Genomic DNA, 288,358 nt, shown 5'->3' on the forward strand with positions numbered 1-288,358 from the left:
AAAATAAATTATATATATATAAATGATATATAAATTATATATATATAAAATAAATTATATATATAAATGATATATAAATTATATATATATATTTACTCCCCCTATAGTCACAGACTCTCCTTTGTGAGTGAGCAAGCTGCAATGCCCCCAGTCAGAGTGACTCTTCGTGACATCTCTGCCGGAAACTCATATCATGCTAGCCCCACAGAGAGCCAAATGGCACAACCTATTCTCATGTCTTGTGATTTACCAAGAGGAGAGAGATTCAGGGCCTTCAAATATGAGTTTGCAGAGCGAAGTTTTTCCATGAAAGAAGTCATTGTGCCTGGCCCTGCTCCCCAGCCGGGGGCTCAGGGGTCACAGCCAACATGCACGGCAGCCTCTCGGTGGCATCAGCATGCTCCGCAGGGCCCTGCACATATAACAACTCCACTTTTCAGAGCCCATCCACCCCTGGGGAAGCTAGGCAGTGAGGTCAAGGCCCACACACCGCAGTTGGACAGTGGATCTTCCTTCTGACCACCTGAGACAGGCGCTGGCACATTTTCTTCCCTACTCGTTAGAAGTGCTGAGAACTGCAGAGCCTGACTAGCGTGAGATGCAGTTCTAGATGTCTCTGCTAAGAGCAACTATGCTTTCGTTTACCCCAAATCTCATGCTAAAAGGTGAAAATTTTTCTCCAGTGCTACAGTCGTGTCTGGGCTGCTCCTACAAATCATATCACGCTGATGAGAGCTATGGCTAGAGTACAGAGGACCTGGGACTGGAATCTCAGATGGAGCTTACAGTCATTGTTCATGTGTAAACCCCTCAAGGTAGCAGGGTATATCAGAAACCAGTCGAATAAACATTAATGTTCAAAGTCAAAAACCTTGATAAAGGGGCTAAGAAGGCAATATCAAAGGTAGGTCAACTTATATACTCAATAAAAATTCGTTGAGTGTCTGTTGTGTGCCAGGCACTGTGCTAGGGCCAGGGATGCACAATATACAAGATAGATAAACCTAGCTCCTCATTCATTCATTCAGAACAAAGTCATTAGGCATTTGCTATGCACAAGACACAGTAATGAACAGAACAGATTAATGTACTTGGCCTGTGCAGTTCGAATTCTACTAAGGGCACATTAAGTCTAGTGAGGAAAGTAATTTAAATTTCTAAAAAATGATAAAAGAGGAAGAACTGGGTGCATTGAGGGCATGTGACAGGACAGCACTCCTGGTCTGAGTTCAGGCAAAGCTCCTCTGAGGAGAGGATACTTGAGCTGAGATTGGGAGAATGGGTGGAAGTTATCCAAACGAAGAAAGAGCATTCCAGGCAGAGGAACCATGAGAGGTAATAACTAAAGGGAGAGAGGCTTAAGGAGAGGCTGAAGAGAGAAGTGGGAGCAAATTGCTGGCACTATGTAAGCCATAGTAAGACTTTTGCACTTGGCAGTAAGTGCAATGGGGAGTCTTTGAATTGTTTAAAAGCAGTAAAGAGACATCATCTGGTTTGTGTTTTTAAAAGCTTGTTGTGACTGCTGTATAGAGGATGGATTTTAGGGGAAGAGACTAGATAGAATACACCATTTAGGAAGTGGTTGCAATGTTCCAGTTAAGAGAGAACTGTGGCTTAGACTAGAGAGCCAGAGATGATGAAAATAAGTAAATGAGTTCAGGGATATGAGGAAGTAACATCAGCAGGACTTGGTAAATAGATTAATGTGGGAAGGGAAAGATACTCCATACAACCAATAGGTTCTCAAAAACATAAGTTAGAATAAAATGATGTTAGAATAAAATGAAGAACTACATAGGTGTGCAACTGCAAAAGTGTAGTCATAAGAAAGATAGTCAGAAGCCTCCGATGCTAAATTCTGGCTCATTTCTTTAATATACACCTGTCCAGTCTCTACTAGATGCTAGGTCCTATGCCTTCTCTCAGCCTCAGAGGAGATAAGAAGGAGTAGGAGTGACCAAAAAAGTCAATAATGCATGAGAAAACTCTAAGGAGTTGCAAAAGAAGCAAAGAGAACAGAAGAGGGAAAACACTTTTCTTGGTCAAAGGGGGACTCATGGAGCATTTGCAGAGGAACTGTTTAAGCCCAGTCTTGAAGGATGGGCAAAAGCATTCTGAGCACTGATGCAATAGACAATACTTTTTTAGTTCCTTCTACGCTTTGGGCACCACTGAAGGCACTGGGGATGCTTCAGAGACCAAAATAAATTAAATCCCTCCTCTCATAGAGTTTACATTGTAGTAGAGGAAATAGTAAATAAGCATAATGAAGTAAATGTCATAGTATATTAGAGGTGATAAGTACTATAGAGAAAAAAAAAGCAGAATAAGATGATGGATAGTGCCTATGTGGGAAAGAGGATGTGATTTTAAATTATGTAAATGGTCCAGAGAAGGCTCACTGAGAAGGTAATATGTGAACAAAGACTTGAATGTGAGCATTTGAGATTTGCACATGTCTGGAGGAAAAGAAAAGAAGAGCATCTGGGGCAGAAGAAGACAGTGTGGAATCCTTGAGGCAGGGACATGCCTTGTATGTTCAAGGAACAACAAAGAGGCCAGTGTAGTGTGGCAGGAATGGAGTCACTGGGGTTGTATATGGGAAAGAAGATCAGAGAGGTAACGAGGCGGAGGGTAAATTGTGTAAGGCCTTGTAAATGGTCGTATTAAAAGAACAGTGAAAGAAAAATCTATAAATGCCCAAATTTATAAACAGACTCATTATTGCATTAAGCATCATGGGCTTTTCCAGTATGAGGTAAGGGTAGGGAGAAGTGATATCTTTTATTGGAAACCATGTGGCCAGCTGAATGTGATATAGCTGACTCTAGTAAAAACGGAGGTTTATCAGGCTGGCTCTAGGACAAGTCAATATTGCTGACTTAATTTGACTCACATGTGTTGGGCACCTGCTGCATCTACCTGGCTCTGAGCTGGGCTTCTGCAGGCACATTCCTGGCTATTTCCTTCATCTAGGAGGAGATTCTCAGCTGCACAAGAATCACCTAGGAAGTTTCTCAAAAAGAAAAAAAAAATGTTCCACTTGAGACCAATTAAGATAGACTCTGGGGGTGAGGCTAGGCATCAGTGCTTTTAAAAAATGATTCTTAGAGCTTGTTTGTACTTTAAATGTTACTTCCCCATCTCCTACTACCCATGTAGAAGCCGGTATGTAAAAATATATGTTTTATCATTTAGAGTACTTTAGCCTGGCATTGAAGGCTCATTGCTCTTCAGACCGAGTCCATACATCCATCCTTCCATATTATTCTTGTTCAAATAATCCCTCCACTCCAGTCAAAATTTCCCCTGGTAATTGCCATAGCCTTTAGCCTTCCTTGCTCGGAATATACTCTCCCACCCCATCTTCTCTAGACAAACCCTAGAAGTCTTCAAGACGTAGTTCAAGCCCTTCTGTGAAGCCTTCTTGTAATGATCCAGCCTGAAGTGAGTGCTCCCTGCTCACCCCCTGAGACATCCACTCTAGACCAGAGTTGGGCATATTTTTTTAGTAAAAGGCTGGACAGGAAATACTTCAGGCATTGAGAGCCATAAAGTCTCTGTTGTAACTACTCAGCTCTGCAGTTGTAAAACAGCCATAGACAATAAGTAAACAAATGGGTGTGGCTATGGTCCAATAAAACTTTTATTTACATAAACCGAGCTGAATTTGGCACTCAGGCCAGTCTGTCAGCTGCTGCTCTGGACCACTGATGTGACATCTAACCTACCACACCTTGTATTATTAGGGATGTTCTCATGTGTCATGTCTCCCAGCTAGATTCCAGGTCGTGGGAAGAAAAGAGGCTGAATAAATCTTCTGAGGGGATTTAAAACAGGGCTAGGTAGCTGGGCCTTGGTTTGGAAGTCCTCTTGAGTCATTTCCATCTCTTATTTCTATTGTAATTTTAGCGTACCATCTGTCCCACATACTTCCACCCTCACCCCACCCTGTACACTTCCTGATTCTTCTGATACAGATTGAATTGGATACTTCCTGAACCCAATTATAAGGAAATTCACACAGCAACAGTCAGTGAGCACCAAAGGCCACATCTGTTGGGAAGCCACTTTTTATATCATAGTTGGAAAACTAAGATATGAAAGAAGATCGTCACTTCTTCCTCTCTAAAGATAATAGCTGTTGGAACAGCAAGTTCTGATGGTTAAAGGTTAGGCAAAGTTTAATCCACAGTGGAGCCAACCCCATCAGAAATTGCAGGCATGGCAAAGAAAGTGATGCAGAGGAAAGGCAAAAAAAAAAAAAAGTGCAGGAGAGGGCTTGCATACTTGATGAGGAGAGGGAAAAAAGGGGGATTTATCCTGGCCCTTTTCAGAGAGACATGAGTTGACATCTGTTTCCTCATTTATATTGGACACCTGAGGTTTTATGTCACAAGGAAACTGCTTTTGATTTCCTATATTTTTGCCCACAAAGAGAATATGCTTTGCTATTAAAAAGAAAGGTCAGTATTTTGTGGTTGCTTGTGGCACGATTATGCACTTTTGTCTTTTTTTTTTTAAATAAAATCCAAAGTAGAGATAGAGACCCCACCCATAGAAATTGGAGGAAGCGCTATGGTACATATAGTGTAAAACTAAATTAGTATTTCAGAGGGCATTCAAAAGGAAGCCACAGGAAGCGGTACAGCAGTTCTTTGGACTATAGTGAACATCTATAAATTTAAAAAGACACCAGAGCATAAGTGACAGTTGAAATAGTTGGACACAGAAAGCAAGGCAGTAAATCTCCCTGCTTCACCACAGCAAGCATTCAGGCACAGGCTTATTTTAAGCTTCCAAATAGTCAGGAAAGGGGGACCTTGAGAAACTCACTCACACTTACCTCTGCCCTTTCCTGGCACCAGGACACAATTCCCAGGCCCATTTGTCCTCCCCACTACGTCTAACAGGAATGACGTGAATGAGTGGGATAGCCCTAAGACAGACAGGTATTGAAAGTCCATCAGTGGGAAAATGAGGAACTCTACACTTTCCCCAATAAATCCTTCCTCGACCCTGCACCAGCTCTTGAAATATCCGGTCTGGTTCTGTATCTCCTTGTGTCTGTGGCGCTAGAAGCAATTTTACAGCAGTACCAGGGCCCAGAGACAGATGGTAGAAGGATCATGACCTAAGGCCTCCTGCCGTGGTTCCCATTCCACTTTGTAGAACAGAGAAGACAGGGGTACCTCAGGTAGAAGACCCATTTCTAAATCAGCATCTTCTTTCTCAATTGTAAATAATGATTTCAGTCTGTTAAGGCTGCTATAAAAATGCCACAGAGTGAGTAGCTGATAAACAACCGAAACTTATTTCTCATCGTTCTGGAAGCTAGAAGTCCAGGATCATGGCACCAGCATGGTTGTGTTGCGGCAAAGGCCCCCTTCCTCATTGGTAGCCAGCACCTTCTTGCTGTGTCTTCAGAAGGTGGAAAGAGCTAGGATCTTTATGGGATCTCTTCTATAACCTATTCATGAAGGTTTTACTCTTATGACCTAACCACCTCCCAAAGGCTTCAGGTCCTAAAGCCATCACATCTGGCATTAGAATTTCAATATGAGTTTGAAGGAGATACTAACATTCAGACCATAGCAATAATACCTGTCTCACAGAATTAATTATATTAAGGGTTAAATAAGATTATCATATGCAATATGCCCAGTTTAGTGATAAAAAAATAGATGCTAATATATGTTAACTTTTTGCCTCTATTCCTTCCCTGTTGAATCTACAAACCAAGAAATCCATTCTCTTCACTCTGGTTTGCCATTAAGTTCTTCCCTATAGGATCAGAACTTGTTGCCATAGTGAGTGTAAAGTACTGACCAAAAAATCATTCAGGAAGTGGGTGCCTTACCGAAGGGTTCGTTCTCTGCCAAGTTCTGGTAGGAGCAGAGAAAAGGTGTGTCCTCTGACATTAAGGAACTTCTTTTCTAGTTAGAGAGAAAACATCAACACAGAAGGAATGAAGAGGAAAGAGTATAAGTAGATGCAGAAGGAAAATAATGAGAGTACTGAATGGCTGCTCTGTGAATTTATAATAAATTCCCAAGGTTTCAGTCTTTTTCTGAAAATTCTATTCTCATCTATCCATCTAAGTTTAATGCTGTCTCCTGGGGCCCTTCACAGGCACTTTAGAACTTACATAGCACTGTGGTTGGAAGTATATTCTCTGCAGCCAGAACGCCTGGCCTTTTACCATATACTAAGATCTGCATGACCTTGGGCGAGTTCTGAAAGTTCCCTCTACCTTTAACTAAAATGGAGGTAATCACTGCATATACCTTCAGAGATTTTGAAAGGAGTAAATGAGGTAATATATGTAAAGTGCTTAGAATAGTGCCTTGGCACACAGTAAGTGCTCAGTTAATGTTAGTCATTATTATCTCACTAGTATGTGCTCTTGCCTCAGCCCTCCCCTTCTTGAAGTGGAGGAAGCAGGGAAACAAGAATGCCCTTGGGATACTGTATCATATACTTGAAAGTTGCTAAGAGTGTAGATCTTAAATGTTCTCACCACCAAAAAAGAAATGGTAATTATGTGAGGTGATGGAAGTGCTAGCTAAGGCTATGGTGGTAATCATTTTACAATATATAAGTGTGTCAAGTCAACACGTACACACCTTAAACTTTACACAGTGCTATATGTCAATTATCTCTCAGTAAATCAGGGTGGGGGGTTGGGGAGCCAGGTCCTGGAGGTAGGAATTAAGAAGCTAGATCAAGCCTTCTCTCAACCCATTCTATTCATTATTTACCAACTGTATGCTATTTATATTTTTGTTATGTATCTGCTGGTTAATTTTACATACTTTTTAGTCAAGTATGTTAATTGATAATTCCAGCCTATCTCAGATAAATTAAGCAATCAAAAGGAAAGGGCTTTTGCCCACTACTAAACCAAAAGACTGAAAAAAGCATGAACTTTGAAATGAGTCGAACTATGGTCAAGTCGCACAGCCTTTATGAGTCCTTCTTTCTTATGAGTAAAATGGGTTGATAACCCGTCTCTGAGAACTGATTTTAGAATTAAATGAGAGTAAAAACATTTTGTAAACTCTAAAGCACACTGTAAAACTTAATTGTTGCCATATTCCTGGAGTTAGAAGTAAGGATGGCAGCGAGGGCAGGATTTCTAGGACTCCGAAGGAAAAGGTTGTGAACAACCCTGGAGCCAAGAGCGATTTCCTTACTTGGTCGACTCTTTGCTATGCACTAGAATATAGATTGCACTGCTTTTGGCTTTGTTTTGTTTTGTTTTTTAAGGAAACTTGGAGGAGGATACTGACTGTCCTAGAGAGTGTCGCTCATAAAATACAGAGAACTCATGATATCTGAGTAGACTTCATGGGGAAATGGAACCAAAGCAGCACTGAGGAGGTTATGTGGGATTAGACAGGTCAGCAAAGGAACACAGGTGTGAATTAGAAACCCTTCTATGGGAGACAGGAGTGTGGAGCAGAAGAGAAGGTCCTGCTCTCCAGTCAGCACTTGGCCTATGAAGTCAGATGCCTGGACTCAGTTATTTGTGCAAATAGATGAGTGTAATTGAATCAAAATTTAGTCAGGGTCTACAAGTTACCTATTAGCACTTGTAGGGGTTTGAAGTCTTCCAACTTTTCATGTACCCTGCTGTGTTTTAGAGAAATTGGATTTGGCAGATATTGTGGAAATCAAGTTTGTTTAACCTTGTACTATAATTAGCTTCAGCTTCTTCTATCTTTTGTGAAGCAGGAGACTTACTAGCCATTGTATGCTTTATGATATCTTTCTTCTGGATAAGAGTTTTGAAGTCATCCCCACCATACAGCTTGGGAAAACACCTCCCCTTTGCTGCTTGAAAGGAGAGCAGGGGAATGAGCCAGAATCACATTTCAATACCCTTAAAATCCCAATAAGGAATATACTGGTATAGGTGGGTTTTGTTTTTGTTTAAACTTTTTTATGAACATTTCTGGGAGAGTCATTTTGCCAAGACATCCCCATGATAGTAGGATTGCAGGTAATGTTGCTGAAAACAGAAAAGGATTTGCACTGTCTCTGAAAACTTACACAACTTCAAAAGGATTTTGTTGTCCATCTGCTGTTCCCTATCCACTGCAGCCTATCAGAGCAAATCTTAGAAAGTAGATCGGGCCAGAGGGAGGTTAAGCCAAATAAAATGATGTTGGTAATAACTGTACTGTTATTCTAGAAATATAACCTAGTAATATGCCTGTATCTGTTTAAAAGTTCAAACTCTTTAATCTTTCACCTTAATACTTTATCTCTGAAAGGTATGTAGAAAGACAAGTTTCATTCCAAAAACATCATTCTATCAAGAATCTTTTTATGTGAAAATCCATTATGATTATGAAATTCTCCATTTCTCTCTTGGCAATTGCCTGCTCAGAAATAATGAGCTCCCTGTACCTTTGTTACCAAGGAGATAAGATCAAAAATTCATTCAAGGCTCTTTCTGGAACATGGCAGGGACCGTTGTGTCTAATGTGTGACTCTTTGAAGTGGTATCAAGAGAGATAAGCCAGCACAAGCCTGTGCGTCTGTTGTCCTGCCAACTTCCTGAGCCCAGAAAAAGAATTTAGACCCAGAAGAAAATGACCACAGTGTTACTGTGTGCACAATAAAGACTGCACCTCCTTTTAATTCTCCTCCCTGTAATCCCGCTGTTCTCAACTTTAATGAACTTTTGCAGCATCTCATCCTTTCTCAAAGCCACAGTTCAGAAACTGACTCATCACAGTTCAGAAATGCATTATCAGAGAGGCTTAGAGGGCCTTGGGATTGTGCTAAAGATTTTTCTGCTAAGCACACTGAAATCATTTCTAAAATGGTATAGTTGCAGAAAGAAAAAATATTTTGAAAAGTTAAATTGCAGGTAAAAAAAAAAGTGAAACAAACAAGACTTTTGTTAAGCAGTCTTTACAGACCTTAAATATAAGCTTTTTATATTTAGTTAAAAAAAAAAAAAAAAAAACCTCATCCTGTGCCATGACTTCGGAAGGGTATTTCCCCCTTTCTCCACCCAGCTGCTCTGAAAATGTCTTCTCCATCCATTAAATACTATAGACAACTCCAAGTCTGTAACATAATAACTTTGTTTTATTCAAATGCTGATGATTTCTTCTCAGATCTTTAAAAATACTTAAAGTCTGATTAAACATGTGTGAAATGAAATTCTGTCTAACAACCCCATTTTCTGAGCCATCAGCAGTTTTACTGCCTTGGTTGCTCATGTTTCTCAATTCCCCAGTTCTCCAAATCCTGAGGTCTTGATGGAGAGAGCAGGTTTCTCTCTCTCTCTTCACATGTTGTTTTATTTCTTGATTTAGTATAAGATTTTCTTTTCTCTTTACCATACTTTTATTTTGAAATAATCTCTATACAAAAAAGTTGGAAGTATAATACAAAGAACTTTTTCTACCTGACCCTTTGGAGACTGAGTTTACAACATGATACCCTATCACCCAATGTATATTTCCTTCAAGTTTTGCCAGTTTCTCCAATAATGCCCTTAATTGGAAAAGAATTCAGTCTCAAATCACATATTGCATTTAGTAATTGTGTCTCTTAAGTCTTCAACCTGGAATCATTTCTCAGACCTCCCTCGACTTTCATGAATGACACTGACAATTTTGAAGAGTAGAGGCCTATTATTTAATTTTTCCCCAGATTTATTTAAGTATAAGAAACAGTTCCTCATATTTACATTGTACAGTTCAAATAACTTTTTAAAATTATAGTTATCATAGAATAATATATTACTTTCAGTTATACAGCATAGCGATTAGAAATGTACATAATTCACAAAGTGGTCACTGCACTAAATCAAGTACTCCTCTTCCCTCTTAATATTTTTTACAACATTGTTGACTATTTTCCTTATGCTACACTTTATATCCCCATGACTATTTTGTGTCTATTTATACTTCTTAATCCCTTTGCCCTTTTTCACCATGCCCCCCAAACCCCTCCCATCTAGTAGTCCTCAAAATATTCCCTGTATCATTGAGTTTGTTTTCATTTTTGTTGTTGTTGTTCATTTTATTCTTCAGATTCCACATGTACATGAAATCACGTGGTGTTTGTCTTTGTCTGACTGACTTCATTCAGCACAATACCCTCTAGGTCCATCAAGGCAATATCTTTTTTCACCTCCTTCCTTTTAGTCTGTATTTGTCTTTTAATCTGCGGTGAGTCTCTTGTAAACAGCATATGTATGGGTCTTGTTTTCTTATCCATTCAGCTTACCTATCTTTTGGTTGGAGCACTTAATTCTTTTCTAATTGAGGTAATTGTTGATAAATATGTAGTTTTTACCATTCTTTATTCCTGTTTTTGATACATGCTTTTTTTCTTAAATAAGTCACTCCAACAATTCCTGTAATACTGGCTTTAGTGTGGATTAATTCCTTTAGCTTATTTTTGTCAGGGAAGCTTTTTATCTGTCCTTTGACTTTAAATATTACCTTTGCTGGATGAAGTATTCTTGGTTGCAGATCCTGGATTTTCAATACTGAGTATTTTGTGTCAAGCTCCTCTGTCCTGCAAAGTTTCTTTTGAGAAATTGCCTGTCAGTCTTATGAGAGCTCCCTTGTAGATAACTAATTGCTTTTCTCTTGCTGCTTTTAAGATTCTCTCTTTGTATTTAACCTTGGACATTTTAATTATGATATGTCTTGGTGTGGGACACTTTGAGTTCAATTTTTAGGGAGACTCTCTGAGCTTCCTGGGGTTATATGTCTGTTTCCTTCACCAGATTAGAGAGGTTTTCCTTCATTATTTCTTCAAATAGCTCTTCCACATCTTGTTTTCCTTCAGGTACCCCTATAACATGGGTATTTTTAAATTTAATTGTGTTTCATGGGCTCCTCAAATTATTGTTATAGTCTTGGCTTCTTTTTCTTGCCACACTGATTGGCTTCCCCATCCTCTATATTGGTGTTTCGATCCTTTTCTTCCTCTATTTTGTTGATTCCCTCTAATACACTCTTCATCTCAGATAATGTGTTCTTCATTTCTGACTGTTTCCCTTTTATAATTTCTATTTCCATTTTTCTGTTTTTTAGCTCTTTATTAAAGTTCTCACTGAATTTACCTACCTTTCCTCTAAGTTCATTGAGCATCTTTATAACCAGTGTTTTCCTGTAAAATTGCTTGACTCTATTTTTCCTTGATCTATGTTCTGTTCTTTCATATGGTTTATGCTTCTTTGTCTTCCCATTTTGGTTGCCTTTCTGTGTCTGTTTCTATGTACTAATCAAAGCTCCTAAGTCTCCTAGTCTTATTAGCATGGCTTTGTGCAGTTGGTGTCCAGTGGCACAGTTTTGAGAGGGGTTCAGCTGCTGGCTAAGTTTAGCTCCAACCTGTGACCCTCTGGGGCCACCTGTTAAGATTACACAAGCAATCCACAGATGCTGTGCTTATAGTTGCCTCAAGAAGCCATGCCAGAAACTGAGTTCAGCTACCTCCCTGTGTGAGTCTTGGCTCTGCTCAGAAAGGGGCACCTGACTCACTAAAGATACATTTGGATGTGTCTTTGGTGGGGCCGTGAGTTGGGGGCAGCAGAGTTTCAGGGAATCCCCTGGGCGGAGTGACCTCTGTTATCCACTTTGATGATGTCTTAGCTATAGCAGGTGCTACATCCGCACACTGTGAAGGGGGAGGGGTCAACAGAGGAACCATGGATACCACCAGCATTTCTGCTGGTAGAATGCCTTGCCTTCTGCCTTCACTTTGACAACTCATTGTCCCCCTATAAGTCCCTGGTGACTTCCAAGCCTCTGACCTGGTGCTAGTTCTCAGAGCAAGCTAGTTCTCAGAGCAAGAAAGAATGGTTGTGAACAGGGCCCCTTTAAGAGGCAATTGCAGCTGCTGGCTGCCACTGCCATAGCTTCTCTGTCCCACTCAGCTGCTGGTGACCGGGCAGCCTCATGTCTTCACCCCTTCCTACCTCCAATCATTGCAGGGTCATTTCTTATTTCTCTCCCTATTTTTAGGGCTTTTATTCATCTAGACCCCAGGTGACTCTGCTTGCTGTTTGCTTCGTGTTTCTGTCTCAACTTTGATATGCCTGCAAGAGGAGATAAGTAAAGCTTCCATCGTCTAAGCCATTTTGCCCAGTCCTGGGCCTGTTATTTTAAAATATGTCCCTCAATTTAGATTTGTCTCATATTTCTTCATGATTAGATTTGAATTAATGCATCTTTGGCAGAAATTTCACAGAAGTGATGCAGTCTCTTCTCCTTGCAACCGAGCAAATGATCGTGATTTCTGTTGTACCATTACCATTGATATTAATGATATTAATTCCAGTAGCATATGCCAGGCTTCTCCACTGTAAAGATATTTGTAATATGTATTTTGTAAAGAGGAGCTTTGGGATGATAAGTACCTTGTCCCTCATTGAACTTTCAAATTATTCATTTATTTATATTTTCATGGACTCGTGGATTTCTGTGTTACTCAATGGGCTATATTCTATTGCTAACATTTTTTATTTTTATGGAAATAATTCTCCCAGATTTAGCCAATGAAATACCTTCGAGATGACTCCTGTGCCCCTTGACATGTTCATATCATTCTTTGAGAACGTTCTTATTTTCTGACACAATAAGATATTCCAGACTCATCTTGAACTTTCCCTGCTTTAGTCTTAGAGAATACTATTTAGAAACCAAGGACTCAGGGTCAGGTTTGTTCATTAGTATTGGAGTATCACTATTCTCAGGCTCTCTCAGAGCACAGAAGTAGAGAATATCTGTATATATGTATGTATATGTGTATACAAACATGCACTCACACTTGCTATATTTCTAAATTTATCTATGCATTAGGACTTATGAGTCCCCCCTTGTATCTCCCATTCTTATTGACCAACACAAGATTTATTCTATTTTTCACCCTTTCTGTATTTATAATTCTCTGGCTCCCACTATCCTTAATATACTTATTTAATAAAGCCTTCTCTATATAACCAATCTTCTACCACCACTGCCTCTACCCCACATGGTCGTGGCCCTCATCGCACTCAGATTCTGACACCTCTCATCAGACCATCACCACAACCCTCAAACGAACACCCATTTCACCCTGCTCAGGCTCAGTGCCCCACTCCGGTTTACCATGACACCCCTTTCTCCTTAGGAACACTGCCTCCTTTGGTCTCACGTAATGGCTTTTGGACTGAATTGTTTAAGAAAAAAAGAGGAAAAGGAGAGGAATTAGTGGTATGAGAATTTCTAAACAGAAACCAAATTGCTTTCAGGCTGAGAAGCTGGAGGGCAAAACAGGTGGACAACAAGAGGAGTGGGCACTGGGCAGTGCCAGCCTTTGTATTCTTTTTTGCATGAAGAAGAATCTGCTGGCTAGGCCCCTGATTACTGCCCTCTAGGCCAGGTGCTTGTTTACATCAAATCTTAGGTGACCAGGGAATGCTATTACGTTTTATGTTTCTGATTTTGAATAAGAGAATATTATCAATACCCTTTCCACTTCTGCTGTCTATTCAGGAGTTCTTAACCTGAGGTCCGTGTGCTCTGGGGACTCTGTAAGCCCACTAGTATATGTGTAAATGTGTTTTTCTTCAGTAAAAGAATCCATGACCCAGCAACATTACTTGCTATACATCAAAGATTAAAAACAGATTTAATCTTACTAGTAACTAAAGAAAAGCAAATAAAAATGAGTTTGTTGTATATGAAATTAGTAAAAATAAAGATATTTATGATATCTATGTTAATTTCCTATTGCTACTATTAAAAATACCACAAATTTAATGGATTAAAACAACACAAATTTATTATCTTACAGTACTGTGAAGGTCAGAAATGAGTCTTAATGGGCTAAAGTCAAGGTTGGCTGAGCTGTTCCTTCTGGAATTTCTAAGGGGAAATTCATTTCCTTGCCTTTCGAGAATCTAGACACTACCTACATTATTTGGCCCTCCTGGATGTTCAAGGCCAACAGCTAGCATCTTCACATCTCTTTCTTACTCTGACCCTGACCCTCTATCCTCCCTAATATAAGGTGCTTGCTTGGTGATTGTATTGGTTCTGTGTGGATAATCCAGGATAATCTCCCATTCCAACCTTTTTTTTTTTTCATTTCTTTTTCCAATTAGAGTTGACATTCAATATTATTTTATATTAGTTTCAGGTGTACAACATAATAGTTAGACATTTATATAATTTATGAAGCGGTCCCCCCAATTAGTCTAATACTCACCTGGCACCACATGTAGTTATCACAATGTTATTGACTATATTCCCTATGCTGTACTTCACATCCCCATGACTATTTTGTAATGACCAATCCCTTCACCTTTTTCACTCAGCTCCACAACTCCCCTCCCATCTGGTAATCACCAGTTTGTTCTCTGTATCTATGAGTCTGTTTCCATTTTGGTATTTTGTTCATTTTGTTCTTTAAATTCCACATGTAAGCAAAGTCATATGGTATTTGTCTTTCTCTGACCTATTTTACTAGGCATAATCCACTCTAGGTCCATCCATGTCATTGTAAAAGGTAAGGTTTCATTTTTTATGGCTTAGTAATATTCCATTATATATATGTACCACTTCTTTATCAGTTGTCTATTGATAAGCACTTGCTTTCATATCTTGGTTATTATAAATAACCCTGCAGTGAACATAGAGGTGCATATATCTTTTCAAATTAGTGTTTTGGTTTTCTTCATATAACTACCCAGAAGTAGAATTGCCGAGTCATTAGGTAATTTCATTCTGAGGAACCTCCAAACTGTTTGCCACTTTGCAATCCCACCAGTAGTACATGTGTACACGTTTTTCCACATCCTCACCAACACTTGTTTTTTGATTTATTGACAATAGCCATTCTGACAGGTATGAGATGACATCTCATTGTGGTTTTAATTTGCATTTCTCTGATGATTAGTGACCTTAAACATCTTTTCATATATCTATTGGCCATCTGTATTTCCTCTTTTGAGAAATGCCTATTCATGTTCTCTGCCCATTTTTTAATTGGATTGTTTGGTTTTGGTGTTGAGTTGTATGAGTTCTTTATAAATTTTAGATATTAACCCTTTATCAGATGTTCATTGGCAAATATCTTCTCCTATTCAGTAGGTTGTCTTTTGTTTTTCTGATGGTTTCCTTTGCTGTGCACACACTGATTAATTTGATGTAGTCCTATTTGTTTATTTTGTTTCCCTTGCCTGAAAAGATATATCAGAAAAAAAAACATTACTAAGAGCAAAGTCAGAGAATTTACTGCCTATGTTTTCTCCTAGAAGTTTTATGGTTTCGGGTCTTACATTTAAGTCTTTAAATCATTTCGAGTTTATTCTTGTATATAGTGTAAGAAAGTGGTCCCATTTCTTTCTTTTTTTTCTTTTTTCTTTTTTTTTTTTTTTTTGCCATTTTTCCAACATCATTTATTGAATAGACTGTCTTTACTCCACTGTGTAGTCTTGACTCTTTCATCACAGATTAAATGACCATAAGGCATGGGTATTTTTCTGGGTTCTCTCTTCTATTCCACTGATGTATGTGTCTGTTTTTAAGATAGTACCAAGCTGCTTTGATTACTATGTCCTTGATACCTCCAACTTTGTTCTTTCTCAAGATAGCCATGGCTATTTGAGGTCTTTTATGGTTCCATATAAATTTTAGGGTTATTTGTTCTAGTTCTGTGAAAATGCCATTGGTATTTTGATAAGGATTACATTGAATCTATAGACTGCTTTGGGTAGTATGGACATTTTAACAATGTTAATTCTTCCTTTTCATGATCATGGTATATGCATCCACTTATTTGTATCTTCAATTTCTTTCTTCAATATCATAATTTTCTAAGTACAGGTCTTTTAAGTCCTTGGTTAAAGATATTCCTAGGTATTTTATTATTTTTGATGCAATTGTAAGTGGGATTGTTTTCTTAATTTCTCTTTCTGATAGTTCATTATTGATGTATAAAAATGCAACCAATGTCTGAGTATTAATTTTGTATCCTGCTACTACACTGAATTCATATATCAGTTCTAACAGTTTTTTGGTAGAATCTTCAGGGCTTCCTATATGTAATATGTCGTCTGCAAATAATGACAGTTTTACTTCTTCCTTTCTAATTCAGATGCCTTTTATTTCTTTTTATTGTGTGATTGCTTTGGCTAGGAATTCCAATACTGTGTTGAAAAAGTGGTGAAAGTGGACATCCTTGTCTTGTTCCTGATCTTAAGAAAAACACTTTTAGCTTTTTCCTGTTAAGTTGATGTTTGTTAGCTATGGGTTTGTCATATATAGCCTTTATTGTGTTTAGGTATGTTCCTTCTATTATCATTTTACTGAGAGTTTTTATCATAAATGTATACTGGATCTGTCAAACGCTTTTCTGCATCTATTGATATGATCATGATTTTTATCTTTTAATTTGTTAGTGTGCTGTATCACATTATTCGATTTGCCAACATTGACCCAACCTTGCATCCCAGGAATAAATCCAACTTGATCATAGTGTATGATCTTTTTAATGTCTTCCTGAATTTGGTTTGCTAATGTTTTGTTGAAGATTTTTACATCTATGTTCATCAGGGATACTGGCCTATAATATTTTTTTTGTATGTCTATGTCTGGTTTTGGAATCAAGGTAATGGTAGCCTTATAAAATCACTTTGGGAGCCTTCCCTCCTCTTGAATTTTTTGGAATAGTTCAAGAAGAACATATGTTAATTCTTCTTTGAATATTTGGTCAAATTCATCTGTGAAGCCATTCAGTCCAGGACTTTTGTTTGTTGAGAGTTTTTCAATTACTGAATCAATTTTGTTAGGAGTAATGGTTCAGTTCAAATTTTCTGTTTCTTCTTGATTCGGTCCTGGAAGATTGTATGTTTCTAGGAATGTACCTTATGTAGTAGGTATTCTGTGGGGCCCAGTGGAACAGCCTCTCTGGTCACCTGCAGTTGCTCCCAGAGTTTCCATTGTGTGAATTGTGTGTGCCCTCTCGTTGTAGTTGATTGAGCCTTGATTGCTGTTGGCACATCAGAGGGTGGGATCGACCCTCAGGCTGACTGGCTGTGAGGACTGGCCTTGATCACAGCTTATGAGCTGCTGTGTTGGGGCTGACCCCCAAAGCGGGATTCACCCCAGTGGGTTTGTGTGCCTGTTGAGACCACTCTTTGGGTGTGCCATTTGTGAGGCTAATCAGGTGGCACTTTCCAACCAACATTCTTTCTTAATCTTATTTGGAAAGTCTCTCTTACACTGTAAGGCAACACTGTTGTAGATTTCAGAGATTAGGATGTGGCTATCATTGAGGGCCTTTATTCTTCCTACCATCCAACAATATCCAGGAATTGGTTAACATGTACTATCATGCATTGTTGCCCCAAACATAACATAACATTTCTGGAGGGCAATTTGGCAATGTGTATCAATATTTCTACATGATACTCATTGACCTAGAAATGCCACCTCAGTGATGTAAACTAAGGAGATATTTGGTACAGAGATGTATTTGCTAAGAAAGTCACCATACCATAGTATATATCAGTGAAAAATTGTAAACAATGTGATTATCTATAGAGAATTGATTATGTTCTGATGTACAAATCTTAAGCAGCATTTTAAAAGGATGATGTAGGTCTATATTTATTGATGCAGAGACTATCCAAGATTTATCAACCTATCCAGCAATATGTGTGTATGCATGTGATTAGAAGGAAGAACATTCACATAAATTAGGATTGTTTTATTTTACATTTTTCTGAATTTCTAATCTATAATAAACATGAGTTGTTTTTTTTGTGAAAACAACAGGTGATCCTATTTGCAAAGAATGTATTGAATTCTGAAGGTAAAAATAAATTTTCACAGGCTTCTGTAGTTTCACTACACTATTTGTTCTCAGTATATGAAAACTCAATGACCTTATACCCTGAATCAGGGGTTGGCCCTGTTTGTAAATGACCCATTTCATCCTCATTTTATTTGTGCAGTGTCTATGGCTGCTTTCTAGTTACAATGGCAAAGTTTAGCAGTTGTAAGAGACCATTATGACCTACAAAGTCTAAAACATTTGCTATGTAGCCTTTTACGTAAGTTTATCAGCTCCTGCTCTAAGCTTTGTTACCAACAATTACAAAAATCCTTCTGCTTAATTTTTAAGAAATTATTTTGACCAAGCAGAGAGTCAGATAGCAATATTTGCGTACCTTATTGTAAATATTTTTCATGCATGCCCCCTTCCCAAATCATAATCCAAAAATGCACTTTAGGGGGGAAAAAAGTCTCATTGCTATAAGAAAAGTTTGTCTTTCCTTCTCTGTTTTCTAGGATTTCTTACCTTTAGTCTTTAGAAATGCTGGGATCAGAAGTCTAGTGGAATGCTAATTGCACATTTTAAAGTGGAGTATAGGTGCCCAATGAGGTTACCGAATAGTTAGCATGATCCCTCCCTCCCCCATACTGAGTGAGTGCCCTTGCTCTGCCCAAGCCTGGACCTTCAGGCTTTCATATCTCCACTGTGTTTAGAATGCCTGTGAGCAGCTTAGTGGGTACATAAATTATCACTTCCATCAGTTATACAGGGATTAGGTAAATGTCTCTGTTTCAAAATGCATTTTCCATCTACACCTTCTACTTTCACCTAATGTGAGTGCTGTGGAGGATGGGGAAACCCAAAAAGAATGAATTTGATCAAGAAGTTATCTGTTCCCAGCAGATCACCATGTGCTCTGCCTCACTGGGGCCTAGATTGCCAAGAATCCCAGGTTTTTTATGGAGACAGCATTGGTTTTAGGACCTTAAGTCCAGGTAATTATTTCAAAGGTCAGAATTGGCCCCAGGGATCTGAACCTACAACCTCTTCCTTAAGTCTTCAGGGTGCCCACTAAATGCTCCAAGGAAGTCTCTGGAATATATAGGACCAAAGCAGATCGAGGACCCAAACCCAAAGAGGATTAGAATCCAAACAAATCAGTACTAGATATGTATTTTGCAAGACAAAGAACAGACATTTGGACAGCTACTATCTTCCAGATGCTTGTCACATTGCTGCACTGTCCTTTCCAGCAGGAAAGTAGGTTTCTGTCCTGTTCTTCATAGGACATCTGTACTTACGGGCCCTTCACAAACCATGCTCTCTTCAGGCTTGGCTGCCAAAAGCCACACCATCAGCTGCCAGGACATATTATTACCCCAGCAGAAGTTTGCCAGCAGCATCCTTACAAACACACCAGCAACACCTTTCCTCACTCTTCGTTCTCCCTCTATATGGCTCACATCCCTATTTCAGCTCGCCTGCTCAACTCTTCCCCCTTATTCACTTCACTCACATTGTTTATTATTTTCTTTACTTTGTTGAGAAGTTTCTGGAACCTCGAGACCCAGGAGATTTATATGGGAATAATAAATTCAGGGAAGGTCTTCCTGCTCCCCACCACCACCCCCGCCAGCTCCACCCCTGCCGCTCACTCTGGAATTCCTCGTCAGCAGTTGCTCCTTCCTGTGACTTGCTGTTGAACTCTGTGGCGTGCCCCAGTGAGGCCTCTCAGGATACCTGCTATGAATATTAGCCATTCTTCATATCCACTGCTGTTCTGTGGCTTCGGTTCAGCAGAAGAGAACTGAAATGGGGTGTGTACAGGGCTGTGAGCAAAGACCCCCACCCCCGCTTTTTTTTTTTTCCTATGGGGGTTTTTATTTCTTTTGCAAAGGCTCTGGCCCATAAACAGAGCCAAACCTAAGCCGAGTTCATGAAGGCATGTTGGCTCCGAGCTGCTGCTGGCTTTCATTTTTTTCCCCTAACCTAATCTGGATATTTTCTAGCTTTCCTCTCCATTGGCTGGAGTGAGGGGGTGAGAATGGCTATATTACTCAAGGGAAGAGAATATTCATAGTGTCTACAGCTTTACTCTAAAACCACCGTTTCGTTATCACAGCAGTAGCACCTTGATTATTATAGAGCACCTCTTGAAAGTCCTGAAATGTCTCATTTCAGACCAAATGCGAAACATTAGTCTCGTTCTTTACAGAATCTAGACCTGGTAGGTGTAATGAAGAAACATACACACAGAGGTAAGTTCTAACTTAGGACCTCAAAAGTATGGGAAGGCCAAAGTATGATCCACATTCTGAGGTTCGTTAAAAGGCCCTCTCGTCAGTGGGCTGAGACTCCTCCCTCGGCTCCGGGCAGCCTGCAGCTAGGCCTCCTTGGGGTCATCCCAGTCTTCCCTCCCGCTGGCCAGGTAGCACCTGCCAGCAGCCTGAGGGTAGAGTCAACCAGGGACTTATAAACCCAGAAATCTGAAACTTTAAAAAAATGCTGATGTGTTTTTAAAGGTGTATTTTGTGCCAAGAGCCTGCTGGCAGGGAAGGAAACACGGGAACTCTGTATATTATCCACTCGAGATAGTTTCAATCCCAATCAACACTACTGTGAATTTTTTAAGTCGGACCAATTTCCTACAACCCCCTCCCCCCACCCCAGATGGTCCAGATGATCCTGGATAAGCATGTTGGTCAGCACTGCCAAACTCTGACTTAGACGGTACAGTCATATTTTACAGCCAAGATTGTATATGCATGGACACCGTAAGTAGCATCTCACTGTTTTACCTGTAAGAGAATAACCAGGCCCTAAGCTTATGGACGCGAGCAGTAACGAAGCAATAACTAACTCATTTTGGAGAAGGCAAGGCCTTAAGTCATAAATCTGTATGGAGCTACTTTTCATGCTGAGAAATATATCAAGTTCTTCCACCAGATGCCCAGGAGCATGGAGACATTATTGTACCCCCTGCCAATGGAAACCCAAAGCGTGCCCTAGGGGTAAAGAGACATTTGGGGAATGGAAAATAGGCTTGCTCTAGTTCCTTTTTTCCAGGAATGTTTTAAAGTTAGTTTTCTTTGGGCAAATATACATGAGAATAGTCTTGGCCTGGTTATTTGACCAGCTTATTGGGAGGTCCCAGAAATCGGAGTGAAAATTAAAGTTGCTTGTCTTCTCTCACAGCCTTCTTGGGTCCAGCTGACAAATGGGGAGTAAGGAACTGAGTTTTTTCCGATATGAATTAATCATGTCTCTCAGCCTACTGCCTGGTGCCAGTTCTCACTCATTCAATGCTGCTTTAGAGACCATCTCTGTCAACCAAGGGGACAACAAACCTGAAAGGAGAGAGAGCCAGATAATGCAGTAAGGCACTTTCCCTGATTTCATCCAGTCACCCCGTGGCCTCAGAGTGAGGCCCATGCACACCATATACCATGAGCAGAATGGAGATCCCTCTATAAATTTTAAATGGCTGAGTGTTTTCCAGTTTTATAAAATTAAATTAAGGAAAGGACTCCCAGACTGACTACACCAAGTGCCAAGTTTCATCCCAGCACACATCATTTTTATAGTAAGTTTTAACTCCGTGAAAAGTACAGGATTATAATGGAAATGCTGACAGGCCCAGAGCCAGCTCATGAAGTAATAATGCCACGTCTTTAATATTTTTACACAGCATGTCCTAATCTGCCACAGCTTTAGATAGCAGTGAAATAAGTGAAAACCCCCAGAGCACTACTTTTTTCTCTTCCTCTTTTAGATTTTGTACCCCATTTTTAAACCATCCTTCCTTAGGAACCTCTTTCAGTCCATTTACATTTTTTGCTTTGTGCAATTGGTTTATCAAGCTCAGCTGCCTTTTTCTGAGCTGTTTGGCTGGAAAGGAAGGAGACGAGGGAGAATGTGCACTCTGAACTCTTGCCTTCTGCTCATTAAGAGTAAGAACTCATGAAAATGAACTCCGGATGTGTGGTTCACTCAAATGACGGGCAGCTAATGAATGCATGAGTTGGCTTGATCTATCCTATAAGGAGACCACAAATCAAGCTGCTTGCCTATCTCTTAGCAGACCAGAAATCCTGCTCATTTTAAGCCCTTCAAATGAACAAAAATATCCACTGAGTAGTGACCACAATGAGTTCAGAGCTTCTTTCTAGACAGATGCCTCAAAGACAGCTCTCCTCACCACCTATAAGGTGAGCCAGCCTCTTCTGCAGGCAGTGTGAGGAAGTCAAAGCCAGGGCACCAGGCCTCCCAGGTTTCTAACCCTGTATTTTCCTCACCTGTTGAACTCAGCCTGTTTCCCTGAGTGATGCTATTTTAGTTACAGAAACCAATGTGAAATAGGAGACAAAAGTGAAGAAAGTCAGTAAGGTCAATTTGACTTAATCAGGAGTGTCAACTAGTGGCAGGTTATAGCTAAACTGACTCCCAGAGGATACAATTTCATATATAATTTATTTTTCTTATTGTACACATCTCCCCCATTCTATACTTTTATCACTCTCCAGTTAATGTGGTTTTTTAAAAAAAAAAAAAAATTAAGTAGGTGAAACTCGGAGAAAAACCTTCACACATATGTGAATCACACCTGGCTTCGGCTCAATTTAGAGCCACAGTGGACCTAGGAATGAAGGCCTAAAGGCAATATTTTCTTTCACTGGTTAGGAAGGGTTGATAGAGGCTTTCTGCTGCCAGAATTCTCATTAACTAGGCAGCTTTCCCAAGCACTGCTTCCTCCTCAGCAACCTAACTAACTCAGGACCTATAATAACTGAGGTCTGAGGAGAGCAAGCCCTGTCATTCCCTGCTGATTGAGCATTTCCTGGGGTGGACATTGAGATTGGGAGGATAGAAATGGTCAACATTCATGTAGCTGGGAGGGAAACAGAAAAAGAGAAGCTAACCCCTGTATGAAACACTGTTACCTTCCTCACTGAAGCAAAGGAAGCAGGAGAGTGGTTCATTATTTGGCCCCTCTCGTGGTATGAAATATGTTAGCACACGGTTTTTGGTGTCCTTGAATATGGCACATCCAGAGATTGCGCACCTCCAAAAAATGATCGATACTTCTTTTACTTTAACAAATGAGAAATGTCCGTGACAGAAGGGAACCCCTGTTACAAGCCAGGTTTTCTCATTAGCAGAGAAAGTGGATAATTATTCACTGAGAACATACAGAGTGGAAATTAATGTTAGATTCCTTGTTTTGACTATTGCTATTGGCAAACCTCAGAGACCACTGTGTACACAGAGATGTGCACATAAACATGTACATAAAAGAAAAGGGGCCTGCACTACACATGTGCTGAGGAGGGTACCAATTCTGAATACAAAGTTTTTAAGGAGAAGAAGCTATGTATTCAGTTAAAAGCATGGAAGAACATATTAGTAATAGAAAAAGGAGATAGATGCCTGGCGATTTGGTTCATTTACTTAATTATAATTAGTTTATTTTGGTCTTTACTTTCCTTTAACTGTTGAAAGTAGACTTTCCTAGAGCATTTTCAATCCAAGATGAGTTGTCACACTTCTTAGGAATACATTTTCTAAGGTTACTGTTCAGATGTGAAGGAAAACACAATTACCTATTGAGCAGAATATTTAAGATTGTCACAGTTAAGATATACATTTAGCAATCTCTATGAAAGACCCAAAATAATCATCGACAAGGCAGGAGTTTATCCCTGTCTCTTGTAGCAGTATGGAGGAAGACAATCCAGGCATGGTCTGGCAACCTACTGCCACCTAGGGAGCCAGGCAAAAAAATTTTTAAACTCCTGTTGCTTTGCAGTATTCCCATGATCTACCTAACCAAATGGTTTTCTCCGTATACAAGTTCTCAATAGCAGGATGGAGGAAGGGGCAACAAAAGCAAGTTTTTAAAAATATGTCCCAGGATGCATATACATTACCTTTCATTTCACTGAGTGTAATCACATGGCTCACACCCTGTTCTTCCAGGTAGCTATGTACCTAACTAAAATTCTGGATTCTTTTACTATAAGAAGGAAAGGATGGATATGAAGGGATAACTAGTAGTTTCTGCTATACAGAGTAACCACACTAAAGTTAGAATCAAAGGTGACAGACAGGAGTACAAAGGAAAATGATCTCTGACTTCAACAGAGATGGATGAAATCTGGCAGGAATTTTTAAGTTGGGAAAATTATAAAATATTTGCAGAAACATCTGAAAATAGCAGCCTAGGACAGCATTTGTTGTTGTTAAAACCTTATAGGAGTTAGAATAGCTGCTATCAACTGGGCAAGTAATAACAAGAGTTGGACAGGATGAGGAGAAAAAGGAACCCTCATACACTGCTGGTGGGACTGCGAATTGGTACAGCCACTATGGAAAACAGTATAGAGGGTCCTCAAAAAACTAAGAATTGATCTACCATATGATTCAGCAATCCCTTTACTGGGTATTTATCCCAAAGACTTGAAAACTCATAACCAAAAATTCATAGTGTTCATAGCAGCATTATTCACCGTGGCTAGAACATGGAATCAACCAAAGTGTCCTATGATAGATGATTGGATAAAGAAGCTGTGGTACATATATACAGTGGAATATCATTCAACCATAAGAAGAGATGAAATACTGCCATTTGTGACAACATGGATGGACCTCTAGATAATCATACTAAGTGAAATAAGCCAGACAGAAAAAGTTGAAAAACACATGATATCACTTATATGTGGGATATAAACCTAAAACCAGCAACAAACGAACAGGACAAACAGAGACTCATGGACATGGACAATAGACTAATGGTTATCAGAGGATAGGGGGTGGGGGAGGAGGGGGGAGGGAGACAGAGTAAAGGGGGTCAAATATGTAGTGACAGAAAGAAATCTAACTATGGGTAGTGAACATGCAGTGCAATGTGTGTGTGTGTGTACACATGTGTGTGTGTGTGTGTATGCCTTACTGCTAAATTATACACCTGAAACTTACTGGATTTGGTTAATCAATGTCATCATAATAAAAATAAAAAATAAAAATTAAAAAACAAAAGACCTTATAGGAAAAGCATAGAGCTGAATAAGCAGAATATGTGAAACGTAGTTCTTTGGATACCAAGTTGCTACTGATGATCAATGGTTTAGACAATTCAAAATGTTTATTCCTTTTTATATTCCTTTGCATATGTACAAAGTAAACAAAATAGTATAATGAACCCATATGCACTCATCACCCTGGCTTCAATAAAAATATTCTGCCATTCCTATTTCTTTTATACTTTTACCTACTCTCTACCCCTCCCCTACTAATTATTCTTCTAGGTAAAATTTGCATACGTTAAAATGTACAACTCAACCTTAGAATTTTGACAGATGCACCAATGTAACTATATCCTTATCTAATATATGTTTGACCACTTGATTTTTTTCCCCGTCTTTTTACTCTGTTTCATTCTGGCTGATTTCTATTACTATATCTTTAATTTCACAAATCTTTTTTATAGTATTTAGTCTTCTATCAATTCTATCCAGTGATTTTTTTTTATTTCATAAAATGTTTCATTTCTAGAAGTTCATTGATTTTTTTTATAACTTCCATTTCCTCCTTTCCTCAGTACGTGCATGTTTTCCTTTAAATACTTAACATATTTTTACTACCTTGTTTTCATAGCCTTGTCTACTACTAAGTTCATCATCCCTATCATTTCTTGATCTGTTTCCATTGACTGATTTTTGTCACATTTTTCTATTTCTTGACTAATCCAGTAATACTTGATTGGATGCTGGATGGTATAAATTTTATATTGTGAAGTGTCCGAATTTGGCCTTTTATAGAACTTGCTGAATTTTCTTCTATTGAGAAGTTATGCTATAATTCGATCTTTTTAAAGTTTTTTTTTTTAAGCTCAATCGTAGTAGATTTAGAGTAGTCTTTAATCTACAGCCTGCTGGGGTCTGTCTCTGCCGCATGCCCTCAGATAATAAGTATGTCCACTCTGGCTGGTGAGAACTTGAAAACCTTCCAGCCCTGTTTCAGCTTTGGGAAATAGTAAACTCACAGGTCCCTGGCTGGTCTTTTCTCAGTCTTACAGAGTTTCACTTTATGCCTGCACATCTTCAGCTGAGCAAAGACTCCAGAGGAATTGATGCACATTTCTGGAGCTCTTTTTCCATGCAGCACCCTCATCACCAGAATTCTTAGCAACTTCCAACTGCCTCAGGCTCTTCGAACTCTGTCCTTTGTTTTATCAGTTCATCCAGACTGCAGTGTTCTCCTTGAGATAGTCCTCTGTTATGAGCTGAATTATATCCTCCTAAAAAAATGTCGAGGTCCCTAACCCTCGGTACTTGTGAATGTCACCTTATTTGGAAATCGGGTCTTTGCAGATGATCAAGTTAAGATGAGGTCATTAGAGTGGGCCCTAATGTGATCGGTGTCCTTATGAAAAGGGGAAATTTGGACTGAGACAGACAAAAAAACTCCACATGAATATGAAAGCAGTGATCAGAGTGATGCATCTACAAGCCAAGGAACACAAGATTTCCAGCAAACCACCAGAAGGTAGGAGAGAGGGACAGAACAGATTATCTTCACAGCCCTCAGAAGGAGCTAACTCTGTTGACACTTTGATCTCAGACTTCTAGCCTCTATAAGTGAGGCAATAGATTTCTGTTGGTTAAGCCACCCAGTTTGTGGTACTTTATTGTAACAGCTTAAAGAATCTAATATACCATCCACACTTTACAGTTAAGCATGTGCCTCTAGGCAGAAAGTCAGAGAATTCATAGAGCTCACCTAATCTTTTCTGTTATACAGACATCACAGTCTTTTACTGTCTGTTGTCTAATGTCTTAAAATAATCATGTTATACATTTTTGTCCAGTTTTCTAGTTTTTTGGGGGACAAAAGAGAAAGCTCAATCCTTGTTACTCCATCATGGCTTTCAAGTCTTTTTCTTTATTAATTTCAACAGTTTGACTATAGGTACCTAGGTAATCTGTTAACCTTCTTGGAACTTTATGTAGTTTTCCAAAAAATTTGAGAGGGTAGATGTTTTATTTCTTACAGTATTTCTATCTTATTCTTTCCTTCTCAGACTTGAATTACACATATAGTAGACCTTGCAATGTTTTTCTTGAGGCTCTGTTTATTTTCCTTCAACCTTTTTACCTTCTGTTCTTCATATTGGATAATTTCTGCTGAACTATATTAAAGATCACTAATACTTTGTCCTGCCATCTTCAATTTCCTGTTTAGCTCATTTAATGAATTTTTTTTGTACTTTTCAGCTCTAGATTTTTTTTATAGTTTTAGCTTCACTACTGAGATATTCCATCTATTCATTTATTGTGACCATATTTTTCTTTATGTACTTACATATTATAGCTACTTTAAAGTCACTGTCCACTTATCGCAACATTTGTATTATCTCAGGATTGGTTTTGATGCTGTTTCTCTTGAATATAGGTCATATTTCTTCTTGTCTAGTGGTTTTATATCATATACTGAATATTAGAGAATTTAGATTCTGTTGTGTTCCTCTGAAGAGTGTTTTTTGTTTAACAAATGGTTAACTTGACTCAAATTCCAACCTCTTGTCTTCCCTTCAGTGGAAACCAACTGGAATTTCCACTCTGTTCTTTCAGCTTCTAGCTGCTGCTCTTTTTCTAGGCCCCCTGGGGACTGCCTATTAAGAATTTGGGCAGGTATCGTGCAGATTTTGACTTTATCACCTCTATGACTCTTCCAGAACTTCCTCCCCCAACTTTCCAGCTGTTCTAAGAGCCCCCAGACTCTGTCCTCTGACATCTAAAATCAATAAAGTTATAATTTTCCAGCTCCCTGAGCCACATGGGGATTGGACAATTTCCTTAGGCAGGAGGCCATAAGCTGGCAAATCACATCTGTTGCCATTCCTGGGTTTCTAGAACAAGCTCTCATTTCTGCCACTGCTTTTGGTCACTCTTCAGTGCTTTCAAAGAGTTGTATTGTTTTGTGTATTTTTTGTTGTTTATTTTTGTTGTTTGTTTTTATGATTGTTATCTGCAGGAAGTTTAGCTCAACCAAGTTATTCATCATTACTATAAGCTAGAATCCCCAGTCAAATTTTTTAAAGAATTTTCTAGCCAAGATCTACTCTGTTCCTATTTTGCAATATTTGAAGCATTCCCATTTATCCTCTTTAATTCTTTATCTTTTTAATAACCCAGTTGTCAGTTGGTCCACTTCTAAAGAGTCAAGACCCAGAGATGGATTCTCTCTTAAATAAAGAAATGGATGTACAGAGCATTCAGTGAGATGGTTTGATATACAGAACACTTTTATTTCCAATTGCACTAAGAATTATTGATCATTTTAACATGAGTTAGAATTTTACCATTTATGTTGCCTAAAAAGGGGGAGGTTGTTTGGTCAGTTATTTTCATATACTAATGAAACAATGCATTCATTTTTAAAAATTCTTATTGATCACTGATTTACTAATAACTTGTTTCTTAATCAGCTTCCTTTCTGGATTTCCATGGTGTTACATAGTCTCAATTTCCCCCATCTCTCAGACCACTTCTTAGACTCCTTTAGTCCTTTCTCTTCCTTCTTCAATCACCGAATGCTAGAGTTCTCTCATTGTTTTGCTCTGAAGCCTGATCTCTCTTCATTGAAGATTTCTTCCACACACATCTGTGAGACTGGGTCACAAAATCTGTGTAGCCAGCTCTGATCTCTGACTTACCTTTTTATCTTTATCATCTCAATGGATTTTTCCATCCTGAGATTCAGTAACAACCTTTAAAGTCAATATGTTTACAACTAAACTTATCCGTCATCAGCGGTGAAGATAAGGAATAGCTTCTCTTCCTAATTTACCTGTTTCCATTAATAGTCTCTTTTGCATTCCAACCTCTTTGCCTCCACCAGTCTCCTGTCAGAGCTAATATGTCTCATTTCTTGCCACATCTGAACTGAAATTCTAGATGGTCTTTTCTCTCCAGCCAGTGAATTTTGCAAACAATCACTTTAATGACCCGTCTAAAGCCAATCTTGATTATATCATTCCCCCTCTTCAGGAGTCCCAAAACATCAGATTCTGGCCTTCAATTCCCATTGTAATTCCCACCCACTAAGCCAGCTTTATCTGTGTTCCCCATGTTCCAGTCGACTAGTCTTTTCTCCCAGCCACACCACCAGTTTTCTTATCTTTGCACCTTTGCTCACACTACTTCTAGACTGCCTTCCCCTTCCTACTCGGTATCCCTGGTCTCTGCTTAGCTTAACCCTAAATAACATCCATATATTCTATCCGTTCCATGAGCCCTTCATTAATATAGTTCAATTTCACTACACATCGATATAAGCAGTATAGATTGAAATAGATCCACTTTGCCCTTGGCTCCATGAAGAGGAAGAGGAGGATTGAGGATGATGAGTTTGAGATAATACTGAAAAATCTTGAAATCTAAAAACACCCTAAAGATCATCTAATTTAGTGGTTACTAATAGTGGAATCTTTTTATGCAGAAGCCATATCTATCTATCTATATCTGTCTTTCTATCTATCTATCAATCTATCTATATATCTATCTGCAGTGCTTAAAATGTAGATAAAGCCCCCAAGACCCCACCTGTGCAGATTCCCTTTCAAGGTCCCCTCCCCAGGTACCTCTTCAGAACCCCAGGGCCTCAGGGAACATCAACTTAAAAATCATTGACTAAACTAAAAGCTCTCATTTACAAATTAGAAAACTGAACCCAGAGAATCCTAAAAAACTCTAGAGTTTTCTTCGAGAGTCATGAATCTGGGTAGCTGCATTTGAAAATAACTAACTTGTTTTCTTTGTAAAACTTTCTACAAAAAAGATTTCACCTTGATAGATTTCAGAATGAGAGGCATTACTATGAAGGCAGCTTCTCAAAAACACCTGTCTTAGCGCTCCTCATGGAGCTCTCTCAAGATGAGTTTCAAGAACTACATATTCGTGGCAGCCCTGATGCCTACCATTGGACCAAACCCTACCTCATCCTCTACCACATTCATCCCCATCCCCACTGGAAGTAGTAGACTGAAGGCCCTGGGAACAGGTCCAAGATCCAAGCGAAATGAGATCCACACGGGCCAAGAGTGGTGTCCTGGCTGTTCACTGTGGCTTCTGTTTCCAAAAAAAAAAAAGGGGGGGAGAGTTTGGAATTTAATTGTTATGCAAATGTTCCTCTTATTTAGCTTACTAAGATTTCTGGCTCCCAGATAAGTAACTTTATCAGCCACAGAAAACAGCTTGAGGCTGCTATCACTTTTTTTCTGCCTAAATACTCTCTCATAAATGAATCCTAATGGAGCTGAGAAAATAAAAACCAGGAGTAAACATGAGAGATTCCCTGTCCCAAATATCTACTATTTCCTTGAGAACAGCAAGGTTCTTATTTATCAACTTAGAATCTAGTCAGACTCACCAGAGCTCTGTCCACATTGACCAAACAGAATGATTCATGGAGACAGCTTCTAAAGTGTATGGCACCTATTTTTTTTTTTCAAAGCAGATGTATTTGCGAGACATACATTTGCTGTTTTCATTCTGAAAAGCTGTACTTGTCTGAAGCTTCACTTTTTAAAGCATGTTATTTGCCTAAATAAATGTAGTTTTCCTGCCCTTTATTTAAAAAATGAAACCAGCATCTATCCCCAGACTCATTTGAGATTACAGCAGGTGAGCGCTGCCAATCTCAGGAGATCCCCAATGAACTGATTTCTATACTCCTCTCCCCCAGGCCATGCCCACACCCATTTCATAATGAAAGTGCAATGACACCATAATGGAGCTCATAGCATATAGATGCCTAATACCACCAGGAGCACACGGGAACCTGCTCCTCCTGAGTACCTGAATAAGAAGATACAGGTCTGGAGACAGCCAAGATAGCGCTTGGGTAAAAACTCTGACCTGCTCTAGGCCTTGGACACATGGGCCAAGCAGAAGAGATAGAAGGCGCTTCTCCCTAAGTATATCAGTTAGCTATTGCCAAAAAAAAAATAAAATAATAAAAATAATAAAATACTCTGCATTTAAAAAACACAAGTGTCAACATAAGAAGCGTCCAAACCTGTGGAGAATTTTTATAAGAGTCTATTTGAGCCAAACTGACAACATATCAACATATGCCGGGGAGCAAGATCTCAAATGCTCCATAGAGTAACAGTTTTGCAATTTCTTTTATGCATTTCAAATTAAGGAAGGAATATAAGACAGATTACATGAAGGGGGAGAAAGCAAGGTGGGGATTGGATTACAGGATAGTTATCAATATTGTGTGTTCTCTTGAGGATATTTATGGTCTGTTTTAAAGACAGTTAACCTAGGTACATAGAAACAATGGACATGTTTGCTTAAGGCAAAGATAAACTATTTTACTAAATAGGCTATATTCCTGGGCCATGACTACCCACCATGACCCACCCTGTAAGAAACTTATGATCAGATCACCCTGTGAGGTTACTTTCCATACAACCCCCTTTTTGTCCACACATAATCAGTGGCCTAAAATAACAATAATATATTCTTACCGATCTTATTTATTTAGTTCAGCTGATCTAAACTGGGTTTGGCTGGGGCGACTTGGCTGTTCTCCACATTTCTCTCGTTATTCTCTTGGGATCATCAGGCTAGTTCAGGCATGTTTTGGTGGTGATGGCAAAGACGCGAACACAAGCAAAGACACAAGGTCTCTGGATGTCAAGGTCTGGATCTGGTACACCAGCACATCTGCCTCACTTCTTTTATCATGGTAAAACGAATACACATAACATAAAATTTACTATTTTAACCATTTTAAGTGTACCATTCAGTGGCATCAATTATATTCATGTTGTGCAACATAAAAGCTTTACATCTCCAGAATTCTTTCATCTCAAACTAAAACTCTGAGCCCATATAATAATAATTCTCCATTTCCTCCATCCCCCAGCCCCTGGTAATCACTGTTCTACTTTCTGCTTCTGTGAATTTGACTACACTAGGAAACTCATATAAGTGGAATCAAATTACAAATATTGTAATATTTGTCCTTTTGTTTCTGGCTTCTTCAACTTAATATTTTCAAGGTTCATCCATATTGTCACATGTATCAGCATTCCTTTTTAAGGCTAAATAATGTTTCATAATACATATGCACCACATTTTGGTTTTTTTCCACCCTTTGTGAAACATTTGGATTGTTTTAGCTGTCATGAATACTTCTATGAACATTGGTGTACAAATACCTGTTCAAGTCCCTGCTTTTAATTCTTTTGGGTATATATCCCGAAGTGGATCATACCATAAATCTATGTTTAATTTATTGAGGAATTGTCATATTATTTTCCACATTGGCTGTACCATTTTATATTCCTACCAACAATGCACAAGGGTTCTAATTTATATATTTACCAACACTTTTTTGTTTTTTTTAATGATCATCCTAATGAGTGATAAGTGGTATCTCATGATTATGATTTGAGTTTATATAACAATTGGTGATATTGAACATCTTTTCATGTGCTTATTGGCCATTGGTATATCTTTGTAGCAAGACTATTCAAGTCTTTGCCCATTTTTAAATTCATTTATGGTTATTGTTAAGTCGTAGGAGTTCTTTATATATTCTGGATTTTTTTTTTTTAACACCTACACTACCTGGTCTTCCTAGGTGGTCTCCCGTCCAAGTACTAACCAGGCCTGACCCTGCTTAGCTTCCAAGATCAGACTCAACTTACACTTCAGTACTCTAGTTAGTACCTATATTCTGGATATTACTCCCTTATCAGATATGTGATTTGCAAATATTTTCTCCCATTCTGTGGGTTGCCTTTTCAATCTGTTGATGGTGTCCTTTGCACAAAAACTTTCAATTTTGATGATCTCCAGTTAGTCCAATTTTTTTGTTGTTGCCTGTGCTTTTAGTGTCTAAGAAATCATCACCAAATCCTATATTGTGAAGCTTTTCCCTAAGATTTTTATACTTTTAACTCTTAGGTTTAGGTGTTTGGCCCTTAAAATAATTTTAATATATGGTGTAAAGGATCCAACATTTTTTTTTTCGCATGTGGCTATCCAGTTTTCCCAGCACCATTTGTTGAAAAGATTGTTCTTTTCTCAGTTGAATGATCTTGTCATTTGACCATATATGCAAGAGTTTATTTCTGGAATCTCTATCCAATTAGTCTGTATGTCTGTCTTTATGCCAATACCATACTGTTTCAATTACTATGGCTTTTAATAAGTTTTAAAATCAAAGTATAAGCTCTTCAACACTGTTTTTTTTTTTAATCGTTTTGGCTATTTGTGGTCTCTTAAGATTTTATATGAATTTTAAGATAGATTTTTCTATTTCTGCAAAAGAACATCATTGAGATTTTGATAGGCATTGCATTGAATCTGTAGTTCACTTTGGGGAGTACTGACATCTTAACAATGTTAAGTCTTCCAATCATGAACGTGAGGTATCTTCCCATTTATTTGTGTTTTAATTTCTTTTAGCAATGTTTTATAGTTGTCAGTGTCTTTCCCTCCTTAGTTAAATTTATTATTAAGTATCTTATTCTTTTTGATGCTACTGTTAGTGGAATTGTTTTCTTAATTTTCCTTTCAGATTATTCATCATTAGTGTAACATCTGACTCATTTTATTGGCCCAAGTAATCACATGGCCAAAGTCAGGAAGGAGGTGGGGAAGTTGGATTCTATAACACTATATCCCACACTGAGCTTCCTAGGCAGATTTTAGCATTATTTTTCTAGGGTCCTTCTTCAAATTAGTCACTCCAACCCAGTCAGGCTTCACAATTACAGTGAAAATGTGTGTGTGTAGTGGGGAGGGCAAAGGTAAGAAAGAAATGAACAAAGGAAGTAGATAACAAGGTGCCTAGATAAATTGCTGGTACCCAGCTGAACTAGTAGGTATGAATGTAAGAACACAAGGCAAAGAGTAAAAAGGCATGTTCATTGATCTTGGGAAGGTTTCTTAGTATCTCTGATCCTCAGTTTCTTCCTTTGGCAGCAGGCTAGATGATCTCTAAGGGCCTTTCCTATGTTGACTCTGCATACTATTCCAGTTCTGACAGTGCTGCCCCAGAATAGAAAACAAGCCAACACTGGAAAATCTCTTCTCTTTACAGATCCATAAGCACACATATCCATGTAGGTGGCCATCTGTGTGTCTCATAGATGTCATCATTTACATTGCATTTTATTAATGTGCTTTTTTTTTTTAATTCTATACCATCTGGGAATTCTTTGTAAGAGGAAAGATAGTCTTAACTATCTTAACAATCCCCAGAACAGTAGTCACCAAATAGATTTTTAAAACTGAACTGAGGGAAAACCTCCAGTATCTTTTTAATATTTAATGATTTATCATGTGTTCTAAACTTCCAAATAAATTTTCTATAGAAGCTTAGTTGCTGGGGACACACAGAAAATTCAGCAAGTATTTTGAATTTAGAGAAAATGAGTTTCCCCTCATAACTGCAATCAGTTTATTTTACTAATTCTATGCTACAGAATATTTAGTAGACATGATATCTCAGTTTAATATTTTGGAATTTTAATGTATCAAAATGTGTTCAATGACTATGTAAAAAAGTGTAATATTGTACATGTCCAATGCAAGCTTGGAAAGAGCTGTCAGAAGGCCAAGATTCTTGACTTATAAAGAAATGAGATCAGTGTTTAAAATTGTTTTCCTAGTCTCTGTTGAAAAATTTTGGCTTGAAAATCATATAAAGAGTAAAATGAAGGCAGATATTAGGCTTTTACCAATTACAGTTTGATTTTTAACTATTACTATATAGTATGTATTTTTTCCAAATCATTTCATTTGAAGAAGTGATTTCTTTCCAAATAAAATCGGTGTAGGAACTAATTAACTTGGAAAAAAATGTTCGATGAATGAATATTAATTGTTTTATTTTTTAAAAGTTAGTACAGGGATACAGATAGCAATAGGCACTTTGTGTCCTCCAATAATTTTTACTTATTATTGAATGAACAATCGTCACTCTCCCAGAATAAAATCATCTCCTATTTGCTTGGGAATGGCAAGCATAAAAAAAAAAAAAAAAAAAAAAAAATGCCATGGGGAGGGCCATGTTATACATATGACCTCTAGAGCCACAGAGACTCTAAAGCAGCTCATCAGGAATGTGTCCTTTTTGGGTTTATCAATAATTTGCCTCTCCTTTCCTCTTCTAGGCTGCCCCATCAAAGGTCACCCAACCCCCAATATCACCTGGTTCCATGGTGGTCAGTCAATTGCCACTGTCACAGGATTGACATATCATATCTTGGCAGCTGGACAGATTCTTCAAGTTGCAAATCTTAGTGGCAAGTCTCAAGGGGAATTCAGCTGCCTTGCTCAGAATGAGGCAGGAGTGCTCGTGCAGAAGGCCTCTCTCAGAATCCAAGGTAAGAAACCCGTTGGGTTTTGGATGCTGGGCTTATTTCTTAAACAAGAGAGTCCACCTGGGAATCTAATTCTCTAGTAGACAAGGTGATTTTTTATCTCCAGTGGTTTCTAGAGCATGAAAACTGAAACTGAACCATGTTTTCATACAATGAGGCCCTTCAAAAGAGCCATCAGGCCCCACTCCAGCATAACCTGGAAATGTCAGTGCTGCTTTCGTAAATGGGCCCTTCTGCTTATACCATTGCTGCAGAACCAAGGAAGCATCACCATATAGCAAGGTCAAATGTGTTTCTTTTGTGCTTGGTTAACTAGTGAAAAATACACACACACAAACACACCCCTGGTAAAAAATATATACATATACAAATTTTTTCTCTTGGTTTAGTTCCAAAATATCTCTTGATCTAAACCGCTTGGCTACTGCTGCCTGCTCTGGAGAGTCAGGGCTGGTGTCAGTACCTGCAAGCTCTTGAAGCGTCTTCTGCCACAGTCACATGCTAGGTGCTTTCCAGGCAGCTTTCCTGCAGCCCTTTCAGAGGACAGACTGAGAAGCCTGTGTGGCTGGTATATTAACCTTCCTGGAACATGTGCAGGTCAGAAAGGCCTTGAGCAGAGCTCGGTATTTGCTGGACCAAGTTATGAATAAGCCCAAAACAGTGCGAGAGGAGCCAAAACTGGCCTTGTTATAGAAACTAAGTGAGGCTTCTGAGTTTTCCCTAGGTTGGTTCTACCTGTGGCCTATGCGTGAGTTTTAGGGAAAGCAAAATCCATATTCTATATGTAGGATTCTGTGGTAACGGACAGACTTTTGTGCCAATATAGCACATGAAAGGGAGACTTCCAAGCACATGGGTTTTCCTTAAATATCCTTCCCCGCCATTTGGCTTTCCAGACAGGAAAGTAAATGTTCCATTTTCTTGCCAGCCAGCCAGCCAGCCAGCCATTCTCTGCTGAAAACCAGAAGCCAGTGCCTATCTGCAAGATTTGTAATATACAGCTTTGCAACTAAGCACTCACAATTTATCAACCCATGGTTATTTTTAACAGCTTTCCTACCAGTGAGTCCCCCGATAGAAAATCCAAAGAAATTGCTTTTCGCAGACATCAGTACATGCTGCCTCACTTAAATGAGTACTCTCAGAGTAGGGTGGGGGTTTTTAACTAACATCTACGAAGTCTAATTTGAATCTGCACTTTTAAATATGATTAAGTATTTCTGACATTTTTATATCTTTGTTGAAAAATAAAGTCACTTTCTGGTAAGCTAGTAGAAAAAAAATAAGAGCACTTTAAGGAGTATGTTTAAAAATAGTAAGAGCTATAGCGACTGATTAAGTACTTTCTCTCTCTGTGCCAGGCACGGGGCTAGGTTCTTGACCTTTATTATATCCAGGCTTTACAATAACTTGATAAGTGATAACTAGCATGCTCCTTTTGTAGCGAGTTAACTGAGGCCTCTGGAGACCACATGACTTGTCTAGATAGACCAGGAACAGAAACCACTGAGGGGCAGAGGCTAATTCATAACACCCACACACAGCCCTCTTCCCGCAATGCCCTGCTCAGAAGGAATACAGAGCATGGGGAATAATACTCTCTGCTTCTCACCTCTGATCCCCCTCCTGTGACAGATTACTGGTGGTCTGTGGACAGACTGGCAACCTGTTCGGCCTCCTGTGGTAACAGGGGCGTTCAGCAGCCCCGCCTGAGGTGTCTCCTGAATGGCTCAGAGGTCAACCCTGCTCACTGTGCAGGGAAGATTCGCCCTGCTGTGCAGCCTGTCGCCTGCAACCGGAGAGACTGCCCTTCTCGGTAAGTGTGGCTGAGGCTGGCTCAGGCCTCCCCACTCACAAGCACGGGCCCTGACTTTCAGCCAATTGGTGGCCAGCCCTTGTCTAGACTGTGCAGGGAAAGATGCCAAGTGCAGGTCAGGGGGCCTGCCCTCCAAGGAACTGTTCTCTTCTATAGGCACAGGCTTGTCAGGCTTCTCCGCCCTGCAGAAAACATCCCTCAGAATGAGCCTTTTCACTCAGCCCTTTTGTTCCCTCAACTCTCAGCAAGCTAAGGGCTGCCTAGATATCCCTAGTGCCTGAAAGGCTCTGTTCTGGGAGCAGGGGCATCCCAGGCACTGGCAAGAGATAGCTCCCATTCTGCAGTAAGAAACTGACTCTCTGTAAGAGAAAAAATGTGTTTGCAGCTGAAGTGCTGAGGGAAAGGGTATCGCTGGCCTCTACCCTAACCCCATCCCTGGCCCCTAACTTAAAATACCTGTGCCAATCAGTACTCTAGTTTACCTGAAGAAATTGTATCCTCTTCTTTTCCACAAAGAGTGGCAACCTGCTAACGTTGAAATAAGTCACTGTTTCCTATGGTTGCCTCAATGTTAAATATACACTCTGCATTTGGGTCCCTTATAGAGCCCAGACTGACACCCACAGTCTCTGCCTGTCACATCTTCCTCCAGCTTCGAGAAGCTGCTAGTCCCACTAAGCATGCCCTCTGCAGTGCTCAGGCAGTAGCTAGAGGGATAATTAATGGGCTTAGAATTGGCACCACCATGGCGCCCTGAGTCTTGGGGGACTTGGCCGGGCCGTGTAATGCCCCTTTCTACCTGTGTAGGACTTTCATACACTACTTCGGCAACCGCTTGTGTTTTGCCAGCTGAGTCATAAGGAGCAGCTGAAACCAGAAGAGACTCAATGAAATATGAAACACACTCATTAATATCAGCAGTTTGACTTGCTGACAGGAAGGTTTCCACGGGAATGATTAATGTCCTTTTATACCCTTCCTGAACTGTAACATAGCCCATGCCTCGCCTCTCTCAAACCCTGCACCCAGCTCCTGAAAAATTGCTGAAATGTATATTTGGAAATAAAAGTTGATTGAAATGCAGGCCTGACATTCACCAGGGATATGAGAGACTGGAAGACTGCCCTTGCCAAGCCGTGTGAAATGAAGAAGAGGTCTTGGACATGCCAGGAACTTTTTGATTTGCTGTGGTGATGGTCAGAGTCAATCAGCCTCATTTACGTCTGCAAATGAAATAATGGCTGTGTCTGCTTTGGTTTCAATGCCCCCAGGATCCTTCAAAAACCTCACGCCTGCTTCTTAAGTGGCCCTGCTCCTGTGGGTTGGAATTCCGCACACAGCCCTCTCTCCAGGCAAATAGAGCAGGGAAGTTGCACCAAACTAAATCAGTCACAGATCCAGATGCAGGAGGAATTTGCTCTCTGTTCCTGTGCACACCTCTCCTGAGAGCCAGATGTGGCACCCCTGGACTAGGAGGCGGCCACAGGTTCACCTTTGACAGGTTTCCCCACCAGGCTTTTTGGGCACTTCAGCAGCCTTTGCACACAAAAGTATTGCCCTGGTCATCTTTTTGAATAGCTGTGGGAAGACCCACTTTGACCCAGATAGGACCATTTCATTTAGATAAATTTTTTCTCAGACAATAAAACCAGAGAATTTTTTTCTAGATAGGGTGAAATGGCTGGACAGCACCAAGTCTTTTAGTACTATTCCCCCAAAAATGTCCCCCTTCCCCTCCTCTTTGAACCATCCTATAGTGCAAACGTGCAAAGAAAACCCCTACATGTTCGATATGGACCAAGGATTTCAGAGTCTTTCCCAGATGACAGATTGGTGTTTTGAGAAAAGCCATTTGTCACTCTCTTGGTCAGTCTCACTTCCAAGGATCCAAAGTGTAGTCGAAACTTAACATTCTGAGAACAGCTACTTTCAGCCCATGGTATAAGATCTATGGTCTGTACTCATGGAGGTAGAAAGTTGTTCCAGAAAGCTAGAAGGACTTTTACATGCTCCCGAGAGACAAAATGTTAGCCAAAGTGAGACCCAGAGTGCCTCCTGGGTCAGGAGGTAACACAGGCCTGGATCCGTCATCTCTCCTCTACCACACAGTTGGGTACCATTAGGAAGTGCAAGAACCGCAGTGCAGTGCAACTAGTTCAAGGACTATTTCTCCATCACCTGCAAGACATCGAGGCTAATGTCAAGCAGAGGCAACTGATCTTCAGAATATTCTTTCGAGATGCACCTTTTTAATCAATTTGTTTCCTGTGCCTGCTGTAACAAATTATGACAAACATAGTAACTTAAAACAATAGAAATGTATCCTCTCACAGATTTAGAGCCCAGAAGTTCAAAATCGAGGTGTCAGCAGGGCTGCACCCTTTCCAAAGGCTCTAAGGGAGAATCTGTTCCTTGGCCCTTGCACCTTTTGATGGCTCTGAGCATCCCTTGGCTTGTGACCACATCCCTCCATCTTCTGCTTCTCTGGTCATACTGTTTCCTCTTCTTCTATGTCGAATCACCCTTTCTTGTTCTCTTATAAGGATACTTGCAATGACATTTACAATGTACAATAATCTCATCTCAAAATCCTTAGTTATATCTGCAAAAACCCTCTGTCCAAATAAAGTAACATTCACAGGCTCCAGGGATTTGATGTAGATTTCTTTGGGGGGGCCATTTTCAACCTTCTACCCCAAGTATATACTGAGAAAAGGGCTATGGCCCCCAAATTAGCAGCTGTGTGATGAGAGCAAGGGGATGTGTGGGGCTCTTTTTCTGAGAGCATATAGCATCGTTCCTCTCCCCAAGACCTTTTGCAACTGCCCTCACCTTTCTTCCTCTCCACAGGTGGATGGTGACTTCCTGGTCAGCCTGTACCCGGAGCTGTGGGGGAGGCATTCAGACCCGCCGGGTGACCTGCCAGAAGTTGAAAGCCTCTGGAATCTCCACTCCCGTGTCCAACGACATGTGCACGCAGCTCACCAAACGGCCAGTAGACACCCAGGCCTGTAACCAACAGCTCTGTGTGGAATGGGCCTTCTCCAGCTGGGGCCAGGTGAGAGGGTTTTATTTGAAAGGTAAATCTAAAGGTACTGCCACAACAGGAAAGTAAATGCCTAGTGTGTGATCTGTCCTGGAACATGTTCCATGTGCACTTGAGAAAAACGTGTTTCTGCATTTTTTGCATAAAATTCTCTGTAAAGGTCTGTTAAGTCAAACTGAAATAATACGGCATTTGAGGCCATTATTTCCTTGTTAATTTTCTGCCTGGATGATCTGTCCATTGAGGTAAGTGGAGTACTAGAGTCCCCAATTATTATTGTACTACTATTGATTTCTGCCTTTATGTCCATTAACATTTGCTTTCTGTACTCGGGTGCTCCTATGTTGGATGCACAGGTATTTACAATTGTTATAACCTCTCCTTGGACTGACCCTTAAAAATTATGTGGTCTCTCTTTCTCTCTTTTTACAGTCTTTGTTTTAAAGACTATTTTGTCTGGTATGAGTATTGCTACCCAGCTTCCTTTTCATTTCTATTTGCATGGAATGTCTTTTTCCATCCCTTCACTTTGTCTATGAGTATTTTTTCAATCTAAACTGAGTCTGCTGTAGGCAGCATATAGAGAGGTCATGTTTTTTAATCCATTCTGCCACCCTATGTCTTTTGATTGGAACATTTAATCTATATTTAAAGTAATTATTGTCAGATATGTGCTTGTTGCCATTTTATTGATTTTTGGTTCTTGTTCTTCTCTTCTGCTCTTGATCTCTTTTGATTTGTTGGTTTTCTTTAGGGTTTTGCTTGGATTCCTTTCTCTTCATTTTTTTTTTTTGAGTATTTTTTTATGTTTTTGGATTATGGTTACCATGAGGTTCATATTTATCCATCTATATCCACTGCAGTCTATTTTAAAATGATAGGCATTTTAGTTCAATCAAATTCTAAAAGGACTACATTTTTATTCCCACCTCCACTCTTTATGTTTCTGATATCATGTTTTATATCTTTTTGTTTCGTGTATCCTGATTATTTATTGTATTTATAGTTAATTTTGCTCCTGTTTTTTAACCTTCATATTAGCTTTTTAAGTGCTCGATTCACCATGTTTATTTTACATTTGTCTTTAGCGGTAGATTCTTTTCTTTTATGTATTTTCTTATTTCTGGTTATGGTCTCATGTTTTGTGAAAAAAGAGGGCCCTTTGACATTTCTTGGAAGGCTGACTTAGTTGATGTGAACTCCTTTAGTTTTTGTCTGGAAAACTATCCTTCAACTCTGATAGCCTTATCAGATATACAATTCTAGGTTGTAGATTCCTTCCTTTCACCACTTTAAATATTTCCTGCTTCTCCCTTCTGTCCTGAGAAATCAGCTGATAGCCTTATGGGGCTTCCCTTGTATGTGACTTATTCATTCATTCTTGCTGCCTTTAAAGTGGTCTCTTTATCCTTAACTTTTGCCATTTTAATTAGACTATGTCTTGGTGTGGGTTTCTTGGGTTCATCTTGTTTGGAATTCTCTGTCCTTCCTGGACCTGGATGTCCCCAAATTAGTAAAGTTTTTAGCCATTATTTCTTCCAATATTTTTTCAGCCCCTTTCTCTCTCTTCTTCTTCTGGAATAATGCAAAAGTTAGAATGCTTGATGTTATCTCAGATATCTCTTATACTATCCTCATTTTTTTTAATTATTTTTCATTTTGCTCAGATTGGGTGATTTCCACTCTTCTGTCTTCCAAGTCATCAATCCATTCTTTTATACTAACTAATTTGTTGTCAATTCCTTCTAATGTATTCTTACTTTCAGTTATGGTATTCTTCATCTCTGATTTATTACATTTTTGATCTCTTTGTTGAAGTGCTCTCTGAGTTCTTCAATTCTACTCTCATGTTTGTTGAGCATCCTCATGACCATTTATTTGAATTCTTTATCAGGCAAATTACTTATCCCTATTATAATAGGGTTTTTCTCTGGAGTTTTTTCTTGTTTCTTCACTTGGAGTATATTCTTCTGTCTCCCCATTTTGTTTGACTTTCTGTATTTGTTCCTGAGATGAAAAAAGAGGTCTCTGTGTAGACTGTCGAATAGTTTTGACAGGCCAGTTGTAGCAGGGGCAGTCACATGCAGTGCCTGATGTGACACCTGTTCTGAAAGAGTGGGTTCCAGGCAGCACAGCCTAATGTGTGCATGCTTCCTTGCCCTTCTAATCCAGGTAGAGCTGTCTGGTGTTGCTGAGGCTGCTCGGTGCATGCTTGGTGTGCCCTATTGCTTTGTTGTCAGAGCAGGGTCTGTACAGGGCTATTCTTTGGGCTTGCCTCACAATGCCTTACTAGCTCTCCCCTTCCTTCGGGTGGGACAGCCTTGTGTGCACACAAAGTCATACTTTGCTAGTTCTGCACTGTCTCTGGGAAGGGCAGCCCTGCGTGTGGGCACAGCATCACCCACATGTGCTACAAAGTTTTGCTATCTCTGCACTGTATTAAAGTGGAGCAGTCCCATGTGTACATGCAGCAGTGTCCCAATATCTCCAGTCTCTCTCCAGATGGACAGCCCCATGTGAGCACACAGTAGCACTCCACTATCCCTGCACTTTCTCTGGACAGGGTAACCCTGCTGGCAGGTACCACGGTGTTTTTCTAGTTCCACATGAAGCATCATCACCTTACCATACCTTCTAGATCAGTCTCAAGGTGGAGGGGCCTCTTGAATGAATGCTGTGGTGTCCTCCTGTTTCCATTGGATCTAGCTCCAGGAGGGGTGGCTGGGAGGAGCTACAGCATTTTTCAGGTCGGCCAGAGAACCTGCATGGAGCTCTCACTCATGATGCACATTCAGGGGAAACATCAACAATGGCAGTCACCAGATCCCCTGGTTCTCAGTTGTTCCCTCAGCTTCCGGAGAACTCTCTCAGTTTCCCAGCCTTCTCTATGTGGTCTCTCTCGCTTGTTGTGGAAAAGCTGTTCAATTGGGTCACAGTTATCTCTTAGGAGAAATTTCTCTAAATATAGATGTGTATTTGATGGGAGGGAGTGAGCTCAGCATCCACCTACACCATCATCTTGGACCCATTAGAAAGTTTTAGAATACATGTGCTGTGGTACAAACCTCTTGGAGACCTACTGAGCATTTAAGAGCTCCCTGCCAGGACTGATATTCAGCTAGTGCCCACCAACTGTGTGGGAACAACCACTGTGGCTGCTGGACTACTTGGGAGAATGACCATTCTGATTGGTTAGGCGTAGTTTCTGACTGGTTGGTGTCAGAACCATACCATTAAGCTTGGCCAACTGGGACACTCCAAAATAGCCATAAGGCTCTTAATTTCTTTTGTGTAACCATATGAACTAATGCGACTGAATATTTTTGGGCAGTTAGCATCTCAAAACTTGTTGGAACTATCTACAAATTGCTGCATTCATGTCCCTCCATCCCCAACAAAAGCTGTGTTCTTTGGAAAACAATCACTTGGAACTTCCTATCTAGTTAATGCACTGTGGCCACCTCTAATGAAGATCAAATGTTATTTGGGGGAAATGTGGCCACAGAATTCACTTGTAACGTATACGCCATTATGTCCCAGGTGAGTCATGGGAAAATGCTCAACATTGGCCAATCAACATATTTGGCTGGAGGCTTCTTTTTGGCACCTCTACCAACCCCCACTTATTTCCAGTGACCTCATGTATGTGCTTCATAATCAAAAAGGCATGAATTCCCCCTGGCCCACACACCTGGGGGATATCATCTTTCTCCTACCTGGAAAAGCCCACTTTTGATAGCTCTCATTCAACCCAAGGCAGCTCCACTTTTAGGCCCTCAACTTATTGGCAGTTTGTGAAATTACAATTGGGAACAGGTCTGGCTACACAGGAGAGATGTTTCTGCACTGTATCATTGAGGTCGCTCAAGGGGACATGCAGTGTACATGGATCATTCTCAGTAATTATTTTTCCTAAAAGAGAAAAATAAGTCTTTCTCTTTTCCTTCTTCTCAAACACTCCCATCTTATTTCTTTTAAAACCCTCTAGGCAAGTATGTCTCAAGCCTTAATGTGAATCACCTGTGGATCTTGTTAACAAGGCTAATTCTGATATGGCAGGTCTGGAGTAGAGCTTTGGATGCTGCCTTTTTTACTGAGGTATAATCGACATGTAATATTAGTTTCAGATGTACAACATAATGTTTCAATATTTGTATATATTGTGGAATGATCATAATAAGTCTAGTTAATATCTGTCTTCATACATAGTTATAAAAAACTTATCTTCTGATGAAAACTTTTAAGATATCAGCAACTTTCAAATATTTAATATGGTATTATTAACTGTAGTTACCATGCTATACATTACATTCTATGATCGATTTATTTTACAACTGGAAGTTTGTAATTGTTGACCCCCTTCGCTGATTTTGCCCACCCCCAAACCCTCACCTCGGTACTCTGTTACCTATTTTATTTTTTCAGGTTTTTTTTTTTTTTTTTTTAGATTCTACATATAAGGGAGATCATAGAGTAGTGGTCTCTGTCTGACTCGCTTCACTTAGCATAATCCCCTCAAGGTCCATACAAGATGTGGCAAATGACAAGATGTCATCCCTTTATATGGCTGAGTTATATTCCTGTATGTGTGTCTATCACATTTTCTTTATCCATTAATTCATTGAAGGACACTTAGCTTGTTTCCATATCTTGGCTATTGTAAATAATGCTGTAATGAATGTGAGAGTACATAGATCTTTTTGAGTTAGCGTTTTCAGGTTTTTTAAAATAAATACTCAGAAGTGAAATTGCTGGACCATTTAGTAGTACTATGTTAATATTTTGAGGAACCTCCATACTGTTCCCTATAGTGGCTGCACCAATTTTCATTTCCACCACCAAGAGTTTCCAATAGCTACCTAACAGTATGGGCAATATCTCATTGTAGATTTCATTTGCATTTCCTGATGATTAATGATGTTGAGCACTGTTTCATGTACCTATTAGCTATATAAGTCTTCTTTGGAAAAAATTCTATTCAGATCCTCTGCCCCTTTTAAATTGAATTGTTTGAGGTTTTGCTATTAAGTTGTATGAGTTCTTTATATTTTTTGGATATTAACCCCTTATCAGATATATGATTTGCAATTATTTTCTCCCATTCAATTGGTTTTGATGGCTTCCTTTGCGATGCAAAAGCTTTTTAGTTTATGTAGTCCCACTTTATTTTCGCTTCTGTTGCCTTTGTATTTGGTGTGAATCAAAAAAATCATTACCAAGACCAGTGTTAAGGATATTACCACCTATGTTTTGTTCTAGGAGTTTTTTGGTTTCAGGTCTTATCTTCAAGTCTTTTATTCATTTTGAATTAAATTTTGTCTTATGGTGTAAGGTAATGGTCCAGTTCCAGTCTTTGGCATGTGGCTGTCCAGTTTTCCTAGAATCATTTATACTAAAGAAACTTGTAATTTCCCCATTGTATGTTCTTGGCTCCTTTGTTGTAAATGACCATGTATGTATGGATTTATTTCTAGGCTCTCTCTTCTGTTCCATTGATCTATGTGTATGTTTTTACGACAAAACCATATATGTTACTACAGCTTTGTTATACATTGAAATCAGCTTTTTTGGTTATTTGGGGTCTTTTTAGTTCCATATAAATTTTAGGATTGTTCTATTTCTTTGAAAAACGCCATCGTAATTTTGATAGGAATTGCACTGAATCTAAAGATTGCTTTGCATAGTGTGAACATTTTATTTTAATATTTTTCAAATCCATGAGCATGGAATATCTTTCCATTTATGTGTGTTTTCCTCAAATTTCTTTGATTAACATTGTATAGTTTTCAGTGTAAGATCTTTTACCACCTTCATTAAATTTATTCCCAGATATTTTATTGTTTTTCATACAGTTCTAAGTAGGATTATCTTCTTAATTTCTCTTGCTGATGGTTTGTTATTAGCATATAGAAATGCAACAGATTTCTGTATATTGATTTTGTACCCTGCAACTTAGTTTGTTTATGCTGTTTTTGGTGGAGCCTTTAGGGTAGGGTTTTCTATATATAATATCATATACAAATAGTGACAGTTTTACTTCTTTCTTTCCAATTTGAATGCCTTTTATTTCTTTTTCTCGACTAGTTGATTTGGCGAGCACTTCTAATACTATGATGATAAAAGTGGTAAGAGTGGACATCTTTGTGTAGTTTTTGATTTCAGAGGAAAAGCTTTCACCTCTTCACTGTTGAATATGATGTTAGCTGTGGGATTGTCATATATGGCCTTTATTATGTTGAGAGTTTTTATCATGAATGGGATATTGAATTTTGTCAAATACTTTTTCTGCATCAATTGAGATGATCATATGAGTTTTATCCTTCATTTGGTTAATATGATGTGTCACATAGATATGGAGATGTTTAAAATCCATCCTTGCATCCCTGGAATAATTCTCATTTGGTCATGATGTATGGTCCTTTTAAAGTAGTGTCGAGTTCAGTTCCCTAATATTTTGTTGAGGATGTTTACATCTGTGTTCATTAGGGATATTGGCCTATAATTTTCTTATGTTGTTCTTGTCTGGTTTTGGTAGACTCAAATGTGTTTGGAAGCATGTGACAAAGAATGATATTCTTCTTAAATGTTTGGTAGAATTCACTCGTGAAAGCCTTCTGGTCCTGTACTTTTGTTTGTTGAGAGGTTTTAAATTAGATTCAATCTTGGTAGGAATTTATCTGTTTCTTCTAGGTGGTCTAGATTATTCACTGTAGTCTCTTATGATCTTTTGTATTTGGTATCAATTGTAACATCTCTTTCATTTCTGATTTTGAGTGCAGCTAAAGGTTTGTCCATTTTGTTTTTTCAAAGAATCAGCTCTTGGTTTTATTGTTCCTTTCTATTTCCTTTTTAATCTGTATTTCATAAATTTTTGCTCTGCTCTTTGCTATTTTCTTCTTTCTACTCTAACTTTAGGCTTTATTCATATTTTTTCTTAATGTAGGCATTTATTGCTATGGATTTTCCTCTTAGAATTTCTTTTGCTACATTCCATAAGTTTTAGAATGTTATATTTTCATTGTCATTTCTTTCAAGGTTTTTTTCATTTCAATTTTGACCCATTCATTGACTGTTCACTAATGTGTCATTTAATCTCCACATGTTTGTGAATTTTCCAGTTTTCTTCTTCTAATTGATTTCTAGTTCCATACCATTGTGGTTAGAAAAGATGCTTGATGTGATTTTAGTCTTCTTAAATTTATTAAGACTTGTTTTCTGGCCTCACCTGTGATCTGTCCTGAAGACTATGTATGTTGTTGCTTTGGATGGCCTTTCTATATATATTTGGGTAAGTCTGTCTGATCTATCCATTGCAGTAATTAACCTCCCCTACTATTGATATGCTGTTCTTTGTTTTATATATATTTAGGTACTCTCATGTTAGGTACATAAATATTTACAAATGTTATATCCTCTTGTTGGATTGACCCCTTTCTTTGTCAGACAAAGTAGACTAAAACAAAGACTAATAAGTATAGCTGCCACCTGCTTTTTTTTGGTTCCATTTGCATGGAATACCTTTTTCCGTCCTTTCATTTTCTGTGTCCTTATATCTGAAGTCTCTATAGCACCATATCCATGAGTCTTGTATATTTAGCTACTCTGTTTCTTCTTAATGACTTTATTGGTATGCTTAGATTCCTTTATATTGTCTGTATCTGTTATAGGTGTTTGATTTGTGGTTACCATAACACATTTATACAAGTAGAGCCTTAGAATGCAGTCAACATTTTTTCTTCCCCTCCACACACAATTTTTACATCTTTTTAGCCTAGATACTTCTTAATTATTGTATATTTTTACTACCTTTGTCTTTTAACCTTCATACTAACTTTATGACCGATTAATCCACTACCTTTGCTATATATTTACCTTTACCAGTGATATTTATACTTTCATGTTTTCTTATTGGTAATTAGCACTCTTTTCACCTTAAAAAAGTCACTTTAATATTTCTTGTAAGGTTTGGTTTAGTGATGAACGACTCCTTTAACTTGTATGGAAAATTCCTTCCATCCTGAATAATAACTTTGTCAGGCATTCTTGGTTGGAAGTTTTTTCTTTTAGCACTTTGAATATATATTGTGCTGAAAAATCTGATCTTTTTATGTCATTTCCCTTGTATATAATAAGCTATTTTTCTCTTGTTGCTTCCTAGATTTAGACGTCAGTTTTCTTTCCCAGGTCAAGGAAGTTTTCAACCCCTTTCTCTCTCCTACTCCTAGGACCCCCTCTAATGCAGTTGTTGGTCCATATGATGTTGTTTCATAAATTCTTTCAGCTGTCTTTTTTTTCATTCTTCTGCTCTGGGTGAGTTTCACTGCCATGTCTTTGAGGTTTGCTGATCCTTTCCTTATCTAGTCTGTTGCTGAACCCTTCTGGTGTATTTTTCAGGTCAGTTATTATATTGATACATCCTGAATTTCCAGGCGCTCTCAGGTGATGCCAATGCTACTAGTCTAAGGATCATATTTTAAGTATTAAGGTATTAGAGAACTATTTAATCTTACAATCCTGCTTTTATTGGTGGTAGTGTTGAAATGTGCTTCAAATTACAGATGCCTCCCACTCCTCTAAGAATGAAAATAGTAATAGTTTCTAACAAGAAAATCCTTTTGGCATAGCATCAAAGATCTGTTCCTTCAAAAACCATGCTAATTTTAGTCTAAGTAGAACTAAGACTCTATTCTCAACTCTAACAACCTAGCTTCATATAATAATTCAGCTTCCTTTAATTCAACATGCATTTGTGAGGCACCTGTGTTGGCTGGGAAGCAGGAATGAAGGCAAAAGTAGCCCCAGAACGTCTGCAAGAAAATTCAGTGAGAGGTAGAAATAGCAATGTGGCTGGAAAACAGGTGTCAGATCATGAAGAGTCTTGTATAGCAAAGAGTTTGGATTTTAATATGACTGCCACTCTGCTGTGGGGGTGGGGCACCTAGGAATATTTTTAAGTAGAAATGTCATGATCAGAGTTACACTTTCTTCTATCAACAACATAGTAATTTAGAAGTGACAAGACTGGATCAAGAGAAACCTAATCTAGGTGAGAAATTTGCTGATCTAAATGAAGGCAGTAGAGAAGAGTCACTATGAAAGTGATTCATATGGCTTTAGTGATCCCTTGGATGAGAGACAGGAGGCAGCAAGATGACTCTTGGGTTTATGAACTGAACAACTGAGGAGGAATAGAGAAATTGTTCTGGAAATATTTAGCATTAGATGTTTGTGAATATTCAAGTAGACATGTTCAGTGAACAGTTGGCTGGAGAGCTCTGGAACTAAAAGAGAGCCATGCTAAACACTAGCAGATTGAAAGCCATCAGCAGATAGGTGATCACTGGGAGTCATAACCAAAGGGAAAACATGAGATGGAGAAAAGGCACAGGAGAGAACCCAAGGGACACTAAGCTGTAGGAAGAAGGGTGGGGTGGGGGGGAGAGATAATCTAATGAGTGGGGAAAATTTTTGAAAGTAAAGCAACATAGGAGTTATTTCCAGAAAGAATAAAACAGATGAAGTATAGGGAAACACCCAGTGGGACTTGACAGATGGACATTCACTGGTGACTATGTGAAGGGAAATTTCAGTGTAATTTCAGGTAAGAGTGAAGTCAAATCACTGTTGAGATTTCTCAGTTGTGGTCAAACGACATTATATTCTAAGTCCTCATTCCCCCATGGAAACATCATAAAACAAGCAGAAACTGGCTGAACTAACCTTAGAGGAGCGCTGAAAAACTGGTCTCTATCTCAAGTGGCAGCCACAGTTCGTGCAAACTTCAGAGGGACTGCAGACACCTGGGACAAGGAACTACAAATGGAGACATACAATAGATCATAGAAGAACTTGGGGTGAGACTCTGGGAAAGTAAGGAAAGCCACACACAGCCTAGGCAAGCTATAGGCACAGAAACGAACCGAGAAAACTTTAAATCTTTCCTCGAAGGCTGATTTCTAAGTTCAGAGAACACCCAGCTAATCAGTGGAGCACACAGACAGTATACTAAGACTGGGAAGGATGACTGTTTTCTAAAATACCCAATTCCAAAATAAATCATAAGCTATACAAAGAAATAGGAAACACGGCCCATTCAAGGAAGAAAGTAATGTGGCAGAAATCATACCTGAAGAAGCAGGGCATTAGATGTCTTAGACAAAGACTTTAAAACAGCTGTCTTAAATATGCTCAGGGAGCTAAAGGAAATCAGAAAAATTATATGAGAATTTCCCAATGGTATTTTTCACACACCCAGAATAATCCTAAGATTTATATGGAACCACCAAAGATCCCAAATATCAAAAGCAATTTTGAGAAAGAACAACAAAACTGGTGGTATCACACCCCGCCAATTTCAAACTATACTACAAAGCTATAGTAAAACAGACATATGTATCAATGGAACACAGTAGAATGCCCAGTAATTAACCCATGTTCATATGGCCAATCTATGACAAAATATGACAAAAGAGGCAGGAATATATAATACAGAAAAGACAGTCTCATCAATAAATGGTGTTGGGAAAACTGGAAAGATATAAAGGCTTGAAACCATAAAACTCCCAAAACAGAGGTAGTAAACTCTTTGACATCAGTCTTAACAATGTTTTCCTGGATCAATCTCCTCCTACAGGAGCAGCAAAATAAACAAATGGGACTACATCAAACTAAAAATTTTTTGCATGGTGAAGGAAACCATCATCAAAAGTGAAAACACCAACTACTGGATGGGAGAAGATATTCATAAATGATATATCCAATTAGAGGTTAATATACAAAATATATATATAAGAAATTCATACAACATCAAAAAAAAAAAAAGAAAAGATGGCTTAACAGACTGAAAAAAATGTTCACTATCACTAACCATCAGGGAAATGCAAATCAAAACCACCATGAGATATCCCTTCACATCTATAAGAATGACTATTACCAAAAAGTCAACAAATAACACGTCTTGGAGAGGATGTATATAAAAGAAAACCCTCTTATTTCACAGTCAATGGGACTGTAAATTGGTGCAGGCACTATGAAGAATAGAGGTATAGAGATTCCTCCAAAAATCGAATGACCATATGACCCAGCAATTCCACTTCTAGGTATTTATTCAAAAACATTCACACATTAACTCTAAAAGATATATGCGCCCCTATGTTCATTGCAGCATTATCTACCATAGCCAAGATATGGAAGAAACCTAAGTGCCTATCAATAAATGAATGGATACAGAAGATATGAGATATGTATATACACACGCAATAGAATATTGTTCAGCCATAGAAAAATGAAATGTTGCTATTCATAATAACATGTATGAACATAGAAGGTATTATCAAACAGAGGAAGACAATTGCTGTATGATTTTACCTATACGTGGAATCTAAAAAAAAAAAAAAAAATACCCCTAGGTACAGAAAACTCATGGTTGCCAGAGGGGAGGGGGGTGGAGGTGTGAAAAAGATGAAGGGGGATGAGGTACAAACCTCCAGTTATTTAAAAAAATAAGTCATGGAAATGTAATGTAGTGCATAGTAAAAATATTCAATATTATCTGAATAAACTTGTATGGTTATAGATGGTAACTAGACTTATTGTGGTGATCACATCATGAAGAACATAAATGTTGAATCACTATGTTGTACACCTGAAACTAACATAATAAATTAATAATATCGACAATGAAATAGAAATTTTGGAGCTGAAAAATACAATATCTGTATTGAAAATTTCACTAGAGGAGTTCAACAGCATGTTTAAGCAGACAGAAGAAATTATCAAGTCTAAGAAGCCGAATGAAGAAAATGGGACCAACATATATACATTGTGGGAGCCGCAGAAAGAGAAGATAGAAAGGGGCAGAAAGATTACTTGAAAAAATAATGACCAAAATCTTCCTGAATTTGATGAAAGACATGAATCCAGAAATCCAAAATGTTCAGCAAACTCCAAGTAGAATAACATCAGCGAGAACCTCACCAAGACACAATCGAATTATCATAAAGAGAATCTTCAAATGAGTAAGACAGAAAAGACCTGTCTGGTACAAGGGATCCTCAATAAGATTAGCAGCTTGTTTCTTAGCAGAAACCTTGCAGGCCAAAATGCAGTGGAATTATATCTTTTAAAGTGCTGAAAAAATAAAACTATTAACTTAAAATTCTATATCTAGCAATGCTTTCCTTGATAAAAAGTGAGGAAGCTCATTACCCTTATACCTGACTACCAGAAACATGAAAGCAATATGAAACTATAAAGATCTCCAGTAAATGTAAATACATGCGGAAAAAAACAATCAGTTTTGTAATTTTGGTTTGTAACTCCACTTTAATTTTCTAAAAGATTATAAATCTGATAGTGTATATATAACGTATAAAGATATAATTTTTACGTTACCAACAAAGTGTGTGGAGGGTACACAGCTGTATAGAAGTAAAGTTTTTGTATATGATTGAAATTAAGTAGGAATCAATTCAAATTATATTTTTATAATTATAGTACGTTATATGTAATCCCAATGGTAACCACAAATTAAATAGCTATAAACTGTATTCAGAAAGAAATAGAAAGGAATCAAAACATGTCACTACAGAAAATCAACTAAACACAAAAGAAGGCAGTAATGGAGGGAATAGAGGAGGAAAGCCATATGACATACATAAAACAAAGTGGCAGAAGTCCTTCCTTATCAGTAATTCAGTGTAAACAGAAAAAAAAAACAATTCCCAATCGAAAGGAGCAGGTTGGCATAATAGGTTTGAAAAAATCTGATTCTAAGTTATCCATGAGATTCACTTTAGATCTAAAGGCTCAAAAAGATTGAAAGTGAAAGGATGGAAAAAAAAGATACTCCATGCAAAAATAGTAACCAAAAGAAAGCTGGATAAATACCAAATTTTAAGTTATTATTGTTACAAGAGACAGAAGGAAATTATATATTGGTAAAAGGTTCAATATACCAAGAAAATATAACAATTATTAGCATGTACACCCATCCCTTGATTTACGTATTTTTATGAGTTTTTTATACACATTAATTATTACCCCCATTTACACAGACTTTTTATACACAGCTTCCATTATGCAGTCTCATTTTACATGGTTCTTTTTCATTTCCATTGGCCATTATTCGTTCTAAAAATCAATAGTTTAACTCAGCAGTGAACAAAGAACCAATATTTACTAATACACAATTATTAATGATCTTACATTCATTGGATGGCAAATAAAGTATAGGTGACTACTGATACTTTTTGGGATTGGCTTTATGTACTTTTAAATATTTCAAGCAATAAAGATAGTGACTTTGTGCCAAGTAAAAAGAGAAGGTTGGTTGATTTAGATTATAGTACAGCCACCAACAGAGAATAAAATTTATTTGGATTTTCTGAATTTTCATTAGCATTTTTTTGTGAAAATGTGTGAAATAAATATTTTTATAACTTATATTGGCCTATTTAGTGTTTTTTTCATACTGGTGGGCTCTTTTTACACAGTTTTCTTCTGCGTAAAAAAAAAGACATGGAATGGATAATCTGCATAAATTGAGGGATGGGTGTATCCATAAAAATTAAAGCTCTAAAAGACATTATTCAAACACTGATGGAACTAACAAGAGAACTAGACAGTTCTACAATAGTTAGACACTTAAATACCCTATTTTTGATAATGCATAGACTCAAAAGATCGATTTAAAAATAGAGGAATTTAACAACACTATAGAAAAAACACATATTCAGAACACTCCACCTAACAACAGCAGAATAAACATTTTTCTGAAGTGTACATTAAACATTCTCCAGGATAAACTACATGTTAGGCCATGAAACAAGTCAGTACATTTTAAAAGAATGAAATTATACAATGTATCCTTTCACTACAATGGGTGAAACTAGAAGTTAGTAGCAGAAGGAAAACAGAAAATTCATAAGTATGTAAAAATTAAACACACTCTTAACTAATGTTTCAATAAAGAGATCACAAGGGAAATTAGAAAATACCTTAGGGCAAGTAAAAAGATGAGATGCAGAGAAAGCAGTGCTAAGAAGAAAATTTATAGTTGTAAACACCTACATTTAAAAAGAAAGATCTCATTGACTGTCAACAAAACAAAAAGACAACCAACTGAATAGGAGAAGATATTAACTTATGATATATCTGATAAGGGGTTAATATCCAAAATACATGAAGAACTCATATAACTCAACTACAAAAAAATAATCCAATTAAAAAATTGGCAGAAGACCTAAATAGATAGTTCTCCAAAGAGGAAATATAGATGGCCAACAGATACACGAATAGATGCTCAAGGTCAGTAATCATCAGAGAATGGCAAATTAAAACCACAATGAGATGTCACCTCACACCTGTCAGAATGGCTATCATCAATAAATCAAAAAACAAGTGTTGGAGAAGATGTGGAGAAAAGTGAACTCTTATACACTGTTGGTGAGATTGCAAATTTGTACAACCACTGTGGAAAACAGTTTGGAGTTTCCTCAAAAAATTAAAAATGGATATACCTTTTGACTCAGTGATTGCACTTCTGGATATTTATTCCAAGAAAACCAAAACAATAATTCATAAAGATGTATGCATCTCTATGTTCATGGCAGCACAATTTACAAGAACCAAGATATGGAAGCAACCTAAATGCCCATCAACAGACGACTGGATAAAGAAGTTATGGTTCATATATACAATGGAATATTACTCAGGCATTAAAAAAAAAAATCCTACCATTCGCAACGACATGGACAGACCTAGAGGTTAGTATGCTGAGTGCAGTCAGTCAGAGAAAGATAAATACCATATGATTACACTTAAATGTGGAATCTAAAGAACAACAACAACAAAAAAACCTAATCAAAAACAGACTCACAAATCTGCAGGACAATCTGGTGACAACCAGAAGGGAGAAGAGTTGGAGGACTGAGAGAAAGAGTGAAGGGTTTTAGTAATACAAATTAGTAGTTGATTGAAGGTCATGGGGATGGGGAGTATGGCATAGGGAATGAAGTCAGCATTAACGTAACGGCTAGGTGTAGAGCCATTGTTTCATTAACTATATGAATGTCTAATAACAACAAAAAAAGGAAAATCTCAAAATCAACAATCTAATTTTATACCTTAAGGAAATAAAAAATGTAAAAAAGAAGAGCAAACTAAACTCAAAGCTAGCAGAAGGAAATAAAGAATAAAGTAAATTTTTTTTAAAAGAAAAAGACAATTAGTAGAGAAAAATGAACAAAACCAAATGTTGGACAGACTTACTTTTAACTACATTGACTAAGAAAAAAGGCTCAAATTATTAAAATCTGAAATGAAAATGGTAACATTACTGATTTTATAGAAATAAAGATATGAGAAGACTATAAACAAACACATACCAACAAATTGGATAACCTAGATGTAATAAACAAATTCCTAGAATCACACAACCCACCAAGACCAAATCGTGAAAAAATAAAAATATACCTAAAACTAGTAAGGAGATTGAATCAGTAATCAAAGAACTCTCAACAAAGAAAAGCCCTGGATCAAATGGCCTCACTGATAAATTCTACCTGATATTTAAAGATTTTATGCCAGTCTTTCTCCAACTCTTAAAAGCTGAAGGGGAGGGAACCCTAAGACTCCCTAATTCATTCTATGAGGCCAGCATTACCCTGATACCAATGCCAGAAAAGGAAATTACAAGAACACTAAAGACTAATATTTCCTTCTAAATATTGATGCTGAAATTCTCAACAAATACTAGCAAACCAAATATAACAGCATATTCCAAAGATTATACACCATGAACACAAAGGATTTATTTTCAGAATGTAAGGTTGGTTCAACATATGAAAATCAATCACTGTAATATACCACATTATCAGAATGGGGGGTGGGGGGAACATGGTCATCTCAAGCGACACAGAAATATCATTTGACAAAATCTGACACCCCTTAATGATAAAAACACTCAACAAACTAGGATCAAGAAATCACCTCAAAATAATAAAGACCATATATAAAAACCCACAGCTAACAACATACTCAGTGGTGAGAATGGAAAATTTTTCACCTAGGATGAAGAATAAGACAAGAATGCAATGTCCTCTGCTTTCATGCTTTCTTTCAGTATAGTATTGGAAGTTCAGAGCATTAGGCAAGAAAAAGAAAAATCAAGCTATCCAAGTTAGACAGGAAGAAATAAAATCATCCCTATTTATATATGGCATGATTTCATATATGAAAGCCCAAAAATCCTAGTAACAACAAAAAAATCTTAGAGATAATAAATAAATTCAATAAAAGTGCAGGGTACAATATCAATACATAAAAATCAGCTGCATCTCTATGTACAAATTATGAACAATCTGAAATTTTAAACAATTCAATTTATAATAGCACCAAAAATACTTAGGAATAAACTTAACCAAGGAGGTAAAAGACTTGTACACTGAAAACTACAAAACATTGATAAAATAAATTAGACAAATAAATGTGTTTATGGACTGGAAAACTTAAGATGTCAATACTGCTCAAAATTGATCTACAGTTCAATTTTATCAAAATGCCAACTTTTTTTGCAGAAACAGAAAATCCATCCTATAATTCATATGAGATCTTAAGGAATTCCAAATGACCAAAACAATCTTGGAAAAGCAGAACAAAGTTCAAAGTCTCACACTTCTTGATTTCAAAACGTACTACAAAGCTACAGTAACTGAAACAGTGTAGTACTGGCATACAGAAAAACATGTAGACCAATGGGATAGAATAAAACAGAGAGCCCAGAAATAAACTCTTGCATATACATACGAGAGAATGAAGTTGGATCCTTACCTTACACCATCTATAAAAATTAATTCCAAATAGATCAAAGACTTGAACATAAGAGTTAAAAGTAAATAACTCTTAGCAGAAAACATAGGGGGGAAGCTTCATAATGGATTTGGTAATGATTTCTTGACTATGACACTAAAAGCACAGGTAACGAAAGAAAAATTAGATAACTGACATCATCAAAATTGAAAGCTTTTCTCCATCAAAGGACACTATCAACAAAGTAAAAAAGGCAACACACAAATTGGGAAAAAGTACAGTTGGCCCTTGAATAACACCAGAGATAGATAAGGGTGCCTAACCCCCATGCATTTGAAAATCTGTATATAACTTTTGACTCCGCAAAAACTTAAGTTATCCCTTAGTATCCACAGAGTATTGGTTATCAAAATCCACAGATGTTCAATTCTCTCATAAAAATAGCATAGATCAATGTATATATTTGGCCCTCCATATCAATAGACTCTCAACTACAGATCAGAAACACTATAGGTATTTATTGAAAAAAAAATCGGCACATAAATGGACCCTGCACAGTTCAAACTTGTGTTGTTCCAGGACCAACTATATTTGTAAATCATAAATCTAATAAAGCATTAATATCCTGAATATATAGATGAACTACAAGCCAACAACAAAACAAAGCCTTGAATAGACATATCTCCAAAGAAGATGTACAAATGGCCAATACACAAATGAAAAGATGTTCAGCATCACTAGTAATTAGGAAAATGCAAATCCAAACCACAATGAGATACTACTTATCATCCATTATCATCCACTTAAAAAACAAAATTAAGTGTTGGCCCAGATGTTGAGAAATTAGAACTCCTGCGCACTGTCGGTAGGAACATAAAATGTTACAACTGCTGTGGAAGACAGTATGGAGGCCCCTCAAAAAATTACCTTACAATGTAGCAATTCCACTTCTGGGTACCTACTCAAAAGAATTGAAAGCAGGGACTTGAACAAATATGTGTACACTAATGTTCATGGTAACATTATTCACTATAGCCAAAAAGTAGAAATAATCCACATGTCCATTGATGGATGGATAAACAAAATGTGCTATATATTTACGATGGTATAATATTCAACCTTAAAAAAAGAAATTTTACATGTGCTAAAACTTGGATAAACTTTGAAAACTAATTTAAGTGAAAGAGGCCAGACACCAAGGGACGAACACTGTATGATTCCACTTAAATGAGGTACCTAGAGCAGTTAGTCAGAAACTGAAAGTAGAACAGTGGTTACTAAGGACTGGTAGAAAAGGGTTATAACGAGTTATTGTTTAATAGGTAAAGAGTTTAGTTACAGAAGATGGAAACGTTCTAGAGATAGTGATGATAGTGTACAACAATATGAATGTATTTAATGCCACTAACTGTACACATAAAAATACTTAAAATGGTAAATTTCAACAAATTATGTATGTGTGATTTATCATATTTAAACAAAAACCCGCACTGGTGGTGTCAAGGAGCATTTTTACATTTTCCCTAACCCTCCTATACCATTGTGAACAATACTATCACACTGGACCCTTCAGAAACCATCTCTTTATTTTCTGAGTTCTTTCTAGTATCACTTGGCCAGACAAACGGATGATATTGACAAGACTTTGCTATACTCAGCTACAGCAGGAGGAGCAGTAACTGGCTTTGGGCATAGTTGCCTTGCCTAAGAGGATTACTTTTACCTTAAATCCTTCTCCTTTAGTGGTTCTTAACCTTTGCAATCCTTTGCGCATCTGATAAAAGATGGAGCTTCTTGCTAGAAAAATGTCAAACAGAAAGTTTCTGCTTATAATTTTAAGAGTTAACAGTTCCCCTGTGAACCCCTGGGGAGTCCAAAGACTCCCCAGGTTAAGGACTTTTGTTTTAAAGTGACTTCCAAGGGATATCTGTTCTCTTACTCAAATAGTAAATGTAGGCTAAAGGCCTGCTGCTTTTGTATTTTACAGACACTGTTGTTAAGGATATTAATGTGATAGAGTCTAACTCTGTGAACTGGAGGAAAAGGTTAACCATCTCCATGAGCACATATCGAGAGAATGTAAGCAGAGACTAACTATACTAACTATAGCTAAGTCTGATTTTGTTGAGCATCCTAACAGAATACTCAGACCACAAGAAAACTAACCATTCCACTGTGGCACAAAGAAAACATACCATTGAATGTCCTTCAGTTGACCCAGAGGGTTAAGATGAATGATCTAAGAACCTCAAACGAGACCCTGCACACGTGTACAGTGCAGCATAAGCATTGCAGCCTCTCTCTCAACTTGACTTACATCACCTTTTTCTGCTTCCCAGTGCAATGGGCCTTGCATTGGGCCTCGCCTAGCTGTGCAACACAGACAAGTCTTCTGCCAGACACGGGATGGCATCACCTTACCATCAGAGCAGTGCAGTGCCCTTCCAAGGTAAGAGAAAAATCATGGACCTCCTTTCCCCAGTCTATGTCAATAGCACAGAGAGATAGTGGTAAGTGAATGTTTCTCATCCAATCTCCCACAGCCCCAGTAGTCAAATGCCCTGCCCTTTCGCCTTTGTTCTCCCCAGGCCACTGGCCACCTAAGAGGTAGAAGGCTCAGTATTGGCCTTGTGCTTGCTGAATGGACCCGACTGGGCTTTCCTCTCTTGAAGATGAAGAGCACAAGGGTGATGTTCCTCTGAGGAAAGACTAATACCACAGAGACCTGCACTTAGCCTCAGGGTGGGCAGGAAGTGAGGTCCATAACATGGCCACCGGAGCCGCCACCTCTCAAGGACTCCACCAGCCCCTTATTCTTATTGACTTCCTTCTAGAAATTATGCCAAGATGAGTACCTGTATCCCTGGGTCTCCACCTATCATTCCTATCTAGCCCCCATTTCCTGTCATACCTCCTTGTAGATTTTTGCTAGAGGTGAAGGCTCACCAACCCCACCTAAGGCCCCATCCCCTGAGACCGGCTCCAGGTTCTGCCTCTGCCAGCCTCCACCGTGGGTGGAGTTCATTCTCTGGTCCTGCAGGTTTGTAGAGATGAGCAAAGGCCCAGACAGAGGAAGTTTCTTTCTGAGATCTTATAGCTATTCAGTAACAGAGCAGAGATCAGAACCCAGGTCTGGAAGGTACTGAGTTGCCCAACATTCTTGGGTTTGCAGCACTGTTTCACATCTGTACCCCTGACCTGGCCCCCTCCAGAGACAGACCCTCTAACCTGACGCTGCCACCTTTCTGCAGGCCTGTGAGTACCCAGAACTGCTGGTCAGAAGCCTGCAGTGTACACTGGAGGGTCAGCCTGTGGACCTTGTGCACAGCTACCTGCGGCAACTATGGCTTCCAGTCTCGGCGTGTGGAGTGTGTGCATGCCCGCACCAGCAAGGCAGTGCCTGAGCACCTGTGCTCCTGGGGGCCCCGGCCTGCCAATTGGCAGCGCTGCAACATCACCCCATGTGAAAACAGTATGTTCCAACCTCAAAGAGCCCTCTGCAAAGTCCCCACAGGGCATCGGGTACAGAGGGCAGTGCCTGAGCATAGGGCATTGGAGCAGGTTTCCCAGGGATTGTGAGCTGGGGCCAGAGTTAGGTATGTTCAGGGGGGTGCATGGGTGCATGCATGCAAGCAAAGATGTGTGCAAGGATGTGTGCATACATATTGAGGCCACAAAGGATGGCTGGGTGTGCCCTAAGGGCTCCATCCTGGCCCTGAAAGAGCTAAGTGCTATTGGCCAAGTGCCAGATAAAATAAGCCTCCAGCTCACCTGCAGTCATTTCACCGGTGCCCACAGGAGACAATTGAACAGTGGCTCTTGAGGGCCAGGCTACTACAGAGAAAGCACTATTTATAATAAAGCAGCACGCAGAGTGCTTTCTTCTCAGCCCAGCATCCATCACAGCTCTACTTCTCACAGGACAAGGGCCTGTTGACTACCTCCCTCCCCCCACAGCCCCATGGGCAACAACTGGACTAGACAGGAGGCCCTGCCTTTGTGATCTGATACTCACTCCCTCCCTCCTCTCGCAGGTCTGATCCTCCTCAGCCCAGCACCAGCATTGGTATCCCACTTGGGTGGGAATCTATTTTTTCTTCCTGTGGACCCAAAACAAATTGGAGGTGTTTCCCCACAAGGAATAAGACAAAGTGTGAGGCAAAAAAAAAAAGAAGAAAATTGTAAACATCTCAGTGTTTTCCCCCAACAGGGCCTCACTGAGCATCAGAATCCCACTGCGGAGGCAGAGGTTCCCTGGAGGCAGGTTGTTCTCTGCTGCTGTCTCCGCACTGGGGAGAGATGTTCTTTGCTCTCCTGTGTGGTGCTGACCCATTTTTGTGACAGGAGCTCCCCACACTCAGTACCAAGGTTCAATGAAAGTAGTTCAGACTATGTCAATCACAGATTCCACAACCCAAATCAACACCAGTACTGAAGAACCATCTAGTCTATGCCAATACTGAACTAGAACACCGCCATGGTGCTCTGGTCAGGCCTGGTTGGGGTGAGGGAGAAGCAGAAAGGTTTAGGTGGAGAATACAAGAAAACAAAGCTTCACAGGGGAAGGCAGGCTAACATTCCAGAGGGTGAGGCCATCAGCCAGGGCCTCGCTTGCACACTACCTCAAAGTGGAGCAGAATGTAGTCCTTCTGGGAACCACCTTGAGAAGGAGAATAGCTTGCTAAAATGCCGTGGGAAAAAGCAAGCTTGCCTAAGAGGTGAGGCTTTCCTAAAGAGAGGAAGAAGGCAAGCACACTCAGAAAGGAGAGGAGCTATCGGAAAGGCAGCAAGCAGCCCCGGGCTGGGCCCCAGCATTCGGCCAGCAGCTGTGGCCTGTTGGCAGCCTGGGGGCCAAGTGGCTGAGCCCAACCAGAGCAAGGTTGGCCCAGAGGTACTGGACAGCAGTGGCCCCTCCAGAACAGGAGTCCAGTGCCTAAACCAGACCCCAGGAAGCACCTACTTGGCCACAGCCGTCAGCCTCTGTTTCATGTTTCCTTTCTGTCCCCTTTCCCCACCCAGTGGAGTGCAGAGATACCACCAGGTACTGCGAGAAGGTGAAACAGCTGAAACTCTGCCAACTCAGCCAGTTCAAGTCTCGCTGCTGTGGAACTTGTGGCAAAGCGTGAAGACAGGGCACAGGGAAGAATCCACCCTGGCCACAGAGGACTCACGCAACCACCTCGGACAGAACTTAAGCTTTCTTTGTTTTATTTATTTATTTCCCCCTCCCCATTCCCAACTCACAACCTTCACCCAGCCCCCTCGCCCCGTCCCCTAGACATGAGGACCTCAGCATGTCTTCTCTTTCAGTTAGATGGAGGACAGAACGTTGGGAAAGGACAAAGACGGAGGTCTAAAGGAGGTTGCAGAGCAGACTGTGCCAGACAGCAGAAGCTCCCTCGCAAACCTGGGTCCCGAAGAGACCTAGGAAGAGACAGGCACAGCCACTGGGGACAACAGGGAGCCAGAGCTCCCGGCAGGTGGGAGGGCAGGGGCCCAGGTGGCTTGCAAAGCATTGGTCCAGACTTTGGACAACCAACTGTGTCTTCCTTGGCAGCACCCTGTTAACACGGGAGTGTGCTACTCCCATCTCCTCCTCTGCCCCTCAGTCTTGGGAAGGAGAAGCAGGGAGGAGAAGGGCACCATGCTGAGGCAGAACCCATCTCAAACTGAGCTCTTCTGCCAGGGGGCACAGAGCAACAAGAACTTAAAACATGGACACGTAGGGGTAAAGGAGGAGACAATCCAAGTAGGCCTAAAGCATATGATGCATAAAATGAAGTAGCGAGGGAAGGGGACAGAAGTAAAAAGAAGCCTATGCATGTTCCTCATTAGGAAAATGGAGGAAGACAGGGGAGGAGTGAGCAGGCAAGAGGCTCACAGACAGGCTCTGGATCCCATGCCTGGGTGTGTGAGGCTGTAGGCTCAGGAGATGGGATGCTCAGAGCTCTGCAGCCCTCAAAGACAATACAGGCTCTGGTAAGGGACATGCCCTCCATAGGGGTGGAGGAGAGTCCCTGCTCCCCACAATTTCTGAGTGAACTTTCTGCCTATACACCGGTAGCAAAGCTACCCTGGCATCTCATGTAAATCTAGAGTCCCCCAGCCCAGAATTCACTGCTGTTGTAGGCCAGGGGCATTTTGAACATGAATAGGCCAGGTTTTTGGCCTTTGTTGCCGCACTTAAGGCCCAGGGACTAGAGTCAATTTGTCAAAAGCCAATTCATTAATCAATTTGCTAGAGTGCACCCAGCAGATCAGAGCAACCACTTCATTCCAGAGCTGGCCTGGGCATGCGGTGGGACAGTGGGCTTGTGCGAGCCCCTCCCACACCACAGGGAGAGTTGCCCTCCTATTTATATAGCAGGTTGGGGCAGGGTGATGGGGTGCAGAGTCAAAACCAAAGGGTAACTAAAGCTTCCAAAGCTTTTCAACCCATTCCCCCCAGACAATGAACTACTGGGAATCAATATATACCAGTTCTAGTGATCGGATAAATTGACAGGCAAAGATGTGTGCGTGCACACACACACGCACGCACGCACACACACACCAGCAACATCCATCATCTAGAGTAAAACATCTTTGGCAAAGTCAAGTGGCAAAAGTGAAATTTTGGAACTATTTGGCAAATTGCTCGTTCAGCTAGTAGCTTTGGACAAGTGATTTTGGCTGCCCCCACGCCCCGAGTGGCCACAGTTTTATAGTCATGGCAGGGCAGGAAGGCCAGAGTCACTTACCCCTCAGATAAACCACTCCCTCACACACTCCTGTGAAATGCCACTCTCTCTGGGGCCACCACTGACATCAGGGCTGCATTTTCCAGCCAGCCTGGAAGTAAAAGTTGAGGGGAAGACAACATTAAGCCATGTTTTCCCTAGGCAAGCTATGGACAATTTGGTGAGTCTCTTTTTTCCTCACCACAAAAATGGGCTCTAAGAAATGTTACTAAAAATCAGCATAATGTTTATTTAAAATAAAAGAGAATGTTTTCTATGTATATCTTTTGTGAATATTTATTAGGATTTCTTGTATAAAAAAGTGCAATATTAATAATTGTACATTGTCATCCAGAAACAAAATATTTGGGGGGACTTTTTAGTAACTTCCTGCAGTTGTGTTCCTATAAACTCAGTGGTGATTATTGGATTGTTCCTATTTTTAATAGAACCTGATGTTTAACTCTGGATCCATCCACTGGGTAAGAATTCGTTGTAAAAGCTAACATGGGGTGATGGGGCAATAAGAGGTATTCATTTGTGACACAATAGTTACGAATGGAATGAAGAAGACAAATTCCATACTATTACTAAGGTGGCTGATTATTTCCAGTTCAATAGCTATTGAAAACCAGTGGCCAATATTCACTTATTCGACACAGTAGGTGTTCTTCAGCTCCGCCATGTGTCGGGTTGGAGCCATTGGAAGTGGGTTTCAGAGCAAACTTGGAGGATCTCAGTTTGGGGTGGGAAGCCATGTGCTCCTTGCATGACATGAATGTTCATTTACTGTTTGTTCTGTGAATTGTGACTCAGCAGCACCCCAAGATTATTAGGACTGCTGAATAATGTGGAAGGAGGCACTGCCTCCTCTAAAACACAAAACTGTATTTATATTTTTTTGTACAGATAATACAGCTTATTTATTTAAATCATGTTGTCTGAGTCTCTGTTAAGCTCAGCCCTTCCATCTTGTTTTGTGCATGGAGTGAGGGTGGTTCTGAGCCACTTAAGTGTGTTTGGCGGAAGCGGAAGAATTGTATTATTTAGCTTTGCATGGGAAGCTGGGGACCTATGCCTAAACAGGCCAGTTCTGTAAATGGACCCAGGGCAGCTGCACTGAGATGGGCACACACTCAAGTTTCATGCTACCCTTGACAGACATGTCATTTATGGCCCTGTGTAGTGGGCAGATGGGAGTCACAGTACCTTTGGGAAGTAAAGTGGCTGTATCTAGGAAGATGCGGACTTGGGTGCAGGACGAGCCTCATTCTAGATCAGGCTTCCTGCGTGCATAGTGGGCAACGTGAAGTAGCTGTGTGCTAAAGTTCTCGATGTACACTATTTGTAGGGGCTAACATTTATAGATCACTACTACATTTAATCCTCACATCAAACTTATGGAGTAAATAATCATCTCCACTTACATGTGGGTCGATAGAGGCCCCAAGAAGCCCAACGTCACCCAGTTGCTCACATTCAAACTTGAGTAGTCCAGCTTTTCAGCCAGAGCCTTGCTCTTACCCACTATGCTGTCTTCAGCTCTTGTGAGAGTCAACCATGCATGGCCACCTTGGCATATGCACCATTCTTCCCTACTGCTTGGAGGTTGGTAGATGACACCCGAGGGATGTTTTGCTGGAGTTGTCATTTTCTCGGCCTCTAAAATCAATTCTTATGGCATTCTAGCGATCATAGCTCCATATTTTTAAAGCGCTTTAATAGAAATAAAACTATTGTGTGAAGTGACAAAAAAAACAAAGGCATACTATAGAGTTCTTTACACAAGCTGAAGGGCAGCAGGTCACTAGGCCCAGACAATAGTCATACATAGACATTTGTGTGAGATACTCCAGAGGATCCCCCAATCTGAAAGCCATACTCCAGCCTGTTTTACAGCAACTCAGTCAAGCACATTACATTCTGCTGAGCAGTGTAAAAATACACCAGAAAGCTCTTGAAATTCCAATTATTGTCTAAGAAGTTTTAGGTTTTGCTTTAAAGAAAAAGCCAGTGCAAGAACTATAAATACTCACATATCAGCAACCATACTATGCCCTACAGAGACCCCAGTGGAAGGGGAAATGAGTAAGAGATGCCAGAGCAAAAACCCAGGAAGGTTGAATGGTGAAAGGGGCTCAAGTAGATTGTATAGAATTTTTTCCAGCCAAAATCATAGAGCTCAGCAGGGAGAAAAAGAGAGATTCCCACCAAGATGCCACCAACCACAGTGTAAAAGTTTGGAACCTTAATCACATGACAATACTCACACTAGTCCCTTGCTTGGCCTCAGAAGTTTCTAGGACTTTGACAAGATGAACCCAGGAAATCTGTGAGTCTACTGAGACCAGAATGGTCAACAACCACCAAAGCTCATTTATGCCTAAGCTTCCTTACCTTTAAAAAGGGGACACCTCACAGGATGGAAGAGTGAGAAAACTATTAGTTAATTCTTGTTGCGGAAATATAAGAGTACCTGACATATTATTGAAGCAGTCATTGAATATTAATTGCTATTATAATCCTCCAAGCTACCTTGGAGAGATGGGAAAATGAAGTGCTGGCAGAAATGTCACATAACTTCCCATTGTCAGCTTTGAAAGACTTCTTCTATGTTTCCGTTTTTGATTAAGGATATCAGTCATTCCTTCAAAGTTTAATACTATACAGTAGTGTAAATGACAGAGGTATTAGTGAACCAAACTGTGCATCTTGGAAGAAAAGAGATCAGTCCGCGTGGCCAACTCAAAGACTCACCAAAATACTGACAAACTTCCAGAAATATTTCCCTAGACTGATATTATCTTATAGTCTCAGTGTATGGCCTAGTGTCAATTCAAAATACCCAAATGTACACGTAACTGCTATTTCCTTTGATTTACTTTTTAAAAACATTGAAAAAACTCATTTGCAAGCAAATATACCAGTAAAAGCTTAAATTGTGGATATCTCACTTACCAAGTAGTACATTTTCTCATAAACAGCATGCTATTATCCTCTCGCCTCATCCTGCAAATAACCCCAAAGGAAATAATCCACTGTTATTAACCGTTCTCAGCGAAAATGAGACAAGTTAGATCTCACTAATCTGTCTGTGGGGCTTTCCAAAATAGGCAAATTTATCCCCAAAGGTGAGGATACACAGAAAGATTAAGCTCTGGGGAAATAAGGATTAAGCTCTTGGGAAATAACTCAATGAAAACTGACCTGTTTGGCAAATTAACCTAAGGATAAATTAGAAAACGAGATAAGGTGACGCTGCCTTAGTTTTGTCTCTCTCTTCCCCTCATTTTGTTCAATGAATTAGCTATGATTTAAAGACTTCAGGATTCAAACTCAGAATGCATTGAACATGAGTCAAATCAGGGAAGGTTGTCCACCCTTGTCACAAAGTGCCAAGTAGGAAAATATGGGTGTTGATGCAAGCCTTGAAGTAAACAGTAATCCTCTAAGATTAACCTAAAATTATTGTCTGCTCCCTACCCACCCATCCTGTCCACTTGGAAGTCAAATATATATGAATTAATCGGAAAGTGTTATTTTTGGCCAAACCTCAGCTTCGTATTCATGGCACCCTAAGGTTTTCAACTGTTTCTTTTGCTGCCCCTAACTGGAAGGCAGATATTGGTAATCAAGACTTTGCTAACAAGAACTGGGCTGTCACCTTGCCTGTCAACTAGAGGTATACAGCTTCACTCAGATGGATTCTGTGAAGCACCTGGTCCCAATCAACCATGTGTCACGCTTCTGATAACACAATATACAGATGTCACTCACCTCTGTGTTTTCCAAAAGCAAACTCCATCTTCAACCAAGGATTTCCCAGGCTGCTCCTAAAAACATGGTTTATATAAGCATAAACAGAAATTAAATATGCAGTTTTATGTAAGTAAAAAGAAAGCAGACAGTGGGGAATGGTTCTCCTGCTGAACATAAATAATGTTTGTTTAAACAGAATGCTTAGCAGGGCCTGAGAGATTGCAGAGTCATCATATAGACCAGAAAGCATGCCTGGGAAATCTGCCTTCTCCAAGACGACATAAACAGCCCTCCTTTAGGTATTTATGACGGCAAAGGTTGACCTCGTTACAAATCCCATGAAAGACAGTAGACAAGCTGTGAACAACTTAGTAAATGAAAAACTCTAGGAAATGTTTAATGGCCAAGGCAAGGAGTGTGATATGAAGTGTATCATGGGCTTGCTCTTCTTTTGCCCAGTTGCCACCATCCTTTTTTTAAAATAGCAATGAAAGAGCCAGGAAATGACTTAACTAAGGTCAGTCAAAGATGATGCAGTTGTTCGGTTATCCAAGTAGCTCTGTTCCATAGCTGGAGCTCAGCATGCCACAGTGCCAGGGCACAGGGCAAGTCCCAGGTCCATGGACCATTCACTCGAGCTGAATTTCTTCACTTGCACAGGCCTTCCCTATTGGAATAAAGATACTCAAGGAAACCACCTAAGAGCAAGCTCTGAGCAAGCCTGTGAAGAATTTGCCAAGTTGCTTAACCTCTGTGAGCCTCAATTCTCCACTTGAACACGTAGATAACAGAGAGGGTTGTGTGCAAAGTGAGATGGCATGTACTGGTGCTGTCAGAACTCAAGAGAACACAACACAGGATATACGCAATGGTGTCCACTGTCCAGTCAATGAACTTTCCCAGGGTCCCTGTGCCCTGCACTCTGGTTGTGCCGTAACCTCCCATTTATCAAGACGCCTAACAATCTCAACCATCAGTGACCGTATGTTTCAACAGAGTTGACCCTGAGGCACTGCAAGATCCACTAAGGCTTCTGAATCATTAAATAATGGTTCAAAAACATGTTTGCATGCATGTGTATTTTATTGTATTCTAAACTTATTTGAAAAAATGTATGATGCGTACTTGGCAGTATTTCTTCATGTGTATTTCAGTAGGTTTAACTTCTGTTGTCAGAAGTGGAAATTGTTGTTTCTGCCTGCTCAGCATTCATCCCTCCCTTCCCTGAAAACTACACCTCAATTTCCCTTTAGGCACCAACCCCACCCCCAGCCCTCCTACACAGTTCATGTAGTTCATATGAGATTGACCCCACACATACACACTGCTTAGGCCAGGGGTGGCCCCTGATTCAGGCCCAGACAATGAGTATTTTCTATCTCCCTGGCCATGGTGATCAGTTCAGGATCAGCATGAGACTCAAGCTAAGCAAGAAAGATTCAATTCAAGGATTTTGACTAGAACCACTGGAAAGGAGAAACCCTTTAGCTAAAAGGATGTTGTAAACTGAGAATTACTAGAAACTACCACATGAAAAGATCTTACCTAATAAGGCAATATAAAGAAAAAAAACAAAAGATGAATCATGATCATGCCCCTAACACATTCAAGTCCCTGTACTAAAAGCCCACAAGTAAAGCTCTAGATTGTTCAATTGCCTAAACCAACAAATGCCCTTTTTCACTTGAGCAATTGTAATTACAAGAATTCTGATTTATACACAAGGTTATACAAAGGTAAACAAGTTACTATAGGGTTTTTACAGAGCCTTCAAAAAATTAACATCAAGTATCTCCAACAAGAAGATATAACATGCAGCCCCTTCCCAAACTTATGCGTCCAATTAACTTTTTTTGAAGACCATAACATAGGGCTGGTATTCCACAGAAAACACCTTGGTAAAGGTTAATACATTTTACCTGTAGGTTTACTTCATATTAAAATGCTCCAAATTCCCATTCCCTTATTCTGGATAAATGAGGGAAGTGGGAATTCATTTATCCAACACTGTTGGCTTCCGGTCTCAAGATGGTGGACTAGGTAAATGCTGTGTTGGTCTCCTCTCACAACCACGTCAAAATTTCAACTAAACTATAGAGCAATCATCATTGGGAATCATCTGAAATCTAGGTGAACAGAAGTCCTACAACTGAGGACATACAGAAGAGGCCACTTCGAGACTGTTAGGAGGTATAGGGACGCAGAATGGGTTGGTCCCACACCCACATGTGGCGGTTGAAAATCAGGAGGGGTATCTCAGTTGCAGAGGTCCCTCTGGAGGAGGAAGGGGTCCCAGCCCCACACCAAGCTTTGCAGTCTAGGGTTCCAGTGCCAGGAAGAGAAGTCTCCACAACTTCTGACTATGTATACCAGCAGATACTGTGGCTGAGTGTGACGGAGGGCAGCCAGAGTCACAGACATTCCCCTTAAGGGGCCTATGAGTGAACTTACTCACTGAAGGACTCGCTCACTCTGAGCTCCAGCCCTGGGGAAGCAGCCTGAAAGGCGCCAGAGGTGGGGAGGAACTGAATTGTCTGGCTTCAGGGTAAGGGCTGAAGGGGCAGCTTTCTCCCGGACAGAAGTGCTGGCAGAATCAGTGTTCCTTTGTTGAGCCTTTCCCCACCAGGTTTGCAGACACAGGCAGCCACCATATCTGAGTCTTCATAAACATGGTTAACACACACTGCTCTGCTCAACACAAGTCAGCCCGTCCAGGTAATCCCTTGAGACACCACCTCTCCCAATCCCTCCTACTAACATGCAAACAGCAACCAAGCCTCAACTACAACAGGAGGGCACACACAACCCATGTGAGAAACACAGCTGGAATACTCAGCTCAGGTGACCAGGGAAGACTGTACTACTGGGCCCCATAGGATACCTACTATATACAAGGCCACTCTACTAAGACCAAGAGATATTAGGAGCCTTACCAAATACATAGAAACAAACACAGGGAGGCAGCCAGAATGAGGAGACAAAGAAACATGTCTCAAATGAAAGAACAGAACAAAGTTTTAGAAAAAGAACTAAACAAAATGGAGAAAAGCAACCTACCAGATGCAGGTTTCAAAACACTGATGAGGATGCTCAATGAACTTAGAGGAAGAGTAGATGAACTCAGTGAGAACTTTAACAAAGAGATATTAAAGGGCCTCTGGGACAACATCAAGCATACCAATACTTGCATTATATGGGTACCAAAAGCTAATTTGAAGAAATAATGATGGAAAACTTTCCTAACCTGGTAAATGAAATAGACACACAAGCCAAGAACAGAGTCCCAAACAAGATGAACCCAAAGAGGCCCACACCAAGACACGTCATAATTAAAATGCCAACGTTAAAGACGAAGAGAGAATCTTAAAAGCAGCAAGAAAAAAGCAGTTACTTACATTTCTACTTGTGTGTGGAATCTAAAGAACTAAATAAATAAAATAGAAACAAACTCATAGATACTGAGAACATTTTGATGGTTGCCAGATCTGGGGGATGCAGTAAAAAGAGGGGAAGAAATTAAGTAGTATATATTGGTAGTTAACAAAATAGTCGTGGGGATGTGAAGTATAGCATAAAGAATATAGTCAATAATATTGTAATAACTGTATGATGTCAGATGAGTACTAGATTTATCAGGGTGATGACTTTGTAAGTTATAAATGTCTAATTACCATGTTGTACACCTGAAACTAATATATTGCATTCCAATTGTAACTGAGAAATTAAATTCTTTTTAATCTGTATAATTTTTTATTCTTACTAGAGATCATAAGCAAAAATTATGGTATAGTTTTCCAGTCTTAATTAAAAAAAATACGTAAGTGCATGCACACACATGTGTGTATATGTATGTATTCTTACTTTTTTACTATATTGGGGTCATAATTCCTGAGCTGCCATACTTTTGAGTTCTACATTTTTTAAATTTGGGGGACTCTGGTCCCACTGCCTACCTATCAGCTGTCACTCCTTTCTGTTCTAAATGTATCTGCCTCTAAGAGCAACCCCTCCTACTCTTCTGTGAGCTAATAAACCAGATAGAAGTTCATCGGAACTGTGTCTTAAAAAAAAAAAAAAAGGCAGAGGAGAGGGATCAATATGCACAGAGTGTGCGTCAGGGTAGGGGTTGTGTAAAATACCTGAGTTTCCATACATGAAATGCATGTCGATGATTTTGGAAACTTAAAGGCTGCTGATTTCCAGGTTCTGGCCTCAGTTTTGGACAGCTGAAGTTTCCAAATAACTGACCTTCGAATATGGGAGGTGTTATAATATTTAGCCAAGAAAAGAGCCACCTCAAGTTGCTAGTAAGCACTGAGCTCTGCTTAGAAACTTTAAAATGAAAAGTTCTGTGTGTGTGTGTTGTTTTTTTTTTTTAAGCCCAGGAGAGGCTGCAGTCCAAAAAAGTCAATTTCTTAGTTTATAAGTCATTCATTGGCATAGATGTCAAATTGCAGTCATTTTTTAGGCATTTTGTCTGCCTGTAACTCTCAAGTAGCTGCTTGCCTGTTTAAAGGATATTTGAAGATCCCTATTATACAATCCTATAACATGAAATAGATGGGGATTTGGGACAGTGGGGAAGTAACCAAGCTTCCCCCTTGTCATTGAAAGAACAACATTGGCCCTGAGTAGATAGGCATGGTGCAGGTGGGAAGGCAGGCTGGCTGGTTTGGGCAATAAAAGCCCAAGAAAATCAGTGTTAGATTCAATCACTGCAGTGAAACGTTCCTGAATCATTTTGTTTAGCATCAAGCTGGGTTCATTGCCACACTTAAACGCTTGACAAGGAAAAGCCATCAGGATTTCTCATGTTGGCGTCCAAGGATCCAGAGGCAGGGATCAGGGCACCTGTAGCCCAGAAATAAGGCTTAAAGAGGAAGCCAGCCTAGTATTGTCCTGAGTTCTTTTCCAGAATCCAGAGCACAGGCTTCTAGGCTCCAGTTGCATCCCCAAAGTGAGGAGAAGCCAAGCACCTGCTCAGCCAGCCATGTGGAAATTCTGAGTCTGCCCTGCCAAAGAAAACACCCCTGCCTGCCCCTCCACCCCAGTACTTATGCTCAGAAGGGCCTCTGTCTTCCCACTTTGAGTCCTGCTAACCAGATGTGGGTCTGGGTTATGGCAGGGCAGGGCCAAGAAGCCAGGGGGATCTTTAATCTGCAATTAGGACCGTGTAGACTCCCCACCTGCCCTGCCAACTTCCTCTTGACAACTGTACCCCAGAAAAGCAGTTTTAGAGGAAATAGATCCCTCAATTCATCCTCATGCCATAAATCACCAGATCTCAAAAAGGTACCTCACTTTGGAAGGTTTTGTTGTGCCAATCCCACTGCCTTGTACAGTTTGCTTCACTGCTGCTTTAGAAGCAAAAGCATGGAGTAGGGTAGACAGGACAGTTATTCTAACTATGTACATTATCGCAAACACGTTTAGGACAATGAAACTACAATGAAAAGGTATTTGGAGGACATCATATGAAAGCAGCACCATGAGACATCAGGGAGTGTTTGCTTCCCCGGCCACACCCAGCATCGGCAGTGGCTCTGATGTCAGAACTAGGCTGTGGTCCCTGCTCAGTTGAGGGCTGTCTCTGCCCTCTTCTTCGAAATCGCTGGTGAGGTCTGAGGATAGGAAGGTGGGGGGCGGGGCACTGAAGATGGAGGTAGGAGAGCACTGTCCAATGCTGTCTGCACAGCCTTGGGGTTCAGAGGGTAATGGCCCAAGATCCAGGACTCCCTTCATCTCCACACACTGGGTTCCCTGGTACTTATTCTCCACCATCCAGGTATGCTCCTCTGTCAAGTCAGAGGAAAAAGTCACCCTCCGGGTATGCACTCCAGTTGAGAAGACCCTAATGAAATCCCATTAGTGCTTCATCACGTGCGACTGGCTATATCAACTCCAGGTCAACTGACGGACTGCTGACTTGCGCTTATCTCCTTCCTACTTCCTCACATACACCATTAAGCTATAATAAAACACTAATTAAATCATAAAATACCACAGTGAAGGAGACAAGATGAGGGTCATACATAGCAAGGTTTTTCAAGAAATCAGAAAAAAACAAGAGGAAGACAGTGGAATGATGTCAAGAGTAGAAAGGGAAGACAGCCTAGAATAAAAATGACATAGAGATGCTGGAGCTGACAGGGAGCAGGTCTGCAAGGCAGAACCCAGCAAGGGTTCATGTTTTGAAATACCAAGTATCATAGCAAGCAGAGTGACAAATGGTACTAAAACCAGGGATTGCTAAAAGAATTACAGCGGGCCCCACCTTCCCCACCCTCCCATTGCCTGGCAGATCTTGGAGCCAAGCTGAAAAAGAAGAATTCACCCTTAAAGATGTTGACCTTTGTGAAAATACAACAAGTAGGAGAATAGAGTCTTTTAAATTGTTTTCTGTGTTATATTTACACATTAATTGGGAGGCAAAATAGAAAGAGGGTTTCTGATCATCAAAAAATGAGAGTGATGTCCCAGTGTCTTTACTCATACAAGTGGTCCTGCTGTAAGGTGAACCAGGGGATAAGACCTGTCCTGACCATCTCTACCCTTGCTGACATGGGACTGCCCTGTGCACAGCACAGGCAGGGAGATACCATCATCGGGAGTGGGACTTCATCCCAGAAGAAACCCCTGAGCACCATATCCCAAACCAGCAGCCCATGTCCAATCAGCCCAGAGCCTCCACACCAACTAATGCCACTATCTCAAGCCCATCGGCCTCACTGGGAGACTCTGCGTTCCTCTGACAGGATGGTCTACCATTTGGGGGCTTTAAAGGCCTTACCTGTTTTCTTCTCCAGAACACATTCTCAAATCATACTGGATTCTGTGCTGGAGCAGGTTATCTACTTGGACATAAAACTTTTCTCTTTGTATTCTATCTTTGGTGTCTAATAATTTTCTGTGATAATATGCCTAAGGCCTTGAGAACCCTGGACTGTGGTAGATGAGTAAGTTCTCCATTCTCACAAGTAGAAACTATGATATGAATTACATGTGCATATTTTCAAGGGAAGACAATGTATTTGAAGCCTTCCATCATCAGGGTTTGTTGAACAGGATCATATCAGGCATTAGAGCAGTGTGCGTATGCGTGTGTCTTAATAGAGTAGAACCTTTTCCAACAAACTCTTACATGGAAGCCCAATACACGGAACTGAGTGATAAGCTCCTGCTATGACAGAGCAGGGGAGGGGAACCACCAGCTCACCTCAGCTTCTCTTGCCCTCCTTCCTTGTGACTCAAGTCACTTTCTAAGATGACAATTCCAGGGAGTGCAATTAGCAACTGACTCAGACCAACTAAAAAGTTAACTATATGAAAAAAAAAAAGGTAAAAATTTTACCTTGTAAAATATAAAACATGAGTAGTTACCCTTACCTGCACACTTGTAAATACTGACCAATAAAATCATAAGTAGATTCAACCAGGCAGAACTCAGCACCCATCTTCGTCATCACCACCATCATCCTCACCTACATTTAATGAGAGTTAACCATAAGCCAGGGTTAAGTGAGTGACATACATTCTGTCATTCAATCCAAACGACAAAACCATACAGCCAGTATTGCCATTGTCCATATGTTAAAGAATTTGACCAGGGTCTCATAGCTACTGGGCAGCAAGGGCCAAGATGCAAGCCCAGGTCTGCTGGACACCCCTTGTATGCTCTTAGCCACTGTGTTCCACTAGTCCCCATAATGGCTACTTGTGTCCTTTTTTATGTATTTTCTGTATTACTTTTTTTGTTGTAACCACTTTTATAATATATTTTAATACCAAAAAAGACAGGTAGTAGTGAGAAAGCTGGCTCTTTAAATCCAGAAGTAGGCAAGAATATACGAGGTAACTCACCTACCCTGGGGTCACCAAATCTCACAGTCAGAGGACACTTCTCACCCCACGGAAGCTCAGTGCTCCTTAATCAAGCAGGTACTCCATCATTCTTAAGCTTCTTCCCTTCCTTCCTTCCTTTTCTAACATTCAGAAACGTTAAAAAGGCTTATTAGTCTTGATATAACCAACCACTGTCACATAACCATTCTGAGAAGGGAGAGAGAAGGGGGTAATGTAAGAGAACTAAAATTCCTAATTAACCAAAATAGACCACATCTAAAAGTGATGAGTCAACAGTATATTTATATTATTTAGAAATGGAAGAAAATATTAGCAGAAACAGATCAAATAATTTTAAGTCGTTCTCTGGGGGAAGTGATAATAGAGGAGGCCAAGGGGCTGGGGCATAAGAGATTGCTGAATTTTTTATAAGCATTATAGCACCATTTGGCTTTTCAAATCAAGTTCCAATACTTCATTGATTTGTAAAAAATTATGAAACAAAATAATAAAACCTACCTTCCTTAGTGATCTCTTTTAACTTAATGGACTCCAGGAAGAAGTTCAAAGAGAATATGGTTTGATGTGGCTTATGGAGCCATAAGTTCTGAGACACAGCAAAGAGGAGGTGCCTGGTGTTGTGGGAAGAGCACTGGATCTTGAATCAGAAGACACAGGTTTCAGTCTTGACCTTGGTGCTCCAAGCTCTATGACCTTAGGCAAGGTGCATGATATCTCTGAGCCTCTCTGCCCCATATGGGCAGGTATCCAGACCCCATATAACCAAAAAGAGGATTAAATGATGTAGATACCAAACCAGTGACATAAAATAACCTCATGGTGAGGCTACCAGGGTGGGGACCTGAGTGGTCTGGCAAAAGTAGGTAAAAGCTGTGGAAAGACTGCACCCTGAATAACAGATCCAGTTTTCTTACTCATGAACCAGGCATTGAGCCTAACCCCAAGTCTCTGAACTTGAGCTGAAATTTTCTCTTCCCTCTACCATGATCCTAAGCTCTCTGAGACCATGGAGTATATTTGAATTTCCAAGGATGAGAAAGAGAGGGGGGAGGGGAAAGGGTAGGCGGGAAGGAGGAAGGAAGAGAAGGAGGGAAGGGAAGAGAGGGGGAGGGAAAAAGGGAGAGGGGAGGGGAGGGGGGAAGGGGAGAAAGAGAGGTGGGTATTCCAGATGTCCATCTACATCCTTCTGTGAGATGCTCACCCTGATCATGAGCCTATCCGACCCTGGTATAGGCCCCCTTGAACAAAGTCCTTTCTTGATTCTTCTTCATTTCAAATAATCTCTAAATTACTTAGCCTTAGAACCAAACTTGGTGAGCCCTTAGACCTGAAAGAGAAATCTCCAGCCCTTTTACCAGAGCAGAGTCCAGATCACCACTATGTCAAGCTTTGTTATAGGTCTGGTCATGGTTATAATTTAGGACAAGGAGGTCCAGCCTTTCCAGAGACCAGGCCAGCATGGAGCCATTTTCTCCAGGCTCTGGAAAAACAGCCCAGGGGCCAACTGCCAAGTGCTTGGTTGCCTGAGTCCCCTTTCGGACCTCCTTTCTCTGGAATCATAGCCTGCATGGTTTAAGGGTAAGAGAGGTCTGGCAAGTCCATGCTCAATGGGATTGCTATCTCCTATAGGACCCATGACCCATCAGACAGCACTGTTCTTGCTGGTATATCATGGTGTGAAGAAGTAGAAAGACACTCTGTGAAGCAGCCCTAGGCAGAAAGAACCCAAAACAAGACTTCAGGTTGGGCATAAGGCATTCCCACCAGGACTGAAATGCAATGGGGACTTTTATCTTAAATCTTCTCAAAAGTTCCAAGGAACATAGCCTGCTCTCTGCATAGATAGTGTGTGTGGGGTGAACACACAGACCTACAGATTCAGTCCCCCCAAAATCAAGTTCATTCTTTAGTACTTCATACTTGGCAAGGGTTAATTATAATGTCAATTCATACAGCTCACAACAAAAATATCCAGTTCAGAGAAAAACTCATAGAGACCAGCTTTGATTGCATGAGCACAAAGTAAGGGACCCAAAAGGGGAAGACAGCAGAGGGAGAGTTAAGGAGGGGTAATCAGCCAGTGACTACATGTCATTTACCTTGAGTCAAGTGATTCTCATTTTATTCAAGTGTCCTGGAAATTCTGATTTTTTTTTTTTTTTACATTTTGGGGAATTTTTTTTTTGTCCAATGAATAAATTTCAATTGTCTGCTTTTAAAAGAATTGTACAATTTCTAAATAACTTTTAAAAATCAGGCTGACACTGCCAACTCCTGCTGGTTGGGTTTTTCTGAATCACCTGCAGAAAAAGGGCTGTTCCGCCGAGAAACTGTCTGGGAAATCGGCCTGTATATCCTGTGCCCCAAAGCATCTGTTTCTTCAAAGATGTAGCCAGGGGGCTCAGAGTATGAAGCCAGGCACCTACCTATATCCTTAGGAGTAAAGCTGATGGTGTATGTGGTCTGGCCCTCCACAGGGATATTTCCTCGGGGGCCAGACCAGGGGGGCTTACAGCTTTTGGTACTAATGGGTGGGTGGGGCACATAGTGGGCCCGGGTGGTGGTCAGGCAGTCCAAGGGCTCAATGGGAAGGTTCAACTGGGGAATGGGCTTGATGGGCCCTGTGCGCCTGCTGGCCCACCGCTTATAGTCATCCTTGGTGGTGGTGGAGCTTTCAAAATGACCGCCCTTCTTGACACAGTGCACTGGTCGGTAGGACTTAGCTGGGGCACCCTTAGGGTATGTGTAATGGGCCTGCACTGTTGTCAGAAGGTCCATCTTTTCTTCAGGAGGGACGTAGAGGATGGGAGCTTTGGAGAACATCTGGGGCGTTGGCCAAGCTTGGTATTTATCTCGAAACTCAGTAGTGTTAGAGAAAGGCAGGTCTTGCCCACAGGTCCTGGCTGGTGGTTTCAAGCTTTTGGCTGGCTCCCCCATCAGGCCCCGGTAGGACTGTTTGTGGGTAGTGAGGTTTTCAAAGGGAATTTCACAGGGTCTGAACTTCTTTGCCTCATACACAAATCGCTTCTCCAAAGGGTGGGCCACATAGGCCATCTTGTAGTTGGTCAGATCCTCCAAGGGGATGTTACAGAGCTTGGGCATAGCTGGAGGTTTACAGCTCACAGTGTTCACTAGGCCCTTTATGGAGTAATCATCCTGGTGCGTGGTTCTACTATCAAACCTGGTTGATGCTGGCCGGTAGTTGTGTACTGGACGAAGTAGCTCTCGTCTTGGTTGGTTCCAGGGTAAATAATCAGCTGAAAATAAAGCAAAAGTGGTAATTACTTATAAATCAATTCACTCAACCTGAATGTATTCTGAAGAGCCTCCAAAGCCATTAGCCAGTCTCTAGAGAGATGTTCCTTGAGAAAAAGGAGGAATAGAGTGGATCCTTGCCACCACTTCAACCAAGAGCTTGATGTTTCAACTTTATGGTATTTGAGAGTTACCAAGAAAAAGAGATGAATTTACAGAAGTCTTATCACATCCTACAATGCTGCGTAAAGGAAATTTAGAGGTTCCACAGCCATGGGGAGATTCAGGGAATTGATCCCTAACCACTGGCTTACCCTAATCCAAGAATTCCATTCTCTATGGGGAAAGTGCCCTCTCTGATGCATGTGATGTAGTGAGACTGGGGATTCATGACCCATCACTAGTGGGCTGCCAGCCTGACCAGCCAGACCTCCCTGGTGCCTATGGGGTACCTGCTACTGTGTCCCTATAACTCATATATCTAATCAACATAAATCAAACATACTGCTCCAAGAGAATAGGGCATCATATTAGATGGTGAGAGAACACTGGCAGCAGCCTCTTGCATAGAGCTGATTACATGATAGGCAGTACTCTAAATGCTTTCTATGTTAACTCTTTTAATCTTAAGACAGCCCTAATGAGGAGGGTACCATCGATATGTCCATTTTACAGATGCAGAAACAGAGGCATAGAAAAATTAGGGAACTTGTCCAAGGTCACATGGCTAGAAGAAGAAAAGCATAGATGTAAATCTACCCAGAATCCATGCTCTGACTTATTCTACTACCTGCTTCTGACAATTAAGGAATACTATGTGCTAGTCAATTGTGCTCAGGGCTTTCTATACTGTTTTATCTTCTGTTTTTAATTCTGTTTTATCTTCACAATCACCCTTTGTAATTGGTATGAGGGTCTCCATCTTACAGATTTCCAAAATCAAAACTCAGGGAGACTAAGATACTTGACCAAAAGTCAAAGGGGTAAGGAGTCATAGGGCTAAGTTGGAATTTAAACCACATAGTGACAGCCTATATCACAGTTAGGAGTGCTACATTTCTAGATAGTAGAGTTTTTTGGTCTTTAACTTTCGCTCTAACAAATAAGGAAGATTTGCAGGAGAAGAATGTCAAAATGTTTAAACAATGAAAAAAAAATTGGCCAGCTATATCTAAGATATGTCTGTTTAAGAGGAATCTCTGCTGTGGGACTAGCATAGCCAAGAAAACAGGAGGCCTGCACCCAAGGGAAATCTTCCCCAGACATAGCCCCCATGCATCTTAAGAAGCAGGTGTTGTCCTCAGACAGCACTACAGGGGCTTTCAAAGCAACTTCTACACAGATCCTCAAAGCTTTGAAACTGGAAATCCAGGTGAGAAAAGTGGGACAGAAAACCATGCCATTCGAACACCTCAAAGCTGTTGCTATTCTTTCCAATATACTTGGCCCAAGTCCAAGTTCTACATTGTCTCCATTGAGCCCATCAACTACCAGATCTAAGTAGCTAACATTGAACTTCTGGTCAAGATGACAGAGTAGATAAACACTGTGCTCACGTCTTCCCACAACCAATCAAAATTACAAAGAAATTATAGAATGACCATCATTGTGATCCATATGAAGACTAGCTGAATAGAAGTCCTATAACTCAGGATATAAAGAAGCTTGGTAGGAGTGGTGCAGACACAGAATGGGCAGGTTCCCCACCCATAGTGTTAAGAAATGAGTTAAGAAACGAGAGGGATATCTCAGCTGTGGAGGTCTCCCCTAATGAGTGTGGGGTCCCAGCTCCACACTCAGTTCCCCAGCTGGGGCTCTAGTGCCAGGGAGAGGAGTCCCCATAACAACTGAATATGAAAACCAGCATAGACTGCATCTGAAGGAGATGTAGAGCTGCTGAATACTTTCCTAGAAACCTCAAACTAGCAGCAACTTGCCTTCGCATGCTCTTTACCTCTTGCTAAGCCACCCCCTACCCAGCATAAGCAGCAACTGGTCTCAACTTGCATTATAACTTCTATTAGGTGGCCCCAAGCATGGCAAGCTGCAGCCAGTGTTGTTTTGGAACATAGCTTAAACTAAGCAGCCAAAAGTTGGACACAAGCAGTAACTAGCCTCAGTTCGCATTGTGGTGCCCACCAAATGGTCCCAAGCTCGGCACTAGTTTGTTCACAGCATAACCTCTCACATGTTTCCAAATGAAGCATAAGAAGCAACCAACTGCAGATAACTTTGTATTCCCACCAAGAGGCACCACGCAGGCATGAGTGGTAGCTGAACTTGGTCTGAATCAGAGCCCCTCCCAAGAAGCTCCAGGACCAATACACCCAATGGTCAGCTTTAGACCACACTAGAGTACTACTCAACGAGCTTCACAAATGCCACACCTGAAGGGCAGACTAGCCTGGCACCAGAGCCCCACTAAAGCGATTCCTACTCTATGGGATCTGCCCCTGCACAACAGCTCATCCACTGTATTCACAGCCAGCCCTCACACCCAATCACCCTAGGGTCAATCCCACTCACTGCTATGTCAACAGCAATCAAGACTCAACTACAATAGGAGGGCACACACAACCCACACAAAGGACACCCCTGGAGCACCCAGCTCAGATCAACAGGAAGACTGCACACACAGCCCCACAGGACACTAGTACATATGGCACTATGCCAAGATTGGGAGACACAGCAGGTTTACCTAATAGAATCACAGGGAGTCAGCCAAAAGGAGGAGATGATGAAACACGTCCCAAATAAAAGAACTCGACAAAATTCCACAAAAAGAACTAAATGAAACTAAGGCAAGTAATCTACCAAGTATGGAGTTCAAAATATTGATTGTAAGGATACTCAATAAATGGAGAAATGAATGAATTTAATGAGAAATTCCACAAAGAGATAGAAAATAAAAAACAAATGAAGGATACACTAGGAAAAATAAACAGGAGATGAGATGAAACAGAGGATCAAATCAGCAATCTGGAAGACAAGGTAGCAGAAGACACTCAATTGGAACAACATAAAGAAAAAATTATTAAAAATGAGAACAGTTTAAGGGACCTCTGGGACAACATAAAACACACCAATGTTAGCATCCTAATGGTACCAGAAGAAGAAGAGATTGAACACCTATTTTAAAAAATGATGACTGAAAACTTCCCTAACCTGGCAAAGAAAACAGACATACAAATCCAGGAAGTATATAGAGTCTCAAACAAGAAGAATCAAAAGGGACCCGCACCAAGACACATCATAATTAAAATCTCAAAGGGTAAAGACAAGGAGAGAATCTTAAAAGCAGCAAGAGAAAAGCAGTTAGTTACCTACAGGCAAGCTCCCAAAAGTTGATCGGCTGATTTCTTAACAGAAATTTTGCACACCAGAAGGGATTGGCATGAAATATTTAAAGTGATAAAAGGCAAAGACCTACAACAAAGATTACCTTACATAATAAGGTTATCATTTAAAATTGAAGAAAAAATAAAGACAAGAAAAAGTTAAGGAGTTTATTGCCATTAAACCAGTATTACAAGAACTATTAAAGGGACTTCTTTAAGATCAAAATATGAATAACAAAATATAGGGGAAAAAATTGTGACAAAGGCAAACACTTAGTAAAAGCAGTAGCTCAACCAACTATAAAGCTAATACAAAGGTTAAAATGTAAAAGTAGGAAGAGCGTGTGTAATTACAATAAATTAAGGGATTTTCACAAACACATACACAAAAGAAGTAAAAAATCATGACAAAAACATAAATGTGGAGGAGGTTAGTAAAAATTATAACGATTTTAGAATGTGTTTGAACTTAAGTGACTATAAACTTAAAATAGACTGCTATGAACAGCTTGATATATAGGAGCACATGGCAACCACAAACCAAAAGTCTACAAGAGATGTACAAAGAATAAAACACATTGAAAATGTTCCATAATAGACCACATGTTAGGTTGCAAAACAAGTCTCAATAAATTTAAGAAGATTGAAATCATATTAACCACCTTCTCTGATAGTTATGGTATGAAACTAGAAATCGATTACAAAGAAAAAACTGAAAAATCATACAGACACCTGGAAACTAAATGACATGCTACTAAACAATTAATGGGTTAACAATGAGATCAAAGAAAAAATCAAAAGATACCTTGAGAAATGAAAGTGAAAACACAACAACCCAAAATCTATGGAATGAAGCCAAAGCAGTTCTAAGAGGGAACTTTATAGCAACATAGGTCTACCTCAAGAAACAAGAAAAATCTTAAACAATCTAACATACCTAAAGGAACTGGAAAATGTAAAGCAAAAACAAAGTCCAAAGTGAGTAGAAGAAAATAATAAAGCTCAGAGCAGAAATTTAAAAAAGGAGTCTATCGTGTATGTTGTATGCAAGATCGATGAAACCAAGAATTCATTCTTTGAAAAGATAAAAAAAAATTGATAAACTTTTAGCCAGATTTTAAAAAAAAAAAAAAGAGGGCCCGAATGAAATCAGAAATTAAAGTAACAACCAACACTACAGATACACACACAAAGGATGATAAGAAAATATTACAAACAATAACACGCCAACAATTTGGACAACCTAGAAGAAATAAATTTCTAGAAACATACAATCTTCCAGCACTGAACCAGGAAGAAACAGAAAATCTGAACAGACCAATAACTACAAACGAAATTAAGTTAGTAATCAAAAAACTTCCAAAAAGCAAAAACTCTGGACCAGACGGCTTCACAAGTGAATTTTACCAGACATTCAAGGAAGAATTAATACCTATCCTTCTCAAACTATTCCAAAAAATTGAAGAGGAGAGCAGGATTTCAAACTCATACTATGAGGCCAGCATTACCCTACCAAAACCAGACAAAGGTATTACAAAAAAAAGAAAATTACAGGCCATTATCACTGATGAACATAGATGTAAAAATCTTCAACTAAATAATAGCAAACCAAACTCAGCAATCCATTAAAAAAACCATACACCATGATCAAGTGGGATTTATTCCTGGAATTCAAGGTTGCTTCGATATCTACAAATCACTTAACATGATACACCACATATACAAAATGAAGGGAAAAAATCATATGATCGTATCAAACTAAAAATTAAAAAAGAAGTAATAAAGTAGCCAATATGGACTCTAGTAGACCCTCTAAAGGGAATTCTCCTGCTTAGACCTTTAAAAGGGTTAGAACAAATGCAGCTTCTAAGGAGCCTTGGTATATGCAGTCAACACCAGTGGAGTTTGTAGACACACTTTTAAACAGCTTTATTGAGATATCATCTTCACAATATAAAATGCACTGTCTTACATAAACAATTCAATAACTTTTACAGAATCGTGCAACCATAACTAAAGTCTAGCTATAGAACATTTCAATCACCCCCAAAATATCGATCAAGCCCATTTGCAGTCAGTCTTCATTCTCTTCCCCAGCCAGCAAGTAATCTGCTCTTGCTCTCTATAAACGTGCCTCTTCTGGACATTTCATATAAATAGAATTACACAATAAGTAACAAACTAGAAAAAAAATATTTACAAAGCACATATTGCTGTTTTCCATTTGGCTTCTTCCACTTAGCATAAAGTAATTGAGGTTCATCCCTGTTGCGGAATGTATCAGTAGTTCACTTTTTTATTGTTCAATAGAAGTACATGATATGGATACGACAAATTTTGTTTATCCATTCATCAATTGACGGACATTTGGATTGTTTCACTTTTTGGCTACTATAAAATTTTCTGCTGTGTACATTTGTGGACAAGTCTTTGTGTGGATATGTTTTCATTTCTCTTGAGTAGATACTGAGAAGTAGAATTGCTAGATTATATGGTAAATCTATGTTCAATTTTTTAAAATAGTGAAAACTTTTCCTAAGTGAATATGCCATTTTATTTTCCCACTAGCAATGCATAAAGGTTATTATTTCTACAATCCTTAACACTTTTTTTTTTTTAATTATAGACATTCTAGTGGGTGTTTAATGGTATCTCATTGTAGCTTAATTTATATTTCCCTAATGACTAGTGATCTTTAATATCTCCACATGTGCTTCATAGCCATTCATATTTCTTTTTTTTTTTTTTTGGTAAAATGTCTATTCAAATCATTTGCCAATTTTTAAATTGTCTTATTATTGAGTTATAATAGTTACTTGCATATTCTGGATATAATTCCTATACCAAATATATGCTTTGTAAATATTTTTTCCCAGATTGTCATTTATCTTCTCATTTTCTTACTGTGTCCTTTGAAATGCACCAAGGTTTTGAATTTTTACAAAGTCCAATTTTTTTCCTATGTCTTAGTCAAAAAGATTTCTAGTTTGAGCTCTCACATTTAGTTCTCTTTTTTGATACCCAACTGTCCTGGCACCATTTGTCAAAAGACAAATTTTTTATTTGAACTAAATATATAAATGTTAGAATCACCTTACAAATTCATACATTTTTAAAAGCCTACTAGGATTTTGACAGGAATAGCACTGTATCTTTAGATGAATTTGGAGAAATCCCTTCTTAACAGTACTGACTCTTCAATACCTGAACATGGACTGTCTTACTATCCACTTAGATATTAAATTCTTTCAGCAATGTTTTGAGTTTTACAGTATACAAATCTTGCACTTTAAAAAAAAATTACCCCAAGTATTTAATTCATTTTGAGGCTATTGTAAACTGTTTTCTTAATTTTATTTCAGATTGCCAATGGTAACATACAGAAACACAATTTGTTTTTACGTATTTCTCTTCAATACTGACACTTTGCTGAATTCATGTATTACTTATTGTAGTTTTTGTGGATTCCTTAGTTTTATCTGAGGAATCACATTGTCTGAGAATAAACAGTTTTACTTTTCCCTTTCTAATATAGGTGCATTTGTTTTTCCTGCATCATTGCACTGGCTGGAAACTCCAGTATGACATTGAATGGAAGTGGTGAGAGCAGACATCCTAGCTTCGTTCCCAATCTCCAAGGTAAAACCTTTAGTTTTTCCATATTAAGTATATCAGCTACAGACTTTTTGTGGGTGCCCTTTATCAGACTGAGGAAATTTCCTCCTATCCCTAGCTAGTTGAAAGCTTTTATAGGTATCAAGTCTTGTCAAATGCTTTCTCTGTGCCTATCAGTCATGCAGTTTGGTCTTTTACTTTATTAATGCGGTATATTAATTGATTTTCTGAGGTCAAACCAACCTTGCATTCCTAATGTTAGCCCCACAGTTTTATAATTATTGGTTGTCTTATAAATTAAGGTAAAAGATATACATTTACTTACATAATTACCTTCACTAGAGTGCTTTACTTCTTTTTGTGGATTTGTTACTACGTGGTATTATTTCCTTTCAACTTCAAGGACTTCCTTTAGTGCTTCTTGAAAGACAAGTCAACTAGCTAGACATTCTTCCAGTCGTTAACTGGGAATGTTTTTATTTTCCTACTGCTTTTGAAGCATAAGCTTTTACTAGTTATAGAATTCTTAGTTACTAGTTTTTTCCTTTTCATCCTTAGAATGCCATCCCCACTGTCCTTTGCTGTTTCTGATGAAAACTTGGCTGTTATTGTCATTTCCCTGTGTCTGATAAGTTGTTTCTTTTTTGCTTCAATCTGAATATTTGGCTTTCAAAAGTTTGACTATTATATGACTAGATATGGACCCCTTTGTGTTTATCCTATTTTGATTGTGCTTCTTGGATATGTCGATTAATATTTTTATGAAATTTGAGAAATTTGGGCAATTATTTTTCTGCCCCTTTTTTCTCCTTCTGAGGGCTCTTGTTATGAGTACATTGATTGGTACAGGCAATGGTATCACACAAATCTCCGAGTTTCTGTTCATTTTTCTTAATTTTTATCTGTTCTTAAGATTGGATATCTATTGATCTCCATTTTCACTGATTCTTTCTTCTGTAAGTTCAAAATTGTTGTTAAGCTTCTCTAATCAATTTCTTATTTTGGTTATTACCCTTTAAACTTGAGTTTTCATTTGATTCTTTTTAATGACTTCCGTTTACAAGTATTCTCTATTTGACGGATAACTGTTATCGCACTTTCCTTTATTTCTATAAACATGGTTTCCTGTTTTTATTTAAACATATTTATAATATCTGCTTTGAAATATCTGTCTGCTAGGTCTAACAGCTTGGCCAGTTCATGCATAGTTTCTACTAACTGCTTTTTTCCCTATCCATGGATCGCACTTCCCTGTTTTTCATGGCTCTTAATTTTTTGACAAAAACTCAATACTTTAGATAATATGCTGCAGCAACTCTGGATTTGGATCCTCCATTGGGAGTTGTTTTTGCTGTTTGTTTAGTGACTATCCTGCATTAATTCTACAGAATCTTATCTCCCCTGCAGTATGTAGCCACTGATATTTTTGCTGTTTTTTAATTGTTTATTATTAAGCCTAGATTCCTAAGAGTCACTCTGTGTCAGCATAGTTTAGTAATCAGCCAATGATTGATAAGTTATGCTTCAGCACCTTAAACCAGTAAGGCTTTCACCCTTTGATAATGGATCTCTGTGTGGGTTGGGAAGCACAGTCAAAAGTCAGGCACTCTACAAGTCTGCCCAGGCTTTTATTTTCTGCTCAGCTTTCTCATGTCTCCTCTACACTTGTACCAGGCACCATATTCAGCTAGAGAAGATAAATAGATAACTAGATCCTGTCTCTGATCTTCGGCCTATACACTGTGCCTTGCCAATATGCACAGTCTTTCTGACTACCAGGAATATATATGAGCTTATCAAGACCCGCTATGTCTTTATTCCTTACATCTCCTTGTTAAATTTCTCACTGGCTTGCTCTTTGCCCAAACTAGTACTGCAACTTCAGACTAGCTGTAGAAGTTGTCTTTCCTGATTTTTTTCCATTGATAATGCTATTGCTTTTATTGAACCCCCCTGGGTGTGCACTCTACTCCAGATCAAGTCAGCCCGCTCTGGCAGCAAAAATGCTGCTTTTCACAGCCTAGCCTGTCCAGATGGAACTGGGCGGGAGGGGGAAAGGGGGGGGTGGAATTCCCAAGATAAAACACCACAAACTCCCACTGTTCATAACTATGGTTTAGTAGTTTTTCTTGAATAACTGCTTCTCAATTTGTTATATGCCTTTGACTTCCTGAGCCCTAAAATGGTTAATTTTTACTGTTTTGTCCAATTTTATTGTTGCTTTTGGAGCAGAGGATTTGCCACACTCCTCACTCCAGAAGTCCTGACATCCCTACCCCCCAGGCATTCTGAAGTTCATTTTAGGCTAATAATACTACCAACTATTTATTTTAAATTGGCTTCATTTTAATTGAAAATCTAATCTTTCTCCAAGAGCCATTAATGGCTCTATCAACATCTTGAAAGCATTAAGGGGCTTTAGAGGAACCATCTTGCTGAATATAAACCACATGTTTCCTGGTCAGACTTCAGGCCTCACTGAAATGGGGGCATCTACCTGTAGATGCCTACACACTGCCTCAAGGTTCGTGGGGGTGGGTAGGACAGGGCTTTTTCGGCCCTCTTTTGTGATGGATGAAGTGTTAAGAAAACAGGTCCCTAAGCTGAAAGTTGCCTCATATGATTTCTGATACTCAACAATACAGTTGAAACCACATAATTATCCAAACTTCTAACTTCCTCCACCCAGGCTATATTACAAAAAAATCTCCACAAGACCCTGAAAACCTCAGAATTCCACATGACAAACTATTCATAAGCATGAAAAGCCATCAGTAAAGCCCTTCAGGGCCGGGGTGTCATGTGCGTAATTGGCAAGAACCTCTTTAAAAAGGGATTCCTTCAATAATGTGTCTTTTTAAAAAACCTAGCAAACCTAAAGCTGAGCATCAAGTAATTACACTCTCAATCTTCCTAATTGCAGTGTTTTGAAAATGTCAAAATTACAACCAAATGCTGCTGGAGCATATTTTAATGGTGGTTTTCTGGACCCTAGTAGAGGTGCTGACCATAAGAGTAGAAAGGGAAAAGTTTGGATATTTTTCCTGTAGAACCGTAGTAAATGGAACATATAGACATAATATAAATGGCACCCACTGAAACACACATTTCAATGAGCTTGGTCTTTGGCTGTTTTTCTTTTCCTTTGGAAGTAAAATCAACTGTATGGCCATAAAGCCATGAAGGCTGCTATGGAAAAGACTTACTAAAGCAGCAAATTTCCACGAGAGACAAACAAGTAATTAAAAGGTGATACTCCAAGAGATAAGGCAAGGGTGTGGCTCCTCACGCATGCAAGAGGTTATGCAGGACTGAACTAAGGGTAGGATAAATGTCGTAGGTCTTCCAAAGCTTTATACTTCTGCTCTTGGCCAGGACCCACAAAGTAATAGGCTGAGTGGGGATTTGTGTAAATCTAATGCCAAACTATGTAATCTGGAGTCCTTATAAACGATGATCCAGAACCATTCATTCATATATTTCCTCACTAAACACACCTTTGTAATGTCATCCCCTGTGCTGAATGCTGAAAATATATATGTTGAGCATTCAAGGCCCAGTTTTGGAAGCCGTTATATATCATAGGGATATATTTGTAATGGAACAAATAAAGCCGTTATATATCATAGGGATATATTTGTAATGGAACAAACAAATATTTGTAATGGAACAAATAAATCACTTAAATGGACAGAATGTGGTAAGTACACATTTATTCCAAAAAAACTATTAAGACACATAGGTTGCAAACTGGCACCTATGGGTCAAATCTATCTACAAATATGTTTCCTTTGCATACATACTGATTTGTTTTTAAATCTAAATTTCAGACAAGAACGATTAAATCCAACCCCAAGTGCATATGTAGCTGGGACTTTTCTTTAAGTAACAACATTGAGCTACATCTTCACCAACCAATAAGGTAAGTGAGAGCCATTTCTCACTCCCAGACCTCTCCTTGAACCTAGAACAAAGTGGGGAGGGAGAACTGAGCTTAGCATGCAGTTGATCTGAACAGCCTCTAACTACTGCAAGATTCATAAATCCAGACACCCCTAGAAAGGGTGTGGAGGAAAGGAGTGTTTGTAGGCGGAAGTGCCTCCTCCCTCCCTCATCAGAGGTAAGGGCTCATTCCAGCTTTGTGCCTCCTTCTTACCTGCGCAGTGTCCGCGGTGCCCCATTTCTTGCCTTCCTAAAAACACTGGAGGGAAAGGGAAAGTGGGCTCTTCGAAAGTAAGAATGCCATCCCACCATGTACCTGGTTGTGCTGACTCCTTTGTAAATCATCTACTATGGTGCCTGCTGTTAGGAATAATTAGCAAAGAGAAAGAAAGACCCCTGCCCTCTTGGAGCTTACAGACTGGCCAAGGAGATGAATGAATTACAAAACAAAGGAGTACCAGGCACTCTTAGAGCATCTAGCAGGATGAGTCTAGCCTAGCATGGGGGAAGGTCTAGAAAGGCCTTCCTCCAGAAGGGTGTGATAAATTTGCTGCTCACTGAAGGATGAGTGCTAGACTGGGGAAGGGAGGAAGAGTCTATAAAGAGAGAATAGCATGTGCGACACGCCCCAATACAGAAAAGAAAAGGAGGAAAGGAACCGAAAGAAGGTCCTTGTGGCAGAGCAGAGAGACACTGGGAAGAGACACCAGAATCTGCAAGGCTTCAGAGGAGTTGGTAAAGGTTTGAAATTTTATCCTAAGAATTACCATAATTATTTGAGATGTCTGAAGCAGAGAAGAGGCCAGATCGGACTGCCATCTTCAAAAGACCTCCTGGTTCCTTTCTGTGGAAAAAGGATAAGAGCTGACAGACCAAAGATATGCTCAGGTATATATGCCCAGGTGTAGACTTGGGGAAGGCAGAATTAGGGCTTTGCAAGGAAGGACCAACAAAGGGACAGAAGAAAGGGAGTAAAAAGATGGGCCACAATGATATAACATGTAAGAGATCACATGGGGACAGACACAAAAGGGGCTGATGGTGACAAGGAAGGTTGAGGCACCAGTGGACTAGAGGTCCTAATGAGGCCAAGGATTGTCAGGATGGGAGTAGATAAGCGAGCAAGCAGAAGGACTGGATGTTAGGGTGCAAAAAGGTGGCACCATTTGGGGGTATTATAACATCCAGAATGCAGCCTGGCAGAAGGTGGCTACGAGAGAGTAAAAAAGGACAGCACTAATGTTAAGGCAGAACAGAGACCAGATTGCTGAGAGGCCCACATCCGTTTGTCCCTGAGTCCCAGTTCCTAGAGGAAGCAGAGAAGCTCAGCCACTTGCAGAGTCTTCCAGAATGATAGATTCAGAGCTCCTGGAAGGGCTTCAGGAAGATTCCTACATTCCCCAAGCCTCTCCATCTTTCCTTGCCTAAGTGGCTTGACTACATAAAATTATCACAGTCATTTAGAGATCCACAAACACGTTACATGAACATTCAGTATGTATTATGTGGGGAAACCATGCGCATCATAAGCAGAAGGGTTACTGATAAACGTGCCTGCCATTCCCATCGTCTCAGCCTGTGGCCTGTGCTCCACAGTGTAACTGCTACATTGTTTGCACTACACATACAACTTCATATCCTGTCTCTCCTACTAGACTATAAAGTCACGGCAGGTCAATAGGCTTCCTCCGGTTCCTAACACCATACCTGGGATGTAGTAGATGCTCAATAAAGAATGAATCAACCCCATTTATATAAAGTTCGAAAGTAATTTACGTCATTTAAAGTCAACAAAATGGCTCTTATCCTGGGTGGGGAGGGTGACTGGACAGGAGTATCAATGTTATATTTCTTTATCCAGATGCTGTTTACATGGATGTGTTCAGTTAAAATTCATTGATCTGTATAATTATGATCTGTAAGTTTTTGTCTGTATGTTATGTTTCCATAATTTTTAATGGATGAATGAATCACTCAATCTAAATGCTTCCCCAGTGTAGGAGCCCAACAGCAAGCTAAGGCAGGCATTGGCAAATATTCTCTAGAAAAGGGAAGATAGTAAGTGGCTTAGGCCTTTCAAGCCATACGGTCTCTGTCATAGCTACTCTGCTGCTGCAGTACAAAAGTAGCCACAGATAATGCGTAAATGAACACTGAATTTTGAATTTACCTAATTTTTCACATGTCCTGATATAGTCTTTTGATTTTTTTTTTAATTAAAGTTTAAAAACCATTCTTAGCTCTCCAGTTGTACCATCATGGGCTGCAGGCCCAATTTGGACCACAGAAGGTAGTTTGCCCGACCCCTGCACTACGGAGGTGTGCACAGAACACACATCTCCTGGCCTGCGTACAGGCTCAGACTATCCTTCCCCCAACCTGCCCCTCAAGCATGCTCCCACCTTTATAAGTAGGCAGACACTCTATCTTGTCACCACATGGATATTTACTGTCCCGAGGTTTGATGGGGTCCACTCGATGGACGCGATACGGGTTGTAATCTTGTTTATATGTAGTGAGCAGATCCATATTCTCTTCACTTGGAATGAACCGGTCAGGCTGGTGGATCTTCACTGGTAACACTTTGTGAGGCCCAAAATCTCTCCTATAAGGAAATAAGCACATGCCATTGGAGTCCTTGGCCCAGAACAAAGCTTATGGTTTCTAGTCAACCCAATTCTACAAATGTTTGCTAAAAAGTCATCTTCTACTCCATCCCCCTAACTGCTCCTTCCTCCTCTGTTTCCTACTTTCAAAAAAGACACCACCACTTGCTTCTCACCTAAACCAGGCACCTGGATGTCATGCTGGATCCACTACTCACAGCTCCAGACAAGAGGACCCCTCTACCTCATCAGTCTGTCTTTCTCCCGTGATTCAGATCCTGATCATTTCTCACATGGATCATGTGACAACTTACCACCTGTGCTTCCTGCTTCATTCCTGCCACTTCTACTTCAATCCCCAGAATAAGCCCTCTAAAATGAAAATTGTATCATTTCACTCCCCAGCTTAAAACTCTCCCAGATAAATCCCAACGTTCTAGCATGGTTTATAAACTTTCCTGGACCTGCCCCTGGCCTTAAAACCAAGCACATCTCCCATATCTCTGCTTGGCCCACATTCCACTCCAACCACACTGGACCACTGAGAAGGCCTCTATTCTGCCTTCCTTACCCCAAAGCCCTTCACTGTGGAGCTAATTCCTATTTTTCGGGTACCAGCAACTCCTTTTCCATGCTCCCAATAACTTCTCCTGCTAATATTTATCTCCTTCCTCTACCTGATCTTACAGAAATCCCAGAAAGGAAGAACAATGCAATAAATGGAGACTGAGACTTTCTCTGCAAATGGCATCAGTAACCCCATTATGTCAGGGAGTATGAAAGCAATGGGACAGAAAAAGCATAATGGTCTTCACTAAATAGGAAGCACTTCCTCCCCAAAGCATCCCACAATTACAGAAAGGCCAAGAAGCTAACTGCACCACCACCAAAGAATCAGCCTGGTGACACCAGAGCTCAGCTTGGGCTTGCAGTGCCCACTGGGGTAATCTCGACTTGCCACTTCTAATGCAGACTCTCTTAAGCAAACATTTCCCCTCAAGGGCTTCTGCTTTACACAACAGCCTTTTTTTTTTTTTTTTCCTGGAACCCATTTGTTAAACTGGACAAGGGGAAGGTAGATTTTCCCTGATGGTGCTTGCCAAAACAGCCTCACCAAGGGAATGGGGAGGTTTCCGGACAGGAAAACATCAGGCCCAAACACCAATAAAACTTACTTCCCGGCCGAAATCTGGAGCAGCATTACTGAGCCATGCTTGACTGGCAAAGGTAACACGCTCCACTGTAACCTGTCTTGCATGAATTATACGCACGGTTGTCAATAAACCCAAACCAAGGTCTGAAATGCTTGGTAGGATAGGGGGACGGAGTTAGGAGGCAGGAGAATTAGTCTCTCTAGGGCTCTAAGAAGGAAATGGGAGATGCTTCAGTTGAACTCCCAGTAACACCCTCTGGGTAGATTTAAAAATATATCTCGGCAGCAGTTACAGGGTCTTCAGCCTGGGCTGCCTTCCCAAGGGCCCCATGTTGGCAAACAGCAAGAGGCAGCTGAGTGACCCCAGGTCTCTAGAAGTCCATGGTGTATAAAATGAGGCTTATAGAAGGAGCAGGCTAAACAAGAACCCAAGGGTCACTTCCTTACTTCCACCCTAATTTGTGTACCTCACGACAGTGTCTGCTTAATAGTAAACCAACAGCAGCAGGAGATTAGGAGTGGAGGCCCTTGGTGACAAAAAGGAATGGAAATTTCCAGAAAACCCTGTCTGAAACTAACTACAAGGGGGCTTTTGTCAGAAAGTGTATGTTCTCAGGGGAGTGCTCCCAAGGGAAGATGAGCTCTTGTCACTCCCGAAAGGATGGAAAGGGGTTTGGAGGCAATCTGAGACCATACACCCCCACGTAAACCCACGAGCATCGATGACTATCCAAAGATTCATTCAGCTCTCTTATTTCCAAGGAGGAGGATCAGGAGATACCAAGGGCAATCCATAAGGAACAAAGCTGAATGCCTAAGCCATTTCCACCCCAAGCCCTCTCCACCCCAGAGCAGCTAGGAATGCTTTCCAGTCATAGGCCTGCCATCCTCGGGGACCCTGCACATAGGCTACAACATCCTCTTCTGCTGGGACTCCTACTGAGGGAACCAACTTCCCCTCGGAGATACTGTGAGAATCCTCTGTCAAGGGCTGCCAAGTTCTCTGATCATTAATGCATGCTTAACGCCCCTATCTCCTGCTGTTTCTACAGGAAAAGAACAGATAAATGCCCACGACCAAACTCACCAGTTCATGGACTATCCTGAAGTAGGTTACTCAAAGACAAAAGCTGATGCAGCAAAATTTTTGCTCACCGTGTTTACAGAAAGAAATCGTTCGTCAAATCTCCCTCTCCAGTACAAAACTAAAGTTCCATTGTGAAAGTACATCCATTGTTGAATACACCAATCAGCTATAACTAAGGTAAATGATCTTAAAGAGGTGGAAATGATCTATTTCTGAAGAGAAGAAAATTTTTTTAACTTAAAATTTAATTCGCCTGTACTCCACCCAAAAATATTTACTGTGGCTTAGGAGTGAATTTAATCAAAATTTATGTGTTTTCTCATTATTTTTTTATGCTGAGAACATTCAGAGAAACCACAATGTAACTGCATGTCCCCGATCTCATATAATCTTACAGCCTTTAAGTTCGCATAAAAGAAAAGTCTGTTTTATCCTTCCCAGAAATTGCTCAAATTTAGTAGCATTTTTTTTTAAGAACACTCCCCTCTCTTCCTGTGCTATATTTCCTAGTCCCTGTGCCCGTTGTGACTATGAACCAAGAAAAAAATTGGTCAAAGATGTTAAGTTTCTTTTAGATGCATAGCCATAAAAGTTATATAGTAAGGAAGGCCAAGAGTTAAACTCCAAGTTAAGTAAAGGTTAAAGTGGCCCTGCTGGGCAAGTCATAACAACTTGACTTCCAATCATTAGGCAAAGCTAAAGAAAGGTGTTTGACAAGAATCTGACAAAAGAAGAACAACATAATTGCCTACTAACTCTGGGAGCCTAGACATAGGAAATAAAGATTTCACAGCGATAAAGGGGCTGTGTAATACTTTTTTTAAAAAAACCTATTGTTAATGTGTATCTATAAAAACTTCAAAATTTGTTAGTGTGCCCAATTAATCAATCATACTAAATGAAATTCATTTTAAGAAGAGTTCTTCATCTTGTCTAAAACCAGTCTCTTCATCCGTACCCTAAATCCCCTGTTTCTTAGGAACCTCATCAATGGACCATCACCTAGTCTGTGGTTTAACCTTTTCCTCCTGCTGGCTCCTTTCTGTACGTATTTAAACTTGTTCCAGTCTTTCCCAATTTAAAGGACAAAATATATATATGGCACAACCTTTACTGGAATCCACTTCCCACCAGTTCTCTCTCCTCCCTTTCTCTCTTCTAGAAAGTGTTGTCTACAGATACAGACTTGCCTTCCTCCCCGCCCCCCACTCATGCTCCCCTCATCAAATCTGACTCTACTCCTTCCTTGCTCTAGCAGAGGCCTGCAAAGTACCACTTTGTGTCCAAACCCAGTCAGGTCCTCCTGTACCATCTTAATAGTTTCCATCCTCTCACTCGTTTTCAAAATACTCTCTCCCTCCCTTGACTTCTGAGACACTCCTTAGATTGGTCCTCTCTCTGTCTCCTCGATGGGATTTGGCTCTTTGTCTGTCATGTATATTTGATTTCATTATTTCCACACATAATCCTAAAATTTCCCAGTGTTAAAAGGCATCCTCTAAGGAAACCACTACGTCATCACAGGCAGACTGGGGAGCCCAACTTAGCACATTGAGAAAGATCCCTAGGCTGATTCAAAGGGCTTGATTCATGTACCCAATCCTGATAAGGACAGATTGGGCCCTCCTCATCTTCACTGTGATAGACAAGATTCTAAGTACCTGCCTCCAGGATTCAGGTTACATAGTACTTATCTCCTGCTCTAGAATCTTATTTCCTCAACCCCTACTAAAGCTGAGGCTAACATCTGTCACTGCTTCATATAAACTCTGGACAAAATATAAAAACAACTACCTGTGAGCACTAAAGATAGCAACCAAGATAGGCAGCTTCTGGAGCAGAGCCAACAGGTGGAAGAAGGGAATGGCACTGGGTGAGTCTCTGTGTAAGTTTCCATTTTGTTTCAAAGCTTCCAGTCTGAAGGCAGGTTCCAGTCAGTGCTAGGTGAGCCAGCTAAAATGTAAATAGAACACCTTCCATCTTTCTTGACTGAAGAACCAGAGGACCAAGTTTTGAGGCAACCACAGGTGCCGGAAAGTGAAGGAGGAATCCTGGAAAGGAGAGAACCAGAGACAAGAAGCCTCAAATTCTGTATAGCAACAGGCCCCAAATCTCTGGCTGATCTCACATGCATGAGGTAGACTTCAAGCAACCATGCTAAAAATAAAGAGCTGAACTAAGATTTGAGCTGCCACCCAAAACACAGAGTTTGCATTTTCAGTCCATACAAGTTACCTCCCATCTGCTTTTAAAAAGAAAAAAGAATCCTTAGAGGAATGTAGAAAAGCCCAGTCTCCACAACACAACGTTAACAATGTACAGACAGGGTCAATCCAAAATTAGTTGGCCTACATACATGTGACCCTCTCTCAAGAAAAAAAAAAAAATCAGGAAAACCAACCCCAAGAAGACCCAGATATAACGATTAAAGCAGCTATTTTAACTATGCTAAATTACAAAAGCAAAATAAGGTCATAATGAATGAAAAGGAAACCACAGAACAGAAACAGAAGCTTGATAAAAAGAACCAAATTTAAAAGTTCTAAGGCTGAAAAACACAATACCTGAAATAAAACGTTCATTCAATGGGCTTAATATAAGAATGGAGATGGAAGAAAGACTCAGTAAACTTTAAGACAGATGAATAGAAACTATTCAATCTGGAGAAAAGAGAAATAAAAGATTGGAGGAAAGAAATGAACAGAGACAGAAAAAAATAAATACTTGAAAAAATAATGGCCAAACTGTCCCCAAATTTAATCAAAGACATACAACATTAAAGACTCTAAAATTGCTCTGAAATTGCTAAGACCTATTTCTGCACACTTTCGTTAATTCTCAGGCCTAGTATACAGAAGGGAGTAAGTACATTCCCTGGGGTCAAGGTCTGATTAAAGAAGCCAGGTTTGTATTTAAACAGAAAATGTGTAAAATTCAAGCCTACTACCAACTTTCTGGCTTCTTTCCTATCTTTTGGAGAAGATACCAAATGCCCTCTCTTTTAGCTCTTTCCTCCCTCACTCTCCTCAGTTTACCCATAAGTCTTGGCAATAAGTGAAGCAATCTGTGCTGCCAACTCTGCCATCTGCCCTTAGCCAAACTCATTCAGACTGATCCTGATTCCATCTTCCCCCACGCATGCCATCTCCAGTACCCCCTGCCCATGGTCCCGCTCCATTTAAAATAAAGGTCTCACACCATCTTGAGGACTCTCCTCTTTCCTCTGAGGCTATCCACTTTGCCCTTCTTAAGGCATCTGGTTTCGCAAACAGAAATAATGTCACAAAATGGGGCCCGAGTGTTTTACAGAGTGACATGCCTAAGGGGAAATGAGGCTTGAAGTACAAACCTCTTATTCATAAATTGATCTCAGGTTTATCTGAACTAAAGGCAGATCCTACATGAAAGATTTACCAAGGGCTGCAAGAAACAGTTTCATACTAAAAAGGGCTGAAAATCACAAGCATTCCCCCTCATGGCACCTGCTGTAAATCCCCAAGATTTACAGTCAGTAAGAGTTGTGTGCAGCTCTAATCATGCCTCATGCTGGGATGATAACCTTTCCAGAAACCAGGTGTTTTTTGTGTCTGGCCTTAATCACCAAACCTAGCCAAGCCCTGGGCCACATGATTATCATGCAGCAGGTGGCAGTCCCACGTCCAACGTCAGAAACCAAGCCAGGTCAGCCTTCAGACAGGGAAGTGGGTAGGACATTCTGGTAATAAGGGTTCTAAGGGCAGAAGAGTGACAATTCATGCATATACCAGGGTGTGCAAACACAGGGATGACCCATGCCTTCCCTCAAAAGCCTCTAATGGGGAACTCTGATGACAGCTTCTCTACATTTCCTGATAGGAAATAGTTTTGTACATATATATAGACCAGAATATCTGCTGCGTTTATAAGGTTCAGAAAAGATGGTCGGTAAAATCTTGATTTCTGTTAATTTATCTCAATAAAAGCTCATTGGAACGCCAAAAAATTCATCCCGGAAAACAAAATCTTTACATTTGCTGCCTACAAGAGACTCACTTCAAAATGAAAGGAAAACACAGACTGAAAGTAAAGGGATGGGAAAATATATTTCATGAAAATGGAAACGACAGTAACAAAAAACTAGGGTAGCAATACTTAAATCAGACAAAGTAGACTTTAAAACAAAGGTTATAACAAGAAACAAAGAAAGACCCCATTAATCCCACTTATGGGTAGTTATTCGAACAAACCCAAAACACTACTTCAAAGGGAACTGTGAATTCATATGTTCATTGCAGCATTATTTATAGATATGGAGGCAATCTAGGTGTCCATCAGTGGATGAATGGATAAAGAAAAGATGGTACATGTATACAATGGAATATTACTCTGCCATAAAATGAATCTTGACATCTGCGACAACATGGATGGACCTAGAGGTTATTGTGCTGAGTGGAATAAGTCAGAAAGAGAAAAACAAATGCCCTGTGATTTCACTTATATGTGGAATCTACAGAACAGGATAAACAAACAAAACAGAAACAAGCTCATAGATACAGAAAGCATTTTGATGGTTGCCAGATTGGGGGCGGGGAGATGTGTGAAGAGAGGAGATTAAAAAGTACAAATTGATAGTTAACAAAATAGTCATGGAGATACAGAGTAAACCATAGGGAATATAGTCAGTAGTATTGTAATAACTATGTATAGTGTCAGATGGCTACTGGATTTATAAGGATGATCACTTCGTAAGTTATATAAATGTCTAATCACTGTGTTGTACATCTGAAACTAATGTGTTGTATGTCAACTATAACTGAAAAAAATAAAAATATGAAACTTTTTTAAAAGTTTATAATTAACCTTTGGATAGTGAAAAAAAAAAAAAATTCATCCTGATAAGGACATAGTTCTTTTCTTAGTCTATGAACACTAGTGCCCAGCCTGGCAGGCACAGGCTTGAGAAAAGATGAAATTGAGGTACAAAGGAGAGAAAGGTACCCTCTGCTCATTTTCCCCTTAGTTCTCTTTCTGGAGAAGGAAAGAAAAATGAAGAGAGAAGTATTTGTGCTCTTTTTCCTTCCCATGGGTAACCTCGATCCCAACACTTTTTCTTTTTAAACTCCTCTGATCATTAACATCTTGTTTTGGAAATTCTTTCAGTTTATGCATTCCTCCACTTTGGCCACATCTTGACATGAATGATATTGTTAGTCTGGCTCTGGCAGGGACAGAGAGACCTTCTGGGTGACATGTTTATTGTTGTAAGTGACAAAGAGGCAAGAATAATTTAGGACAGGTCAGAGGGGAAGTTTTTGTTTTGCAAAGCACCATCAGGGGGGCAGAAGGGAATGTGGGGCTGCATCTGGTGGGGGGGAGGGGTTGCTCAGAGCCAGGTGACAAAGCAGGGCTGCTGCCCTGGAGGGAGGGTTTATTCTCATTCTCCTCAGCTTGTGGGCAACAAACAAAAAGCACTCCTCAACACCCAACCCTCGAAAACCCTCTTCTGTATTTCCAGACAGGAAACAGATCCCTAATATAACAATATCTGAAGCTGTGCTGTACTTCACATTCACAAGGCATTCTTGATTTCCTGCAAACTGGGTATAATGAGATGAGAAGACCAGCATCTAGAGGCTGCACACGATATTTGGAAGCCATTGCTCAACACAGCTTTTATCCTTTCCTACCAAAGGCATGTCTCTTATGTATATGCCAAGGACTTTTTCATTATTGTTGACCATGGTTTCTTAAAAGAAAAAGCAATGTTCCTAAAAGGGCCACATCCTTGTTGTGGTTTTTAGGCTCTTAGAAACTAAGAATGCTTTTCTTGGTAAAATGAAGCCCAAACTTTAAGGTTCATATTATTTAATAGGTTGAAAAACAGGTTGCATAACTGACAATTTTTTCATGAACCAGGACCCAGAAACCTTGTGTTAAACCAAATCATTTAAGAGAACTGCTTAGCATAAAAGTGACCTGATTTAAGGAAAGCATTAGACAGGGCCCTCTACTTGTCAAGCTACCCCACTCAAAGGTTTCCGCCAAGCTCAGGAATCCCTTGATTTCATTTCTTCCCTCGTGGGTCTTTTCTGCCCCATAGCCCAGACATGGACTTCTTCCTTTGGATCTAGAAAACAGCAGCTTTTAGTGGGAATACTTCATGCCTCCAGCACACAATCTCAATAGAGGATGTTTCCAGGCATATCCTAGGAATAACCTGGGAGCAGAATGAATTGGAGATGTTCTGCTTAGCCTGGGTCATCTGGTACCTTTACTAGAAAAGCACAGAATTATGAGGCACAAGAGAAGCAATAGGAAGAAAATTTACCAGGTCTTGAGTACCTATAATGAGCAGGCGCTGTGCTGGAACAATTTCATCTCCACTTCACAGCAATCCTGCCCTGTAGGGATGAGGAACACTGCAGGCAAAGAATGTGTCCATCTTTCTGGTCTCATCTGGAGATTAAGGTATACTATCTGACACACTGCCCAACTGCACTCAAAGATGTTTCTACTCCACTAGGTTACCAGTCGCAGGTCACTAGTCACAGTTTACCACCTGATAGTCACTGAGCTGTCAGTGGCAGATTCTATTAGAGTCTTGCAACATATAGAACAATCCTGAACTTGATCATTTTCCCCCAGCCCTTTAATACAGATACCTCTGCCACCCAAATACACTAAGCCAGGTGGTTCAGTCTCTGCACAGAACTGGATCTAATGAATCAGAGTTTATAAAGCAAGAGTAATTTAAAAGGAAATATTCTTACCAGAGGGGAGGGAGTAGGGGAAAAATAAATAAATAAAATGTGGAAAGAAGGAAAGACAGAAGGAAGGATGGAAGGAAGAAGAGAAGACAAGAGAAGAGAAGAGAAGACAAGACAAGACAAGAGAAGACAAGAGAAGAGAAGACAAGAGAAGACAGAGAAGAGAAGAGAAGAGAAGAGAAGAGAAGAGAAGAGAAGAGAAGAGAAGAGAAGAGAAGAGAAGAGAAGAGAAGAGAAGAGAAAATATTCTTTGTTCATACTCTTGAACATTCAAGGGGACCACAAGTCAAAAATCTATAGAATAATTTCAAAAATGCTCACTCTTTCTCTATGATCGAGTTCTTATTCATCACTACCAACATTGCTACCACCACCCAAGCTGACCTGCAGCTTAGGTGCCAAAGCCCAAAATTCCCTTTTCGGCAGCATCCCCCTCTTTCCATCCCTCTATTACTTTATGTAAGAGCCAGCCCTTTTTGAGGTAGATCGAGTTAGATTTTCCCCTCCCTCTACTCCCTATCCCCAAACAAGAATTCTTTCTCTTTAAGAGGAAACGAGGAAGAACCAAACAGGCTAATAATTGCAGGATTTCCTTTCAGAGATATAGCATATTAGCATTAAGGCATTAATAGCATACGTTGATGGTGCACATTAATACAATATTGCACATTATTACATTAATGTTATACATTAGTACCGTACATCACTCCAATAATGTAATACACTCATATATTCGCAATATGGCCCTCACCTCGATGTAGTCATGCCTTCCATTGGGATGGACCCTTTCTGGTACTCCCGCTTGGGCTTGAAGGAATCTCTGGGCAAGTAAGAGTGATAGAGAGGGTAGTTCTCGGTATATTCGGAGAGAAGACATGGTTTCTCTGTTGTATCGTAGATCTTCGTAGGGAGATGTGGACAGTGATGCCGCCTATAAAAACACATGAAGTTGGGTTGATTAACTTCTTGGGAAGAATATACCCATTTTGATAATGCTACCTCCTCGAAATGTGACCCAGACTATAAAATCATGACTGAGTGAGCACTGAAAACAGGAATTTAATCCTTCCTTTTCTCTACTGAACTAGGTAAAGTAGCCAGAATTATTTAAATGATCTGTAACTGTGATTGGTTAATTATTAAAATTCCTTGGACTGCAAAATTACACACAAGCATAGCTGATGTTTAGCTATTGCACGTCATACTGCTTCTTAAATACTTCCCTACCATAATAGGAAAATGGTTGTGGCCCCCAAGCTCTCTGAGAACCAATTCAGCTGCTCCTGACCCGCCCCTGAGACTCCCCAATCACCAAAAAGTTAAGAGCTTAATACCTGACAGGGTGCTCCAAGGCTGTGCTCTAGGGCCAGACTACTATTCTTCCTTATTGGTTCCTAGGTCAATTCAGAATATCATCCTTGCACATGAGTGGCATCACATAACAGAACAAATTCGGTTCTCAGTATACTAAATGCCACTGACTACATGAACTATTTTCACATTAGAAGTCTGGTGCCTTTATTTTTTCAGAGCTCACTGCAATTGTTGCCTCCTTGGAAAGGCTTCCACTAATCATCTCATATCTAAAGTACACTCCACACCACCTCCTCTCTCTCATAATCATCATTGTGTATGCCTTTCTCATCACTTATTGTTATCTGTCATTGGCATGTTTGTTTATTGTCTGTCTCATCTATCAAGCTCAGGACCTTCTCAATCTTATTCACTGCTATATCTCTAGAACTTTATATCCTTCCTGGCACACAGTAGGCACTCAGTAAACATCTATTGAACAAAAATGACTGAGCATATAAATGAATAATTAAAATCTATGATTCATTATACAGTAGGTGATTAGTAATCATTTGCAGTTATACTTTATAGTGAGTTTTTCCATTTTACATGCACAGTAATAAGTGAACCTTATTATTTAACTTACTGCTGGACAAAGGGCAGCTATTTGAGCTCTCAAAAACTAAGAAGTATACCAATAATGTCTGTGCCCACATACAATCCTTACAAACAAGTTGGGGCAACTCTAGTTATCAGACACCAGCACGTTGACAAAACTTCATTAGAGACTCCCAACGTAGTTATATCAAGGAATGGCATAAAAGTATTGTCAAATTTTTCACACTGAACTGATTTTAATTACAGAAACTAAGATACACAGCACTGCAGGGCAGTGCAGAGGGGAGGAGGGAGAGAGAGAGAAACAACGAGGAAGAGAAACAGAGATACAGAGAACTCATCACTCTTCTCATCCAAAGCTATTTTTCAGGCAGCAATTAGTATGCTGCTCCTGTTAATAAGTTCAGCTCTCTACGTAAACGTTGCTGCCACCACTGTTATTACTGTATACCTCTTCGACTCTCCAACCTCCAGAAAAAATGACCAACTCCTATATTGTTCATCCTCATAGAACTGCGTATGAACAGGTACCTTTACAGATATCTCTAGTTTCTTCTCGTTTGTAGATTTGTGTCTTGGAAAAGTCTTAAGATGACATAAACTTGTCACATTTACTTTTTCTTTTTGCTATAAAAGTGCTACTGAGTCATGGGGAATGTTTTAGATTTCCCTAATTACTTCCAAGGAAATCTTCCACAAATATTTGGTCCTCATACTATGAATATCTGAATTTCACAGTATTAAATACACTCAATAAATGTTTAGTTTTCCTTTTTCAAAATGCACATTGCTGTTTTATACAAAGATGAGTATGTATTTACATTTAATATATATAATAAAGTATCTCCTAATCATAGGTACACAAGTTGACTGCTCTAATCTTCTGTCCACCCAAGATAAATTCCTGTTTCATAGTAAACAAAATAACCATCTCCTACAGTATAAAAACATTAGCTATTATTACCATTTCTGTGCTCACGATAGGTCCAATTATCTGAGATTTAATCTGAGCCAATTAGTGGCCTATTATTTTAGTATTCCCACAGACCTCAAATCAAAAGCCAAGAAGTGTTGGCTACCAAAAATACCTCTTCAGATATATTTTATTTACCCACACTCTTTAAGAGAAAATTCAAGATTTTATTAACGATAACTTAGATTCAGGCACTTGCAGTAAAATGAATGCCACAGACATAGCAGTATTTTCTCTTTCCAGTGCCCTTGATTTTTAAACCATTAAAATTTGTTTTTTATATAAACCCCTTTCCATATTGTTACTTTTAAAAACTATAACATACTATAAAGTCTCATTCCAAAAGAAAAATAAATTTAATGGCAAAATACTATGGTGTGATTTGTATTATGAGGGGATTTTAGTATAGAACATACTTGCATCCAGACACTGGTGTTCCATAAAATGGAATTATATCTAATATATATAGGGCAGATTTTATTTGACTTGTTGCTAATTAACTAAAACCTTGTCTCACTCTAGAATATCAAAACTCTTATTTGAAAGTAAATGTTTCATTGCCTGAGTTTGCTCATGGGGTCACCTCCTTTCCTTACCTGTACCCAAACACGCTGAATATCCCTCTCAAGTTACCAAGCACCATGGATTCTCCTTGTTGGTCTTTATCCAGGAGTTCCTCAAGGATAAAGACCAAGTCTGACATCTCTGTGTCAGCCCAATGCCTGGTATATTAATTTAAGGTGGATGGACAGTTTGATAGTATATATGAAGATGAACTACTGAAAGATATTTACAAAGAAAATTAATTGTTCTAACATTAGCAGATAAAAAAAAGGAAAAGACAGAATCTTGGCCCTTATGGATCTAAATAATGCCAAAAAAAAAGTTTATGGAATCACCATGCTTTGAGTATTTAATAGTGTTGACCATAGTCTTTAATAGTCAGGAACCATAGAAATGAGACCTCTGCAAGCCCTCTGATACTTGGATCATTTTAAGAGTGTGCTCCTTGCTGAGGAGCACACTCAGACAATCCTAGCTGGGACCAACGGGCAGCGAAAGGAAAAGGGAGGGAAAGGTGTTGAAATCTATCAGAATTCTCTATAAAGTCTTTCCACTTCAGGATTTATTAAAGCACCAGAAGCAAAGGGAAATAGTCCTGATTTTTTCTGATATAGGGTAAAGGGAGTAGCAAAGACCTTTCAACGGACTCAGAAAAAGTAAAACAATCATTGAATCCAAGCTTGATTCGTGGTTTTGAAAATTAAGGGGCCATGGAGGATATCTGATCCAATGTCCCCACTATGCAGATGAAATATCTGAAGCTCAGAGAACAATGTACATGACCTAGGTCTCTATCACATCTGAATGATCAGATACATTTCCTGACATGAACCTAGCTTAAACCATCTGTGACTCAGTTAACCCTAAAATGGATGACAGAACTTCAAGGATATAATAAGTACTTTAGGCTGGCACAATCCAATAAAATAGAATGAATGCTATGAATGAGAACTACATATGTCATTTTAAATGTTCTAGTAGCCACATTGAAAAGGTAAAAAGCAGGTGAAATTAATTTTAATATTTTCATTTTAACCCGATATATTCAAAGTATTATTATTTCAACATGTAATCAATATAAAATATTGTTAGATATTTTATTTTCTTACTACATCTTCAAATTCCAATATATGTTTTACATTGACAGGGCATCTCAACTAGGACTACTACATTTTAAGTGCAGGTCTAAAATTTAAAGATAGGATTATAAGCATTTGAATGCTGGAAGTTTTCCCTGCAAGTGCAGGAAAGACAAAGATGCCTAAAAATATTTTCATTGACTGATATGGTATTTGTCTCTTTCCTAGACTCCATGGCCTGTGTTCCTGTGACATAATCAGAGGCATTAAAAGTTATAAAAAATTAGTTGAAGGAATTTTCCATATCTCCTCATTTCTCAGAGCTGAGCTTCAGTTTTATGTATCTGTAATGCTTCCTGGAACTGCTCTCTTTCCTGCTACTTTCACGTTTCCAAAACGCTTCCTTTTCCTCAAGGCCCATCTTGAATGTCATCACCACCACCAACACCCTAGGAAGATAACTGATGATCCCATGGCACCCTGTTACTGACTATGACTCTCTCTTCTCTGAGTATGCATGGCGTTGTATCCTTATCTCTTTTAGAACACTTTTTCTCTGTATTGCTTTGCACAGTCCTTGACTTACAAACTTGCAAGTTAAGAATTTTCATGGTCAAAAACAAAGCTGATTATCATAACAAAAGCATGGCAACTCTTCCTGCCACCAACAGGCATCATGAATAGCAGAAGCTAGCATAAAATAACTTTGGACTTTTCAAACAAATGAACTTCCAATAGTATTTTGGAACTTAATCTGAACGGCACCTGTGGAAACCCATGACTTGTTTTTACCATGGTCATTGGATCCCCCCCTGAGCCTGGCCCAGTGGGGACAATAAAGCCAGCTCTCCTTCACTCCAGGAGGCAGAATACATGGTGCAGAGAAACTCTAGAGGCAGGAAGATCTAGTTCCAATCCTAGCTCTGCCACTGACTGCTTGTGTAATGTTGAAAAATATGAGTTGGTTAACTTCTGAACTTCAATTTCCTTCTCCATAATATGTGAGTAACAACTTCTACTGCTTTAGTATGCTTATGTGGATTAAATTAGACACTGGAGGTAAATTGCCTAGCTCAGTCCAAAGCAAGCACTCTAATAGGCTGTGTTTATTGAGAAATTACTACACGCTGCATGGACTAAGAGTTTTAGGTATTATCCGAACTAATTCTCACAGCAATGCTATGAAGGAAGCACTACTATTCCATTTACAAACATAAAAACTAGATTTAGGAGAGGTTATCTTGCTCAAGTGTCATCACCTTCAAGCCAGGACTAGAACCCCAAGTCTTCTTCCTAATTCCAAAGCCCGTGCTCTTAATCACGGCCATATACTGTGTGGCTTGATGGGGTACCAGGCTTGAGGGGATTCCTCTGTTTCCTGGCTGCTGTGATAAACCTAAGGGCACCCAATTAATTGGTAGTTCTTAGAACTGCCCCTTCCCCATCCCCTTAGCTACACTCAGAGTCTTCCAAGGCAGGACATTCTTTCCTTTCCTATAGACCCTGAAATTATTCTAACACAGATCAACAGATATATATATATATAGAGAGAGAGAGAGAGATAGATAGATGTGTGTGTGTATGTGTGTGTGTGTATAAATACACACAATTTCAAATACTTTTTTAAAACTCCAATCTTGCCATAGAACTTTGTTTACTGTCTAAACAAGAGAATATCATTAGATAAAGCAATCACAGCAACAACCAGGAAAACAATAGATGTGGAACACTGGGTCTGGAAGGACTGTATCGACCAGCCAACCTAATGGCTTTGGCATACATACATGGACACAGAGATGCAGAGACACAAGTCACTGCCCAAGGTCACACAGCTAGCAGCAGCAGCATTCACCCCAGGGCCCATGTCACCTACCACATAACTGAATTCCATTTACAATCTGATTTAAAACTCAAAGTTCAGACTCAAAGAATTTGCAGTCCATCTTTCCTTTTTCCCAGGAATTGGGAGACTGTAACCTGTCACAGCTGCTGTGCGAGGGAGGAAAACATTTAGAGCAGAAAATGCATTCTTGTACTAGAAGAGGGGAGTGTGCCAAGGATCACCAAACCTCAAGTCAGAAAGGCATCATTCCATGCCAAAGTTTAGAAAGCTCACAGAGTGTTTGGAGTAACAAAAACTCCAAAATCCTACAGGCAGGATCTACGCAGTAGAGGATCCATGTCTCTGGAATGGCCTTCTCCCTGAATGGCTCAATCCAATTAGTCTCTAGGGGTAGGTAAAACCAGTGCTTTTTCCTGAAATGCATATGTATCTACCTGCCATGGCTTATATTTTTTTAAAATATTTACTAAAATTTGTTCATGCATATATATAGTATACCCAGAGACAAAGGGACAAGTGAGAATGCTTTCATGAACTGCAAAAGACCTTTTTAAATATATATAGAGATATATTTCATGCCAATCTTGAGACAACTCTTGCACTTCCTACCTACCTTTTCTACATATATCTTTTAAAAATCAGAACAATGTGAGAAATCCATATAATTCCATCTTATATTCTGCCCAGAGAACTGAGCAGGGATTCTAATACCATGGGCAGAATATAAGCTGGAGTTATATGGATTTCTCACATTGTTCAATATGTGAGGAGAACAATCAACCTTAAAGACAATCTGGTACAAATATGACAAACAGATGCAACTGATGTACCGACTAGCACCACTGCATATTAATTAGCACATTCATAGGTCAAAACCAAGTTTAGTGAGAAAGACCATCTTGACTGCTTAGCCATGTCTATCAAGGGTGCTGGGTTAAAGGAGTGGGGATACATGATAAATATATGAAACGAATGAGTTAATCAACAAAAGGGGAGCAAAGGGAAAGAAAGGGAGGAGGGAATTCTGGTAGGAATGTCCACAGATGTTGAAAACGGTGACATGTAGGAATCACACATTTGGAAAATACCTAGAATAACACAAAGCCATAAAAAATATGAATGAAGTTGCTAAGCAGAAAAAGAAATAAAAACAAGGCAAAACCTTGAAGAATGTCATATTTAGAAAGAAAGACAAAGAAGTTCCAGCGAAGGGAAAAAAAAAAAACTGACAAAGAGAAGAATATTCAGTGACAGGTCAAATAAAGAAACAATTTTAACTATTCAATAGTTAAATGCCACAGAAAAATCGAAAGGCGGGAGGGCTGAGAAAAAGATGTGTCTCATTTGGTGACGAGAAAGCAACTTTAGTAGTGGTTGGGTTGGAACCGAAGAATGGATGCCGCTGAAGAAGTGAAGGAAGAGAGCGAGACCACCATGCTGGAAACTCTGGTTGCAAAAGCAGCCAGAAAAGCCAAACAGGAACTCGAGAAATTACCCAGGAAATAAGTACAAGCGTTGTTAACTATGTATTATCATCAGGGGGTAGTGGTTAAAAGAAATGAGATCAGATATTTATTAGTAGAAGAGCAGATTAGCAGATAGGGATGCTTTGATCAGCAAAAATAAATGATGGAGCCAAAGCCTGAACTATAAAAGAGATACAATTGTGGAGGAAAAGTGGATGGGGGTAAAGAAACAATTTGAAAGGGGAGATGAGAGTCTTAGCAGCACCAGTTTGATGGCCTCAACCCAGAGCATAAAGGCCTCTAGAGAGAGAAAGCAGAGATGCCGGAGAATGCTGGAAGCAAGGTTCAAAGTATGTACAGAGCACTCTAGCAACTGTGCTAAAGGGGCAATAAGAAAAGACTGCAGGCTTTCTTCCAGCAGTAGTGATGCTGAGGAGAGGGGCCCAAATAGGCCTGGCTGGCTCAATGTCAGGACTTCCCAGTAATGCTCAGAAGCTCTGAGGAAAGTGACTCTAGTTCCGTAGGATGATACTGAGAGACTTGCAGGATGGCAGTCACTAAAGAGAGGAGCTCTGTTGGAACATGCAGTTATCAGGCTGAGGGGCCAGGAGAGAAGTCAGCAAAAGCCAACGGCACTTAGGGAAACTGAGAACCTGAAGAGAACAACAAGGAATACATTTAGGGCTTTCAAAGAGCACCTCATGGGCTCTCCTAGGTTCTTTCTCCTTGGCAGTCAAAAGAAATAAGTTTCTTCTATGAAATAAAATATTTAGATTAATTGTAGAAACCTATTCAAGAAGTTGCAACAGGTCAAGGAGATATAACACAGGTATTTTGGCAATGGCCCCACTGAGTCTTGAAAAGAAACCCAGAAAGGAACATGCCAGTCACCAAGGCTCCTTCTCTTTCCAACATTTACAGCACCAGTCCTGTGGGAGAAGGCAGCTACCACTCGGGGCTGTTCTAACTTTGCATGTCTCCTCCCCAACCTCCAGCAATCTGCCCAGAACCCTATTCCTACCCCATCTTCCATCGGTTCCTTCTAGTTTCAGCTCAAAAATCCCTCCCACTGGGAGGATTACCATCAGGTCATGTTCACTCTGCTCTTCCCACGTTCACACACCACATGCTTGCAGCCCCCTTCACAGTTGACTTTCTGGCAAGCAGGTCTTGGGTACCTCATGTGCCATGCATGTGCCTCATGCATGGCACATGATGGGTACTGGGTACATGATCTCTGAAAGCAAGCAAGAACAGGGGCAAGAATCATACACAGGTAAGTTCTGTCCATTGTGGCCTGACCCAGCAGCACACTTACAAGCTGTTAAAAAAAAAAAAAAAAAAAAAAAAAAAAAACCCAGCAGCTAGATTCCTATTTGTTTACCCTTGCTATGTGGTACTTTCTGTGTAAATAACACCTAAGAATTGGTTTTAAAAAACAAATACTTGAACCCAATTTCAAATCACATAAATACATAATTTTAGCTAAATCACAAACCTAAATGTGAAAGCTAGAATTATAAAGCTTTTAGAGGAAAACACAGAAGAATATTTTTATAACTCAGGGGAAGGCAAAGATTTCTCAGGTCACAGAAATAACCCTAAAAGAAAAACTTCATAAATTAAACATCAAAGCCAAAAGTTTCTGTTCAAAGATACCATTAATATATAGAAATAAGTGAAAAACAATGGCATAAACGATAGAGGCTCTTTTCATCCTTCTTACAACCAAATCGAAGTTTTGACCAAAACACGGAGCAAACAGCAAGCAAAGTCACCAAGGACCTAGACAAACAGAAGCACTACAACTAGGAAGAGAAATCATTAATCAACCTGCAATGGTAAACAGTAGGAGGGGGCAAAGACACAATGCTGCCCAGTCCAGAGCAGCTAAGTGGGACAGAGGCTACGGCAGCGGCAGCTGGTAGCTGCAGATGCCTCTTAAAGAGGCCGTGTCTGCGAGTGGACTTTTGTGGTGATGGACCTGCTTGCTCTGAGCACCAGCGCTGGGTCAGCTGCTTGGGGGTGACCAGGGACTTATAGAAGGACACTGAGTTGTCTGAGCGAGGGCCAGAGGTGAGGCTTTCTTCCTGGCAGAAGTGCTGGCGGTATCCATTGTTCCTCTGTTGAGCCCTCCCCACTCCCTGTGTGCAGACACATGCCACCATAGCTGAGACATCCCCAAATTGGAAAACAGAAATCGCTTCTCCCAGAGGATTCCCTGAAACTCCACCTCCCCCAACTCATGACCCACATCCAGTTGTGTCTTCAGCAAATCTGGTGCACCTTACTTAGCAGAGCCAAGATTCACACTGGTGACAGCTGGCCTTGGCTACTGGTGTGGCCTCTTAGGATAACTATAAGCACAGCATCTTTTGATTGCTTGCTGAATCTTAACAGGTGGCCCCAGAGGGTCACAGGTTGGAGCTAAACTTGGCTAGCAGCTGAACCCCTCTCAGGACCATGCCACTGGTCACCTGCTACACAAAGCCATGCTAATAAGACTGAGAGACTTAGGAGCTTTGATTAGCACATAGAAACACAGAAAGGCAGCCAAAATGGGAAGATAAAGAAGCAGAAACCATGAGAACAGAACAGAGATCAAGGAAAAATGGTGCCAAACAATCTCACAGATGCAGAGTTCAAAACACTGAACTTAGGGGAAGTATAGATCAATTCAGTGAGAACTTTAATGAAGAGATAAACATAAAAATGGAAATAGAAATTATAAAAGGGAACCAGTCAGAAATGAAGAACACATTATCTGAAATGAAGAGTATATTAGAGGGAATCAACAGATTGGATAAAAAAGATCGAACCAGATATAGAGAATGGGGAAGCCAAAGACATTCAATCAGCATGGCAAGAAAAAGAAGCCAAGACTATAATAATAATTTAAAGAGCCGATGGGACACAAAGGTAAAAATATTCGTGGCATAGGGGTACCGGAAGGAAAATAAAACATTGAAGAGCTATTTGAAGAAATAATGATGAAAAACTTCCCTCACCTGGTAATGGAAATAGACATACAACCCCGGGAAGCTCAAAGAGTCCCAAATAAGATGAACCCAACAAGGCCCACACCAAGACATATCATAATTAAAATGCCAAAGATTAAATACAAAGAAAGAATCTTAAAAGCAACAAAAGAAAAATAATAAGTTACCTACAAGGAAGCACTGATAAGACTGGCAGCCGATTTCTAAAAAAAAAAAAAAAAAAAAAAAACCATGCAGGACAGAAAGGCTTGGCATAAAATAAAATATTCTATGTGATGAAAACCCAGGATCTACAACCAAGAATACTTTATCCAGCAAAGCTATCATTTAGAGTTGAAGGACAGATAAAGAGCTTCCCAGACAAAAATAAGCTAAAGGAATTTATCATCATCAAGCCAGTATTATAGGAAATGTTGGAGAGACGACTTTAAGAAGAAAAACAGAAATAAAGAATGGTAATAACCAGATTCCTATCAATAAGTACTTCAAATGGAAAAGAATTAAGTGTTCCAACCAAAAGACAGAGTGGCTGAATGGATAAGAAAACCAGACCCCTACATATGCTACCTGTAAGAGACTCACTTCAGATTAAAAGACACACACAGACTAAAGGAAAGGGGATGGAAAAAGATATTGCCTTGACGGACCTAGAGGGTAACGCACTGAATGAAATAAGTCAGATAGAGAAAGACAAATACCACATGATTTCGCATACATGTGGAATCTAAAGAACAAAATAAACGACAACAAAAACTGAAACAAACTCCAGTACAGAGAATATTTTGAGGGCTACTAGATGGGAGGGGGAGTTGGGAGGATGGTGAAAAAGGGCAAAGGGATTAAGAAGTGCAAATGGATAGTTACAAAATAGACACGGAGATGTAAAATATAAATAGCTAATGTAATAGCTAATAAATAAACATGTAAATAAATAAACATAGCTAATGTAATAAACATGTAAAGGAGAAGAGGGGTACTAGATTTAGTGGGGTAATCACTTTGTGAGTTATATAGATTTCTAATCACTATGCTGTACAACTGAAATGAATGTATTATTTTATGCCAACTACAAATTTAAAAAAAAAAACTCATTGAATTGTACAATGAGTAATAAAGCCAGGAAAAAAATAAATAAATAAGTGCTAGAGATATAATGTACAACATGACTAGTCAACACTGCTGTATGGTATGTTTGAAAATTGTTAGTTAATCCTAGCTCTCATTGCAAGAAAAAAATTTTTTTTCCATTTTCTTTTTGTATCTATATGAGATGATGGATACTAACTAAACTTATTGTGGTAATCATTTCACAAATATGTAAGTCATTTTGCTGTACCCCATCAATGCAGTGTATATCAATGATATCTCAATAAAACTAGAGGGGGAAAAAAGAAAATAAGCAAGCCACACACTCGAAAACATTCTTTGCAAGACAGATATATAGCAAAGGACCGGTATTCAGGATATAAAAAGAACAGCCATAACTCAAAAATAAAAAGACAAAGAAAAATAACAGGCAAAAAATTTAAACAGATATCACAAAATGACATACAAATGGACAATAAACATAGACAAAAGTATATGAGTCATCAGGGAAATGCAAGTTTAAACGACAATGAAATACCACTACACATACCAGAATAGCTAAAATTAAAAAGACTGACAAAACCTACTATTGGCAAACAGGAAGGACTAGAATTCACTTATTATTGGTAGAAATGTAACACAACCCAAAACAATTTGACAAAATATATGGCCGTTTCTCTAGCCCAGCAATTCCATCCCAAGGAATTTATACATTCACAAAAAATAGTTAGACAAGAATGTTCATTGACACTTATTCATATAACCAGAAACTAGAAACAGCCCAGGCATCCAGTACTGGGAGAATAAACTGCGGTATAATCATTCAATGGAATACTACTTGGCAATGAAAAGGAACTGCTTGCAGTCACACAACAGCAGACACACGACAACATAGTTGAATCTCAAAAACAGTTTACTGAGTTCTGAAAGAATACTAAATCAAAAGAGTGTGTACTTTATGATTTCATTTATATAAGAAATTCTAGAACAGAAGGAACTAATTTTTAGTGGGGAAAATGTCAGATCAGTGATTACCTCTCATAGTGGTTACTAGGAGAGAGAGAAGGGATTGATTGGTAAGAGTTACACAGGAACTTTCTGGGGTGCTGTTATGATTCTATATCTTAACAGGGATTTAGGTTACACAGACACGTGAATTTGTCAAATCTCAACAAACACACCTCAAGGTTTGTGAATTTCACTGAAAATTTACCTCAAAAGAAAAGGAATTCAATATTAAACTGTTGTTAATGACAGGAATGCTGAACTATATAGTGGAGTTTACTGATCTCAGTGATCTACTTTGAAATACATTAAAAAATGGATCAATGGATGGATGCATATAGAATGACTAGATGGAAACATGTAGCTATGTTTATTATAAGATCTAAGCAGCAGATATATAGCCATTCACTTTAAAATTCAATTTTGTTGTATGCTTGAAATCTTATAAAATGTTGGGAGGAAAAATGCAAGAAAAAATCCTCAATTTTTAGATGTGATCATAGCATTGTGGTTAGGTAAGAAGATGTCCATACTTTTAGAGAAGTACAATGAAGTATGCAGAGGTAAAATGACACAATGTCTGGAATTAACGGTTGAACCAAATGTGGCAAAATCTTGGTAATTATTGATGCTGAGAGATGTATATATGGGGGTCCATCATTCTATTTTCCTTTTTGCAGATTTAAGGGTTTTTTTAATTAAAGAACTATTAAAATAAATCCCTAAGAGGTAAGGGCCAACATGAAACAAACGTGTATCTGCTTAAGCAAGACTTCCCTCAAGGCTAATATGGCTTTAGTCCAACCACCTGGGACAAAACAAGATCTTGATTTAAGCTGATGATAAGTGCAGAGCCAACAACCAGAGGAAGCTTCCCTTCTCACACGCTTAAGTTTGTGTCAGCTGCACTGGGCTTGTTCCCACATGGCCTTTTAGCGTCCTCCAGCCAAAAAGCAGCAAGCTCACATACTTAACTGGAGTTTAGCTCTCTTCTCAAGAAATCTAGTAAGTACCCTGTGAATTTCGGATGAAACCAAACAGCTGTGCTCAACAAATCTTCCCAAGGCTCTCTTCCAAGCATTGCAAAAAGCTTCTTTAATCTTTATCTTAATAAATAATAACTGTCTTTGACCCACCACCTCATCCCTACCCAAGATTGGGTTGCTTGCATAGCACTCTGTGATTACTCTTATCACAGCATTCATCCCACAATGCTTTTTTAAATGTTTGGTTATGTGTTGCCCAGACTAGGCTCCTAGGCAGGGAGTGAAAGGGGTATCTTTTTCACTACTAGAAAACCAGGTAAACACAATGTATGCAACATCTACATGCTCACTAAAATGTTTTTGGATAGCCACATGAACAACTTGTAAAACACATACAATTTACAGAGCTTTCCCATATGGTCTCATCTTCCTGCAACCTGAAGAGCTAACCAGGGCAGAAATTATTAACCTCCCACCAATATCCCAGATGAAGAAGCAAGGCCAGAGGTTTCAAGACTTGCTTGATCTCACAGAATAATCAGTGGGTAAAACCAGGATGAGTGCCAGTTTTGCTAATTCTTCAATATGTTCTTTTCATCCTATCAAATTCCATTCTGAGGAAAATTCAAATTGATCATTCAGAATGAGACACTTCTTTTCCCACAATGACAGAGCTCAGAGTTGGGGGTATGTGGCCTCTGACTATGTTTAAGAGTAAATGAGAACCAATGAGCATGGACTTTACTTGGAAAGCAAAGAGTAAACAATTGGATAACCACCACCACCCATAAAACCCCAGATGTCTGGGGCTTGATGTTTCAACATGTTAAATATCTCAGTGAATTAATTAAAGTGGAAAGACAACAATTATGCTATACACCATGTTAATTCCCACCAGCCAGCTGACATCAACCACTCAACATGTATTAATTTGTTTCATAATTTCTCACTTCACACATGCCCCATTCCTCAATTCACATAAATAACCATGAAAGTCTGTGTTTGTATAGCCTTTCTTGAGAATGATCAGAGATTGGCTAGGATTACCTTGAGCTGTCATATTTGAGGTCAGATTATCCCAAACAATAGTTCATAAAAGACCCCTCCTTCTCTCTTGGCTTCCGGTTTGGGGAAAGAACTGGAAATTCTGGGTGAACCTTTAAATAACACACTGGCCCATAGACTAAAGTATGCTCCCTATCCAAACCTATTTACACGCACACCCTCCACAGCCCTAGATTTCTGCTTTGAGTTGCAGCAGATGAACTGGTGACCACCTGTGTGGGGCCAAAGGCCTGAAGAGCAGGAAGGACTCCAAGCACAAGGGTACTTCATCTTCTGCAGAAGAGTGTCCCAATGTCTTGACATCCCATCCCCGAGGTACAGTCATGTTCTTTATGTCCTACGTGAAGTTACTGAAATGCCTGGGAGCTGTCAAGCGTGAATTACTGTGAATTGCCAGGCACTTCCCAGTGTTTATAGATGTCTCATTGCCTTTAGTCCCAAAACTTGGTACTGAGGTATCTTAGCCTCCATGTCAGATGCTAAGTTCCCTCTATGTCAAAATTTCCTGGGCCTTTCCCTCTCTAAACATGGACTTGTCTTCATGCCATGGATAATGGAGAGGAAATGGCTGCCACCAGCTCCCTCCCCCCCCCACCCCCACTCAATGTGGTCTGCCCCAGCCTCCAACCCAATACCATCTTCCACCTGAAAGCCACAGAAGGGAGCACTTTTGTCTTTCAAAGCAGCAAGCAGCAGCATAGAAAGCTTTGAGTCTAGTAGCCAATACCTAATTCAAACAGTGAGAATTTGGTCCACTGCTCACTCATAAGCTACCAACTTTACTGATGTAAACTCAGTACTATTCCCCCACACACCTCACTTCTTGCTTCAGTTCTTCAAACCTTCAGAATTTCAGCCAATATCAAAATTTCAACAGCTCTTATCTCCACCATCAAAAAAGATTTTCCAGTGCTAATCTACATTTTTTTCTCTGCCTCTAAATGAGGTATTCAAAATTTGAGCCAAATCTCCTATGTAAACTAAAGTAAAAGAAAAATAAAGTAAAAGAAAAATAATTTAAACAATGAGTGGAAAGAATTTAGAAAAATAGCCTATTGTACTAAATGTATTCCTTTGTGTACTATAAATATTTTAAACAAGCATCTAATTCTTAGGGCCTGATGTCACTGTCACAGGCCATCCCTTCCCCCCCCTCCCCAAAATCTGGGAGGCTGAATTTCAAGTTTAATTATTACAACTGAGCAGCTGGAACAAAATTACTTCACTGTGCTATGCGTTCATAATTCAATATATCAAAGTAGTCTCTAATTCCTTAATGATCTTTCTCTTTCTCATTAGATGTTTAGCTTAAAGGAAAAAAAAAATTAATTACCTCTTTCCAATTATTCTTTTTTCAATATAATCTTATCTCTAAAAATTAAAGTTTACTGATGGTAACTTTATATGGATAGTGTGAAACAAACACATTTAATAAAATATGACGTTACGAAATGTTCAAGGCAATGTACTCTTATCTCTGAACAACTATCCTTCTTTATATTGATTGCCCAATAACCGATAACAAAAGATCCAGGTTTTGCTTAATAAACATATAAAGAACTAGAAAGTGTTTTCCTTTTTGGAGGACGGGGGGATGGATGGGTGGGGTTATATGTTTTAGTTAAAATCATAACTTGTTAAACCCCTTGGGCTTCTGGAAGAATGCAGAGGATTTAAAGAGCATTTCTTACTGGACCTCCCAGATGCTGGCAAAGTTCTAGAGAATGAGGAGGTGTTAGGAGAGAACAGGCAGATATACACACACCAGGGGTGTTAACTCCGTTCTCGACTTCTGGTAGAAGAGAAACCTTTACAAAAAAAAAGAAATTCACAAAAACAAAATTCTTGGCTCTCCATAATCTTTGCAAAGTAACCCTCTTCTCTCCCTCTTTTCAAATCACTGAACAACCACCAGACATTTCTATTATGCTGGCTGAAAATTTCTCTGTGGGTCTTCTGCCTTTTGTTCATAAAAGCATAAAACTTGTACACCAATAGATTTGTACACTTTCAAAGGCAATAAAATGAATAGTTAACAGTTACTGAGTACTATGTACCAGGCACAACTATCTGTATTACCTGACTTAATCTTCACAATAACCAGGGGACATACAAAAGACTCAAAACGTAAGGTTGTCAGTCATACTGTAGAAAGCCTGGGGTTGTGAGGAGAACCTACTCAGCTGCCAAAGGCTCACAGGGCATTCATGAAGGAGTGGACCTGGGGTCTCAGTCTCTGAACCACTGAGAAGCCTGAGGTGGCAAGAGTAAGCCTCCTCTAGTTTCTATCGAATTCCATCTATTTCCTCATACTCTCTGCTTTGCTCTTCCTCTATCTCTTTTTCTCCTCTTGGCACCCTACACTAAGCCTCGAGTCCTTCAGGACCTATGACAGAGACCATTTCCAACCCAGAGGACTCTCAGGGAGGCAAAGTTCATTGATAGAACATCGTGTAAGCAGTCCCAGGTACTAGGAATCCTATCCTCTGCAACTGGATAAAGGAAAAGTGAAAACCACTTCTTATAAGTACTCTCACTGACTAGTATCAGGTGATAAAGCCACCTCCAGCTGCAAGAAGAGCTGCAAGGTCAAGGATCTGGCTTCTTTGGTCACCACAGTGGGCAACAGGCAAGAGAGATGAGGTTTGGGAAGTAGCTTGAGTAGCCACCCAACAGAATCTGGTCTCAAAGTGATTCTAACAAAATAAGGCAGTTTTATGTATTGTCACTGTCATACCAGTAGTTACCATGGTAAGGGTTAGTGAAAACTCTAATGAGATGGTAATGGGCTTTAAGTATCCATAAAACTATTATACATGCTTATTTACAGTGGCACACTATTAAAGAGGAAGCATTGATTCTAAAGCACTAGCGCCTTTACACTGGCATTCAACACAGTTGCCATAAAGTTGCACATCCCAGTAGAGTTAGACAAGGACGTCCTGCTGTACTTCAAGCCAAATGGAATTTCAAAAAACACACAGGTGAACGGGAACTATTTATTCTGAAGTGTTGCCTTATATTAGCTCTATCACACACACACACACACAGGAACCACAAACAAAATGAAGCTCAGACTGTGCCTTTCACTTGTAGTCATCATCATATCTCCTGCTTAAAGGGTCCTCATGTGCCCGGTGCTATTCTGGATGCAAAGACAAACAGGCTGCCTCATCTGTCAACTGACTCCAGAGCAGTTTCATTCAGCTCTGCCAGCTACTTCAGTAGGTATTCCCAAATCTTATCCCTTTCCTCTAGCCTTCTAAGCTGTTTGCACAAGTGAAGAGAGACAGAAATCATCCTGGATAAAGAAGATGTTTTGATCATATCTATTCTATTCTCATCCTCTGATCATTCCAACATAACATTAAAAAATTAAACAATGCATAATAATAGTATGTTTGTTTAGTCATTCATTTGTTTATTCACCCATTTATTCATTCATTCATATAGCAGTCACAAAACTCCTATTGCTACATATTGTGTCAGGTGTTAGGGTTAGAAAGAAAAAGCATATATTTCCTGCCTAAAAGCACATATCTATTACTTCCTAGCTTCAATTCTTGACATTGGTGCTCAACATTCAAAATGTTTGGAGGCAGTGGGGACCCTTATGCCTTCTAAGGATGTTGGTGGCAGTATGCCAGCCAAGAAAAGCAGGCAAGAAGGGGCTGGAAGCATGAAGGTGGCAAACAGAAGAGGCAACCTGGAAGAATCATTAGGAAGATTGGTTCTAGTGAACAAATAAGTAAATACATTGAAAATAAAAGGAACCAGTTTCCTCAGAAATCTCATATTTGAGATTTCTAAACTTGAAAAGGCTAGAAAGACCTCTGAGGTGTTATACTGGATGAACTGATATGAACTGATGAGTTTTCAATATATATTCGGTTATAGAAATACTATTTTCTCTATTTCTATGTATGTGTGTATTTCTGTATGTGTTTACATATATGCACATATGTATATGTTATAGGAACAATGAGCACAGTGAGCAATTGTATCTTGGTTTCTAAATAACATCCTTCACTAAAAAGGAACTGGAGAGATGTTTGAAGAAGTTGATTTCAATGTTGGGGCATGAAAAATACAAGATGAGCCTGGAACATCTATATCAGAAAGCAAGGAAATGCTTAATAAATGATGGGTATAGGTCAAGAGGATATAAGAGCCAGCTTGAAGGAGCTCAAATTGGGAAGAGTTTGAGGATTAAAATGATAGTTCCGGGTTAAAACTCACCTAATAAAATAGAATCATGAGTCCACAATGAAATAAAAAAAAAAAATATATATATATATATATATATATATATATATATATATGAATGGGAATGTTCTTACCGTAGAAAGCCAAAGTAATAAATGTAGAAAAATAGTGGACATAGATCATCACTATTAGGCAACCATGGTGATAGTGATGGGAGTTGACCATGGATACTAAGGCTGATGGGTGATGCTTTGATGAGGAACAGGATATTCGTATAACACAAGTATATCTCCCATAGTAATCAAGTATAAAGGAAAATGGTGCTTTACAGTAGAGACATCTGGCAGATCCCAACTTGACCAGATCAAGGTTAACCAGCAATAAGATAGATGGGTCATCACCATGTACATCTTGATGTGATACACCAGGAAGAGCTCAGTATCATTTCTGTGGTTTTCTCCCAATAGTGCATGGCCTGAGCCAAGCATAAGGAAACACTTCACAGAACCAGGTGGAAAGCTGTCCTGCAGAATGAAAGGCCTATCACGGGCATGAGACACAGGGAAGAGACCGAGCAATCATTTCAGATTAAAGAATATGGTTGAGATGTGGTTACTAAATGCAATACAGGTTCCTGATAGGATCCTGGATCAGAAAGGAAAAAGGGAAATTGTTAGAACACTTAGGGAAATCTGAGCGGGGTATGTGGATTGTACAGTGAGTATTACTGTAACCGTGCTGACCTCCTGACTAGGGTGCTCGTACAATGATAACGTCGCAGGAGAGATCCTTGTTTTAGATCAGGAGTATTAAAAGTGATGAGTCATCACACAAGAAAAGTATGTGTTGTGAACATATCCATGTGCATATGTAGAGAGAGAGAGAGGAAGGGTGACCAAAAATTGATGTAAAATATTAACAATTGGAAAATCTGGGTGAGGTGAAGGGGACACAGAAGTCTTTGTACTATTTTTACAACTTTTTGGTAGGTTTGAGACTATTGCTATTTTTTTGTAAAAATGCATATAAGAAAGAGGACATTGGCCCTGAAATCACACAAACCTGAGTTTAAATTCTAACTCAGTAATTTTATTTGATCCATGAACCTAAGAAAATAATTTGAGGCTCAGTTGCAGCATTAAAAAAAAAAATAACTCCTACTGCACCTCACAGAATTGGTCCAAAGACAAACTAGATAACCAATTTATAACCAATAATAACCATTTACTGAGGACTTACTGTATATGCTAATTTTTTTAAAAAATACAATTTCTAAACCAACAACCTGACATAAGTATTATGATGTTCGATTTACAGTATAATAGCCTGAGACTCAGAAAAATGACACATCCTCTCTATTAGTAAAAGAGCAGAAAGTCAGCTTCAAAACCCCATCCTCTTTCCATTCCACTGGGCTTCTGGGATGGGCAGTGCCTTCAAGTGTGCTTCAGTTGGTGAAGGCTCTCAATCAATATTGACTTTCTACCAAGTCGTCTGGTAAGAGCAAACATTAGAATAAGTGAGTATAACATAATGTGTTAATAATATTATGGACATACAGAATGCAGTGCAAAACTAGAGAAGTGATTTCATGAGATCTGGCTAAGGGGCAAAAGGTGAGGAGGAGGTTTCGAAGGCAGTAATACTTGAATCAATGTTGAGGGATGAGGCAGCAATGGAGAAAAAAGAGACAAGAGATTTTAGGCAAAAGTTTGGCAGATGCAGTCACGTTGGTGTGACAGCAGGGATGTTGGGGGAAACAGTGAATGAAGTGAGGATACAGGCTGGGAAGTGAGAGAGGATTCTGGACAGAGGCAGAAAACAGATCAGGAAGGCTGTTGTATGCCACGCTTAGAAATTTACACCTTTGTCCTCGTGGCTACAGATGATATGGCACATCTGCTATCATCGACTCTCCACACGTCAGACGGTACAAATCATAGAACTTTATTATGCTTCAGACAGCCATGACCAATCACCTGGAATTGGCACCTGAAATAGAACCACCTGCTGTCCCTACTCTAAGCGATGGGAAGCTTACAGGATTTTTACAGAAGCCTAGTAAGATTGGCTCTATGCATAACAAAGCTCAAGCAGGATATCAATGAGGATTGGTCAAGAAACAGACTACAGGCATAGTGACCAGTGAGAATGTTAGATAGGGCAAGGGTCTCAAGGTCTGGGTGGTTCTTACTCAATGCTGTTCTTGCAAACTGTTAAAATATAAGCACAATATTATGCAGATGCAGCTGAAAACAGGATGAGCTTGACAGGAACCAACCAAATAAGTGTAGCCAACTGCAAAGAAGAAAGCAATGTGTAATTAACCAAAAATGTATGGTAAGCAATGGCTAAGCCACCCTTTGGGGAGACAAAGCTTTGGATGTGAATCCCGTCTCCTTTATTGGCTGCAAGTAAAACTAATAACGGCGACATCTCATTCTCAAATAGAACATCCCAAGCAGCGAATGACTACAATCATCCCATGCATTGCATAAATGAGAGGTGCACATCGAATGAAGTCAGAATTGGGTGAAACTAGTCCTGATCAGGAGGCATATTATGGTAGAGAAAGTATTTAAAGTATTTCTCAAACAATAAAATCCAGTGCCCAGGGTAAGTTGAAAGTGGTGCTCAGGGGACAGTGAGACCAGAATTGGGAGTGAAGCAGGCAGACCGAGAGAGATGTGAAATTCCATGTAAATACAACTGCGAACTGACCACAGTGGTATTGAACCACCCTAGGCGCTCTAGGCCTCTTAGTCATTTCCTCCAACAATTAGGTGCTCAGTGAAAAAACATTATTAGAAGGCAATTAGTCGCAGTTTCTATATCTTGAAAAAGACATATGATATTTAAGTACATAAGTTAAAACACACACAAAGATGTACCCATGTGTGTGCACAGACATATGACATAATTAGGAAGCATTCCAACCCAGAATATGGGACAAGAAACTGGTTTCTTGAGTTTGAAGAGCAGTTGAGTGTTGGGTACAAAAAAAAAAAAAGTACCGTACAGAACTGGGTTTCATCTCTTCTCTCAGCCTCAGTTTCCTTGATTGAAAAATGAAAAGACTGAAAAAGGTAACCTCTTCTAATGTCATAACGCTGACTCCAAGCTCCCCTGCCAGAAGAAAACAGCAGAGGGGTTTGGGACAGAGTTCTTGCCCCGAGTGCAAAAAAGTCAGGCTAAACCTGTGTGCAGATCTGGTGAGGGCAGCAGCTCACATCGGATCCAGTAACGTGGTAATACGATTGAGAAAACTGAAAACACATTGTAAGTGAAGGCCTGGGGAGCATACAACAGTCTGCTTTAAGATGCTGACTGTTTTTGAAATAAAACTTTAAAATGTGCCATAAAAAGCAACTATTCCTCTGGGGGAAGAGTGGCCTAAAGTGTCTTTGATTGTAACGATGGGAAAGACTTTCATCTGTGCTCTTTACGAGGTTAATTGTAACACTCCCCCAAGCTCAGAAACCCTTTTCTGAATCTTGTGGTTGTAACCTGACACGCTGCATGATAAACCTTCGTTTTTCAACAGGCACATTCCAAAATGTTAAAAAGTGGCTCAGAAAACAGTCCAAATGAGTGAAAGCTGATAAGAAGCTGTTTTTGCTAGTGTGCATATGCATGCATGTACAAACACAAACACAGCCTGCAGACCTCCTACTACACTCAGTGAAATTCCTTTATCTTTTGGACTCCTCTAAGCGATCAAGCTTCACCAGAAAGGACACCACAAACCCACAGAAATGTGAAGCTCTTAGCACAATGCTTGGCACATGGTAACCCCCTCAATAGCTCATAACCATTACCATCTTATTCTTTTTCTTCACCACTGCTGATGACTTATAACTGTCAGTATTTAGCGGTCATTGAGAGAGATTTATTCCTTCCAATGAGGTCTTCATGAAATATATAACCACTGAAACCCCCTACAGAATGCTGCTAGGGTTGCCTTCTTTTACTAACAGGTATAAGACAGTTACCATAAATTTGTCTCCACCACGTTGTTTTTCACAATTCTTTTAGATACAAGGCCTCAACAGAAAACTATGGTTCATACTTTCTTCCCAGATGCTAATAGGAATATCCTGCTATACTTCTGTGGCTCCCTTAAAGCAAGCTCATTAATAATTATCTGTTACTGTTTATGGATCATTTACTACATGCCAGACATAGTGCTAATAGCTTTTCTGCTTATTCACTTTTTTCATCTTCATGACGACTCCGTGAAATGCTGCTGCTATTATTGTCACCTCCTTGAAGTGATTGAGGCTTGGAAAGGTTAAGTTACATAAAATCATTCATTTATCAGGGAGGTACATGGCTGGTAAAGGCTGGAACACACACTTGAACAAAGAGTTTCTGAATCCAATATCCACGCTAATGTCTTCCACTAGACTGTAATTACTAAACAAAGGGTTAACTTAGGGTACTTAAATGAACTTCAGGGGATCCATGAGGCCCTAGGAGCTGCATGTAAAACAATGTGCGCATGTACACATTTTCCTCAGAAGAAGTCCAACCTTTACAATATTTTGAAAGAGTCCAGGATTGGCGGGGGGGGGGGGGGGGGAACGGGGGGGGGACAGACTTGGGTGGAACCATATCTTATCATCTTTGTGTTCTGCACAACCATTTTCATCACTGTCCTCAGCTCCCCAAAACAGTGCATGGTAGGTACTCAACTACCAGTTATCCAATTGACCCAATTATTTTCTCTGGTCCTTTCTCTCTCATTCCTCACCTCCCATGGAGATGCAGTGAGAGTGATGGGTTTTTTTTAAGCTGTTTTTAAGCCATACACATGCGAGAGCTCTATCACCACAGTTCCAGAGCCCAGCATTTCACGCTGTTGCACTTCATAGCCTCACACTGTGAAAGAGCAAACGGGACCCCATCCTGCCTCCTCATCCCAGACAACCAAACATCTGCTTGTTCTGGCCAAAGGGCTCGCCTGCTGAGAAGGAGATGCCCAGCATGGCTTAGCCTAGCACACCTGGCCCTTCCTGCTTGAGCTCCAGCTTCATTTTCAGGATCATCTGTCAAGTAATACTCTGCTTTATAAACAATCTCACATTTTAATAAAAGCCATTGTGCAAGAGGAGCTTTTGCAATATGCGAAACTGGTTTTCAGTCTCCAGCTGCACTTACAGATGCCCCACTTTCTAACTGAACTGTGTGCAATAGCTATGAAAATAATTACCCATTACTGCATTTTGGCATGCCTATTATGTGCCAGGTACTGTTCTAGATGCTTCCACCCATCATCCTGTAATCCACACAACTTAGACAGACCTTATCAACATTTTGCAGATGGAGAACCTGAAGTTCTATCAGAGAGGTTAAATCATTTGCTCAGGAGCCGAGATCTAACCCCGGGTTGGGCTGACACCAAAAGCCTCATACCTCCCTATCTCTCTATGCTTCCTCTTCTTCATGGAGCCAAAATTACTTTTTAAAGAATATCTACTCAAGTTGGAAAATAGGAAGACTCCTAGGCCTCAACATCTTAAGTAGCTGCAAATTAATATTTTACAGCACTCCACTAAAATAGAATAGTATAAAATTTTTGCTTTTCACTCTTCACAAATGAAGAAAAATATATTTCTTAAATCTATTCTAGCCGTTTCATTAAAAGCCATTTTTGAATTCTACTATTCAATTATATTCAACACATAGAGGCTTCAAGGCACTCTGACAGTGGAGACACTCAAAAGACTATAATAGTCTTTGCCTCCACCCAATGGATCTTCCAAAGTATACAAATTGTTTAATATACTACTAAAACGAGAGGAAGAATTTCATAGCATGCTAATGGACCTCAGAGTAAGGAAGGACGGACACACTTGTTTTCATGTGGGGGAAGATAGGAAAGTACATGATAAATTTAGGCTTCATAAGGAGATAGCATCAGAGCTGAGAATGGGCAGGCTTTAGCATGTCAGGGATGAGTGAACAAAGGTGAAGGGGGATGTCTGAAGCCAAGAGAAGGATCTGAGCAAAGGCTCAGGGAGGAAAAGGCACAGTGTGTCTATAGTTCCTTTGGCTAACGCACTCGGCCTGGGGTGTGCATGCGGCTGGGAATTGCACTTGTAAGAGCAGACTTATCTGCTTGGTTTGTGGAGGCCAATGGAAACTCGATCAAGGTTTTGGATTGGGTGAGCGACCTCATCAGCAATATTTTCCAGGAAGACTAATCTGGTAATAAGGTATGGACTAGAGAGTCTAGAAGTGGGGTGACCAATTACAGTTGTCTGGTTATGAGATGAAGGTCTAAACTAGGGTGTAAAAGAAAGAAAGCGAAGAGTTAAGAGACATTTCACCAGGACTCAGTGGTAGACTGCATCAGAGTAATGAAAGCAAAGAAACTCCTCACCAGAGAAACCTCTGCCCAAAACGGGGCGGTTAGAAAGGGAGTTTGCTTAAGAAAAGGATTTAAGTCTTTTGGACCCTCGGATTGGCTCACGTGTTTACAATTTAGGATTAATTAGAATTTATTCTAACAAATTTGAATAATTATGAAATTTAATTTACAGGGAGGCCTGAAAACTGGGTTATTCTAGAGTCATTTTCATGCTATGAGGTTCCTGAGCTCATCATTCATGAAGCTGCTTTCTGGCACATTTTGGCTAAAACGCTCTGAATCAACAGCAGACTGAGGCACTCCTTGGGCATGTGTGTTCAAGCATACAAGTCACAAGCAGAGCGGGAGAAGGGACATGTCTGTGGTAGGTCATATTTGGAATCCATACTTTGAAAAGAAGCTTCAGGAGATGAAGAAGTCAAGTTTTAGCAGCTCATTAATCTTCTAGACCCACCAAAAGTGGTATGTGAGCTCACCAAACACCAAGCTCTAAGGGAGGCCTGGCCAGGAGGGGGTTTTTATTCCCACTTCCCATCTCTGAGCAGCTGAGAGAGGGGAGGAGGGTGTGTTGCATGAGGCTCAAAGAAAGTCTCCCACCCTGGCACAGCCAAGCTTGCCTTGGGGGAATTTTCCAGATACTTGTAAGCAAATTGAGTGTAACAAACTTTTAAAATCTGTATGTTTTCTAATATTGAAAAACAGCACTACATTTGATTTGTAGGAGGAGGTGCATATACCTTTTCGATTCCAAAAACAAAACCCATTATAGAAAGGTTAGAAAGTACAGAGGGTATAAAGGAAAAAAGGAAAACTCGCTCAGAACTCTACTATGCACCTATCAGTTAACATTATGGCGTATTACTTTCCAGTCTTTTCCACCTGAATTTTTAACATTGTCAAGAGATTTTCACCTTTAAAATGTGGTTATCCTGTAGAGCATTATCTAAGAGCTATGGAATAAATTGACTCATGGACTTGTGAAATTCAAATCAGACCAACCCCCAGCCCAACACCTGACAGCAGAACAGGTGTAAAGTGTTAAACCAACTTCAAAGACTTTCCTAAGAACCTCTGGAAATGGATATGATGATATCTACAAAAAATCACTTTAACAGAAATGCTTCTTCTCTATGCATCTAGGTTCTTTGTGATGGTGTTAAACAGCTAGCTAATGGAAAGAAGGGAAAAGATAGGAAAAGATAACCTTCACTCACTCCAATTCTCAAAATATCCTGTAATGTTTTCATAACAAATGAAAATACTTTTTCACATCTACATGATTTGAGGTAAGCAAGTCTGGTCTACGCTAATTTCCAAACGAGTCTGAAAACTGAGGCATATAGAGGGCAAATGACTCACCTAAAGTCATATAGGTGGTTGGTGGCAAAGCCAGGACTAGAGCTCAGACTTCCTGTCCCCTCCACCCTCTCTACCCCTTTCAGAGGGACCCCCTGAGCAGGAGAAGGGGCCAGACTAAAGCTACTTGCACAGTCTAGAGTGCTCTGAGTCAGCATGATAATAGTAATTTCAGCCATTTCACAAGGCCAGCAGGCAAAAGCAAACATCCACTCTCCCTTTCTGGGCCTCAATATATTCCTCAAATCTTTTGTTGGAACAGATATTCACAAACAGGAGGACTAACTCCTGAGCTCCTGGTATGTATCAGGAGCTCTACCAAAACGTTATCACATTTAACCCTCATAGCAATCCATAAGAAGCATGAGCCCTGTTTTATAAGTATTAAAAAAGAAGACCTCAGCAACTTGGCCAAGGTCCTACAGTAAATAGCAGAATCGGGACTCTGAAACCTTTTTCCTCTACATTTTGCTACACTCTTGAAGTTCACAGGCATTTGGCTCCTACAAGCTGAGTGAGCTGGAATTGTCACCAAGGGAAGAAGAAACACCAAACTCCATGGGCCTCTCAGAACTCACCAGGGGGACCAGTACCTATGACCACCCCCTCTCATGTGTCACCCATTTTCCTCACTGCAGCAGGAAGGCAGTGCTGCATTCTGAGGACCAAAGAACCTCACTCACAAGGGCAGCCTGCAGGGAGGGGACACAGAGCCCTCTCCATCCAGTTCAGCACAAACTGGCCACAGGCCACAATATGAAGATGCCCAAGCAATGACAATACATTTGCCCCTAAATGTGAAGAAAACGTGAACCTTGTAGCATAAGACACCAAGACAAGAATACATCTCACTACAAATGGAGCTTGATGGACTGAGATGTCACTTGTCTTGGAATTCCACAGGGGCACCCAAAGAAGATTGAATCTGGGCCCCTGGTGGGAGCTCTGACACATCACAGTAGGCAACCCATCCTCTGGGAAAACCTCTGCAAAGTACATTGAAACACACAAGATGGAAGGCCCAAGGGTTGAGAGTCCTGTGGCATTAGCTGACTTCCAACAGTCACCATGGCAATGGGGGGAAGGGGAACCCTGAGCAGAGCCTTTCTTTGGGTGACTTTGTATATAACATCAACACAGGAGAGAAAGCAACAAGCGCAGAGGTACACAGGGGAATATGGTTAAATTTCATTGAGACAGTTGAACTTTTCCACCAAAGCTACTCCATTTTCCTACAGTAACTTGCTGGATTTTCAGACATCTAAAAGAACAGCTTTTAGCTTCACTGATCAGTACATTGGTAACCTTTTAACTCATTCATGGAACTTCTATAAACCAAGTTTGCAATATTCTATAAAGGTACAAATTAAAGGCTACAGTCCTCAACCTCAAGGAGTTCAGAATCCAGTCAAGACCACCAAGTATTTATGCTAGTAAGTAACTGCTTTGATGGTTGTATTTTTATAACCATCAGTGGAAGATCAGTGGAAACTCAGTGAGCAACTAAATCAGCAGAGGAAATCAGGAAGGGCTTCAAAGATGATGTGGCATTTGAACTAAGAGTTGCCAGATGGACCATTAGCAGGGAAGACATCCAAGGAAGAAAGAAAAGCAAGAGCAAAGAAAGGTACAGAGGGGTGAGAGAGCAACGTATATTTCCAAAATTACAAATGGTCCTATATTTGTAGAATATAAAATGACAGAGAGATGTTGGGACATTAAGCTGGACAACGTGGCAGAGGCTAGACCCTGTAAAGCCTTTGACAACACACAAAAGGGTTGTCATTTTATGCTGTAGGTTAGCGATCCCCAACATTTTTGGCACCAGGGACAGGTACTCTTATGAGAATCTAATGCCTGATAATCTGAGGTGGAGCTGAGGTGGTGATGCTAGCGCTGGGGAGCGGCTACAAATACAAATGAGGATTTGCTTGCTAGCCCACCACTCACCTCCTGCTGTGCAGCCCGGTTCCTAACAAGCCATGGATCAGTATTAGTCTGCAGCCCAGAGGTTGGGGATCCCAGGAAACTCTAGATGAGCACTGAGCAAAGAGGTGAAGAAAAAACCAAGCATCTTTAAAAGATCACTCTGGCCACAATATGAAGGGTAGATTGAAGAGAGCAAGGAGGCTTATTAGGAAGCTACTGTAGCAGAGTGAGCAAGATTCATGAGATCCTAAAGCAGGCAGGGGTGTCAGAAGTGGGAAGCAGGGACTGGCAAGAGGAGTTGTCAGCAAGAATGGTCAGGACTCGGGATATCTGCACACCCTTCAGCGTCCGCTGCTGTTAACGAACCCAAGCAGGCCTCCCTTTAGCAAGTATTTCTAATGAAAACCCAGATGTTAGAAATTTAATTACATACAGTAGGGTGACTGTAGCTGGATTTCAGAGGGATGAGATTCATTTTGTTACTTGGTTTGTCCACTAAACAGAGCAGCAGTGGGCTTCAGTTACCAGAATCCCCAAATGCACCTCCTGGCACAGCTGCCCAAAAGAGGACTGAGACCCTGTAGCTCAAAATGGAGCTCAGAGGCCTCCAACAAGGAAGAGGTCAGAGTATTCACAGCCACCACTCTGTTTCCCCTGTCCTTTCTGTTCCGGCAGCTGCATTCCAAAGACTAATGAGAACAAGGTGCAACATGGTTTAACAATTTTGATACATTCCTTAGCAAAGCATAATTTCTTTAAAAACACATAGGCTGCATTACAGTGACTCCATCAGGCAAGACACATGTCAAGGAAAACACATGAGAAAATTTGGCAGGTATGTATAACGTGTCAATAAATTAAACTAAGTTTATTTTCATAAAACCAAATGGTCAGACTTACTCGTGGTTTCCTACCAAGGAATAAGAATTACTCCCTAGAGAGAGTAATCAAAGTGCAATTAGACCAGTCCTGGAATTTCTTTAAACATACTGTCCTTTCTTCACACATGATTGCTCCTTCATTTTTCGCAAGGGTCCTTAACTCAAAGAAACAATAACGGGCTTTTCTAGGTTTGGGTCCTTCTGTGATAACGTACAGTCATAAAACAAGTTTTTTGGGTTTTTGTGTGTGTGTTTTTTTAAAAAAGCAATTGGTTTACAGTTAAGACTATCCTTCACAATGTACCCATTCATTTGTTCATTTAACAAATAATAACTTTGCTTGGTGGATTGGTCTATTTCAAATGCTGGCAAACAGAAAATCTATTTTCCTAATAATGGCAATAATTTTTAGCCTCTGGGCAGGAATTTATCACTCTGAGGATATTCCGTTAAGGTCCTATTTGAGTAGTTTTTTAAATAAAGGAACCATTGTACCCGGAGAACTTCATATTTTCAAAATGTAACAAACAAAGAAGAGAGCCACCAACAATGGATGAAAGTAGATATAATTTTAAAACAAACCAGACTAAAGGTAGATGATATTTGTCTTAGAAAATAGCATAGAAATTTGACCTATGAAAAGAAGTGACACTTTTTTCCTGTGGCCTAAAAGAACTGAAATCATCTTTCCCAAAAAAAGAATACCCCACCTCGTTTCAAAGGTTGAAAAGACTTTTACCCGGGAATATCTGAAGAATGTCAGAAAGATTCAATAGCAGGAAGCAAAAGGAATCAGGCTGCCACATACAGGTGAGCAGGTTGTGTACTGCACGAGGGAGGTAAGGTGACACATCTAAGGGAGCACTGTTCACTTCAGAGACATTATCAATTTTGTATATTTATTTTGACAATTTTTCAGGAGACATTAGGTAAGGATACTGCTCTAATAAACTCAGCACGACAATTTTCTGACATATAAAAGTAAAATGCATTGAGGAATAGGTGCCTATTTCTAACGTGAACAAAGCCTTCTTATGGACTAACAGTGGCCCTGATGCAGAATTTATGACTACTAAATGAAACACAATTCAAGTAATTCCTTGGAATAAATTGCTGCTTTGAATCAACTTTCCAACCCAACCACTTGCACACAAGCACTCCATATGTGTTTAACAACAAACAAACAACCACAAAGATGATTGTTAGGTATGGTCAGGTGAGGTAATTAACCAAGATGTTATTGAAGACATCATGATTCTATTTCTGTAGAAGCTAATGATCTCAGCACAGACAACAACAGTTGATTATGAGATCTAAGGAATTTCAAAAAGACTCAACAGTAGACTTAACAGCCCCTTAACTCAGAAGCAGACACATTTTCTCCTACTCTTGCTCATACCTGGAAACAGGAACTTCAAGACAGTGAAGTTGCAAGATGACTATCCTTTAGTCACTGCACAGTGTCTCTGACTTCGTATGGTTGATAAATTTTTGTTGTAACTATTAAGACTTGAGGATTTATCTGTTACTGCAGCATTGACTAGTATTACCTCACACACTATGGCAAAAACATGTGACCCCACTTCCTCCTTTCTATGCATCCTCCTCAGGTTGTCCACCTGCCTAGCCCACCATGACCACCTGTATTCAGTAATGCTGTTGAGGGGTGAGGTTTGAAGGAAGAGCAAAGACTCAAGAGTCTCTCCTCTTGAACAAATGGAGTCTTTTGTGAGGACTCCATAGACACTAATGGTTCCCTTTGAGAGTGACTCCAACTTTAAACACTGCTCTAAGAGTTCTGAAATAATATTAATAGCATCTGCTTACTACAGGGGAAAATGGCGGGTCCTTATGGTGCATTTGAAAGAGCAGAGAATGAGGAGTCTTAAATAGCAGGCTTTAGTTGGGTTTTTCAACTTCCTTGCGACAAAGTGAATCTGAAGGTACCATTTGTCTTCCATGAATATCAATGTCCTCCTCTTCAAAACGGGGATAATGGTATCTTCTCTTAAAGGTGATTATGAGAATTACATCCCAAAACACATATAAAGACATTTTGAAACAAAGCATATAATCAGAGAAATATTAATCCTCCCAAAAGCATCCAAACATCTCTACATATCCTGGCTCATGAGTCAACCAAACCCCCAAAGGTCCTTCTAAATTCTAAGGAGAGCAAATATATTCCTAACTAAACATTTAGGAATGTCTTATTGCACATGTATTATGTTAGGCTATATGCACAAAGCTAATAAAATTTCAGCTTACATCTGTATAGCACTCTATAGTTTATTAAGTTCTTTCATATATATTTAATCATGGTAGAGCTGTGCATTTTATGTGCTGAATATATATTTTATAAAGCACTTGGGCCTTTGGATAATCAATGTATACACTACATGTATGCCCATTGTATGCAACTAGGAGTCTAATGCTATTATTTTGTATCTTTATTTTCACAATATATTGATGGTCATATTTATGATTTATATGATGCTGAGCACTTTGTCAGGAAGAAAATTCCTAATTAAAACTAGATTCCTTCAGGGAAATATGATTCACTTTATGATGACTCACTTTACCCTGGTTTTGAGATCAAATAACTACTCAAAAAAAGGTCTCACCTGAACCTAGTTTGTGCAAATAATTATTAATCAGAGGAAGGTATAAAAGCTTGGGAAATTTTGTTTTGAACTTGCCTGTATGGAATTTATAAGTTTTTTATTTTTAAAAGGAAACAAGATCATTTGACTTAAAGTATACAAAAAGCATTTATAGAATGAAGTTATATTATAATAAGACATGAATAATCTCTCTCCCATCATCTATCATTACTTTCATGGAAAATGGCAAATATCCCACCTCCTTTTAATGGAATCATCTGAGAACGGCTTTGAGACTAGAAAAGTTAACAAAACAAATAAAATGATGCCAAAACATATCATTCTATGCCTCTTTCTTTCCCTACCCCAATGTTTTTTAAGTAAAACTGGAGCAGACTCCTCATCCAATACCAAATGACTAATTCGATTAAGCTCAAACTGCAATCCTGCTTTATATGGATATTAAGACAGTCTGCATTGCTGTTTATAAAGAGCTTAGAGATTTTTAGGTTATTGATGTTATCTGAACTCTAAGTGCTCAAATAACCATAGTTATTAATGTAGATTTGAGAGAACTTCAAAAATATACATTTAATTTATAGAGACAACAATTCATAATTAAGGAACACTAGCTATAGGAAAATTTACTTTTTTAGCCATCATGCTTATGCACATACATATACCCATCTCATATCTCATTCTCCAACTGTTTGGTACTTTCAAAATTTTTTTAAAATAAACAACTCAGGAGATATATAATTTATCAAAAGAACTATAAGTAGAATATCAAATTCGCTTCAGAACATTGTGAAATGAGGTTTTGAATATGAACTATGTCACTCAAAAGATTCTCAGCACGCAGTCAGTGGGCAGCTTTCTATGGGGGACAATTTGAAGGGCACTGTAAGCTCTTATCTGTCCCCAAGGAACCTCTGCATCATACCTGAGGGGCCAAAATTTGAGCCATTGAGGAATGGAAGAGATGGGAGGAAAAGAACTTTGAGTATCACATGGAAAAGGTGTCTCTTTACTACATTATCTTAAACCTTAAAACAGTCACCTGGGCAGGTATCAACACCTTAGTTTTGCAGAAGAGAAAACAGATGCTCAGCAAGACTAAGTGGCCCAGTGCCACACAGCTACAAGTGTCAGAATGAAGCCCACGTCTCACTCCTGATGCCACCTACCTTCTGCACAATAAGCAGGATGCATAGATTTAAATTCATAGATTTTAATTTTTCTTCTAACACCTACCAAATAAACCAGGCCCCACTACTTCCTGTAGCCTATGATGACAGGCTTTTAAAAATAAGGAAGTCATAGATCTTTACATTTAACCAATGTGTTATATACTTGAAACTAATAAAAAAAAATTTTTTTTAAAGGAAGGAAGTCAATGGGCATCACATATAAGAGGTTCCCAGTTAAAATGGTTACCTGAAAGGGAGGGGAGGTGGCCCCAGCCTGTTAACACATTCTAACCTGGTAGGAGGGATGGTTTTGCAGATTGTTGCTGAACACTTGGTCAGGAAATGAAACCCCTAGTTAAACTAGATTCCTATGGGAAAATATGATTTGCTTCACACTAAGGCTTCTATATCTCATGGCTACTGAAACTAGAACCTGGCTGCAATACAACAAGGAGCTGCTAAGTTTAAAAGTGATCCAGGGTTGAGGAAGGCCAGGAATCTATAGAATAACAGAAAAGGGACACCATTAATAGATCTTTCCAAAACGCTAGCACTATTTAATGCTCGGAAGAACCCTATGCAATAGGTATAATTTATTGCATCATCCCATTCAACAGGTATAGAAATAAGGCTGAAAAGATTAATTAAACTTGCCTGCTTCACACAGTGTGTTAGTCTCCTGGGGCTGCCAAAACACAGCACCATGAACTGGGTGGCTTAAACAACAGAACGTATTGTCTCACAGTTCTAGAGGCTAGAAGTCCCAAATCAGGTGTTGGTAGAATAGGTTCCTTCTGAGGACTGTGAAGGAGAATCTGTTCCTCACCTCTCTCCTAGCTCCTAGTAGCCTCGGGCATTCCTTGGCTTGAAGATGTTGTTCTCTCTGTGCCTACACATCGTCTCCCCTCTGTACATATCTGCCGGTGTCCAAATTTCCCCCTTTGATAAGAACACCAGTCATATTGAGTTAGGGCCCACTCTAATGACCTCGCATGACTTTGATTACCTCTCTAAAGGCTCTGTTTCAAAAAAAAAGGTCACATTCTGAGGTATTGGATATTAGGGCTTCAATGTCTTCTGGAGGACACATTCCACCCACAATACACAGCTATTAAGTAGTCAAGCTGGCTCTGATTAACCTCTACTCTATAATCCTGACTTCCTCCAGGAGGCCAAGCCTGCTTAGGTGACAGAGCAAAGGTCTACCAAGCGAGAGGGCCTAGACCGAGAAATGGGGAGCTGAAAGCAGCGAGGATGAGAGAAACAGCGACCACCTCACAAAAGCATGTACTATTCTGATTTGTTTTAAAAACCGCCCCAAACATCTGTTGAGGGCTTGTCTGTGATCACATCTGCTGCATGTGCAGCACGGACTAATGTTCCAATGAAACTACAGGACTGGGCCAGCCACAGCCTCTGTCCTCAGCCCTGTGTGCAGAGGCTCAGCCAAGATGGGGGGTGGAGGGGTGTAATCACCATAGTGAAAGACATCACATCAAAACCTGTATGGGAGAGGTGCAAAATAAGTGCACTATGAAAATACAGAGCAGCATAACTTTTATTCCAACTCTGGATGGCTTTGGGAGAGAACAGGCTTTGCTCTGTTCAATTTCAACAGAAGGGAATACAGGACATAAGCCAGAAGGCAAAGAGAACCAACACCTACTGACAGCTCTATATGGAGAGCCTGTACTGGGGGCTGGCACAGAAGCTATGACTCTTGATTCTTAAAATAACCCTGTGCAACAGGTATTATTATCCTCAATTTACAGGTGAAGAAACTGAAATGGGCATTTCAGAGAGGAGGACAAGGCCAGAATTCTAACCCCAACTCAGCTGGAAACCCTAAGATCTTAGCACAGTATTCACGTACCTGGCTCTCAAGAGGGAGAAAACTACAAAATGAGTAAAACGAATTCATATACTTATCATTTCTGAAATTAAAACATGAAGTATGGTCAGGCACGCAAAATCAAAGGGATTTTATTCCAAAATTATCAAATCTGCTCAAATTCACCACAGGATAAAATAAAATAGTTTAGCCAAAGCAGAAGAAAAACTCAGAAAGGTAAAAAAGTTGGTTTCTAAAAACAGAAGTTATCGTGGAGCCGGCTAGGATAGCTATGCACATGTGGGTGTGTTTGTGTTTGCATTTTTATGTGTACATTTTTTCCCTTAAGCCATTAAAACCTTAGGAAAATTTTATGACAACAATGTGCCACGTACATAAAAGACGGATAAGTTAAAGTTACTGTTTTCTTAGGATCTGTCTGGCATTTGACAGCCATGCACCAGTGCGCTATCTGGAAAGATTTAGGACCTTTGCTGTAAAATTATTTATTAGTTGTTATTTATACTGTGTGCTCACTGGCAGACCACCCAGTGCTGTAACAACAAAACCAGTCACGCTGCATCCTTCCAAAACAAGCAAAAGACCATGGGGGCCACCTTTGGGTGTCACCACTGAAAGATGTGGCTTCCGGCAGGAAGTATGTTCTATATTTTGAAGGTGCTGCCATCCTAACAGAGAATGGGCTCAGCGCGAGAGGGCTCAACCTTTGGCTAAGCCATCCCTTTCAGGGCCTCAGTTCTGTCATCCGTAAAAGGAAGGGCTGCACCAAAGTCTCTCAGATCCCTGGATCTTTAGAAGACTGGAATCTGCTAGCAGTTGTACTCTATAACCCCTGAATGAGAGCTGGTGCAATTCTCAGTGCCTGGCAGCCTCAGGATCCAAAAGGCTGCCAGCATCTTCTAACGTCCCAGCTTGGCTTGAATAAGTTAACAAGGCATATCTGAACATACTTAGAGGTCTCAAAAGAAAAACTCATTGTAAAATGGTTAATTTTATTAAATATGTCAAGGTTGTGGTTCCACTAGACCATCCAAGAAGAGATTGAGTTTTTCTTTTTGAAATGTAGAAAGTAACTATAGAATGCCACGTTTCTGCTACTTATGCTGATTTAAATAAAAAGTATAAAAACAAACTAATAAAGCAAGCTTCTCTTCCTATCCCCCACCCCCAAAAAAGTAAAACCCTTTGAGAATTTATTATTTCCCTTGAGCAATTGCCAAAAAATAATCAATCTAATACAGATACACAAATATCTTCTCAGGTATACAGGATTAGTCCACATTAATCCCATCATTTCTAGTGATCGACATCTCTCTCCCAGGCTGAAGCTGGCATCAGCCAAAGTCTCATCAAGCGATAACTCATTTAGGGAGCTCACCAATGGTTTAGTTCAGCCTCCTATTTTTCCAAGGGTGAAGGTACTTGTTTGGCCAAGGTCACCTATGTCTACTGACTAGATGGGAACTTCTGATTCCAAATCCTGCTCTCCTCCCACTAAAGCAGGATGTTCTCCAGGTTGGAAGGAGGGAGCACAAAGGGATGTTGCTCCCATGCCCTTTCTGAAGCCTTACTCATATTTAGTGATTCCCAAACCTGGCTTCATCCCAATAACTTCTGGGGACAAAGTCCTACCCCAGGCCTGATGAATCTATCTACAGTTCTACACTTTTTCAAAATGCTTTAGGCTCAAGTAATTCAGGCTTAGAAACAACTACGCTCATGCTAAACATCCAAGGGTTCACAAAAATCAACTTAATCCACTTCTAGAGGGGAGAAGGGCACTTTAGAAAAGAGTGAGACTCCCACAAATAATAATAATAACAAAAACAAGATTATTTTTATATCTTTAGAAGAAGCGAAAGCATAATATAGTTGAATGTTGCAAAAGATTACAATATTCCCTAAAACTGAGGAAAAAGTAATAAAAAATAATAATAATGACTTTAAAATCAGAAAGATTTTAATAAGTTCAAACAATAATGTTTGAATAATAATATGAGTATGTCAATGAAAGTTCTTTGAGTTTTTATAATGCAAATTTCTAAGCATACTCAAAAGTAGAGAGTATAGTTTAATAAATCCCCACAGCATCATCCATTCTCCACAATTATCCAGATTTTGCCACACTTGCTTCATCAAACCTTTTCCTTTGCTGAAGAAGCAAAACAAAATTCAACATCCTTTCTTAACTTAAAAAAAAAAATTCAAACTAGGAATGAAAGGAAACTTCAGAACATAATAAAGGCTATATATTAAAAATTCACAGCTAACGTCACACTCAGTGACGAACGACGGAAAGCTTTACCCCTAAGAGCAGGAAGAAGACAAGGATGTTTACTTTCATCACTTCTATTCAATATAGTATTGAAAGTCCTAGCCAGAAAAATTAGTCAAGAAAAAAAATAATAAAAGGTATCCAAATTGGAAAGGAAAAAGTAAAATTATTTCTGTTTGAGATGACATAATCTCTTAAGTGAAAATCCTAAAAAATATTTTTTCACCATGAAAGCTAATAAACAAATTCAGCACAATTGCAGAGTACTAAATCAACACACAAAATCAGTTGAATTTCTGTACACTAACAATGAACAATCCAAAAGAAAGTTAAGAAAACAATCTCATATATAACAGCAACAAAAAGAATAAAGTACTTAGAAATAAATTTCACAAAGATGGCAAAAGACTTGTACACTAAAAACAAAGACATTTTCTGAAAGTCGCTAAAAATACATATGAACGGGAAGCTATCCCATGGTCATGAATTGCAAGGCTTAATATTGTTAAGATGGGAATACTACCCAAAGCAATCTACAGATTCAGCAACTGCTATCAAAATGCCTAGCATTTTTTTTGCAAAAATAGAAAAACCCACCCTGAAATTCACATGGAATCTGAAGGGACTACAAAAAGCCAAAATAATCTTAAAGAACAAAGATGGAAGACACACAACCTGGTTTCAAAACTTAATATAAAGTACAGTAACCAAAACAGTGTGGTACTGGTATAAGAATAGACATATAGACCAATGGACTAGAATAGAGAACTCAGAAATAAACCACCACATACACAGTAGAATGATTTTCAAAAGGGTGTCAAGACCATGGGCATAGTCATTTCAAAAAATGGTGCTGGGAAAATTAGATATCCACATGCGAAAGAATGAAGTTGGATGCCTACCTTACACCATATATAAAAATTAACTCAAAATAAGACCTAAATGTAAGAACAAAAACTATAAAACACTTAGAAGAAAACATAGAGGGAAAGCTTTGTAACACTGGATTTGGCAATGATTTCCCAGTTATGACACCAAAAACACAGGCAACAAAAGAAAAATAAAGCAGACCCTCAAAATTGAAACTTTTGTGTGTCAAATTATATGTACATTAAATACATGTACTATGAAGAGAGTGAAGAGACAACCCACAGAATGGGAGAAAATATTTGCAAATCAAATATCTGTTAAAGGGCTAATATCTGAAATATATAAAGAATTCCTACAACTCAACAACAACAAAGTAACCCACAATTTAAAACTGGGCAAAGGACTTAAATTGATATTCTGCACAGGAGATATACAAATAGTCAATAAGCATATAAAAAGATGTTCAACATCACCGGTAATTAGGGAGATGCAAACCTAAACCACAATGAGGGAACACTTTCAAAACCATTAGAGAAAAAAAAAAATTTAATAACAAGTATGGAGAAATTGGAACTTTTGTACATTGCTAGTAGGACTGTAAAACAGTGCAACCTCTGTGGAAAACAGTATGGAGGTTCCTTTAAAAGTTAAACATAGAATTGCTGTATGCTCTAGCAATTCTACTTCTGGGTATATACATGCACACACACACACAAAAAAAATGAAAGCAGGGACTCAAACAGATACTTGTACACAAATATCCATAGCAGCATCTGATTTACAATAGCCTAAAGGTAGAAACAATCCTATGTCCATCAACACATGAATGTATAAACAAAATGTGATATTATACATACAATAGACTACTATTCATTTTGAAAAAGAAATGGAATTCTGATACATATGACAACATAGATGAACTCTGAAGACAGTATATACTAAGTGAAATAACCCAGATTTAAGAAGACAAATATTGTATGATTTCATTTACATAGTACCTAGAATAGGCAAATTCATAGAGACAGGAAATATAATAGCAGTTACCAGGAGCTCAGGGGGAGGGAATAATAGGGAGTTAGTGTTTAATGGGTAGGGTTTCTGTTTGGGATAATGAAAAGTTCTAGAAATGGAGTGTGGCAATGGTTGCACATATTGTGAATGTACTAAATGTGACTAAAATGTACATTTAAAAACTGGTTAAAATGGTAAATTTTATGTTATTAAATTTAAAAAAAAAAAAACAATGTCGCTAAAAATAACCAGGTATTTTCTTAATCTAGTGATATATTTTTAAGCATTTTAAAACGTGGCCTCAAAACTTAATTCTTCAAAAACACTTTTAGGTTCTCCTTCCTCTGTCCCATTCCAGAGTCTCACACTAGTTGACCAACTTCTGTTTAGAACAGTAAAACCTTACTTTTCTTAGAGCTTATTTCTTCAATCATCATCTAAATTAGGAGTCAGTAAACTCTGGTCTTGAGCCAAATTTGGGCTCACCACCCATTTTTTATAGCTTGTAGGCTAAGAATGATTTTTACATTTTAAAGTAGTTGAAAAGATGAAGACAAACAATATTTAGTAACACATGAACAGTGGACATAATTTAAATCTCAGTGTGATAAGTTTCACTGGAACACAGCAGAGCTACTACACAGATGTGACCTACAAAGCCTAAAACATTCAGAAAAATCCTACCAAACCTGGATCGAAATGATCAGCTCAGAAAAAGCCAAGCTGTAATGTCAAACCACACTGGACTTTCCACTGAGCTAATACAGCACTCAATTCTTTTTTCTAAAGATCTCAACAACATGACCATTCTGAGATCGAACTGACTTTTACTTCCACAAATTACATGGAAGATTTCTGAAAGGAGCAGAACATAATTTTGAAGCCCATGGTGAATAAGAAATTGGTGAGGTGGGGGAGGGGGAGCTTGCCATATTTGAAGAGTTGTGGGAGAAAATGCTAGCTACCTAACCCAATATAGCTATCATTACCGCCCCCCCCCCCGCCATCTTCCATAATAACACAATCCCCAATTTTTAGCTGGGCCAGCAAGAAAGTCTATGATAACTCTGTGAGGGCTTTATAAAGGGCATGCATGATGTGGGGGATAGAAGACACTACTCCTTCCTGCTGCCTAGAACATGGAAGTAATGACTGGAGATTAAACATCCATCTTGGATCATGAATCAAAGCACTAGAAAGGGCACATCAGCAAGACAGAAGGCGCCACTGTGAGCTGCCCTATCAGCCCTGGACTTCTCTGAAATGAAAAAAAAAATAAACTTTTATCTTGTGGAAGTCACTGATATTTTCAGTTTTCGGACACAGTCAGTCAAACCTCATCCTAAATACTACAGTGATGTAAATAAATAAAAGATTAAATTAATCTAAAACATGCAATACTGAAAGATTTTTTAAGACAAAAACAGGGCCTAACCGGGGATAGCTGAGGGGAAAGAGGCAGGTAGTCCATTGGTCAGGGCCTTCCATTAACAATGGGTAAGAAAATGGGCATATTATGTCTCATATTATCAAAGTATATATAAACACATGCTTTTGTATTTATAGAAACTTTCAGGAAAAATACACAAGAAATCTAAAACAGTAGTTACCTTTGGTAAAGGAAACTGGAGGACTATCTAAAGTTTTTACCCATGAACTTATATTTCCTTTAAAAATTTTTTTCTTGCTGAAATGAACATAATAAGTTAATGGTACGAAATGCTGCAAACTCAAGCCTAAGTTCCCTATAAGTCTTTGAAATAATATTGATGAAAAGTTTGAGAAAATCATTTATATTTTTAAATGGATTAGTCAGATTGCTTTCCATCAAGACTAAAAAAATTGTTCATCAATGTATTCGAATCCTTATTGACAATGTTACACAAATTTATTCAATAAAAAAATATTTTAATGTTTATTGACAGCCTATTATGTACCACTGTCATAGTGATTGATAATACAACAGAATCAGTCATCGAACAATTAAAATACAACATGAAAAAAGCAAAAGTGAATTTTGAAGTCAAGAATGAAGGAGAAGTCATTGTGAAGCCTAGAACACAAGGAGTAGACAGGGCTGGTGTCTCAATGGAGGTCTCTGGCCAGCCACAGGACATGAGGGATTAAGAAGTGGAGAGCCAGGAAGCAGGAGAAATGCAAGGACCAAAAACAAGGAGCTGAGAGAAGTTTGACCTCTAACCTCTCAGAAGTTCAAGCTGACCTTTCACCTACCATCAGGGCTCTCACTCCAACCCCACTCAGCCCATCTGCAGTGTCACAGGGTAAAGAATGGAACAGATCAGAAGGTGGGGAAAGGGTGCCCCAGCCACAGCAGAGGACCTTTTTCAAGGATAGGCCAGTTCTCTGAGAGCATTTTTCAGCATATATGCAACTTAGCAATTCAGGCAAATGCTAATTACAGCACCCAAAATTTATTAAGGCCCAAATTGAAAGCAATTCATCATCCAGCTAATCGATGGATCGATTTAGTCAAAAAAAAAAAAAAAAGTGAAACTCATTCATACATGCAGCAAACTTACTTTCCAAACAAAAATCCACTTCATTTTAACCAGTGCCACATAGCATCGGCATACAGAATTGAATCTATTTTTGTTGCCTGTAATTTTTCTTCTCTGTTTTCAAAGAAAAGACTGATGCTGACAAGATTACACTAAAGTTATTTTCTCTATCTATGAGGGAAAAAATAATCTTTACTTATGAAAAAAAAAAAATCTGCCAAAATTAAAAAATAAAGAAAATCCCAGAAGAGATGAGAAAGGTAAAAAGAGTGTTTCAAAATTAAGTCACTCCAAACAGTCACAGCAGAAAACTCTCCAAGATGATGTTGGTTTTTAAGTGTGGGGAGCACTACCACTTCTGAGATTACAGCTTCAGTTGAAACTAAAAACTAAGAATACCCAGAGATACAGTGATGATGACATAAACAGCTCAAAAAGAAGTCCCCAGTTATAAGATGTGGCAAAGGAGGGGGGAACCGCACATGCCTTTTTGGCGCTGTGCAAACTCCTGAGACCCCAGGTGGAAACTGTGAAGTAATAGAAGTAATTTGGTTTTTAAATCTGTGAGGAGAGGAGTACACAGAATGAAATGGAACAAACATCAGGGAAAATTGAGATTTCTTGTGGTGTTATTCCCTGAGTGGAAGCACTCTGCCTACTAAAACAGCTGTGAGAAATCCTGACATTCTCACACTCTTTCAATACCAAAGCCAGTCAGATTTTCCTTTACTCATGTAATTTCCATCACCTCCAAAGAGAATATTCACTCTCTAAAGAGGTAAAGTCCATTAAAGTTTTTTTGTTTGTTTTTTTAACAAACATTTGTAACTTAAAAAAACTTACATGAAGTTGAGACCTGGTAAATTCATTTTCACTCATTTTGCACCTTACTCTTCCCAGGAGGGTCCAAAGTGCTCCAGTAACCGAAGGTCTGTTTCCTCAAGCAGCAAATGCCGCATTCTGTGGAGACACAGCCCCGACGCACGGTTGCTGCCTCGTTATTAGGGCTGGAACCCACATCTCCTACCTGCTTATGAATTAGTCTTTCCATCAAGCTCACTTCTGACAGGAAATAAAGATGATCCAGGGGCTACTTGCTGTTTCTTTACACCTCCAGTCCTACTAAACACATACCCCATTCAGCCAGGTTCCATGCTCCTAGAAACCCGTCTTTCAGAACATGGCCAAAAAGGTGGGAGCAAAAGGATTCTAAGCACCCACGACACTGAGGTTGTCCCATGTCCCTGATTAGTCCCAGTTCATGTCCTTTTCTTTATTCGCTTATATATATTGTTCTGTTCTGATTCTCCAAAACAGAAGCAGCCTAGAAATAAGGTACAAAAATAGCAATTACATGTGGGTATGCTGATTTTTAAGAAAACAGGATCAGTGGATCCATATTTCTGTTATCAGAAAAGAGAGTTTATTAAAGAAATCAAGAAGATATATAATAGTATTTTAGGGAATTGTCTTTCAAAGTGATTTACATGAGCAGTGGACATGGGACACCTTTCTCAATGAGCTATATAAAGGAACCTTTTATCAGACCCGATTACTATGATTATCTACCAAACATTGAATAAGTATTTAACCACATGCCAGGCTCAAGGCTAAGTACTTTATATACATTACTTCACAAAATCTTTACAATATCTTCATTTTGCATATTAAGGAACTAAAGCTCAGAACAATTTTTCAAAAATGCAGGTCTAACCCCAGAATGTTGTGTGTCACCTGTTCACATTATGGGTCCTATATTGCTATCTAATTATTCTATGTACCTGTTCCAAGTACGCAGATTTTAAACTCCTTAAGTATAGGAATTAAATTTTCTACTTATCCTAATTGCACGCCATAAAACAAAGTTCGGATCATTAAAAAGGCACTTAAAGAAATACATTGCTGGATTTCAGTACCAAATAACTCATTTTTTAACTATCCTATTTCTCCAAATCCTACAAAACTACCTAAGGAGGCATTTGAGCCCACGGCCACTTTCTGATGGGAGAGGCAGGGATGAGTACAATGTCACCACAGTCATGTCTCACTTCTCTTTGCATTGGGAAGCCCAGGCCACAGGTAATTCCAGCAGTAAAACATGACTGAAGGAGATGCTTCTTGGAGTACGTGGAGCTTCCCCATAAACTAAACTGAGTACATAAATAAAAATTACCCCAAAATTTCCCTAATTAGCATTCATGTTCTTTATGTACCCGGAGCTAAGTCTTAGATTATAAGACCCAAAACTGAGTCAACATCTTTTCTGACTGTAGGCAAATTAGTAGAAACTAAGGTCAAAATAGGATTCATAAGCTGATATGTAAATGTGTGTGTGTGTGTGTGTTTGTTTATTTATTTATTTATTTATTTATTTATTATTAGCTTTACCTAATGGAATCTGGATAGGTTGGTTACTCAACCCAACTGACAGAGAAATAACCAAAGCCAGTTTTTTAAAAACCCAAAACCCAGTTATATCAGTTATGCTTTCTCTGTCTCCTCCTCTTGTCCATATTTGCACTCTTATTAAACCATTTCAAATCGTACCAGCATTAAGGATGGTTTTCAGAAATTAAAGAGAAAAAAATGAAACAAATATGAAGTTGCTTTGTTGTTTTAACCAAAGGCAAGCAAAGAGACAAAAACCAATAGAGAAAGTAAGATTTGGAACCTTCATTTTCACTTACCCATCACCATATGGGGGATGAGAACTAGTTTTATTTTCTTAAACCTTTGAGATCTCTTCAGGCACACTTAGAGGTGCTAAAGGAAACTCACCCTTAACCCACCCAAATCCTTAGGCCTAAAGGATTAAATCACCTGTAACAGATAAAATATAAACAGGACCTAAAGCAAAAATAAATGCTACATGTGAACGTAATCTAATTTGTGGCATTATCCATCGACTTGTAAAATCTGGCATGGATCACGGGGGAGTGGAGGTGCACAGAGTAAGACAGACAAATATAGCAGCCACCCACAGCACTGTTCCCATAGGAGGCCTGGCACAGATACTCCACCCATCCAGCCCTTTCGTCAGGAATGGGCATCAGATCATCACAACAGGACTGCCAAAAGTGCAAACCATAGCATTCCCCTTGCTCAGAACTCAGACAAGCAAACTGATGATTATATTCTGGCTTCTACTGTTAATTTTTCTTAAAGGAAAGTACGCTCCTGCCAGCAAAAGTGAGTGTCTAGGCCCCCTCGGCAGATGTCTCATTCTAAATAAACAGGCATTTAGGTTAACACATCATCCTCCATTGGCCTTGTTAGTGTTAAGGCCTATCTGGGCAACTGCTCTGCTCTCAGGGTGCTGACAAAAAGCAAGATTCTGTGCCAACAAGGACCACCACCAAGGAACGCTAGGCTGTGAGGTTGCTCGCCAATCCGGCAGGGAAACGACCCCGCCTCATTAGGCCTCCGTCAAACTTCCACAGCCTCCAGAAGCTAACTGTAGGCCCCACTTGCACATGTTTCCCTCAAAATGGCTTTCAGGTGAATTAAGATCCTGGAGGAGAACCAAGCCTAATGAAAGGAGTTTGTGCAAGTGTGACTAATAACAGCACAGAGCACGCTGCACGCCCATTCATCCCGCAGAACAGGTGGGCGCCTAAAAGATTTTTTCACCTCAGTAGCAAAGTCAAGCTAGCAGCTTTTACACCACCAGTCCCTTTTACTTTTTGAGAGATTATAATGCCCTCTTGTGGGAAATAGGAAGGGCATGATTCATGGTACTTCCCCTACCGCATCCAAGGGCACTGTGAAGGGAACATGCTGCATCTCGGGGCAAGAGCTGACGGCTACCATTTGGGAACATGGGCACAGTGCTGTCACGTCTTCTGGTATTTCAAGAGAAACTGGAAGCCCATACTTTCTAAAATCATATTTTGCAAAATGTTAGCAACCAATTCCACTTTTTAGAAAAAAACATTTGGCAGGCACCCAGTTAGTAAAACTGGGCATTGCACATAAGCCTGGTGAATCCGGAACACGGGGTGTTAGTTAGCGTAGAGAGAATAGTTAGTATACAGGGTGACAGCAGTTTGGGGAGCATGGAACACAGACTGCATGGTAGGAAATAACTGAATGGGTGGGGACTTGAATAAGTGTGAAGTTTGTCCTTTGATCAATGGACAACTACCAAAGGCTTCGAATCAAAGCCACAAAGGCTTTGAGCTTTGAAAGGATTTGAGCTTTCGAAAAACTGCTGTCGGAAATACCATTGTGACTAGTCCCAGCTAAAGGACTGATAGCAGAACCAAGATGCTAAAGTAGGACCTCCAAACATGGTAGAAAACAAGATATTTTGTCAGTGGATGGACTCTTCTTGTTAGATTTAAGGCTTTCTGATAGAGGAGCATAGAGGGAGGCTCAGAGTGCCATAGCATTGTTGCTGGTATTACTAGATGTCTCTTCTGCCCCGTACACAATTAGAATGTGGGACGTCCCAGCATGGAATCTCCACTGGGAAAGTAAATCCAGTGATGCTGAGAGATGTTCTCTGCTCCTGGGAGTCGGGGAGGAGAGTGGTTAGGGAGTCAGTGAACAGAACACAGAGCAGAACAGTGATACCTGAAAAGCATTAAAACCTTCCTGCAAGGTTTGACTAATATTTGGGGGTGGGGGTGAAGTTAAAGGCCCTTTTCCAAGGAGGACTGAGAGTCAAGTCTGAGCTCAAAACAGAAGACACTTCTCACTGATGGTGATGGAGGGCAAAGAGTAGGGGGCATCATGTGTCAAAGCTGGTTCCAAATAGCCAAAAAACTCCAAAGAGCAGACCATGTCTTTACCTTACTTCTTTTTAATCGACAATGAGAAAGAGTTGAAAGCCTTGAAAAAACACATGACTTTTGTTTTTGAGGTCGATACTCTCGACAAAGTAGCCACATGTTTCTTAAAGTGTGGTCCATAGCCCACCTGCATCAGAATCATCAGAATTAATTGTTAAAACTTGCACATTCTTGGACTGCAGACTCACAGATTCAACTCCATGGAGGCAGGGCCCAAGAATTTGCATGTTTCAAATAGCTCTCCAGTTGATTCTTAGGTACACTTAAGTTTAAGAACACTGGCATTTCAGTCAGACCTTCATAGGCAGGGGAAGAGCACCATGGTGGGGAAGCTTTCTCTCTCCAAAGACAACAGCGTAAGATTCATTCCTGTGATAAAGCCATTGTTTAAAGGCTATCAATCATAATCCATGATGTGAGAAAGCCTCTAGCCCAGTGATTCTCAACCAGGGGCAATTTTGCCACACAGAGGACATTTGGCAATATCTGGAAACATTTTTTGTCACACTAGGTGGATGCCACCAGCATCTAGTGGCCAGAGGCCAAGAATGCCGCTAAACATCCTACATTGCACAGGACTGGCCCCCACAACTAAAATGTCAGTATGTGCCACAGTTGAAAAACCCTGCTCTAACCTAAGTTCACCCTTTTATTTGCATAAACTAATATAGAAATTTAAACATAAATTTTTCACTTTTTTTACCTGCCTAACGTCTGAAGCCTTTCCCTTGTTTGTGCTATGTGAAGTTATTTAAGAGTCTTCAAAATCCTTTTGGGGAAGAAAGCACCTTAATAAAATCCATTTCTAGATTGAGCAGTGGGAGAGATATGAGAAGGCTTGATTCGTGGAAGCGTCAGAATTTCAGGAAGTGCCGTGGTTGGCAGCAAGGATCAAGGAGGGCTTCCGAGATCAGAACCCAGTTTAGAAAAGGCTCCAAGGTGGTGTGAAGGGGGACAGCATAAGGAGAGAAACAGTCCAGCTTTGTAATGGACATGTTTCGAAAGTCCATACACTGGTTGTTGGAAGCTTGAAATACATTTCTCACAAAAGCATTGCTTCGCATAGTGACTAAAGTCCCAGGCTAGCCCACAAAAGCCTCCTAACCATGACCTGCTTCATGTAGACATAATCAGTAAAAGTCATGGAAGTTTTTTTATATACTACCTGAAGGTTATCGAAGGGCTCTCAGAAAGGCAGGGCACCAAGTGAAAGGCAAGTTCAGTAGGAGCGGTAAATAGAGACAGGAAGCTGAAATCTGCACATGTGCTTTATGTGTTAAATATAAATGCCTTAAGAATCCTCTTAACTTCCTTAATTTTTCAGGCACATATGGATCTCAGCTTACTCTTCATATCACAGGCATCCATAGTTCTTTGCTCTGTAGTAGTCTTTCAAGTTCAATCATCATATTAAAATAAATGCTCTTCGCCCTTTCCAGAAATCTGGGTTTTCAGTGTTGAAAGGGACCCTAGAGATCATTCTGTCAAACCTCCTGTCCAGTGCAGGAATCCTTTCCACAGCATCCTGGCAGGCATACATCCAGCTCAAGGAACAGAGGCAGCCCACTTCATTCAAGTCCCTACAGCTCTAACTGCTACAAAATTCTTCTTTATTTTTCTGACCTCAAATCAGTGACCTTCAGTGGTCTTAGTTATATCCTCTGAACCACCCAGAACAAGTACAGGCCCTCCTCGTAAAAATGCAGCCTTTCAAATATTAGTTAACCATCTATCTATCTATCCCCAATCTTATCAAGTTCAAGTTTTCTCACTTTCAGAATATATTCCCCATAACCTGACCCTCCTTGCTGGTGTCCTTTAAAGATAAAGTGTCCAAATAGAAAAGCATCCTTCAGTTGTGGTCTGACCAAGCCAAAGACCAAGGAAGTAACTCCATCTGCCAACCCAGACACCCACCTTCCACTCAGCCTGAAACTAAGTTACGCTTCTTAGCAACCACACCAGACCATCTGATCATATTAAACTGTGGTTAAGTAAAACCCAAAGACCTTTTCACAAGCTACGGCCAAGACAAACCTCTCCCGTTACTAATATGTATAATTGATTTTTCATCCCAAATGTAGAGCTCATGTTTACTCTTGTTAAGTTTCAACTTGGTTTGGGGCCCAGCATTCCAGCCTGTCAAGATAACTTTGAATCTTGATTCTATCGTCTATCACACTTGCTGTATTCTTCCCATTTTGTGTTTTCAGTACATTTGATGAGGGTGATGTCTATATCTTTGTCCAAGTTTTGACAGAAATGTTGAACAAGACAGGGCTAATGGAGTCCTGTAGCATTGTGCTAGTGATGTTGTTCCAAGTAGGCCAAAAGCCATCAATCAACTCTGTGGGCCTGCTTGTTCAATAAGCTGGGACCTATCTAATTATACTATCATCCAATCCATCTTTCACTAACTCTATCTACAAGGATATTTTGGCAAGCGTCAAGAAGCCAATCATTTCCTCTTCTAATCATTTTTTCCACTCATACCTCTATTACACAAAGCAGCTCCCTCTCCCGGATGCCCAGTTTATATCGTGCAACCCCACGGCCCCAGAGCTCAAATGATTGGAACACATGGAAGGAAGGACCCTGGATGCCAGAAGAACCACATCATGGAGTAGCCCAACCAGGTCTTCTTCTGGAAACTTGGAAATAATGCACTGCACTCTAATTAGTCTCTTTGGTCGCCTGAGGTAAGAAGTGGTACAAAGCTACAGCGAGGGCAGCCACACAGGGCCAATGGCAGAGGAAGTCAGAGAACTGAGAGCAAACTGGATCGGACAGGACCCAGAGCCCATGAGGCCTGAGAAAGACATTCATTCATTCTAACTAGCCATTCGATAGTTTTTGGAAAAGTCAGAAAAACACCAGTCCATCTTCAGCTCTGTGACACACTCCAGTTTTCCCTCACTTCTGAGGTTAACCAGCTGAGGCTCCAGAAGACCTCTACAGACACCTTCAGAACCCTGAAATGGAAATTCTCTGGCCTAGTAAAACCCCATGACAGAGGACAGGGGCTACCTCATTGTCTGATGATCATTAATTTTTTATTTTAATTTTATTGTTAAAAGAACACTTGAGATCTATCCTCTTAAAATTTTCTGTGCATGATACAATATTTGTTGACTATAGTTACAACATTGTACAGCAGATCTCCACCTTTGTTTGTCGATTAGTAACTCCCCATTTTCCCCTCCCCTTTCCACTCTTTGATTCTATGAATTCAACTATGTTTAATAACTCACATAAGTAGAATCATGCAACATTTGTCTTTCTGTGACTGGCTCATTTTACTTAGCATAATGTCCTTAAGGTTCACCCATACTGTTGCATTTTACAGAATTTCCTTTTTTAAAACTGAATAGTATTCCATTGTATGTATATACCATATTTTCTTTATCCATTCATCCATCAACAGACATTTAAGTTGCTTCCACATCTTGGCTACTGTGCATGATGCTGCAATGAACATGGGAATGCTAATATCTCTTCACAATTCTGATATCAATTCTTTTGGATAAATACCCAGAAGTGGGATCACTCGATCATACTGCAAATCTATTTTTTTTATTTTTTGAGGAACCAGCATACTGTTTTCCATAGTGGCTGCACCATTCTTCATTCCCCCCAATGGTATAAAAAGGCAACCTATAGAATGTGAGAAAATATTTGCAAGCCATATATCTGATAAGGGGTTAATCTCCAAAATATATAAAGAACTCCTATAACTCAATAGCAAAAAGAATTAAAAACCTAATCTTAAAATGGTCTAATGAACAGACACCAGTACATGAAAAAATATTCAATGTAACTAATCATCAGGGAAATATAATTTAAAACCACAATGAGATACCACATGATACCTATCGGATGGCTATTACCAAATCACAAAAGACGAGTCATAATTACCGATTTTTAAAAATCTAGAGACGGTAAAGAACAAGTTTTCTCCAAGCTTATAATCAGTACCAGGACTAGAGTTCAAACTTTCTAACTCACTTTCCCATGTTATTTCCCCACCATTACCCATTTCAAGCAGGATAAAACAATGTACTTAATTCTCTGCTTTTTTCACTTAGTGAGCTCTTGTTCACAGATATTATGTCCTTTTTTGGAGAAGAGAGTTGAAATACATCCTACTTGAAAGAGAGAGTGAGGAAAAAAGAAGAGAAAGCGGATAGTTAAGGGGAAAAGTTCTGACTTTTAAAAATAATCATCACGTAAGGATAATGTTTCTACAATTAAGTAACCAACCACCACAGGCAGAAATGTAACTTATTCCTTACATTTCAAACTCTTAACATCAGAATGAGAGGCTTTGGGTTGTTCTGGATATCCAAAATATATGGAGACATTTGCCTAAGTGGTCAACTTGACAGCCATTAGAAACACTGTCCTCTCCTTTCAGAGAAACAATCACAGATGCTTCAAAGTTACTCTGAATGAGCCAGGGAGAAGACGATAAAGCAGAATGGTGGAGTGAGTATATTGGGCAGTGAGGATGCCTTTAACTCTGGGTCATTGTTTTTAAGACTGGGAAAGCTCTAAACTGAACAGAACCTTAACTTTAATGTTTGTTATGTCAGTCTGAACCTGAGCAGTGTGATCACTGCTGGACCCAAGTGCAGATGTCTGTGAGGGCAGAGGACCTCCCAGCTGCGTGAAGAACAGATAAAATCTCTACAGACCAAATTTGAGTGCCCCAAGTACTTTAAACACATCACCCTGTTTTAATTCTCTGCCAGTTAATAAACTAAACTAACACTCTTCCCTAGAGTGCAAGCTCTCCATGAGATCTTCACTCTTCCCAGAGCCTAACTGGCGGGCACATTATTGACACTTATCCATACCTAACCATGAATGCAAAGCATCGTTCTATTTGCTTGCTTAATACTTACTCAATCCTCACAACTCTGGCAGGGGAGTGTTCTATCATCATCTCTATTTTACAGATAAGGACACTGAGGCACACAGAAGCAGACTGCTGTGAAATGCTTCAGTATGACAAAGCTGGTGAATGGAAAGGCTGGAATTTGAACTCAGGTGGTCTGGCTCCAGAATCTGTGTTAACTCCTATACTCAGCTGCCTCTCATGGTAAATCAGCTAATTGTTGAAGAAAGAAAAACAATGGAATGGAAATGAGATACGTTTAAGGAAATATTAGCGAACTACAATTGCATTCAGAAGTTCTAATTGAATAACAGACTTAAAGTTGACCTAATTCAGATATTGAGTTTCTAACAGAGGGAAAAAGAGAAAGAAATGCTACTCTTTTGAGTATTTCTTCTTTTGGAGAGAAGACTGTTTTATCTATGGTATTCACCTGCTCAAATTCAGAGCTCGCATTGAGGCATTTAAGGGCCTCCATGCAACTTGCCTCCGTGAAGTTTCTGGCATGATCCTCTCTTCAGGGTCAGGCTCTCACATGGATGTGGTATCTCCAAGCCCCTGCTGCTGGTGTGCACAGCCTTGCCCCCAACATAACCTTTCCTTCACCACTAAATGTGAGGCTTGTGCTCCTCTCCCACCCAATCCTCACACCCATCCTAAAATAAGGTACTGTTATTATCTCTATTTCACAGAAAGATTAAATGATTTGCACAAGCTCACATAGTTGAAAAATGGCAGAGTCAGGGTGTGAAACCAGGAGGTCTGACTCTAGCGCTCACTTTTCTCGTCACCCCAAGCACATCATTTCCCCTTCCTAGCGCTTTCCCTGCTACTGCCTTCCCAAAGTGATTGCTCCCACCCGAAGTCCAACATCACTTATTTTATTGGTCTCATTCATTTGAAGCTTAGGTCCTTTCCCCACCCAAGAGACATGTCATCTGCCCATATAAACTATAAATCATCTGAAAGTCAATCTAAAATATTTTAATATCGGTGGAGGGAATGATGTTTAAAACTGCCCACAACAGGATGGAATTAGAGCGGGGTGCTCTAAACTGATCAATTGGTAGACTTACTATAAGATTGAGTGTATCATTTTAACTGCTGTAATTTGAATCACTGCTAAGTTATACTCTGTAAATTTCAAAACATCTGAAATTTAATTATATACTTTAACTTACTTTATAAGAGGAAAGGTCTATATGAACAATTAAACATTAATCCTGATATCACGAAATGCCATAATTTTTAAAGAGCATGTAATGTAACAATGAAAGGTGCATAAATTCTACAATGTTAAAGCCCCTTACCTCCTTGGCTTCTCTCTCTGGAATCTGCTAAAGATAAAAAGTCACTAGCAAGCATCTATTAAAAGCTGTTTTATTTTCTTAATCAAAATTTATGAAGTCAATTTAAGTTAAAAACAAGAATTCTTTTTGAAACATATAATATCAAACCAATTCCTCGATTTTTTTCCTTCTTAATTTGTAACAGAGACTGTAAGAAAATAAAATCTAAGGTTAAGGAAATTTCCATCGATGTGAAGAAAATATTTTCCAAAATTAAAATAACAAGTTCCTCCCTGGTTAACATAACTGATTTAAGTTGCAGATACATGGCTGCCCCTGAGATCACCTTCCTCCCTAAGCTCTGTGAAAGGGCCAAATCCACATCCTTTTCAGCAATTTGCAAGTCCTCTATGGGACTACCTTTTTTATGAAATGCTGCACATACTACCAATGCTACATAAATATTTCATGATACATTACCCAGCCCTGGAATTTCCTGCAAGACTGCACAAAGTCTTTAAAATAGCACATTGCAAGCCATGAAATAATCAGATATAAAAGTAAGCTATATCAATCCCTTGATTAACTACAATTTTTTTTACAGGAATTTCAGAAAAAGTAGTATTACTACATTTTAATCTCAGGAGAGAGATTTGCAATTTATATTACCTTACTAAAAGGCTTTTAGAATTACACCTTTTTTTTTTAAATCAGATAATATTTATCAATTGGCCAGGAACCTTCATATTGTACTCTACTTTAAAATGGCCCAGTGTGACTTAAAAACAGACCACAGACTATGACTTGTAACATCCAGCAGTGTCTAATACACAGTGGATGAATAAAATTTAATTGGCCTAAATTGTGCCTAAAGCTTAACAAAATGTGTTCCTGTACATTAAAGTCAGCCTCAATGCTTTAATTTCCTTATCTGTAAAATAAAAGCGCTAAAGACCAGTAAGATCCCTTTCAGCTTTAAAAAGCTGATTAACATTTTTCTTTATCTACAGCTCTCTCCCAACCCCCTTACTCATTTTCAAATTTAGTAATTTGGGACAAGAATAGCTCAGTAAACAGGAAATAGCCCCAGGGAAAAACGGAGGCTAAGATTAAAGAATCAAACTTCCAAACTAAACAATGCTTCCCATGTGGAGGGACCCCCCAGTAAGAATAATATATGAGAAAGTGCTTTTAAAATTTTCAAGACAGTACATAAACGTAAGGTGGTGTAATACTGAAAACTCTGAAGAGTGGCACTTTTCAATAATCGGAAATGCTGGGGATATTCAAATGTGACTAGAAATACTATTCTGTCGTATACAAAAGTAGGATCACTCCACTCAAACCCCCCAATGTAGCTTTATCGTAAAGATAATTGAGTGGTAGTATGATTTAAAAAAAAAAAACTCACTTTACTGTATTTCTATAACTCATAAATATTTATTATTTGCACTGATTGTACTGAAAGGAGAATATGATTTTATGGTAATAATTTCGATTGCAAGATTTTGATTGTCAAGTGGAGTATTGTGGAGGGAGATCCTTGAGCTTGATACAGTAAAACATGTCTGGTTTTTAAAACCAGCAAAGCTCATTTAAAAAGTTTTATGAGTGGTTGGAATCGTTAGATTTAGATATTTGAAACACCTTACTTTGTAATCTGTAATCTGCTCCTCAAGGTATACCACTTCCTGAGCTCTGCTGGGCCCTGAACTCTGACTAATTGCTCATTTTAGAAAACTTAATAAAGTCAATCTATAAAAAATTAAAAGAAAACCTAGAACTCCAAGGTTTTGTTTTCCATTTAGGGCTGGGCTGACTTAATAAAGTTGGTTGGGAAAAGGCTGCCATCTTGTGACCAAAAGTAAGAACTCGCTCTAGGAGCGCGGCCCATTCCTTGAGCCTCTGACATCTGCTCCAACAAAAGGAAGCTTCCCAATCCAGCTCTCCATGCATCCCAACCCTCCCGACTAACAACAACGAAGTTTTCAAAATTAAATTTGAAATGACATTAAAGAACTCTTTGCTGAAAGAGAGGCTTAGAAGGAAGATGAAGTGGGAAAGAGGAGGGTGAGTTGTGGGTTGCCCTCCAACTCTGGCAGCCCAGAGAGCCTCCCAAGTTTCCTGATTGAAAATTTCGGAGCAACTGAAGCCCAGAGATAGAGCGACTCACTGAGAACCTGATCTCCCCTCCCCCACTGCAGGGCTCTCCTCTGACAGCTCTTCACGCATGCGCTTCCTCCAGATTTCTCATCACTTTTTCCCATAACCTCTGGCTGAAAAAGTCAAAAATCGACTTCTAGAGCTTAGAAAACACCAATAAATTTCCTCTCATGCTATCCCAACACACCTGAGCAGATCTGATCAGCACAAAGAGGACAAACGCTTCCTAATAATGAGATTCTATATCTGTGTTGTCCACTGTGACTTTCTGCAATGGTGGACATGTTCCCAGTCTGTAGCGTCCAGTTGAGTAGACACTACACACACTGAGCACTTCAAATGTGGCCACTGTGATTGAGGAATTGGCATTTTAATTTGCCCCGTGACTAGTGGCTGCCCTACTGGATAGTACAGCTGTAGACCTTTCTCCCTAATTCATTCCAGTGTATCACCCTTACAAACAAAAACTATTCAGAGATATGTTTGACTGCTGTATGAAGAATAGTGTTAGCGCTGTACAGCACACACACAAAAATAGAAAACACGGTGGGTGTCTGCTTCCCAGGAGTATTCAATCGCACAGGGGAGAGAAAGCACGCATATAACTAAAACCAAGAACACAGGGAGTAGGGTCCCCCTCTGGTGGAGAGCTACAGGGCTGGACTAATGAGAAACTTGCAGCTGAAATGGGATCTTAAAAGGTCCTGCAGCATGAGGGGACATAGGCATTTTAGAGAAAGGCAGCAAGGATAAGAAACAGAAACTGGGAGGGAGTGGTGGTCCGCTCAGGGAATCCCAGGAAGCCCTATCCAATTTGAGCAGTTTTATGTAAGGAAATCATGAAAGAGAAAATCTGAAAAGTAGGTTAGGACTAGTTACCAAACAAAAATAAGAAAGCCAAGGAGGGAACATTGAGGGGGCAGGGGAGGAAGAGACCAATTCATAAAAGATTGCAGAGGAGGAAGGGACCAGACTTTGGAAAAGATTAAATGTTGCGGATAGGGGAAGATAAGAGATGATTCGAATCTTTAAACCCAGGGTAAACAAAAGATTGCTGGCACCACTGAAGGGGCAGAAACGAGAAATGGTGAATAGTGGAAGGGTGTTAAAGTTGAGGTTAATGAGATAGACAGATCAACAAGCACTTTGAGAAGTGACATGCAAGTGAAAAAGTAGAGGCTCATGGATGTGAGTGTCAAACCAGAGACTGTTGACTGAAACCATAGAGCAGAGGGGTAAACACAGGAGGAGGAAGGAAAGAAGAGACCAAGGGCAGAGTCTGCCTTTGATGGCAAAGAGCATCTTTACAGGTATGAAGAGGGAACAGAATCACAGAAAGAACATGCAGGAAGTAATACCCCTAATGCAGGGACGGGAGGGAGACACCTCACTGTATACTTGGCACTTCCTAACTAGAATGTCTATCATGCAAAGATGGAGCCTATATCACGTATTTCGGTCTCAATGCCTATAACAGAGCAAAGTTAACCCAGTGCCAGTCTTACCTGAACACCTCAGTGCCTCAAGAGGAGGCGAAGGGTGATGTAATAAGCCCCAGAGGGCAGCGATCCATAGAGGGTTTGCCTTCAGAATGTGGAAAATCAACCCTAGATGAAAACACTGTTCTGGTCTCATCTATAAAGCTTAAAAGCAAGACCCAAGGCTGTAATACAAGCTAGTTCAGTGGTTCCCAGTCCTAGCCAACCCTGGCCAGAATCACCTAAAGACTGCTAGCCGGCCCCATCCTCAGAATGACTTAACAGTCTGGGCAACTGATAGTGTTTAAAAGTTCGCCAGGTGACTCATCAGTAGCCAGGGTTGAGAACCATCCATGGCTGCCAGAATTGTATAAGGCTGCTAACCCAAATTTTAGGGTGCCCTTTTATTCTCCTCACTGCTGGCGCCATTTTTTATATTCATGTAGCATACTGCAGTTGGCAAGCATTTTTTGCAGATTTCAAGATGCTAACATATATTAAGCACAATTCATTAGCAGGAGTCTGACACACATTATCTCACGTAATGCTTAAAAAATCCTGGAGAAGTTCAGTTGCTTGCCCAAGATCCCACAATCAGTGCCAGCCCAAGAGCGCTGACCTGAGGACCCACCCTCTGATCTGCTACCCCTGTGCTGCCCCCCAGCCCAGCAGCTCCCAAATATCCTGGGAAGCAGGTGGGAGGAGCATCTCAGACAAGCGAGATGCAGGAGGGGAGTCAGCTGCAGAACTGTGATGAAGCCCATGATTTCTCCCTAGGACCACCTGCCTTTACTGAGCTTCCCCGAGGCATGGTCCTTAAGGAGCTGGCCAGGAAAGAGACCAGGACAAGTCCAAAAATAATTTCCTTTCCTTCAACTCTACACCAGCGTGGAAACAAGTTTTACAAACACCTTACATTTCTCTGACAATGTACCAATAAATTCTGAGAGAGAAACTCTGTTAAAGTGAAAGATTCCTGGTTCCCATCCTCCTCCCTTCCACAAGAAGTCCAATAAAAGCAGCAAGGCTTCTCCCGACCTGGTCAGGGGTTTTCTATCTTTGTCTGACACATTCTGGGCTGCAGGGAGGGGACTGTGTCCATTTGCAACCTCCGTGCTGCTCTGAAATGAAGGAACAACAGGCGAGGCCTGACAGCTACCTTCACTGAGACTGATAAACCGCGCGGAGCACTAAAGGCCGGTTGATAACACTGCAGCTTAAAAAAGGTGACAAGTGGACAAATCTACCGTGATTGCTGCCTGATGCAGCACCACAAGATAAGGTCTCAGCCTAGCTTCCGGAGGCTGAAAATCCAGGCTCCTAGGTCTTTGGCCTGGGCACGGCCACCTTACCCGCAGGAGCACAGGTCACAGATGCACTTCCTCTTCACCAGGGCCATCTGGAGGCCTGGGTGTCCACGCAAAGCATTCCCCGCGTCGCCGCCTTGGAGACCCCAACCGCCTCACTGGGGGGGCGCACCAAGTCTCAAGGGACTTGGCAAATGCTCTCAATATGTACTCCAAAGAAAACTTAAGTGGCACTTTTGCAAAGTCTGGTTGTCTGTTCCCTTCCTTGGGCTGGCCTTGCGCAAAACAGCACGGAGCTTAGAGAGCACACCAGCCCGGCGACCTCCCCCTCCACGTCTGCAGGCCCAGCATGCACCTGGAGCCGCTGCCCCGCGCTGAAAGCTGTGCGCCCGCGGGCTCGCCTGGGCCTCTGTGACATCGTTGGGGCCAGGAGGCGCGCCTCTGGGGAGCAGTGAAGTCACAGGGGCCGCTTGTGAGGTCAGGAAGTTCCAGTGCCCCACCTGGCAGGCCCAGGACAAAAGTTCCCCCATTGCACCTTGCAGAAACCTGAAGAAAGGTGAAGGATATGCTGACTTGGAAAGCTTGTGGGTGAATGAGTCAGCAAATGCCATGATCACTTGTGCAAAAAGGCTGAAAACTCCACTGTCGCCACACTGAGTGGCATTTTCTATCTCTAAGATCCATGGCACTTCTTACAGAAAGACATCCTTGACTTCCGGAAGGCTGACCTTAAATACCATCTCCAGAATTGTCTTGAGGAAATCAATGCCTTTGGCGCCACCCATAGCTTTGCACTCTGGAAAGCAAAGCAGTTGCAGGTCACTTATGACTTCACTGCTCAGGTGGGTGCTCATTCGCTTCTCCAGGTGCAGGCAATGATGCCATGGGACAGCGGTGGAGTTTTAGTTGAGCATTGAAATCACCTGGCATGATAATAACACGCTTGCCAGGCCCCTTCTCGAGTTTCTGATTCAGTGTGTCTGGGGCAGGGGGTGGATGTTGCATGTCTAACGAGTTCTCACCTGAGGCTGCGGCACTGGAGACCACACTTTGAGAAGCAGAGCTTTAGAGATTCTTTTGTCCTCTCTAACCAGCTTTCCCCTAGGATAGTATTTCTTCAGATTACCTGACTCTGAGAACCACTACAGAGTCAGCCCAGAAGCTTCTGCATCAAAACCTCTAATTTGAGACTCTAAGTTTAAAAAGAAGCCTGGTGACTCTGAGCATGAAGCAAGCCCAGGAGACACTGATCTGGTATATTGTGTGCAATTAAACATTGTAACTTCTGGTTATAGGAAACAGTAGCTTAAAGTACTAATCACCCATATGTTTATTTTTCTTTCCCACACTTCCTAGCTGTACCCTTAGTTTTAGTGACTGAGTGACTGAGTCAATCAGAGGATTCTTAGACTGTAGGAAACTTAATACTCAGAGTTTTGGTGGGGGACGGGGGAGTCTTCCATGATAGGCTCCAAAACAAAGATCAGCACACTATTACCTGCAGGCCAAATGCAGCTGGCCACCTGTTTTTGTATGGCCAGCAAGCTAAGAAAGTTTTTTACAGTTTTTAATGGTTGAAAAATTTTTAAGATTATATGACACATGAAATATAAAATTCAATTTTCACTGTTTATAAATAAAATTTTGAAATTTGTCAAGAATTTGTGGAAATATCCTGACTTTGTATCTTGGTCCACAAAAGCAAAAATATTTACTATATGACTTTTTAGAGAGAAAGTTTGCCAACTCCAGGTCTAGCAAGTCAAAAAGGCAGATCAGAGGGGAGGGAGTAAAGCTTATTAACTGTTCTTAAGAATAGTGTGGAGTGAAGCTGTTCCTTGCCTTCCTTGTAGGAGTTTAGAGTTCTAAAGGAAAGATGGAAACCTGGGAGACAAGTTGGAGAGGAGGGAGCTATTGGAAGGCAAGGCAAAACCTGCATGCAATCCCTTGTCACTGACAATAGGGAGCATCACATGGCCCTTACAGAGGAAATATAGTGCTGGATACCAGCCTTCTCATGACAGCTACCTAAATATTCTTCATGCATCTTCCAGAAGAAGGACGTCCCCCTCATGCCCCCAGACTTTGATGATAACCACCCTCCAATCAATCAGCCCTTGTGAATAGCAGCCTCACGAGCAACCCATGGCACTCCCAACTTTTCCCATCCCTGCATTGAACAGAGGGTGGAGATCTTGAAAGATAAAGATGGTGTGAACAAAACAGCTAGACAGGACAACCCCCACCCCCGCTACCCCCGCCACACATACCCTTGTTATAGTTAGTGCCCATGTGTTGTTAGTTCCAGCCAACTCTCATATAGACATCTCTCTAACCCTGTTCCAAATTGTCTTTGCCTATGAAGAATTTACTGTCACTTGCTATGCATCAAACACTCTGTATACTTTCCCATAAGCTCTCTCATCTCTCAAAACTAACAAATCTATCAAACCCATGTATAAATCAGAACACTGAAGCTAGGAGGTAATTCGCTCAAGATGACACAGCTAATAAGTACTAGAGCTGGGATTCAGACTTGCCTATGTCTTTCTTTTCAAACCTTCCCACCCGAGAAAATAAAGGGACAACTAAAAAAAAAAAAATGAATGAGTAAGCTGGAGATCTACAGAACACAACAAATGGTATTTTACCTTAAAATTTTACATTTGCTTCTTTATATGGCCATCTTTATTTAATATTTTTCCCAAAAGATCTTTTCAGAAAATTGACACTGTGAAGCTATGCAGTTTTTATCCTGTGGCCTTATTACCCGCCCAACCCCAAACTCATTGCTATATACTATCTGAAAATCTACTCTTTGTAGAACATCATTAAAAATCTATAGTTACTCCTCTGAACACAAAACACTTTAGCAAAACATTGTCTTTTTAGCATTCTTAACTACTTAAATTGCTAAACTTCATTGGCTCCAATAGAAAACTAGCCCATCATAACACAAGTTAGACCTCTACCATTCAACCATTCATCTATTCCACAAACACTTATAGGTCCCCTAAGATGAGCCAGGCACTGTGTTAAATGATGGAGACAAGCGACAGCGCCCTCATAGAACTTAATCTAGAGGAAGAAGCAGATGACCAAAATATTGCCCAAGTGTATCACTATAAACTATTATAAGTATCAAGTAAGAAAAATGAGGACACAGTGAATTCTATCAAACATTTGAGGAATAAATAATACCCACCCTACACACACACTCTTAAAAAACAGAGGAAGGAACATTTCCAAATTCATTCTATGAGACCAGAATGAATTTCAAAACTAGACAAAATTATTATACAAAAACCTACAGACTAATAACTCATGAATATAAATGTAAAAATCCTTTTAAAATATTAGCAAAGTGAAACCAGTAACATATAAAAAGAATTATATGCCATGACCAAGAGGAGTTTATCCCAGGAACACAAGATTGTTTTAACATTGGGAAAATCAATCAATGTAATACACCACATCGATAGAATAAAGGACAAAAACTATTTCATCTTCTCAATAGATTCAGAAAAGGCATTTGACAATATCCAATACTTGCTTTTGATAAAAATTCTCAACAAATCAAGAAAAGAGGGGAATTTCCTCAATCTGATAAAGGGTATTTACAAAAGCTACAACTACCATCATGCTTAGTGATAAGAGTGAATGCTTCCCTCTGATGTGAGGACCTAGACAAGATGTCTATTCTCACCATTTTTATTCAGCACCCTACTGGAGGTTACCAACAATGGAATGAAAAATATTAAAGGCATACAGATTGGAAAGGAAAAAAATAAAACTGCATTTCAGATGACATGATCCTATGTGCCAAAAACACTAAGAACTCTGTTTAAAAAATAAAAACTACTAGAAATGAGAAATGATCAAGGTTATAGGATATAAGATTAATTACAAAAATCAATTGACTTTCTATATATTAGCAACAAACAATCCAAACATTAATAAAACACATTGATTCATAATAGCATCAAAATGAATAAAACACCTAGGAATAAAAATAATCTGTAAGTGCAAGACTTTTACAGTGAAAGGTACAAAGCAGTGCTGAGAGAAAGTAAGATCTAAATGAATAAAGAAATATACCAGGTGCATAGATCAGACTATGCAATGTTGTTAAGAAGGCATTTCTCCTCCAAATCAATTTAAAGATTCAAAGTAATCCCTATCAAAATCCCAGCAAACTATTTTTAATAGAAATTGGTATGTCGAGTCTAAAAATTCATATGGAAAGAATAGCCAGATAATTAAGAAAAAGAACAAAGAGGAAATTTCAAAACTTATCAAAGTTACAGCTAAAGTAATCAAGATAGTATGATACTAGCTAAGGATAGACATATAGGCCAAAGAACAGAATGGAGAGTCCATAATTAAACTCTTACATTTATGGTCAGTTATTTTCCAAAAAAGATGACAAGACAATTAGGAAAGGATGGCCTTTTCAGCAAATGATGCTGAGATGATTGGACATTTATATGCAGAAAGAAAACTTATACCCTCACATCACCTCATATGAAAATTAACTCGAAAATGCATCATAGACTTAAGTGTAAAATCTAAAACTATAAAACATTTAGAAGAAAGCAAATAACTAAATCTTAGTGACCATCAGTTGGACAGATATAAACCAAAATCATCCATGAAAATAACATCAGATTTCATAAAAACTAGTTTACTCTTCAAAAGACACTGTTAAGAGAATGAAAAGATAAGTACAGACTGGGAGAAATACTTGTAAATTATTTATCTGATAAAGAACTTGTGTCCAGAATAAACAAAGAACTGTTACAATTCATAATAACACAATACGATTTAAAAAAAAAAAAAGTGCGATTTCGCCAAAGAAAACACACAAATGCCTAAAAAGCAAATGAAAAGATGTTTGCGAAGAAAGGAGTTAACAAAGCAAACCTGAAACTGCTATCCTAGGAAAGTCTTGCTTGCAAGGAGTGCCCCTGGCTAAGAACTTGGATTTCTGGAGCATTCCCACCACTCCCTGATAATAACAGCTCACTGTGCCTAAACTGTTCAAGCAATGTGGTTTGTGCTGAGCACCTACTTTCCTTCTGGAAACCTGAATTTTGGTTCATGTTAGGTAAATGGTGCTTATGTGCCTAATAAAAACCTTGACCCATGAGTCCCCAGTGAGCTTTCCTTGTAGACAACAGTTTACACATATAGTCACAACTCATTGCTGAACGGATTGAGCACATCCTTTGTGACTCCACTGGGAAACGACTTTTGGAAGTCTGTGCCTGGTTTCCTCCAGGCTTCATCTCATTTGCCTTTTCCCTTTGCTGCTTTTGCTTGAGTCCCTTCACTGTAATAAATCATAGCCATTAGTATGAGTACATGCTGAGTCTTCTGAGTCCTCCTAACAAATTGTTGAACCTGGGTATGATCTTCAGGACCCCCCAACACAATACATGACATCAATAATCATTAGGGATATGCAAATAATAATCATAATGAGATTCTACTTCATATCTATTAGAATGGCTATAATCCAGCATTGTGGCCAAGGTTATGAAAAAAATGGAATGCTCAGTACATTGGAGTGTAAAATGGTACGGCCACTTTAGAAAACAGTTTGGCAGTTTCTTAAAAAGTTAAACATATACTTACCAGATGACCCAGCAATTCCATTCACAGATATTTACTCAAGAGATATGAAAACATATGTCTACACAAAAATTTTAATATGAACATTCTTAGAAGCATTAGTCGAAATAGCATAAAAATCTGGAAACTTTCCAATTGCCAGCAACTGGTGAATGAACAAACAAAATGTAGTGTATATTCATATAATGGAATACTTTTCGGCAAAAAATATAAAAATAAATGAAGCACTAATACATGCTACAATATGGACAAAACTCAAAAACCTTATACTAAGAGAAAAAAGCATAATACAAAATATATGTTGTCTAAGTACAATTACATGAAATTTCTAAAGAAGACAAATCTATAGAGACAGAAAGCAGAACAGTGGCTGCCTGCGTCTCAGGATAGGAGCAGAGATTGATGGCAAACAAAGGCAAGAGAAAATTTGGGGGATAGCAGAAATATTCCAAAACTGAGCTGTGGTGATGAAACTACACTTATAAACAACAGATGATTTTATAGTATGTAAAGGATTTTTTAAGTAAAAAAAAAAAAAACTATTGAAAAAATTCCCTCTATCATTATCAAAATATGCTTCAGTTTTAAATAATTTAAGTCAAGATTTCTCTCATTTCCAAATAAGGTGGTAGATTAAACACATGGATTTATCTTTTTGTCTCCAAAAAATCCACTAAACTGAGAGTAATGGGATGAGAGTATAAGAATAAAGACAGGATATGAGATAACAACATCAAATTTGAGGAAGCAGAAAAGCACAAAGAAGAATGGTAACCGACTTATCTTACACAAGAAAGCTGAATCCTTAGCCAGAGGAAGGGAAAGCCAGAAAGAAGCATTATTTTTTACCATAGAACCTCCAAAGAATTAGCAGCATCAGTGGGAATAAAGATTGCACTAAAAACAGGATTGTTTGAAAATCTGTTTAAGAAGTGATTAGACCCACAGATTCCTTCCCCAATTCCATATAGCTAGGCAACTGCTCCTCTCCACCAAAGACTAGTAGTTTTTACTCCCTGAAAAGAGTAAAACAGATGGTCTCTGAACTGAAGGCACACCAAGGACACTGAGGACTGGATTACCATACAGAAAACAGGAGGATTAAGTGAAGCTACCTATAAACTGGATATCAAGAACCTAACTTAATTCCCCCAGAATTAACGGAAAACTGTTTATCAGGCTTATATTCACCCCAGCCCTGGAGAAGAATCTTGGGAGAATAAAACCAACCAAATAGAAAAAAATGTAAAGATGCAGGCAACAGAAGTTTCCTCAAAAAAAAAAAAAAAAAAAAAAAAAAGGAAAGAAAGAAAGAAAGAAAGAAAAGAAAAGAAAAGAAAAGAAAAGAAAAGGAAAAGAAAAGAAAAGAAAAGAAAAGAAAAGAAAAGAAAAGAAAAGAAAATGGTCCAGCCAGATCACCCTTCAATAAACCTCAGCATCTGCCAGTGCTACTCACAGGCTTTAAATAGGAGCAGTCAGCCAAAGATCACTAGACAATTGACAAAAGTTTCTAGAGAGGAAAAAAGAAAAATCAATACAAAAGAACAAAAGGGATTTGGAACACACCAAGTCTAAAAAGAGATGAAACTTTTTTTGATATACTAATACCCTCAGAGAGATAAAAGATGTTTAATTAAGAAAATAACTTTAGAGAGGATCTTTGGAAATACGGTGGAGTGAGAGACATCCCCAGATCTCTCCCCTTGAAACAATAAGCTCAACATCTAAAATTCAACAAAAAACACCCAAACCACACACCAGCGCGCCTGAGAGTGGGATCTGCGCATAATAGCTAACACAGGTCATAACCCCGCGTTGGGTGGTGGACTGGAAGAAACAAAGAAGCTGTCTCTCACAACTGCTGGAAATCCCTGTTGGAGGAGGGGAAGGGATGAAGGTGTGGCAACTTCCCTGAACAGCCCTGGCTGGGAGAGTTTGTGAGTTCCACACAGCTAGCGACAGGGTCCAATCATCAGGGCAGAAAACAGAAGCTGGATGGGACCGCAGAGGAAAAACAGCTGATTTTTGCCGGCTGTGTTACTGAGGCTGAGCCGCAGTCCCCAACCTCCAACCCAGAGGGCCCCTTCTCCCATACCCTCCAAGACCAAACACTGCAGAGCCCCAGGGGAATTTGAGCAAACGCTGCCAAGACTGTCGCTGACACTGACAAGGAATGAAACTGAGGGTAGTGAGACTGATTAAATATCTACAAAAAAATTTAAAAAGCATCATTAAGACTTTATATACAGCAGGGATCCAAGATGCTTAGATGCCACCTACTGGAAACCATAAGAAAAGCGCCTTCTTTGCAACAGGCTAAAGAGAGACCTTTATACAATAAATCTTTTTGGAAAAAAAAAAGCAGAATACACTTCCATTAATGCTCAAGTGGAGAAACAGTCCATTAAACACCATGAACAACCAAAGTGACAAGGCATCTCAGAAAGAAAGAGAAAAATCTCTGGAAAATAAGCTTACGGACATAGAAATATGCGACTTATATTACTAAGAATTCAGGATGGTACTTCTGAAAAAACTCAATGAGATCCAAAACAACTCAAATCAACAATTTCAAGAATTGAAAAACTAACTAGATGAGCAGAGTAAGGAGACTGAAACCCTCAAGAAGAATCAAATAGAAGTTCTGGAGATGAAGAACATACTGCAAGAGTTGAAAAATGAAATAGCAAGCTTGGGAAATAGAATCAACCAAATGGAGGAAAGGATCGGTGATATCAAAGACAGAAATCTAGAAATAAATCAGAAGAAGAGAGAAACCGAAGAATGAAAAATAATGAAAGAGAAATTCAAGAACTAGCTGATACCATCAGGAGAGGAAACATTAGAATAATGGGCATTCTCAAAGGTGAGAAAAAGGAACAAGAATTAGAAAGCAGTTCTAGACAAATAGTGGATGAGAATTTCCAAAATCTAAGGAATGAGCTAGAGCTTGGAATTCAAGAAGTCAACAGAACACCCAACTATCTCAACCCAAAAAGGCCTTCACCAAGACACATTGTATTAAAATTATTAAAAATCAACAACAAAGACAGAATTCTCAAGGCAGTCAGGGAGAAAAAAACAGTAACTTATAAAGATAAACCCTTTAGATTATCCTCAGACTTCTCAGTGCAAACCTTACAAGCCAGAAAGGAATGGAATCAAATATTTAAATGATTAAATATTAAATAATGTATCAAGCTAAGCACTCCTTTAGATATGAAGGAGAAATTAAGACTTTTCCAGACACGAAAATTGAGGAAATTCTCCACTATGAGGCCTGCGCTACAGGAAATACTGAAAGGAGTCAGCTCACTTAAAACAAAACAACAACAACAAAAAAACATAATTAGGAGTAAAGTGACTATCGGGCATTATAAGCTTAAATAATAAGAAGAGAATTGTTATCACAAGATAGCAATGAGCGTTCAGCATACATAGGAACAAATTGAGATAACAATGAAAGAAAAGCAGAAGATTCAAAGATCCAAATTCTCAAAGTGGAATGGAGATAAGACAGAAGAAAATGGATGACTGTATATAACTGTCCTTTATATATTTATAATGGTAACCTGCCAAAGATTCAGAACCGTTGTATATAACATAGAACAAGAAGGACCAGAGGCAAAACCCACAAAAGCCAACAAAAATAAAGAAAAAAGAAGCATAAGGACAAAGAAGCAATAGAAACACCGACCTACCAGAAAGCAAAAAATATAATGGCTATAAGAAGACCTCATATTTCAATAATCACCCTAAATGTAAATGGATTGAACTCACCAATAAAAAGGTAGATTTGCAGAATGAATGAAAAAACAAAACCCAACCATATGCTGCCTTCAGGAGACACATCTCAGCTCCAAAGACAAATATAGACTCCAAGTGAAAGGGTGGAAAATGATATTTCAAGCAAATGGCATTCAGAGAAAAGCAGGAGTAGTGGTACTATTATCAAACGAAATAGACTTCAAAATAAAAAAGGTAAAGAAAGACACTGAGGGACACTTCATAATGATAAAGGGAATCATGCACCAAGAAGACATAACACTTATTAATATCTATGCTCCCAATCAGGGAGCCCCAAAATATGTAAAGCAATTACTAACAGAACTAAAAGGAGAAACGGATCAAACTCTATAGTAGTAGCGGATCTAAATATCCCAATGTTCCTGGATATGGACAGATCATCCAAACAGAAAATCAATGAGGAAATAACATCATTAAATGACACATTAGATCAACTGGACATAATTGACATTTACAGACCCTTCCATCCCAAAACAGCTGCTTATACAGTCTTCTTTAGTGCACATGGAACATTCTCAAGAATCAGCCACATACTGGGACAAGAGATAGCCTCAACAAATATGAGTGTTGAAATCATACCAGCCATATTCTCTGATCATAATGCTTTGAAACTAGAGATCAACTGCAGAGAGAAATCAGAAAGAACCACAAATACATGGAGATTAAACAACATGCTACTGAAGAATAACTGGGTTAGAGAGAAAATAAAAAAGAGATTAAGAGATACATAGAAACAAATGATAATGCTAGTACAACATATCAAAACTTTTGAGACATGGCTAAAGTAGTTATAAGAGGAAAGCTCGTATCATTACAGGCCTATCTCCAAAAACAGGAATGAGCTCCAATAAAAAAACCTAACACTTCATCTTTAAAAACTAGAAAAGGAAGAACAAATGAAGCCTAAAATCAGCAGAAGGAAATAAATCATCAAAGTCAGAGCAAAAATAAATGAAATTGAAAACAAACAAAAAAAGAGATAGAAAAAAATAAATGCAACAAAGAGCTGGTTCTTTAAGAAGGTTAATAAAATTGACAACCCCCTAGCTAGACTCAGTAAAGAAAAAAAGGAAAAAGGCCACCAACAAACAAAATCAGGATGAAAGAGGGGAAATTACAACTGACATCGCAGAAATACAAAGGATCATACAAGAATACTATGAAAAAGTATATAACACCAAATTTAATAACCTAGAAGAAATGGACCAGTATTTAGAAAAATTCAACCTTCTTAGACTGAATCAAGAAGAACTAGAAAATCTAAACAGACCAATCAGCAGTATGGAAATTGAAACAATCATCAAAAACCTACTAAAAAATCCAGGACCAGATGGCTTCATCAGTGAATTCTACCAAACATTCAAAAAAGATTTAACACTTATTCTCCTCAAGCTCTTCCAAAAAATTGAAAAGTAGGCAATACTTTCCAACACATTTTATGAGGCCAATATTACCCCGATACTAAAACCTGGTAAAGATAACACAAAAAAAGAAAATTACAGATCAATAACTTTCATGAACACAGATGCAAAAATCCTAAATAAGATACTAGCAAACCGAATACAGTAACTTATTAAAAAGGTTATATACCACAATCAAATGGGCTTCACCCCAGAGGCAGAGAGATAGTTCGACATATGCAAATCAATTAATGTGATATACTACATAAACAAATTAAAAAATAAGAATCATATGATCATATCAATAGATGCAGAAAGAGCCTTTGACAAGATATAGCATCCATTTATGATCAAAACACTTAACAAAATCGGTAAAGAAGGAAAGTACCTCAACATAATAAAGGCCATATATGACAAACCCTCAGCCAACATTATACTTAATGGTGAAAAACTAAAAACCTCCTCTCTAAGATCAGGAACGAGGCAAGGCTGTCCACTCTTATTCAATATAACATTGGAAGTCCTAGCGAGTACAATCAGACAAAAGAAAGATATAAAAGGCATCCAAATAGGAAATAAAGTCAAACTGTCATTATAGATGACATGATTCTCTCTATAGAAAACCCTAAAGACTCCACAAGAACACAACTAGAAACAATAAACAAATACAGTAAAGTCTCTGGATACAAAATCAACGTGCAAAAATCCATAGCTTTCCTATACTCTAATAATGAAGTGTAAGAAAAAGAAGTGGAAAAAATAATTCCTTTTGCAATTGCAACAAAAAGAATAAAATACCTAGGAATAAATTTTACGAAACAAGTGAAGGACCTATATAATGAAAACTATAAGACCCTAGTAAAATAAATCGAAGAAGATACAAAGAAATGGAAAGATATTCCATGTTCTTGGATTGGAAGAATCAACATAGTTAAAATGTCCTTATTACCTAAAGTATTATACAGTTTTAATAAAATCACCATCAAAATCTATCGGCATTTTTTAAAGAAATAGAACAAAAAATCATCAGATTTGTATGGAAGACCCCAAATTGCCAAAGCCATCCTGAGAAAAAAGAACGAGGCTGGAGGCATCATTCTGCCCGACTTCAAATTATACTACAAAGCGACAGTAATCAAAATGGCATGGTATTGGCAGCAAAACAGACACATGAACCAGTGAAACAGACTCAAGAGTCCAGAATTAAACCCTTATATATCTGGGCAAATGATTTTTAACAAAAAAAGCAAATAAAATACAATGGAGAAAGGAAAGCCTCTTCAATAAATGTTGTTGGGAAAACTGGAAAGCCACCTGCAAAAGAATGAAACTAAACTGTTTCTATCACCACACATCAAAATTAGCTCAAAATGGATGAAGGACCTAAATATAAACCTGAAACAATAAAATGCATAGAAGAAAACATAGAAACTAAACTCGAGGAACTTAGACTTAAGGAAGATTTTATGAATTTGACCTCAAAAGCAAGGGAAGTAAAAGCTAAAATAAATGAATGGGACTACATCAAACTAAAAAGCTTCTGCTCAGCAAAAGAAATTGTCAACCATCAGAATGGGAAAATATATTTGCAAGCAACACGTCCAATAAGGGCCTAATATCCAAAATATACAAAGAACTCATATGACTCAATAATAACAACAACAACAACAACAACAAACCCCCAAATGATCCAATCAAAAAATGAGCAGAGGACCTGAACAGACACTTCTCCCTAGAGGACATACAAATGGCCAACAAATATATAAAAAGATGCTCAACATCACTAGCTATTAGGAAAATGCAAATCAAACCACTATGAGATACCATCTCACACCTGTTAGAATAGCTATAATCAACAGGACAAGTAATAACAAATGTTGGAGAGGACGCGGAGAAAAAGGAGCCCTTATACACTGCTGGTAGGACAGCAAATTGGTACAGCCACTATGGAAAACGGTATGGAGGTTCCTCAAAAAACCGAGAATTGATCTACCTTTGATCCGGCAATCCCTCTACTGGGTATTTACCCCAAAGACTTAAAAACCCATATCTGAAAAGATACTTGCACACTGATGTTCATAGCAGCCTTATTCACAATAGCCAGGACATGGAAGCAACCAAAATGTCCTATGAAGCTGTGGTACATATATACAAAGGAATATTACTCAGCCGTAAGAAGAGATGAAATACTGCCATTTGCAACAACATGGATGGACCTCGAGATAATCATGCTAAGTGAAATAAGCCAGACAGAAAAAGTTGAAAATCACATGATGTCCCCTATCTCTGTGATATAAACCTAAAAGCAACAAATGAGCAGAAGAAACAGAGACTCATGGACATGGAATATAGACTAGTGATTACCAGCGGAGTATACACTAGTGGTTACTAGTGGGGTAGAGGAGGAGGGGGGCGGTAGATGGAATAAAGGGGGTCATATATAGGGTTTATGGGGAGGATGAAGTGGGTAAAGGGGATCAACTACATGGTAGCTGAAGGAAACTAGACTTTGGATGGTAAACACACAATAGAATATACAGTTGTCAAATGATAATGTACACCTGAAAATTATATAATTGTATTAACCAATAAACATAATTAAAATTTTTTAAAAATAACTTTAGAGGGGATCATTTTATGAACATTACAGATGTCTAACCAATGTACTGTATATTTGAAACTAATTTAAATAAATTTATTTTAAAAAAATAACTTTAAATTTAAAAACATAAATATCAGAACAAGTAATAGCCTGGGAATTAAAAATATGATACCAAAATTTAAAATCTCAAAGAAGAGTTGGAAAATTAAGATGATAAAAATCTCTTGAAAAGTAGAACAAAAAGACAAACAGAAAATAAGGAAGGGAATATAAGAGCATTAGAGAATAGTCAGTGAGATCCAATATCCAGATCATTAGAGTATCGATAAGAGAGAACAGAATATAGAAGAAATATGTTATCAAAAAATTCAAGAATATTTTCCAGAATTAAAGGACATTGGAGAGCCCATTACAACAAAAATTGGGGTTCAATAATGCCAGTTATCATTAAGTTTTGAGAACATGAGAGATAATGGGAAAATCTAAGTTTTTAGAGAGGAAAAAAATAGGCCAAATACAAAGCAGCAGGCATCAGACTTATTAAAAGCTAAAAGACAATGGAGCACACCTCCAAGACTGTGTGAGAACATTATTTTGAACCAATCAAGTATGAGTAAAAATACATTTTCAGACATGCAATGTTTTAAACTTTTACTGCCGTCATACTCATTAATAGGAAGCTACTGGAGAATTGTGTTCCACCAAACGAGTGAATAAGCCAAAAATGAGGAACATGTGGGATCAAGGAAAAAGGGTACTTAAGAGAAAGATCAAAGGCATCTGTAGAGTGATAGTGAAATGAGGTCAGTGTACCTGTGGAGTAGATACTGGAGACTCCAGAACAGGTGTCACCAAGAGATGAAATCAAGTTTGAACATAACAAGATTTGCCAGACACTATTTTGTATTATGCCATTTTATTGCACATTTTTCTTTCCATAAACTAGAGCAAGGACCATTTGTTAACTTCTTGTCTTGCACACATGTTAACTCAATGTCCTACACATAGTAGGTATTCGAATATTTTTTAAATGAATGGAAGAATGGAATACCTTAATTTGTACAGTACAGTACTATAAAAATGTGTTTCTGGCAGATATGGAGTATCCTAACTTAGGGAACTTCAGTATCCTGATGATAGTGATTCATTCCGAATGACTGATACTGAACGACACTGATTCCTTCATCTACTTGAAGACCAAAGACAGAACCATACTATATTTTTAGGGGGACAATGTGACCTATAGCTAGGAAAGTAGACCCAGAAGTTATACTATATGAGTTCATATTCTATTTTGACTACTATAACTAAACTATGTTAATGATACATACTATTAATAGATTTAAATTATGACATAATAGCATATAATGTGAGGGGAGAAGAGGTGAAAGCAGAGAGTTCTTATATGCAAGTGAACTTATCTGCTTAAAATAAACTGTTATAACTATAACATATTTTACGTAAGCCCCTTGGTAACCACAAAGAAAATGCCTATAGAAGTTTCACAAAAGATAAAGAGAAAAGAATCAAAACCCATCAATTAAAAAAAAAAAAACAAAGGAATGCAGCAAGAAAGAGGGACAGAAGAACCAAAAGACAAACAGAAGTCAACAAAATAGCAATAATAAATCCTTCCCTATGAATTACTTTAAATATAAATTGACTAAACTTCCCAATTAAAAAAAAATAGAATAGCTGAGAGAATAAAAAACCAGGATCCAACTGTATGCTGTCTACAAGAAACTCACTTTAAATTCAAGAACATACATAGGCTGAAAGTGAACAGATGAATAAAGATAATCCATGTAAATGGTAACCAAAAGCATAATAGCTATATTTATTTCAGACAAAGTAGACTTAAAGTCAAAAACTGTCTCTATAGACAAAGAAGGTCATTACATAATGATACAAGTATCAACACAACAGGAAGATACAACAATTACAAATATATAGCCAACATCAGAGCACCTAAATATATAAAATAAATATTGACAAATCTGAAAGAAGAAATTGCCATTAATACAATAACAGGAGACTTCAATATCCACTTGCAATAATGGACAGAATATCCAAACAGAAAATCTATGAATGGTGGACTTGAACAATACTACAGGCCAAACAGACATATAATATCATGTACCTAAAAGACATACATACAGAATTTATAACCCAAAAGCAGAAAAATATACACTCCTAACACAGAACATTCTCCAAGTTAGATCATATGTTAGTTCACAAAATAAATCTAAACAAACTTAAGAAGATAAAAATCATACCAAGTATCTTTTCCAGTTACAATGGAATGATGCTAGAAACCAGTAACAGAAAGAAAACAGAAAAATTCACAAGTATCTAGAAACTAAGTAGCACATTCTTGAATAATCACTAGGTCAAAGAGGAAATCAAAGGTAATTCAAAAATATCTTGAGACGAAAACACAACTTACTGAAACTTACAAGATATAGCAAAAGCAGTACTAAGAGAAAAGTTAATAATGGTAAACGCCTCTCAAATAAATAACCTAACTTTACATCTCAAGGAACTAGAAAAAGGAATAAATTTAGACCAATGTTAGCAGAAGGAAGAAAATAATAAAGATCAAAGCAGAAATAAATCTGATAGAGAAGAGAAAAAAAATCAAAACTAAGAGTTGTTTTTTTGAAAAAATAAAATCAACAAACCCTTAGCTAAACTAAGAGAAAAAAGGAGACAAATGAAATCAGAAATGAAAGAAGAGCCATTACAATGGATGTCTCAAAAATAAAAAGGATCATGAGGGACAATTATTAACAATTCTATGCAAATAACTTGAATAACCTAGAAGAAATTGGTAAATTCCTAAAAACATACAACCTACCAAGACTGAATTGAGAATAGAAAGCCTGAACATACCAATAACAAAATAACAAAGAGGTCGAAGTAGTAATCAAAAACCTCCCAGCAACAACGACAACAACAATAATAAAAATCCAGGACCAGATGAATAATAATACTTCTCTAAAATCTTCCCAAATAAATAGAAGTAAAGGGAATACTTTCAAACTGATTTTATGAGGCCAGTATCAACTTGCTACCAAAGTCAGATAAAGATACCACAAAAAAGAAAAAAAAAAGAAAGGAAAGGAAAGAAAGAAAGAAAACTACAGGCCAATATCTCCGATGAACATAGATGCAAAAGTCTTCAAGAAAATACTGCAAACAAAATTCAACAACACATCAAAAAGATTATACACCATGACCAACAGAGATTTATCCCTGGGATGTGAGGTTGATTTAACATATGAAAATCAATCGATATGATATACCCCACTAACAGAATGAAAGATAAAAACCACAGAATCATCTCAACATCCGTTCATGATAAAACTCTCAGCAAAATATGTATAAAAGGAAATTTCCTCAACGCAATAAAGGCCAATTTAAAAAGCTACAGCTAACATTAACAGGCAAAACTGAACTTTTTCTCTAAGATCCAGTAGAAGGCAAAGATGCCCACTCTTGCCACTTCTATTCAACATAATACTAGAAATACTAGCACAAGCAAACAGGCAAAAAGAATAAAAGGCATCCAAATCAGAAAGGAAAAACTAAAATTATCATTCTTTGCAGATTACATAATCCTATATATGTAGAAAACCCTATAGAACACCCCCCTCCAAGAAAACTGTTAGAACTAATAAACAAATTCAGTAATGTTTCAGGATACAAAATCAACATACAAATACCAATTGTGCTTCTTTACACTAACAAAAATCTATCTGAAAAGGAAATTAAGAACACCATCCCATTTACAATGGCATCAAAAATAATAGTGTTTAGGAATAAATTTAAACAGGAGGTGAAAGATCTCTACACTAAAAGCTAAAAATCGATGGTGAAAGAAATTGAAGAACACACAAATGGAGTTACATCTCGTGTTCCTGGATCAGAAGAATTAATATTATTTAAATGTCCATATTACTCAAAACCATCTATTGATTCAATGCAATCATAAAGCCAATGGTGTTTTCCACAAAAATAGAAAAAAATACTTCTAAAATTCATATGGGACTAAAAACGGCCATAAATAGCCAAAGCAATCTTAAGAACAGAGTTGAAGGTATCACATTTCCTGATTTCAAAATATATTGCAATGCTATAGTAATCAAAGCAGTACGGTACTGGTATTAAAACAGACAAATGGAACAGAAAAAAGAGTCCAGAAATAAATCCAGGTGTATATGATCAACTAATTTTTGACAGGAGCCAAGAATACACAATAGAGAAAGGATAGTCTCGTCAATAAATGATGTCGGAAAAACTAGACGGCCACGTGTAAAAAAATGAAATTGAACCTCTACGTTATACTATACACATAATTAACTCAAATAAATTAAAGACTCGAACATACAACCTGAAACCATAAAACTTGTGAAGAACGAATTGGGAAAAAGCTCCTTGATATTGTCTTGGAAACATTTTTTTTTTTATTATGACACCAAAGGTACAACAACAAAATCAAAAATAAACAACCTAAAAAGCTTCTCATGGCAAAGGAAACCATTAACAAAATTAAAAGTCAATGCATGGAATAGGAGAAAATATTTGCAAATAATTTATCTGATATAGGGTTAAGAGCCCAAATATATACAGAACTCATACAACTCAACAGAAAAAAAAATAAGATTGAAAAATGGATAGAGGAACTGAATAGATATTTTTTTTTCTGATGAAGACTTACAAATAGCCAAGAGGTACATGAAAAGATGCTCAAAATCACCAATTGTCACGGAAAGGCAAACCAAAACTACAATGAGATATCACCTGTTAGAATGCCTATTATCAAAAAGACAAGTGTTGGTGAGGATGTGAAGAAATGGCAATCCTTGTACACTGGTGGTAGGAATTTAAACTGGTGCAGCCACTGTGGAAAACAATATGGCATTTCCTTAAAAATTTGAAAATAGAACTACCATATGACCTAGCAACCTCACTTCTGGGAATATACCAAAAGGAAACAAAATCATTACCTTAAAAAGATATCTGCACCCCATGTTCATTGCAGGATTATTTACAATAGCCAAGACATGGAAACAACCCAATGTTCAACAATGGATGGATAAAGAAAATGTGATAGATTATTTCTCAGCCATAAAAAAAGGAAATCCTGCCATTTACAACAACATGGATGAAACCTGAAGGCATTGTGCTAAGTGAAATAAGACTGGTAAAGACAAATATTGTATGATCTTATATGTGGAATCTCAAAAAAAAATAAAAGAAATTTCATAGGCATATGAAACTGATGATTGCTGCAAGCAGAGGTTGGGGCGTGGGAAAAATGTGTGAAGACGGTCAAAAGGTATATACTTCCACTTATAAGTTCTAAAGATGTAATGTACAGCATGGTGACTGTAGTTAACAATACTGTATTATATATTTGAAATTTGCTAATTGATCTTAAAAACGCACATCATAAGAAAAAATTGTGACTATGTGAGGCAATGGATGTTAACTAAACTGATTGCGGTAATTATTTGGCAATATATATACATGTATCAAATTATGTTGTACATCTAAAACTAATACAATGTTATATGTCAATTATATCTCAATAAAACTGGGGATGAATCATCACTATAATCCAATATAAAAATGGGAAACATTTAAATAAATTAAATGCTAAAAATCAAAAATGTTCAACTTATCTATGGGACAGCAAAAAATCTGCTTTTGATGTATTTTAGCTAAAATGTATGTCAACATCTACTTGTAGAACATGGTGTTGGAAAATATTCATGGTGGCTTATAAAACTGAAGGTGCGTTTGGTTTTTAACAGAAAATCATAAAATATTTTACATTAAAAGAAATGGTTTAAAAAACAAATAGAATATTATTCAGCCTTTAAAATGGAGATCCTGCCATTTGCGATAATATGGATGAAACAAGAGTACACTATGTTCAGTGAAATAAGCCAGGCACAGTAAGAAAAAAGTTTGTATATCTTGCTTAAGTGTAGAATCTAAAAAAATCGAATACACAGCAGCAGAGAGTAAGTAGAATAGTGATTAACCAGAGGCAGGGAGGTGGGAGATGAAGGGGTGATACTGGTTAAAGGGTACAAAGTTTCAGTTACATTGGATGGATAGGTCTAGAGATGTAAACAACGGCATGATGACTATAGTTAACATTGTTTAGAATACTGGAAATTTTTCAAGAGAAAATTTCAGATGCTCTCACCACACAGGAAAAAAAAAGTACTATATGATACATTAATTAGCTTGACTGTAATAATTATTCCACTACGTACTGTCAAATCATTGTGTTGTACACTTTAAAGATATACTGTTTATATTTTTTAAATAAAAGTGCATTTCATCACTTAATAGATGTGTAACTTAGGAGAGTTACTTCACTCCTGTAAGCTTCAATTTATTCACTTGAAACCCCAGGTATTTTTTCAAAGGGTCATTGTGAGGATTGAGCTAATGCACGGGTTCCACATTATAGTTCCCTCACCTTTGGGATGCTTATTATAAACTCTAAAGTCTGAGATTACCCGGAAAGCAGGTGTGAGAAAGGAACCTGCTTCCAAGTGGAAAAAGCACTAACTGGAAGTCAGGACACGGTCCAGAAGGGATTCACTACCATCTAGCTGTACAGCACTGGGCCATCACTTAACTTCTCAAAAGTCTCATTTTTCTCATCCATACAGTTTTCATCTGTCCTGCCGTGGGACTCAGTAAACCAGGAGAACTGGGCTGAGAAATTATGCCTTCCTCCCCTTCACCCGTCTGCCGCCCTGGCCTAAAACCACCCAGGCACACCGTGCTCTCAATGGCAGTTGTGGTGTTGAGGCAAGGGGGTTGGCCGCGAGATGGCAGCATTCTCCTGATCACACATGTAAACCCTGCAACCGTAAACCCAGTTGAAAGAGAACAGGACACCATAATGCTGGGTTCCCCTTCTATTTTCTCGGTGCGCCGAGGGGGCGCAGCGGGGGGGGGCGGGGAAGAGAGGGGGAGTGAGGCCTGCTCAGTTTCGTTAAAAGAGCAGTTTATCGAACCTCGTTAGGCGGTGACGGCCCAGAGCAGAAGTTATCGCGAGATCGCCACCGGAAGTGGGTGGCAGCGAGGACGCAGCGACTCACCTCTCCGGAAGGCGAACGGTCCTTTCGAGCTGTTGCAGCCGTTTGCCCTAGCGCGCTCGCCTCTGAGAAAAAGCTCGCCCGGCCGCGGCCTTTCCTGCCCCGAACTCACGCTTTCGGCTTCCCGGACTTGCACAACTGCGCGGCCCAGCCTGCGGAGGCCCCGCAACGCCCGACCCCTCCCGCCCTCCGCGCTGCAGTTAGGCCGCGCTTTGAGGCCCAGTCCGCGGCGGCTCCGGCAGGTGATGCCAAATACAGCCATGAAGAAAAAGGTGCTGTTGATGGGGAAGAGCGGATCGGGAAAGACCAGCATGAGGTCGATTATCTTTGCAAATTATATTGCTCGTGACACCCGACGCCTGGGTGCCACCATTGATGTGGAGCACTCCCACGTCCGATTTCTGGGCAACCTGGTGCTGAACCTGTGGGACTGTGGCGGTCAGGACACCTTCATGGAAAATTACTTCACCAGCCAGCGAGACAACATCTTCCGTAATGTCGAAGTGCTGATTTATGTGTTTGACGTGGAGAGCCGCGAACTGGAAAAGGACATGCATTATTACCAGTCGTGTCTGGAGGCCATCCTCCAGAACTCTCCTGATGCCAAAATCTTCTGCCTGGTGCACAAAATGGATCTGGTTCAGGAGGATCAGCGTGACCTGATTTTTAAAGAGAGAGAGGAAGACCTGAGGCGTTTGTCTCGCCCCCTGGAGTGCGCTTGTTTTCGAACATCCATCTGGGATGAAACGCTCTATAAAGCCTGGTCTAGTATTGTCTATCAGCTGATTCCCAACGTCCAGCAACTGGAGATGAACCTAAGGAATTTTGCCCAAATTATTGAGGCCGACGAAGTTCTGCTGTTCGAGAGAGCTACGTTCTTGGTCATTTCCCATTACCAATGCAAAGAGCAGCGTGACGTCCACCGATTTGAGAAGATCAGCAACATCATTAAGCAGTTCAAGCTGAGCTGCAGTAAATTGGCCGCTTCTTTCCAGAGCATGGAAGTCAGGAATTCTAACTTCGCTGCTTTCATCGACATCTTCACATCAAACACGTACGTGATGGTTGTTATGTCTGATCCATCTATCCCTTCTGCAGCTACTCTGATCAACATTCGCAATGCCCGGAAACACTTTGAGAAGCTGGAGAGAGTGGATGGTCCCAAGCACAGCCTCCTTATGCGTTGAATATCGCCAAAAGCTTTCTGAAAATGCTTGCCTTTTTTTCCCGCATTTTTTTTTCTTTTTTAGTATTCATAATGTTCTGTGCTTAAAAGTGGGCTTTGAAATGTGTGCTGCTTATTACTACTCCATCTTTCTTCCCTATTCCCCAGTCTTTAAACCTTGGATGCTATTTACTCAGCTATCCAGTAGAACTTCAAGATGGCCTTTCTGAAAAGTTGGTATGGTGTAACACTAAAATAGGTGGTGTGTGTGTGTGTTCTGATTACCTGGTTATAGTAGATAGACAAATCTAAGCCTTTACAATATCTTCCTGTATTCCTTACAAGATTGCAAAGATGGAATGTTACTATTTTATCAGCAAGGTATTAAAATGCATTTATAAATTCTTCTTGGCTTCAATCATGAATAAACATTTGCTGTTAGCAATTTAAAATATGGTCTTATTTGAAATAATTTAAAGGTAGTTAATATGTTAATCTAAAGATTCTACCAAGTATTGCTTAACTGGTAAATTTTATTTTTATGGTCTTGGCCTGTCAACGGTATTTCATAGCACCTGTAGCAGAGTGATTAAGTGTGTTGGCTCTAGAGCTAGACCACCTGACCTGAGTTAAGTATTCTAGTCTCTTCCCTTATTAGTGCTGTGAAGTGGGTGAGGTACTTTATTTTTCGTTTCCTCATTTGTAAAATGTGGATAATAGCACTACAAAATATGATTGTTAGGATTAAATTAAAACAAGGAAGGCATTTAGAATGGTGCCTGGCACATAGTACTGTGTCAGCTATCACTACCACCTACTGAATCATTCTTGCCTCCAACCCCAAAATTACTGGACGTGGAACTTAAGTATTTGAGTTCTTACTAAATGCCAGGTGCTCTTAAATACTTAACGTGTACTTTCTTATTTAATCCTCAACCTATAAAGTAATTTTTTATCTCTAAACATGAGAAAACTGATATGACCTAATTAAGGTCATATAGCTGAACCTAGACGATTACAGATCCTCCCCCTCTATTAACCCCATTATTGCCTCTACTGACAAAAGTTAATCATAAAAGTCCTAGCATTTTTTAGATGTACATTATTTATATAATTCCCTTAGCTTTGCAGGTAGAGGAAACTGAAGTCAAGGGTGAAATGACTTCTCTCAGTAGTGTTTTAACTCACTTTGGACAAAATCAGTTTTTTCATCTGTTTATTTGTAAATCGGATAATAACGAATCAGATTATGTTACCTACTTTGGGGGGAGGGTTCTGAGATTCTTAATTTGGATTGACAGTGTATATTGAAATCAGAAAACAAACCTAAAATGTCCCTTTCCAGCTGACTTAAAGATTGTTTCAACTGCAATCTATGTATTTTACAACCAAGAAACCTGATCAATTCATTTTACAAATGAGACATTAGCTCTGTATACAGACATTAAATACAACTGATAGACTCTAGAATTTCCAAGGCTTTATAAAAGTATTTTAACATTTTTAAACAATAGCAACAGCTGTGGATGACAGGGTCCCTACCCACAGAGCAACCTGATTATTAAACTCATCTAATTAGGGCCTTTTGCATTAAGTATAAAGACTCCAGAAAAACACTCTGAAGTATAGATGCACTTTTTGAAATCACTTTAAAATACATTTAGTACATCTAGTAATTAAAATGGCAATAATAAAATACTCTTACCTGAATCACTGAACCTCACAAATTTCTGCTGATCAAATTACTGATACTTTAAATGTGACCATGATCATTTTATGATTTGCAGGGCATAGTTCTTTTTGATGTACAGGAAATTCCAGAGCCAAGTGGTATAATACTGAATGTTTATTCAAGACTAGAGTATGTAGAACATATTTACAAATAGTCCCAAAGAGGACTCACAAACAATAAATTTAGGATGTAAACTTGATATTCAAGCACATGAGGAAAAAACTGCAATTAATGTGAGAGAATTTTACTTTAGTAAATACTTTTCTTATTGAGGAAAATGTTCTTAAATATTTTATTTGCTTTAATATTCCCAGAGTAGGAAAAAACAAGGAATTCCTGTTTTTCCTATAGATAAAATTGACTTCATAGATCATGGTTAAGAAACACATGGAAAAGAATGGTTTCAAAACACTTATATATTTTTTTTTAGTTAAATTATTCCCAAATGTTTTTAACCTCAAATATCCTTTATTCCACTAGATAACATTTTTAATGTTAAGTAACATTACATGCTTGTCCTCTTTAAACATTTAAAATAATTAGGACATTTTGGCATTATCCAAAGTTTCAAGCTGACAGAGAAGCCAGTTTACACAACTTTATTTTACAAATAGTGAATAGGACAAGGTACATTCTGTGTAATCTATGAATATGAGAAAAAGTACGTTTACAACAATAAAGTACCCCTCTTTACCATTACTTTAATTCCATCACAGAAGATGCAAAGGAAATAATTCCAATACTTCAGTATTTTCGTTTGAGTATATGTGTGGATACACCCTCCCACAGACATCTACACAGGTGTGCGTATGTCTATGTATATAATTGGTATGGCTAGAGAGCACATACAAACATGGAAAAGAAAGTATGATAAAAGCAATTAAGTGAAAAATACTAAATGAATAAGTTAAGATAAACCATAGACTTCAGAGAAGGGATAGGCCCATGGAAAAGATAGATGAAGATTTCAAGGTGGAAGTGAAATTTGTTCTGAGCCTTCAAGGACAGCTATACTTGTGATAATCTGGAAGACGAAGGTAAAGTATTCCAGCTTCAAAACTGTGAATTAAGGTTTCTAGAGATCCACACTCATTAAAGCATTTCAGTAAAACTAAAAATCTCAAATTTCACCTCCTAAACCATTTTCATCATGACTTGGCCATCTTTAGACTTTCCCTCTCCAATACTGCCTACATAACAGATTTTTGATTTTAAGGGTCTGCTCTGATGTCACTTCTTTGTTTAAATCCCATTAATTACATTGCTAATTCCAGAAATAGAGTTCAAATATAAAGGTCCCCTACGTAGATTCCTCTATTACTCCTTCTACTATCTTACGGTTATAAGAATTAAAGGAAATTATATGTATTAAGTAGCTAGGTAGGAATGGCCCAGGCACTTTGTAAATAATGATGGCTCTACCTCCTCTCCAACATGTTAATTTTAGATTCGGTTTTCTTAAGGCAGACTAGTTTCCCAGTTGACCTGCAGAGTCCTTTATTCATTGTATTAATAAAGGAATACGGCACCTTAAGAGCTTTTCCTCTTTTCCACTGCTATTTTTTCTCAAACACACAACAAAAGTGGCCTTCAAACTGGGACCGAACAAACAACTTAGAGACAGCCCAAAATAAGTGAAGGAAGATCAACTATTAAGTTCATCCACTTCCAGAACTCTCCCCTTCCCTTTTCTCTCCTTGCCAATTTCTTGGCAAATGGAAAAGGTTTTAATGGTTAAAAGTTGAGGCTACAAAGGGGTACTGTAGGTGCTGTCACTCTTCCAGTGTGTGCTCATTCCTCTTGGTTCAGAGGGCCATGGCATGTACTCAATTTGATGCTGGAGATAAGCTCTTTTCTTGGCTGTGAGCCATGAGTGAGGCAGGATACTATACAAGAGGCCTAACATCTGACTCTCGGAGTTCAGAAGATTAAAAGGAGGCCAACCCTGCAGCCATATCCTATTGGCTTTTTAGTAACTTATATGGGGTCCTGAAGTTTATTACTGAAGGAAAATAGGATCAAATCCTAGCTTCACCATGACTTAGCTGTGTGTCAGCTGAACAAGTTACTTAACCCCAAAATTCAGTTTCCTCAAGTTATTTTGAGGCTATTCTGTAGGCAGCAGGGAACTAATGGTTTACGAGGAAAGTAACATAATCAAAATTAGTTCCTCTAGCCTAAAACACTACCCTTCCCACCAAAAAAACAAGACATAAATTTTAATTTATATTTTTTGTTAAAATATAAAACTAGAGTTAAATTAAATTCTCCAAGTCTAAATTAGACTAAATATAAATCTGCTATACAACCCACTAAATGGATTTATAGTTCGATAGTGTTCCTTAAAAGTGTATAGTCATCTCCTACTCTATCTCTTTCCTTTACTCTAAATTCCTTCTGCCCCAGTCTTCACCTACTATCACATGTATTTTATTCGATCAAACATTTTTCAGGATCAACCTACTTGAGTAATCATTAAGCCCATTTAGAGCTTTCCCAAACTTAAACTTAGTAATTTTGACTACACACCTCAAGGCACTATTTTTTTCACTTTTTTTGGTTAGTATCAGAATGTTCCATTAAGAAACAATAAGTTGTATATTTCCCTAAAATGAAAGATCAGTGTATTCAATGGCTATTATGTTAACCACTTAATCAAAGTACATCAAAAACTGCTCATCCTTATATTAACTGAAATTAAAACTAATAAATTAAACTACTTTGCCATTTACTTAATGCTTACAAGAGTCAAGAAATCAAATGGCTTCATGTAACCTGACGTTTACTTTCCAAATACTTCACATTTCAGCCCAATACAATAATACAAAGGGAAAATACAAACGTAATCTTCTTACCTAAAAACATTAGAGGAGGCTAAAAGGCACTGTTTAAGTCTTTTTAGACCTTGAAAAAGAATTACACTTCCAACGTGTATTTAAATTATAAATCAGTTTTTAAATCAGCTTGCTTCAATTGAAGACATCAGTTGAATTAACATGGCTACTGTTTCATCAAGTCGAACGGAGATTCTTTTGTATCAAGGCTCTTATTTAAGATTCCTTCTTCTGCAAAATTGATTTGAAAAAGGAGAAAACGGTAAGCAAAAAAAAAAAAAAAATAGGACAGATTCTTAGTAGCAAATTTCAGTCTTCTTAAATAAAAAATTCACATACAAATACTTAACTATGACATAATTACCATTATTCTCACTGAGGTATTCATTCACCAGATACTCTCCGGAAAATATCAATACATCCCCCCCCCTTAGAATACTTTTCAATATACCAGTATTTAATTATCATGGGCAAATCAAAGTGATATGTAATGAATATCACCAGATCTATATGTGTTCTAACATGCTTTAAACTCTTTACAAAGAATATTTTCAAAATACACAAGAGAATTATCAACCCAATGTATCCATCATCCAACTTTAATAATTCAATAATTATTTCCTATTAACAGCTAATGGGTTAAACTGTGTCCCCCATAAAGGTATACTGAAGTTTTAACCCCAGGACCTCAGAGTGTGGCTTCATTGGAAATAGGGTCATTGTAGATATAATTAGTTGAGGTCATTCTGGAGTACGGTGAGCCCTTCACCTACACGACTGGCATCCTAGTAAGAAGGTGCATAGACACTGAAGGGGAGAACACCATGCCAAACAGAGGCAGAGAATCAAGTTACGCTGCCACAGGCCAAAGAACACCCAGGGCTACCAGAAGCCAGAAGAGGCAAGAAGGATTTTCCTCTGGTGGCTTCAGAAGGAACACAGTTCTGCCAACACCTTGATGCTGGTTTCTAGCCTCCAGTACTTACTGCCTCCAGAGACAATAAATTTCTATTGTTTTAAGCCTCCCAGTTGCAGATACTTTGTTTCCACAGCCCTAGAAAACTAATACACTCCCCTAACTTGTTTTGTCACCCCACCCCCAACAAATTTATTTGAAAGCAAATCACAGATATTACAAAAATGATTTTAACATAGTGTTTCTCAACTTTTTTAGAACCATCTTTCACTAGCCAAGAAGATTCTGTCAAGATTTCAGTAGCTTGTATTACAAAAGCAACAGATTTCGGGGTTTTGTTGTTGTTTTCCAGTCCTGTCCCATACCAGTTGTAAACTATCTACACATCACTAGAGATTCTGAAAGTAACCATAAAAGTGATAGGTTCCTTCATCTCATCCTAGTTGAAAGAATAAGGAGAATGTTTTGTCACATTAACAAAGATCATGTAGCATTAACTGCACATTATTTTTATGTAAAGTTGAAAGAAAACTTCAACCAGTCAACATGTAGAGATCTATTTTATCTTACCCTTTAAATTAGGTAGTTCTCCATGACTACATGATATTGGAATCCTCGGTCTTTGTTCCACTGGAGAAAACTTAATTAGTGGTGAAAGAGATGTGCGTAAAGATGATTTTGTATAGTCAATGTGCAAATCGTGAGTATCCAAAAAGTTACACATATTATCTGCTTGCATGTTTGAGGGAGTAGGGCTCAATTCTGGTTTGTGTCCTTCAGGTGTTTCAGAATGAGAGAGGTTAATTTCTTCCATTTTCTTAGACAGAGATTTTTTCAGAGCCTCATATCTACTGGAAATAGACTGTAAATTTAAATCTGATTTTGGAGTCATCCGTCTTTCTCTCACAACATCTTCTGGAAAAATGCCACTGTGCATAGGACTATTTGGTTCCAGTTTAAAATTGGCTTCTGTACTGCTGGAGCTATTAAGACTTAAGTGTCCAACTTCTTCTGGAAGAGTTTCATGTAATATGCCAAAATCAGTACCCTTAAAACTATTAGAACTAATTCCACTTGATATCTGAAAAGAATTCCATAACATACTTTTATGCATGGAAGGTTCTTTGTAAGGAGATGGCGAGTAATCCAATATTTTAATATATTCATCTTCACTGCTACCTATCACATCTCTCTTATTGCTCACAGCAGGGGAGAGTGTTTCTGTTTGGGTAGTTTCTAGGAGCTTGTTCTGTAAAGCAGTACACTCCAAATCTTGCTTGCAAATTATCTTATTTAACAAATTTGACTGACTTTGTGTCATTGGTTTACCGATGAGACTGGTTACCACAGGTTTCTGAGGCGAACACTTGAGGCAATCTGAAACAATTTTCTCTTCAGGCAAATGAGAATGGCTATAATCAGATTCAGTGGTTGCTGAGAAAAAACTGGCCATGCTAAATTCTTTCTGATTATGCAACACAGGTAAGGATTCTGGCAATATTTTTCTATGTTCAATATCCATTTGAACTGGTTCTGTACTTCTGTTATCTTCCATTTCAACAGCTTTTCTCCATGAGCTCCTAATATCACTTACTAATTAAATGAAGGGGGGGGGGACACAATTTACTAAATATTTGCAAACACAGCATGCAATTAAACATTTCATTTCTAGTGCTCAAGATAAAGCTACTATGTTCCATAGATATGCTAGTTGGATGATAAGGCTTTCACAATATACCAAAGCCCAACAACATCAAACAACTCCATCTCCACACAAATAACAAAAGCTGTTCTGAAATGTGCATATATTTTCAGCATATACAAATTGCATGTATTAAAAAGATATTTTCGGGCCAAGGTTCAGATAGTAGTTTAGGCTTTGCAGGCCATCCAGTCTATGGTAACTACTCAACTTAGCCATTACAGCATGAAAGCCGCCATAAACATGTTGACAAATGAGCAAGGTTGTGTTCAATACATATTTGTTTACAAAAACACACAGGGTAGGCCAAATTTGGTCCGTAGGCTAAAGTTTGCCAACCACTGTCAGGCTGTGGTGGATTCTATTTGAAGTGAATCAATTTAACTTTAAATATGTCATTTTTAGCAGCATAATGGAAATTATATTTAATCACTCAACCATGATTATGTGCCTACATAAGGACAACAATATCAAAACTTTGCCACAAAAATTATAGGTTATAAGAAAAAAGTTCTGGACGTTTTGGCTAGCTTTAGGAAGGGTAGAAAAGATCTCTATATGCAGTTTTTGGCTGATGCTGCTTTGTTGACTAAGAGAACACAGCCTCTATACTCTATAAATGTGATCACAGATCGGATGTGGAGGCAGACGATTTTTTGCAAATGATCAACTATTTTCCAGGAAAGAGTCAAGTTACGCAACAAAAACAAAACTGTCCAGTACCAGTGCAAAATAATACTGCTGAAGAGGACTGCTATACAAGTGAGAGTGCCCACATTTAATAATTCAACAAAAGTCCCTTACATCAAAACAAGGAGCCACTGCCACTAAACTTTAAGATATAAAAGAATTTTAAAGTGAGCTTTCAGAAGATCTGTCAGACCACAGTTCTAATAGAAGTAATGTCTAAGAAAAAAAAAAGTGACAGAAAGCAATATAAACTTACTCAAGTTTTCTGGAGTTCGAGGAATTTGGTTCCTTGTTAAGAACGGGTTAGAAACTAAAGAGTCAATCAGTTCCTCTAGTTTTACTTCTTTTCCCATAGAGGGCTGTGGTGAATCAGATAAAACTGTCCTCACAACCTAAAACAGAAAAGAAAAAATAAAGTGAAAATTACCCCCAAATTAAGCTCATTGGCAGAATGCAAGAAAAGTCCTGATAATAACAGAAAGCATTTCAGTCAGCAACCCTTCCCATAATAGATGACACAAAAATAAGCTCAGACAACCCCTAAAGACTGTCTAGGCACAGTTCTTAAAAGCCAAATAGAAATCAATGCAAAAATGTTTCCTCACTTACCTTATATGGATATCCCATAATAAAGGAGAGAAAAGATAAGGATCTTTAAACTTGGGAAGATTTAGAGATAGTTTTGACTACACAGTGACCTATACTACTATCTGCCACATCTTTGAGCTTGACAACTCTGTATCTGCTAAAATGACTAGTTTTAAAGCAAGCAGATTCTTAATTATAATACATGTGCACAGTAACCCTTCTATTAGTAAACAATACATTCTGACAAAATACTTCTTTGCCAAAAATCTCATTATCAGATATAAATTAGTGAACAAGGCATAGATACATTCTGAAATTAGAGAAAACAAAGCGAACGATATGAAAATAGCACTCTATATTAACTAAACGTGAATAAAATCATAAAAAACTAAAAACATGCAAATTAATCTCTGTCCCCTGAAATCTCTAAAATAAACCTCTTTCTTACAATCATAATCAAATCAACCCTCGCTTACACTCTTCCATGAAAACAGAGGGCTTCTTAGAATTTAAACACTAAATGTTCTTTGTCACAAACACTATTAAAGATTAATTTCACTTTATTTTCAGAGCTTTATGATTTTGAGGCCTCTTCTCTTCTATTTCATCCTATTCCACTGCTACTAAAAATTCTTTTAACCAAAAAATGTTCCTTTCCTTCAGTATCAGAAAAGAAAAACCAACTGACCATCTTTTCTTTACTGTAATCAACTAACAAAGAGAAACAATAGAATACTTAGAGACCATGAAACTTGCCCAACCTCCTGTTACAAACAAGAAAAATGACTGATATCCAGCTCTCTTATTTGGACACTATTCATTACTTTAATCAAAATTGAAATAGAATTAAGATAGAGAAGGGAACTCCCAATACCTGAATCCCTAAACCAAATTTTTCTTTCAGTCTCTCAGCTAATTTATTCTCTGGCTGCTTATCCAAATTCAAACAATGCTAAGGGATGTTATAGGAAACTGTAATAAAAGTAACATTAAAAAATGGCTTGTAGACCACCTAGGAAGATCAGCTGCTATAGGCGTAAAAAATAAAAAAATAAGGGATTGTAAGCTGACATGGTCCTTGCAATCTGTGAGGTCAACCAAGGGTTGCTTTACCTAAAAAAAAAAAAAAAAAGAATGTCTTGGGCATTTAATTTGTGTAAACTGAGTTCAGTATTACTACTAAGCAATAGTACTATCATGTGGTCACTTGCCAATAAAAAGTAGAGCAGCATGAAGGAACAAAGATGGTTAGGAAAACGAAGATCAAGAACAACAATGCAATTAATCAGTTTTTTAAAAATTTAGAAAGCAGGACAAAAATCTTTGTTCAGTAATAATGTAATACTGAAGTCTTTTTTTTAATAATCAAAAAAAAAAAAGAGGAAGCTCAGGTAAGCAACAGATAACATTCACAGTATTTAACAGAGTATAATCATTGAGTATATTCACCCAACAACTAATGTAATAGTTAATCTCAAAAATATCATACATGTATTATTTTTATACTTCTGGATATTTATAGGATGGGACATGAGTTCTAAACCATGGATGTACTCTTAAAGTTTACATGAAATCTATTTCTACATTTGAGGACCAATTTTGCTTTAACTATTTTTATTATCTATGACCTCCTTTCTCAAATTATCCCCAATAAATCAATAATTAACTGTACTTCACTTATAATCACAACACTATAGAAGAAATAACAGGTAATTCGGTATACTTGTTACAATCCTTTTCTAACCTCTTCTGCCAAATGATCTTGCTCTTTTTGGAAAGTATCACTTTTTTTAACTGGCAGAGGCTCTCCAAATGCACTACTCTCTACATTCTTTGCAGTATTTGATGATGGGAGGTCTTCCACTTCAAATTCTGGTATCTTCTTAGAAATTGTTTCATTATCCTCTCTAGGTGTTCTCATCTTCGTGTCCTGAAGAAGATAGAAATATACTGTTAAAACCTTAATAGGACATGGTTCCATAGTGTAGCAGTTAGCACATCTGCTTTACACGTAGAAAGTCCTGGGTTTGTGCCCCAATGGAGCTTCGGTCCATGGTCTATGGCCATGCCACCCTGAACAAATCCAATGTCTGATCTTGGAAGCTAAGCAGGGTCAGTCCTGGTTAGTACTTGAATGGGAGACCACCTAGGAAGAAAGGTACTGTAGGCATAAATAATAAATAAATAAAAATAAAATAAACCTTAATAATCATGCATCATCTTCATTAGAGGTTCTTTTCCAATATTCTCATTTAAAAGCAACAGTGAATGTATAAATAGAAATGGTACTAATGTGTAAATATTGGGACATGTGAAAATTACAATTTAATTGGGATATCAATAAAAATAATTAATATTTTATCATAAGTTACTATGGTCAGAATCATTAAAAATTGTTTTAAAATGTACCTTTTCAAATAGTGTAACACTTTTTCTATCTGATGATGAAACTGACTGCAACGGGAAAGAAGCAGAGCTAAAAAGAAAAAAGATAACAACCCAAGTTACAAGTAGAAAAGAATCCCATTCACCTGATGTATCTGATTATTCTAAAAACACTGTTTGCCCCGTATCTGTCCGTTACGATTTCTCTCAATTCGTCCCGGTCATCAAAAGGCAGTTTATTCTAGGGAGGTATGGTGACAATTAGAGCAGTACTTAAGCCCAATTTGTGTATCAGCCTCCCAAATTATGAGTATTTGCTTACCTGCTGTATATTTTAGGTTGAGAGCATTGTTTTACAAGGGTTAAAAGATGTGATGAACACTCAAGAACTTGAGTACAGGATAAGAACAAATTCAATTAATTAGAATCACATTATTAAGTGTCTTCTGGCTTTAGATCATAGTTCATTGTAGCAGGGGCTTTCTTTTAAGATTCTTTAGCTATTTCATGTCCAAAATCATATCTTATGCTAAATTTTACTCTATAGCAAATAATTACATTTACAACAAAGTCACAAAGTTATTCAATTTCAGTATGCTGCATTCTACACATAGTATTCTTTAATCTTAGATCATCTTGTCCCTTCGAATAAACATAATATATGCATATTTTCATTATAATTACAAAATAAGTTATTAAATTTCTAAAGCCTTCAAAGCAATGATAACTTTAACCATTTATCTTTATCAAATTTAATCATGGACTGGGTCTATTCATAGCCAAAAGTTTGTCTATTCTAGGTAATAAAAAAGGCAGGATAACCAGAGACCACTTTCAACATCAACCATGACAGGGCTTTGCTTTCTTTTCATAGCCAGAAATATAAAATTAACAGCTTTTAGATAGTTTATAAAATAGCAAATATGCTTTTTCAAAGTTTCTCAAATATGCCTTTTTTAGAATCATCATCTACCTTCCAAACAATGCAAAAGCACTAAAATTGCTCAAGCTTCAGCTTCACCTCAACAGGACATAATCTATACATCAAAGGCAAAAGATGAACTATCTCTTGCAATTTTATCCTAGTTTTTCCAAAAACTTAACATTAAAATGATCAAAAGCCCTTTGAAGCAGGGCCAGCAACCCATGAACCAAGGCCATTAAGATGCCATCATGAGGTGGTGAGCCCTTTGAAGACAAAGACTATGTCTTTCTAAAGGCTATTCCCAGGGGCTAACAGTACCTGGTACTTGATAATGCAACACATATCTGCAACTGATTGACAGACTGACTTGATGGATGAATGTCACTTGAGGATAAGGTTCTTACAGATGCCACCAGATTTTTCTACTTTATCCTTCAGAGCCTCAAAATAGAGAAAAATGGAAATATATTCTATACTTTCTCTCTCATTTTTGAACTGGCAACATGCAGTCAGCACTTCTAATATCTCAATCCAAAACAACTTTAAGGCAGCCCTGGCTCAGTCCTTACTCTCAATCTACTTGCCAAAACTGAGGACCATGAAATTCTGGCACTGTACGAGAGCAAAAGAAAGGGTGCTGATCCCATTGCGGGACTTTCCCCCAAGGAAAGAGCACTTCCAAAAGAAAAAAAGAACGTGATCTTTTTTGTAGTAGTAAAAATTTGAGAAAAACTTAAGTCTGAAAATAAATGAAATGTTATAAAGCCATTACAAGTAATAATTGGTAATGTTAAATAAACATACAACACACTAAAAAAGCTGCATTTATACTATGCTAATATTTAGGAAATTTTGTATTTTATAATACAAGACTATCTATATCCATGCTTTGATTAGAACTAAATTTATGATTGTAAAAAAATGCCTAAAAATGATCCTGAGGAAATAATCAGACAAGTGATTTATTAAAAATTTTAGCTAATAATTTTTCATTTTTATTTGATGGTATTGTTACAATATCTCTACAATTAACAGAAATAGTAAGTAGATTTATAAAAAGAGAAAGATATAATATTGGAATTCAATTTCTAAGACTAAGGATATCTTGTTGACAGGCATGCAAGATCATACTGCCCTAGCTCTGAAATGCAGTAAAGGAGAAATTATAGTGGTTAAAGGTCTAAAAATAATCGCGTCACCATCACTAGAAATATCATGGAACTCTCACTTCCAGAAAGCATTGCAAAGAAAAGTAGTGTCCACAGTATATAATAAAGGCATCATCAATCACTGAATTCTGGTTTTAAGCGTGGTGAAGCCTCCTCCATCAGCTCACCTGACCAAAACCAGACATGAGATTTACAGAAAAGACTACTTATATTTTAGTACCTGTGAATGAAAACTGCATGTGAAAAGACTAATAATACATTCTAAAAACTATATTCTTAACGTGTTTTTTAACTGAAGAGTTATATTGATTATATCCACAGATGAATTTCACAGTTAACTACATTAATACTAATATAAGATGATGCCAATAAAATTTTTAGTGTAATAATTTAGTATAACTACATGCAAAAAAGGCGTTATTTTCTTTATATACAATCCACCCACATTACATGTTACTAATGAAATATTTTATTACAAAATACCTTTTATAGTAAAGAATTCTGAACAAGTTTATTTCCACATCCCAGTAACTCAACTCTTCACCTCTCTTCTGTCATCAGGCAATAATAACCTTTCACATCCCATTTAGCACTTATCCTTCATCACCAAAAGCTTTCCCTTCCCCTACCTCCCTTGAATATCCTAACCTATAATTAAAGTATTAAAAGACAATTAAAAGATCCATGAGCTTGGAAAAGGACAAGAAGACAAATGTGGAGATCAAAATATATTTAATACGATTTCTTTTTCCCATATTAAGAGAAGTCATTTGAATTAAATTCTTATGGGCTGTGTCTGGCTCTTGTAGAATTCTGATAACATGTTTTAGTACAAAATTCTACTTCAAGAAAGAATCTTAAAGTTCAATAAAGTTCGTAAATAAAATCTGATTTTTGAACTAATCTACTAACTCCATCAATCTTTAGTCCAGTAAGAGACTTTTAATCAACATATTTAATTTGCTCTCTCACAAGAAGACAAACCAAAAACATAATTAAGATTGGGAGGCACCAACTATTCCCCGCTAGCATGCTTTAAGAACAATTGTGATAAGAAGGTAAAAGGCTAATAACTCTACTATTTCTCTTCAATATCAAGTCTTCCCAGATTTCATTATGTATTTAGGTACTCAGAAAACCAACATCACATCCAGATCTAAGAATAAAAATATAATTCTTCCACAACTCATCCTGATGTCCTCTAAACCAAAAAATTACTGCAGAGGAAACTACCAATAGCTCAATTCCACATACAGTAGTGCCCTACCCCCTCATCCATGGGAAATACATTCCAAGACCCCTAGTGGATACCGGAAATGACGGATAGTACCAAACCCTATATGTACCATGTTTTATATACAGGTATGTTATATACATACCTTTATATACATAAAGGAAACACTTCACAGCTTCTCTTTGACATATCCGAAATGTCAGCATCACTACTCTTGCATTTTGGAGCCATTAGTAAGTAAAATAAGGGTCACTTGAACACAGGTACTGTGATACCCCGACAGTTCATCTCATAACCAAAACTGCTACTAATGGCTAGGCAGTGTGGATACTCTGGAAGAAGGGATAATCCACATCCCAGGCAGGAGAGAGCCGGATGGCCCAAGATTTCATCCTGCTACTCAAAACAGCACACATTTAAAAACTTATTTCTGGAATTTTCCACTTAATATTTACAGAACATGGCTGACTGCAGGTAACTGAAACTGCTGATAAGCGGGTATTACTGTGTAAGTTTGACCCATGTGATGGTGTTTCAACTTATTCAGAGTATAAAAATTCATTTAAAATTTAGAATTTACTTTTAGAATTATCCTAAGTACTGTGTTTCCAAATCTGTGCCTCACTTACATGGGGAAATTGGACTAAAAAATACCTACTTGGGACAAAGGGTAACAGGAAAAAAAACAAAATAAAAAAATCTGTTTAGTATGTCTGTATTTAACTGCTACTTAATTTAAAAATATATATATTCCACAAGCTGATTACATATATTTAGTTTAGAGATTTTCCCTTATATAATCTGGCATCAGTTTCAGGGGCCAAAATGGGATAAAAGAGAAAACAGGCAATAAAGAAAATGAGAATGCTCCTGAAGGAAGTAACAATAAACTAAGTTCAGGTTTCTTAAATGTTAAGTTTTAGTATTTGATTAAATCAGAAGTCTTTTTTTTTTTTTAAGTATGGAACTCTTTTTATCAAATGGCTTATTTCACATATAATATTATAGCAAATATAATACAAATATACCAAAATATAATATAGATATTATATGTTGTTCAGGTTGACGTAGGAAAGGTTGGACTGCCCACGGGCTAAATTAGATTCATTCACAGAACCAGAGGGCACACTACAGAATACAGACTGAAGACTACCAGAGTAAATGATCTCAAAAGTCCCTGAACTCTTGGATTTAGTCAATAGCTACGACTGGTTTCAAAGAAGTTCACATACACAAAAAACAAAAATTCTCAAACTTGCGTCAGATAAATTCCATGTTTTTTTCTTCAAAAATTAGATGATCCCCATGAATCCCAACATTTAGATAATAGAAAAAAAGAGAAAATATATACCCATGCATCAGAAATGTTGAGTCTTTTCTGAAAATAGAGATTAGCAGTGGAAAAATACTATCTGGTTAAGAGAAGAAAATTATGGACTAGCCCATAGTAGAGGAGCTTAAAAACTAGCTAAAAATGAGAAAAAAATTAATAAAGAAGAAAATAATCAATGTGAAAATCAAATTTGTTTTACCTGTTGGCCAGATCACATACAGTTCCTAGTATATCAGTGGCTCTTCTGCAATCCTTTTCCTGGTTTTGTTGGTTAGGTGTATCTAAAGAAAGAAAAATTAATTACTCTTTAATTATGTTTTTACATTCTAATATTTGCACATCTCTTGAAACTCTACAACTTCTTAAGTGAAGAAAACAAAAAATTCAGAATAAGAATGCTAATAGGAAAAGACAATTATTTAATTGTTAACCATAAAGTTGACAGTAGGACAGTGATAAAGAACATTTATTAATAGACTTTTTTAAAAAGACTGATAACTCACACTGTTTCCAAAAGAGACGGTCCATATTTCTCCAGCATCGTATAGCTATGTTTCATGTTTAAGTACGCAGATCATGCAATTACCATATAAACCAGCAAAGACAAAAAGTTATAGTTCTTAGCATATTTGAGCTCAGCTTCTATGACTTCACTCCACCTATGTACTTATTCTTCAACATATTATTGAAGAACTACAAGCTATTACTGTACTAAAACCTGGAGAAAGAAATAAAAGATGGAGACCTACCTTCAAGGAGTTAGTGTAGAAAAAAACATGATAAGTAGAAAATTATGTGTACTGCTATAGTATGATGATAGAAGTATGCAAGGAGGCAGAAAGGCATCTGCCCCAGACTACGGAATATGAAGAAGGCATGAAAGTACTGAGAGAATAAGGTACAAGTTTGGTATGCAGTAGCAGAGGGTATATCTCGTAAAAGCATGGTAAGAAATGAAACTGATGAGAAAAGCCATGGCTAGATTACAGAGGATTTGATATTCCAAAGGCTCCTCTTCTTTCAACATGTTAGCTTCCTAGAAACTATTTACACATGTGTCCAAAGTGGTATTATAGAAGAAGCCAACGGATACTACATAAAATTTCCCTTTTAAGACATCACGACAGTATGCCATCTTATAACATTTTCAATACTCTATGCTTTTGTAGCTACTAATTATGACGGAATTACTGAGATTTATAAAACGTTATAAAAACAAACACAAATACAACTATACCACAAACTTGACAACCACGAACTAAAACGCTTATGCATAACTATAAACAATATCTGATGGTGGTAGGTACAGCTGATACACATTTGTTCCGGGGTGTAAGAAAGTTTATAAAGTAAAAATTGCTAGGTGAAAAAGTGTTTAGAGCTTTTTTTCTTTTTTTTTTTTTTTCCTAAAGGTAATAGATGATAAGAAGCCACTGATGTGTATTATACCTGGAGGTGAAAAAGACCATGTTTATATTACAGAAAGACCACCGAGAGCCACTTTTAATATGGAATAAACAGAGCACTGGAGGCAGAATAGCTAGTTATAACACAATTCCAGGCAAGAAATGACAAAAACTAATCTACAGTACTTAAGCTGTGAGGATAGCAAAGGAGGGGACAGGCATAATAGGGCATTTAGGAGGTTAAAAAGAAAAACTGAATTCACCACTACAAAGCAAACCAAGAAGAAGCACAGAGTGACTCCTACCATAAACACGCTAGAACCACTAAATAAAATGTAAGGGGAAAAAATGCCCCCCCAAAAATAAAAATCATCATATGCCAGAATCAAAGATGGAAAGCATGACCAACATGGGAAGCTCACACTGAGAAACGAAAGCTCAGTGAGGTAGGGTCCAGAGGCTGAACACTGGAAACATAATGGCTGCATGGTAACAAGAAATATCATCTTGGATCACTCAGGCTAGGATCTGAGAGACTGCCATAAGGCAGAACATTGTAAAGGCTGCTCGGCCCCTGAAGAGATTATAAAAGTTCTGCAAACTGAACTAGTAAAGTAGCAGAGAAGCTTGCTGTCAACTTGGAGTCCTGAGTGAAAAATAAAAAGGAAAGAAGGAAGGTAGAAGGAAGGAAGGAAGGAAGGAAGGAAGGAAGGAAGGAAGGAAGGAAGGAAGGAAGGAAGGAAGGAAGGAAATTTAAAACCTAGCCTACTCAAAAGGAGGTGTGAAATCCAAACTTACACTAACTACTTATTGTAGGAATCCCAAACCAGAGATACTAACTGGCCTAGCTCAAGGGAAACTCCTGAGTCCTTAGGCCACTCCATAGAGACCCTCCTACAATTCAGGGCCCATGTGACTCTTCCAGGGGTGGGGAGACTCACTGTCGTTGGGATCATAGTCAAGTATTTCAATAGGAAGCAAACCACCATGAAAATTAGTAGGCAGAGCATATAGGAGCAGAGTACCTGAAACGGAGAGACATAAGAAAAATCGACAAAGATAAAATCAGTACATTTTAAATGATCAGCAAAAAAGAAACAGAAGACATAAGGAAAGAAAATGATATGATGAAAAATACAGTTTTGAAAAAGAAGCAAATGAAAAGTATATTCATGAAAACTAAATACTAAAGGGATAAGTCAAAAATGAAATTAAACATAATTAAAGTGATAATTAGTAAACTACATGAGAGATCAAGGAAAATACCTAGAATGCAGCCTAGAGTTACAAAGAAATTACGTATGAATAAGAAGAGATATGAAAGACAGAATCAGAAGTCTCAACAACAGGAGTTATAGAATCAAAGGGGCAAAAGAATGAGAGGAGCAATATTAGAAATCAGTGAGTAAGTTTCTAGAACTAAAAAAAGATATGAGGCTTCACATTAAATAAGTATATAAGTCCCAAACAGGCTAAATAAAAACAAACCTACATTTAGACACATCTCAATCAATCTACATTAATACAAAAATAAATTGAAGTCTTATAAGCAACCATACCTACAAATGAATGACAATTAGACTGACAGTAAATGTCTAAGAAACAACGTAAGGCAGAAAGCAATAAGATTATATCAAAGTCCTAAGGAAAAATAAAGTGTCAATCTAGAATCCTATATCCAGTCAGACTATCATTTAATCCTAAATTAAATGATATTTCACTTAATCCTAAAGTGAAAATAAAGAAAGTAAAATAAAGTCTTTCCCAGAAAGACTGAAGACTACTTTTCAGGGTCCATTACTAAAAGTAAAGAGTATACTTCAAGATACACTTCTCAAAAGAAAAAAAGTACAGCAGAAGAATAGCAACCAAAAAAAAAAAATCTGTAAATGTCTTGGTAAATCTAAACGCACAATGATTGTTAAAAACAATTTCTATAATGTCATTTTTAAAAAGTAGGGGCAGGAGAATTATTCTAGAATGAAAGTGAGTAAGAGAACAAAACAACCGAATGGAATGAGTGAGCACTCACTGGACATTTTGGGGCATAAGAGACATTTTATTCATCAACTTTAGAATGGAAGAACAATACTATGTATTATTAGATTCATACACATAAAGTGAAATTTTTATAAACCACATCAGAATAGACATTAGATTCAGAATAGTGATTATCTCAGCAAATAAAGGAAGAATGAGGTTAAGGAATGGCAGATACCCAAGGTTTAATTAACTATGTATGTTACTTTAAAAAAATCTAAAGCAAATATTGTAAAGATTTGTCAAATGGGTATTCAGTAAGCAGGTATTTATATTATTCCCTGCATTTTTTATATGCTGAAATACAATTTTTAAAAAAACAACTTAAAAGAAAATTACTTCTAGTAAGATATACTACATAAGGTATAGGATAGAAAAAAGTTGTTTTACTACAAGAGTATTAAAAAAATGTTACAGTCCCCCAGCTCAGAATAAGGCTCTGCCCTTGGGAAATAAAAGGAGTCCCAAGAGTACAAATTATGCAATGTCAGAAGACAGGGTCACCTCCAGAGAACGTATCAAACACCTCTAAAATGTGGACTTCCAACTAGACTTAAGCAGACACAAACAGGCCCTCACTTTTGAGGCAGACAGAGATCTCTAAATGGACATAGAATTTCATGGTTTTACAGGGCCTAAATTAATTCTAACAAGAATGCAAAGGCCCTTTCCAAGCTGAAGTGAGGACACAATGCCAACGATACATGCCAGAAGCTATCAAATGCTATCATAAGTAATGTTCTATTAAGGTCATTTTCATCAAATCATGCAGTCAAAATGTTCTACTCTTCAGCTAGCACCTATTCTGAGTCTTAATCTCTGATGTATGATCTTTTCCAACCAGTGTCCTCCCCACATATACCTGACTCCTAAACCAATCACCTATACCAGTTGTGTTCACCATTTTCTTCATAAGTCTTACCATGACATCCAGCCTGCCTGAACTCAACTATAGACTAAACTTATTACCTGTTCCATCTTGGCTACATAATTCAAACATTTTTTTATTCATTTATTCCTCTACCTATCCATCTTACATTTACTGAACCCATTAACAATTTCTTGTACACAGTACTGGGCAATTTGGCAGACTGAATATGAAATGGATATTCGATATTATAGAGAAATTAATTTTTAGGTGTGATACTGGTATGATAATTGAGGAAGCTTAATAAGACATTATAGATTTATTGTTCATTTTTTAGGTGTGGAATTACTATGGTAGTTATATAGGAAAACATCATTTATAAGAATGTATGGTGAAACAGCAAAATATTACGTTATCTAGAATTTACTTGGTTTAGCAAAAATACAAACATACATATTTAAAGTAAATATGGCAAATGTTAATTGTTGAAACAGTAACTATTCAGGTAATAACTGTCATTCTTTCATGTTTAAAATTGTGGGCTTCTACACAATAACTTGTAAATGACTTTACAGCAGTATTACTCATAATAGCCAAATGGTGCAAACAACCCAAATGTCCATCAAAGAATGAATAAACAAAACATGATTTAATTATACAGTAGAATATATTCATAAAAAGTAATGAAGTACTGATACATGCTACAACTTGAATGAACCTTGAAAACACTGTGCAAAGTGAAAAACTGCACAACTGAAAGAAGCCAAACACAAAAAGGTTCATATTTATATGACACCATTTACAAGAAATATCCAGAAAAGGCAAATCCATAGAGAGACGAAGTACATTAGTGGTTGTCAGAAACTAGGGCAGGAGGAAATGGGGAGTGACTTTTAATGGATATAGAATGGGTATTGCGTTTGCTTCTGAGGTAATGAAAATCCTCTGGAACTAGATAATGGTAATGGTTGTACAACTTTGTGAATTTACTAAATGCCAGAGTTGTATACTTTGCATGAGTGAAATGATGTTCATTTCACCACACTAAAAAATAATTGGGAAAAAAAAAACCAAAACGGAATGTTAAAGAACAGTTATCATAGTGAGAAATACTGATGAGAGGGAAGTTTAAAAGAGAAAAAAATACCAACCTGGAAGTGAAGCAGGATACTGCAAAAGAATACTTCTTGCATATGCTTCTTCTGAGGCAGGATCAAACGAAAGGGGAGACATAGGTGGTAAAAGATCCACAGCCTTAAAACAAAGAATTCATAATTTTGAAATGTACACATTTTATTCACTACCACAAAAACAATACCAAGTAAATCTAAGGATGGATGATTTTCCCCTGAACAAAGACAGAATCACTATGCATATAAATTATCCTATAATTATTTTTAAAACATACAATATTAGGAACAAGAAAACTATTTTTTGCCTCCAACTATGCCTCACATGTAATAGCAGCAAACATCAAGAGGAATGTCTCATTGTCGTTTTAATACAATCCTCTGAATCTAAAAGTATTAACTATAAATCACAACAGCAGCTTGATGAATATTTTAATATGTATTTATAAGAATTACAGAAACTAAACATTTGAATTTTAGGCTCAGATGCAAAAATGACAAACATACATACACACAGCATTTCTAGGTCATTTCTAACATAATAAATCAAGATATTTCCTTGCATTAAACTACTCTCCATAAGGCAAGCCAATATTACTTACTGGAGTCGAACTTTTAATTAGACTAAAAGGAGACAAACCAAGGCATTTTTTCCACTTTTTATGCCATTCTTCTTGTTTTTCAACAATAGAATGTCTTAAAGTTGTAAGATCTTCTTTTAATTTATGCCTATAACAGCATAAAAAAATAACTTTATTCAAAACATGAGTGTATAAAAAAGTATTAAGTAAAATTTAAGAATATAACTGAAAGTTCAACCAATACATCATATATAAATTGAATAAACTCTCACAATGAACACTCGGAATCTAAAATACCATTTTTTCTTTTAAAACCAGAATGCAATCATACATTTATTACTCCATTTATCTTTAAAATAGTTTTTTTCCTGGTTCTAAACTCTAGTAGGAATTCTGTTTTCACTCTCTGTTCATTCCTAGAGGCAGCCCATACCTCCTAGTCACTCTGCTCAAATAAAACATTTTTCTGAGCCATAGTTTTATTAGTAGACCCTACCAAAGAAAAGCTACAAAAAAGTTAAACTTATTTCATAAACAATTACACTCAGGGCTAATATATTCCAGACAAAAAGAAAACTACCTTACTTGTTCTTTCTACTTCATGTATCTCTCTGGGAGTTGATAACATAAGGTTTTTGAGTACTAGCAAAATTTTCACACTTGTTTGCCAAAGCTAAAGAGTTGTTAACTACACAAGAGTTATGATGAGAAATCATCGAAAGCATCCTACTCTTCCCCCAATAAAATAACGAAAAACCTTACTAGTGTACCTCATATGTTTCAGATCCGATAATCTTTCTCTCTGAAATTTGGTTTCTTTTTCAAGGACGTGAAGGTCTATTGCCAGTCTTGCTTGGTCAGCCCAACGATGTTCATATTTCATTACTTTCAAGACTTCATTTAATAACTGAATAACTGTTAAAAGGTTCAGTTTTCCTGCCTCATACACGTTTCCTATGTGCAACTAAGAAGTCAGAGAAAAAAAAAGTGAACTGTAAGTTCTTAACATAATAAACTGCTACATAAACACATTTGTGTTTTTTACTATTAAATAAAAAGGTTACCCTAAAGAAGAATGAAAAAAGTACATTGTCTAGCTCAAAATAAAACTATGTAAATAATTTTGGTCCAAAGAAAACCATTTTGGAAGAATTAACATGCTAGACTACATTTTTATATTATGCAAAGAGTTGAAAACTAGAATAAAAGAAATGCGAATGAAAAGGAAATCAAGAATGAGAAAGGGTTTGAAGCAAGATTATGAATTTAAGTTTTAACAGAAGTTGCAAATTGATGGTGGCCCCAAGGTTGAATTCAAACTTAGAAATGTTTATTTGGCCTGCACAGTTCCAATGTTTTAAAGTTATTTGAATTAGTTGCCAATATTTTTAAAATCATAGATTTCACATAAAAATTACTATTTTTCTGAAGACCCCATCACTTTCCAATTTACCCCTATTGTTACACACAATTAGCATACTTCATTTATATATAATACCTCCCTAGTTCCTACAGGAATCCGAGTTTGCAGATTCCGATTTTTATGTACTCCGAATCTGAAGTTCCTGTCATGTTACCTATTAAAATGAAAACTCTTCAGGGTCACAACAATATTTCATCTCTGTATTTCCTATTCTACAATCAGTACCTGGCATACGGTAGATACTTAATAAATGGTAAGTTCACCAAGAAAAAAACTGTAGGCTATCCAGATGGAAATGCCCCATAAGCAAGTGGAAATGATTGGATGTAGTTTGGGTTAAAGGAGAGAAACTGAAAATTTGAGAATATTATTGTATAGGAAGGAGGCTAATGAAATCATGAAATTGGGTAAGACAATACAGATGAATTTGTAATGAGAAAGCAAAGGAGGCATTAAAGGAACCATGGGAACACTCATTTAAAAGTCAGAGAAAAAGGATCAGTTGAAAAGCTGAGAACGGCAGTCAGAAAAACCACAAGGGTGAAGAGATACTGAAGTCATAAAAGCTAAAGGAAGAAAAAACTTTAAAATATGTAATAACATCAAGATGAAAGAGAAACGAGAGAGAACAGAGCCTTTTTACAAAAACATTTAGCAATCAGAAGATCATTATTGCTCTATGTGAGAATTTATAAAGAACTAAGTACCAAGTAATCTTTCTACTAAGTAATTTCCTACTCTCTAAACTATGTATGATGTAATGCCATACAAGGTATGGACAATTAATAAAAGTTGATGAATATAAATATACACACTCTTAATAGTACCCCTCTTCATCAAAGTTTTACTAGATATATTCATGAAAACAGTAGAAAAACACTATAAAAAAAAAACAATATATAATTATGCAAAGGGAATTTTCTAACAGATTCCTTGGTATCAAATGCTTACCTGACACATTTGTTTCTCAATTTTGTCAAGTAAGAGCCTTGGAACACTGATAACAACATCAGTTCCATCCAAAGTATATTGGTTAACAAGACTAAGGACTGAACTAACAATTTCTCTCTCTCTTTCCAAAAACATGAGTGTTTCATTCACCGAAGCCCACAAAGACCGAACCTTTGAAAACAAAAACAAAATATTAAAGTCTATACATAATCTGTACTTACATTAAAGAAATGTGAAGTACAAATATATGCTCAATCCTGAAAAGAAATCAAGTATTCCTGGAATGGCTTCTGGTGAAACAATTAACCATAATAGTCTAAAAGTACAGATAGTACTTCCAAAGGGGCTTTAAAGCTAAAGAATTTCTCAGGAAAATCTAGCCCACTATAATTTTCAAAACATATCTAAGAAAATGTATATGACCAAGACACAATTGGCATTTCCTGTATTCTGACATGCCAGCAATCTAATGAAGATTTTTCAGAGAGTAATAATAAAAGATTTTCGGGAGAGAAAAAAATAATCTTACACATGAATTTTAAGAGTCATTCAAGTTTTAAAAAGTTAAAACGTGAAAAAATACACTTCTTTAAAAGCACTGAAAACTGCAGTCAACCCAAAAATCTACCTAGAGTAAAAAGAGTATACTGTGCTATACTCATAGAATAGACCACTATACAGCAATAAAAATGAACACACTACAACTATACACACCACACTATGTATAAAACAGCATGAGTGAAAGAAGTCAAACGAAATATATTCAATATATATAAATTTATATAAGTAGTTCAAGAATAGGTAAAACTAATCTTTTGTATGAGAATTGAGGATATGGGAAATGGCTGTGAATGAAAAGGGACTCGAGGTTTCTGGGATGCTGGTAACCTTCTGTTCCTTAAAATGGATACTGGTTACACAGATGTGTCACTTTGTGATATTTTGTCACGCTATAACATTTATGGTTTTTGCACTTTTTTATGTTTCTCCTCAATAGAACTTACAAAAGTGGGAGGGAGGGAAGGAAATACAGTAATTATACCCATGATACTGTCTGTCTTCCCATGGTATAAGGTAAAGTTGTCAAAAGGAAGACTCGTTGGAGAACAGTCTAGAGGTCTTACGGGATGGCATTTTTTGATGAACTCAGAATTTTCATGCCTAGAAATTTTACCTTGTCAATGGCTCAAAGTTGAAACTGAACATTAACCAAACTCAGGAGAGATTGCTGTGAAAACTTTAATAGGTTTCATATCAACCTATAAAATTTACAAAGATATTGCATTCAGTAATAGGAATATTCATATTCACTAAACTGGAAGCTCCATGAAAAAAAAGTGACTTAGCCAGTTTTTTCATTGCTATAGCTCTAATATCTAGCAGAATGCCTGGCACATGGAAGGTGATCAACATTCACTGAATGAACATTGTTTCCTGAGAACAAGATTCACCTTTACCAGTGACAAAGTGCCTGAGAAGCCATGTTAATACTCAGAATCAGAACAATGGGCTTGAGATGTCATCTAAACACAAAGAAGTCCTAACACTCCTGTCTCATATCAAAGCCAGCCTCTGAAAGCCTCAGACCATTAAATCTGCCAGATTCCTCCTACTACCAAGCTAGCCTTGGTAACTCAATGTGACTCATTTTTTTTCCATACTTACCATCTCCTTTCAGTTAATGTGTTTAATTTAGATAAATAAAAATACTGATTAAGATATAATCAAACTGAACTAAATTTTGTTTCTGGCATGAAAGATTTTAACCATATTTAAAACTGTTTTTGTATAAATCTAGTCTTATCTATCATAAGCTAATTTTTTCCAACATAGTCAAACACTTTAGAGGCATCATGATAATACCTTTCCATATACATATCACTTATGAGTAAAAAAAGAAAAGTAACAATACTACAAAAAGAAATGACAGATTCCAATTAAGTCATCAAATAGCAAACACTGCATATCACAAAAATATGAAAAATTATGTCTCTTCTGAAGTTTTCTTACCTTTTGAATTTTCTCTTGTATATTCCCTTCGTCTTCAAAAGGTTCCATTCTAGTTAAAAATTAAACAATCTTGTTAGTCACTTAAAAAAAATCACAGAATTTATCAACCAAAGAGCTAATTGATCTGCAAACCCACAAACAACCGTTCCAATTAAAAACACATAAAATTATAGCTCAAAGCAATAATTTATTAGAAGAACTGGACTAGGGCTCAGAATTATGTTCCATACTAAAATCATAATTATTGATATATTATTTATAATGTTTCTGGGACTCTCAGTTTCCTTACCTGTAGAATACAGGTGCTAAACTTAACATGCATGGCAACTTTCAGCTCTAACAGTCACTTATTTTTTTAAAAAAAAAAATTGTTTTAATTTTTAAAAAGTCACTTTTTAAAAATAAATAAATAAAAGCTACTTACCTTATTTGGTTTTGCTGTTCTATATATTCTGATCTCAAATTTCTTACTTGTTTAAGTGACAGTCTGCAAGAAAACATACAAAATGACAACTATGATGCTTACAATGGGTCATATACCAATAAACTGATCACAAGCTGAAAATATCATTAAGTCAGAAATGCATTTAATACACCTCAAGCTACTTAACATCATAGCTCAGAACACTCATATTAGCCTACACTTTGGCAATTATCTTGAGTTTCTTCTCAAAAATAACTGTCTTCCCCTTTCTTCTCATCATAAGCAGGAGACACAGATGGGCATTTTATAGACATGACCGATGTGAAAACGCAAAACACAACATCCAAAAAATGCTAGTCACACAGTATACTGTCAAAGTATCGGTTGTTCACCCTCATGATCATGTGCCTGACGAGGAGCTGCAGTTCACTGTAGCTGCCCAGCATCACAAGAGTATTAGAACACATATCACTAGACCAGGAAAAGACCAACATTCAAAATTCGAAATACAGTTTCTAGTAAATGCATATGGCTTTCACTACATCATAAAGTTGAAAAATCTTAAGCCTAACCATAAGTCAGGGACCATCTGTAATCCCATTACAACTAAATGGTACAGGCACTTTAATATTTTCCTCTTTTCATATCTTTGCTCAAGGCTTCTGAAGACTAATCTCCCATAGACACCCAGCTGTCAGCTAAAGGACTCTATGCTCCCATTTAGAATTACAGCAGTGATCTAACATACGGGCTGCTATTGAGATAGATTAGCACTTCTTCGTTCATGTACTCTCTGACTTTGAGTAAAAATGTTGTTTAGTAAGACTACTCTGCTCTCTTATCTTTGTCTCACATACCTGGGGCATAAATTTAAATGTTAACTAAAACAGTTAAGCGACATTGCAGTTTTAAGGCAATTTCAAAGGATTTTTAAGCTTCTGTAATAGATAATAGCATTTAAAGTCTTACTGTAGTTGTTAATAATGGCAAAAAATTAGACACTATTTCTTGAGAGTAAGAACCTTGCCTGTCTTATTTAATGCTGTAGGACCAGTGCCTAAACAGTATCTGGAAGTAACTCAAAAAAAAATTGAACAGATGAACTTAAATATAAAACAGTATGAAATGGTTAAAGAAACTACAGAATACTTACTTCAACAAGTATCTGCTTAGTAGGTATTCAAGAGACTATCAGGTAGACATTATACGTAATACAATATGGAAAATTTACAGATTATTAAGAGAAAAAAAGGACATGAAATAGAATGAACACTATACAGCTTTAACATAGATTTCCATGCTATAAAAAGAAAAACCTCCTTAAAAAATTAAATTCTTGAACTAAAGTGTTCTTTTCATTTTCTCTAAACTTTCATTTATAATTTATCTAAAGTTCAAAACATTTTATTCAGAAGTTATCTAGCTTTAAAATGAAAAGATAACAGCAAGGGATTATTGCCACTGAAGGTATACTGATGACATGTGTTCAAAAAGAAAGGAATTTTCATTTTCTAAATAGCAAAGTATTACTTACTGTGCATTTTCCTGATATTTTTGAAAAACAAAATCTTCTCTTTGTAAAATTTGTAAAAACCTGTTACGTGCTACATGGCACCTGGCAATGCACATGTGCAAATCCTGTGGCTTTGTATTAAATGTCTCTGAAAACCGTATGGATGAATCTACATAGAACACAAATAAGATCATAAAAAACTTAGACTTATAAGCTAATATCAAAAAATGTTGGATTTCATTATTATATTATTTATAAATTATTAATTTTTAAAGAGATTAACGACCTCATGAAACTGACAACTCCTTAAAGGCTGACATGCCATACACAAAAAGATACAACTAATTTCAACAAAAGCAAGGATTACCTATTTTTAAAATAGAAAACTAAAAAAAGATATCTGAGATTGAGTTGTTTCACATAATTAAAAACTTTTATAGTCTATCTGCCCAAAATAATTCTTATCATAGCTTGATATATCCATGAATACATTGTCATACATGAGCAACTTCTTAAGATCTTTTAACAACAAAGGAAGAAAATCAATTAAAATAGATGAGGTGAGATCACATCACCTCTATTGCTTCCATCAGCTTACTTTTCTTCCTAGTAAGTACAAGACAGGATAAACAAATAAAACCAGTTACCATTCCCCAAGTAATTCTTGGCTATGTTACTAAAGTCCAAAGCAGACCCTGAAAACAATCCAACCAAACATTTCAGAGTCCAAGTTTTTACATGTAAGTATAATAAATCCTACTTTAAGATAGCTTAGTACAATAAAGATGGATATTCTGGAAAACAAGGATCCCACACTACACTTAACATTACTAATCCAGGTCCTAGCATTACCTCCAAAGAAATCACCACAATTTCCAAATATTTAACATGGGATGTATTTGGTTAATGTAGAAGTCATTCAGCGACTGAACACGGTGACTGGAATTGCTTTAAATCAGAAATACTTTTAGATATGTATGTGTCTGTTTGTGTATATATATACATATGTGCACATATATGTACACTTGAACGTTACAAGTGATATATGTAGAACTGTTTTTATAGCAAAAGATTAGGGGGAAAAAGCCAAATGTCTGTCTTCAGAAGACTGATTAAATACACTGTGGCACATTCATTCAAATATCCAGTTCTAAAGAGAAAAAGGGAATAAGGAAGCTCTATAAACTGACATGGAATGATCTTTAATATATACTGTTATGTGAAAAACACAAGATTCAAAACCAGATATATGTCATCTCTGGGTTTAGGGTTAAAAAAAAATAATATATACTATTTGCTTGTATTACTGATTACAGTGGTTGGAAGAAGACAGGAAATTATGAAGTCAGGGAATAGAGGTACAAGATAGACTTTTCACATTTTGATTTTTGAATCATAAGAAACAGTACTTATTCAAAATAATTAAAATGTATAGCTATAATACATGCAAAAAAAAAAAAAAAAGAAAAGAAAACGAAATGTCAGCAATGGCTGTCTCTAGAAACTGGAAGATGGATGAGGTTTACTGCACCAACTTTTCTATAGTTTCCTGTCCACATTTTATGAGTATAAACCAATTAAACAGAGCAGCAAATATTTAATAAGCTACAAATAGCATTCTTTTAAGTCTTAGCTTAAATATCCAATAATTTTGTTTCTATGAATTAGCAAATAGATCAAATCCATTTAAAAATGCAACTTCTAACAAAAAAAGTTCCAGTAGCCAAAATAAATCTCAAACAAATTCAACACATTTAATACAATGTATTAGAGGCAAACTATAACCTGCAGGGTTAATTTGTCCCACTGATTGTTTTTCTGAGGTCGGCAAGTTAGAAATGCTTTCGATATTTTTAAAGGTTTTATTTTAAAAATGGAAAAAAAATAAAATGAAACAGAGAAGTATATGTGACAGAGACTCTGAGTGGTCTACAAAGCTTAAAATATTTATTATCTGGCCTTATATAGAAAATGTTTCCCAGCCCCTGTATTAGAACATAATAAAATAATTTGAATAGTTTATGCTCATTAAAACTGCTTCTCAGCCTTTTGGCTAAGATCAAGTGTTATGTTCATTATGAGAAGATTTCAAACTATAATTCCAGTAGAATATTAATTATTTGCCTTTTGAGGTAAATTGATGTTTTTATCTTACATTGCTTTATGAAAATCTCTTGATAATTTACAAACTGTGAAGAATACGAATTTATGAATCAAAACAAAAAAATTTCCTACTACAAGCTTAACTTACTTTTAGAATGGGTTTTTATATATTTTATTGCAACAAATCTTGCAAAATGATACATCAGATGAATAAACTTAGGACCGCCAGGAGAAAGAAACAGTGAACCAACAACTTGAGGAAAGCTACTTCCACATTCAGCCTATGGGAAAAAGAAATAAGTTGAAGACCTTACCAACAATAACCTTTATATTTACCTCATACTGTTTCTGAAGCATAATAAGATTGATTAGGATGATTCCATCTGAGCAAAGTTTAATTTTTGAATCTAAATTCTTGGGGGACTTGGTCGCAAAAAATAATTATAATATAAAGTAAGGACAATTACTGATATAATTTGAGGACACAAGCTAAAATAATCTATGGTCAAAAAAGTTTTATTTAAATAAACACTGTGATACAAACTCCAGGGAACTCAAAAACTTACTTCCAATGCACATAGCCAGCAAAACAAGTTTCCTAGAAATATGCAGAATCCCAAACAAAATCCAGCAAAAAGTATTGTTCTAATTAACATTATCTTGCTTATACTGTTAACATAAAAGCATTAAAAATATTTCACTTCTAAAAAATATACAATTGTACTTCCATAAAGTTAAAAAAAAAATGTAGTTTTTAACTTCTTAAGATTTCCATCTTCCAGAAAGAGAATACTTACAGAAATCTTTTTTAACCATTCATAGCAATGTTTCCGGAATTCAGTATCAGTTTTTTGGTCAAATGGAGGCCAACAAAGTCTTAAAAACGAAAATAAGAGCAAAAGAATTATGAACAAAAGAGCAAACTCATCAAAATTTAAAAACATCAAATATATCTCCTCTATGAAAAACAATAATGCTAAATGAATCAAGGCTAACATTTGTAGATTTCAACTAAAGAGACACCAGCCAGTGAGAAATGGAGTCTTTTTCTTTATAAAGATCTATACAGGGTTGAATTCAGTTTTGTGCAAAGATTCAATAAATACATACATATTAAATGAAGTAAACACTGTTAAAATTACTAAAAATCAGCGAAAAATGAGAACACTCTCAATGGATTCACTGGACTAATACATATATGGTATAAATAACTCAGTATGTTAATCCTGAAGAAAAAGAGATACATAAATGGTTATAAATGAAGAGCACAGGAGAAGGAATGGCATGACAGGTTTTGATTCCTGGAGATAACCTATATAATGGTCAGTGGATACTATTATTTTGTGGATAAAGAAGATATAAAATTATTATGAAAAGCTTTGCTTCAGCTTTAGTTAAAAATAACAGACTTTAAAATTTACTTATTGCTTTCCCGTGATAATCAGTTTTATCTGTAAATTTTTATCCTAAGGCATAATTATTTGTTTAGGGCCCCATGTTTTTTATTTTTCTATAGCAAAACATAATTCTATATTCAAAGAAAAAATTAAGTATGCACAGAAAAAAAGACTATAAGGCTGGAATATCAACAGTGATATTCCCTGGTTGGTAGGTTTAGGAGTGATTTCTACTCCCTTCATTACAATTTTTTTTTTTTAATTATTATTTATGCCTACAGCACTTGGTCTTCCTAGGTAGTCTCCCATCCAAGTACTAACTAGGCCCAACCCTGCTTAGCTTCCGAGATCAGACACTGGGCTTGTTCAGGATGGCATGGCCATAGACCATGGACCGTGGCTCCACTGAGGCACAAACCCAGGACCTTTTGCATGTAAAGTAGACATGCTAATAACCACTACACTATGGAACCACATCCCTTCTTTACATTTTTATGTATTTTCTGAAATGTTTAAAATGAGTTGTATTATGTTTATAATCAGTAGAAATTTTCAGAAAATCTATTTGGGGGGAGGGAGCAGTCAAAGCCCTAAACCATAATGATAGGGATTTTCAAAAAATGTTTCGAATATACCTATTTATACCTATTTTCCTGGTCACTCATAACTTTAACTGAAGGCAAAATATTAAGAATAAATTATCAGAAATAAAAGCAATACCCTAAGCAACAGACTTACTGCTTTTCTATGTTAAGAGGATGATGGCAAAATATAAATATTAAAACAAATTTGAACATTCTTTCTGACAGAAGAAACCCAAATCACATGTAAAATAACTTGGAACCAAGGCTAGTGGATATTCATATTTTTATCTCCTTCTTAAATTATTTAATATTCAACAGTATATAATAATCAACCGAACTTAATAAAAATTTTTACCTACAGTATTTAACACTTTACCAAAAATAATAAGGATTTACAGAGACCTAGAAACTAAAGAGACAAAATAACACTGCCTGCAAGAAAAGGAATAAGACAAGAAGGTAATTAATAAAAAAAAATATGTAAGGCAAAATGAATGTATAGATAAATTGGGACCAGTTATTTGCTTTGCCTAATAATTAAGACTACGAAGAATGCAGGAACTAATTTTATAAAACAAAATCCAACCTACCTATGAAATATACAATGATTTTAAGATAAGTGCCAAAGAAAAATCACTCAGATTTATAAAGGTTAAGCACTAAATTTTTAAGACTCAAACCTGAATTTTATTACACCCATTCAAAATAATATTCAAAGGCCAAAATTGAAATTCTGACTCATATCAAGGCATAGTCCTTTCTCAAATTTGAGAAGTAGTCTCTAACAAAAAGAAAATTAAATAATTTTTACTCACTTGAAAACTTCTTTGGTGAGAGACGGGTCCAGGGTTTGAAACAAAAAATAAGAAACTATTTGAAAGGCATCACGGTTCAGCTTGTCAAACATGTTCCTAATGGTTTAAGAAGAAAGAGAAGCAGGAAAAATAAAAAGAAATGGTTAATAAAACTACATACCATCAAAAGCTGTATAAGAATTTGACACTAATATTTTTCATTCACTTCAAGAGGTTGAGACAAATCCATTTTCTTATTCATGTAAATTTTTATAACCAATTAAAAAAACATACAGCTTTTGTTTTCTAATTCTGAAAACAGAGATCCAATAAAACTGATAGAACTTGCTTTATTGTAATGAGAACATTCTACAAAAACAAAAGGCTAATTAGGCAGATAAAAACATAGCCTATGATATGATGATGATGAGACCAACTAACATTTACTGAATAACAGTAAAAATAGCTAATATTCATTGAATTTGTGTCAGGTATTAAATAAGCCTTTTACAGACAGAAACTCATCTAATTTCCACAATTATATGAGGTTAAGTACTGTGCTAGCTGCTTTAACATGGATTACTTTATTTAATCCTAGTAGAAAGTAATTTGATTACCCTTATTACACAGATGAGCAAATTTAAAATTTAAAAAGGTTAATTTGCCCAAAATCACATAACCAGGAAGTATAAACAGCAGTGACCTAAAATATGTCATCTGACCCAGAGTCCAGGGTCTTCATCATTACATTTTATTCCTAGAACCATCCTTATGATGTAATTCTAACAAGTCCCTTGGAGTTTTTGTTGTGCTAACTTCCCAAAGTAATCAAGACAAAACATTAAAAATATACAATATATAAAAAACAAACAAACAAACAAAAAACTAAACCTTGTAGGAAATGTCACAGAGCTGTAAGGAATCAGGAGTTAACATGAAGGCGGCATGGTAGCCTCCAAGGCCAGGGTCATTAGTCACTGCTCTATACTTCGTGTCATCTGCTCATATTCCTGTACAGTCCAGACCCTGGGACTGTGCAGCTGTCTAGTAGGAAATTCAGGTTTGGGGGACTGACTGCCAGGGATAGGAAGAAGAGTTTTCTGAACTTCACCTTGGGTAGCAACTTGCAGACAGAGAGAATCCACCTAAGGCACTATACTCTGCTGCACGGCACACCTGCACAATGTTAACTTTGACGTTGGCAATTTCCAAGGCAAAATAAGTGAAACTTGGCATGAAGGTATAGCCACCATTTTTTAAAGTCCTGGTGGTGAATTGTAAGAAGCTGCATGGAAAATAAATAAAAGTAATGTAAGGTCTCTGGATAAGCAAGAAGACAATAAAAATGGAACAAAAATCCCCAAAGAAGTTAATCTTTACACTCAAGAAGGAAAAAAAAGATCCTTTCAAAGTTATCATATAAAAAATTATGGGTGCTCCTCCGTTACCCTAATACAAAAAGGTCATTTGCAAAAAAAAAATAAAAATAAAAAAAATAAAAAAAAGGAAAAGAAAAAAAAGGCATTTGCATGGGTGCAACTGGAGTTATCAAAAAAAGTTAAAAGCAACAAAACCAAATAAACTCTAAAGGAAAGGTTCCAGAAGAAACTAAAGACATTATAATACAGAGAAAAACAAAAACTCATTAGAACATAACAGAATATATCTAAGAATATTCTCTCTCTACTATTATTTTTAACATTTAGAATAGAGATGAGATATTTTCATGTTTAATACATTTTCAACAATGATTGGAAGGGATATCTCACTCGGGTGACTCCTTGTTTTCAGTCCCTAAAAAGGAACTGGGTTAAGGAGTTGGGCAATTAAAAAGGGGGCTGCGAGTCACTGGAATGCATGACAAACAGATTTGAGAATTCCTTCTGTGAACATAAAGCTATTATCTTGAGATGAAAAAAAAAAGTTAACATTAAATCTCGCATGCTATAATCAGCTGTCCCCACCTTTGTGGCACCAGAAACCGGTTCTCCTATGAAAATCTAATGCCAGATGATCTGGGGTGGAGCTGAGGCAGTGATGCTAGTGTGGGGCAGTGGCTGCAAATACAGATGAAGTTTCACTCGCTTGCCCGCCACCCACCTACACCTGTGCACCTGGTTCCTAAAAGGCCATGCACCAGTACCGGTCGGAGGCCCCAGGTTGGGGACCCCCTATAAAACAATTTACAGTGACAGACAATTATCTAGACTTATTGTGATCACTTTGTAAGGTATATAAATGTTGAATTACTGTTGTACACCTAAAACTATAATACTTTATGTCAACTATAATTACAAATAGATTTTTTAAATTCACACAAAAATTTTAATTAAAAAAAGTTCCCATGCTTATCCATATGTCAAACAACTGTCCTTGGAATGTTTCTCTTCCTCATCAAACACAAATGAAGTTCTTACCTCCTTATCCTCTCAAAAACTTATTTTTTCACACAGTATTCTGTTCTATTCTTTGACACTTATTTTAATTTTTAATAAGATATTTGTTGAAGATATTTGTTCACCCAGTAGACTAAAATTCTCTAAGGTAAAAGTCTATGTTTATTGTGTCACTCAGAACACATGCTCACAGAAACTAGAAACTCATAAAACTGCACACCAAAAAGAATTTACCAAATATGACTATAAATGAAATTGAAAAAATATTTAAATAAATTAGTTGCATTTTTCAAGCAAAGGGGACATTTGTTTCAAAATAGCAGATGCCTCCCAATAACCCATTGAAATGATTCTAAAGACATAGGAGATAAAAAAAATCAGTAAGTGTTGGGGGAGGTGGGAACTGCCATCACTGAACTGGAACTTGAGAGATTTTCACTAATTTTCAAAGGCAGAAAGCAGACAGCAACTGGATAAACCAGAGCAGAGCAAACTATGACTGCTAAAACACTAGAGAAAAGGATGCAGTGAGAATGGGAACCATTCTCAGTAGAGGCCTAGGGAAGCTTTAAGCTTCCCTGTCAGTACAAAGGAAATGAGACTGTGCTATGGGTATTAACTCATGTGAGATAAATGGAGTATTTATTAATACATAATCGTAACCTGATAAATGCTACCCACTGGTTGTCAATTTTTAGAATGGACTTCTAGACAGAGCACTTCTACATGTAAACAGTAGTAACTTCTAAACAGTTACCAAATAAAACTTAATTACAGCTTTAAACTTTTTGACAGTAAAACGGTAATTATAAAGCTGAAAACAGTCAAGAAGAGAAGGCAGAGGAGGGTAGGGAAGTGTAGGTGATTAGTTATTTTATAAATAACAGCTACCCTCATTGTGAGATTACACATTGGGCAATCAAGAGACACCTTTGAGACTGATACATGAAAAAATAAGTCTAAGCATATTAAAACACTGGTACTAGAATTGAAATAAGTCAAGAAGATTAAGAGCAAGACATAGCCTACGTATCCCAAATTTCCTTTGGCCTATTGTAGGAAAATCAGATATTGTCTAAAGTTGGTAAGTTAAGACACAGAAATGTAAACAAAATACTTAGATTTATGATCATAACCTTAACATTGGTGGCAAAGCAAGGAAGAGGATTTTACTTTTCATCTTAATGCCCTTTCCTGTTTTTTGCTTACTTGGCACGCCTTAGTCTGCTGATTCAAAAAGTAAAAATTATTAAGAGCAACCACTTGGAGGGCTCCCTTGAGCCCTAAAGGCGTTTGCACATACTGTTCTCACGTTCTTCCACTACCAATTCGCCATTCTTCCCTCGATTTCACATACCACGCAACTTTGCCACCAAAGCAGGATTAAGCTGCCCGTCTAGTTTTGAGACAACTGCGAATTTTACTCCCCTACAAAGCGCTCCCAGCACAGATCTGTAACTGACAGTCTCTGCCACCAGGATGGCAGCCCCTGGGAGCAAAGGCTTTGTAGCCTGGCACCCGGTAACCGCTCGATTTCTTGATTCATCAACCAGCGAGGACCGCGAAAGGGCGGGTCCCCCGGCATGTCCAGGCTCAGACTCCCCACCCCGCCAGCCCCGGCTTCCTTACACTCCGAGGTGCGTGTGCGACACGATCTTTCCGCAAGCAGTGGTCGCCGGGCCTGGCTCGAAACCAAGCGCCTGCAGATACATCCAGAGATGCTCCTTCTCGAAAGAGCTGACCCAGGCCAAACTCATCTTCGCGGTAAGCAGTGTCACTACAATGGGAAAGGGACAGGCCCAAACCACTCAGGGGGTCCTCAGGCTCCTAAAAACAGCCTAAGGTCGCGACGACCCTTGCATTGCCACTGCCTACTCCTCTCAAGCCCAGAACCATTTCGCTTCAAGTGGCTGTAAAGATTCAGGGAAATGGAGCCTTTAACGGTAGTACGGTACAGCGACCTAAGCTACAACAAACTGAGACTCCCGCGCTTCCGGCAGAGCGGTACCCGCGCGCCGCCTGGCTTCCGGAGGAGGCGGGACTCCCATGGCCGACAATGTCTCCCGCCAGGCAATGCGCCATTCTCTCGGCCCCTTCCCGCCATGCCCAGCCGAAAGACTACAAGACCCAGAGTGCATTGCGTGGCCAGCAGGCCTTTTATTTTTTGCGCATGCGTATTCTCAAGCAGTAGGTTAGGTCCCGCAATTTCGCAGCTTATGATGTTTAGGTTTAGACCCGTTAAGTTAGGTAAAAACCACAGATGGAAGACTATGGACTGTGGTTCGGTGTAGGAGAAAAGCACTGGGTTCCATCCTCAGCAACCCTAAACAAGTCAACTAATCTCTGAGTCTCTATTATTACTAAAATCTGTTTCCTCAAATGTTGAATGTTCCTTTCATCTTGCTATAAGAAATCTGCTCAACCATAAGCGTACAGCTTCCTTCCGCAGTCCCCTGAATTGATAATTGTTCTGTCCCACACCCCATGTCCAACGGACCTAGAAATGGGCTGAGTATCCTTCTTATTTCTCATTGCCACCCCTGGCACTCATTGCCTTAGTAAAACCACCAGCAACTTTCAAGCTTATGTTATTACCCATAACTCTTTTTTGTGGAAGTCATGTGTAAGAGCTCCGGGTTACTGGACCTCATTCTGAGAAGAGTTAGCACGTAATTCTCTGTCTCTCCAACATTACTCCTAGGATGATTTTTGGTAATTTCAAAATCCATGTAGGTGACCTTTCCAATGCTTTGACTTCTCAGTTTCTTGACCCCTTCTCAGCTCCCTAGCCCCTTTCTTCTCTCTTTGCTAGATTTAACTGGCAGAACCCAAATCCCTATTAAATCCGTTTCTCAGCCTATTCTGTACCTACTGCTTAGCAGCTCAACACAATTATGATGCCTGCGGTCACTTAAAATTCATAAAATCTCAAGTGGACTCTCAGGCCTGCCCTCTCCACCCTATTATTTTTCCCGAATTTCACCATGCACACTATTTTTCATATTGAAAGAGGAGAGGAGACATCTGAAAGTAAAAATAGATACAAAGGAAAGGGCCTGCAGAAATAACCAATTCACCAGGTTAAAAAACTACTCTGTCTTCCCCCATTCTGCCCTACGCTCTTCAGTTAACATATTTTCCACAGCTCCATTCCTCACCTCAAGGATTCTCCAGCCCCTTCCCTATCTCTGTAGCTGTTTATGAATGTCAAGACTGTGGGGAACTGTTTGTTGTTTTAGAGCTCAGCCTTTGGATAAGGAACCAGCTGAGCAGGTGTGACATCGATGAACGCTGCTTCCTGTGTGTAAGCTAGGAGTCACCTCTTTTTGTTCAAGAATCCCATAAAGGTGCTGAAAACATCAAAGTCTCAGACTCTACAAAACAAATGACCTGTAAGACCAAGGGTCTGGAAATTCCTCCCCTGCAGCCTCCCACCCAAAGCTCCCCCAACCCACTCTGAGTAAGGAGAGACATGTAAAACCTGAAACAAAGGAATCATGCACCCCTTGCATGGACACTGTGAGGATATATAAGCTGTAAGAAATCTAACCAAGGGGAGATAGTGCTTTGGGTCGGTTGAATGCCCCATGCTCTCCACAGGCATTAAATTCTCCTTCCTCTGACAAAGTTGTCTGAGTGTCTAAATTCCTCCCTCAGTTATCATTTCCTGCAACAATATCATCTTCCCTCCCCTAAACTTTCAATACCTCTTGTCCCTCCTCACTCTCAATAATGTCCTTTCTTCTTAGTTAATAAATGCTTCCAGAAAACAACTTCCAACCACAAGTTACCAACCTACCTATATCTTTTTCCATATTGTCCTCCTTCTCTCTTGTTGATCTGGATGAATAAAGGTGTGCCTGCATAAAACTAGTCCTCTCACTTATGCAATGGATAATAATACTCCTTTCTCCTACTTAAAGAGTTTATGTCAGCATTTGTCCTCTGCTTTGTCCTACATTATCAATTCTCCCCATCAGTATACAAACATGCTATAATATCTTATACATCATTAAAAAAAAATTCTTTGACCCCAATGCCTTTCAAGCTACTACTCTATTTCTCATTACAGCAAAATTTCTCAAAAAAAACGTTTTCTATACACACCTCATCACTCATGGAACTTGCCAAGGCCACTTGTATTGAAAAATTGACTCTTACTGAAAATTACTGTTTGACTATCGCTATGGGTACGTAGGCCTTTGATTATAAGAATATAACATTCTAAACAGGCTTTCTGCTTCTGTAACCCTGCTTACGCACCTGACCTGTGAGTTGACAGGTAGTGACTAGAAGAAAGATAGCCCTTTGCGTTTAGACAGAATGAAGAATGGGATTTGGGGTTTAAAAACCTTGTACCTCTACATTTCGGGGCTGCTTAATCTGGGGTTTGCGTACCCCTGGCAGACCCAGCTGGCTGAATAAAGAGTGTTTCCTATAACTCACTGAGTTATGGTGGTCTGTGTGTCTTTCAGGGGCTGGCGGCTACAATAGTATCAATTAGCGTTCTTTGGTTGCAAGCAACAAAACTGATTCTGATGGAGTTTTATTAAATGAATGTTGAGTAGGATAAATAAAAAATGAAAAGACCAGAGAATAGGTTCAGGAAGCAGCCAGGCCCATGTGCCACTCCACTCAAGATTTATATTTCAGGCAGTCCAATTTGCTTCTTTTAAATAGCTTACTGTACTATTATAGGTGATTGTTCTTGTAACTACCACCCAGAACAAGAAATTGTGGATGAAAAGGGGACTCAGTAATAAATCTAACCAAATCTAACCTCACAGGGTGATCTGCTAACTGAGCAGGTGATGGTGGGTGGTCACACCTCGAACCTATAAATTCTCAAATAAAAGGGCATTTTGCCTTAAGCAAGCCTTGTCCATTGTTTTTGTGTATCTCAGTTAACACACCTTTGAAATGCCCTTTTTAGACACCTTGGAAGCATAACACCCCTTAAAAGAGCACGTAATCCTGTTAACTGTCCTGTAATCCTATCATAGAGATTTCTCTGTCCTACTTTCTCTCACTTTCATGTACTCTTTCTTACATTCCCTGCTTAATTCCAGATGTGTACAAGAAACTGCGAAACTGTCATTCTCCTGAGCCTGTGGGATCTTGCTTCCCAGCAATGTTGTCAGTTTGGCACAAATAAACTCATAAAAATTCTCTATGGTTTTGGACATTTCTTATGTCAACAAAATAAAGCCACAGTCATCCCTCTGCCGAAAACTAACCACCACTGTCAGTTTTATAATAATCACTTCCTTATATTGTCCTGCAGTTTTACCACCCAGGTGTGCTTCCCTACACACTGTAATTTAGTCTTGCCCTTTGTATATTTATCGAGGCTTTTTTATTTTTTTATTTTTTTGATAATTTAATATCCAGATTTTCTTCAATCCTTCTTCTCTTTTTTTTCTTTTTTATAATTTATCTATTGAAGAACTGGGGTTATTTGACCAGAATAGTTTCCCATAGTCCGGGTTTTCCTGACTGCAGCCTCATGATGCAGTTCAATGTATTCCACTGTCTCTGTCTCCCAAAATTTTCAAATTGACACCTAGATCCAGAGCATTGATCAATCTCCAATATGATCTCTTTGACAAGACTAGGTGATGGTTGGTATATGTTCTTCATCAGGCAGAATATCTCTGTTTATGCCATTATAGGCATTAATGCTAAATACCTAGATCCATTAATTCACCAGGAACTGCAAAATATTGAAATTCCAATTTATCATTTGTTATGGACTGTTTGTGCCTGCCCCCCAAACTCGTATGTTAAAACCTTTCTCCTCATTGTAACTGTATTGAAAGGTGGGGTCTGTGGGAGGTGATTAGGATTAGGTGAGGTCATAATGGCAGGACCCCCATGAATGGGATTAGTACCCTTAAAAGAATCTCATGAGAGTTTGCTTCATCTCTCTGTTTTTTACACCAAGTAAGGATACAAAGAGAAGCTGACTTTCCGCAACTTGAAAGGGGACCCTCACCCAAAACCAACCATGCCGACACCCTGATCTCAAACTTTCAGCCTTCAGAACAGTGAGACATAAATGTTTGTTGTTTAAACCACTCAATCAAAGGTAATTTGTCATAGCAGTTCAAACTGACTAAGGTATCATTTATTTTTCATAAGAGATGTTTTCCCTCATTTCATGCTCATTTATCTAGTGGTAAAAAAAAAAGAAGAAGAAGAAAAAGAAGAAATTCTTGATTCTTTCCCTTTATTAGTTTTTAAGATAATGAATTGGTTTGCTATCATCCCCTGAAGGCAACCAATTAGATTGTTTATACGTATGATATATTTGTATATTTGATGGGGTTCACATTTGATGTGGTTCATTAAATTGAAATTATCCTTATTGAAGTTCAAATTGCCCATCTTTGGTCAATGGGAACCTCTTCAAATTAGCTTCCACGCTTTCTGGAATAACGAAAAGTTCAAGGCTCATTTTGTGTATTTCCTACCTCAGACCTGGAATAAGCCATTTCTTCAAAAAGCATTGATTTCCCTTAGTTGGAAAAGGTATTTCAAAACTATAATCTGGACACTAGGGATGTCTATTGCTACCGAATTGGCCATCGTTTCTACAACTTAAGTAATATTTAAGTAAGGGCTACTATGTTACTTAAAAAGCTCAGGTATTGCTCTAAGCCTTTCACAACTGTTAATTTATTGATCCTTTATGACAAACCTACTATTATCCCTATTTTACAAATGAGGAAATCAAGGTACAAAGGAATTAAGTAACTTGTTTAAGGTCAAACAGCCAGTAAGTGGCAGAGCCAAGATTAAGCTTTTTCCCATCATGATCTGCTCCCTCCCACTTGATCTGTTTTCAGTCATATGCCCACACTTAGTGTTGGGGAAAGCAAAAAACCTTGACCAGCAGACCCACTGAAACCCCCTCACCCAAAGACACAAAGGTGCTGTTGCCAGAAGAAGAAATGAATCCTGGGAGGCCAAAATAACAAAACACGCACACACACGCACGCACGCACGCACGCGTGAGCATGCACAAATGTTCAGTATATCAATCAGTACTTAACACACACACTCTGATTCAAGATTATACAGACCAATTTTTATTAAAGGCATGTCAAGGATTCAACTTTGAAGAATTATATAAAATGATATATGATACAGAATTAGGATCTCTTACAAAAGTTTAGATCAGAATCTCATTACAATTAAGACAAGTAACCAAAAAAATAGACTAACCCCCAATAGATTAATCCCCAAAGCCACAGGAATAAACACATGAACAAACATGAAGTTTAATGTGACATAATTATGTGTTCAGCCAAAGGAGTATTTTCTTGTTAGCTATTCAACCTTTCGCCCTGAGAAAACTCAGGGTTATTAGCATGTGAATGATTTGATCCATACTCTTCTTCCAAAGCTATAATATCTGGAATTTCATCAGTCTCAGATGTCAATTCTATTGCAGTGAAATCACATACCTGTAAAAAAAGAATCTTGGATATTAAAACAAACACTAATGAAGTAAGCTGTTAGGTTCAAGTGAGCTCATGGAGACATTAATTACTGCATGTGAGTGAACCTTACTTTGTCCATAGTTGTGTATTCTGACAAAGTGTTGACAATCATTTTCCCCAAATTCACTCATATTCTAAAAGCATTAAGGAAACCAGTGGTAGACTTACGAAATGAAAGCTTTTTTGAAAATACAAGATATAAAGCATTTCTGGATATTCATCTATTAATCTATTATTCTCTTAAAAACAATAATATTCCACTTTTCCATAAGCCCAACTTTGAATAATATAAAGTCTTTCAGAAATGTCTGGAACTGAGGAAGCAAAAAGTCTTTTAATAGTTGAAACAGCCATGACAAAGTCTTAGCTCTTCTCTTCATAGGAAAGGATCTTAGGGATAAGAAGTTCTCTTAACTCTTACTTTACTTTGATAAGCTAAGTAATGTTTCTTAGCCAAAATTAGTTTAGAAGCAGAAAATTAGTAAGGCATAATAAATTACTAAAGGCTAGAACCTTGACAGCAGAGGGAAAAAATTAGCTGATTACTTAACAGAGGCAAAACAACTCACTAAAAAAATTCATCAAAAAACAGAGCGGGAGATGAGGAGTTATTGTTTAATGGGTATGGAGTTTATTGCTTGGAATAGAGGTGATCTCGCTTTGGTCATCGGGACCCCTTATCTGGTTGGTTGTGGCTCTTATTGCACTTTTCCCTAAGAATCAGGTGCTCAGAGGTCTGGTCAGAGCACAAACTTCTGCCATTTGTTCCTGAGTCTTTCAGTTTGGCAAGATTAAATTGCATTCTAGCTACTCATAAATGTTCACTTTGCAAAGATAATATCCAACCTGACATCCACAAAAGCCAGCAATATTATACAAATGGATTCGGAGCATCAATCAAGCAAGTCAACAATTGTAATTTTAGCATTTTTAAGTTAAAAGCATACATTGCTTAGCTCTCTTTCCGAGCTATTTCTAGTAAATGTATATTTTAACATCTGCTATCACAAACTAGAACAGAAAACTCAAACACAAAAAGGTATGGACAGAGGGATTTTCTGGGTCCCGAACAAAAAAGCAAGATTCAGTTTTCTTCTATCAGAGGCCTAGCATGCTAGAACAAAAAAAATACATACACTTTGACATTAGCGAGGTATTGAGCTAAATCCCTACCTTGCCACTTATCTCTTTTCACCCTATTTCCTCACCTCTCAGATAAGGAAAATACCTGTTTGGGTTGCAGATGAAGAATAAAGGTAGTATGGCCTCGCTTATAATAGGTACTCAATAAACAGTAAATTTTATTCTCATTAGTTTCTTAAATACCAACACACACACATACCTGCAAACTCTCAAAGTCACCTACAGGTCAGGTAAGTATTGGCCTAAAATAGAGTTCTTTGCAAAAGTTAGAAATCCCACACTCAGAGTTTTAGGAGAAAAGTTTCCATCACCATCTCTAATCCCTGAGATGATTTCAGAGGGCCATATGAATAATTTACCTTCCATATGTTCAGAATGATTCAAAGTGTCTAATTTCTACTAAATTCTTAACTATCCAAGAATTTAACTTCTACTAAATTCAAAACCTACTTAGGGGCTGCGAAGGGAATAGAGGAGGGCAGGGCAGCTAGGAGGTAGCCATGGCCTATTAGGTTTCCATGGTGAGTGTAATTTTAAATGTAGTGGTTGGTGTGTGACCATCTTCACAGTGTTTTTAGAAATGTGGCAGAAAATAAATCGTTTCATTGATTTAGAAAATAAATCTCCTTTTCACTGACATGAACAAGTATCAAAGAAATCTGTTGCTGAGAATGCCCATCAGTGAAGGCCAAATTCAGAGTCTGATGCTTACTGTGAAACTACTGATAACCATAGTCCTACACGGAAAAGGACAGGAAACCAGCAATACATTCTTTTCAAGAAAATCTGGCGACCATGCTAGGATTCCTGGGACACTGTGTACTGTTTGTGGGTTGTTCACCATATATAACCACAGGGGGCACCTTTCCTGTTCTGAATGTCACTGATTCGCACATTTATTATGACAATTTTCCAGGTGGCACTACACATGTTGAGAATAAGGTGCCATTGTTTAATTTGCATAAAGGTAGGCCTGTGGTAGCTTGGGGCCCTGGATAGGTGAGGCTACTACAGAAATAAAAACACCATCTGTGGGAATTTAACTTTCTAGTAAAGGTGAGTGTGCATGCAGTGTTGTTAAACATGACAATTGATTTATTTTAAAATAGAGAATACGCATTAAAGAAATAAGGAAGTGAAAAGAACTAAGAATTTGTTTGTATGAAAGGAATTCCGATCTCTAGGGTTCCCCAGTTAATAATCTCTGGCATAGACAGAGAGGGTAGAGGAAGGCTCCCTGACAGGTAATGTAGTTTTATCCATGCTGAGAGCTTACTTGGGCTACTTTATATAATGGAGTCAATCTGACAGATATATGAGCTACCTCCTTAGCTGAGTTTTCCTTTGCTCTAACCTGTGTAGACAATGAGAAAGGAGAAGTGCTTAATTCATACTATTCAACATCTACTTGTATTAATTTATAACTTAAATGGTTGGCTAGAGTCAAAAAGTCAGATAATAAGTGTTGGTGAAGATATGCAGAAATCAGAACCCTCATACTCTGCTGGTGTGAATGTAAAAGGTGTAGCCACTTTGGAAAACAGTCTGGCAGCTCCTCAAACAGTTGAACATAGAGTGACCATACGACCCAATGGCGATTGCACTCCTAGGTATATACCCAAGAGAAATGAAAACAATTTAAATAGTAACCATTTCTTCATCACTGATACTGACAGAAAAGCGCCATCTAATTTATTCATTACTTTTGTAAAATGTCAATTAATAATACTCTCCACTACTTTCTTCACTTTCTTAAGGTCTAGAAGATATTAGATCTTTGTTCCCTTCACAGGAGATATTATCTAAGTTAGTGTTCTGTCTTGCTTTGGTCAATAAAACTTAAAACTGAAATTGTTGCCCTGCCAACTCTATACTGTCTCATGCTGAAGAGTCGTATTTGGCAGGTTAGTTTTGTAATAAAGGTAGGGAATTTAAAAATGAGCAGCCTATAATGCAGATATCATACCGAGACTGTACTATAATGCTTCACCAGTTGTAGCTGGTATCTCTTTCCTTTTATTTTTGTTTCTTAGGGTTTTCAAATTCTTTCTTTTATAGCTATATTGATGTAAAGATAGACAATAAACTGCACATCTTAAAAGTAAAAAAAAAAAAAAAAAGAGCAGCTTGGGGCCATTAAAAGCAAGAGACAAATAGTGCTCTATACCAGGATGTTACTTGAATATTCATCAACAAACATCCTCTAAGACTATAAAAGTCTCTTAAAAACAGTTTATGGTGTTTACATTCTCAGAAAGGCAGAGTTCATGCATGATATAATTAGGAACTCAAATATTGAATTTTTTTTTAATGCCGCCACATGTATATAAATAATAATGTAGCTACCCTACATATCCACATTGTCTCTAACCAATGAATGAACCAATTATGTTTTCAGTGTTAGCTCAAAATGTACATATTATGTTATGGCTCTAATATCTTTTAAATAGCTCTCAAGTAGCACTTTCATAAAACCAAAACTGAGCTAAAGAACCAAGAAGGTCCATTCTACATTGAGAAGGCTTCCCTATGAGATTCAAAGCCTTTCATTGTATCAGAACCCGCTTCTCTCATTTGCAGGCCCAGTTTAAGCAAATTAAGAATGGAGGAGGATAACCCAGGCAACTCTGTCCCACCTCCTCCAAACATTTACCTTTCACACTGCTTTCCTATCATTTTACTAAGTCATCTTACTGAGTCTTAACCACTAAAGATGCACAGTATTAATCAGCAATCTCACAGTTAAACTCAACCGGCTGCTTGCCTCTCATCACCTCACCACCAACAGAGGGTGTGATTTTCTTATTCAACCTTCTCCAGATGAGCTCCCCACTCATGCCTCCCAGCTCAGCCCAAGCTGGATGATGACCAAAGCCTTCGCCTCTCACCAGCCCTAAAATAAGACCTTGGCCTATCCCAGGGAGATAGAAATGTCAGTTGACATTTCTTCCAGGAATCAGCAATTTCTAAAACGTGGAAGAGTGACATCAGAATCTCCAAAGGTAAGCAAGAGGAACAGGAAAGACATCAGAAAACGTCTGTTTAAGCCGAAGCTAGCCTCAAGCCTGAAAAGATTTATTCTTCTCTCTGAATAGTTTGATGCTATTACTTTTCCAGTTTCTCCATAATGCAAATGAAGTAGGCTGCTACAGGTTAGACTGGAAACTTAGATACTCAACAGTGCTATTATTCAGTATCTTTTCCTTACCAAGTGGTTACTGTGGAAATATAGGATATCCTACATTTTAGGATACCTTTGGGAAGGTGGATATCTATAGCATGTAGGTATTGCCCTTTGAGATACAAGCAATAAATACTTTGGTTTATACAACAGGGACATTTCATGAAGGCAGGCCTCAGGACCAAGGCCCAGCTGACCCAGTTACCAATCCATGAGAGCTCAGGAAGGTTAGGCTGACAGAGGTCCTCCTTTACATACACTCACGCCTGATAGATATATGCACAAATATCTATCCTGCTCCTTCCTCCTTCCCCAACTAGCCATCTCAGTGAGCTAAATGATACCCTAAAAATCTCAGGCACCAAATTTTAGTTTTCCCCTTTTATTAGTTCTTCAATACCTATAATGAATGCCTTATCAAAGTGGATATATTTTCCTAATCATGACCTCTATTACTCACATCTGAACTTACCAGATATTACATGTGACTGTCTCACAGATAGTATCCCTATGCCTCTAGTGCAAAATAGAAACAGTCCATCCTCAAACACTTCACTTCCATCTGCTGAGGTATCATTAATTTTATGTGACAGATGAGAAAACTAAGGCTAAGAGATTAAAGTCACTTTGATTTTTTCACTTAGAACCAGGAAATCCATATTTTTATTACATGCAAAGGAAAAAGCATCCTTGAACATTCAGGCACACCATGCCAGGTTTTGTGTACCCAAATAATTAAAAATCTGCCATGGTTACTGTGCTAGGTTTAGCTTTTTTCCTCAAAAAAAATTGTCCTCTTTGGGAAAGTCTGTTAAACCCAAACTGCCCATTTATACAATAAAATTTAATATGCAGGACCACAACAAATTTTAAGACATGGTGATAATAAAACAAAATGCATTAAGGGACAATGAAACTCACTGAGACACAAAGACAGATAAAACCACCACTAATGTGCACAGCTCTCGGTAAAAAGTAAGGGCTAGTGGTGTTCTTCTAGAAGCTAATGAAGGAAACATGTCTCTTTCTCACAAGCAATTTAGGTGGCACTATAACTCTTATGACGGGGAAATGCAAAAGTTTATGTTCAGGATAAGAAAGCATTTGCACAGTTATACTGTATGAATTTTTCAACCAATTAGAATAAACCACAAAATACCAGCCTTGGAGTTTTGAGGCAAAGAGGGACAGGGTTATGTCCAATTTGGATTTAGGAGAAAAACAGTTTTAAGAGACAGACTCTAGAAAATGCCAGTCACTGGGGGCAGGGAGGCAAGTGAATAGATAGGCTCCACTCTGGAAGTTCATAAATCTTGACAGTCCATCTTTCCAGAAGCCAAAAGCACCTTAGCTTCAAGAATCTCAGTGAGTCCCTACCCTCTGATCCAACTCACCTGTTTGCTGATTCCTAGAGTTACCTCAAGGGAAAAAATTTAGTTCTTTAACTTATTCACACACAAGGTGCATATAAAGTTATGTGCTGCTTCCTTGTTTTCACAGGGAGGAGGTGATCCAGGATAGAAAGAGAAGAATTAGACTTAGACTTTGCTTCTGCTGAAGGGCAGCCTTGCTAACCTTTTAGGACAGATAGGCAAAAGCACGTAGCTCTATTTCACTAAATTTAAGATTTGTTTTTTTGAACAGTTTGGCATCCAGCAGCTATAATAAGGAGATCCATTAATAATTGACCAACATCTTAAATAACTGACCAACATCGAGGTGACTAAAAGTCTGAATATCCTGGGCAAGATATTAAGAACCCAAAGTCCACAAGACTTTATTCTAATGCAGTCTTCTAAAGGTATCTCATCAAGTGTTCGTGTCTTTCTCCCAAAGTGACAACATGGTAAGTTAAGTCCAGCTGAGTCTGGACACTGAACCATCTCATTCTAGAACTCAATAGCCTGTTGGCAAGAAATGCCTACTGCCTTTACGTGAGAATGATTGATGCAAACAGTCACCCACTTGCTTCCTTTCAGCTTTGATTACTTTTTAATAAGGCAGTCAGCCATGAGGTCCTTCTATTAGCTTAAAAACACACTCTCGGGGGTCCAGTAAATAGACAAAAATGAAGGCAACAACTGGCGCCCAGTAAAATTCTTATATGCACATTAACTTTTAACTTGTTTAAAACCTGTTATCAAACATTCTACTTTTGACATTCATCTTCTACTGTTATTACTCTGCCAAATTCCCTAACAAGACAACTGGAATTCACGTATGTGTATAATAACTGTCATATAAGCGAAGCAGCTCTATGAAAGCAACACACAAAGCACATGGAACACACAGCATAAAGCTGATCTATTCTGCAATGAATTTTATTGAATTCTTAAGCGGCATTCCTTTATGAAAAGTAAAAAATTAAAGTTGTACAAGCATGCATTGTGAGACAAACCAGTGATGACACCTGCCCAGACCAAACTGGAGCAGAAGCCAGTTCACACCACAGCCCACATGAAGGTGTTTTTATTCAATACAAACAGACAGCAACAGTAGCAAGAGACAAAGGCCATAAATGCACTGGGACTTTTCTGTGAATTCTGGTTAGGGTCTGACCAGTCACTCATTTTCTTACCAGCCAGGTAAACAGAACTCATCTGCTAATGCCACACATTTTAAAGCTCTTAATCTAATTGGAAGTTACTACAATTAAGGGCCTCTTTTCTAGCCAGCTGCTTCCCCAATTCGGAGTTGTCTAGCACCTGGCTGGTTGCACACTGCACTGGTGACAGGGACAAGTTTAATGTGTTTTGTGCTCAGGTTGCTGGGCCCTCTGGCTGGTTGTGTCCTCTGCACCTTAGTGCTGAGTATGCCGAGACTCAGCCAGCTGAGGATAAAAGGGACCTACCAGCCAGTTGAGGGGTGTGTTGTTAACAAGGTAATCCATCACATCATCTAAAGACTCCTTCATTTTCTGCAGCTGCCCCTTGCTAGAAGTGAGGAAGCCGTCAGACACTTCCTTAAAAGAGGCAGCATTGAGGAACACTGAGTAGATGTCTCCAGCCATCGCACCCAAGTGACTGGCCTGATCTTGGATGTTCTGTGGTAACCCCTGGACGTTGGACAGGAGGGTAGAGCATGTGGTCTGGAGCTGCTGAGTCAGGTTGCGGGCAATGGCAAGAGTACGTGACTCAATGTGCTAAAAATAAAACAAGTTTTAAAATTAGCAGTGGATCCAACAATGCTATGTATGAATTTTTTCAATTACAGTAAGCTGGTATGTGACCATCACATAAGTAGATTCTTCGACGTTTTAAAAAATCTTTATAAGAACCCTCAATGCAACAGTATTAGTCACACGGCAGTATTCAGAGATACACAGACTAACTTTTAAAACCCAAATAACCACTTTCTAGGACTACAACATGCCATTTCTTCTGTCTGGAATATTAGTCCCCTTCCTGCCCTTTCACCTAGTTCATTCTCCCCCTTGGTCTCAGCTTCGCACTCACCTCTTCCAGGAAGTCATCTGACTCAACCATCTTCAATCCAAGACCAAGTTAGGTACCTTTTCTATAGCCTCATAACCCATTTTTATGCTGTCAAAAAAACACTATGATGGTATAAATGCCTATCTATATCTCCTGTTAGTTTGTACCCATGATGAGGGAAAGGCCCATGTTTCTCATTTAGCTGAATCCTGTTGAGGGCAATATGCATAACTGATGGTCAATAGACAAAGTTACTGCAAAGTTTTGCTTTTCTGTCACACAATAAGCAATCTATGTACACAGTATTATTTAAACCTTTGCTCGAGTGATCTAAGAGGAATACCAACAAAATTGAAAAGTCTGGTAGAACTTCAGAAACTGTAGTGGATGACTCTGACCAAGCTGGCTTACCTCAGCACAGTGGGATTCATCAGTATCATCACAGCCAATGTTTCTCTTCCACTCTACCCAGGAGAGAGAGAGCTTATCCTGAGCACCCTGAATTTTCCGGTTGGCACAGTGCACATTCTCCCTGGCAAATTCAATCTAGAACACATTGAAATCAAACAAAGAAACAAATTAGTGAGATATTTATGTTAGCTTATTCTCCGATCTATGATGTAAATCACATAGCATAAAAAACAAGAATCTCATTAAGCATTTAAGGAGAGCGAGATCCCTGCTATCATTGTTACTTATTATGAAGTAATTGTGGTTCTTTACTGCCTCTAATTCATAAAAGTCTCTAAATTTACCTCCAGTTTAGCACAGGTAAGGCAATCGAAATTTAATATATATGTGTAAAATATAAGAAAAAAATTTAAGAAGAGAAAGGAATTCAAACTTCCTCTTCCCTGTTGCCAGCCATCTATTTCCCCTTCCAAGAATAAATGGGCTTCTAATGACAGTACAAAACACACTGTACCGTACAAAACACTGTACCATAACTTGGCAACCTTTAATGGCTACACAATAGGCTTTTTGTGATATATCAATATAATAAGTTTCCTATTAGTTGATACCCATTGTTTACAGTCTTTTGCAACTCCAAACAACTATCCATGTCTGTAGGGCAAAGTTCTAAAAGTAAAACTGCTCAAGGCATATATGTGTTTATGACTTTCCTAGAACCATCCCTGGACTCCTCCAGAAATCCATAAATATACCTCTTTCTCTATACACTTCACACTTTGCCAGTGTGACAGAACAAGAAAGGCATCTGTAAAGAGACTCCTCAGAATAAGATTAACATCACTTCCTATATATTGGCTATTTATACTTCCTTTTCTGTGAGCTGGTTATATAAAAATGTTCACCCATTTTTTTCTATTGGGTTGTTCATTAGGTAAGATTAAAATTCTTGGGTTTTATGATTACATTTATTCTCGTCCCTCTAGATAAATGAACTCCCTTCAGATCCCTTTAAATGAACTTTTACTCACCAGGTTAACAATGGAATTGAGCTGAGAAATGGTCTCTTGGCTTCTTTGTTTAGCTTCTTTCACCCTGCTAAGGGCCTGCTGGTAGGCACGTGAGCGGAGCTTAGTAGACAGAGATCCCAGCCTAATGTAATAACTTGGCTTCCGAACAGTATCAAATCCTTCGACTTTTTTTGCTTCTTTTTCTGAAGTTAGAAAGAAGGAACAGTCACCATAAGGCATCACAGCTATAAATGACAAGGCCTATAATCTAACCTAGATCTTGATTTTATAAATTCTACCCAACCACCTAGCAATTATATACTCATTTTCCCAAGATAGTTCATGTCTGCTGCTAGGCTTGACTACCCAGAACATATCGCTGCATCTGATGTGTTCCTCTACATACATCTCTTCTCACTACAGTGAGCTTCCTGGGCAACACAGTACCTGGCATATAGTCGTCACTAAACATTTAACGATTCTATAAAAACAAAAACACTAAAAACAATCCATCTATAGGAAATATTTCTCTAGGCTAATTCTCCTAAAATTTCAAAGCTTACTATGCATATAACACAATAAAGCTGTTTTAAAAGACTGATTTAAGTATAAAACATTATTTCAAGACAAAAATCCACTTACCTAGTTCTTTCTCAGTGAGAGGAAGGTACTGGTCTACCAGCAGCTCTGATGTGGTGAGCGCACTATCTACACCATTGCTCACCAGCTGCATCATCCGACTCTCCAGGACTGTGTTAATGCTGCCATTGACCACAGACTTGGTCTTCTCTACACTGCCAGTCACCGCTCCTTTGGTCTTGTCCACCACCCCAGTGATCGTGCTGGCCACGGAATCCTTGGCCCCGGTCACAGTCATCGTCACAGCATCTTTTGCCCCAGTCATAGCTCCTTTGGCATTGGCAAAAACCTATAAGTAGAAGAACAGATCACTTGGCTGGTGAGAAACACCAGCATAAATATATATCTAAGGTCTTACCTAAGGTAGCATAGTTGAAGAGTTAAAGAAGGACTCTGGCCCTTCCACTCCCTGGTCTTGGTTAGGTCACTAAGAGTTGACGAGCCTCAATCTCTTTATCAGGTATGTTTGCCCTACCTGGCACCACTTAAGAATTGTTGGAGAAGATGAGATAAACAAATATAAAATCTGTCAAGGTGTTATTTTTTTAAACTAGGTAAACCTGTAGAAAGATACAAGGAGTATTCTAGAGAAGAATGGCATTTTCCATGTGGACATTCTTATACTGAGAGCAGCTCATGCATGCCTATGAGCAAAGACATAGGTACCATCCACACCTGGCCTCATACAGACAGCCTCAGAAGGCTACCACATAGGCAGACATACTCTCCATCCTGCTGGATGTGCTCTCAGATACCAAGTGAGAAAAGGTTCTATATACCACCTCTGCATTTACCCAGTACCACATAGGAATCAAGTCATTTATGAACAATTTCATTTACAGAGGCAAAGCCACATATTGATAGAGATCAGACTACAAGTATTCTAGTTCAAAGGTGGCTAATTCATCTCTGCTTCTTGACATAACCTGACAACAGTTCAGGAAGTATGGGAGTGGCCATTGCTCTTTCAAAAATATATCCAGGTTGAAGGAACAATTAAGTGTTTCCTGTTTATGGTATGCACAGCCTGTGCTAAACAGGCAAACCCAAAAACATGTGAGATGGAAAGCCTCTTTTGTTGCAAGCTCACCTGGTTTGTTGGCTGATTCAGAATAGGCAGTTTTTCCTCTATCTTGTCTAGTCCCTTACAGGCATAGGTATTGGCAACAGCAACTAGAAGAATCAAAATGGGGAAAATGAACAGTGTACATCTAGAATGAACATACCAAGTATTATACCTTGAACGCTGTTATAAAAAACAACAGGAATGTTGACCTTCATTTATCATACAATGCACTGCCTAGTCTCTAACTCAGATAGGAAGAAGGTTGGTAGGTTGCTGGCAACTTTCTTGTACTGACAGGAAAATAAAGGGGCAGGGGAGCCACAGGCAGAGGAAGTGACGAGCTGCGTAGGAAACTGGCTAAAATGCTTCTTCGTCAACTGGCCCCTAAGGGTAATGCCAAGAGAAGCAAAAATTCACCTGAACCCTCATTCAGCAAATAAAGTATCTAAAAACTCTCAAAAGTGACATTTCCATGCTAGTTTAACCACTACCTACACTTAATTCAGTAGGTAGCAATGTATGTTGTGTTATCACTAGGAAACAGTACATACTAACAGCACCTCCCTAACAAGGCCTAGATTTTAGTCTGAGCTTTCCTCTAATGATGACCAAGCCAAGTAAGAGTTACAAATTTATTTGGGAAGTAGCAGAACTAGAAAACTGGTCTCTAAAGATTTATTATACTCCAAAAAGTCCATGACTTAACCATTTCGGCAAATGATTTAAACCTTCATTCAAAAGGGTTCCTAATGTGGAGAACCTTCATACACTGCTAGTGGGAATATAAAATGGTGTAGCAAGTTTGGAAAACAGTCTAGCAGTTGCTTAAAATCTTATACAGTTATTATATGGCCCAGCAATTCCATTCCTATATACCGAGAGAAATGAGAACATATGTCCACACAAAAACTTGTAAACAAATGTGCACAGTAGCATTATTTATATCCCCCAAAAGCACTCAGATATCCATCGACTGATGAATGAATATGATCTATCCACACAATAGAGTATTATTCCACAATAAAGTAATGAAATACTGAGATAATGCTACAACGTGGATAAACCTTGAAAACGTTATACTAAGTAAAAGAAGCAAATCATAAAAGAATATATACTTTATGACTGTTTATATGAATGTCCAGAATAGGCAAATCTATAAAAGACAAAAAGTAGATTAGCAGGTGTGGTGGAGGAGTAAAAAGGAGAGTGACTGCTAATGGGTATAAGGTTTCTTTCTCTTTTTTAAAAATTGCAGTAATATAAATAACATAACCTTCACCATTTTAACTATTTTTAAATGTACAATTCAGTGGCACTAAGTTCATTCATGATGTTTTACAACTATCACACTATCGATTCCAGAACTTTTTCATCATGCAAACAAACTGATATGAGGTTCCTTTCTGGGTGATAAAAATGTTCTAAAATTGATTGCAGTGATGATTGCACAATCCTGTGAATATACTAAGAAATCACTGAATTGTACATGTAAGTGGGTGAATTGTATAGTGTGTTAATTATCTCAACAATTTTTTTTAAGCAGTTTATGTACACTGTGTGCGCCCAAGGAAGTCAGTTATTTCAGTTCGCCCACTAGTTCCCCTTGTACTCTTATTGCCAACATAGAAGCATCTCCAGGTTTTTGTTGTTTTTTTTTTTTTACAAGTATTATGAACATCCGCCATTGCTGAAAAGCAGGCCTTCTATAACAATGAGAATCACCTGGAAGTTTCTAGACAAAGGCAACATGTGCCTTGGGAAATTCAAGGATTCCTTAAGGTTGCTGCTATGTGCTCAGGGCATTAAGCTGCCATTTGCCATATTCAAATCAGCTTCATGCTCACTCCTGACAGGTCCATTGAACTAAATCTTGAGGAGGAAATCAGAACTCACTTTGTGGCTCTAGCTTCTGGATGATGGGCAGAGCACTCATCACAGCCACAGAGGTGATGGTCTTCACGCCCTTCTCCGCAATCTCACATACAGACTTCAAGCAGGGATACTGATCCTTCGTAGTGACGTAAGCCGAGGAGACAAGGTCATACGTGGAGCTAACCAAGGGTAAGTTGGCCACCCTAGACACCACACTCTGAAACCAAGGTGTGGAGAGGAGTTAACTTCTCAAAACACACGGAAAGGGAAAGAAATCAAGAAATAGAATTTTAAAATTCATACCAATTGTGGATCAACTGCTACAGATGCCATTTTCCTTCCTGGAGAAAGAAGAAATCTGCGGAAGAGAAACTTATTTCATGACTCAGGATAAAACTTTCCCAGATTTATTTTTCAACCCAAGCAAATGATAATTCCAAGAAAAAAAAAAAAATCAAGATGTCTTCTGTGCTTCTTCCCACTCTCAAGCTCTGAGAGTTCTTCCCTGGCTGAACCTCCCCTGGCAAGGTTTCAGAGATCCTGTGTAAATTTCCAATGGAAAAGAGACTCCGAAGGGAAAAGCAAAGTTGTTGATAGATTTGTCTTGTTTCTCCACCAGGAGAATAGGATACCTGTAGAAGGAGAATATCTGCACACACAAATGCTAATCAAGTTAAAATTCATGTTAAAACTAAAGAGATTTCGAGCAGGAGATAGCATCGGCAGGCAAGACTATCAAGTTGGTGCATTTGGGGGAGATTTATTCCCATGTCAAAGGAGTGAAACTGGTTTTGTGGCGACTACGCACAGGTGGAAACAGGTGCTTGGATGAATTGAGAAGCATTTCGAAACACTTTTAAATGTAAACTTAGCGTCCCCAACGACCCACATTCACGCAACATTGCCTCCCTGCTAAGCGGCAGAGCTGAGAAATTACAAGAACCAGCATAGCCCGCTGTCCACTACTTCCGGACCAATCAGTTCACTATTTGGCCACCGAGGATCCCAGTTTTACAATAAAGACCCGCGCTGAAGGCGGAAGTCAGGCGGTAGCATCGCCTGCCCCGCTGTTACTGCGCACCCCATAAAATTCCGCTGTCAGACGATGTTCCAATGCACTTCTTTTTAAACAATGTCCTTTCAGGACGAATGGAAAACGTTATCCTGCAAGCACGCCAAGAAATTAAAACAGTACTAGAGCAGCAGGCGGAAAAGACTCAACGAACATAAAGCAAAAGTCAAAAGCGCAGGCCAAAGAGACCGTCCCTTCCCGGGGCCCGGAGGCGGGAAGACCCCACGGGCCACGACCCCCGCCGTTCAGCCTAGAGCCTCGCAGGGGACCCGACCACACAACGGGGCGCGCGCCCACCGACCGAAAGCAGCAGAGACGCGAGAATCCAGAGAGCCGCAACCTCGCAGCGTCCGCAGCACCTACGGCGTTCGAAGAGAAGGCGTCGGCGCGCTGACTATATGCCCCGCCGCGCCCCGCCCCGCCGCGCCGCGCCCCGCAGCGGGTGACTGGCGGCCGGGACCCGAACGCGCAGCGGCCGAGCGCCAGCGTCGCCCTCGGCCCGCCCCGGCGCCCTTCCCCCACCTCGGGCCCGCCTCCGGCTGTGGGCGCCAGTGTCCCGGAGAGGGGTATTCAGACTGAGTGCGGGGCTCTGCCTGAGTTAGGCGTCCTGGAAGGCTCGTGGCAAAATGCGGCCAGCGCCAGGGTCAGCTCTGGTATTTTGTAAAAGGCAGTGGAGGAGTCGCGCGAACAAGTTAATACTAACTTGATTCGTATCGGTCCTCAAAAGAGAACTTTGTAAAAATGCAAACAGGGATTCTAGGCTTATTAATAGCAAACAAATAACTCTTAAAGTTTTGTAAAATTCTAACCCGATGACGGACCTATAGAGATTTGTTTCACTGCTTTTCTGAGTTTAAAGGCATATTCCTCATACATATTTCTAATTTAAAGTTGAATCAAGAGTTTCCAAAAAGGGCTCTGATTACCACTGGTTGTTCCCCTTCTTTTTTTCTCCACGAAACTTAAACCCAAATCAGCCTATGTTTATTTTACAAGGTGGCCATGTTTTAAAATGTGGGCTATGCATTTTTAATTATTTATTTATTTAAGAAACTTAAGTCATCAACATCTGAGTCTCAGTTTTTCTTGTGTAAGATTCTGGAACGTCACACGATTTAAGCAAACATATTGTGCAAACGTCCCCCGCGCGGTAGGTAGGTGTTCCGTGGACCTCTCCCCAGTAAGTGGCGGGGATCCCGGCCTTACAGGTCTAGCTCTTGGGAAGGTAAACTAGACTGGGCAGTTGGGGGATGGGAAGTGACGGGGGCGGCCGCCACGTCCTCAGCCCTCCAAAATGCTGAGCAAGGGGAGCTGGCGATGAGTTAGAGCAGGGAGACTGGCTTTGTTTGCCAATACGGAATTTGAACTGTGGGAAGACCTTAAAGGCGGTCACCTCAATTACTTAACTAATGTTGCTTGCACGTAGATACTGTTTATCATATTTAAAGCTCCAAACTGACCCATTAAAAATGATTCCCTTATACACAGCTAACACATCTATAGGCCCTCAACATGGAAAAACTATCGCATTTCTACCCACTCCCATGTAACTCAAAATACAATACTAAACCATGAAATAAACGTTAGAAGCCCCAAATCCTTTTTTTTTACCCCCCCATGTTGACATCTTCAGTGCTTTAAACAATTAAATAATTACTTTTTTCTTTTCTTTTTTGCTGTTCTGGCTTTGTTCGTACGCTAAGCAGAGGTTTGTTGTGCCTTTATTTAATTTATTCCTGACACAGGAATGTATGGAATTTTGTCAATTTTCTTTTTTTCTTTTTTTTTTTTTTTTTGCTTTTCACTATCTGACCTTCGCAACAGAAGACTCTTGCCCTTTCACCTACAAATGCCTCAGTCTTTGTTTGTTTGTTTTAAACCTGTGATTCACTTGTTCTCTTTAAGGATGAGCAAGCTTCTTTTTGCTTTTCTATTACTTCTCTGTGAAGGAGAGGGCTCCTAGGACTGATCTTAGGTACAGATTCTCCATACCCAGAGAGGATATAGCACACCAAGTTCTGTAGCTGCAACTTTCTTTTTCATGAATCTGTGAGAATGTGAAACTTGTGGCAAGAGCAATACTCAAGTCCTCCAGGGAATTCTAATAGTCTTTATAGAGAACCATTGTTTTACACAAGTGTTTTTTCATAGGTTGGTAGGAGAACTAGTGCATCGGAATCATCTAGCATGCTTTTCAAACATTCTCTTTCCTTCTCCAAACTTACTGCATCAGGATCTACAAGGGATGAGACCCGGAAACCCACATTTTAAACAATATCCCTTTTGAGTACCACCACTGTTTACTCTTCACAAAACACTTTCACATGTTCCTCAGATTTGAGCCTCAAAACAGCCTGAAAACTCAATGGAATGGGGATTATTATTAAAAATGAAGAAACAGTCTCAGGAAAGTGACTGAATTTGTCGATAGTCTTATGAATCATCAAGTCACAAGCTAGGCAAGACTGGATCCCAGAGGCATGACCTGAGCTAATTACCTAACTTCTCTTTGCCTTAGTTTCCTCATCAATAAAATGAAAATAATATGCCTTCACGTTCTAGGTAAAGGGTGTATGGGTGTTTCAGCTTATTGATGACACTTGACTCTCATAGGCCTCAGTGCCTATAAGCTTATTGGTGACACTTGACTCTCATAGGCTTCAGTGCCTATAAGATAAAGGAATTAGATGACACCTAGTGTTCCTTTCAGCTGTATTATCCTAATCCCCGCCCCCCAATAATATCTTACATTGTTTAATTTTACAATGCCTTTCCTATAATTATTATCTCAAACCAAACAGATCCTTTTTCCTACTCCCTTGTCAGAAGACAGCCCTATCCAAACACAAGGGAAATATTACCATGTTAATTTCTTTTCATCTGAGATTGAAATTAGATAAAGCTACTTTTCTCAGGGACCAAAGACAAAGATAATGGGTCACAAGTAACGAGTCATGAGGCAAGATGATTTCTATTTTGACCAGTTCAAACTCTATGCAAACTAGTCACCAGCAGGAAGAATCTCTTGGGTAATCCAATTAATCTACCTGCCAAATCACCCCCAAAATTTGATCTCTGCCATTCTTCTTTTTTTCCCCTCCAAATACCTTAGAGAGGAAAAGGCAATTTCTCTTTCACATGGAATTCATCTTGATTCAGTTTTCAAACAGACCAACCTCCTTCTGTCCAATTAAACTTCATGTCTTTTAACCCGCCATGGCCCCTTCCCTTCCCTAGATGAAGTAGATATAGCTAACTCAAGTCGAAGCGATCAAAAGATACATCTTGCCAAATTTCAAACTTATTTTTCATCGAATCCGTTTTCCTCTCCATTATAGTTTTGAAATTTTAAAACTGAAAGTATCTTGGGCTGTCACAATTTCATGTATTTCTATTCTTTTTAAGTAAATGCAATTTTAAATAAATTTATAATGTAGCTTTATGTTATTTATTTATATCTAATTTATTGCCCATCACACAAAAAGAACTTAAGTTGCCTTAAAATTTATAGAATACAGAAAGAATAAATTTTAAATGGGTAGGAAAAATAAGGCAAAGAGAAATTAAGATGAAGGTAATTAATGTTCACAATAAGAGAAACTTGGTGACTCAACAAAAATGAAGAAACAGTACCTAAAATTGTAATCTACTGTATGCAGATAAGGTGCTGCACTGGAGCTTATCGATTACCATAAGCTCTTTTGCAGTTTCTTACTTTGTTTTCTTGGTCTTTCGGCTAAGATCAAGTGTAGTTTCTTACTACACTTGATATTGTGGGGAGAAAAAAAACATTAATTTTAAAATCAGAGTCCCAACTTTTGTTTCCAGCATTATTGAGATACAATAGACATATAATATTATATAAGTTTAAGGTGTACAATGTAGTGATGTTACATATGTATGTATTGAAAACAGATTACCACAATAAGGTTAACACATCAATCACCTCACAGTCGCAATTTTTGTGTGTTTGTGATTGGAACTTTTAAAATCTACTCTCTTAGCAACTTTCAAATATACGTTATTGTTAACTATAGTTACCATGATATATATTACATTTCCAGAACTTATTCATCCTATAACTAGAAGTTTTTAGAGACCCAACTTCAAATGTATGCATACTATGGTGGTAATAGTAATACCTATCTCAAAGGATTATTGCGAAGAAAAATCAGCTAATGTGTATAAAGTCCCAAACATAGCACCAGGCAAATAGTTGGTTATTAGCAAATGTTATTTTCTTTCTCCTTTTAATCTTGCTTTGTTCATGGAAGACTAAAGCTAACTAAAATTCAGATCATCAGAATTTTAGAGTAGAAAGAGATCCTATTGATGGTCCCATCCAGTGGGTTTCTGTGAGCATGACATTGGCCAAGGACGCTTGTTAAAAATACAGATTTATGAAGTCCAGAAATGTTTAAAAACTAGCCCAGGACATTCTGATGCAGGTAAACCAAGAACACACTTTAAGAAACACTTTATTCACCAGACTCTTCTGAGGAACAAAGCTGCTGAGTGATTTGCCTAAGGCATCACGGCTGGCAGAGCTGAAACCAGAATCTTAGATGCCTGACTCTATGGCCTTTCTACAATGTATACAACAAAACAACTCAACAATTAGTCTGTTTCATCCAATCATTTGGGCATAAAGAATTACCCTTTATAACCTACACTCTAACTCAAGCTTACTGGCCAGCCCTAACAGTAGAAAGAGAACCAATTTCCAACTTCAAGACCTAAGAACCCCAAGAACGTATACTTTTGGGGTTACTGGAGCATGGCAGTTCGCTTTGCTGAATAAATGGCATTTGTCCAAGCTCTGCTTGGAGGCTACACTCTACTATGTATCCAGGTCACACTGACAATCAGGGCCTGACCACGGGAAATTCAAAGCAGGCAAAGTATTATCTGAGGGAACCTCACTTTTTTTAGCTCCTTTTCTCCTCCTTATAGACTCCTCCTTTCCCTAGGTTCATTAATGTCGGGAGCCATTTTGGGACATGATGGAAGCCATTATGAGGCACTGAAGAAGTCATGTAGATAGAAGCCACCTTTTACTGTTTATTCGGTTTACAGTTTACTCGGGGCCCCCTTTCTCCTGCGGTGGCGGTCTTCACCACAACGTTCACCTTAACGTTCTGTCCCAAGCTTCCAGGTCTCTGTTCAGGCACCACTTGCTGGAGCCAGCCGGCTAAAGTCGAATAGCACCTGAAAGAGGGGGGTGAAGCCTAAGAAAAAAGAAGATAGGAAAGAACTTTCAGGAGGGCATACAGTCAATGCTGCAGCTCCGAGTTTATTGAGCATAGCCTATTTATGTGATTATTGAATACCATAATCAATCACTACGTTACCATAGCAAAGCACACCATACATATCTATAACAATGCTTGTCAATTATGTATGATCATACATAGCCCTGTTTCCATGGTTGTAAAACATTCTGTTACCTTAAAAGGTGAGTTTACGAGGCTCACCAAGGTAACTCGACTTCTTGTTTCCTAGAACCATTGTTTAAGCAAACTCAGTAGCCATGTTATGGCTTCTAGCTACGTGATTCCTTCAGTGCCTCATAATGACTTCCATCATGTTCCAAAATGGCTCCCGACACGTTAATGTTCTTTGCCAGCTTTGAGTCTCTCTGCTATAGCATCGTCCCCAACACACTCCAATCCTAACAAGCTTGTGCTCTCAACTAAAAAGTCAAATGCACTTTATAAATGAATTTAAACCAAAATGCTAAACACTAGTTTATTAAGCCATCTCTCCTAGGAGCATTTTATTTATTTATTTATCTCTCTATTTATTTTTTAAAAAATTTTTAATTAAGTTTATTGGGGTAACACTGGTTAATACAATTGTATAATTTTCAAGTGTACATGATCATTTGACAACTGTATATTCTACTGTATTTTTACCACCCAAAGTCCAGTTTCCATCGGCTACCGTATATTTGATCCCCTTTACCCACTTCACCCTCCCCCTAAACTCTATATTTGACCTCCTTTACCCTGTCTACCTCCCCTCTCTTCCTCCACCCCGCTAGTAACCACTAGTCTATAGTCCTCTGGTAACCACTAGTCTATAATTCATGCCCATGAGTCTCTGTTTGTTTCTTCTGCTCATTTGTTACTTTTAGGTTTATATCCCACATATAAGTGATATCATGTGATTTTCAACTTTTTCTGTCTGGCTTATTTTGCTTAGTATGATAATCTTGAGGTCTCTCCATGTCGTTGCAAATGGCAGTATTTCATCTCTTCTTATGGCTGAGTAATATTCCATCGTATATATGTACCACAGCTTCTTTATCCAATCATCTATTGTAGGAAACTTCGGTTGCTTCCATGTCCTGGCCACTGTGAACAATACTGCTATAACTATCCGTGTGCAAGTATCTTTTTGGATATGGGTTTTCAAGTCTGTGGGGTGAATACCCAGTAGAGGGATTGCTGAATCAAAGGTAGATCAATTCTCAGTTTTTTGAGGAACCTCCATACTGTTTTCCATAGTGGCTGTACCAATTTGCAGTCTCACCAGCAGTGTATAAGGGTTCCTTTTTCTCCGCATCCTCTCCAACATTTGTTATTACGTGTTCTGTTGATTATAGCTATTCTAACAGGTGTGAGATGGTATCTCATAGTGGTTTGATTTGCATTTCCCTACTACCTAGCAATGTTGAACATTTTTTCATATATTTATTGGCCATTTGTATGTCCTCTAGTGAGAAGTATCTGTTTGGGTCCTATGCCCATTTTTTGATTAGATCATTTGGTTTTTTGTTGTTATTGAGTTGTATGAGTTTTTTTGTATATTTTGAATATTAGGCCCTTATAGGAGGCATTGCTTGCAAATATATTTTCTTATTTGAATGATTGTCTCTTTACCTCGTTGACAGTTTCTTTCACTGCACAGAAGCTTTTTAGTTTGATGTAGTCCCATTCATTTATTTTAGCTTTTATTTCTCCTAGGGGCGTTTTAAAAGTTAATAAAAATAAATTTTCAAAACAGTTTACAAAATACATATGTGAAGTAGGAAAAATACGCTATTCTTATTCTGTGCTCTGATTCAAAATCTCTTGTCCAAGGTTACTCATCTTGTAAGTGATAGAGCTGGGCCTACAGTCTTCAAGACAAAGTTCTTTCAGCTATATCATGCTGTCTCTAAAGGGTAAATGTCTAAAGGTCCCCAGTAAATGTTTGTCGAATCAATGTTAAAATAAAGAGCAAGAAGATGTGAAGCAGCATGAAATAAACAGAAGGGGAAAAAAAAGTGAGGGGTATTTTCTTAGGACATCAGAAAAAAATTGTGCTTGGTAGATGGGAAAGAAGGCTTATGTGATGTTAAGTAAGTCTACACCAAATAGGCACACAAGCACACACTGTCTTTCATATGCTACCTATGTGTGAGTTCTCAGGTTTGATCAGTTATCAAAGGCCTGTGAATAACATGTTTATGTCTTTTTTCCTCTTGTTCTCAAGAATTAGGAATCCTTGTCAGGTCATTTTTATTTGGGGCCAAAAAGCCCAGATGATAAACCTAGAATTTTAGAGCAGGAAGAGATCCTACTGATTATTTAACCCAGTGGATCCCTATGTGCTTCTGTGTGCATAAAATGGCCTAGGGCACAGCTAGCTACTGCCCCTCATTTACATTGATCACTTAGATTTCGATTAGATATTACTAATCAAGAGGTATTGAAATATGGGCTCAAAAACACTCCCCTCTTCCTAAATTAAGGAGCTTCAGGCTAGCCTTACAGGTTACAGGATATAATATTGGAAAAGCAGACAAATAACTAGATGCATATATACCTAGGTAATGCAGAAGTGAATTAAATTGAACATCGTACACATAATATATACTGTTTTTTTTACTCCTCCTCCCACCTACTCTTCTTACATAATTTTTGCTTCTCAAAATCATTCTCTCAGGGTTCAGAGGAAACTATATAGTACTTAGCTTGATGAATGTTTTAGATAAGTAGGAGAGACATTGGGAGCGAGAGAAAGTTGAAATAAATGGAATTTTCTTTATTGAAGTATCATTTAGATTTCGATCAGTAAAAACTATCATCATACCATAAAAGAACATTTTGTTTGATTATATAAATAATATATGAAAAGTATAACATGTATATGGAAGAAAAAAATTAAAAACAACCATGAATGAAACAATAATCATCGCCTGTAACTATGCTGCTGATATTTTGGATCATAGCATTCCCATATTTTTTCTAAGACAATGTTTCCAACTGATTTTATATTTTCATAAAAATGAGTTTTTTATTGATATTATTCCACAGCTTACTTTTTCACTAGATGTATCATGAACAGTGAATATTCTGCAATTGTGTGTTCAGGTTGACTGTCACCCACATGACTCCAGTCTAAGCAGTGTGACTATTTGAATATACCTCTGAAGACAAATGACTTACAATCAAGGAGGATAGCAATGTTATAGCCCTGTTAAGGATGAAACTAAAGCAGCCCTAATCAAGGTCCAAGAATTTTGCTCTGTGGATCAATACAAAGCTTTTCAAACATGACCTTCTTCCAAAAATGTAAGTAAAAAAGAATGCCATTTGACAGAATATATACTGAAATACCCAAAGCAAACAAATTTAACTGCTTCTCAATCTGTAGTTAATAGAATGCATTGTCATACTTTTGAAATGAAATCTCGTAGGTCTCTGTGTCTTTATCCAGAAGATAAGGACACAGATATCTAAAACTTCTGAGGTTGCCATAAGGATTGAATAAAAATAATTCATGGTCAAATGTTTTTGAAAAATGCAAGTAATAATGTATTTCTTAAAAGAAAAAAAGAGACAAGAAACATAATAGCTATCCCTAAGTTGAAATAAAAGAAAAACTTTCTTGTGTAGTTATAAAATATCTATTTATTAAAAGCTTATTAAAATATGAAGATTTTTAAAAGGAACTATACCAAAATATTAATTATAGTCATCATTTGGTAGAAAAATTGCAGCTCATTTTTCTTGTTGTTTATCTCCATTCTCTAAAACAAACATACATTACTTGTGACAGAAGAAAAAGGTTTTTTTTTTTTTTAATGAAGATTTTTATTAGATTGTACTTAATGCTCAAAAACTAAACAACTAGCCAGAGGAGTCACTGATGATTGCTGATTTCTACCTAGCAGTTCGATTACAGAGAGCCCGTAACTGGGCATGGCTCACCTGTTCTAGAAAATTCGACTGTGAACTTCCACACATGAACCTGAGTCAGGAAGTCCCACAGCTGCTTAGAGATGGCCAGTTGGGGGGGGGGGTCTCAAAATTTCAAGTCTAATTCATGAACCAAGACATAGTCTCTCTAATGTTCTGAAAAAGCATGAGTGTGGGTATGGGAGACTAAGCTAAGCAGAGGCAGCTATAGTGTCACAGAACTTATACTTAGCCACCTGCTGGGCTTCTATGCCTGCTTTCTCTAAGCAACACATATTCCCAACTAAGCCAGTGCCAGTCATTGAAACTGCTTGGTGGATGATACATCACCAAAGGTTTCTCTTCCATGTGAGGTCCAAGTTTAAATGACAGACTCCCATTCATTCACAAATGGAATTTTCAAACCACCATTCCAGGATATCCTTGCTGAGCATCTAATAAGACATGGCTCCTTCCCTTTATGAGCTCATAAGAACTTCGGGGATCCTGGGGCAGAAACTACATTCAGGTCACCATGTTCTTGACAGCTGTCCAACTAATGAGCACACATGTGGCTCATAACTCTTAACCAGTCCTTTATTTTCATTTATTTTTTAGTTTTGGGATAATTCTGATTAGGATATTCTGAAATTTAACTAAATTTTACACATTCATGTTAAAGAAATGGTCTGAATAACTAATTCAAAACACGATTTCCCATGAAAGATAAAAATCAAGAACTGAAGAACATTTCCCAGAAAAGAAGTAGGGGTGATTTAATCACATTTATTCTGTCTTTCTCTCTTTTACACAAAATATACACACAACTTGATACATAAATTTTATTTTAAACTGCCAAGGAATCTCAGTTTGTGGTACAATTATTGGGGGGGGGGGGTGGTCAGAGATATTGTGTGTTAAGACACAATCTGCTTCAAAATCACAAAATATACCACTTGAGAGACATACCATATAACTGTCAATGGCAATTTGGGGTAGGCAGGCAGAGATTGTAAAACCTTCCACTTTTCATAATACATATTTCTTAAAACATTTGCAAATGCTTAATGAGCCCATATTTCTCCTTTTATAAGCAGAAAGCATAACAGAGAAAATTTAAGAACAAAAAGCACCACTGTGTGAGAAACTTGAAACTTACCACTATGATCAGGTGCAAGATAAGAATGTTCCCTCTCACCATTCCTTTTTAACATTGTACTGGTAGTTTTGGCTAAAAGACAAGAAAAAGAAATAAAAGGTATATAGATTGAGAATAAAGAAATAAAACTGTCTCTGTTCACAGATAACATGACAGTTTATATAGAAAATTCAAAAGAATAGACGAAAGAATTTCTGCACCTAATAAGAAATTATAGCAAAGATTAATGAAAATGCAGGGATTCAGAGCTAGTTACCCTAAAATGTGCTTCTGTAGCATGTAGATTGTTTTGAGCTAAGAGCAATTTTAGCTTCAGGGTTAAGAGAAACTTCTCCTTCCTTTAACTACCTAGAAGAAGTTGAATTAGGGGCCTTGCCCATAAAAAGAGGTTATCAGCGATAATCTCTTTTCGACTCACCTAAATGGCAAAGCAAATTTCTACGTAGTAAACATCTGCTTTTCTTATCATTCTACAATGACCCTTTGACACCCCCAAGGCACATTACCTCATCCCTGGCTCAGAATGTCTTATACACCTCAACCCCAGTTTCTGTCTTTGAACCTTTCATGTATATGAGGACTCTGATTCCCTTCTGTGTGTGGTGTTCCCGTACATATGTATGAATTAGATTTGGTTATTTTCTCTTGCTAATCTGTCTCATGTCTATTTGATTATTAGACAAGCCATAAGAACCTTGAGGGCAAAGGAAAGTTTGCTCCTCACATACACAGGATACAAAGTTAACATACAAAAGGCAGCTTGCATATCCCTTAGCAATGGATCACATATTCCCTTCATTAGCTTTATGCTAGATATTCTTATGATATTCCTGCCTATCTTTAGGAATCCCTAGTACAATCTCCAAGCAGCTGTGGGAGTCCCTGAGAAGATCTGGCATCTCCTTACTAATTCTCTGAATAGGTAGGAAATTGTAAGAATATCAATCTTATTAAAAGTAAAAGCCCCAGGGCTTTCTTTTCCTGTGACTCATCCTCTTGGGTCTGCAGGCACTATCTTCACCTGTCAGAATGAACTATTTCCCTTCAGGTCCTTGCCCACTACCACCCCCATCACCCATTCCCACTCTTCACCCCACACCTTTTGTTTAGAAAGTAGCTAATGGCCCTGGGGGTTTAATCTAGCATTGGCTGCCAGCAACAACAAATCTCATGCTTAGTCAAAGACTTGTGTTAGAACTAGATTGTTAGGTAGAGACCTCAAAACATGTGAAGGAAGAATGTCGGAGTTGAAGTGGGGAACTTCTGTTCTCCTGGGCGTATGTGTATTGTCAGGGAGCCAAGGATCCATTTTCTATGATACCCAAAAGAACAAGATGCTGTATTCAAGGAGGCCATGCCATGCATGCTGCTTTGTACTAGGAAACATTGGGACACAACAGAGAGAAAATTCACAACTCCTGCTCTTGAAGAGCCCAAAATATAATTAATATCTGAAGATTCTAACTGTTGTAAACAGGCAAAGTAATATTGTTTTCTCTCTCTCCACGCCCCCGCCCTACCTCCTACTGATTCCTGCTAATCACCAGTCTGTTTACATATGAAATTCTTTAAAGATATTCTTTATTTCTTCACCAAATAAAATACTGTTGCTCACGCTCTCGCTTTCCTTAGGTCTTTCCGACTTTGGCACTCTCCTCCTATTCTCCAGCCATACTTCTTGTTTCCATAAGGACAGACGAGCAGGAGGTAAGCGTTATAACAATTTTATCTGCTTCCAATGAGGGTTGCTTCCACAAGACTCAGTTTATTCGAGTTGTTTCAAAATCCTCTCCACTGTCACTCTGTAGCCCTTCTTTCATGCATCACTCCAACCGGCCCTTGAGAGGTCGCTGCTTTCTTTCTCAGCCAAATACACTTTGGAAGTGAAGACCTAATTGTTCTGAGAAAATAATTCTATGAGTTCATAATGATCTCCTGATGGAGTCCCAGGAACTCATGCAAACAGCCAGCCAGATTGCTGCCAGCCAATTCCAGGAAGAACCTAGAAGTAAGAGCCTGTTGTTTCCTCTGCTTCCTCCGCACCTTATGTTAAAACGTATCCTGTTCATAGCTTACAATGTCCTCATTCTTCTGGTGACAACCAATTCAACAGTTTCCTCTTTCGTCTAGTATTTATGGGTTTTTGATATTCCCTGCCAGACCATAAGGGCTACCTGCAAATGTTAGTTTGTTTGGCCTACATAAATTCGTAAAATCTCTAGGTTGGCCAGAAATTATAAACCCTAGTGCACTCTAAAGGACAATAAAAAGTGGAGTTAGAGAATGGTAGAGTACAAATTATTAAACAAAAAATGACAATAAAAGAAACCTCAAAATTTGCATATAAACTCAACAGACAGCTTTGTGAACTCAATCTTAAAAGTTTACCAAATTTAATAATGCACAATTACATTTTTGACAAGAGAAAATAATTTTCATTTATATGCCTACGTAATACACCAGACACAATCACATACACGTATTTTTAATAATAGAATATTTAAAATGATAGGAAAAAGGAAGTGCCCATCTGATGATTCAAGTTGACATGAAGTTCATGAAAAGAAAGTCAATATAGTACATTGATTAGAAGTACAGCCTGGAATCATCCAGATCTGTTTTATGCCCAAACAGTATTAAACTTGCAGGAAATGCCTCTAAGAGGAAATGGGAGGGAGCCAGGAGAGGCTGGGAGAGTCATCGGACTGTGATGCTGGCCTCATCAGGAGTGAAGAAGAGAGGGAAGGTAAGATGGTTGGGTGGAAGCATGTTTGATTGCAGTGTATTCTAACAAGTTCAGCAAGGCTGTGGGGGAGCACTCAAGCCATCAGAGTCCCATGCCTCTAACTGCCTGCCACTAGCTGGGAGCAGCCCACAGGTCACATGACCGCAGCTAAACCACCTCTACGGACTTCAGAACACAGCAGGGGACCCCAATCGATTGTTTCCTGCAGTTGGAAGGTTACCTGAAAGGCATATGTCAGGGCCACCACGCTTGGTTTCCTCTTCAGTAAAACAGGACAATATCCATGCCTACTTAACTCCTAGGGCAGTTGTGTGGCTCAGAGGAGGCAATGTTTATGAATACTTTGTACATTCTAAAGTATGAAGTATGTAAACTATTATTGCCCCACTTATGAGATATAGTTCCTCACTCCCTATCTCTGTCTGCCTCCTTTAGTGAAAGCCTACAGCAGTAGACCAGACCTCTATTCTGCCTCTGCACCCCTCATTCTTCTCGGCTTCCCAACTGAGTTATTTCCTGAGCCGAGCCCTGTCTGGAAGGCAGAGATGGAAATGCAGTCCTTTGGCTCATTGCTAAAAACATCCTCAAATAGACAAAGCTAGCTGATTACGGATGGGTTGGTCCAGCCCCATTCTGTGAAAGTGGACAATGACTTTTTTGCTAAACAAGAGCCATGCACAGCAAGTTCTGCAACATAACACTTATTATACTACTTGGAAAAGAGGCAGACTGTAAGACTCTGAGAACTCTGTGTTTTTTATTTTATTTATTTTCGAATAAGTATTATATATTTTTCATCTGATATTCAAAACTTACCAAAGGAAACTTAATGAAAGTCTCCCTACCATTCTTGCCCTCTTATCCACAAAGTTCCTTCCCTGGAGGGAACCAATGTTATCATTTTCTAGTGTATCTTTCCAGAGATATTTTATGTATATTTATGCCTACAAAGTAACTTCTAAAACTGCTAAGAGAAAATCTCTCAGAGAGTATCCACTGTTCAGACTAAGCTCATGTTATTTTTCTGTTTTCTTTTTTGATAATCTCTGAACTTTTTATTGGCCTCTTGCCTCCCCCTCAAAGGGGTACCCTACTTCTGCTTCCTTAACACCTCAAAACTTTGGTGTCATTGACCTCAGGCACCATTTTAGGCTAATGTTTTTTTAGATACATCTACCGTGTTCTATTTCTCTCATTTCTACCTTATTACAAAGATTTTCAAACATGCAGGAAAATTGAAAGAATTGTTCAGTAACAATCACTACCTAAATTGTAAAGTTAGTAATTTGCTGTATTAGTTTTAGTTATTAGTCCCATTTTATTGCCGGAGAAACTGTGAAATATGGTCTAGGTAGTTAAACTAAATTCACTTAGTTGGCACTGTGTGTTGGTACTTTTTCCAACTCATCATACCTCTTTGCTAGGTGATGAACGTATTAATGGTTTGTTGCAAAAGCCACACCTTGCCTCCCATTTACTCATTTTCTATTCCAGCATTTCAAGCAAGGTTCAAAGAGATCAAAGTTCCCTAAGTAGATTTAAATCCAGTTTATTGTGTCTAAATCTGGACTATAGATAAGCCCCAGAGAACTGTCCTTTGGCCTGTCATGCCATGGGGTGCTGCTCTCCCAGACAGACTTTCACCTCCCTTAGCTGACTTCATTCTTCTTGAAAGCTCAAGAGTTTTTAGACACGTGAGAGAAGCAGACCAGACAGCTTAGCAGACACATCTACCTTTCTTTATCTCAATAGTCTACATGGACAACCACCTTGCTACTCGCAGTGTGGTTCACGACCAGCAGCATCAACATCACTTTCACAGTAAGCAGCATGACATCACAAGTGTCCAATCCCAGGTCCACCCAGACCCACCGAATGAGAATCTTCATTTTAATAGATCCTCATGTGATTCCTATGCACATGCCAGTCAACTACATTTTTCTTCAGCCATGGTTGAAAAGGAGGTCAGTGAAATTCCAGATGAAAAAAAAAAGAGCAATTAATGACATTTATGTTAAGAACTACCGTCTCCTCTCTTTATTTTTTAGATTTCCTTTCCCTCTTCACAACCTATAATACCACCTGTTGAACCCCTCCTCTGTACCAGAGACATTTGTAACCCTCAGAGCATATCAAAAGATATATTTAGTCTTAATGTGTAGATGAGGCTCTCAGAGTTAGAAATCCACCCAAAATCGAAGAGCTGTAAATTTTAAGCATAGGTGTGTCCCTTTCCAAAGCCTCTGCTCTCATCCACTGCATAACACTAGGTTTCAAAACTCTGGCAAATGCCCCAGCCTAGACCTTACCCACCCGGGCCAAATGCCTTATGTTTGTCTGTCACCCAAGGCGTCTAGACTTATCTCTCCCTCTCAGTCCCTTTCTCATGCCCCTTTCGCTGCTTGTTTGCCTGGATCTTACTCTCTCAGCTCCCAAGCATCAACCAGGTATCCTTATCTTCTGAGAACAATGAGAAATACCTGTGCATTCTAACTGTGGCCTTCTGCAGGCAGTGGGGGAGGGATAAGTGAGAGGATGGCAGGCAGGTGAAGACAAATTTGGACAGGTAGGATGCACTCTGCCAGAGCATGCACTATTTTCATCCAAGTAAAGAGTTCAAATGGCTGCTATTGACATAGTACTGAGCTGCACCTATGCTGGGTAGAAAGAGCTGTAAAATGTGATTCCTGACTATAAGGGAACATTAATCTAATAAGAAAGTTGGGACTTAGACACATAAAACCCCATAAAAATATATATAGGAACAGAGAAGAGACTGCTACTGGGCTTTGAAACCATAGATGATTTCATTGAGCATTTGAGGATATCGCTAAAGGGAAGGACAGCTGGAAGGGACCAGGCATCCTAGGCAAGGGGAGAACATGCAGAAAGACAGAAGTAAAAGCATCTTTGGGGAGTGTCATACAGAGTCCCATGTGGCTGATCTACAATAGAGGGAGATTAAGGAGGTAGTTTGGAAATGGTTCATGGAATCACCGAAGTTTAAGAAATGATATGGTTAGAAGTGGGCAATTGTATTATGACTTTGGCTGAGAAGATGGATCAAATGAAAGAATGACACATAGAATGAACCTTAGAGAACATGTCGATGAGAGGATTTCAAACTTTTGGGACATTCATGCAAATGAAATCTTACTCAGCTATGTAAACAAAATGGATTAAAGTTAAATTGCACTGATTGGAGTGACTAGGAGGAAAGTATTCAGTTCTTTCCCTCTCATTCCCTTCTTTCTCTCCAAGTGGATCCTGAAGGGGCTTCTTGCTCAAAAATCAATGATCAACAGGGACCAGCAAACTATAACTAAATGCTGCCTGTCATCTGTTTTTGCAAATAAAATCCTACTAGAACACAGCCATACCCATTCAATGACCTATTTTCTGTTGCTGCTCTCATGCTACAATGACAGAGCTGAATAATTGAGTCAGAAACTGAATGGCCTTCAATATTTAAAATATTTTACTATCTGGTCATTTATAAAAAAGGTTTGTCAATGCCTCATCTAGAGCCTGGCTATTCAAAGATGGTCCATAGACCAGCTGTGCTGGACTCCACACATTGTCCCTATGTATACAGGGAGCTCAGGGTGGGGAAGGTTGATTTAGGAGTCACTATCTTGCATGGGATAATTGGAGTCAGGAATTGTCATATGGCTAGGGGTCAAGGGAGAGAGTTTGAAAAGAAAAGAAAGGAGGGATTAAGAAAACGATGAGAAATGCCTAGATTTAGGGAGTAAGTAGGCTGAAAGAGTCAGGAGAAATGACTGGGAAAAGTACCAGCTCTCATTACTAATAGTAAATTATGACACATTGAAAGATTTTCCATATTTTTCAATCAAACATTCTGAAATATTTCTCCCTTCTCCAACTGCCTTAAACAGTTCACATCCTAGGAATCCAGGGCAAATGACATTTATGTAACTAAGGAACGGAATTTTAAAAGGATGTATATCCTCTTGCTTTTCACTGTATATTATGTCCCTATATACACTGGAACATATGGTAAATTCCTTCTCTTATTTAAAGGCATATCATTTGTCATATGTCAATGAGGCATATGTCAACTTTTTGAGTTAAGACATAAGTCAGGAGAATTACAATAAAAACTCACAAATGAATGAACACCCTTTCACATTCTTAGCGTTTATATATGCCTACTTTTTACTCTGTATATCTTGCAAAAGACATTCAGAGATCTGGTTTTCACAGTTGTTAGTTACTTTTAAGATAGAGCATTTCAATTGCTGAGGTTTTCCTCAAAGCATTTTCTAGTATAAATTTTGCCAATTATTTTTTTTTCTTTCTCTACTGTAAGCCTGAGTCACAGAACAAGTGTTGGATATTCCAAGTGTAAATCATTCACAGGTATTCTCCAAGATGATGTTATTATTGATGTCATCCTCCTATGCTCACCAGAATGGTTTCTTAATTGTATATAAACTTTATTTTAACTTCGTTGACCTGTGTCAATAATCTTTCTAGGTCAATACTGTCCAGTAGAACTTTCTGGAATGATAGAAATGTTCTACATCTGGTCTACTCACACAACATCCACATGAGCCACATGTAGCTACTGAGCACTTAAAATGTGAATGACTAAGGAATGAAATTTTAAATAATTTTTTAAATGATTACAAAATTTTTTTAATGCCTATAGTTACCATACTGGGTGGCACCATTCTAGATTCTTTCAGGCACATCTGAAACATATAACTTCATTTACTAAAATGAAGAGAGTAGTATCACCTTTTGCTTTGACTTACCTTATAAACAAATTATTTAGTGAACGTTGCCTGGCATTTCCTTTATAGACTATTTGGGGCATTTTTAATGAACACTATCTATGTGGCAGGTACTTTAGTAGAACTTGCAAAGGGATACAGAAATGAAGGGAATACAGTGTCGTCACCAATCTCAAGGAGAAAATATTGTAAACAACTAAATGTAGCATATTGAAGATGCAATGTAATCTGAGAATCATGCCCTAAGGACATGGCTAAAAAAACAGCTCATTCCAAAGTGGGGAGGGGTGGGATTAAGGCAATGTTGCAAGGTTGTTCTCATAAAGAAGGGGGCTTTGGAGCAGGTTTTCCAAGAACAAGTAAGGAATAGGGGAGAAAACTGTATTAATGAAGTGCATGACATACCTGGGGAAAGCTTAGTCTGGGGGGGGGGTCTGAGAGAGAGGGTACATTGAAAGATGGTAGGAGATGAGGATAGAAAGGTAGCTCTGAGATGTACTTGAAACACATTCTAAGGGACTGAGCTAGAACAAGGGTGACCCACTGCAGTTGTGGAAGGGAGTGGAATGAAGGGTATGTGTGAAGGAGTAGCAGACAAAGAGGCAGAGACCATTGGATCATCAAGGTTTGGTGTGATGAGCTCAGGAGGTTAAACTTAGTCCTGAAAGTGATGGTAAATCCTTGGAGAGTTTACACTGGGATTATGTGGTCTCTGGCAGCAGCACGGAGGATGGATTGGAGAGAGATCGATAGAGGATTCAAGAAATAGGAAGGACAGTTATTTTGAAAAGGAGAAAGACTAGTTTGTCTGGCTCCTATGGAAACTCTGAAAAAATGTGAAATCTCAAGAAGACAGGGGTGGGAAAAGCAATGTTCTAAAGCTGGTCTACCCCCACCTCACATTGAGGGTCATGGTTGATACTTAGTCTCTCCCTAGATCACAAACCTATTCCAAGATGTGTACTGAATTCCCTTACCAGCATTTTGCCTCTCCATAAGGCCTATAGCACTTATTGAAATGTTTTCAACTATTACAGAGCCGCGGGTAATATTACCATTTCCCAGTCAGAAAATCATGACACTCCGGTACATCATGGAATTGGGTTACTGTGTTCTGACAGCTAGTTTCCCGACTCAGCTTTGCCAGTGTTTGGCTAAGACAGTAGAGGGCAGAGGTTGTTGTATGTAGGGCAAAAAGACAAGAAGGGCAGGTGGGAAATGGTAGTAGCAATAAAATAGCTGGAGGGTTTTGTGTCCTAACAAGTTCATGGCCTAGTGGTTGACAGTATGGGCTCCAAAACCAGACTCCAGGGGGTCCAAATCCCAGTTTTCCTTTTCTAGTAACTATCTAGTATTACCTCAAGCAAATTACCCAACTTCTCTGTGCTTCAGTTTCCTCGCTTATAAAATGGAGATAATAATAATAACAGAACCCACCTCTTGTAAGTATTACCTGACCTAAAGAGTTTACAACAATACCTAGCTTGAAGTAAAGGCTCAGTAAGTATTAATTATTATTACCAGAGGATGGAGAAAATAAGCAAGTACTGTTTTCTCGACTGAGATGAAAGACCAGTTTTAACTTTAAATGTATGTGCTAATAATGTTTATATATTAGTTAGATACCTCGGATCTTAATAGATTTTAAACGGATTACACCCATTTGAAGAACTATTAATGATTTCAGAGAATCAAATATCTAGGTGAAAGTTCACAGAGGGAGTATGTATCATTATAACACAAACTAGACCAAAGTTCAGAGCTAGAAAGAATTGCTTAACTATTCATTCATCTTATCATAAGACCAGGAAACTTTTAGCACTACAAAGTAGATGTAAAATTTAACAGGAAATTACTCAAACCTAGAACAAAGTAGTTCCACATGCAATGAAAAGTTGTACAAGACAAAGCTGATGAGTGTTAAGTGTCACACATGATGCAGTGATACATTGCTTAAGATGCCGATATACAGTCAGTCTTTGTAGGAGTCAGAACATTGTTTCATTCTAGAAAAAGTTTTCCAATTGCCCTAGACACCATTACCCTCTGGGTTACTTTACAAAGTACATTTACCTTAAACCAATAAGCAAAGATAACCTTTCTCAAGCTCTTTGAATTTATTATTCTCCTTTTCTAGACTTTGTCATCAGGGTCTTGTGAGTGTAGATGAGGTCTCCAGAGTACATTCCCCTGAGGAGAATGTTTAGGAACTTAAGAAGTGTTCAGGAGTGGCCACACCTGGGGCTGGGAGCTGAGGGTTAAGATATAAAATATTCTCGCAAAATCGAGAAGAGTTAAGAAGAATCATCCTCTAAAATCAATCAACAGCATATAGGGAGGCAGTGTGGCATTGAAGCTAAGTCAGACAGATCTTAATTATGTACCAGCTTTTACCTTTGCAAAATGACATATATACAAGGTAATTCACTGCAGGGCTGTTTATAACAAACAACTGGAAATATGCTAAGTATCCACCAATTGGGAACTAATTAAATAAAGTATGATGTAACTATGTGTAAGTTATCCAAGTGGGAAAAAACAAGTATAGAGCAGTATATAAAGTATATTATCCTTCGTGAAAAAATAAAAAAGGGAAAAATATTTTCTATTTTATATCTGCTTATTTAGAAAGTAAAATATTTCTACAAAAATATTCAAAAAACTAATAAGACTGATTGCCTAGGATAGGGGGAGTGAGTGGTTGAGGAACCAAAGGTTGAAAGAAAAACATTGTATTTTTTCAATTTTAAACTACGTGACTCTGTCACCTGTTCAAAAATTAAAGCAACCATTTTTAAAAAGTAAGGGTAAAACAGGAAAAGAAAAACAGCGTTCCTTTTTACTAACTATGCAAACATGAACAAGTTATTTAACTTCTATAGGGCTTGTTGTCCCTATGTATAAATGGGGATAACAATAGGACCTAACATCTAGATTTGTGGAAGAATTAAATGTGCATTAAAGAAATAAATTTACATTTACCTTAGTTGTATCATGCCTGACATGCAAATACTAAATACATATTAGTATTAACATTATTATATTTGTTGGGATTTTGATCATAAAGACATTATTGAGAGGAGGCAAAGAAATAGAAAGTGTGAGCCATGCCAGTAAAGAGCTCACAGATGTATATACACATCCCTGACTTAGTAATCAGTAACTCCATTCTTCTAATAGTTCAGGCAAAAAATCTTGGAGTTATCCTTGAATCCCTTTCCTCTCACACCTCACATTCAAACTTATAACAAAATCTGTTGCATTATCTTCACTGTATTTCCAGAATCCAGACACTTCTTACCTCTTCTTTCTATACCATCTGGTCCAAACATCATCTTCTCTTGCCTGGCCTTCTACGATAATCTCTTACCTAGTCTCTTACGCTACCCCCACTGCTATACGTATCCCCTATTTTATTCTCAGCACAGTGTCAGTGTAATCTTCTGCTCATAACCCTTCAAAGATGGCTCAACTCTCTCACAGTAAAATCCAAAGCCTTTAGGACATGACCTGGCCCCACTGCTTCTTTGATCTCAGCTTCCACTTCTCTCCTCTTTACTGGCCTTGAACCACACACTGGCTTCCTTGTCGTCCCGCAGGCATGTCAAGCTAGGAGATTATAATAAATTCTCAAAAAATAAAAACTCAAGAGAAAAAAATTTTTAATGAAATTCGTACAACACAAAACACCTCCTCAGATGATTGATATAGAACTCTGCAACCAACAATTAGAGAAAAACATACTTTTTAACCATATGAGGATCATTTTTTTAAAAAAAACTGACAATATATTAAGCCAAAAAAGGTGTCCAAAATTTAAAAATCCAATATTATATAAACCAGATTCTCAGATCACAATATAATAAAATAAAAAATCAATAACAAAAAGATAATTTAAACATACAAACCAGCCATCCTTATGTGGCCTTTCAATTTCAAAAAAAGGCACCAAAGCAATCCAATGAGTAAAGGAAAGTCATTTCAATAAATGATGCTGAAAAAGGAAATGTTCCAATGACCACAAAAGAAAAATTGATAAAGTAGACTTCATCAAAACTAAAAACTTCTGATCATCAAATGTCACCCTTCAAAAAATGAAGAGGCAAGCCATATACTGGGCAAAAAATATATATATATATATATATATATATATATATATGTATATATACATATTAACACAGCTTATACCAGATAAAGGTCTGGTATTCGAGATATATAAGAAATTCCTATAACTCAATAATAAAAAGACAACTCATTTTTTAAAATGGGCAAGTTATTTGAATAGACATTTCCCCAAAGATAAGTAAGTTGTCTGCAGCACAGGAAAAGATGCTCAATGGCGAAATGCAATCTAAAATCAAATGAGATACCACCACACATCTACCAGAATAGCTAAAAAATTTTTAAATGGTGAGGATATGAGCACCAAAAACTAATACATTGTTGGTGGTGTGGGGGCTAAAAAAAATTAATACTTATTCTCCTGCCTTCTAAGTTCTTCTAACGGGACTAATAATCAAATTAACAGAGACAAATTAGCAGGAGAAAATCAAATTTTAATACATGCACATAGGAAATTCACATATGCATGAAAATTCCTAAGACAGTGAGACAACATTGGGGATATACGATATTTTGGACAAAGGCAAAAAGGGTCGGGGGAATGGCCTATTAGACTTTAGAAGTGAGAATAGGTGATTTACAGATAGTTGAGGAAGAGTTTAACACACATGACAGGCAAATTCTTGCCAATTAGCTCAGAAACAATAGGACGCAGAGGGTATCTAGCTAATAGGCCCCTGCCTGAAGCCTTCCTGTTTACCATACTCAATTCAAATTAGGCTAAGACGACACCCTAAAATTCCCTTCCTGGAGTAGCCCTATCCATCTGAAAAAAATTTTTTTTTAAAATTTCCTAGGAAGGGAGAGGGTCAAAGGTTCTATCAAAGGCTTTCATTTCTTAAAAATCAGATTGAAATCAATATCCCAAAAGGCAGTTGTTTCGGGGGGAAAAAACTTATGTCTCCTTCGGTGGTAATTAGAGCTTAATGGCATTTTAAGAAAATATTTTCCTCTGAATTTTCTTTAACATACGCAGAGGGCAAACAAAGAGGAAAAAGGTGGTGGGGGCAGGGGTCACAGAGAAAAAACAGAAGTATGCCAAGGACGGTAGTTATACAGAGAGAAAAATATTGGGAACAGAGTAAATAACAGAAGAAAGGAGCAGGAGAGGGAGCAAAACATCAGCTACAAAAGGAAAAAGAGAGAAGTAGGGGAATACAAGTGGGAAGCTAGAAAAATGCTTAAATAAGATGATGTATACAGAGCCTAGAAAAGTGTCTGCACATGGAACGCAGAGTATCAAAATATATTTTTTAACTATAAATCAGGAGGAAAATTAAAAGGCCAGGTATTTGATAACTGTTTATTTAATAAATATCTAGTGCTTTGGCGACATATGAAATAAATTGGTTCTAAGTGTTCTATGCTAATTAAGTATCATGTTTTTTTTTTTCATCATTCTAGTTTTACTTACTGCCCACTGTTATATTAGATCTATATTTGAGGCAGCAAGGAATATTCAGGATCTTACTGTGTTTCTCCTTTTGTGGCAAGAACCACATGAGAGGCAAATGAGCGCCTCTTACTTAAGGGCTTTTTCAATCTATAAAAATGAGGATGACTATTAAGTAATTCATTTGTGGCTAAAGAAAAACTGCATTGCTGAAATTCAGTCTTCACCTGAGGAAAGAAAAGCTCACCATGAAACCAGTGATTACACTCAACGTTCTATTTAGAAATGTGATAGTAGGCTGGAACACCTACTTGATAGTAAAGTCTCAGTTTCCCTGTGCAGGTTGTAAAATGCACAAGTAACTAAAATAATTTTAAAGCACTCTTCAAGTATAAATAGAGCACTCCTCCTCTCTTAGGCCAACATTAACTTTCCTCTCCTCAAATCTGCCAAAAAGGAATTCATGCTACTATTATTCTTACTTATTCCAAATTTTATCAGACTATTAACTTAGGACCTGTTAATCATTGATCTGGCATGAACTTTTCTTCTCCTGGGTTTCATAGTGTGTGTCCTACTTTACCCATAGTAAAGCTTTCACTGGAGTTTTCTGGAATGCCCATTAATCGATTTGCGTGTGTTGAACCATCCCTGTGTCCCTGGGATGAAGCCCATTTGACTGTGGTGTCTAATCTTTTAATATGTTGATGTATTTGGTTCGCTAGTGTCTTATTCAGGATTTTTGCATCTGTGTTCATGAGAAGTATCGGCCTGTAGTTTTCTTTTATTGTGTTATCTGTACCAGGTTATGTATCAAGGTAATATTTGTTAAGGGTAGAAATTTTCAAATGGCCAACTTCTGCTTCTGTAAACCTGCTTGCTTGTTTGATGTGGTTTTAGGCTACCTCCTCTGGAAGCTCGGGGCTGATCTCCTCTGACCCTGCGTGGTAGAGAGTCAGTCGTCGGCCAGCTAATAAAAGTTCACGAGTCATCTCAACTGGCTCCGTGGGTCTTAGATTGGATCGCACCACAACATATTGGCCTCATATAATGAGTTAGAAAGTATTGCCTCCTCTTCGATTTGTAAAAGTGGAAAATTCTCTAGTAAGTTAGTCACAAAGACAAGACAGGGAGTAATATCTTCAAGAGCCGGCTCCCAAAGAAAAATTAATATCACCACCAGGATGCAGATAACAGAACTGTCTACCAGGCCCTGTTTGCTATAATATTTAAGAGTCCCCCAGAAGCAACATTTTTGCACCAGACGATAACAGCCAATTTCTGCTTCTATAATCTGCTTAATGTATAACTAGGGCATAGTTCTAGGAGATGTCCTGTGCAAAGATGTACTAATGGCTAACTTCTGCTTCTGTAAACCTGCTTGCTTGTTTGATGTGGTTTTAGGCTTTATAAGCTACCTCCTCTGGAAGCTTGGGGCTGATTTTCTAACGGGGAGAATCAGTCGCTGGCTGGCTAATAAAGGCTCATAATTCATCTCAATTGGCTCTGTGGGTCTTACATTTGAACATGCCACAACAGATACTTTGAAAGAGTTTGAGGAGAATAGGTTTTAAATCTTCTTTGTTTGGTAGAATTCACTGATGAAGCCATCTGGTCCTGGACTTTTACCTTTTGGTAGGTTTTTGATGACTGTTCCTTACTTCTGATCAGTCTATTTAAATTTTCCAGTTCTTGATTCAGTCTAGGAAAGTTGTATATTTCTCGATACTTGTCCATTTCTTCTAGGTTATTAAATTTGGTGTTATATACTTTTTCATAGTATTATTGTATAATCCTTTGTATTTCTGTGGTATCTGTCATAATTTCTCCTCTTTATCCCTAATTTTGTGTCCTTTCTCTTTTTTCTTTAGTGAGTCTACCAAGGGGGTTGTCAATTTTATTAAACTTCTCAAAGAACCAGCATTTCATTGCATTTATTTTTTCTATTGTTTTTGTGTTTTCAATTCCATTTAATTCTGCTCTAATTTTGATTATTTCTTTCTGGTGATTTTAGGCTTCATTTGTTCTTCCTTTTCTAGTTTTTTAAGATGAAGTGTTAGGTTGTTAATTTGGGCTCATTCTTGTTTTTTGAGATGTAATGATATGAACTTTCCTCTTATGACTCCTTTTGCCATGTCCCAAAAGTTTTGATATGTTGTACTATCATTATCATTCATTTCTGTGTATTTCTTGATCTCTCTTTTTATTTCTTCTCTGACCCATTTGTTCTTCAGTAGTACATTGCTTAATCTCCATGTATTGTGGTTCCTCTCACTTTCTTTTTACAGTTGATCTCCCGCTTCAAAGCATTATGATCAGAGAATATGGTTGGTATGATTTCAACCCTCTTATATTTGTTGGGTCTATCTCTGTGTCCCAGTATATGGTTGAGTCTTGAGAATGTTCCATGTGTACTAGAGAAGGATATATAAGCAGCTGTTTGGGGATGAAAGGCTCTGTAAATGTCAATTATGTCTAGTTGGTCTAATTTGTCATTTAAGGACGTTACTTTCTCATTGATTTTCTGTTTGGATGATCTGTCCATATCTGATAGTGATATATTTAGGTCCCCTACTATAACAGTTTTTTGATCTGTTTCTCCCTTTAGTTCTGTTAGCAATTGCTTTATATATTTTGGGGCTGCCTGAGCATAGTATTAGTAAGTGTTATGCCTTCTTGGTGTATGATTCCCTTTATCATTATGAAGTGTCCCTCAGTATCTTTCTTTACCTTTTTTATTTTGAAGTCTATTTCATTTTATATTAGTACTGCTGCTACTCCTGCTTTTCTCTGAATGCCATTTGCTTGAAATATTATTTTCCACCCTTTCACTTAGAGCTTATATTTGTCTTTGGAACTGAGATGTGTCTCCTGGAGGCAGCAGGTTGAGTTTTGTTTTTTGATCCACTCTGCAACTCTATGCCTTTTTATTGGTCAGTTCAGTCCATTTACATTTAGGGTGATTATTGAAATGAGGTTTTCCTATAGCCATTTTATCTTTTGCTTTCTGGTAGATTGTTGTTTCCAATATTTCCTTGTCCATGTGTTTCTGGTTTTGTGAATTTTTCCTGTGGTCCTTCTTCTTTTATGTTATATATTTCACTACTGAATCTTTGACATGTAGTTACTATTACGAATATGTAGAGGATATATATATATATATATATATATATATATATATATATATATATACAGTCGTCCATTTTCTTCTGAGTATGACTTATCTCCATTCCCCTTTGAGAATTTGGATCTTCGAATCCTCCCCTTTTCTGTTATCGTTGTCTCAATTTGTCCCTATGGATGCTGAATGTTCGTTACTATCTTGCAATAGCAAATCTCTTATTTAAGCTTATAATGCCCTGTTCTTAATAAGGGTTGCACTCCTTTGCATCTATCTGCCTGCTAGTCACCTTACTCATAATTATGTATTTTTTTGTCGTTTTGTTTTAGGTGAGCTGACCCCTTTCAGTATATCCTATAATGCAGGCCTCCTGGTGGAAAATTCCCTCAGTTTTTATTTGTCTGGAAAGATCTTTATTTCTCCTTCATATCTAAAGGAGAGCTTAGCTGGATACATTATTCTTGGCTGGTAGTTCTTTTCATTTAATAGTTTGAATATTTCATTTATTCCACTCCTTTCTGGCTTGTAAGGTTTGCACTGAGAAGTCTGATGGTACTCTAATGGGTTTTTCTTTATAGGTTACTGTCTTCTATTCCCTGGCTGCTCCCGGAATTCTGTCTTTGTCGTTGATTTTTGATAATTTGAATACAATGTGTCTTGGTGAAGGTTTGAGATAATTGGGCACTCTATTGACTTCTTTAATTCCAAGCTCCAGCTCATTCCTTAGATTTGGGAAATTCTCATCAACTATTTGTCCGAAAATGCTTTCCAATCCCCGTTCCTTTTCTTCCCCTTCGGGAATTCCTATTATTCTTATACTAACTCTCCTGATGGTATCAGCCAGTTCTTGTATTTCTCTTTCATTATTTTTCATTCTTCGCTTTCTCTCTTCCTCCTCCTGATTTATTTCTAGATATGTCTTCGATATCACTGATCCTTTCTTCTATTCGGTCAACTCTATTTCCCAAACTTGTTATTTTATTTTTTCAACTCTTTATCTCCAGAAGGTCCATTCTGTTCTTTTTGAGGGTTTCAATCTCCTTACTAAAGAACTCATTCTGCTCATCTTGTTGTTATTTCAATTCCTGAAATTGTTGATATGATTTGTTTCAGATCTTACTGAGTTTTTTCAGAGGTGCCATCCTGAATTCTCTGTCATTTAAGTCTCATATTTCTATGTAAGCTTCTTTTCTGGAGATTTTTCTTTCTTTCTGAGATGTCTTGTCACCTTGGTTGTTCATTGTGTTAAATGGACTATTTGTCCACCTGAACATTAATGGAAGCGTGTTCTGCTTCCCCCCCCCCCCCCGCCCCAAGAAAGATTTATTATGTAATGGTCCCTAGCCTGTTGCAAAGAAGATGTTTTTCTTTTGGTTTCCAGTAGGTGGCATCTAAGCCTCTTGGCTCTCTGGCTTATATAAAGTCTTAATAATGTCTTTCTTTTTCTTATGGATGTTTAATTACGCTCACTACTCTCTGTTTCTGTCAATGTTAGTGACAGTTTTGGTAGCATTTGCTCAGATTCCCCTGGGTTCTGCAGCGTTCCATTTCGGATGATATGGGAGGAGGGTCGGGAGATGGGGGCTGCGGCTCAGCCTGTTTTGCAAGCGTGGTTGGCAAAAATTAACTGTTGTTTCTCTGCTGTACCTGCTTTTCTGCTGTCCCCGTTTCTCTGTCTTCTGCCCTGATGACTGGGCAGCCGCATGAAGCTCACAACTCTCTCAGGCAGGGCTGTTCAGGGAACTCACCACACCTTCTCACCTCCGCTTCTGCCTACGGGGAGCTCCAGCTGCAAGAGGCAGCTTCTTTGTTTCTCCCAGTCCACCGCCCAACACGCAAGGTTCTAACCTGGATAGCTCTTATACACAGATTCCATGCTCACACGTGCTGGTGTGCAGTTTGGGTGTTTTTTGTTGAGTTTTAGATGTTCAGCTTATTGTTGTTTCAAGGGGAGAGGTCTAGGGACATCTCTCTTCCATGTTTCCGACATCTTGCCATTTTCTAATAGTATATTTTGCAGATCATTTTATATTGGTACCTGTAAATGTACTTCTTTTAAGAGCTGTGTGGTAATTCACTGTAAGATGTACAATTTAACCAGGCCCCTGTTCATGGACATTTAGGTCACTTCTAGTCCTTTTCTACCACAGATAATTGTTCAATAAATAACTCCTTACATAGATATTTATGTATGTGTACAAGTACTATACATCTTTAGAAAAAAATGTCTAAAAAATTGCTGTGTTTAAAATTTTGAGAGATATTGCCAAATTCCCTTCCAGTAAGCACAAATCAGTGTACATTCCCAAGAAAGTAGGAGAATGCCTATTACTCTAAACCAAATATGTAATTTAAAAATGTGAATATTTGCCAAACTCCGAAGTGCAAATGCCTCTCTTTATAGTTTTAGTGTGTATTTCCCTTATTATGGAGATTTGGAATCTTTTCCAGAATTTATAGGGGCGGATTTGTAAATAAACACAATACAAAATTCCCATGACAAAGATTTTTCTACAGTGTTCTGGATTAGGAAGAAGGATATGATAAGACTCCAACAGAGGAGGTGGTATTTGAGTTAGGTCTCAAAGAATGAGTGGGAATTCTGCCATGGAGTGCCTTAATCCTAGTATGTAGTAAGCCAAATGCTCAGTAACTATATGTTGACCTAAATGGCAAAATTAAGGTATTCTGGGTGGCTGAGGGGATTTTGGGCTACATAGGGCAAGACACTGACTCACAAATTTGTATACATGACTAAGCGAACCGCAGCTTCAGATAGTGGGAATGGTGGGCTCTGGAGGACCAAATGGGAGTTTTGTAATTCATGCCTTATTTCCTACACTTCCTGGATGCTGAGTGACATCTAATGGCCAAATAGAAAAAGTCTACATTTTCAATATTTTATTTTCAAGGAAAAGTCTCTTGTAGTAGTAACATAAGCACACTAAAAATAGTTTATTTACAGACTTATGGAAAAACTGAATCTTTTCCCATATGAACAGAGAGGAAAACTGAACAAAAATTAATTTGTTTGGTTTGGTATATTGAATGATGCGGTGGTGAAACAATGTTAGAATTAGAAGAGAATTTAGACCAGTATCTAAGCAATTCATTCTATCAATGAGCAAATTTACTTCCAGAGAGAAATGAATTACCCAAAGCTATATAGCTAGGGAATTATTGTTGCTCTGATATAGCTATGAACATTGACGAAGTGCCACGTGTACTACATGGGCCACTGGCCTGGTCTGTCTTCCTCTTTTCCTGTGTGACCACCTTTGGAGTCTGACCTCTCACTTTCCCAGCACAGGCCAGAGAATCATTCCCCCACTAGTACAATCAAGAAAGAACAATTACTCTTTCCTTGGCTCTTATTCTTTCTTCTATTTCCTTCTATAGGGACCACATGACAGTCTCAGGAATGACAAATTTTTTTTTTTTGTGGGGGGGGGAGGTTAGGGAGGAGAAAAGGGGAAAATGAGAAGACCTTAACCCTTCTCTTTTCCAGGACTGTCTCCTTTGGTGTTACCACCAATGCAGGTTTGTGAACTCTGATTTAGCTGAGTTAATTTTGTGTATAAAAATGAGTTGTAGTGCTAGTAAAAATCACAGATTAGACTGGGTTCTTCTCTAGAGATAATGATTCTTTAATCTTGATTCCAGTGTAGGTGGCCCTTAGGCTGCTCTTTGGAAAACAACGACTTGAACCTGCAAAGAAAAACTACAAGAAACTTTGAGGATGTATGGTCTCTTAAAATCCAGAGGTTGGCAACTGAATATTGACAGCTCCATTTTCCCAAAGAGTGAAAATAATCCCTGCTGGAAGGAACCGATTCATTTTGGAAAGAGTATGTTCAGTAATCTCTGAAGCACTGAAATATTTTTTCCATTCTTGGTGTGCAAACAGACTGTTGGCCTTCTTCAGTGAGGCAGGCTCAGACAAAATCTCAGCAGGCCTTTCTGAACAGCATTTTTTCATAGATAAAATTAGGTCAAAGAGAAAATTCAGAGCAGTTCGAGGAGTGAAGAAAAAATCCCTGCAATGCCACATACAGTTGGGGGGCAAGAAGATACCCTACCAGCTTTGTTTGCCCTGGTGCAAGCTGATGACTTGTCACATGAATCTAAGGCCTTTCTGTTATCTGCAGCTGCCTTCTGAGTCACTGTGGGTGGCATAGGAGGGCCCTCTAACTGCTAGGGAACAGAAGGCAGACTGACTGACCATATGACTTTTTGGGGAGGCCACTATGCTGGGCCAATTTAAAAATTAAAGAGCAACTGCAACATTGGCTATTCCCTTTTATTTTAAGACGTTCTTTAGTCTAGTTTTGTCTATGACTGCAAATTAGCAGAAAGCATAAAAAATAAGCTGGTAAGTAGAACTCACATCTGGTAAGGGAGAACTGGTGCCAGTCCTATTAGTCACTAAGATCATTTAAGGGTGGAGTGCATTAGCAGGATAAACATTAAACCAAAAGCAACACTTCCTTGTAGCAGTTGGGGTTTCCTAAGAAATCTTTAAAATAAAAACCTAGATGCCTAAGTAGGCAAATACAATAGTTATAAAAACCAACCTTTTCTCTTTCTACTGTCCTCGGCTATTACAGAATGGTGTTGAGTGTTTTACACTCTGCAACTTAAGATTTCTCTATTAAACATGCTTACATTGTAAGAAAGCCTCCCCAAAATTTAAAACATTTAATCTTTTAAATAGAAGCATTCAAGAATCACCCCAAGTAATAGAAATAGCATTGAGGTATAATATATTTGGACTTAAAGTCCTGTCTCTACCCAATGCCTGGATGCAAGAGATACTTAATAAAGACCTAAATTGACAGTGCGATCAGCTTATGAGTTGTAGAACAGTCATAATGATCAATTCACTTCTCTGAGCCTTTATTTTCACCTCTTTGCCTACCTTACATAATTTTTGTGAGGATTAAATAAAATAATGTGCATTGAAGATCTGCTCTCTTATATCGGAAAAATTCATTATATATCTCTGAAAGGATAGATAAGAAACTGCGTCATGTCTGGGCAGGAGAACCAGGATACAGGGGTCCTGCTAGGCATAACATTTCATTTTCATTATATATACCATACCTTCCACCGTTTTGTGAAAAAAGTGAATATGTAAGAATATTTAATATGAAATTTAGGCTTAATAAAACTTTATGAAAATGCAGAAGCATGTTATTTTGTTTACATTCAGATCTGTTGACTGCAAGTCTGAACCAGGTGTGTTTTATGTGAGAATTAAAATTACATAGTAGAAAGCTGCATACCTTTTAGGGTTGCATTTCTTGTCTGATGGAAGTCAATGTCCTTAAACTATTTCATACAATGGAAACATTAGCTCACAGACACTTGAAAAGGCAAGATAGAAAGAACAGTATGGAATTTATATAGTAGAATTTGATGTAGCACTTATAAATCTAAACATTTTTTTTATCCTGAGAGAGTCCGAAAACAAGACTACTGTAATAACCTAGTAGAAAATATACTGTAGGCTTATTATGTGCCAAAAAATTTTACTCATTTAATACTTTGACATACTTACACCTCTTCTTTGATTAGAGCTTTGAAAATGGGGAGGGAGAGTTCACTGAAAATTAGAACTATATCGGAGAATTGCATCTGAAATATACAAATGCTCACCTAGATGTTTCAATAGTACAGCAATAACTACCCTATGACCTTCTAAAAAATAAATCTGAGTAGAAGTGATGGTGAAATCTCTCTTTAAGGTCCTCTTTCTCAATAAACTATAATTCAGCAATTTTGAATCTTCAGTTACCCAGAAAAGGATTGGGTAATACATGTGGTAATCATAGATAGTCATCAGCACTGTCCAAAAGAATATGCACCCCTTGAACAATTCAAGAGGAAACTAAGAAGCAAAAATGCAGGATTTGTTTCCCCATAAACAGGACACAGGAATGTCCATAACCATTACCGAGCATTAATCATTTGAGGATCTCCTTCCCATTAACCTCAAGAGATTATCGTATCTCTTCCTTACTGTCAGAAGACCTAGAGCTCTGTCCTGGCTCTGTGCCTGTATCTTTAAAACTTTAAAACCCTAGTCTTTATTTTGAAACCAGAATAACAGAGGGACACAGCACACAGCGTTATCATTGCAAAAGTACAGAATCTTGAGCTGAAAGAACCTTAAAGATTATCTCCTTATGTAGTTTTTGTTGTTGTTGTTGTTGTTTTCAGAAAACTCCTTTATTCAAGCAAAATATAAGAAGTAAAATGAAAGTCAAACAGTTTTGCCTGAAGGAGGGCTGGCCTTTGATGCCTGCTTGCTAATCTCTCCAAGCTCTCCCTGCTGTCCTTCAGGGGAGCCCTAGGGCTCTACAGTACAATTTAAACAACCGATTTAGTACAACCTCATTTCACAGATTAGTAAACTTGAGGAAATTTCTGAGTTCTTTGCAAATTAACAGCAGATTCAGTACCCTTTGTTCATTATTGTATCCATAGCCATAACAACAAACATTTATTGAAGGATATATTTTGGCTAAGTACTGCTCTAAATTCTTCACTTGCATTACCTCTTTTATTCCTTACAATAACCTTTTGAGTTATATATAGGTACTGCTAAAATCAATTTTATAAGTAAGAAAAGCAAGGCAAAGAGAAAATAAGTAAATTGCCTAAGGTCACGCAATCACTATGTTATGTTGTTAGGCTTCGGTTCCTTTATCGGTAAAGAGCTGGATAATATAATTCCTGAAATGCACACTAGCGTGCACCTCTAAAATTCTTTAATTTTATGATTCCAAATTGTGGGACTAGTTCTTCCACCATGAATTGTTCATTCCTCTGAGATTCTTAAATATGTGAGGCCTACAGAGGGACATTTTAAGATGCAATTGTTTCAATTCATCAATCAGGTGAGTCTGATAACCTTCCACCTGTGAACAAGTACTAACATTGGTATTACTGTACTTAGCTTTGGTCTTGGTTTTTGTGGTTAGAAAACAATGGGAAGGTTAGAAACCCATGGGTAGTGGGAAGAGGTAGAACAAAAAGCTTCCTCTGAGATGAATATTTGACAGAAGTAGTAAAAAGATGCAGATAGTGGTGATAAACAGGGAACTCTAAGGGAACTTTAAAAACGGGCAAGTGGCAACGACAGCAGGTATCGACTGAGTCAATGTAGTAATGATAAATTGGGAGCAATTTCTATTATGTAAATGGACATAAGTCTATTAACAACATGGAAAATTTTGTTTTATAATCAACTTGGCTAAAAACATAACTGTTTGCATGGGAAACAAAACTTATTAGCCAAATAATTCTGGAACCATTGTAATAACCTTGTTAAGAAGAAAGTAATATTTTTATAAGGATAACCAGGTCTTGAACCTTCACCAATGTATAATACATAGAGATGATTATATCTGACATCAAAATAGCATGACTCTAAATTTTTTTATTTTATTGTTTCAGATGACATTTTAACTCAAGGATAGTTTACTACTTCCCTTGGATTGAACTTTCTGCACACAGGGTTAGATTTCTCATCTCTCTGTATATACATGCCAGCCTAAAGAACATGTTTTTCACTCACAGAGTAAAATGTGATTTTTAAAATAGGAATTAAATTTTGTTCTGCCTCTGACCTTTTCAGCCCTTCCAGCCATATCCCCTTCCCCATTCACAATATAGCCTTTGTTCCAGTTATTCCCAATTTCTTATAAATCTCCAATACAGCAGACTCTGTCATACCTCTCTCTCGGTACATGTTTTTCCCCTAGCTAGATACCTTCTCCTCTTTCTATTTCTTACCTAATAAGCCTGGTTAATTCCTATTCACCCTCCAAGATTCAGCTCGGGTATCATTTCCTCTTGAAGAAGTTTATTGTTATAACACTGCAGTGGGTATCCTTATATATACCATTTTTTCTTGTATATATCTTTGTACACATTTCTGATTGTAATGTGTGTGGAAATTATAAGATGAATTACAGTGACAAAAATTATTTACATGTACAAGGATCTTAATATACATAAGCGCTTTTTCTCTTAATATAGTCAAGAATGATACAATAATTATAAAGTCAGTCAGTTCCTGACTTGCGGATGACAGCACAAAGAAGTTGTCCCTTCTGCTTCACTCCTCTGGGCCCTGAGCTCTCTCCTAGTGCTGCTACTGCTTCCTTTCATAAATGCCTCTGTTTCTGTTTGTAGGGTAGCCTATAGCATCTAGCCTAGCTTCTTTTCTAGCGCTAGAAACCTCTCCCTCTGCCCCTCTGTTGCCGTGAAGTTGTTCGCCTGCCTTACCCAGTCCCTATCAATCATGCCAGAGTCCCCAGGCTGTAGAATATGAAATTAAGAGGAGCTAAATGGTCAGATTTCAGGAATGTCAAGATGGCCTGAGGCTATGCTCTACTACATCAGCGGCTTCCAAGATAATGCCCTAGGATTTTTCAGAGATACTTTAGGGGCCTCTACAGGTAGAGAGGGGATAGAAGAGAAGGCCAAAGCTCCAGATGCTCCCTACTGCACACTAAACAGAGTCCACTTTGTCCGTTTTATACGTTCTGTGCTCAAGTAAGTTTTTATTTAGGTAAAACAAACAAACAAACAAACCAAGAAAAACTCCAAGGCATAAAAAAGTTTTAACAAGGTTTTGTGTTTGCCAAGCTTCAGGTGGCTGGCCTAGGAACATTACCTCTCCGTTGTGTTTCAACTTTGGTCTCTTTCGGAAAATGCATTCATTTACTTATTCCTAAAGTGACCCCCTGGTTTGCCTGAGAATTTCTTGGTTTATCATTGAAAATTCTGTGTTCCACAAACCCCATTGGTCTCAGGCTATGTCACCCTAATCCATTCATTCTTTCTATCCATTTATTAAAAAAAAAAAAAAAAAATCACTAAGCAGTTACCTTGTTCCAGGCACTGTACTAGGCATGGAACTATAATGAAAAACTTTGACAAAATCCATGACCTTGAGGAATTCACACAGTAGTGGGTTCAGAAGGATATTAATACTTAATAAAAAAAAAAAAAACTTGGTAAATGATACTACAGAGAGGTCTTCAAATGTTGTATGTCTCCATCATATAAAATGGAACACACACCCAAATATATTGTACCCATAAATTACCCTCATATTCATAATAATAAAAGCTAAAACTATATGGTACTACTAAGTGCCAAGCATTCTTCTAAGAACTTTACAAATATTAACTAAATTAATCCTCATTTACAACCCCAAGGTAGGTACTATACCCATGGTGGATTAAAAATGGCTGCAAATTCTTTGACAGGCTTCCCATGAAGAGGTCTAATTTATCATCCCTTGAAGCTGACCCAACCTTAGTGACTTGCTTGGTTAATAGAATGCAGTAGGAATGACATTCTGAGACTTCTGAGGTTATATTGTCAATACCTTGCTCTAGGGGGAAGCCAGATGCCAAGAAGCCCAAGTTAGTCACATAAAAAAATACCTAAGTGGCCCCAGCTGTTATAGCCCTCCTGCCCAAGTAAGAGATGTGTGAGTAAAGAAGCCTACAAATAATTCGCAATCACCATATGGCTACAACCACATGAGAGATCTCAAATGAGAATAACCTAGCTGAGTTCAGTTATCCCCTAAAACTTTGGAAGATAATATTTAAGTATTGTTTTGAGTCACCAAGTTTTAGAGTAGTTTGCAATGCAGCAATAAGAAATTGGAAAAATATCCACTTTACAGATGGGAAAGCTGAGACACAGAAGGGCTGAATAACCTGGCCGAATCAAAAACAGCTAGCAGGCAACAGAGTCAGGATTTAAGCCCTGGCGGTTTATCTCTTATAGCTTTGTGTTCTTAACTAGTGCACTGTTCTGTCTTTGCATTAAAAAACTTAAACACACACACACACACACACACACACACACAGATACATTTCAAAGGGCAAAAAGAAACAATAAAATTTCTTTCTTTCTTTCTTTTTTTTTTTGTATCTATCAGGGTTCACATCGGACATTTCCAGGCACTATTAGAGTTATAGAGGAACAAATTATAAGTCAATGTGGGACCATCAGGAGCAACATTGTAGAGGAGAATGTCTTAGCATGATCTTGAAAGATATGAGATTATTATGCAAAGAAAGAGGAAGAAGGTAGTAGAAGTGCAATACATTTAAACTGTGGGGTGCAAGGAGAAAGGAGCTGATGCTGAGAAGTTGTGCTCACTGGGAGCACTTAAAGATTCTTCAACGAAGATATACTGTGAAAGATAAAAGATAGTTTGGGGGATAGATAACTTCAGAGGAAGGATAGAAACCAACAGACTAATACTATAGACCAGGTGCAAGAGGTGAATACCTAAGGAAGTAGGACAGAGGGAGAGATAGTCCTGAATTATAACTGACAAGAATGGGCAATCAATTAAATAACAGGGATACGCGTGAGGCCACCCTCCAAGATGACTTCAATGTCTGTAGTATAGCTGATTGGTTGAAGCTTTACCCACAGCTTAGTAAGAATGCTTAGCGAGTCAGCATATCATCTTCTGAAGACAAACAGGCATTCAAAGCAAAACGGGTACTGAGAAAAGAGGTACAGATCAAAGGGGTCAGAGAAACCTATTTAAGAAAAGACATCCCATGTTTATGGATTGGAAGACGTACACATTCAACAGAACCCCTATCAAAATCACAGCTGTCTTCTTTCCAGAAATCAATAAGCTAATCCTAAAAATAATATGAAAATACAAGAGGACCAGAAAAAGCCAAAACGACCTGGAAGAAGAAGAACAGTTGGATGACTCACACATCTTGATTTTAAAAATTAATACAAAGATATAATAATCAAGACAGTGTGGTACTGGCATAAAGATAGACAGATAGTCAACAGAATAAAATTGACAGTCCAAATGCAAAACCTCACACTTATGGTAAACTCATTTCAATAAGAATGCCAGATAATTTGGTGGTGAAAGAAGAGTCTTTTTAACAAATAGTGCTGGGATAAATGAATGTCACATACAAAAGAATAAGAACCCTTACCTCAAACTATATAAAATCATTAACTCAAAATGGGCCATACACCTAAATGTAAAAGCTAAAATTATAAAACTCTTAGAAGACAACTTCGGTGTAAATTTTTAGGACCTTGAATTAGACTATTGTTCTTTAGAAATGATGCCAAAAGCACAAGCAACTAAAGAATAAATAGATATAGTGGAAATCACCAAAATGTTTTACTTTTTCCAAAGAAAAGTAAAAAGACAAACTACAGAATGGGAGAAAATATTTGCAAATTATATATCTGATAAAGGCATTCTTTATATATCTTAGATATATGGCGAGAAGGTGAAAAAATTGGAACTCTTGTACATTACTATTGGGAATGTAAAATGGTGTAGCCACTGTGAAAAAGTTTGGTGGTTCCTTCAAAAGTTAAACATAGAATTATCACATGACCTAGCAATTCTATTCCTAGGTATATACCTAAAAGAATTAAAAACTGTTACTGAAATGCTTGTATGCCACTATTCATAGCAGTATTATTCACAATAGCCAAAAGATGCAAACAATTCAAATAGCCATCAATAATAAACAAAAGGTGGTGTTTCCACATGACAGAATACTATCTAGCCATAATAAGGAATGAAGCACTGATACATGCTACAACATGGATGAACCTTGAAACATGCTAATTGAAAAAAGTCAAACATAAAAGGCCACATATTGTATGATTTCATTTATATTAAATACCCAATAGGCAATCCATTGAGACAGGAAGTTGATTGGTGGTTGCCAGTTGCGGGGGAGCAGAGGGAGAACAAGGAAATGGGGAGTGACTGCTAATGGATACAGATTTTTTTCTGGGGTGATGAAATGTTCTGGAATGAGATAGTGATGATTGTTGCACAACTCTGTGAATACACTAAAAGCCATGGATTGTACACTTTAAATTGGTGAATTATATGATGTATTAATCAAGATTCTCCAGAGAACTAGAGCTAATAGAATACACATAAGAGGAATTATAGGAATTTTCTCACACTAAGATCCACAATATGCCACCTGCAAGTTAAAGAACCAAGAAAGCCAGTGGTATATACAATTCAGTCCAAGTCAGAAGGCCTGAGAATCAGGGGAGCTAATGGGGTAACTCCTAGTCTGGACGTCCTAGCTCAAGAGAAAGGGAATTCAACCCTTTTTTCTCTTTACGTTCTATTCCAGCCCTCGACGAATTGGATGACGCCAACCCACATTGGTGAGCTCTGAACTTCTTAGTCTAAGGAGTCACATGCTAATATCTTCCAGAAACACCCTCACAGACACACCCAGAAATAATGTTTTGCCACCTATATAGGCATCTGTAACCTAGCCAAATAAATACATAAAAATACCACCACATATGGTATGTGCATTATATCTCAATAAAGCTATTAACAAGATTTGGGTGAAACTCACTCAGCAACTATGCATAATTTCCAATGTAAGGGTTGGACAAGTATCATAAAAATATAACAGAGATTGGATGCGATGTTGCACAGTTCTATCTTTCTAAGTGTAAAATTTGTATATTCATAACATGAGTTAGTGATTAATATAAAATTCCATCATTAAGGAGTATTTAAATATTACATTTAAATGTTCTAAGTGTCAGACTTCCTTTCTGTAGCTTTTCCATAGATGAAGAATTTTAGTTCTGGCTCAAACTCTACAGTTTTAAGGAAAATAAAAAAATGAGTCTCTTAATCTTTACATGTGAAATTAAGATTCATTTGCTGGTAGCACAGTGAAATAAAATGGTTTAAAATTTTTTGTAGATATAAAATTCTTCAAATAAGATCTAAGTTGGAAATCTAGCCTGTGGATCAGATGAAAGCATTGTAAATGGAGCCCCTTTGTTTGAGGTACTGGGGGAAGAAGGCCTTTTCCTCCACTACTCCAAACAAAACAACTCAGTGTAGCCAGATCTAAGTAGCTCCTTAATAGTCCCTGAAGCACAGTTTAAAGGTGTGAGGACTCAGCATTTCAGTCTTTGGAAAAGTACAGAAACTCCATAGGCTTCTGTTTCCTATCTGTCAGAAGAAGGGGTTGAACTAAAATGACTGAAAACCCCTTCCTGTTCTCAAAGTCTATAATTACATGGCCCTAAAACAGCACACAAAACCTAGTAGCAATTGGCTTCTAAAACGTTTACCACTCACCCCAGAGTTTAAGGAATTCAAACAGAGATCAAAACAAGCCTTTAACTATAACCACCTTTTCCAAATCTATAAAATAAACTGCAAGTTTTAGATGAAAATAGAGAGTAAAGGAAAGGCTTACATCAAGTCAGTAAAATAGCCTGAGCAAAGAGCAGCAGGCTTCCATTGATCTTTCTTATCTCTTAGATAAAGGTAGTTAATGGACCATAAATACAAACAAAGGATCTGGTATCCCAGGAAGAGGGAGGGGAGGCAGTACAGGGGATGGCCACGCCTCAAGGAGAAAGAGAACAAAGGGTCTCTACTGAGACTGGGAACTGGCTACAGGTCTGGCTGCCGTACGTCCTATGAACTGTGGGTCCCAACACTTGAAGTCCTAAGAACAATAAACCAGTTGAAGAGCTGGGTAGGGAGTGAGGGAGTGGAGCAGAAATTGTGCAGACCAAGGTGCCGCCAATATGAAGAGAAACTGCCCACACGCAGAAACACCTGAGAGAGAGAGAAAGAGAGAGAGAGAGAGAGAGAGAGAGAGAGAGAGAGAGAGAGAGAGAGAGAGAGAGAGAGAGAGAGATCTATTCCTAGACTCGTGGAGGTCTTTGGTACTCAGAGTGGGTTCTGTGGACCAGCAGCACCGACGGCAGACAGCACCTGTGAGTTTCTTAGACATGCAGGTCCAACTCACACCTATTGAATCACGATTTGCATTTTAACAAGCCCTCTGGAGGTCCCGATTGTGGATTAAAGCTAAGGTGTAGCTGGCTTACTAACTAGCTTCACAAAGATATCAACCATGCTGGCTATCATTAGTGATAGGGAAAATTCCTAATCACTTAAACAATTATATTTTAGTTCTACAAACCTTAATAAAGAAAACGTTAAAAGTTAAAAAAAAAAAACAACCCTCTATGCTAAAAATTACTAAAATCATCCTTCAAACTTGGGAAATTCAGTAAAAGAACAGATTAATTCTGATCAACCCTGGTATGAGCTAGGTAAAGATGATATAAGATTAATCAACCCTAAGAGATTTCATTTCACAAGGGAAAAATTATTTTTCTTTTTTGGCTTTCTCTTTTAATTGTATCTATATGAGATGATGGATGCTGACTAAACTTATTATAATAATCATTTCATAATATATATAAGTTAAACCATTATGCTGTACATCTTACGCTTATAGAGATGTATGTCAGTTATATCTTAATAAGACTGGAATAATCAGTGGAAATCCCAAGAAGAAGGATTCATTTCAGGTGAATCCTGAGAAGAAATTCATCTGCTAAGAAGGACTCCTTATGATCAACCAAAGGCCCAAATTTTATTAATAATAGGTCTACTGGCCATTTGCTGACAGGGACTCTTTACATACTCAGCATACAGGGAAGAACCTCAGACTGAACACTCACTTCCCGCACTATGCCCTGCCTCTTTACTAAGTCAACCACTGCAGGGAAACCCTGGTTTGATCTTTCCACTAATGTACTGAGACCTTCCTTGTCCAATCAGTACTGCAAAATTATGTCCTCATTTGCATCTATACTAACCAATAGGAAGTGTTCTATAACAACCAATTAGAATGCATGATACTGACCAATCAGAATTGCATGATTTGGGCCAATGAGAACTATATAAATTTAGAGACTGGTTTGCATAAAATTGGATCAGTTGGGAATCTGGCTGGGAACTTTATATATAAAATGTGGCTTCCCCTTTTTCTCTATGGAGTACACTTTCGGTTTCCACTGGAGGCTGTTTCCCTGGTTTGAAACTTCACGTGAAAGTCTCCATTTTCTAAATTCTTCTTCGGAATTTTAGTTGACACCATCTAGTAAATCTTACCTGTAAGATACATGAGATTGTGTCTATATATATTTCACTTACCTAACACACTGCCTCAAGTACAACCAACACTCAATATGTAAAAAATAATATCAACAAAGTTATTTTAAAATGAACTCTCGTTTGCCATCTGAGAGATACTGCCGGGCTAGTGGCTTGTTTCCTCAAATCTTTGGAATGTTAAAACTGGGCAAAACAACCTTTGAACTAGGCCTAAAGCAGCCCTGTACTCCAAACAACTATTTGTTATGACTACCACACTGAAAATTAAAAACATTCTTTAGAATTAGCATCACTATGTTAGCTTATTTGTACCTATAGAAATTCCTTCCTTAAGACCTATAGAAATTCCTTCCTTCTACTCACCGCATAATTATTCTCCTTCCCTTTCTCATAAATACCTCCTTTTCTTTACCTCCTAATCGGAACACTATTTGGGTTTCTGCTTGAATCAGTGTTTCCCAAATAGTTATTCTTTTAAATCTCAAACACTTGTTGTCTCTCACTTTTTGCTTTTTATTTTTAGGTTAACAAATAAATAGTTGAATAAATGAATTAAGATATAATTGGTACTTTAATGAATAAATTGTATAGTATATGAGCTATATGTCAAAAAAAAAAAAAAAAGACAAAATTGGTAAAGGGCGGTATACCAGTGCTGATGCAAGAACATCTAAACCTGTAGAGAAGTTTTATAAAAATTTGAGTCAAACAGGATATGCCTGGAAGCAAGATCTCAACAGACTAAAAAAAATGCTTCTAAGAACAACTTGCAGTTTCTTTTATGCATTTGAGATTTGAGATTAAGGAGAGAATGTAAGGAAGATTACATAAAGGTGGAAGAGAGCAAGGCAGGGATCAGATTACAGGTTAAGATTACCAACTCTCTTGAGGGTAGTCACTCTTTAGAAGGAGGGGTCTGGAAAGAGGCATTTCAAAGGTGCACTAACCTAGAGGCTCAGAGAAAATGGACAGGGCTTGCTTGCTTAAGGCAAAGGTAAACCTTTTATTAAAGAAGTGACATGCCTGGGGTATGACTACCAACCATGCCCAGTTAGGAATTTATGACCAGATCACCCCGTGAAAGTTACTTTACACAGAATCCCTTTATATTTTCATCCACACCAGGGACACACCAGACTATGAACTCCATGAGGGCAGGGTTTATGTCTGGATTGTTCACTATAATATCCCTAGCACAAATTAGTGTTCACCAAGCCCATTGCTTAGGAAATGCTTAAGTAAAAAAATGGCTAACTAAGTGAAAGACGAGTTAATTCTCCAATCATATACTTGAAAGGGGAGCAAACAATTAGCTACCCTTGGAAGAACCTACTCTTCTTTAATCCCTACATTCCCATGAAATCAAGGATGAATTTACCTGACATGGAAAAGGATCATGAACCTGACGTGAGTAGATATTATATGATGTTTACCATCATAATTTATTTATTACCATCATAACTTAAGTCGAATTTCCACAGTTTAAACTATACCATAAAATGGAATAAACTTTAAGCTAATATGGGTCTCCAGTCTTACATATTCTAATCTCTGAAATATTTTTAGAAATGCTGCTTATATAGCAGCATGGTTTATAAAGTCTCTCTGAATGAATCCTGTCATGGAAAGCCTGGGCAATATCAAGAAAATAAGAATTTTATCTTTAGCCATTTCAGGATTTTTTTTAACTTTAAAACTATTTTTGTGTAATATTTGATACATATAAAAGAATGTGTTATATGAATGTGTTATAAGAATATGTGTTCCACTTAAGAACATTATCAATATCAGAATTTATTTCTTTTGGGAATTTTATACCTATTTATGAAGGATTCTGACTTCTAGTTACTTGGCATTAATGTAAAAGGTTTGATTTTATACATATTCAATAAGGTGCTATCTGCTGAGAACAGCTGTAGTTTTTCTATCCTTGGGCATATAACACTTTACAGCATTTTTTTTCTCATAATAAAAATGTGTATATTCATTATAGAAATTTTTGAAAATAGGGAAACATATGAAAATAAAAACAATCAGTAATAATCTCACTATGTCCAGATAATTAACATTTTGAAATACACAGGGACATACACACACACACACACACACACACACACACACACACAATACATTTTATTAGGTGTCTTGAGTTCCTTTTGAGACACAAACATATGAATCCTCCTAATAGTGGAATTTCAGGCATTGTGGTGGCCTGATGGGAAATTTATTTGAGAATCAAGGTTTTCTCAAATTGTATCAAACAAAGCATTTGCATTTCTAAAAAGATAGCATTATAATGATACTCTCAGATATTAAGCTATTAAGTCACCCAAACAACTCTAGGCTCATGATATGGGTGTTAATAATTTAACTTTTTACTTCAAATGCATTAGCATCGAATTCATATATTCACAATTAGATGAGATTATTCAGCTAAATTCATGCTAAATAAGCATATGCCTGATGCCTCATGCATTCACATATTCACAGATATAAATTTACTTGGACTGATGGGTGGTAACAGGATCCAAAGACTTTTAACAGTGAAATAACAACAGAACAGAACTAAGGAACCAGGAAACCTTAGTTCCTTCCAATAAACGATCTGTGAGCCAGACAAAGCGGTTAAGGCAGATGTGTCTGTATGTGGGCATAAACGAGGAATAGAGCACTAAATGAAAGATAGGTTTCAAGCATGTATCACAAGAATGTCTTTTCTAATTGAGTGAAGGCAACTAGTCCAGCAGGTTCTTCACATCCTCTTGGGGGAAAAGCCTGTACAAACAGATAACTCTTGCACAATATTTTTTGGATTAATAATTTAAGTTTTTAATGTAAAGACCCTCCATCTCAGAAGAGGTTATATCTAGAGATCATATTCAGAGACTAAGAAAGATGTTTTTCTAACTGAGCTAATATTTTTCCTGTGGTTTTAATTTCTAGGATTTAGGAAATAATATTTTAGATTAAGAGATGTTTGGGTGGAGCTTGAGGGTGTCAAGTTCAGGAATCTGAATTGAGATACAAGCTCAGAATAGAACGAAAGCGAATAAACATGTCAAAGGTAGGATCTAAAATACGAGGAACCAAATAAACTAAAATCAGAATCCAAAGCTAAATTCACAAATCAGTGTCCAGGCAGAAAAGGCCAATAGTAAGATTCAGAATACAAAGAAAGTACAGGAAGACTGATGTCAAAGAGTAAGCTTCTGTATATTTTTCCAAAGAGGGCTGAAAATGTAAATAATTGCCTGCATAAGCAGATCTGGCAAACTTTGAAGGAGATGAGGTCAGTTCATTCCCCATGAAACCAAATGTTCATATTTGGTAGCCAAACTTGATATCTGACTGTATAGTATGTTATGGATTACATCAGCCAGTATAGGTATTTAGCGAACAATGCTAAGCAAATAAATTAACACACATCCATTTGTTTAAATTATATTGAGAAGAGGTCCTGAGAATTTTCAGCTGTGATGTCTGTAGGTAGAAAAGATTGTGTGACTGACTTGAAAGATGCCATCATTTGTAGATTTGTCAGAGAATTACCACTTGTATGCTATAACAAGCGATTGCCCAAAATCTAAAAATAATAGCCCAATCTTCCAAAAGCCACTCACCCATTAATCATGTGCTTAATAATTTTGCTGGGATTGATGTTCACATTGTAGCTTTAGGTTTCAAATTCAGCATTCTGGTCCTTGTTCTTTTGGGTTTCATAGCTGTATATTATGTTTGGTGTTACCTTGAATAGGGTCAAATTGTCCAAGGAATGATTAACTAAGAGGTAGATTATCACATATTTACATTCCTCTTCTCTCTAAAAAGAAAATACATACAGGGCTATTGCTAAACTCTATGCTTAGATGCAAAATATATCAGGCAAGATTTTATTGAAAACACATACATTGGCTAAATATAATACTTTTACCACATTTCAAAATATATCACATTTTGGTTTTATGATCAGACCGTGTAGGAAGGCTTTTTTCTAGTTGACCCTGAACATAAGTCCTATAAAGGGTCTCCTGCCAAGATGGTCCCCACACTTCAGGCCAACCTCATCTCAAAACTCCTCTAGTAACAAGAACTCATTGAAGTTGTTCTCCAGCTTCATTAAGTCCAGACTATGCTCTTGCTACAAAAAATTACAAGAGTTAATTGAAGTTCTCTTAGCTCCCTCTGCCCCCGAGATCAGTTAAAGGTTCTTATCGGTTTCTTCTAACTGCTTTGTTCTCTTTCCACTTGGCTTAATAATAAAGAGATGATAGTCACCAAGACACATCCTTACATTGACAGAGTAAACTTCAATCCACAGGGAGTCATTTGCTACTCTCCTAAGAAGAGAGTAAACCTCCCTTACCAACAGCAATCCAGCTGTTCTGTTTACTTTTGTTTCCTTCACTGTTTACTTCTGATAGAACTGCTTTATTTTTTAACATACTAATGCACATTCTTCATTTAAACATTTTACAAAAGCTCTTATTAGATTATTGTAATATGTGTTCATTGGAAATACAATTAAGCAAATTGAAGAAAATAAATTCTACATGACCTCATCGATCTTAGTGGCATTGTTTTTTATACATATGTGTATGCATGTGAATATTCGCACTAATATAAAAAGCAATCATCTGTGTATATCATTTTTTTAGCCTGCACTTTTCCATATAAAAATGTATTTTTCAACACTACTCTTATTTTGATGCATAGCAGTTCATCTCATAGATGTCCTACAATTCAGTTCTTGACTACTTGCAATTTTAAAACTACAGAATTTAAAAAATCCTATTATGACCTTAACTAAAAATTAATTAAGATCTAGCCTTAGTTATTTTTTAGTTAAAATTTCTACAAACGAACTTGTTGGATAGAAAGCTATACAGTTTTAAGACATTTAATAAACACTGCCAAACCGCCCTGTTTGAAGTACATATAAATGAACACTTCTAGCTTAGTTAATAAAAGTGTCTTTTTCCCATCACCAACATTTCCTTTTTCTCATTCTCTTTTTTCCTGTTTTTGCTGAGTTGCTGGATAAAATGCTTGTTTTGTTTATTTTTTTCACTATTACTAGTAAATGCAAATATTTGCCATGTATTTGCACATATTTATTTGCCATTTGTATTTCGTCTAAATTATCCTTCATGTTATTGTTTATTTCCCCATGTAAATGTCATATTTTATGTCATTTCTCATGTGAATGTGCTGTTTGTATTTCTATTATTGATTTGAAGGAGCCATTTATTTATATATATATTACTGATAGTAAACCTTCATATATTTAATGTAACTTTCTATGTAATAAAATCTCCCAAACTGGAACAATATCAATCATTTGTGTAATAGAGTATACAAAGTTGATGTTAGAAAGTAAAGCAGCGCTATATGTGCTGACAAGGAAAAATGTCCATGATATACTGTTGAGGGAGAAATACTAGGTGCAAAATAACATTTAGAATTACTTCTATTTTGAAAAGGTTATATATTTAGGTACACACACTATATGTGTATATATGTACCAAGAAAGGTCTGGAAATTTATAATACAAACTACTAAAAGTAGTTACCTACGGTATGAGGAATTGAAGAAATGGAGACACTAAATTATGTTTTTATATAACTTTATTGTTTGATGTTTTTATATCAACATATAATGAATATGTATTACTTTCACAACTGAAAAATGCTAATCAAGAAAAATGAAACAAATTTTAATTTTTGTGTAGCCATATCTTTTCTTGTATGTTGTTTACCTTTGGCATCAAACCTAGAAAGATCTTTCTTGTACCAAGATTATGTAATTATTTTTTTATTTTAGCATTTTATGGCTTTTTTTTGACATTTGTATCTTTAATTAATTATAATTTATTTTGCTGTGGTATGAGTCACACAACATGAATAAAAATCCATCTTTCCCTAACTTTATGTCTCTGAGATAAATATTCTGTTCTACTGATCTGTTTTCCTAGTTGAACACTGTTACCACGTTTGTTTTAATCTTTATAACTTTAAATAGATTTTAATATCTGATAGGTTAACGAAAGACAATCTGTGGTCTGAATGGAAAATATTTACAACATGTAATGGAAAAGTGGTAAAGATCCTTAATATATCAATAATTTCTTTTAGAGGCTTTTAACTGTTAAGTATCAGAATCTTATCTCAAATAGCTGTATTTCAGTAAATAAGGACTTTTACTAACACACAAATGGAAGTCCAGAGGTGGGGAGGGCTTTAAGTTCAGCTTGATTGCACTCGGGCTCCATTTCCCTGTCATTTTCTCTGATCTTCTCCCATGTAATTTGGTTTTGTCTTTAGAGACTGACTTTCCTCATTAAAGTAGGATGGCTTCCAGCAGTCACTAGGGCATGTTTACTCCGAAACCTTTTTTCCCAGGCCTTTCCCTCAGTTCGCTTGTGCCACTTTAGGTAACCTGCTCAACCCTGGGCCAAAACTGTGTCTAGGTTAATGCTTGGTGATGACGATTTGAGCATGAATTACTCTCTGGCAAAAGATGGGTTTTCTGTAGCACTGGTCCTTAATTCCTGTCCCAAGTTATTTCCTTACAGAATCCTTATATCTTCAAATCCAATCCTTAGGTCACAGTTCTTTCATGCAGTACTTTAGTGAGAATTCTCCTGTGTGAGGAAATTATCTTTCATGACTTACCTGATTTGGAAGTCTACAGAAAAAACAGAATATAGTTTCATGATAGAGGTGCTTTATTTTACTATAGTATTTTTATAACAGTTTTGTTTCCATGGCTAAATTACACTAATGTGATCTACCAATATCAATAAAGCAGATATATTTATCAACAATTTCCTTTTACATATGGTAGTCAATGTCTAAAAACATAAAGGTCCAAGTTGTGAAAATGTCAATTAAAATTGGCTGACATATTATAATTTTGAATCTTCAGTTACTAGCAAATGAAATTCATCACATTACTTGAAATTTACTTGAGAGGAGAAAAAATTTTTAGATTAACTGAAACCAACTTAGTGAAAATTTTTAATTATAGAATATATCATGCAATGTTATAATTTTTAACTTTATTTATTAACCTAGAACTAACCAACTGCTATCTAATAATGGCCTGCAAGAAAAAATATAAGAAACTTTAAACACCAAAACACTGAGAGATACACAAATCCATATAAAATAATTTAGAATTAGTTTTATCTAAGGTGATTTAGGTATAATACTCTTGGATAATATTGTAAAGGCAAAAAGCTATGTTACAATATGGTCGAGTTTTAGTTTTTTTGTTTGTTTAGTTTTTTTTTGATAGCAGTTTGTATGTACTGTATGAATAGGATTATAATGAATAATCTGTGATCAGAAGAACATATTGAGGATTCTCTTGCGTATAAAAATACACTTGTCAGGATTAATGAATATTCATTTGTTATATAAATTACAACCAGTCATATTTTTAATTCAAGTAAGGAGTGGCAGATCTAGGTGTACAAACTTTGAGGTAAATGAGGATCATTGAAAGTCATCTGCTCAAAATCTCTGCCTTCACACAAAATGCACTAAACTTTATAATAATCTTAGCAATTTCTTCTGCCTGTGTTTAGCTACTTCATATGAAAATATTCTGCCTTAGGAAAGCAATACTCATAATGAGCCAGGGCTCCAGAGTCAGATAGACTTGAGATCAAACTTTGGCTCAAGGTCTCTGTTGACTTGAGAAAGTTATTTAATCTATATGAATTCCAGATTCCTTATCTATAAAATGGAGGAAATAATAGTACCTATCTCATGAGATTCTTGTAAGTCTTATACATATAATGTACTTCTCTAACCTCCTAGCGGCTACGATAATTTTCATTATTAAGTTTTTATCATGTATAAAGCAAAAGAATGCTATGTTCTGAAAAAAGTTGTTCTAAATTATAAATATTCTAATATTTGATTCTGATATTCTAATGGTATTTTTCACAAAAATAGAACAATCTCAAAATTTACATGAATCCACGAAGACACCAAAGGTCCAAAGCAATCTTGAGAAAGAAGGACAAAGCTGGAACTATCATGCTCTCTGATTTCGAACTATATTACAAAGCTATAATAATTAAAATAGCATGGTATTGGCATAAAAACAGACACATACATCAATGGAAAACACTAGATAATCCAGAAATAAAAACACTAAAATGTGGTCCATTAACTTATGACACACGAACCAAGAATATACAGTGGGGAAAAGACAGTCTCTTCAGTAATTGTTGTTGGAAAAATTGAACAGCCACATGCAGAAAAATGAAACTGGTTGAAACACTATCTTACATCATACATAAAAATTAACTCAAAATGGATTAAAGACTTGAACATAAGACCTGACACCATAAAACTCCTAGAGGAAAATATAGGTAGTAAGCTCCTTGATATTGGTCTTAGCATTGAGTTTTCGAATCTGACAGCAAAAGCAAAAGCAGCGAAAGCAAAAATAAACAAGTAGGACTATAGCAAATGAAAAAATTTCTATACAGCAAAGGAAACCACCAAAAAAATGAAAAACAACTTGCTGGATGGGAGAAAATAATTACAAATCATGTATCTAATAAGGGGCTAATATCCAAAATATATAAAGAACTCACATAACTCAACAGCAGAAAATAAAATCCAATTAAAAAATGAGCAGAAGATATGAATATACATTTACCAAAGAAGACATACAACTGCCAATAGGCACATGAAAAGATGTTCAACATTATTAATCATCAGAGAAATGCAAATCAAAACGACAATGAGAAATCACCTCACATCTGTTAAAATGGCTGTTATCAAAAAGAATAACATGTTGGTACGGATGTGGAGAAAAGGAAACTCTTGTGCAATGTTAGTGGGAAAGTAAATTAGTGCAATCACTATAGAGAACAATATGGAGGTTCTTCAAAACATTAAAAATAGAACTCCATGTTATCCAGCAATTTCACTCCTGGGTATACATTAGAAGAAAACAAAAACATTCGAAAAGATATGTGCATCCCTAGGTTCACTGCAGCATTATTTATAATACCCAAGATATGGAAACAATCTAAGTGTCCACTGATGGATGAATAGATAAAGAAATTGTCATACACACACACACACACACACACACACACACACACACACACACACACAGAAATATTATCCAGCCAAAAAAAAAAGAAGAAGAATATCCTGCCTTTTGTGACAACATGGATAGACCTCAAGGGCATTATGCTAAGTGAAATAAGTCAGACCAAGACAAATACTCTATGACCTCTCTTATATGTGGAATCTAAAAGGAAAGTAAAAACAAGCTCATAGATGACAGAGAATGGATTAGTGGTTGCAAGAGGCAGAAGGTGGGGAGGTGAGAGGATTGTGTGAACTGTGTGTTGTTTAAAGAAATTGGGGAAAAAAAATTTAAACATATATAAATATTCTAGTTTTCTAAAGCAATTCCAATTTTAATAAAAATTGATATTAACTTATGCAATCTTTTGTGTATTTTAAAATCCACTTTTATGTAAAATATTAATATATGCAAAGAATTTTATATGGGTTCCTAATGAAAAACATTAGAGATCAAAGAATCATATAAATCAGTCATAAGATCCATATTCTACTTAGTCATACACGAAACCCAGTTTAATAATCTTAGCCACATATATTTACTTCCTGAAAAAAAGAGGAAGCTTTATTTCATCTAGGTTTATGTAATTAATGACTTGAATTGATTAAAAAGAAAAAGTATCACAGCATTTT

At 38.1% G+C, this 288,358-nt stretch overlaps 5 protein-coding genes, 1 non-coding gene and 1 pseudogene across 9 annotated transcripts in view; 3 read left to right on the forward strand and 4 right to left on the reverse strand.

Annotated features, from left to right (window-relative positions):
* The window catches only part of ADAMTSL1 (ADAMTS like 1), an 823,217-nt gene extending 758,680 nt beyond the window's left edge, over positions 1-64,537 (forward strand). For all 3 annotated transcript variants that reach the window (XM_036217921.1, XM_036217923.1, XM_036217924.1), the window contains 6 exons: positions 35,003-35,215; positions 36,848-37,028; positions 39,879-40,086; positions 59,223-59,332; positions 60,135-60,355; positions 61,903-64,537. In XM_036217921.1, the coding sequence (XP_036073814.1) occupies positions 35,003-35,215; positions 36,848-37,028; positions 39,879-40,086; positions 59,223-59,332; positions 60,135-60,355; positions 61,903-62,009 (1,040 nt within the window). In that variant the 3' untranslated portion in view covers positions 62,010-64,537. The remainder of the gene's footprint in view (positions 1-35,002; positions 35,216-36,847; positions 37,029-39,878; positions 40,087-59,222; positions 59,333-60,134; positions 60,356-61,902) is intronic.
* Positions 64,538-77,331: 12,794 nt separating this feature from the next.
* SAXO1 (stabilizer of axonemal microtubules 1) lies at positions 77,332-159,698 on the reverse strand. Its single transcript, XM_016136243.2, has 4 exons — positions 158,981-159,698; positions 101,718-101,897; positions 91,777-91,979; positions 77,332-78,481 (listed from the first exon to the last, which is right to left on the reverse strand). Exons 1-4 carry the CDS (start codon positions 159,025-159,027, stop codon positions 77,478-77,480), a joined length of 1,434 nt encoding a protein of 477 aa, XP_015991729.1. The 5' UTR covers positions 159,028-159,698; the 3' UTR covers positions 77,332-77,477.
* Positions 159,699-179,484: 19,786 nt separating this feature from the next.
* Positions 179,485-181,122, forward strand: RRAGA (Ras related GTP binding A). Its single transcript, XM_016136266.2, has one exon. The coding sequence runs from the start codon at positions 179,751-179,753 to the stop codon at positions 180,690-180,692; it is 942 nt and encodes a 313-aa protein (XP_015991752.1). The 5' UTR covers positions 179,485-179,750; the 3' UTR covers positions 180,693-181,122.
* A 1,376-nt stretch (positions 181,123-182,498) lies between these two features.
* Positions 182,499-217,804, reverse strand: HAUS6 (HAUS augmin like complex subunit 6). Its single transcript, XM_016136255.2, has 17 exons — positions 217,428-217,804; positions 213,424-213,519; positions 211,425-211,503; positions 210,776-210,908; positions 208,546-208,693; positions 207,012-207,074; positions 206,588-206,636; positions 204,578-204,748; positions 202,974-203,167; positions 202,225-202,351; positions 201,644-201,746; positions 196,378-196,459; positions 191,542-191,608; positions 190,877-191,062; positions 188,801-188,936; positions 186,723-187,745; positions 182,499-185,467 (listed from the first exon to the last, which is right to left on the reverse strand). Exons 1-17 carry the CDS (start codon positions 217,553-217,555, stop codon positions 185,403-185,405), a joined length of 2,850 nt encoding a protein of 949 aa, XP_015991741.2. The 5' UTR covers positions 217,556-217,804; the 3' UTR covers positions 182,499-185,402.
* On the reverse strand, positions 191,689-191,819 carry LOC118601145. Its single transcript, XR_004950232.1, has one exon.
* On the forward strand, positions 210,558-210,700 carry LOC118601029 (annotated as a pseudogene).
* Positions 217,805-222,866: 5,062 nt separating the features above from the next.
* PLIN2 (perilipin 2) lies at positions 222,867-236,411 on the reverse strand. Of its 2 annotated transcripts, XM_016136279.2 has the most exons (8): positions 236,363-236,411; positions 236,081-236,276; positions 234,212-234,294; positions 233,125-233,410; positions 232,504-232,685; positions 231,473-231,607; positions 230,479-230,769; positions 222,867-223,267 (listed from the first exon to the last, which is right to left on the reverse strand). In XM_016136279.2, the coding sequence occupies exons 1-8, from the start codon at positions 236,390-236,392 to the stop codon at positions 223,127-223,129; spliced, it is 1,344 nt and encodes a 447-aa protein (XP_015991765.2). In that variant the 5' UTR covers positions 236,393-236,411; the 3' UTR covers positions 222,867-223,126. The 2 variants fall into 2 exon arrangements, with proteins under 2 accessions (XP_015991765.2, XP_015991773.2); XM_016136287.2 differs by lacking the exon at positions 222,867-223,267 and having other exon boundaries at positions 229,928-230,769.
* Between the last annotated feature and the right edge of the window lie 51,947 nt (positions 236,412-288,358).

Source organism: Rousettus aegyptiacus, unplaced genomic scaffold (assembly GCF_014176215.1).
Source record: "Rousettus aegyptiacus isolate mRouAeg1 unplaced genomic scaffold, mRouAeg1.p scaffold_m13_p_3, whole genome shotgun sequence".
NCBI classification, from domain to species: Eukaryota; Metazoa; Chordata; class Mammalia; order Chiroptera; family Pteropodidae; genus Rousettus; species Rousettus aegyptiacus.

Coding starts and splice junctions, on each gene's coding strand:
- SAXO1 (XM_016136243.2), bottom strand. CDS start 159,027: ATGGCCCTGGTGAAGAGGAAGTGCATCTGTGACCTGTGCTCCTGCGG. Junction 101,898..158,980: donor TGTGACCTGTGCTCCTGCGG/GTAAGGTGGCCG, acceptor GTGTTTTTATAG/GCGGCATCACTGTCCACATC. Junction 78,482..91,776: donor GTGTCTGCCTACTTATAAAG/GTGGGAGCATGC, acceptor CTTTATTTTCAG/CTGATTATTTACCCTGGAAC.
- RRAGA (XM_016136266.2), top strand. CDS start 179,751: ATGCCAAATACAGCCATGAAGAAAAAGGTGCTGTTGATGGGGAAGAGC.
- HAUS6 (XM_016136255.2), bottom strand. CDS start 217,555: ATGAGTTTGGCCTGGGTCAGCTCTTTCGAGAAGGAGCATCTCTGGATG. Junction 208,694..210,775: donor TATAAAAACCCATTCTAAAA/GTAAGTTAAGCT, acceptor TGTTCTATGTAG/ATTCATCCATACGGTTTTCA. Junction 204,749..206,587: donor TACAAGAGAAAATTCAAAAG/GTAAGAAAACTT, acceptor TTGTTTTCAAAG/GTTCGGTCTTTGTGGGCTTC.
- PLIN2 (XM_016136279.2), bottom strand. CDS start 236,392: ATGGCATCTGTAGCAGTTGATCCACAATTG. Junction 234,295..236,080: donor CCAGAAGCTAGAGCCACAAA/GTGAGTTCTGAT, acceptor TGATTCTTCTAG/TTGCTGTTGCCAATACCTAT. Junction 232,686..233,124: donor TCTCACTGAGAAAGAACTAG/GTAAGTGGATTT, acceptor TTCTAACTTCAG/AAAAAGAAGCAAAAAAAGTC.